The sequence below is a fragment of the Spea bombifrons genome, chromosome 1 (genome assembly GCF_027358695.1).
Source record: "Spea bombifrons isolate aSpeBom1 chromosome 1, aSpeBom1.2.pri, whole genome shotgun sequence".
NCBI classification, from domain to species: domain Eukaryota; kingdom Metazoa; phylum Chordata; class Amphibia; order Anura; family Pelobatidae; genus Spea; species Spea bombifrons.
Window position 1 is genome coordinate 56,107,178 of NC_071087.1, and position 211,315 is coordinate 56,318,492.

Here is a 211,315-nt window from a genome sequence, read left to right on the forward strand (position 1 = left end):
TCAAAGATTTTTTTGAACAGGATAACGACCCAGATACACTCCTAGCCCGAAAAATGAGGGGGCCTCCCCCCAGCAACCATATTAGGGAAATCAAAACCTCCTCTGGGTCTAGGCTGATAAACCCTAGAGATACAGTTCCTTAAATATTACATAGCTCTCTATCAAGGTGAAATCACGTTTTGCCATAGTTGTTGAAATTGTTGTTTGTAATGCTTCTGTCTTTGCGTTGATACCACGTTGGTACAGATTATATTTACGCATGCCTTAACCAGGAGCTCTACCGATGGAATTACCTTGGCTCGCACATTTCTCTGCCTTGGATGAGAATGGACATATGTGTTTTTTACACACCTCGCACAGTGACTACTTCACGCAGGAGTGTACGGCCTTGTATGGCCAGTGAAGAAAAAACAGATGGAACCTGAAGGCTGTCCGTTTGCAGCAGCAGGGTCTGATATGATTTTATTGATAGAGACAATTGAACAGACTGTTGGATGTTGGCATGCAGTTATATATTTAGGGAATGCCTTTTTCTCAGGATCAGTTTCCATTTACTTGGGAGGTACAGCAATATGCTCCTACTGTACTCATCTAGAGGCAATGCCACCCATAACATGCCTGCTGTACCACTACATTGATGATATCATGATCTTGGTAGACACGTTGGAACAAGTCGAGAAGGATTTACAAACATTTATTCAATGGATGTGATGTCGAGAGTAAGTCATAGATGAAAACAAATTATAAAGGCCTGCACAACAAGCCAAATTTCTAGGCACGGCACAGCACAGACTTCAGAAAACAATACCTCAGTCTGTTTTGGATACTATAGCTAACCCAAAGGGACAGAGAAACGTGAAGAAAGCCCAAGCTATATTGGTGGTCCTTTATTTGTCATCTTGGGATCAACTGTGGCAAAAGTTTCCGAGGTCAGGGGCCAGAAAAAAACTGATAGGGTTCTGGAGTCCTCTAGAGAAAGAACTGCTAGCTGCATATACAGCTTTACAGCATTCAGAGCCAGCACATGTGAGTCCAGTCATAGTAAGGACTGATCTGCCAATAGGGAACTTGGTACGTCAAGGAGGCCTTGCGGCCTATACTGCAGTTGCCCAAAAACAGACTTTAGAAAAGTGGAAATAGTTTCTGGCAGAACGAGGAGGAATATTTTTCCAGGACGCAGCTGACACCAGCAAACAGATAACTGGTGCAGTGGACATTAAATCAACAGAGACAAACATGACACACATACAGGTAAAGAGTGGTACCTACAAGGAGGCACCAGCCTAGGACTACCTGACAGCACAGGAACGACAGTGTATACTCACCGGTGTTGCTCCCACAAAACTGCAGAGGCCTTGCCTCTTGCCACTGAGGAATGGTATATAGTGACTCCAAGGGTGGAGTGTTATGGGAGTTGTTTTCTTTGGCTCCTTAGTGTTCATGCAGGTATTCTTTCTCTATGCTGTTCTGTCCCATTTTATCTTTTTTTTCTAACATTGGACTATTGTTTATAGCTCCACGCAGACTGTACATGCCAACACCCATATAGTGCTTGTGAACCTTGGGCTATTGTTCAATTACAATATAGTTGACCGCCACCGTCCTGTTCAGAGTAATAAAAGATCTGTTGCGCAGTTTACTGATGTAAAGTATTTTTCGTCAGCTTACAGTGACAAAACATTACAGATAAATGACAATGTAGTAGAGACAAATGACTGCTTGGAATGATGTTCAATATCCTCTTCTCATGAGTCAATAAAGAGTAACCAAACATTCTGTAAGAGCAATAGCGCTATAACACTAACAAGAGGGGTGATAAAGAACATATTTACATGTGCAATAAGGTACTAATAAAGTGTTATAACAACTTGATATATATCTAGAATGACCAAAATGTCATATGGCAAAGGATATATGGAGCATACAAGCAACGGTTTTATAATGTAACTCCAAGCCCTCTCACACTATATCTCAACTGAACTGTGAGGATGTGCAGGCTACATTATAAAACACACAGCATAATAAACATACATTTAAAATAAAAAAAAGAGTTATAGAACCAGATATCATCTCTTCAGCTCCAGGAAGACAGATGTGCTGGTTATTAATGATTTAGATACAAGCAGGGCACGACAAAAAGCACCTAGGTTGTTAACACCCATAGGATTAACTGAAACAAATCCATACGTCTAGTTGAGCTAATGGATCAAAGAAATCAAGTCTTTGAAGCAAGCATTTGCATTACAAAAAAAAGTAGGGTTTGTTTTCTAACATGTCAAATGGAGTTATAGAATGCTGCCTAAATGCTTATAAGTCTAAACTAACACACCGTTAGATATTCCGCTCCATGTAGGGATAAAATAGGTACACGCAAACGTGTAAGTCCACGTAGATGCTGAGATGTGACCAGCTACATCGAGAAGGAGCAGCCGAGATCCGAAACAAAAGCCTCCTGTGGAAACAATAAACACACGATTTAATTATGCTAATGTTTTAAGATTAAAAACCAATATTCTCAACAGGGTTATATATGGTCTTGACAGTAATTTGTATTTTGGGGCTCCCAAGGCTTACTCTTAAGCACTTACATTTTACAGTGAATGAATGTTGGATGTATTTACTAAAATGTGTATGTAGTTGTGTTTCAAATCTCCATCTTTATTACGCATAATGAAGGTCCAACCTCGGAAAGTCTTTTTAGCATGTTGGGCCTATTTGGCCTTGTATTATTATTTATGTCATTTCAATGGCTTAAATGTATAATGCAGGTTACCAAAGCCCTTCTTGTAGGAGAAACATCTTGTAGCTGGCTTTTTATAGTGCATACTGAAGCTGGTGAGTAGTATTTTGTCTTGTCTATAAACTGACAGTTTAAAAAAGGAATGAGAGTAGTACTATTTTGTTTGTGCTGTCCATTATGATCTTACATGTGAAATATCTCTCAATCACTCGCATTCTGGTCTGTTTCCCGGCCTGTGTGTTCTCCTCTTCTGAAACGGGTGCTACTGGTGGTGGAGCTTCAAGATCATCAACAATGTCAACATCCAGATTTCTAATGATGGCCAAGTTATGCAAAATGCAACACGCCAGGATAATCTGTGCCCCTTTTTCTGGAGAATACTGAAGCACACCACCAGAACGGTCCAGACACCGGAAGCGGCTTTTAAGTGAAGCGAACGTGCGCTCAATGACGGAGTGAGCTGTCTTGTGTGCAGCATTATACTGTTTTTCTGCTGCATTTTTGGGGTCCTTGATGGGAGTTAGCAACCACTCTGTTATAGGGTATGCATCGTCCGCTATAAAAAAAAATACAACATACTTTAAAAAAAAAAATCCTATTTAATAATTAGGGAACATTCACTGCATTAAATGGGTTCTAAATATATAACCTGAATTTTAGTGAGACACTTAACTTATAAATAGTAAGAAAAATAACTTTCTTCACAAATAAATTGCTGGGTACTAGTAAATTAGCGCCGCACACAGGGCTTTTTCCTAGGTTTTACGATATGGTTCTGATGGGTGGCAGCTCTAAATTTCTGCTAAATGACCTGATTGAATATTCTTATTTATTTTTTTGCAAGTGATTTCCACATGTTAACAGCCCTTACTGTGAAACGTCCCTTACTCTAAATCATCTTACCTTACACTACCCATTCTGTATAGGAAGGATCCTCAGAAACTTTATTTTGCCATGGATATATCATAATTGGGGGAAGGGGTAATACAAATAAATTGATTTAAATACTAATAAAGTACTTACCCAGCAGCCAGCCCTTTGGTAGGTTTCCAGATGTCAAAATGGAATGTAAGCTTGAATGCTTCAAAATGTACGAATCATGGGTAGACCCGGGATACCCAGCTACCAGGTTTAAAATCCTCATGTCAGGCCCGCATACCATTTGGACATTTAAGGAGTGAAAGTTTTTACTGTTCCTATAAATATCTTCTGTGGGAGGTGAGAGAGCAACATGGGTACAGTCAATGGCCCCCATAACATTAGGAAAAGCGGATATTTTATAAAAACCATCTTTTGTTGTTTGAATAGCAGCTTTGTCCGAGGGGAAAATAATGTATTGAGGAGTAAGTTTGTTAATGGCCTTCAACACTTGGGTCAAGTGTCTACTAAAACTGGGCTGCGATATGCCGGACAGAGCAGAAACCGTACCCTGAAAAGATGCTGACGCAAAGTAATGCAGGGCACTTAGCAATTTCACCATCCCTGGGACAGCATGGTTTCTCTCGCAATTTGGCTCAATATCATTCTGGATTTGTTCATAAAGCTCCAGAATGACTTCGGTGCTGAAGCGGTACCTAGATCTCACTTCTTCCTCGTTTAATCCAAAAAGAGAGATTCGTGGTCTAAAGATCCGCTCTCGGTGCCTTGGATTGGAATCTTGTTTCATCAGTTCATCCTTCACTCCTTGTTCATGAATGTGGAACATGGTACGTAGCTCCATACTTAAGACTGGACTGAAAGCTGGAGATAGAGAATAAACATTACCAGTGCAATGGCTGAACACAGGACATAACCAACGGTCAAATTAAAGTAGCCCAAAAAAATACACAAAGATGGAATAATGGTTATTTTTTTCTTTCCTAAACAAAAAAAAGCTGTAAGACATTCTCTTAACAGGTGCCGCGGCTATACTTTAGCAGATAAAATAATTATACTTTGCTACTTCCTACATCATAGAGAGCTGGAGATCTTTCTGTAGCTGATGATCTGAGCTATCATGACCAAACAAATCATAAAGAGGTATCAAAGAGCCGTAAAGTGCTGTTTTGAGGCTGGCATGTCTCTGTAATGTTCATCTAGGGTTACTTCTACCAGGGACTTCTATGATGAAGGAAAATGCAGAAGAAAAAACAGGCTTTATCTGCTACATTATAGAACCATCAGAAAAGCTAAGTGCACATGAAGTAACATGTCCACTTTAAGAAGAAGACAGAATGGCATCATTACCACGTCTTCTGATCAAGATATAACATCAACCATATTGCGATCCCCGGTTTTTATTACAATGGTTATGTTTCTGTATAAAAATATATTAACCAGCTTAACATTTAGGTTTTTTTTAACCATTTTTTTAAATAAATATTTAATATAATTTAATTTAAATATATATTTAATCTATTTTCACTTCACCCTATTTTCAAAACCGTTGATATCAAGTCAATATTTCCCAATATTTCAAGAAAGGAATATTTAAGAAAATGGCACATCAACAAATAATAAAATGCAGCCTCGTACTTTGTAATAAGGTCTACCCATAAGTTCACAGATACATTATCCTTAACTTCCTTTAATAAATATTAAACAGATTCCAGTAACAATCTTGACTTGTCAGGATAGATTTACCTCTTGTTCTAACATTTTTCCTCTGAAATAAAACTTCCCTCGTGTACCTTGTTAAAGGCTTTTATCACATCTCCCTTCTCTATTCTTTCCTCCAAGCCATGCATATTGAGATCCCTTAAAACATATAATCTGCAGAATTAAACCACATTCAGCCCTGAAGGTACACAAACCCTTAATCTTCTGATTCAAAATCAGACTTCATTTATTAAGCGCTAACATATTCTGCTGCGTTGTATAATTTAAATATGGGGTGGTTAACATATACATAAGAAAGATACATTTACATATAAATATACAACAGGTGTTGAGGTCCTGCCAGTGGGCGCGCCATCTAGCCTTATTGCACTTTTTTATTAATTTCATCCTGGCAAGAACGGTGGGCTTTTAAGGACCCCGTTGATGAACTTGCAATGGCGCAATCGCCACAGCAATAAATTGAGTTTTTCTGATGGTTGCTGTACAGATTAATACATTATAATTACAACTACATTTTTTGATAGAGCGCGAAATGTTTCAATAGGGTCAAGGGATAATACAAATTAACAATAACCATAAAACTATCAATGACCAACGATAACAGACAAAAGACATATTGTTTAGAAGGAGAGAAGAGCTTGTACCAAGACTGCCCTTTATACATGACATCTAATTCGATTTTTAATATTTTCTGCATGCTCATCCATGGATGATCAGGATGTCTTTACATAAGTCTTCCATTATACTTACACTAACACCGCGTAAAGGTTAATACAGTTTTATACATATATAAATATATGTATGGCATCCTATTTGCAGTGTGCTATTTTTCATTTGTTACATATTCTATTTTGTTACATGCTATTTCTCTCTCTCTGTTTTTTGCTATCTATAAATTGCGATCGTAATTAAAGAAAAATTTTATGTTTTGTTTGTTACATTTTCGACGTTGTTACATGCTATTTCTCCCTCTGTCTGCTGTTTTGCGATCAATAAATTGCAATTGTGATTAAAGAAAAATTGAATGTACACGCGTTGAGTACCGACATCTATACGCATATTTCTAACATTTCAAATAAAAATCTAGATTTTCTCAATGCGGATCTGAAACGTTATTATAGTAATTTAAGAAGAGACTTCTCCAGGGCAGCTGCTTCCCCATCAACCCCCCCCCTCCTCCAAGCTTATCAAGGATGGAAACCTAACGGTCCATTTATGAGACAGAGCAGTCTGCAGCATGCAGTGAAGGCAGACTGCTATTTACATTTCACTGCGACAATCAAGAAGGAATGATTATTTTTTCCAAACTATGTTGCTTAATGCTATGCATTCTACTTAGCAAAAAAAAACATAACAAAGCCTGGAGTCATGTTCTACAATCCTGGCCCTTCTCATCTGCGGACGATGGTCCCAAACAAAAGAGGTTGCATGCAGCCACAATGTCTGTGCCCACCCGCTCCCCTACGAACATATACAATCTATTCTAGATACACATGAATTAACCCTGTAGTGTGCGTGTGTCTGTGTGGGGTGCTATGTTACCACCTGCTCTGATCCAGGAACACTGGAATGTTTCACTTCCTCTCATCTCATTTCCCCCTACTGGCTCCACCCTCTCCTACAGAATTCTCCTGCTTTAACCCCTTGCTTTCTTATGGTTTAAGCACCCCCCCCAGCCATACTGTATATTCATTTTTGGCTGCACACCAATCAATGGCATGTAATATAATAAGGGAATATGGATCTTCTGTGCATCCCCATCTCTGTTACATTTCAACAAAAAAAACAGAGGAAAGTCTCAGTAATGTGGAAGGCATCCCTAGTGCTTTTTCCCAGGCTCCACTTTTTGGAGCCACAATAGTAGATCTACATAGTTCTAACCCAAGCATCCATTTAATATTTAATTGTTGCTAGACTATTACAATATGTACTTAACATCCATAGCATTAGACAGAATCCAAGGAACAGAACATATTAGGGGTTATGTAGAGTAAATCAGTGGTATCGATGTTGTATTTGTTGTTCACTCTAAATCATGCCCAATAGTTCTGGGGCTCCACTTTTATTAAAAAAAATTATTTGATCACTATATGTATTTGACAACCCATCCCTTGCATTGAGAAAGTGGACACAACTCACACTTCATAACACTCAGTGTTCCAAACCTCCAAAGATGTATCAACTGCTGGAGGAAGTCTCAACCTGTATTGCACTTCCTGCAATATAAATTCATGCTACGTTTCTATTATTTAGCCTTATCCCTTGCCAAACTTACTATATCTCTTTTATCTATTTATAGATCTCTAAGTCACCGGAGAGATCTTTTTATTTTCTTCTTTCCTCTTGCCCAAACTCCTGTCCCTGTGATCCTTTCTCCTCTTATATCTCTTTTGTCTACTCTGGTGCCATCTCCAATCTTTCCCTCTCCACGTCCTTCAAGCATACCGTCATAACTCCCATGTTGAACATACCTTCCCTGAACTCATTCTATCAAGCAATCGCCCATCTCTCTATTTCCTCTAACACTCACACTTCTTGAACAACTTGGATATACCCAACTGACTAAATTTCTTGATGCCAACTCTTTATTTCTGTGTCATGAAATTGGATTTTGCTCTAAAAACTCAGACTGACCTTACTCAATTGACTAATAATTTAGACACTGCTAAATCCTACTATTTGCTGATCCTTCTCGACTGCTTTTAACACCGTGGCCCACCCTTTAAAAGCCTCCCCCAGCTTGAGTTGAGTTTAGCTCCAATTGATTGTATTGGTGATTTTAGGATATCAGTCCACAGAGTCTTCAGTAGAAAGATAGACATTGAGAAATTTCAAATCAGTCCTTTAAATGTAATAGTGAACACAATTAGATGAAGATAACAATCCAATGGTTGTGTTTTGGGTCAGTCGACCCTTGATGAATAATCCCTTGTGTAACCAGAGATACCCCAAAAACTGCTGATACAAATCCATAGTATTAACAGCCATTCTATTGCCCATTTGTAATAAAGACACCCCATGTGATTTATTAAAACAAATTTGTCACATTTGCCATTAGAAAATCAGGAATATGAGAAGTAACACAGCACATGTTATGTAAATTTAAGCTTACAGATGTGTGAAAATAAAATAATAGCAAGTGTAATCTACAGTATGGCAATCAAAGTAAGTGCTAACCATTTATATGCATTGCATTAAAAAAGTAGTTTAAAAATAAGGGAAAAATGTTAACTATAACATCATAGCACAGTTTGTGGTTCCGATAATCTTTACAAAATAAAAGTTAAGAAAAGCTCTAACTGGGATTCTAGATAGACATATTTTTAACACAAATTTGTATTGAGTTTTACAAGGAAAGTGTTGCAGTCACAAACATCACATTTGTCATATTGAAAGGCACAGTGCGCCCTTCTACTGACTGGGAACAATCACACTAAAAAAGGTTCCAAGAGGGTCTGTCGAGACCCTCTTGAAACCCATGAGTGTCCCCCGCAGGCTGATCACAGGTACAAAAAAATCAATAACAATATTAATATATATATATGATTGTTAACAGCAATCTTTGGCATACCCAGATTCCAGCATGTACTTATTGCCTGGGCATGATAGGGCATGATTGCAGTTAATCATATATAAATTAATATCATTGTATTTTTTTGTCCAGTTTTGGTGTGTTACTTAGTTTTAATAAAAGTGTGGTTGACACACCAAAATTGGACAAAAAAATGAAATAATTATATATATACATATATATATCATCTATATATATATATATATATATATCATCTATATATGATTGTTAACAGCAATCATACTCCTACCATGCCAAGTCAGCCAGTACATGCTGGAACCTGGGCATGATAGGACTGTGATTGCTGTTAGCAATCACACTCCTATCATGCCAAGTCAGCCAGTACATGCAGAAGCCTGGCTAGCTGCCCCACTTGTGTATTGATGCTGCCAGCAGTATGGGGTCTGCAAATCACTTACAGTCTCCCTGTGCCATGCCCCCTCCCACTAGGGTGACCACATTTTATAAACAACACATAAAACAGCACTTGCATGTATAGATCTACTGAATAAGAGATACAAACCTACATAACTACATACATAAATAATGTATGGAAACATAGTATAGCATGGATAGATAAACACATTAACTGGAAATCACATGTTAACTCAGCACTGAGGGTATAGATAAACACATGGCAACAGCACTGTAGATATTGATCAACTGAATACATAAAAACCCTGTACTTGGAAACATAGCATATCAGATATGGATCTACAGAATAACACACAAACCCAGCTTTGCAAGTATAGACAAATTGGAATTTGCATAAAAACTCAGCATTATAGGTAAAACCTCATAAATTACAGGCACAGATCACAGGTTGCACAATCCAAAGCCAGCCCTGGCATCCACACTGCCCACATAGAACCTGACCAGCAACCAGATAACACACACAAGACTTGCCATCTTTTTCCCCAAACAGCACAGCATGCGTCAACTTTGTCTCCAAAGAGCCCGTCCTATGCCATCTTTGTCCCATAAACACCTTGCCTGTGCCATCTTGGTCCCCAAGGCACCTTGCTTGTGCCATCTTTGCCTTTCCACAAATCAATTATACATCTATGATTCACACTAACACTTTTACAGTCACTCACAAATTCACATAATTCATTCACATAATCGTTTATTCTCTAACTCACACAAATCATTTACACATATTCATTAATGCATTCTCACAAATTCATTCTCTCCCTCATCCAGACAATTCATCCACAAATTAATTCATACTCTCCCTCATTCAGACAATTCATCCACACATTACTTCATACTCCCCCTCATTCAGAAAATTTATCCACACATCAGTAGCGTACCTAGTGGGGGGCGGAGGGCTGTAGATAGTGAGGAGGGAGGGGGAGAGGGGGGGTAGATAATTAGGAGGGGGGTAGATAGTGTGGAGGGGGGAGAGGGGGTAGATCGTGAGGAGGGAGGGGGGTAGATAGTGAGGAGGGATGAGGGGAGACGGGGTAGATAGTGAGGAGGGAGGGAGGGGGTAGATAGTGAGGAGGGTGCTGGTCAGGTTCTATGTGGGCAGTGTGGACACCAGAGCTGGCTTTTGGTTGTGCAACCTATCATCTATGCCTGTAGTTTTAGCTCTTGCTATGTTTCCATACATTATTATTGTATACTTGCAAATACGGGATTTGTATGTCTGATTCTATGCCTCCAGTGCTGAGTTCACATGTGAACAATAATAATAACAATATATATATTTGATTGCTAACAGCAATCACACTCCTAACATGCCAAGTCAGCTAGTACATGCGGGAATCTGGGCATACCTGGGCATGATAGGAGTGTGCTGTTAACAATCATATATATATATATATATATATATATATATATATATATATATATATATATATATTAATATTGTTATTGATTTTTTTGCCCTATTTTGCTGTGTTACTTACTTTAAATAGTGTGAGATTTTTTTTATGGTGGGGGGTCATATTTGGTTTCAGACAGATAAATGCTGGATTTACGGTTTCAGTCCGGAATTTTCGTTTCGGTGCATCCCTAAGCCAGACAATAAAGTGGTAGGCCTACACCACATCAATGTTTGGGTTAGTATATAGTGATAGGAGTTATGCTGCTGTCAGGGTTCAGCCCCAGCCCTGCAAACTGCCAGGTGTGGCCGCCCCTTTAAGTGGTCTGCCTGGAGTTAAACTCCTCTCCACAGCTTGCTGTCCTGTTTATTTCTGTCTGTATTTTATGTACCTTTGCCCTCTTTCCCATATACATCTCAGCTCCTCACTCTAGCCCCTGTGTTCTTTGCCTTGTTGCCTGTCCTTTGTGGCATGTATGCATGTCTTGCTATGTATATAATTAATGTGCTGTGTATTTATGTTCAGCTGTGTTTTGTTATACCATTACCTTGCCTCCCTCACCTGAAGCCTAGACAACTCACACCTGATCTGATGAACAGGTTTCATATCCCTGCCTCCCAGTAACAGAGGTGTGAGTTCATTAAGTTATTTGGAGCCACAGTTCATGCCAGACGCTGGATCTGCCTGTTGGATTTGCCTACCTGCCTACCTGTCTACCTGCCTACCTGTTACCGCTTTCACCCGGACTGCCTACTGGATTTCCCCTTTTGAATACTTGCCTGGACTTTTCTACCCTCATATGCATGATATGCCTCCTACTCTGCTGCTTCTGGTAAGATGCCTTGCTTTGCTTTTGTAATATAACCTATAACCAAACATTCTGCTTGTGTCCTTTGTGAAGTTTGTTTCAATCACTGCGTTCTTACACTCCTGCGCTCTGGACTCCAACATCCAGTTAAGGGCTGCAATATTATGATGAGCCTGACAGCTGCACTATTATCAGTGTCTGGCTCAATGTATAGTGATAAAGATTACGCTGTACCACCGTCAATGTCTGCCTCAGTATATAGTGTTAGGTGTTATGCTGTACCCCCGTCAATGTCTGCCTCAGTATATAGTGATAGGTATAATGCTGTACCACCGTCAATGTCTGCCTTAGTATATAGTGGTAGGTGTTATGCTGTACCACCGTCAATGTCTGCCTCAGTAAATAAAAACAGTAATGCTGTACCACCTTCAATGTCTGCGCCAGTATATAACGATAGAAGCTATGCAGTTTTAAAGTGTTTGTGTGGGGAGCCACCCCACCCATTGGGGTACCCATCCCACCCATTCACACAATTCATCCACACACTAATTCATTTATTCTCTCACTCAATCTCACTCTTTATTTCAATATTCTTACAACCCTCTTCCTCACTATTTACCCCCATCTCCCAACCTCCCTTGTTTCTCATAATCTACCCCCCCTCTCCCTCCCTTCTTTCTCATAATCTACCCCCTCTCCCTTCCTTCTCATAATCTACCCCCTCTCCCTCCCTTCTTTCTCATAATCTACCCCCTCTCCCTCCCTCCTTTCTTTCTCATAATGTACCCCCCTCTCCCTTCTCATAATGTACCCTGCTCGGCGCTCTCTCTCCTCCGCGTAAAAAAAAAATAATCCAAAAAAGCGGTGCTTCAATTCCGGGACAATGCAAGTCCTTGGTCCCGGGCAATCCGGGACATGTGGTCACCCTACCTCCCCACATCTGTCCCACACACACATTCATATACTCATTCATTTCCTCAAACACGCATACTCATTCATACACCCCTTACCTGCTCTGCAGCTGTCTCGTGCCTCGCAGACTTCCGCAGGGGCAGCAGGAATGGAGCAGAGTCATGTGATGTCCATAAGGTAATCTTGATACACCTTTTGTGAACAAGCATACTGGAAGCTGCAGGAGAGATAAGGAGGAACGGGTGGGAGGGTGGGATTTGGATGTTTTTATGCAAGGGAGCATTAATCTGCATGTAAGCAACAATTTCTATGTGAAAGCATTTGTATGTATGAGTATGAATGTGTAAGTGGTTGTGTGAGCATGGATATGTATGTGTTTTGTTTGTCTGTGAGCATGATTGTATACACTCTCTGACCACTTTATTAGGTACACCTGTTCAATTGCTTCCTAACACAAATAGCTAATAAGCCAATCACCTGGAAGAAACTCAATGCATTCAGGCATGTACAACTTGCTGAAGTTCAAACCAAGAATCAGAATGGGGAATAAATGGCATTTAAGTAACTTTGAACGTGGCATGGTTGTTGGTGCCAGACAGGCTGGTCTGAATATTTCAGAAACTGCTGATCTGGGATTTTCACGCACAACCATCTCTAGGGTTTACTGAGAATGGTACGAAAAAGTGAAAATATCCAGTGAGCGGCAGTCGTGTGGCCGAAAAAATGCCTTGTTGATGTCAGAGGTAAGAGGAGAATGGGCAGATTGGTTCAAGATGAAGGCAACAGTAACTCAAATAACCACTTGTTGCAACCAAGGTATGCAGAATACCATCTCTGAACGCACGTCGAACTTTGAAGCAGCTGGGCTACAGTAGCAGAAGGCCACATCGGGTGCCACTCCTGTCAGCTAAGAACAGGAAACAGAGGCTACAATTGGCAAAATGGGACAATGGAAGACTGGAAGAACGTTGCCTGGTCTGATGAGTCTGGATTCCAGCTGCGACATTCAGATGGCAGGGTCAGACTTTGGCGTAAATAACATGAAAACATGGATCCATCCTGCCTTGTATCAACGGTTCAGGCTGGTGGTGGTGTAATGGTGTGGGGGACATTTTCTTGGCACACTTTGGGACCCTTAGTACCAATTGAGCATTGTTTAAACGCAATCGCACCTTTGGGACGTGCAAGAGATTTGCATCATGGATGTGCAGCCAACAAATCTGCAGCAACTGCGTGATGCCATCATGTCCATATGGACCAACATCTCCAGCACCTTATAGAAAGTATGCCAGGAAGAATGAAGGCAGTTCTGAAGGCAAAAGCGTGTCTAACCCAGTACTATCAAAGTGTACCCAATAAAGTGGCCAGCGAGTGGTGTGAAAGGGAGCATGTGTGTTAAAAAGTGTGTGTGTGTGCTGGTATGAGTAAGTGTATGCTTAAGCATGTGTTTGTGTGTGATAGCATATGTAAATTTATGTAAGTATGTTTCAGTATGTTAAGAGTGTATGCTGCAACGGGCAAAGAAGGCACAGACAAGCTGTTTGGATGCAATGATGGCAGAGACCAACTGTTTGGGACAAAGGTGGCACAAGCAGAGTGATTGGGGGTTAGGATGCCACTGATTAGCTGCTTGGGGGAAAAGGTGGCAGCCACAAGCTGTTTGGGGGCAAAGGGGGCATTGTGGGACATTTTTGCCCTGGGGCCCTGTGGTTTCTGGTTACACCCCTGGGCACAAAAGCAAGGGAGGTAGGTTTATAGAGACTTCTGTATGTGTACTGTGCACCTTTACCCCTATAACTATATACTGAGCTAGGCACTGATTGTGGTACCACCGACTCTTTCTTCAACTCAGATTTCCCATAACCCAGTGCCATTTAGTTTACATTATTATTATCTTTTATTTACATAGCGCCAACAATTTACGCAGCACTTAATACAATACATATATTCAAGGGGTATGACAAGGCGAGAATTGACAGACTAAGACAAACCGATACATTAGCTGGAGAAAGCCCTGCTTGCAAGCTTACAATCTACATGTAGCATCAGCGCTCTTATTTCCCATATGCATCACTTTACATTTAGCAATATTAAATCAATGTGTCATGTTTTCACAAAATCTCAATTTCTTTCACCCTCCATATATAATATTTAATATAACTTGTAAAGTAAGGCATTTTATTTTCCACACTTTATTCTAGGGCACGAGAATATGGATGAAAAACATATGAATCCAGAATTGCTCTCTTACATCCATCACAACAAACACTGGAAACTTCAGAGGATGTTCAGAGTTTATAGCTCCTTTCTGCGTCTTGTTGTCTAGTTTGCAACCAAACAACAATAACCATTGTATTATTAACACCATATCACTATAGGACGTTTTTATGTCTAGCTATCTTCTCCGCGAAGATCTAAGGACCAAAACACTTCCAAGGTCATTTTGGGCTGTATGAAAATGCCAACACTGGCATTACTGCAAAAAGTAATTTTTTTGCATGCAAAAGCAGGCAGGAGCTGTCAGTTAGCGTCTATTGCCATTAACTCCTAATTCAGAAATGAGAGACTGTTTGTGCCACATACGACATCTCGCTTTATTTTTTTTTCCCATTCTGCGAGATGGTGGTGGTAGAATTGAGAAAGCGCAAACAACACCTCTCTTTGCTCTTAGTATCTTCCCTGGCATCTCCAAAACTAAAGGGGTTACGGTATTGGGAATGTTGCAAGCATGTAGAGATGGTGGCACTGCCTGCCAGGACATGTTTGGCGAATGAGTAGTGTTTCTAATTGCTATCAAGCTCTCTGTGCTTCACATATGCCTGGAAAAAAACAAAACATGGCCGTGAATACATATGTTTCAATGTATAACTGATGTGGCAATAAATCAAGATCTACTAGACAGGAGAATTCATCTACATGATAGTACACCACATATCTTTATATGCACCTTATTCATACACTTTACCAGTGCAATGCGCACGCGCCATAAAAAAAACCCGCGTGTGGACCATTTAAGCCTCCTCTTGCTGCGTCATAATGCTGCGGCGGTTGCCATGGGCTACATTGGGAATACGGATTGTGCGTTTTCTTTCCCATCGTTGCTCCTCCCCTTTTCCTCTCATAACTTTATTAGATGTACCATGACTTTTGTCGGAACTGACGTAGCGTAGAGGGAAAAAAAAAAAATCCTCGAGCCCTGATTGGCCGATGTGTGTGCTCGTTTCACTCGTCTCGCGTGGTGCTGTTCTGCGTGCTTTTCCTCTTACTGCGATTGCTACAACGACTCAGCGTGACGTCACATCCATTTACAAGTCGTTCGTTACCGGTGGACAGTTCCCCCGAAGCGACGAGAGGCTCGCTTTCGTTTAGGTAGCCTACAGTGTGTATACATGTGGGCTGGAGCTCCCCAAAGTCTGTGGAACAATATCACCCCCCTAAAAATCTCAAACAAATACGGTAACTATTATTTTTTTAAGCAGCTCCGCCCCCAAATATATTGCAGATGGCGTGATGTGAAGAACGGTGTAATACTATATCCCTTGCCTGTAAACCAACATTAAAGTGTTAACATAGATGTTTTTTGTTATTAGCTCATAACTATCTACATAAGTAGGCGATTTAAGGGATCCCACTGGAATTGGCATCGCTTTAACTTCCTGTTATAGATGTTCCAAGCTGGCCTTTTAAATCTATTAAGAAATCAGGGTTAATCGTGGCCCAACTGACCCTTAATGAAAGAGAATTTCTGTAATTTATTTCCACGTATTAGGACGTTCAGCCTGAAAATTGAAAGCATGTTAAGCTTCGATGTACACTTATGTTTACATCATGTAAATAACAGATCACTCGGTCATTAGAATTTAATAATGGAATTCCATGCGTTGTGTTTTATAAACTTCGCTCGGTTCTATGGCGCCTTTTGACCATTTTGATGTAAGCAGGTCCTCGTCTTGTCAAAATAATTTGTTAATGAGAACATGTTCAATGAGAAATCGTAATCGTGAACAATGCAAGACAATGTTATTTCTATAAACGTTTTAGTTTATTTTTCCTTCAGTTATTCTGGATTTCTTTTTCAATGTAAGGGCCGGGTATTGCCGATACTCAAAAACGTACTTTGGAAATAAGTTGCATATAAGTATATTTGTCCGCTTTAGTGCTCTGGCCTCTGTTTTTCTACTTCTGAATCTTATACGTTGTGTAATTTTTTTTTTTTATCTAGTTGCTGCCATGTCATTGATAAGCGATGTGAATTCTTTTTGGTAGTGGTCCAAATTTTAGAAGGCAATTCTAACAGCAATGCGCTAAGGAAAATGGAAATATGAAATAATATGGAATTCCTTTTCTTTTCCCTTCTTGCACCATGCAGCACAAGATGGATCCCGCTCTCCTGAGAGACCGAGAGCTCTTTAAAAAGCGAGCTCTCAGCAACCCAACTGTAGAAAAACGCTCTTCTAGTTCCTCTGAGTCTTCAAAGAAAAAGAAGGCCAAACTTGATCTGGGAGGAACATCTGGATCCAAGCAGAGCACAGGTCAGTTTAAGTTGTGTGTATGTGTTACATATATATACATATACACGTGTTTGTGTATATATAAATATAGATGCCCGACTGCCTATTCTAAATACCCAAGCTTTTTTGATGTACTGTATTGTCCCGATCGTAGGCCGCACTTTTTCCCCTTAACTTAAATCTTTAAATTAGGAGCACGGCCTGTAATCAAGGTTTAGCTATATACCTCTCATGTGCTGTCAAAGAAGCCCAGAGTGATGAAACTTCTGGTAGCGTGGTCCGTCAGTAGTGCGGTTCCCCCGTTAACATGAGAATATTAGTTCCACCCTGTGCTGTGCTAGACGCAACCTCTACTTCCTGTTCCTGTCTATGCATCTACACAGCTGGTAGAAAAAAAGACCCTTGGTTAGAAGGTGCAGTGTGAACTGAGGGGGACCTTAGAAAGGCTACAATACTTTATAGCCTTTGCATGGCCCCCCAAATTCCTGGTGCAACGTGAATTAAAGGATGACTTTAAAAGAATACAATGCATTGTAGCCTCATACTTGATAGATGTTTTAAGGTTCCTGCCTTAATTCATGATGCGTCCTTAGTCAGCGGGTACATCATGAACTAAAGGGGGACCTTAAAAAGGCTATAAAGTGTTATAGCCCCATGTTTTATAGCCTTTTATGGTGCCCACTAAATCCATTACGCACCCTTTAACTATGTTGCAACATGAATTAAAGAGGGGACCTTAAAAAGACTATAACATATTGTAGCCTCATACTTGATTTTAAGGTTGCCGCCTTAATTCATGATGCCCCCTTAGTTACTTAGATCATAAAGTATTTTATTGTAGCCTCATACTTTTTTAACCCCCCCCCCCTTAATTAAAGATGTCTGTAAGGTGTATTAGAGCCCTGCGCGGGATGGCTTTTTTGCCCGCTCCCACAATGTGGGTGTTCCACTACCGCCCGCTCCCTCCACATTTGTGGCCAATCCCTCCCACCTTCTTACCTGAACTGCAGTCCCGCAAGGCTGCCTTCTCGCTGCTCCCTCACGGCGTCTCTTCTCTTGCTCTGCCCAGGAACAAGGCGGAGTCACGGGAAGTGACGTCACATCACGTGACTCCGTTTTGTTCCTGGGCAGAGCAAGAGAGGAGACACTGTAAGGGAGAAAGCAGCCTTGCGGGACTGCGCGGGATTACCGGGACCCGCAGGTACAGTGCCTGACCGGCTGCTCCCGCCCGCAGCACCAGCAAGACCGCTTGCAAGTTTTTTGGCGGGACCCGCCTCCCAATGCAGTCCTTTAAGGTGTATCATGAACATACCTGGGAGCTTCTGGGCTCCGGCTACCCAGAGCCTTCCCTTGTGGGAACACCCCCATTTAAAGGGAAAACGGGCGGGGGATTCGGGTCTTGACCCTTAGAAGCGGTGCTTCACCCGCCAATCTCTGGGTCCAACCCAGATAGTTCCCAGGTATGATCATGAATTATGAGGTCTTAAAATAGCTATCAAGTATTGTAGCCCTGTATTTTATATTCATTTTAAGGCTCCCCCTTTCATGATGCACGCTTAGTTGGAGGGCACATCAAAAACAGGATAAGAAAATGGAGGTAGCAATCACACAAACAATTCTTTATCCCTTTATGGTAGTCCCGTATATGATAGATTTTTTAAAGATTTTTGATGGACCCTGAGTTTCAGGATGCATCATGAATAAGACTAAAAATAAGGACTAGAATAAAGAATCATCCATTCAACTTTACTACAATGACAGGAGGCATCCTTTGTTTCTTCAGTATGATCATCATGAAAGGGATTAAATGCAGAGTTAAACCTCACTGAGTAGATTTATACAGTTGGTGCTTTAATCTTCCGCTTTGTATTCACCATCTCTTATTTGATTCCTTCTCCCATCATGATGCCCCCTCCTAGATGCGGGAAAGGTGGCATCAAGTACTGTATGTTGGAGGACCATAAAAATGAATAAGCCACCTTCTCATTTTGTGCCCTTCATTATGGTGGCCCATAGAGCCTTTCATCTTCACACTCCTAGTTAGCAGTATTTTTTTTTTTATTTGGTTTCCCAGAATACAATATTTTCCCAAAAGGGGGTAAATGGTTTCAATGAGGGTCTTGAAACCGCTACCATGTTTCTGTTAATCAATCATGTGCATTTTTGTACAGGACCACATTTTGATGTGGATATTTGGATATTATTCCAAAATGTGGTGGTGATTTGTTCCCCATTTCCTCTCTTCTTAATCTCCCAATCTCTACTTTCTACCTGTCCTTTCCCCCCTCTGTATTTATAACTACAAAATAGTTTTCCATATTTCTGTGAGCATATAATATATTCTTACAAAAGCAGGTCAACTGCATAGTGAAAATGTTTGAAAAAACCTATGTTCCTGTTCATTGAAATAAAATACTGTTTTGCCATTCTACTAATGTGTGTATTTATTTTTCAAATGGCACCAAACTATAAGGGTGCAGCCTATAATCGGGACAATACGGTATTTGCAGTATTTTTTTCATATCATGCTTCCCCTTTTCTGTGTTTTGTGTCCCCACACAAATTATTTGTGAAACAGACAATCATTATTAGCAGCAATACATATATACACATTTTATACAAACAACCCTGTGGCTTTGGTCCTTATATAATATATAATAATATATAATATATAATATATATAGCTCCAACAATTTACATAGCACTTCATGCAATACATCTATTAAAAAAAAAAAAATAGAACTTAAACAATTGTCCTAAAATCCATAAGGGCCGATGCAGACCCTACATATTCTCTTTCCTGTTCAGGGGTCCTTACTGCTGGTCAGTTCTGACTTGTAGGAAAATTTCTTAACTACTGTTACAGCAATAAGTTTCTTACAGTGTAATGCCTGCTCGATGAGAGTTCTGTGAAATTGTTGCCAGTTACATTTTTTGCCTTCGGTTTGGTTGGGCAGATTTTAGTAAAAGGGATATCAAGTGTTGAGTGGTGTTTGTCTCTGGTTATTGAACGTACCAGTAATACCACTATTTGATGAGCTTGTTTGCCTTAGTCTTCTGTGGATTAAATTGCGCCTGTCAATGAAAAATGACAGTGCCTCTTTGTAGAGGTAACATTTCACATATATGCTGTGCTTAGCCAATTGGGTATTGTATAGGAGAAACCATCATTTTAAATCTCACATTTCCCCCCAATTATCTCAGTGCTGGCATAGAGGTAAAAACTACTACAAACATGGCTGCTGGGTGGGCAGCAATCGCACCTACCATTTTCTGGGATTGAACCGAAGGCAATTTGTATGAGCTCAATGTGCGTGCAGCTCCCTGGTGTCCATTTTGGAAATCCCCAGGCACTGGCACGCTTTAAAAAAAATAAAAAAAAAAAAAAAAAAAAAATATATATATATATATATATATATATATATACACATACATATACACATACATATATACATACATACATATATACATACATTTTTATAAGCGGTTCACTTTAAGGCCATGAGCCCTTTGGTTGCTTTGGATTAACAGCTCCTACGTTGCTAAGAAATGGAGTTTGTCTAAAGCAGGAAGCATGGAATAAAAGGGGAAGTGTAACCTCATAACAAATATTCTATTAAATGGTAATATTTTTGCATGCATGTCTTGAACTTCCATGATATTGTACTCCGTATATATAAAGCCTTCTGTGCCAGCAGCTGTGTCTTCCTTTTTCATGTATTTATAATTTAATCAGTATATTAATATTGTAGAAATTCAGGATGCGATCTTTCCGAATCTGCTTCTTATTTCCTCTGCATTGATGATTTGTGTACCTTCGGTTTAAGCCGACAGTGTCTTAGTGTAGTCTGGGCGGCTCTGTTTGATACATGTCACAATGCTTCTAGAATTGTGGTTTATTGTACAGTGAAAGGGTTTTTGGCCTCATAGGGATAGTTGGCAACCAAAAACATTCCTGTGTTCGGATTATTTTATTGTAGACTTTTATGACCTTCCAGAGCCGGCCTTAGGCGTTGTGGCGCCCTGTGCGGACTACTCCTCTGGCGCCACCCCCCCCCCACACACTTACCTTGTTGCTGGAGTCCTGCGGTGAGAGCGGGAGGCATCCGTCTTCTCGCTCTGCTGCGGTGCCAGCATTTCATGTTGAGCGCCGGCACCGCGACGGAGTCACATAGAGTAAGGGGCGCCGAGCGGTTGCTGAGAACTTCACGAGCAACCGCTCTGCGCCACTGCCCGGGACTTAGATTAAAGCATTGCTGTTTTTTTTTGTTGTTTTTTTTTTTTTTTTAAACTTTATTTAACATGAATGATGTTAAATAAAGTTGAAAAAAACCCAAAAACCGATGTTTTAAGTTAAGTCCCGGGCAGGCGCCCCTGCTACCATGGCACCCTGTGCGGTCGCACACCCCTAAGGCCGGCCCTGTGACCTTCTTCACAAAGTGGAGAGACAACTGACTTTCTTGGGTCACCATTCTCCAATCAGTCCTCTTTTGGCTTGAGTGTAACTGAAACAAGACAGAATCTGATTGGTCAAGTGAGATTACAATCTAGTGGCATATGGGGATGTCGCATATCTTTTATAAACATTCACCAAAACCCCCTTTTTTTCCCAAAAAATGTTGGGTCTTTATAAATAATATACTGGTCTGTAAGTATGTCTTGCTACCTTTTTATTGTGTCGTGACTTCTCCATCATGGCAGGGATTCAGGATCTGATTGCATACATCAGTGAAACAACAATCCGTAAACTGATGCCATGCATGTTCTGAGAACACTTCACTTATAGAAGTTGAACCCATACCGCTGTATTTATAAAAAGCAGCTCTAAAGCAAAGTTCTATCCAAGCTTGGATATGACACTCAAAAATAACATGGGGCAAATTCTCACTCAACACAATGTGCTTTTTTTATTGACATTGTAAACATTAATGACCTGTTCATGAATTCATTGTTGCTCATCCTGGTAACCTCCACTCAAAGTTAAGTGTAATATATTTTCTTCACCGTCTTAAAGACTTCATGTACAAAGTAGCAACTGTACATTTTGTAGATGCATAACCTGATTGGTATCTGGAATAGATACAGAGCCAACATGTGAGTTACTCTTCTAAAGGAAGCAAAGTAATTGACAGCAAAGTTTTATTTAAAGTGCTAAGCCTGGTACTAAATACTTCTCTAGGTTTTCTCTTTCAACCCAATAATGCAGGATTTTGTCAGTAGGGCAGGCATGAGATACTTAAATTTAAAATATCTGCAGAAAACAGGCTCTGAATACTTGTTGTAGCAAATTGAAACATCCTATTCCCATACCGTAGCTTGCAAAATAAATAGGAAGAGTAACTAGTGAAGTCAAGTAGGATGGTGTTTTTCTTTCAGCAACAGACAACCAGTTAAATACAAAGAATATGGCGCCCATATGCAGAGAAGACATGAACTCTGCTCATAGATTGTCCTTTTAGGAGCGTGGAGGACCATGACTCCCCCAGCTTTCAAACAGATGGCTTTATACCACTTCAGTCTTCCGTTTCCTCATACTGCTCATCAGAGCTCTGACAGGATTTGGCTCGTCCTCCAGGTCCTTGACTGTCTTATGCTTGGTACAACAGCAACAGTCCAACATCTCGTAGAGAAATGCCAGCAATACCAGAGACAGCACAGTCAGGATGAACAGCACCAGAATAACGAAGCAAGCCGTATTCCAACCATCATGGAACGGATAGATCCTTTGTACTTGGAAGCCAAGCTGCTGTTGGATCAAGCTTGTCTCGTTTGTCCAAGAGCCGTTAGACGCCATCCTTGTAAGGACTCCTAGAGTAACTGCAACAGAAGTTTTATTTATATTTCAAATAACTAAGCTAGGTTGATTAGATATACAATAGTAGAATCGTATCCCCTTGCTATTACACCTCCAAATAAGTTTACCCACCATATATTTGAATATAAACCTGGCTTTTGGAGACGTATGATGGACACATAGGGTTAGCTGGACCATAGGGTTCATGTCCTTTTTAAGATGCTTTCCTGAGGCTTTTGTATTGTGTTGGAAACTGATCAATGGATTTCCCACACCCTCTTATCGAATCGTGTGCTGTATCTCCATAACATGCTAGTGTTCTAATACATGAATTAAGGGCAAATGTTCTAAGGATGTCCATACTTGTGAAAACACCTCACACAGCTTTCTGTAATTTTGGCAAGTTTCCACTGCAAACAGAAACAGTGCTGAAATCTGGATAAATATGTATTCAGTTCAACTTGATTTCTTGATTGTCATCCTACATTTATTTGGATGGTTGCCTGGATAGAAATTAAGTTTCACCAAATTTTAATTATACTAATCAGTGATATCAAGTGAGGTTTGCTTCATTGACGCAAATTTTTTATATTTTACATCCTAAAGTTATGATCGTTGTGCATGTTCCATGTTAGAACTTGATATACAGTATATTTATTTTTTGAACACTTTATGTACTGAAGGGAAACTTGTGGTTTCGACTCTACCTGCTTCACTGTTATCAAGTGTCCAACACTGGCAGATGTCTCCAGTAAGACAGGTAGCGTATAATACTCACTTGGTGAGGAGACTTTAATCTCACTGATTTAACTAAACATTATAGAGGGTTGTACAAGCTCTCCAGTTGGACCTTCGTAATCTATAGGAAAGTCGAGCAGTTGAAAGAATAACTTAATCCTCAAAGTTTTGATGTATTTTGGGATCCACCATCCTGAAACTCTTCCACCGCTCCAGTTTCATGGCTGTGTGCACTACGTAGCCTTGGAACTATAGTGGTGGAAGCGTTGAACTTTCTTTTAACTGGTGAAATGCTGAGTTTTGTTATGGAGGTTTATTCCGGCTAACGTGCCACTGCTGAATTTCAATCTTAATTGAAAATACTAACCTATTGGGTCATTTAGCTCTCCTGTGCCTTTGCACTTTGCTTGATGTCTACCTGGAAGCTCTGGGTCCAGAGAACATTTAACAGGAGACTCTCTTGTATAATTACAAGTCCTGGAACATCCTTCTGATGTTCTACTGGATTAGTATCATATGTAGTACTGTGAAAGTGGGAGAGCTGCCTGTGCCTGACATTATCTGAAATGTCCTACCGTCCTTGACCATCACCTCGGCAAGAAACCTTGGTGCATGACACAGACCTATTTTAGAGGGCATATATTTCAATCTGTGCATTAATTGCTCTGGGCAGGTCCAGGACAACCTTTAGACACATTAAAGGGACATGTGTGATTTTAGAATGTACAAATAAGAAAACGCTAGAAATATGACCCTTTGTTTTTTTTCTTCTAATAGTAAATTGAAGTCTAATTCTTATAAGATGCTATCCACTTTTTCTAAATAAAACAAGATTTTTACCACGGATACAGCAATAAACGTTTTGTATCCAATAAATGCCTTTTTAAATATTTAATCTAGGTCGGAAGTAGAGATAAGGACCAGCTTATTTGCCCACAGACGTGGATGACTTGTCCCTTGGTACTAGAATTCGTCAGTACACTTGTTCAATTAGCTTATGTCTGCATTAATTGTGATTAAACCAAGCATGTTGTGGATTTTTTTTTTCTTGTGAAGGATCTTTGAAGCTTTTTTAGTTTGGCGCCTTTCATATTGTCTTGCTGAGCTTAGTACCTGATCTTTACATTATCTCCCAGTATCTGACAGGACCCTTAATAATTTATCAACATCTCTCAGCATATTGTATTAACGTTTGGTCCAGTACCTCAAGGCCATTACTTGGTATCGTTCTCCTATGCTTGCACGCCTTAAGAATTATATATGGGGTAAGATTATGACATAAGAGCAGCTTACCAGCTTGGGTAAGGAGAATTTATCGACTTTTATACATAGTTTATACATACTCCTATGATGGCAATTTCATACCCCATGCGTGATGTAAAAGACTTTGTAAATCATTAATGCCATCGATACCAGCAGAAATGATTCTAAAAATAACATTTTTTTTAACCTTTTAATGTATTATGGCTATTGCTGTTGTGATTTACTGTATGGACCTCCTACTGTCCAGTTCTGGCATATGAACCAATGTGGTCCCTAAAATTAGACAATATAGAAAGCTACATATCTGGCTCTTTAAATCAATGATTTACTTGGCCATTCTCCTGCGGATTGGTTTCCTATTAATTACCTGAGTGTCTAAGTAGCCAGAGTGAAAAATTATTCTGCTGATGTGTTCCGAGAACATGTGCATGGACCTGCTGATCAAGCAATCTAATGGTGTCTTCTGACTTCATGCGTTTTATACAGTACATGAGTGGCATAATAGTGGTTTATGAATTCCTGGAGCTATAAAGAACTAAACTCTTGCTTGGGCATCTCGCTGTAAATGGCCAGCTGGTTTTCAGAATGTGTGGGCCTTACATCTGGTATTCACCAAGCACTGGGTACTCCGCGTCATGAAAGTCCATGGGTATGCCAATGTGCTACGGCGTAATGGGGTATATGCCGGAAACTAAGTTATCTGAATGCCATTCTGACAATGAACGGGCAGTTCATTGTCAGAATGGCATTCAGGTAACTTGGCTTCAAGCATATACCCCGGCCCACTTAATTTATCTGTTGTAGGAGCAGCATTTATTATTTCTTTAAATTTGGGATTATTAAGATGCTCCTTTACGCATGCCTTGCACCCGTGCGGGTGGACTTGAGAAACGGCCCCAGAGGGCAACCAGGTTTTTTGAAATTTTGAACATAGTCTGGATTTCAGATTGGCTGGCATACAAAAAATGGCATGTAAGGTTAAAAAAATGACCAAGCAGTTTTTGTACGTCATCTAATAGTGATACGCTGCAATATACAATCTTCCCACCTCTGTTTAGCTGGCATTCTGTTTGTTTGTTTTTTAATGTTGATTGCTATTTACTTGGCAGGGTATTACATCAAACTGTACGATTTACTATGTGTTGTATCCAGAACAACATATGGATACTGAATAAAAGAGCAAACTGATACAGGAATGGGGGAATCCCTCCACTCTTCTCACCGAGGCTGATAGCAGACATGATTAGCTGTTTTGTATGCATCTGTATTTAACCCTTTCTGTGCTAACATGACTAATATTACCAGTTTAACATGTGAGTGGGGCGTGAGCCCTGCCACAGAGGAAAGAAAAGGGGAGAGACCATGTTCTGCCCCCCCACCCATCAGCTAATTTGACACATGCATTTGCCCCTTTAGCACATGCATGTTAACAGGCTGCTGGGGTTGCCATTGTCCCTGCCTTCTTGTGTACACAATAGATGCGACACAGATATGTGATGGATTCACCTACCTTGTCGTGTGCCGAGCTGTCGGGGTCTGCGCTCGCCGTTCGCACTCGATTGCTCAGCACAGTTCTGTTGAGATGGAGCTCCGTTCCCATTGGATAGGAGGGAATGCAGCCAGCCGTCTGTGCTCCGTGCTCTATTACCATCCCTCCCCTCCACCCAAAACACTGATCGCTCCACAGGGGAAGCTGCTAGAAAGGGGGACGCTTCCTTGTTTCATGACGTATTGAATCAAAGGTTTACAAATGAACCTTCAAAAATATAGATATACCCTCCTTTGGCAGCGTGTAAACTAGTTAAAGGGTTTTCTTTTGTTTGAGGACTTTAAATCCGTTCACCTACATAAAATACTGTGCATTTTAGCATGCCAAGCAAAGAAATGTTAGCAGATCTGTCATTTTAATCTGAAAGCTTTAAAAAAAAAACACAGCATTTTCTACTGCTAATGCAATATAGCTTCTCAACCTGTTAGATGCTTCTTGTGGTATCACAGGACTACAGCCTAGTTAATCTCGTGGCTGCGCGCGTAACGCTGTTGCCACGACGTATAAAGTGTCGGTAAGGTGGAAGAGTACCCATAGTAGTCACCATACTTTACGGAGCAGATATGGGAAAATATGCCCCTATGAGCAAACTTAATATACTAAGTTACCAAGATTTTTCATTACCCATGCTGCAACAATATATCTTGCGTTAACCCTTTGAGTGCCTTTGCTGGGCCAATTTCCATAGTTTTGCTATTTGTTAGATTTAAGAAACTTACACACTGCGTTTTTTTTAGGCCAAATTAAGCTATTCGGATGATTGAGAAAAATGCATTTCTTCTTTTTATTTCCTTTTATTTGCCAACCTGCCCCCCAGTTAAGCACATCTGATCCCAGGCTTGCCATCCGCACCCAACACAAACCCCCCCCCCCGCCTTGAGTTATCAATGCATCTCCAGACTTGCCCCTATGCTCCAGACTGCCTGGTGTCTAGTGGAGGCGTAGCCAATGGACGCCTGCGCGATTTGCATAGACAACCTCTGCTTCTGCCCGCCACTCCCGCCGGGGATTTTATGGCGGAGCACCGGAAGGTGCTTTTAAATCCCTGGTGTGGATGTTGGGGTCTCTCTCTCTTTTATTGTGGGAATTCTTGGTCACTTTAGTAGAGGGTTTAGACAAAGGGTACAAGTATCAAACAGGGGCTGGAAGTGCCCCCATCCCAAAAAATAAAATAATGGGAGAAATTTCCACATGTGCACTGGGGTCTGAAAGGACCCCTGCAGGCAGCATCTACCCAAGTCAGTGCTGGAGCTACACAGCCATCATATGCTTTTAAAGCAAATATAACAAAGCATTAATTTAGCGCATACGTAGCGAATACCATTAGCGAGTTCTATCTAATTTTTAAAACTTAAAGCACACATGATGGCTGGAGTGTATAGGATTCTGTAGTTAAATTGCAAGTATTTTATAGGCTAAATGTAACTATAACAAAACCCTCAAAGTTCCTTGCAGAGAAACGTGTGCCCAGTGCTTAATGGGTTAAAGCCATTATGGTGTTCCTAGGCATTCTGAAGGCCTTGACGTATTGCTTATTTTTTTTTTTCCCCTTCTTCCTGTATACAGAACTATTATTTATGTGCTCCTGTGTTTTCTCAGTTCTTAGAACCCTAAAGCTTCTGAAGGTCATGCTGCCCCTGGTGGGCACAACTGATCATCTGAATGAGATGACACACTCAGCTAAAGAGACGGGGATATTTGCAAAGGTTTAGGAAATTAAAATTTCAAAATAAGGACAATTTAATGACACGAGTATCCATGGTTTTCTTCCAGTGAGTGTATGCAGTTGATGTGAAGATGTAGGTTGTAAGCCATTTCCACTAGGGTTTGCTGTTTTTTTGGGGGGTCCAATAAGACAATCTGCATCCGAGTTGTTTCTGGCACATCTAATTTATCAAATTACACTATTTACATTTACAGACTGCTTCAAAACTTAACATGATGTATGTCTCTGACTTGTTTAAAAAATCCTCCAAATATTTACAAAGGATCTAAAACCCAGCTTAGAGTTTGTTGCGTATACATGCTCCCCAAACAGCACTGTGGATCCGTTTTGATATTGGCTTCCTTTCGCGACTAATGTTGTGATTCTTTGGCAGATGGCAGCAATGGATCGATTAACCTCAAAGGTCTTTCTGGGAGTTCGGTGTACAAGTTTGGTGTCCTTGCAAAGATTGTAAACTATATGAAGGTATTTCTGGATTTTTCACTTTAATATATCTTACTGCATATTTTAATATTCATGCACCTAGGGCCGGCCCGACAATGGAGCCGAGTGGGGCAACCGCTCCAGGTGGCACTTTTGAGGCCGCCCCAAGCCCTTTTTCTATTTTATTTAATTTTTATTTTTTTTAAGCGAAAGTCTCCCTGTTCGGTCTCGGTGCCGGCTTGTAATGCTGAGTGCCGGAAGATTTCCGGCGCTTAGCATTACAAGCCGGCACCGAGACCGAACAGGGAGACTCGCCGCAGGACTGCTGAAAGGTAAGTACAGGGGGGAGGGGCGGCAGGGACGGAGGGAAAGGAAGGGTAGATAAGGGGGGGCATTTTAAAATTCGCCCCAGGCGGCATTTTGCCTTGGGCCGGCTCTGTATGCACCCAACATGGCTGAAAGAGAATGCATGGGTAACTCCTTCAGATGCTTTGAGTAATGTTTGAGTCAAACAGCTATACAAAACAAACATACACATTAACAGTATAACAGGCGAGTGTGTGGGTATAAATTAAAATGAGTTTCATTTTTTTAATTCAGTGTCTTGTCTGCAAATTAGCTTCAACGATATAAGTTAAGTACCTTGTAAGGCTGACTGGGATACCATAATTGGAGTGAACCCTACTGATTTGAAACTATATATATGTTTTGTGTCCCACATAGATATTGTTAAATACTGTTGCCAGGTTTCTGTAAGGTTCTAGATCATACAAAACCATTTATAAGAAGGAAAACAATGTGCTATATTGTACCCTCAATGATACTTTGATTTCACTTTCAACTCTGCTACTGTATATGCAGTGAGCATTATGGAGCCACCAGAGGGTGCAACTGACAGACCCTTTTGCCTGTCTAATTACACCGATGAGCACCGCATCGGGTTATCTGCTCGTGGCGTGTCCAATGAGTACAAATACTACATGCCTTACCCTATAAAAGTCAAACACGCTTTAGACAAATACATTACTTTTTGTTATTCAGGCATGATTTAACATCTTTCTCTTTGGAGTTGAATTAAGGATTTTCTGTTTTATCCGCTTTCTGTGCTATGTTCATTCTTAGTCAGTGTAGGAATTGTCAGTGCACATTTCCACTGCTAGTTCTAAAAGCTAACCATTGCTTGTATGATGAAAACCTCCTTACAGACACGACACCAGCGTGGAGACACGTATCCGCTGACTCTGGAAGAAATCCTTGATGAAACGCAGCATCTTGACATTGGCATGAAACAGAAACAATGGCTCATGTCAGAGGTAAGGCCTACGTTAATGAATGGCACTCTGCCTATTGTCACTCTGGACATGTTTTTTAATGGTTTGGGTACTAGAAACACGGATATTACATATATAGGTCAGTTATTAATGGGTTTTATCTTTTATATCTATATATGCTAATGTAATAGTTATTTTATTTATAGTAATTTGTGTTCATCAGCAAGTAAGTTTTACTTTATTACTTGTAATAAGTCCCATCACACCCAGAATGTTTAAGTGATTTTGCAAATAAAGAGAGCTTTAAGCTTCAGATAAAATACATACGTGAAAAGCATGCCATATTTGACATGTTATCATACCATTGTGTATACTTTCACGTTAGTACACAGATATGACAAATGTTTATCCGAGCTACAACATTAAGTGGGTAGCAGTGTTTCAGCACATGGCGTGTTCAAACATTTTTCACTCTTCTTACAGATGCTTCTGATTTGTTTTCGTTTTTTATCTTTTAGGCTTTAGTGAACAATCCCAAAATTGACATTATTGATGGTAAGTATGCCTTTAAGCCCAAGTACAACCTGAAAGACAAAAAGGCCCTTCTAAGGCTGTTGGACAAACATGACCAAAGAGGCCTCGGAGGCATTTTGTTAGAAGACATAGAGGAAGGACTTCCGAATTCCCAGAAAGCCATTAAGGTAATTCTTTCCTTGTGTTTACATCTTTCCAACCAAACAGTTTCTACTGAATAATCCAAATTTTCAGTTTGATTTGACCTTTTCATTTTGTCGTGGTTGTCATCTTCTTGAAGGCAGCATCCAACCCCAGAACTTTCAATTAATCAAAAATGATTGCATAATCCGTAATACATTGTATAGTGTTGTAGCCAGATAAGTGGTTTTACAGTCCGACACACTTATTGAGATTCCACTTGGTTCTTTTCCTCGTTTCACTTTTGTTTTTAATTTACCGTGTTGAGTTTTACGAGCATGGGAGGCACTGTTTGTGGTATCTGCTACTAGTTCATGGGTCTAGTACATGGTGATTTTGTGATCATTTGTAAACTAACCAACCAAGGTCAACTAGGTTCTTTTTGATGGTCAGTTGCCAATGTTGGGTAGCAGGCCCTTATCAACAGATTATTTCTCCCAGAATGTAGCAGCAATTGATACTTTCTTTGGCAGTGCAGCAAGCACACAGAAAAGCTAAAACTGAGGTATTAATGAGACTTTTACTGTAGTTGACAAGTGTGACTGATAGGCCTTTATCCTAGTTGCCTACAAGAGACTATACACTTTCTTCAAATGTTCCAGATCTTCACTTCTGCTTAGAAAATGATTTTAGGCTAGTGTTCCTATGCAGGCTCTATGCTCATATCTCCTCGTTAACCAAGGAACAAGCCCTGTCATCCACCTTCATATTCATGCAAATGACATACATGTTTATCAAGTGGGGTGTAGGTAGGGCACAGAGGGAGTTTCTAATACTATGAAAAATGGTCCTGTTGATTTATATTTCCACAGAATACACACTAACCAAGAACATGTTCTAATTCCTGTCATATTGAATTTGCTACTAGGCATTGGGGGATCAGATTGTTTTTGTAACACGACCGGACAAAAAGAAGATCCTTTTCTATAATGACAAAAGCTGCCAGTTTACTGTAGATGAAGGTAAGAAGAACCGTTCTAGCACTTTATTTGGGCATTCCAGTCACATATTTATTTTTCCTACATACAAATTGGAGCGTGCATTCTTGTTTTACAAGAGTGAGAAAATTAGGCTGCTGTCCATTCCCACACACTCCCACATTGGTCTGCTATCAAACCTAACCACTACAGTCCAACCCACGTTGGCTCAACATCTGAGTTGGTGCTTCCATTGAAATCAGTTTGCATGGTTTCTCAAAGTTTTAAACACGTGGCATGTTCCCTGTTCGAGAAGCACCTGAGTGATTCCAAGCCCAAGATCCGTTCTTCCTGTTCCAGAACTAGAGAAGATGCTGACAGCGAAAGTTTGAAATGATTCCATTCCATTCCAAGCTCCAGAATACTTTCAAGCTATTTAGGGACTTGAGTTTAGGGTTGATGCTGCTGTTGCCAAGGTTATGAGGGCCACTACTCCCTTGGAGGATGCCTCTCACTTCGTGGACCCGGCTGTCAGAAAATATGATGTGGATTGCTTCTTAATAAAGAACATATTGCAGCTTTACTGTCCCTTCTATATTTCAGTTCACCTTTGTGAGTAAGCATTTTATTCACTTGTCTGGTTTAGTAGTCTTTACATTAATGGTCACTTGGTGGCAGCAAACACTTTAGAATTTGGAAACCATATCTGGCCTGCCCAGTCTTTTGCTTTAATATGTCATAAATACCTGTCCCTAGGCCTTTTCTTATGTTCATGAAAGCCTTATACCTAGCCTAGAAATGCTTAAAATAACATCTACTGTTTATTCTGGATGCCTGTTCTACTTCTCCACAAACCTTTTATTGATGTTGTGCATTAATGTGAGCCTCTGGACTCTGTGTGTCTTGCGTCTCATTTCTTAGTGGCCTGCGGTGAGGTTGTTTGATTCCCTTCACATATGACGCATGTATTCTGTGCTTTCCCTGTGATTCTGCTGTGTGCACAGTGTGAGTAAACATAGTCCTTTCTCATGCTCTAGGTTGAAAGCTAGTTTGTGCCCTCCTCGCCTGTTTCTGTCTAATTGTTTTGTCCTATGCTACCAATCATGTCCTGTGTACCCTTTGTACACCAATAAGTAATAATAATCTGTCATCAGAATTTCAGAAATTGTGGAGGAGTGTTCCTGTGGATTCTATGGATGATGAAAAGATCGAGGAATACCTGAAGAGACAAGGCATCTCATCCATGCAGGAATCTGGACCAAAGAAAATCGTAAGGGTCTTTCTTCCGTCTATAACAAAAAATTGCAGCAATTATATTGAAAGATATCTTTATCATAGGAGGGAACTACATAGTGGGTAGGAAAGTGGTCAGATCTTGGCCAAGTGCATAGTTCAAAGCAAAATCTTTTGCAATAGCCATATTAATCAAAATACCGGTCTTTACAAATGGGTTCAAGAGAAATTCCATTTTGAGTAACGTTTTCCATATGCACTTTTCTTTACCTGCCAATTGGATTGTTGTTTAAACTGGATGTAGTTTCAGGGCTTATTTATGCTGGAAGTTCTCAAGAGCTCTATTTTAACATGAGATCACAATTATGTATAATGATTTACATCTCTATACTGGATCTAAGTGGTCGGGCCTTTAGAACTAGTATCTGTAGTTCATAACAATATAAAAGTCATTTCAATATAAATATATCTGTAAACATAGAGATACAAAATTATGGGAGGTTTTATCATTTTTCCATTTACTTTATTATATATATATATATATATATATATATATATATATATATATACACGGTTCTGTAACTTTGCCAAATCATTTGCATTCCTAATTGGTTTACGCAATCTCCCAAGAGTAACTTTTAACCAATATCTCCAAAAACATTTACTAAAGTTATGAAACATCCTAAACCAAAGGGTAAGCCATTTTTGCCCCCCAGAAGATCCATTCCCTAGAAAACTGATTCTTTTTTTCTTCTTCATGTCTTAGAAAGTTCAATGTTGTGTTACTTTAAAGGCAGTCTTTGAATTCTTTGTTCTTCTTCCTTCTAGATTCCAGTTCAGAAAAGGAAAAAGTCTAACTCGCAGAAGAAGAGGAGGTTTAAGACTCACAATGACCATTTGGCAGGCGTGCTCAAAGATTACACAGATGCTGCTCCTGGCAAACCATAATCATTTTATTAGGACTCGAAATGTTTACGGAGGATTCTTTCCACGGGATTTTCTTCGAACGCTCATTGGCTTGGAACATTAAAGGGATAGCCTAGATAGGCTAACGTGCCATCTGGCTGAAAGGGGTAGAGCCGAACGAAGGCAGAGTGCTCCACACTCAAACACAGAGGTTGTGAAGACTTTAAATAACCAAATGACTTAACTGTTCCTCTAATGTGTTTCCTTAGATTCCAGAACCAGAATAAAGACAAGTTGGTCTCATAGAAGGAGTTACATTGCTGACTAAGAACTTAGTAAAGTATTAAACCATACAGTATATTGTTCTTTAGATTAAACGTGCTCTGGGGCAGTATTGTCATTGCGCATGCTGGGAAAGCCATTACAGTAGAAATTGTGATGGGGATTATACCCTGCCTGCTTAATTTTGCTTTCTCAAAGACAACATTGGTGCTCCAGAATTTCTGCAGATGACATTTCTGTTTACTATATGTACATAATACTGGTGAAAATATGGGAACCATTTTTTTTTTCCTGAAAGTTCAATATACAAAGGGTATTTTATATTCGTGAATGGATAAATGCTTTCCATTTTTTTCCTTTAATAAATGATTTCTTGAGTGTAATTTGTGGTTATACCGAGTTCTTTCATTGTAAATTTTTTTTTATTATGTACAGCTAGCTCTAATCAGCCTGATGAAAAAAGACTTCTCGTGCTTAGACTGCATTGTCTTGGAACAGGGGTTTACAATTTCATCCACTGTAAGAAAGATGACTAAGAAGCGTTACCAGATGTATTTTGTCAGTTTATATGTTCACTTTAAAGGCCACAAAAATACAAACTGCTTGATAATCTATTTGCACTCCAGCTACAATTTCCTGCTTAATCAAGTTATTGCTGTATTATCAGACTGTATTATGATTATATTTGATCTATATAGCACCAGCATATTCCTGTGACAGCAAGGGGGCAAATACAAAATGGCCAATAACAAGAGCAGACAAAGTCACACTGGTACAAATGGAGAAGACACCTCTGTCCTTGCAAGTTTACAACTTTTTAAGTGGTCGAAGGGGGAGATGGGGAGAGAAAGGGCAAGGGACTGCTTTTTACAGGGCCAATTTTATTGCATTGAAGAGCAAGCGCGGAAGAATGCCAGTATCAAAACTGAGTGATACTATGGAAGCTTTAGTAAAGGGCAAGTGCCTCCAGGGCATTTCTGATTTCACTACTTTGGAGAGCATTTTATGTTTTTTACTTGGATTGCACATCCTTTCTTAAAGATGTCCTAACATGTACTTTAGGTGACATTTATCATCTAATTGTATTTGTGTGTGTGTGTATATATTATATATTTTTTATGCCAGCACTGCAAGGTACATACTAATCAAACTTGGGACTGCCTTATGAGTGGACCACTTGGCTGAATGTAGCCACCAATACCCTAGGTGAAGTAGATGGTCTCATTCCACAGTGCTGATTCTAGAATATTAACAGGGAATATTGCAAGCCTTCCTGATTTGGGTTTTTAAGTGATGTATAAAATGGGTAGGGGAGAGTCTCACAGAAAGAGTAAATTGTGAGAACATGAGTGTTCTTTGTAGAAACGATTAGAGAATAGATGTTCAGTGAATGTTCTACAGACAAACGGCAAATTAACTTAAATAAGTCTGTTATTGGCATAAAGATGTCCTAAAGTATTAAGTCTGATTCAAAAAAAGGGGGAATATATGGACTAACTGGATTTGTGATGCAAGGCATTCCAAAAACAGGTGCAGCATGGCTGAAGTCCTGGAGATGTGAGTGGGAAGAAGTGAGGACATGTGAAGAGAAATGCAAGTTGTGGGTAGAGAGAAGCTGATATTATGCATAAGTTTTCAGTACAAATTACCGCTAAACTCGATCCGTTTTACCCAACAAGATGGGCATAAGAATTAGGAAGAACTTTAGTGTTGAACAGTGGCAAAAGGTGTTTGAAAGCTACTCAGGAGTCTCCCATTCTATAGTTCAGATTGAGTTAATGAGGAAAACTTTGTATAGATGGAATTTCATGACAATTTGTTAAGCTAGAAAGGAAAGCCATCGTCATTATTCATGAATGCTGTATGTCCATTATATGTTTTCGAACCAACAAGATGTAATTCTAAAGTGCTGTAAGATGTTCGCCTATACGGTTCACCTTCTGTGTATTTTTTTTTCTCATTCTTTTCATGCTTCTGAATTGTAACTGCTGGTACTGACTGTTAATGTGAAATATAAACTTTTTTTCTCCCAAAAGTTAAGGATGACAAAAGCAAAGATAACCTAACACCTACATCTTATTCTTTTGTTTAATTAATCTGTTTTAGCTATTGCACCAAATAAAATCAGACATACCGTATTTATCGGCGTATAACACGCACTTTTTTAACTAAAATATGAAGCTGAAACCCTACCTGCGTGTTATACGCCGATAAATCCTAGAGCCAGTGGCGGAACTACCGGGGTCGCAACTGCGACCGGGCCCTGGAGTTCTGCCAGTCAGGGGGGGCCCAAGGGGTGCCGAGCGGTTGCTGAAGACGACCGCTCGGCAACTCTCGGGCCCCCCTGACTGACAGAAATCCAGGACTCCTCTGCTGGCCGCTTCAGCCTCAGCCGCCGCCTCAGCCGCCGCCGCCGCCTGCCTCAGCAGCAGCAGCCGCCGCCGCCGCCTGCCTCAGCAGCAGCAGCAGCCGCCGACTGCCTCAGCCTGCCTCAGCGCTTCAACTCCTGTGTTGGAAGCGTGAGGCGTTTGTCTCGGGTGCCGGCGCTCAGCAGTGAAGCGCCGGCACCCGAGACAAACGCCTCACGCTTCCAACACAGGAGTTGAAGGTAAGTGACCGGGGTGGGGTTAGGGGAGAGAGAGGGGAGATCCTGAGAAGGGGGGTTAGGGTGTGTGTGTCTGAGTGTGTGTGTGTGTTACTGTGTGTGTGTGTGTGTTACTGTGTGTGTGTGGTTTCCCAGATAGCAGTGATTCTGATGAAGTTTTTTTTGTTCAGTTTTTTTGTTCAAAAATGGGGGTGTGTGTTATACACCAGTGTGTGTTATACGCCGATAAATACGGTAATTCACCAAAAAACCCTTCTATTTTCACTATTTTTCAGTCTGCTACATTAGAGAAATACTCTGGAGAGAATGTTTGGATTAATTTGTGATCTACACATTTACACTGCAATTATTCATGAAGAGCGTTTTTTTAGCCTTTGTTTCTTCCCTTGTGTACCATGGACCCAGGGCGGGCCCGACAGTCGAGCCGTGTGGGGCAACTGCTCCAGGCGGCACTTTTGAAGGGGTGGCAAAGTGCCCCTTTTTTTTTTTTTTTTTTTTTTAAAGCCGAGAAGAGAGAGAGAGGGGGGCGCCGAGTGGTTTTCACTTACCAAGTTGTCAGTACCCACTCGGCGCCTCTCTCCTCTGCGAGCCCTCTAGCTCGGTCTCGGTGCCGGCTTGTAATGTTGAGCGCCGTAAGATGACGTAATTTCCGGCGCTCAGCATTACAAGCCGGCACCGAGACCGAGCAGGGAGACTCACCGCAGGACTGCTGAAAGGTAAGTACGGGGGGGGGGTTAAGTGGGGAGGGCGGCATTTTACCACCCCCCCAGGCGGCATTTTGTCTTGGGCCGGTCCTGCATGGACCCCAATGATTCAGTAATGAATGCAGCATTATATTTTAATAATTTGTTTATGTATAACAAACATCATTGGTCAGAGTTTTAGTGCTGTCAGAATACCACTACTTTTGATTCTCAAAGTGCCTTGTATGACCATGTTTGCTGATGACACAAAATTAAGTAGGTTATCTTCACTACAAGAGGATTTGGATACATTGGGTAACTGGGCTGATAGATGGCAAATGAGATTCAATGTAGACAAATGTAAAATTATGCATTTTGGGCATAATAATAAAAATGCAAAGCATCATCTCAATTGTGTTTCCTACAAAAAGATTTGGGAGTGATTGAAGACAATAGACTTAGCAGTGTAGTGCACAATGCCAGCTAGCGGCTGCAAAGGCAAATAAGATATTGTCATGTATTAAAATATGAATATGCAGTTCAATTCTGGGCACCTTTTCTTAAAAAAAGACATTATGGAACTAGAGAAAGTTCAGAGGAGAGCCACAAAACTGATAAGGGGAATGAAAAGTTTTAGTTATTAAGAAATGGCGCCTTAGATGCGTTATGATATGTAAATACCGTATTGGCCTGATTATAGGCTGCAACACACACACACTTTTAGTCTTTAAAGTGGGGGTGCAGCCTATAATCTGGGTTTAGCGCAGGGATGCGTAATTTGTATCGCCCGACACCCGGGACATGCAGTTATGGGCGCCAGGCAGTTTTTCTTTCTTTATCATTTAGCCCGGCGGGCAAGCAGCAGAGTTAGGATCCAGATGCCCCGCAGCGCTGCAGGGGATCCGGATCCTCCTCTCTGGCAGCCGGTGGACGTATGCACGATGCGGACAACCCCTGCTGTTGCCAGCAATTCCGCCGGGGCTTCTATGACGGAGTGCCTGCGTGACATGACCCTCCGGTGCTCCATCAAAGAAGCCCCAGCAGAACTAAGTTGTCTGACGTTCTGCAGGTGAACACTTGTGCGATACGTGCAGATAACCTCCACTGCTACTACCGGCACTTTTGCCGGGGCTTCTTTGACTGAGCACCGGCATAGAAGCCACGGCGGAAGTGTCGAGAAGCAGCAGAGGTTGTATATGCGCATCGCGCAGGCATCCACTGGCTGCCCCTGCTAGACACTATGGAGTCTGGGGAAGCATATAAGGGGCAGTGTGACAAATCTGGGGTCAGAGTTCCATATCAGGGGTTATAAAGCATAACCGGGGGTCAGGGTGGCATATCAGGGATTATAGACCATATCTGGGGGTCAGAGTGGCATATCAGTGGTTATAAAGCATCTCTGGAGTAAGGTGCATTATGAATCAAGGGGGAGGATCTTAAAATGGCTATTGGCTTTCCAAATTTCTGTTTGTATATAACCTATGCTGACTAACTGCATAATAGATAAAATGATAAATTACATGTATTCCTGTTCGTGTATTTTTTCTTTAAAATGGGCCCTGTGCAGTAGCGTACCTAGCGGGGGGGGCGGTCCGCACCGGGTGCCGCTCATCAGGGGGGTGCCAACTTGCCGGCACCCCTCCAGAGACGAACAGCAATGTCCGCCGCTGGAGGAGCAGGCTTGCAAGGGAGCGGTATCGGAGGTCTTTAACAGACCACCGGCTCCCTTGAGTGATTTTATGCCGGTTCAAGGATCTCCCTTGAACCCGGCTTAAAATCACTCAAAGACCTCTGATACCGCTCCCTTGCGATCCGCGCGGCAACAGCTGTTGTGCGCCGGGGTTTGTTGTCAGATCCCGGCGCACAACACTGAAGCCGCGCCCACCACTGTCCGTGCCCTCTGACCCGGAAGAAGACAGAAGAACTGAAGAAGAGGAGCGAAGAGAAGGAAAAGGAGCTGTAAGGAGAAAAGAGGAAAGGTAGGAAAGCATTCAGTGAGAGTGACAGTGACAGTGACAGTGGATTGGTGTATGTGTGGATTGGTATGTGTGTGGATTGGTATGTGTGTGTGGATTGGTATATGTGTGTGGATTGGTATGTGTGTGTGGATTGGTATGTGTGTGTGGATTGGTGTATATGTGTGGATTGGTGTGTATGTGTGTGGATTGGTATGTGTGTGTGGATTGGTATATGTGTGTGGATTGGTATATGTGTGTGGATTGGTATGTGTGTGTGGATGAGTATGTGTGTGGATTGGTATGTGTGGATTGGTAAGTGTGTGAGAGTGATGGGTGTTATGCTGTACCATTTCCAATGTATTTTTCATTATATAATTATGCTCTAAAGTACATCATAACTCCCATCACTCTATACTGTTCCATACAGTGGCAGAGCTGGGAGACAGAGGCCTTGCACCCCCACCGCAGGACTCCTGAAAGGTAAGTGAACTTCAAAGAGGGAGAGGGTAGATAGTTAGGAGGGGTAGATAGGGAGAAGGGAGTGAGAAGGGGTAGATAGGGCAATCATACTCCTATCATGCCAAGTCTGCGAGTGCCTCCTGGAATCTGGGTATGCCTGGGCATGATAGGAATGTGATTGCTGTTAACAATTATATATATATAGATATATATATATATATATTGTTATTTAATTGTTTTGTCCTATTTTGGTGTGTTTCTTACTTTAAATAAAAGCGTTAGATTTTTTTATGGTGTGTGTGGGGGGGTCATATTCAGTTTCGGCCAGGTAGTTTTAAAGTGTGTGGGGGGGGTACCACATACAGGATCCGCCCCGGGTGCCAAATACTCGAGGTACGCCCCTGGCCCTGTGCATGCAGTATTGGCTAGTTTATATGCTGCACCCTTAAAGTTTGGTGGTATTTTAAAGAAAAAAATATTTTTAGAGAAAAAATACACGAAGGGCTCTCTAAAGACCTGTTCGTTAATAGAACATTACAAAGGGCAAGAGGTCACCTGCTAAGACTTGGAGAAAGAAGATTAAGTCTAAGGGGATTTTTTACAGTAAGGACAATAAAAGTATGGCATTCACTGCCTGAAGAGGCGGTGCTAGCAAATACATTAGATGCCTTTAAAAGGGGCATGGATACTTTTTAATGAAGCAGAACATAGAGGCCTATGCATGCAATTATAGGAATTAATATTTATTTAGTACTTGCTGATCCAAGGAGAAATCTGTCATTTGGAGTCTAGAAGGAATTTTTCCCCCATTGAATCCACAATTCAAAAATGGCTGACATAAGGGTTTTTTTGCCTTCTTTTGGATCAGCAGCGGTTAACAAGGAATAGGAATAGGGTTAAGCTTGATGGACGCATATCTTTTCTCAACCTAAACTACTATAACTTAAGGTAAACCTCATGTGAGTCATGATTTAGACATGGAAGTTTGGCTGCAGATCTAAGATCACTTGATGCATATAAAGATTGATTATAATGCATTTAATGGGATGATAGCTCAGCATATGTTGGAACATTCTATGAGTTACTGGTTAGTCCACCTTGTTCTCTTGGGATTACCTCTTTTCTCTGTTAGATTCCTGCAACTTGCTTCCCTATGTTTATCAAGAATCTTAGCAATCCAGCTGCTCCATTAGCACCCTATAACTGTGATGTCACAAGAACATTCTGTATGTGTTGCCCAACACCAGATAAAACTTGTACAGTTGTTTCTGATTAGAGCTATAGAAATCCTGTGAAATTTATAAAAGAATTTCACAGATTTTGAGAAACTGCCCTTTAAATATCTACTATCTGGCTTAAAGCAGTTATATGAATACTTATGTTTATCATATAATATTATATTTTTATGTCCTGTTTACCCATAGTACAACACTGCAGAATATGTTGGAATGATATGACTTGATAGATACTATTAAAGAGATGACAGTATGTTGAAGCTAAACATTGGTATGACTGTCCTCTCTCAAAATGTCCTTGGTTGCTGTGAAAGCACAGTAAAGGGCTTACTTGGACTTTTGAGTGTCAAAATGTAAAATGCAGGATCTATCTGCCGTTTTTGCTGTGCACACTAGTAAAAGGTTTATTAAGAGAATGAAGAGGTTTGGCTGAGCCCCATTGAAACATGTGCCGTGGTTTCTTAGTTCAGATTAAAGTGATTCAGAGTTTTTTGGTGCTCCTTAGGGTTATGAGCAAAATGTTGTGCATTGGCTTGACTTCTCGGTCTACTAATAAGCGCCCAAAAATGGGAATAGCCAATAAATCAGCTGTTGTCCTAAGTTGTCTAAACATTATGTTCTGAGTAAGTGCTTAGACTGGGACATATGGGATGGTTAACTAACTGGGTAGCTAAGCCTCTCGCAATAAATTAGTATATGGCTCAGTGTATTTTCAGTTGTTATGGTTGGCAATTTTCAAAACATTTGGATGCTTTAAACAGATATAATAAACAGTACAGAGTAAGATTAAGTAAGAAAAGCTTAGTTGGCTGAAAGGCAAACAATTAGAATCGTTGTCAAATATTTGAATGTTCAGTAGAGTCCAGGACTCAGAAGAAATGGCTTCTAATGGGTAGACATGTCTGGTGGTACAAGCCAAACAGCTAATTTAAGTAAATTAGTAGTATGGTTGTGAGTGTGACAGGGGCAGTCAATAGATATTAAGTAATGTACTTGGAATGTAATGGCAAAATATAGCTTTAGTTGCTCTGTTCTGCTGAGGCCAACAGCTGGAGACTGATTACCGTATTTAAACAATGTAACAAGGAACCCTATCTGGATGACTGGCTACTAGTAGCACCATCAGCTTCTCTGCAGTTTCATGTCAACTGTGCGATTCAACTCCTAGTGGCCCTTTAGATTCGTGTATGTGTTTCCTCCATTTCTGCTGCTGCTTTGGTTAGTCAGATACATGAGGACAGACAGGGCAGATGTCATTGTCATTCCTCTGGTTTGGCTCCCAGAGGGTGTGGTATGCGTAACTAATCCTGGTGTCTCTAAAACCACCCTTTTCACTGATTGTCTAGACCTGCCTTTTCAGGAATCCAATCCTTCATCCATGCAGCATGTCTTATTAAACAGTCTTTCCTACTTGAACATGGATTGTCATCAGGAGTAGTGGGTAGTTTGCAGCATGCTCATGCATGTTTGGTAGGCCACGTATTACCCATTTGTATTATTTGAGCCTGAGACTAGGAGGTTAGAGTAGGTTCTCACCCTATTGAGAGTGTGCATTGACATGGCGGGTGAGCTAAATTATGCTTTGGCCAATTCATATTATCTCTCATTTATATTATGTTTATATATTTGTTGCCAATTTTATTAGGGTGAGAAGCGCAGACAGTTTTTGTTTTTTGTATACATTGTACAGCCAATACACTGTATTTGCAGCATGCTCACACCTGTTTGGTAGGCCTCGAATTACACATTTGTATTATTTGAGCCTGAGACTAGCTTAGCGCACCAATATTTTTTCTTTTCCCTCTCTCTCATTGGCCAACAATTCTGGTGGCCTAACCGGAGGAAAGAATTATCAGATTTTGTTTCCACCGCGTACAACGGGGGCTGTTACAGCCTCTCCCGGTTCCAGCACGTCCATGGTCCCATCTAGTCATGGATTTCATAGTGGATCTACTGTCCTCTACTCATCACACCACCATACTCACTTTGGTGCATCATTACTATAAGATGGTGCAACTCTTTCCTCTCCACAAGTTGCCCTCAGCGCAAGAACTCACAGATGTCTTTATCAAGGAGCTATGTTTGCATGGACTGCCCTATAAAATAGTTGCCGACCATGGTAGTCAAGTTATCATCCACTTCTCGAGAGCCTCTGAAGCAGTAGAACAAGCAAATGTTTGAGCAATACTTGCCAGCCTTTGTTAATTACAATCAGGATAATTGGGATGAATTATTACCTGTAGCAAAATTTGCCAAGAACACTTCTATCAATTAATCTACCTGTGTTTATCCTTTGTTTTTGTCTTTTTTCCCGTCACTCTTCCTACTGAATTTAGAGACTCCAGCATTAATGCGTTAGATGACCACTCATATTGTCTAAATTCCCTGTGGTTTTCAGTCCGGGCAACACTGGTATGCTGTATCACAGAAACGGTCTGTCTATCTAAAAGCGCTAAGTCAGATGTCCCGCTACACACCATCTTTTACTGTATTATACGAGGCTGCGCTCATGCTCACTGTCTGCCATGGTGTAAATGGGCCAGTTAAGAGATCAGAGAGTTCCCTTGTAACTAATTGCCTATTTTGTGTGTTCATATGAATCTGCGATAACAAGTGTTAAGCATTAAAGTCCAATAAATCTAACAGGTGCTGCTTATGAAGTGTTAGCAAATGCAAACTGCCCAGGCAACAATCAAGGAAAGGTTACATACAGCAAAAAAAAATAAAAAGGCTGTAGTTAATTATTGCAATTCCAGACATATCTATACAGAAAAATTACTATCTCAGATCACTCTAAAACTAAATGTATTAATATCTTTAAAGGTAATAACCAAAACACCAACTTTGAATAGAGAGGTGAACAGATGAGGAAAAGAAAAATAAAGATCTCAGGGGTTCTGTGGACCTCAAGTTACTTCTGCTGGTAGGCTGTCCCACATATCCACCACCCCCTCACTGAAGTAACTCTACCTTACATTAAGTAGGACTTCATTACTTTAAATAAATGTACAAACGTCAGAGTTTATGTGAACCTCAAGCTTATTCTGCTGGTATACTGTTTTTATCAACCACCCCATTATTTAAGTAAATCTTCATTACATTAACTAAGAATGTATTACATTAAATAACAGTACAAATCTCAGGGGTCCTATGGACCTTTAGCTTCTTCTGCTGGGAGGCTGTTCCACATAGGCACCACTCCCTCAGTAAAATAAATCATTGTTACATTAAGACTTTATTACATTCAATAAAAGTACAAATCTCATGTGTCCTGTGGACCTCAAACCTCTGTCGGGAGGCTGTTCCACATATCACCCCCCCCCCCCGTGTCACTTCCACTTGCAAGAAGGGTGGTTCACTATGTATTAACATGTGTTAATGTTATTGTCAATTTGTATTTTGTAATAGTGGTAAAGAATTTGCTGGCTCTATATAAATAAAATGCTGTATAATGTAAAATGAAACAACTTTTCAACATAACTGCTAACCACATCAATGGTGCCTAATGTTAAGTCGCTTTTATCGTATTAATTTCTGCTAAAATAAGGCCTTTTAATGTGGTAAAATCTCCAAACACCAGTGTTTGCACAATTCATATTTTTTAGCGATGGTCATGTAAAAGCTATTTTGCAAATCAGAAACAGTTCACTGAATGTTATTTCTGATGTTATAAAGTGTGTGTTATAAAGGCTGAGGTGGGGGGAGGCGGGGTGACGCAACATTGTGTGACCCCGCGGTGGTATCGCTGCTGCTCGCATCTCCGTCAAAGAAAGGCTGATGCTTCCTGGGATGAGTTGCCTGTAAGTGTCTGCCTGCATGGGTATGCATGTTAGTGTGTGCTTGGCTGGGTATCAAAGTGTCTGCCTGGGTATGTAAGTGTATCTGGCTGGGTATGAATGCAAGTGTCTGCCTGGGTATGTTAGTAAGTGTCTCCCTGGGGATTTTATTGTGTTTCTGCTTGAGTATCTTAATGTGTGTCTGCCTGGATATGTATGTGTGTCTGGGTGTGTGAGTGTGTGTGTTTCTGTATGTTAGTGTGTCTGAGTATGTATTTTAGTGTCTGCCTGGGTAGGTATTTGTGTCTCACAGGGTATGTCATATGTGTCTGGATATGTATGCTAGTGTCTTCCTGGGTATGCATTTCTTTGGGTGTGCTAATTGATGTGTGTCTGGTACTGTGAGTTTGGTCATCTGGGTATGCTTGTGTGGGTGTCTGGTTGTGTATGTTAGAAGGGCTGAGCCTAGGGTCATTGATGCCTGGATGCAAAAAAATGGGTGGCAATATTGCTAACTCCTCTCCTTAACAATCATAACCCCTCTAACCGCACCCATTTTCTACTCCTCCTCTTTGGGCCCCCTGTAACATGTCACTTACTTCCCACAGTGACAGCTTGTTAGTGCTAATTTGGGCCCAGACAGGTCATCAGTGATATATTTGCCTTCCAAACAGCATTACACTAAATGTGTCGGTGACAACCGTCGCTCTGACTTAAAAGAAGCAGCTGAACGAGAGGGGCAGAGCCGTAGGTAGCTCTTTATGCACCCTCACTATATCTATACAGAGGTTTTTTTTTTGAGGAAAGCAGAGTTGTTTGTAAAAAAAATAGTATAACACATTTTCCTAAACCCAGTGATTTATTCACATTTTGACACTGAGGGTGTGTCAGGATTCTATCCTGACTGCTAAATAGTTTAACCCTTCGTTTGCTATGTAATAATCCATGGTCTGTGTATTTATGTTCAGCTGTGATTGGTTATACCTATATCTATGGCATTGCCAACAGGCTTTGTTACCCTGCCTCCCTCACCTGAAGCTTATGTCATTCACACCTGACCTAATGACCAGGCCTATATCTGGACATTCCCATGTTTGTTAGGTGCCTTTGCATTGAAGTTATAGGACCGTTTTGCTCTGGCGCTGTACCTGTACCGGATCCTGACTTGTACCTCATCCTGACTTGTACCTCATCCTGACTTGTTCCTGCCTTCAGCCCTGCCAAGTGGGCTTCCTGCCTTCAGCCCTGCCAAGTGGGCTTCCTGCCTTCAGCCTTGCCAAGTGAGCTTCCTGCCTTCAGCCCTGCCAAGTGGGCTTCCTATCTTGTGCCCTTCCAAGTGGGCTTCCCACCTTGTGCCCTTCCAAGTGGGCTTCCTACCTTGTGCCCTTCCAAGTGGGCTTTCATACTTTGTGCCCTTCCAAGTGGGCTTCCTACATAGCCTTCTGTGACACTATCTTTCTAGTTCACCTACCTTGCTGAAGCCCTTCGGTACGAGCACAAGGCTTGCTGCACTGGCGCTGTGTGGGTGGCTTCACTGCTGAGCGCTGGGACCCAGACCGTGAAGAAGGCCTTACGCTCCCACCACAATCATGGCAGCGCCACTGCCTCTGTGCAGCCCTGTTTGTTAGTGTGTGTGCATGTGTGTTTATGTTGAGTGTCTGTGTTAGTGCTGAGTGTCTGGATGTGTGTGTTAGTGCTGAGTGTCTAGTTGTGTTGGTGTGAGTGTGTGCATGTGTGTGACTGGGTGTTAGTGTATTGTGTGCCCCTCCCAAGGGCAGGCTCTGGATCCGCCCCGGCTCAGCAGTGAAGCTGCTTGCACTGCGATGGAGTATTGAGACAGATGCCTTGTGCTCACACCACAGGACTTCCGGAAGGTAAGTGATGGCGAGAAAGAGGTGAGATACATAGCCAGAAAAGGGGGGAAATAGTGAGAAATAAAATGAAAGATATAGGGGAGAGATTGAGAGAAGGAGATAACGAGAAAGATGGGAAAAGTTGCAGAGAAAAGAAAGGGGAGAGATAAACTTCTGTAATATAAATCATAGTTCTGACTGCAATATTGGGGGATACAAATTCCTCTTTAAAAGGTCTGTAAATGGAACAGTCCTGGACTGGCAATCTGGCACACCGGGCAGATGCCCAATGGTACACTGGCCAACATTGCCTCATACTATTGGAGCTGCAGATCAGGTGCTAAAGTGCCAGGTCCATCCGCCATCGCCAGCTTTAAAAATATGTGGTCATTTTGATGATATTCAGGTGGAAGTCTCCTTGCCTTCTGTTAGACTGGCCCTCCTGTTTGTATACATCTAGTACACAGGGGCCAAAATGTAAACCCGAAGTTCATTAGGAGTGCCAGGGGTTATGAGAAAATGGATTGGTGTTATGAGAGGTGAAACCAGAGGAATATCTCCTGCATGATTTGCCTTTCATAATATTCAATTGAAGTGCCAAGAGAACTTTCTTTTTTTTTCATCGTAACTCACAATTTAGGGAATCCACCCCATGTCTTTTTATTTCCTAAAAATGCAAAAAAACAGAATGTTGCAGAATCTTGTAATACCTTTTTTATTGGACTAACAGTATTTAAAATAATAGACGAGCTTTCGGGAGTCCTCCCTTTGTCAAGTCAAAAGCATTTCTGACCAAGCAAGTGAAAAACACAGTTTAAAACAGTTTAAAACTGACCAGTACATGTTCTGATACAGGGTTAAAACAGGGGTTAAAATAACAAGATAGAGAATTTGCAGACAAAAAACTAAGAGGGTCGTAAATAGTAAATAGTGGCATATACTGCACAGATAAGGCTGGGGGGGGAGCAGGGGTGAGCATGTAGGAGAGAGAGGGAGAAGGGAAAAAAAAAAAAAAAGGCACAGGTTAGAGGAAGTTTTGATAATGAGCTAAGAAGCTCAAATCCACATTAAGTCCTCTGTTTTTACAATCATAAAAATGTATCATTTTGGCTTCAAATGTCTTTCTTTCTTGGGTGTTTTTGAAATGACCTCTCAGTGTTTTGATTTTGAGGTCATGTATGGAGTGACCGGTTTGGGTAAAGTGGTGCCCAACTGGAAACACAACTTCACAAACCCTACAAATATTTTCGCTACATTGATGATATTTTCATTGTCTGGACGGACGGAAAAGAAAACCTCAAAAAGTTCCATAACGCATTCAATACATTTCACCCATCTATCAAACTCAAAATGGACTTCTCCACGGAAAGTGTAAACTTCTTGGATACAACTGTCACAATAAACAAGGACACACTACATACATCCCTGTACAGAAAACCCACAGACCGATCCAACTACCTGCACAAATCCAGCTTCCATCCATCCCACACAAAGCAAGGCATCATCCATAGCCAAGCCACCAGGTACCACCGCATCTGCTCCAACACTGATGACAGAGACATGCATCTTAAAACACTGTCTGAGACATTCAAACAAAAGGGATACAAACCCAAGATAATCAATAAGAAAATTAACTCTGCGCTACAAACCCCACGTGAACACCTGTTGCAATACAGAGACAAACAAACATCCTCACGCATACCTTTGGTAGCCACATACAATCCTGCCCTAGAAGAAATCCGAAAAATCATCAAGGATCTGCAACCAATGCTAGCAGAGGATGAGGTGTTAAAAGAAATTTTCCCTGAACCCCCCATCTTGGCCTTCAGACAACCAGCGAATCTCAAACAAAAGCTGGTGAGTAGCAAACTACATACCGAAACAACACACACAGATAATGGAAGCAAACCATGCAACAAAGCTAGATGCAAACTTTGTCAACACATCTGTACCAGCAACACAGCCACCCACAACAACAAGACATACAATATTAAAGGATCATACTCATGCACTTCACAGAATGTTGTATACATGATTCAATGCACCAAATGTACTATAGGGTGTTACATCGGTGAAACCTGCCAGCAACTTAATAAAAGGATGAATCTGCACAGATACTCCATCAACCATCATGATGAAGAAAACTTTTGCACCCCAGTTGGGCACCACTTTACCCAAACCGGTCACTCCATACATGACCTCAAAATCAAAACACTGAGAGGTCATTTCAAAAACACCCAAGAAAGAAAGACATTTGAAGCCAAAATGATACATTTTTATGATTGTAAAAACAGAGGACTTAATGTGGATTTGAGCTTCTTAGCTCATTATCAAAACTTCCTCTAACCTGTGCCTTTTTTTTTTTTTTTTTTTTTTTTTTTTTTTCTCTTTCCCTTCTCCCTCTCTCTCCTACATGCTCACCCCTGCTCCCCCCCCAGCCTTATCTGTGCAGTATATGCCACTATTTACTATTTACGACCCTCTTAGTTTTTTGTCTGCAAATTCTCTATCTTGTTATTTTAACCCCTGTTTTAACCCTGTATCAGAACATGTACTGGTCAGTTTTAAACTGTTTTAAACTGTGTTTTTCACTTGCTTGGTCAGAAATGCTTTTGACTTGACAAAGGGAGGACTCCCGAAAGCTCGTCTATTATTTTAAATACTGTTAGTCCAATAAAAAAGGTATTACAAGATTCTGCAACATTCTGTTTTTTTGCATTCGTATACACTGGACTAATACGGCTACCCCAAACTACAGTATTTCCTAAAAAGCAATACTTGCTTCATATCACATGGTTACATTGGAAAAAAAAATTGAAAAATCTCGATATGAGATAAACCATAGATATGTTTGTAATGATGAAAGATTTCAGTGACATTTGATTATTTCCAGCCATGTTGAAATGACCTAAAATTCCACAATGTGCTGTTGCTTAGGAACAAACCGATGATCTAGGCCAAGAAGCATGTAGAGATGATTTAGAATGTGAGCTGTTTATTTCGCCAGCTCACATATTTTTCTCTTCTAATTGTATTTACTGTGTGTCTGCTCATAATTTTTTTACCCCCAGCTTTGCACATGTATTCAATTACAACATTTGTCTTCTGATCATTAAGGGAGACATATAAATACATCATGCAGCTAGGGTTTTCCACACACCCTATAAATGTAGATTTCAAACGCATCCCATGTAGGTGACAGTACACAATATTACTCAGTATTAGGCACACATAGGAAGGCGTTAAATCACATAATTGTGATGAAGAAGCAAAATGTAAGTGGCAAGTACAAATGTCCCCAAGCATGCCAAATAATTGTGTACCTCTGGTGCACCTGCTTTTGAGGGCTACAAGTCCTGTGGCTGAAGATGATGGGCATTGTAAGCTCATCAGTCCATTTGTTGGTTAACAAATAAAAACTAAATATGCTCTTGTGTCTATATTAATTTTAACTTAACAGTTTTTAATATAAATCGGGTTAAAACAATTTTACTATGCATGGTATACACATAACCATAGACAGATTTAGGTTTGAGTCCAATTCAGCAGGAAAACTGGGCAGACCAGATTTTTCTATGTTTTTTATTGGGTGGAACAGTTATTTTTTGGGGGGAAGCTCAATAATCCCTCTAGTGAGGTCCTTCAGGACAAACTGCCTGTCCCAAGTCAGCATAGAAGAAGGGGGGTTAGGCATGGGGCTAGCGACGCCACCGCATAAAAATCAGCTTGATACAGAAACATTAACAACCAAGATAAGAGACAGCTAGCCTGGAAGAAAAAGGATTTTCAACTCGAAAACGCTAGGCTGTGAAAGCCACAAAGCCATTAACCTGACAACTCCTCTTTCAACCATGGTACATGGAACGTGAGGACCATACATGAGTCAGGAAAGATGGCACAATTTGCACCCGAGATGATGAGCAACAACCTGACCCTACAAAGCATTAGTGAGACAAGACGGACACAAACTGAACAGAGATGACTGATGACCTATTGCTGTACTCTGGTCATGAAGAGAGTGATGCACCCCACACATCACCGCATTTTGCACTGTTTTAGGTAGGATTACCCTTAGGTGCAACCGCCACACACATCCCAATAAGCATTACTGTCCACAGTCATTTGCACATTTATATGAAATAAATGTTTGTAAAAATATATATTTGTGTTTTTATCTTTATTGTTTTTATGGAGATCATTTTTGCAGGTTGAGGAGTGGCTTATTGCGGCACAGTGCATGATCGGATGAGTTTTTCTAGTGTGCTAGATGGCATCGTAGCAAGCATCCATTCTAGGCTGCCTCTTTCATGCATTGATTGATGCCTTTTTTTGGAATCAGATCTTTGTTGTTTTTTTTGGGGGGGGGGGTTGTCAATGATGGTTCATTTATTCTGAACCAATCAGCAGGTCCACAAATGCACACTTGGAAACTACCCAAGGGTAGGCTTACTGGAGTTTCCCTCTTCTGGAGGAATGGCTTTATTAGGAAAAAGGTTAGACACACGAAAGGGCAACGCCATGATCAGGCATGCATATGTAGTCCAGCAGGAGTGACCAGCTGAAGGTTTAGATGGCGTCAACGTCTTTCCGTTGAAATAGCTAGCATATCCGTAAATACTTCTACATTAGTTAGATTTGATTGGATTTTACTCATGACCCAACAGCCTGGAAATATAACATGCCACTGCACCCAGGGCTATTGGAGTGATCCGCCCTACAGGTAATAGTATGATTTACCTCTGCTGTTTGGTCAAGCTCACATCATATATCTCTCTGTTTCATTCTAATACAGCTAATACAGAAAACAGTCACGCAACATAGAATCTGTTTTTATTTTGAATGACAGAACAAAAAAGCAGGTTAAGAACACAAGATACAATGTTTCAACAACAACAAAATTAGGAACATATTAATTGAAAAAAAAATACTGCCTTAAAACAACAGACCCATATTTAAAATGTAATTCTTAAAATTGACAAACGGAGCCAATACTTGTTCCACCCTCGGAAACGCAGCTACTTCTCATTGAAAAGTTAAGCAGTCTTCATTAGCAGTCTTATCCAGACTGCCAATTATTAGAAACAAACTATTACCATTTCTGCAATTTAGTCCACTAAATAAGGTCAATAATCAGGGTCCTCTTAAAAGTTCGGGTCTAGAAAGTTTGTACTCTTAACAAACTACAGTAAAGAGTCAAAGGCCCATAACAAAAAGCCCCCCCTCAAAACATATCTAAAATTCTATTAAAATACTTTATATAAAGTAGTACCTTATAAACATATTTAAATACAATACATATTGAAGGAAAACTGCAAAAAGATTTACTATAAATAACTTTTAAAGGTTTTAAAGGTTCTATTGACCTAGTAGAATGGATACAATTAAAACAGGAATTCGAAACTTTGCATTTTTTATAACAATTTCCCAAATGTTTCTGTTTTGGGTGTCAAAAAACAGCACCATAGAGAACTGTAAATAAACATTTGTAAAGTACTGCACTACAAACAAAGGCTGTTCAAAGTCCATATGTGGAAATGTACATGGGTTTGCAACAGACAAAAGCTGTTCTTGATGGGCCAGATTCTTTACTACTACAAATCGGAAATCCATAATTTATATCATCCCTGGCATCATTCAGGGCTGTTTCCTTGTTTATAAAAAATCCTGTGTGGTGCTATACTTTGTAACTTCACTTTAATATGACCTGGGGTTCTCCACTTTCCTTTTATTCTAAGCGTAGGTATGGGGTTGAGTCCAAAGGCTGGAATTTGGAGTTGGAATGGACACATATCCAACAATGAGTAGTCCCACCTCAAGCACCCAGAGCAAAACATGAAAGATAAAATGATGGTTGAACAGGTACAGAAACTGCACTTGGAGCCCCCCCAAAAAATATTGGCCAATAGTTTTAGTATCTATCTTAGAACACCATAGGTTACCTTGGTGTTCTATGCATAGTAGCGTGACTGGGTGGGTTGGATGAATGAATATTGCAGGCAGAAGGGAAGTTGGGTTGGTGTCTGACCTAATTCAAGGTGTTCTTTGGCAGGCTAGCCTACCGTAGGTCCTTATATTTACAAGAAAGTACACTTGCAATTGTATGATTTATTGCAGGAGGTTTGCTGCCTAAATCTCATTACACAATGTAACATTGAGTCCTGCAATTGCTATATGTTAACACGCTTACCACATACACACACACATGTACTTTTGACAACATTTTAGCTTATTAATTTGTTTTTAACCACCAAGTTACAATTACTTTGTGGGTGCTATTTTTTCATGATGTAAAATAGTAACGCAAAACTACATTGCACAAAATACCACGCTATGAATGCTGTACGATGCATAGGAGAACTGTCGGGATGAGGAGAATGATACAAAAGAAAGAAAATTAGCACACAAGCTGAAAATATGAATCATATAGAAAAAAAAAACCTTCTACAGGCTAAATAATACACAATATAGACCTCCTTAACACTAAATTTACATTTTTATGAACGGTCTTCCTAAACTGATTTACCCTGATCACACTTTATATATATTGGAAGCAAGTTAGGTAATACTGGAAAAGCCAACAAAAGTGTATTCAATATTTACAGCTTGTTTTGACACAAATAGGACGGTCACAAAATCTTTATCTTATAATACAATTATTTTAGATTTTTTTTGTTTGCCTTAAAGAATATCTCAATACTTGCTCAAAACAAAACATGCAGCTTAAAATCCAAACAAAAATAGATTATTCTTTCATTACAAGAGTTAACAATTAATAAACTAATATGTGAACACAGTGTAAGGTTGCTTTGGGCATACATTGCTTTCTATTCATGATTATGCCTTCGGTACATTGCTTTAGCACTGAAAGGATAACCTAGAGAGCAATGCACAATCATCCTAAGAATTCACATAAGGCACTCTGTAGTTCTTTACAGTGTAGAACAGAAGTAGAATATGTTCACGTATTTTTGGCTAAGGTTTAGAAGGTCAGATGTGTGATAGAGGCTGGGTCAACGTCTTGAACGGATCTTAATGATGGCTTGCAAGCCTGGAAAAAGAGAAAAGCAAGACAAAGTGTTAGACATCAATGAAAAGTTAATTCTAGTTGTTATAAAATTTTAATAAGGTCAAGCTAATAAATATACTTAACACAAGAACATGTTGTTTTATCTATATTTCTCACACAAGAGAGTGTGTCCTCACTAAGAAAGCACCGGGGAGACATAATGAGGAGAGAGGGGAAGAACATTATGTTCAAAATTTCTTTTCTCTTAAGGAAGAAAAGGGCAGTGGCAGCAACACATGGGTTCCATGGATGCTAAATATGTGTGCAAAACCTTGAACGCATCCTGTTTAATCTAAATTTATATATGTCTTGTGGATGGAACCCATGTGTTGCTGCCACTGCCCTTTTCTTCCTTAAGATATGATTAAAGAAGGAGTAGATATAATGCAGATTATTCCTCAAATTGCTGCATTCATTCCCAACAGAATTATATATACTGTAAATTCATATAGAACAAACTTCCTTTCCATGTTTAATGTGCAGTGTTGTGACTTTGAGGTCTGCAACTGGGTCTCATGCAGAAAATTGGGCACTCAGGCCCCCCAAAAATTGCCATCACTGGACTATGACCTATAGAGGGCCAACCAAACTGTTCTTCAAGCAGAAGTTCACCGGGATTGAATTGTTATTATGTATAGTGAAAAGAAGGGAGATGACATTTTCAACTGTTCTGCAGACTACTTGTTTTGTAAATATACCCCAAAGTGGCCAACAAGGACACCAATGTCCGTTAAAAGGTCACACTGTGGAACTAATGGTTGCCTGTGGGGCATTAAGTGAATTGTCTACCCACAAAGCCTTCTGCTGCCTACCTCTAGTAAACTATTTCTTTATACCTGCTTGGCTATGGTTGTCACATGTCTATTATGTTTTAGAAATACATGTGAGGTATATTTCAGTTAGTATAATCTCCTTTGTTGATATACTAAGTCATTAAGCCCCTTGGAACCAAAGAATAACTTTAAAATGGAATGGATTTATTCTAGTGAAAACTTCCAGCCTATGGGATCATATTCATCATACCCTAAAAAGTTGATAAACTGGATACATTTCACAAAAATAAAGAAGAATATCCAATTCTATGCTACAATGCCTACATATTCGTGTGTGAGATGCTAGGTAGTTTTGAAAAGGCTCTGTAGATTTTGACTTTGTATATTCCTTATTATCATGTAGGGAAGATCATGTTTTATAAGGCTAATTTTATTCCATAAACATTTAGGAAGTAGGTAATTGTAGGCAAGGAATATGTTGGCCTGAACAAGCCTTATCATGCCAAATGGATGCACGAAATAACAGACCTTCTCAAAATGAATGATGAGCCTTTACAGTGCACAGTGAATTTCACAGTCCACTGATGGCAACTGTAGTGGTTGTTTAATATCATGGACACCTCTATAGAAATGCATTTAAGTGACGGATATAGCTCCTTCACTGATCCTGGAAATGTGAAAGCTAAAGCAATCAACTGCTCTCATTGAAAAGTTTGGCAGTCTATTTATCTTTAAGTAAACTATGTGCAGTTTGTGAATGCCAGCGTATCAGTGCAGTATCTCGGTATGAGGCAAATTCTCAGATCACTTAAGACCATCTTGCTTTACTTTGTTAGGCTTTTCAAACGCATATTCTGTTTTATAACAAAACATAAATCTGTCCTGCTGTGTTGGCGCCTTACTGATAAATGTTCTGCTGATTAACCCTGTCCAAGCCAAAGTAGTTTGCACCGCATCAATGATTCAACCAGCTGGCTAATGGTGAGGTATATGAAACATTGGAGCAGTAGCTGAGTTCAGAGGTAACTCATCTCTGAAATACTGCACTTCAAAAGTAATTTCTGTTATTCCAAACTTTAGACTTCTGTGTAAAACGTTTGTGGGATTGTCTTATATGCAGAGTACTCGCTCCTTTACATTGGTGATGTACAGAGGAGAGCAGGTACCACTTGGCTTTGGGGTGCATCTATAACCAAGCACCTCCCCGTTACTAACACACACATGCTTACACAAAGACTAATACACACTAACTCGAACACAAATACTCACTCATTCATTCACTGTAGCACACACAGACATCACTCACCTTCAGGCACTACTACTTATCGTGTTATGTGACCCTACTGAGCCACCCCCAGGCTGTAAGCAGAACTCGAGTGGGCCCTGGTTGGAGAATTAGGACTGCCCCAGTTTTTTACTTTATGTACCTCATACAAAACCATAGGAAAGGGGGTTATGCATAAGTGATTTTGTTGCAAAGTGCTCTTATTCCCATGGCAACAAATGGAATCTTTCTGGTGAGTGGTTCATTCCACTGCTATGGTAATAAGAGTACCTTTCAAACTTGGGAGGAGAAACTCTCATAGGCCATAATTTGACAACCTATTCTCTGACAAAATGACTTCTAAAAATAAAAGATAAAAATATATAGGTGGTAAAAATAACTTTATAAAACTACCTGCGGATATTTTATCACTATTCTTCCCTTTCACCACAAACAGACTGCATTCCACATCCCATGATGCACTGATATAATATTTAGCAGAAGTGTTAATAAGTGACACAGAGATTGTGATGGCAGATATAGTACAAATTATTAATAAAGCCATCCATACACATTTGATTATATTATGTTTTGGTTCAAATAAGAAAATGTTTTACATTTGGAACAAATATTTTAGATAATTACTGAATTTGCTTGATTACTGAATTATCGATTATTGGAGAAAGAGAGGTGCAGAAACGCTTCCCTTTCTCCACAAATCGGTCTGCAATATTCTGGCCTCTTGGAGTACTTCCGCAAAAGGGCACCACAGGGACAGTCTCTACCCCAGTTTTTCCAATCGGGGTACTTTAGTGGAACAAAAATGGAAGACAGAAGAACAAGAAGAGACAAGACACGAAGCTGCAGAAAAGGAGACAAGGACAAGGAGGCGGTTGACAGAGATGGTGATAGAGTGTTGGAGAGAATGAATGAGAGTGTGAAAGAAGGAGTTGGAGTGAGAAAGTAAAGAAAGCAAAAAACAATTGTTTTGAACCCCCCGATATGGTTGTTTTATATTCAGGGATTTTCTTTTTTTCGTTCATTAAGATTTAAAGTTTGGGTTATCATCTTACAAGCAAGAAAACATAGTATATACTTAATCTCCCATGCGTTGTGAATCTATTTCTATTCATATTACATAGCTGGTGTATCTGTCCACCTGCAAGATCAACAGAGTTCTCCATATCACCATCACTACAATAAACTCACTTAAACAGCCCCCTCCTACTGCCTGCTTTCCCCCTTAACCACCAAATAGATTATAAGCTCACAAAAGCAGGGCCCTCTTTTCCTTCTGTGATCTTTAAAGACTATACTACACTGTACTGTAACAGCACTACGAAACCTGCCGTTATGTATGAAGAGATGTATAAATAAATGTAATGTCAAAAAGACAATAAGAAAAGTCTAAGGCATAAGAGATACTCCATTAAGAAGAGGAAAATACTGATTCTACAAAACAATACATACCGCTTGTAACATACTTGGGGCACATAAAAACTACTTCAGAGTTAGATTTGCCATTTTTCTGTAACATTTTATATGACATTTCCTCTCCTTCTGTAAGCGGATGTGTTTGTATTTCTAATGGATAATATGTTGCACCTGGTACTTTAATACTTCTTGAACAAAGAAATATGAAGTCTAAAAGATATTTGTTTGGCAACCTAAGAGGCATACATGACTCCTCTAAAAATACCTATTTTCACCAAGACACAAAACATGTTGTAGAGATTAGCACAATGTACATTCTACTAAAACATGCAGCCCTCACTTTCTCAAACTGCCAGGTTCCTGGATAAACAGTCTATTTCCTTAAGTAATGCCATTTGTTTCAATAAACGTCATTTTATGTACACACTATTGTCTGTCTGTTGTTACACCTACCTTGTCCGCCGCGGTCCCATTCCGGTCTGCCGCTGGTGGGCTGGGCTCGCGTTGTGCCGCATGCACAGCGAGTCCCGTCCACGGCGGTTGCATGAACCCATGCAAGCCGCCGTGGCACACCAGCAGCGCTCGTTGTCATCATACGTGCCAGCGTGGCACACCCGCGACACCCGCGGGTGTAGCACACGCTGACAGTGGCTTTAAAGTTTAGTGTACATCGCGACGACGCTATTCGTGTGCGTCGGTCGCGATTAAGTTATAGTGCACTCATTGGTCGTTTAAACCTGCCTTTTTCATTATTTGTTGCCCGTTCAAAGAGTCACGTTGCCTTTGTGCTCTGGGTTCATGTGTATCGCGTTTCTTTATTCTTGACCTCTGTGTCCCGACCTTTGGCTATTGTTCTTTCAACTTGGATCACGACCTCGGCTTATCCTGACTACGGTTTCCTGCCTCTGGCCCTGAACTGCTTTGTTTGCATTGGACTGTCCTACTTGCACCTGCTACCTCGGGAGTCCACTGCCGTCTCTGCATCGTGGGTTCATCCACCGGTGCTATCCAGGGCCCTGCATAACATCTGTCTGTCTGTCTATACTGTATTTCAGCTCCTTGGTAAGCAACATATTTATGTAATGAGTGACTGGATTACAGCACTTAGCTACCTATTCCTTAGGTACCTCATATTTCTCTGCTCACATCCCCCAAATACTCTCCTAATTGCCCTCTTCACTCTGCCTGAGACTGGCTTCTCGCCTCAACAGTTCACAAAACTTCCCACTGGCATCTGCAGTATTTACTTGTGTTTTAACTATTTTCTACTTGTTCTGTCAGACTCTAACCTACATATTCTAGCTTTTAATGCTCACTAAAACCCTACTTGTTCAGAGAAGCATACAGTCTTATCTTAATACCCATAATCTCTACATCTTTGAGTTCACAATACATTTTACTGCTTCACATGACCTTCGCTACACTCAAATAGCCCATCCCACCCAAAACAAATTCATCAGTCTCAAGAGCGGGGACCTCTTCTCCATAACCCCTTCATGACGCAGGACATACTACTATCTTCTCTAAAATGCTCAGAGTATGTCCTATGATTTTTGTACTGGCGGGTATGTTTCATCATGGGTACACGGGAGGTCAGGGTGTCATTTGACAGCCTGGGGTTTCCACTGTCAGCAAGAACCAGCATCACTAGGTTCCCTCTGACTTATCCAGTGTAACTGCGCTCTGCATGCAGTTTAAAATTTAATGATAAAAAATCCAGTGATGTCACCATGATATCATAATCGGCACCATCTAGTTCCAAGAGAGATCCTTGATGGCTTTAAAGACCTCAAAGGGATCTCCAGTAAAGTAAAAATAAATGGATTTTTTTTAAAATGTTAGACAATTTAAAAAAATGTAAGAAACACCTAATGTCTCTCTCACTCCAAAAATACTAGGGCTGCAACTAACGAATATTTTCATAATCGATTAGTTGGCGATTATTTTTTAGAATAATTGATAAATCAGATAAAAAAAACAATATGCACATTTTTTGTTTATTTAAAATAATGTAATAAACAAACTGGGTGTTAAAAACAAACATCAGAAAAAACTAAAAAATTACATTAACAAGTGTCATTGCACACAACACTTGTATCTCTATCACAATGGCATTTCTCTAATCGCCTTCTTATTTTACTATGACATAATAATAAAAGCTATATTGTAAAGGTACAAAAAAAAGAAAAAGCCTCTCCTCAGACGTCCACCGACTGCCAGAGAGGAGGATCCAGGTCCCCTGCAGAGCTTCGGGGGATCTGGATATTAGTCTTATAGTGAGACTATTTGAGGTCGGATTATAAAACAACCTTGCATAGAAGACATGGGGCAATGAAAATCGTTGACAATGATTTGTATTATCGATTATCATTAGTTGTTGTAGCCCTAAAATATATCTTAAAAAAACTTTTCTGGTACCTAATCCAAAGTTAAAAAAAAAATTGGTGTATTATTCTACTCAGGGCATGCTGTTGAACATAAATCAGAGGTTTTTTATTAGTCTAGAAATACTAGGTGAAATAAAATAAATAAATATATATATTTTTTAAAAAATTTCATTCATGATAAATTCATGACAGACTATACAAAAAATGTGGTGTAAAGAAAAAGCCCTATCTAAAACATAGAAAAGGGGAATCATGGTTGAACAATGATATGCTAAAAATTACAAAACCCCCTTGTGACCCTTAGGAGTACTATTACATCCTTTGAAACAAGCCCTGCCGGGACATGGGAGATAAGGCTGTCATTAGTGACACCCTGGTGTCTCCCCTGTCAGCAGGAGCTAGAAATGCTCACTTTCGAAAGGGACATAATTTGTGTGGGTACACTAAACATGGAAAATGGGAAACATGGGTGAACAAAGATATTCTAAAAATGGCATAGAAGCTCCGGTCGCTTAGGGGGTTAAAGAACAGCCACCACCAATGCATTTTCTTTATCTGACAAACGACTACTCCAGGACTGGAGGTATTGAGCTACTATAATTTAGTTTGACAGACAGACAGACAGACAGATATTGCTTTGTTAAGACATTTATCCTTTTTAAAATTCTGAATGATGATATATCGTAACAGCGGCACTTCATTTAAAGTACATCCTGAGGTTACAGTAAGCACACTGATGAAAGAGGCATGGAATTAATGAATCATGTGCGGTGTACGGTTTGTATTTTACAGTGCAGTCTCTAGGATTTCATAACTTACCAGCGCACTGTTGTTGTGATGAATAGCCTGAGACTCCAGTGGCCAACAAGAAAGACTACATCAATACCCACAAGACAGACTGTAGCCATCATCACACACCTGGTACCTGCAAAACAAAATAATTCATATATAAGTCAAAGACTCAATTACCAGTGTGTCTTCAAGTTAGAAAGTTACCATTATAAAATCAGTTTTAATATTAATAAAATCACGCTACTACCATATTTGCTCGATTATAAGACGCAAATGCTTATAATCAAGGTCGTCTTATAATCAGACCTCAAATGAGGTCTGACTATGAGACTAAGATCCAGATCCCCCGCAGCGCTGCAGGGGACCTGGATCCTCCTGTCTGATAACCCCAGCTGCTGCCGGCACTAACACTGGGCGTCTATCACCGATTGCCGGCGAAAGAGTCGGCAGCGGAGGTTGTCTACGCGCATCACGCATACCTTCCCCGGTTGCCAGAGAGGAGAATTCCCCTCAGCGCTGCGGGGAATTCTCTTCTCTGTCAGCCGGCGAACATCAGCTCGATGAACGCAGACAACTCCCGCTACTGGCTTGTACTTCCGCCGTAGCTTCTATGACGCAGCACCTGCGTCACATGACCTTCCCATGCTCACAGAAGTTTCGGCGGAACTAACCCCAGCCTCCACCCGCTGCCCCCACCAGACACCAGGGAGTCAGACGCGTATCTCCGATATATTAGATGGAGAGAGCTCTGCTCACAAGCTTACAATCTTTGGTTTTTTTCTTTATAAACACAAACTCTCTACTGTGTGCAAATTCAATTTTTTTATCATATTTCACAAATTATCAAGGAATACACTAATACAGAGATTACTAGACAGGATATGGAATGCAAATAAGAAATAATGTTGCATGGCTAGGTGCTTTTGTTGCATTACTGTCCTCAGACTTGTATATAAAGGGTCAGCATTGACCAGATGCTTAACAACCCAATATGAATGACCTAGTAGTGGAAGGTATGTGACCTTGCTCATTTCAGACAAGTGACATCACATGCATGTTCCTTTCCTCAACTGGATATATACACTTCTGGAATGTATTAAGGGATTAGGCCATATCAAAACATACAGAAACAAGCCTTTAACCCTGACCACCATATGGAATTTCCAACTTCATCACATGTGCAAGTCGATCTCTCCATTGTTTTCACACCATGACATTTTGTTATTTATATAAAGAGAACTGTGACCTTTACATCTTTTAGCATAACTAAATGTATTTAGTAAAACTATCTGTGCTTACTTCAATATATGTAATTGTTTTTTAGTTTATTTCACCTCAGTGAAGCTAAAGTTAGTACAAAAGGCACTGTGGACATCTAGGCAGTGACAGATTTGGTGTCTGAGTGGTACCGTGACCTTCTGCCGACAGAATCATGGCCAAGGGCATGGTAATATTTCAAGGTTTAAAACGTTAGTAATGATTAACTTTGTATTTTCTTCACGTCATTTTAGCTTGCTACCGTTATGTCAAAGAGCTGTTATTTCAAATACTGCACACAGAACAGCCTTAACTATATAGTTTCTTTCTATACTGAATAGTCTCAATTTAATGATTTGTACTCAAAGGTGGTGAAATCAGCATAACTAAGATTCCTCACCCATGAATATTATTTGTAAACAATCATTACATGGGGTTTTCAGATGAACAGTAACGAACATCTTGAGGTCAAAGCTAGGTGACAGCAAGTAAAATGTGAATATTTATTAGGATACCCAAAATATACCTAAACATACATCTGTATTTATCAAGAAAGCAATGGTTCCGAATAAAACCTCTACCGATAAAAGGAGCATGCATTTAGCTCCTCAACGAAAAGAAAATGGCTGACTTGAAAAAATCCCTATTCTTCATTTTTTCAATCAGCTGAAAAGAATAAATTCCCTCCAAAACAGTTTTCCAGGGTTTTTCATCACTAAAATCATCCACAGTCATACACTTTTGACCTATTACATTGATTGAAGGCCAATTTAACCTTCAAATTTCCCTTGAATCCTTTGTGAATGAGTGAATTTTATAAACTATGACAGAACGTGCCCGCTAATTGCTCCATTATTTATGTTGTAACATGTTAACAGGGTATCACAACAAATCAGTTTTGCATACATACACTGACAGCCGAGACACCAATCCTAAAAATAAACATGACATATTTTTCTCACACGTTTTTAACATCATAAAATAAGATAAAAAAACGGGGTAAAGGTGAACACAGCGAACAAAGGCTCATTTAATCTGAAACAGAGCACGTTTTTGTTCCAAAAACACTCCAATTGTTGTGGGTGAATGGTGAGTGAGGAATGCAGATTGGGATGTGACAGGAAAGCTTTGTGGATAATAAATAACAAGTACAAATGAGAGTAAATATTTAAAAGCCTAGCATTGGATAATCTATCTTGAGTGAATCCACCTGTCAAATCTATGGATTCCTCAGTATGTTTTTTTTTTTGTAACACATTTTATTTTAGGAAAGAACTATTTAAAATGTATTACAACTGCTAAAAGCTTTACAGAACCATAACAGAGCACGAATGCAAACAAACGTCATAACATACTGTGGTATTCTAGACTGCAGAAAAATAGGTCCTAAAATAGGTTTAGTAATTAGGGCACCGATCGCCAAAACCTTTACAGAAATATAACATTTCCCTTCATTCATGTTTTTGACAGGGGGCACGTAAGTGTCATGTGGCACAAAAGCAAGCACTGATAGTTTAAAAATTGTGTATATATATATGTACCGTATATTCCGGCGTATAAGACGACTTTTTAACCCCAAAAAATCTTCTTAAAAGTGGGGGGTCGTCTTATACGCCGGGTACTTACCAAGCCGGAGGTTCCCACGAAGCCACCAATCTCTCTAATCACTACGCGCCGGCTATTGATGCCGAGCGCAGGGATGCCGTCATGTCCCGGCGCCCGGCATCAATTGCCGGCGCGTAGTGATGAGGGAGCAGGGAAGCCCGAGGTCTGGCACTTGAGACCTCGGCTTCCCTGCTCTCTAATCACTAGGCGCCGGCTATTGATGCCGAGCGCAGGGATGACGTCATGTCCCGGCGCCCGGCATCAATAGCCGGCGCGTAGTGATTAGAGAGCAGGGAAGCCGAGGTCTGAAGTGCCAGACCTCGGGCTCCCACAATTGGATGGAAGAAAGAAGACAGAAGATAAGGTAAGAGATGGGGAGAAAGGGACAAAGGGGGGAGAAATATATATATATACACACACACACACACACACACACACACACACACACACTGGTGTGTATATATATATATATATATATATATGTATATACCGTATTGGCTCGAATATAGGCCGCACTTTTTTCCCCCACTTTAAGTTTTTAAAGTGGGGGTGCGGCCTATATTCGGGCTCTAGCGCCCGACGCCCGGGACATGCAGTCCCGGGTGCCGGGCAGGCAGCGGGGTTAAGATACAGGTCCCCCGCAGCGGTGCAGGGGACCTGCATCCTACTCTCGGATACGCTCAGACAGCCTCCCCTGCCAGCACTTCCCACGGGGGGGGGTGCTGGCACGGGAGGTTATCTAAGCGCTTTACCTCTGCCCACCCCCGACTTACCGGAGCAGACTCCCGGGTGTCTTGCGGGGCCGGCGGGAGACATTTACGCAATACGCGCATGCAACTTCCGGTACCGGTACCGGAAGTTGCATACGCGTATTGCGTAGATGTCCCTCGCCGGCCCCGCAAGACACCGGGAGTCTGCTCCGGTAAGTCGAGGAGGGGGGGGCAGAGGAGGACAGCGGCAGCGTATCGCGGGGAGGGAGGACAGCGGCAGCGTATCGCGGGGAGGGAGGACAGCGGCAGCGTATCGCGGGGAGGGAGGACAGCGGCAGCATATCTCGGGGAGGGAGGACAGCGGCAGCATATCTCGGGGAGGGAGGACAGTGGCAGCATATCTCGGGGGGGGGGGACAGAGTGGCAACATGTTTTTTTTGGTGCTTTTTTAAAGAAAAAAAACTTTTTCTTTAAAAAAGCACCAAACTTTTAGGGTGCGGCCTATATACGGGGGCGGCCTATATCCGAGCCAATACGGTATATATGTATATATATATATGTATATATATATGTATATATATATATATGTATATATATATATGTATATATATATGTATATGTATATATATATGTATATGTATATATATATATATGTATATATATATATGTATGTATGTATGTATATATATATATGTATATGTATGTATGTGTAAATATGTATATATATATATATATATATATACATATATACATACATACATGTATACGTGTGTGGTGAGGGCAGTGTATAAATGTGTATGTATGGACAGGCATATGTGTAGATATATATATAGATATATATATTATATATGTGTGTGTGTGTGTGTGTGTAAGGGCAGTGCATGTATGTATATGTCAGCAAATCAACCAGCAAATCACCGGTAAGGTACATCGCTTGCCGTGATTGGCTGGTTGTTGTACGCTGGGTAGAGGGGTAGTCTTATACGGCGAGTATAGTCCAAACTCTATATTTGGACTGTAAAAGTTGGGGGTCGTCTTATACGCCCAGTCGTCTTATACGCCGGAATATACGGTAATTAAAATTTCAGAGTAAAGAATAAAATGCTACATCCAGTAGAGGGTACAATTAATGTTTTGTGTAAGTGGAGCAACATTTTTAAATAAGCAGTATTACATTAAATAATCTTTTTTTTGTTTGTTTGAGCCCCCTATTCACCTCCAGGAGGTGCCCTGACATGGCGGTTGAGCCTGTGCACTTAGGCCAAGTATTGAACTAATGGCTTAGGACTATTTGATGCATATATCTGCAGGCTTTTTATTTGTGAGCTAAACAGTAAATATTTCTCTTAGCGGACATGTTAAAGGGACGCTCTGGCCACCATAAACAATAGCTGTCATTTTTAAATTATTATTATTTTGTGCCCCCCCCCCCACAAAGGCCTTTTCGATTGCAGGGGACATGTGCAATTTTTGTACAGCTGGTACTGTGAATATGTTTATGTTTGCTGTGATGTCATATTTTGGATTATTATTTTTGTTTTGCTTTTACATAATATGAACCCATATAATGATTGTTTCTAAAAAAAAAAAAAATCACATGATTACATTTATATTTCAAACAATCTGATGAAAACGTATGATTAGATAAGAAGTTATCCCTATAGACGTGAATGAGAATATCATACAGGAATTAATTCATCTTTGATGTCTATTCACTAAAAGGTAAATGCAAACTAACAAAATCTGGCATTAAGCCGAATGCCAAATGCAACCTCACTTGCACACTTGCGAAAAAAAAAACAATCTTGACTCACATACACTCCACTGCAGGGAATTGTGTTGACACGTGTTAAAAAAGCACTTGGGACTGGCAAACTTCACCTTGTATTCTCAGAGATATGTAAGGTTAAATACACCACCTCCCCTTCCAGCAATAACAAAAAGAGTGTGGTGGGGTAATAAATTAACCTTATGGGGGTTGTACATATAGTACATATATATTTAAAGAAAAATGGGTCAAGACCCCGCTCCCACAACCCGGAGGATTCGGGTCTTGACCCGGAGAACCAGAGGAGCAGCGCCAAAAGGGTACTTGGATGGACCTCACCCTGTAAGCTGGGAGAAGAATAAGTGTTTATGCATTGCCCCTACTGTTGCCACAGTACCATTTTGTTTTTCTTAGTTTCTTCATGCAATGTATGCTTAGTGCATAACATTTTAAATAAGTATATAAATCTACAGAATATTCAATATACTATTATTAATAATTTTCTACCTTGAGAACATATATATAATTTATAGAAATATTATATAAATAATTAAAATATCTTTTGTTGCATAAGAAACCACAATATTTAGATTTTTTGGAATTACCTTGACAGCCTTTTGGCTTTCTGTTTTAAGCCCTGAAGAAATACAGCTAATTTAAGAAACCTTTATACAATTATAAAGATTAATTCAGATTTTTTTTAAAAAACTGATTTGGAGTCCTAATCTAGGCGTGACATTTGATATGAACTGAACACGAAACCTTAAACATTATTCAAACTTTATTAAGTTAGACAACAATGTTACATCAACTCTGAATAAGGTTTTTAAGGTTGATAAGATCTGACAAAATGACATCATCTAATTACATATACATGATGTCACTCCATTATAAACCGCACAAAATTATTAATGCTTCAAGGGAATATAGCATTGCGTGTGAACATGGTTTTCTTCCAAATAATCATCTTAATTTTTTAATTCTGAAGTGCAAAATCCCAAGGTTTTTTGAAAATGTAACTATTTTGGCTGCCCACATGCAGTATTACTGTATTTTTTTAACCAACATTAATTAACAAATCAGCAATCTAAAACACATTTGACAGCTTCCTTCTAAAAGAAAGTAGTTACACAAAATGCATTAAACCTATACTCACATGTTACTCAGCAGAACTGTCGGGACTTCCAGCCCTGAGAAGTAGCATCTGAGGGTGGGAGCCAGCGGACCTAGGAAAACAGATAAAAAACATTGGTATTGTTTGGACAAAACATCAGCTAGTACAACTTATAAAAAAACATCTGATAATAGTCCATGATGTAGTGTCAAAAACCTACTTTACTACACATATATTAGCTTATAAATAAATTATACATCCGTATGTTAAAGCTTCTCCTGACACCACTGTTCCTGCTGAGTTATTTGAACTTTAACCACTGACTGTATCAGATGTGGCAAGTGTTAAATTCATAGAGTGGCCCATGAGCCATTTTTTTCTAGGAGACACAAACAGTTCACGTTTTATTGATGGAACATATATAAGGGCTGCCTCGTGGTACATTGGATATAAACTGACAGAGAAGAAGCTCCTACACAAAACTTCATGAAAATACAAACAAAGCTTTCGGAGCTGAATGGTTCAACATGAAAAGGTGATGCAAAATAAAATCACAAATAAGGCTCTCAATTCACTCTCCTGTATGTCCTTAAAAATAAATCTTAGGAGAACATAGCAATTTATATTAAAAAATAAATACACATTTGCTTTGATAGGTGTATAGCAGTAGTGTCCAATATAACTTCTGTCGGTTCTTCAGTAAAGATCCTTAAAAGAACAATAGTGCAGGTAACTTAAAAACCAAGACGAGTTTAATCTGGATATGCTTATAGGATAAAATAGATCCCTCATCATTTGCACAAACACATAAAAGGGAATCAATTACAACATGGAGCTTTGTGGTCAGATGCTTATGACAACTGGTAGGAAACAGGAATTTTGAGTAAGAGGCACTCAGGTGAGCACTTAGTTAAGGTAAATTGTGCAATAACCATAGCAGAGAAAAATATGCTTAATGTATGGTAAAGTGGTATCAGCTGATTGACCAGATGCAGCAGTGACAATTTTCAGCCATTCTACTGACAGTACCAGTGTTCGAGGAAATTTCACAGCCGTGAAGTATTGCATGCTCCAATGGTGCAAACAATTCAAAGAGTGGTTTGACCGCACCCTTATATATATATATATATATATATATATATATATATATATATCTCCATACGTGGAAGACTGTATATTTGTGGTCCAGTAAAAGGCGTGAATAAAGATATCACAATCAACTAGATAATGTTGCATTGTATCTTATCTGTTAATTGCTTCTGAATTATTGAGCCATTTTGTTTTATGCACACAGACTGGTCCTCCTGACTAGTAAAACTTCTGTGATGCGTTCATTCTCTTCTCCTACTGGTTTTATAAATCCTAGCCAACTGGTCAATCCACCAACATATGAGGGCCCTTGATTTCTAAGGCATAGTATAATATCCACAGTCATATTGTTGGCAGCAGGTATGCTCTAACTGTTGTTCCAGTTGAAGTGGTTAATTTTCCTTCTCATTGTTGGAGATCTTATCAGATCTAGTAAAAATGATTACATAGGACATCTCAGGATTAGCAAGTGGGTGGTTATGTACCAAAAAAACCCAAAAACATGAGGTTCTCATGCTAACCTTTGGAATAACTAGCAGCATATTTAAAGGTTTTGAGAGTAGAAGTTTGTGGCAAATTCAACCTTTGTCGAAGATAAGCCCACAATATTGATTGAATTCCCAGGCACAACTTGTTAGAAACGGCTGTGGATTGGTTTACATGATAATTGATAAGGCCCGAAGTTGTGACTCCTGGCAACATACTACCATAAGAGGTTTAGTTAATATAGTAAGTAAATTAACTCTGTGACTAGACTCTTTAGTCAGTGTCGGAACACTGTTTTTGGAACTCATTGTCTATAATACATAATAACAAATAATAACAATGTTGAAATGATAAAGAATGAAAATTCTGTATAGACCAGACCTGGGCAAAGCACGGCCCGCGGGCCACATCCGGCCCGCTGAATAGCTCGGACCGGCCCGCAAAGAGTGTCCTGGTGACTCACCAATGAGTCCGGTGTCCCCCCCCGCCCCGGTCACTTACCTTAAACTCCTGTGTTGGAAGCGTTTGTCTCGGGACGTCAGACGCCGGCGATCAGCAGTGAAGCGCCGGCACCCGAGACAAACGCCTCACGCTTCCAACACAGGAGTTTAAGGTAAGTGACCGGGGCGGGGGGGGGAGATCCTGAGAAGGGGGGGTTAGGGAGTTAGAGGGGAGATACTGAGAAGGGGGGGTTAGGGAGTTAGAGGGGAGATACTGAGAAGGGGGGTTAGGGAGGGAGGTCTTACTGTGTGTGTGTGTCTTACTGTGTTTGTGTGTGTGTGTCTTACTGTGTGTGTGTGTATCTTACTGTGTCTGTGTGTGTCTCACTGTGTCTGTGTGTGTCTTACTGTGTCTGTGTGTGTCTTACTGTGTCTGTGTGTGTCTTACTGTGTCTGTGTGTGTCTCACTGTGTCTGTGTGTGTCTTACTGTGTCTGTGTGTGTCTCACTGTGTCTGTGTGTGTCTTACTGTGTCTGTGTGTGTCTTACTGTGTCTGTGTGTGTCTCACTGTGTCTGTGTGTGTCTTACTGTGTCTGTGTGTGTCTTACTGTGTCTGTGTGTGTCTCACTGTGTCTGTGTGTATCTTACTGTGTCTGTGTGTGTCTCACTGTGTCTGTGTGTGTCTTACTGTGTCTGTGTGTGTCTTACTGTGTCTGTGTGTGTCTCACTGTGTCTGTGTGTGTCTTACTGTGTCTGTGTGTGTCTTACTGTGTCTGTGTGTGTCTTACTGCGTGTGTCTTACTGTGTTCATAGCTTATTCAGTTATTGTAATAAATATTTTAGCCCATTTTTTAGCTCAAAATATTTTTTCCTTTTTTTTCTCCTCTAAAATCTAGGTGCGTCTTATCAGCAGGTGCGTCTTATAGAGCGAAAAATACGGTATGCACTCCGAAGCCTTGTTCATTTTGTTCACTTCTGTGCTGTGCTAATAGTTATTCAGGCCTTACTTATTCAAGCACCTCTACCAATGACGTAGGCTTGAATAACTTTATTAAACAGCACATAAGTTAACAAAATGGACAAGGCTTCGGAGTTTGTAGTTTGTAGAGGTCTGGCCCTCTAAAACCATTCCAATTTCTCATGTGGCCCCATGGGAAAATTAATTGCCCACCCCTGGTATAGACCATTGAGTACAATAAAAATGGTTGCAAAAATATCTACTCAGCACCTTGCTTCCAATTTAGGATATTCAATACAATACAGTCTGTCTTTTTTTAGACAAAATGGGTCAAAATTGTGTTTCATCCTAACAAGCATGCAGATCATGACCATGACTTACTAAAAAAAAATGAACAGTATTTTATTAGGTTGTTCACTGTGAATAACACAACTAAAACTGGGACTGAAATATATTGTCCTAGGAAACAAACTAGCTGATAATAAGGTGATTATCCTTATATTTAAAAATCATTGTAATTATTTTTTTCTATTTTTGTCTATTTACCATGACCAGTGTTCCCTGTTCTATTCTTCTCAGGTTAAAAAAATATGTTTCCGAGATCTGAAGAAAATAAGTAAAACCACCTACAAATGTTTCATTCTGTTAACTGAAAAAACCTATTACCTACTTGAGAATCCATTCATGGACCTCAGTCTAAAGTGTTAAAAACTGAATACTTTTTCGCTTACTTCAGAATTATAAGAATGATATCCCTGTCATATAGAAAGGCGTAAGATGGTTTAGTTTAGCTCATATGAAATATGCAAGAATTTTTACCAATTCAGCCAGCTTTATACATAATGCAAAGGGAGAAACAACAAGTTCAGGGTGACCTTCAGACTGCAACTCAATGTCCATTTGTATGGTCAGTCTGTGATCTCCCCTGTAACCATGAACCTTCCAATACCCAAAACACACCATGTTAAAAGTAAAATTATGTATCAGTATGTGGGATCCCACTCGTTTTTTTGCCAGAGGCCACTTTCTGCTCTAGAATTGTCTTCTTTGGGATAGAGAATCATTTTACATGGGATCAGGGAACATAATTGCTATATGGTAATCCCTTAGATGATGTATCACTATTTAGAGCTAAGAAAGATTATATTTGCAAGCAAAAGATATATATATATAAGACAAATTAGGTTCATTTTTTATAAAGTCAGTGGCAAATAAGCAAACGTGTTATTTATTTTTGTGTTTTTTACATAGATAATATGTCTTAATTGCATCTACTAGAAGGACTGTGGAAGGAGCATAGTCAACCATTTATTTTTAGGGTATGTGTGAAGTCCAATTTTTGACAGATGAGTTACTATACAGTAACTCTGCCTTGGATTGCTAATAACATTGGCATCCTAAAGGATCCATTTCAGAGACATTCCTTAAGAAAAATATTCCAACATTACAAAGTACATCACTGTTCAGATAATTAGATCCCAACAGGTAAGAATGCTGTCATGTACTTGTGTCCCGTAGTCACCACCTATTTCAAGAAATATATTTGGGTTTTCTTTGTATTTGGAAATATCTGATTCAATTGCAGTTTGCAAGAAGATAATATATTACATTTATGCAATTAAACACATTTTTCGTTATTTCTATTAATATCTATTGTGGCTGTAGAACACTGGAGTCTGTATTGGGGTATAAAAATGGATTAAAATGTTCTTTTATTTTCCTGGGAATTACATTAGTACAGAGTTATTTTGAGTGCTAAACTCAGGTGGACTGCTTTATGAAGAATGTTCTGTTTCCAGTAATTTGTACCATTTAAAACTCAATAAGCAGAGTGATGAAATGTAATTGGTATTCAAGTGGCACGTACAGACTTTAAACTGCTCATTTATGGAAGATACCTAATTTCGGCCAACATAGTCTGTCATCTGGGAAAATACAAGAGAATTAAAATCGCTAGCAACACTTTTTTCACTCCAATATCCCAATCCAAATTTTTTTTATTAAGGCTTTCAATTGAACATGACATGCAAAAAATATGACAGTCGATGTCCCAAAAGGAGTTGAGTGGTGTACCAGGACGTCTTTTCAAAGGTGTTGTGAACTTGAAACTGACAACATTTGTATATAAAGAGTCCAACTGTGAAAAAAGGTTTTTGTCCTGGTTTCCCTAGTGAGACACATATAACATTCTCAGCATAAAGTAAACGTAATTTTAATTATTGGATTCTGGGTGGATTGGGGAGAAACAATCTTGCAAAACAGCTTTTCATGCTGCCGCTGGGAAAATGTGGATCTTATTTTAGATGATAAAAATGCAGGCTGACTTAATCCAAAAATAGCCACTTTCTGTGGCACTTTATGTGAACAGTCACATAACAAAGGAGCTCCTTCCAAAGTCATTTTATAACCTGGCAATCTCAAAAGCAATGATACAAATGAGCATCTATTACCTGATATTTAGCATATTTGCCCGTAACAATGAGACCTGTGTAATGCTGTTGTTTTAGGGAGTAGCATGCACAGCACACCATTGTATGTATCATTACGCAATATGTGGAGGCAAGGAGACACTTAAGGGTCTTCTCAGATGTCTTAAGAAAGTCCTCCTTTAGCAACATGTGGCATCAATGCCACTTTGTGGTGTATTTCTGGTGGGGGAGATTCCTGAACCTTGTTGTCTTCTAAAGGAACAGAGCATAGAATGGGAATCCCTCGCCCTGCAGGACGAGGATATCAAAGTGTTGCCCCAGTCGCCTTCTTTGAGGTATGGCATAAGTGAAGGCATAATTTTGCCAGTGGAGGTCTTTAAACCATGCGCAGTGTAGATCCAGGTATTTGTCCTTATTTTGTCAATATGTCAAAGGCCTACATTGTGGAATATTAAGGACATTCCACAATGACGTAAACCCCCACGCCAGTCAAGTCAAAGTCAATCTTTGACTTGCCAAAGGTAAGTCAATCTTTAACTTTTCTTTAACCATTACCTGTAATACCAATAAAACTAGAAGCCAAGAAGCATCCCACGGGCACACATACCACTAGTGGAGAAACACTACATGCAACCCTAACGCATGAATTTAAAAGCTCAGTAACTAACCAGTTAATAGCTCCAAGCACCCCAATCTATCATAACTACCCACCCAGTGCATACCAGACAACTAACAATGCAGTGTCTTGTTTATAATCTGTTAATTTTTAACAATTTCCCATTAAGTGCCCTGGGTGAAATCTAGCAACATGCCTCGTTGATCACAAGGCTCTGCCTTGATATAAACCAAATGTATCTCTATAGTTAGTTCTTCTCCTGCTTACGATAGTTGTGGTTGTGGAGCACATGCCTCTATAAAACAAAATCTATTACAAAGTAAATCTATTACAAAGCTTTATACAGAATTCCTTACCAACTTGCATTCTTTGGTCACTAATGCAACACTAATTTTACCTACTTCCACAAAAGTTATGATAATTGTCTTGATAAATATAACCCAGCTTTGCTTACTATGTTAAACCAACAGAGACCTGTGATCATTGTGTTTCCATCCCATCATTGTGTTTCATAAACCTTTGTACAGAACTGCTAGGTGACACACTCAAGAGAAGACAAGTTTCATATGATATATCCTCATATTCCTTTCTGTACTATATCCTTTTAGCACAAATAATTTCTGACACTATGACACATGGTATTTAACCTAAGTTTATATTCATTTATACTGTATTTTGGATTTTGTCCCAGTCCTACATCATGAATGTACATTTCTAAAGCAGATTCATTGTTTTGTCTATTAAACAGCTTTACAGCATGATACCTGATTGTGACGGAACCCTCCATCACTGGGGCCACTGGAGAGGCCTGAGATCCAGCCTCCTCCCTACCGACTATGGGCCCTGGCTTTGTAAAGACTTGTGTGTGTAGGTACTGGGGGTCAGTTTCTACTGCTTTTCCCCCTGGTACAGGTTTTACCATAGTGAATCTGAGGACTGTGGAGTGCTGACATTTATTTGGGATTGGTCCTGTACTTCACCAACACAGATGATGTTTTGCAATTACCCCACCCCCCCAGTTCCACCACTACAGACATTTACCCCATCCAAACCATCTGTTTCCCTGGAACTGATTTTGGCCAGTAATAGATAGTGGAGGTTGGGACCCCACTGTATTGTTAATCCCTTTACTGGACCTATTGTCTCTGGAAGGCAGATTAAGGGGGCGGTTTGTATCCCAATTTCTTATGTTTATATATGCTTTGCTGGCTATATCCAGCCATGTGTGTGAAAAATAAAGCAGTTGTCATTTTGTTTATACCCTACACTGAGTCTCGGGTAGTGACTGGGAAACCGGGGAAAGAGTGTGTTGTCCCAGGCTAAGAAAGCACAAGTCAGTGGAGGTAGCAGGTCGGACTATCCAGCTCCGTGACACTGATAATCACTAAACATTCCATTGGCTAAGGCTATTGGGACACTACAATAGACCACATTCAAGCTTAGGGATATCTATGTGTACTGAACTTCAGCTGTCAAGGTTACACAGCGGCATTCTAAATGGAACTGCCCAATAAAATGCTTTGATTTTATAGAACATGGATCACTGGTAACCAAAATCTTAATTTCAAATTCTACATATGGCCACATATAGTTTCCAGAATAAGAAGGGCAGACAGCTGCTGCTTCCTAGTTCTGCTTCTATTCGTAAGTGGTTTATGACCACTGACACACACTGACTACCCCAAGTAAGCTGACCCACGAGCCCCATCCAGCACTCACTTTTATTATATTTAGTGGTGTATTTTAGCTGCATTTAGTCAGTGCTGGATGAGGCTGGTGGGACAGCTTACTTGGTGTAGTCAGTGTGTGCCAGTGGTCATAAAACATTTATAAATGGTCCAATCAAACCAGCAATGTGATTAAGTAGATGAGGAGGCAGATATAAAACTATTAAAGGTAAACCAAGCAAAGTTTCACATCATGTTAACGGAGTAGTAAGGTATAAACAAATCTTATGTATTTCTTAGTACTGGTACTAGAGATCTTACACATTTGCAAGGAACTTTAATCATATTTTCAGCAAAAAGACCCTTTCAGGTACAATGGCTTAATAAAACAATACTGTATCCTACGCATCAAGCAGAGATAGGCTTTTTTTACCAGCTTCTGTGGGCTACAACTCCCACATTCCCACACTATGAAACTGCTGGTTATGTGAAATGGCATTTGTAGTCAAGTGGAGCTTAAAAGCCAGAAGGCATTTGTTTTTGGTCATCAGAGCAACAGAAACCATAGATTTTGACTTTCAGGTTGAGTTATTGCTTATTTTTTTACTAATACGGCTGCTTTTAGATACTTTTCCCTTTTCCAATAGCCAAGAACAGTTCAACATGTTCCACCCGAATCAATGTTAAAGCCTGATACAGTAAACAATCTGTATGATTAAAGTTGGTGATTACTAATCACAGGTATAGGTCATCTAGAGAGGTTGTTAGGATCAATTAGAACAAAAGAAGCATCAGTCCCCGTGTGGTAAACTGGTTAGCCAGTAGAACGGAAGTTAGTGTGTGGAGTGCACTGTGGTACCAGAAAAAAAGGGTTGGTGGAATACAGAGTGAGGTCGTGGCTGATTGGTGTTGATTACCTGGGCATGCAGTGAAGCGGGATAGGTGAAAGCAGGAGGAGGTAGAGCAGGTGCTAATTCCGCTGGGTAGAGGGGGTATGGTGCCCACACTTCAGGGCTACCTGGGTAAAGTGCAGGGACTGTGAGTTCATCTGTAAAAAAAGAATAAGGACACTGTGTTAGTAACAACATTGCTGGAGGCAAAAAAAGGTCAACTGTGGGGGAAATATTCCGGAGGCACCATGTTTTTTAAGTCACGTATATTTTTTTGCATACCTCTCCATTTTCCATGTGCCACAACGAACACACGGTGTAGGACAATGCAAACCTGTCTTGTGTCCTTGTAAAGTCATAACAGTCTTTAATCAATAGTTCATTTAAACGTGAAATGAGAAAAGGTTTTCAATGCATTGTGGCTACCACTGCTTTTTAGTATGTTTCGTACAATCACAGATTTTAGAATAACTAAATTCATCTACTGTGTGCCAATAAGTGAAATTGTTATGCAGATATTTGGTTTTTACTTTACACGCGCTGGATCTTTTCAAATGGTGGTAAAAATACCGTACATGTTCATTTTCATCATGATATAATCTACTATTCTCCACCCCAATCCTTACAAAAGACTTCTGAATCAATCAGCTGCCATCAAGGATAGGCAGTGACTTCACAAAACTGTAGAAATAACAACTGATGCCAGTGATATACCGTACATACAATACATTGATATATCATTGTTTTTATTAACGGTTAGGCTGGGTTAGAATGCCAGATATGTACTCTGTAAGTGGTGGCATTCTGTGGGGTATAGAGCCTGTGCAGCCTTCCATTACCTCCCCCAGGTTGAAGTCTCACATTTTGCATTTACACTTTAACAAGAGGCTCCGTTCTGGGGAGAGAGAATGCTGCTAATTGGTCTGTGATTGCTCAGCAACTTCTATGAGCAAAGGAAAATGTAAAATTAAAACCTGATCCTGCCTTTAGGCAGTGATCACGTCACAAAACAGGCAGCCACAAAGGCCTGCTCACTACCATGGAAAGCTGTGCTGCTGACAGCTGATCTATTGTGAGATCAGCAGACCAGCATGCAGGAAAAAGTCTGATCCCTGCTAACACACAAGGACCCAGAAAAAAACACACACCTACTTGCATACAAAATACTTGTATTGGTTTAATTAAGGAAATACCCTACCCAGAGTGCATGAACAGTAAGGATTGCTGTGTAAATTGTTGGCACTATATAAATAAAAGATAATGATAATTGTGGCAACTTAGGGATTCCTTGTTAAGTTAGTGATTTCCACCTCAAGAGAAGCCAAGGTGAAATGCAAGTGTGAATGTCACCTAAGAAATTAAATGGTTTCATTAACCATGGGAGTTTGATGAGTGACCTTCTCTACCCTTGTTACCTATGCATTTGCCCTTGTCAAATCTAGTGACCAGTGAGATGGGTAATTAAAACATATTAACCTTTTGATTAAAATAAATGTAAACCCCTGTATTGGTTAATAGAGTGAGTGAATGTAAACATGCATTGGATACACATATGACTATCCTGAATATAAGGGCCTGCATGTTTTGTGTTTTTTCTATCTGGCATCAAATACTGCTTCTCTTTACCTTTTGCTGTATGGTGGACAGAGTTAACTTGTCACCCTCAACTTGTTAAATACACCCATATGACCAACTTCACTTCAGACTCAACTGAAAGACACGCATAACAGACTTGAAGGCGAATTCATAGCAGGAGCTTGACTGATCAGCTTGTTAGAAACTTGGTATGAGACTCAAAGTCAAGCTCTCCACTTTTTGTGTCTATAGAAGTTGTGTTTCGGTTGGCTCAGGCAAGAGAATTTGATTTTCCTCTGTAACTCGGCTAAACCAAATCTATATTCATCCTAATAAGCATTAAGCATTACAATAAAGTCCAACATATCTGAAAAGTAGTGTGTCGTACATTAGGAAAACACACTGGACAAGAGGACTTTTAGCCACCTACCCACATCAGTAGAAGCGAAACCAAGCCTTCAAGTGACAAGAATGAGATCCGCGGGAAATATCCAGCAAATATCCAGCAAGCGTGGTTAGTGTGTTACCTTATAGACCTTCTACTGAGAGTGCTCTAAGAATGATACCCTTTGTTGGTTGTCCTACATTTATAAACCCTTAGGCCCCTCTTTACTTTTACCCTATATTAAAAAAATGTTATTTGAGGGAGCGATAACTCTGATAATATTATGTTATATTATGTATGTTTATATAATGCATATTCCGAATATACAACAAATGTTTATATATACATATTTATATTCTAAAAATTTTATTTTATTTGCAATTAGCAAGAGATTTCTACCCGATTGCCTGGTTAATACATTGCAGAAATAGCAATTTGAAAAATAATAAGCCAAGATTTGCATGCACTTCTACAAATGATTTATAACTTTTATCGTAACTTTACAGTTATAATCTTCCACTGGTCACTGAAAAATCCCGTAATTAACATTGTTTTCTACAAATAGTGCCTCATTTTGTGCTGATTTACTGATCTAATTCAGAACATTTTAAAGCTGAACATTACCTAAATTGGGATGGATCTGGCAATGTTTCAAGAAATTGTTCCTTTGAGCTTGCCAACAGTGTCTTGGAAGCAAACAGAAAAAAAATCAAGGTTTTATTGAGATATGTACTAATAAGAAGCTAGCACGTACGTTTTCAAGAATCCCAGCATTTTACCACCAGCATAGCAGCCAACATTATTTCCCGGGATGCTGTGAGTGAATTTTGTAGAAGGTAATTTTTGAACAGGGCTCTGATGTCATCTAATACTATCCACTCAATGTGTGGCAGTTTGATGATGTCACATATACGCAGCACATGACAGAAGCATGTTTTACACAGTGGAGTAGTAGAAGTTTTATTAAACACTCTACAGACACCAGACAAGCCAGAAGGCTTGTTTTTCCCTCAGAAATCTCATGGTGCTTCCACAACCACAAGGGATTCTGGGTAGGCGCATGCAAATAAGGTTAACAATTATCACCTTTGCCTCTATACATGGATCCCTTGAAAGTAATTGGCAGCTGTACAAGACAGCCTTTAGACAAAACTCGGGAAGAGGTACAATAGCCAGATCACCACTCATGGACAGCTGTATCGTAGGCATCATGCCAATGAATGAGACTGTTCTAGAATACTTCTGGAGTGTCTGTGCTGCTGCAGACTTTTAGGATCATTAAAGGCTGAGTTTTGGTCTAGCTTGAGACTGTGGAAGGTGGTGTAACCTGACAATCCTGCAAGACTGTCTACAGATAACACCTCATTGTTTTCAATGGGGATTCCATTCAGAAGCTGTCATTTTAATACAACGGTTTCTGTAAATATGTTGTTTTCATGTTATTATGTTTTTTTTCTGAACATACCATCTATAGTAACCATCTTACAGATGTTTTCATTTCATTTAGGCATATGCAATGCAAGACATGTCTACTTCCTGCTCATTAGCTAATACTATTAATGTTATCGCTAAAGTAAAGTCAACAATCCGAAATAAGAATGTATTCTCAAAAGGACATTGATTAAGTAAGCTTTAGAAAATACATCAGAATTGTGTTTGTGTGTGTGGGGGGGGGGCTCCAACTTGTTTCCCAAGTTCTGGGGAGAAACACAAACATATGTGCGCACCCAAAGCCATGAGTTCCCATGGATTAGTCTTTTTTTGGAAACATTGTTAATAGTAAACATGCTTTTTTAGCGTCCCATAGGATTTGTATTCCCAAGGCAGTATATGAACTAGAAGGGAAAAATAAACTTGTGTTTCCTGCAAGTGGTAATTTATTCATGTGAATACCAGGAGTCCTATGAAAATAATGGTGACATCCTAAATATATACTTCTTAAATACTACTTCCAAGTCAACAAAGATACATACATATATATATATATATATATATCTCATAAGAAAACACAAGATGCACAACCGGACGGCACAGAAAATCTAGCATAGACCTTGCGGCTCTGCATATTCCTGCTGAATAAAGGATGATGGAATATGACATCATATCCACTACATTAGGTTCCACATGGTGCTTCGCACTTAGGAAGTGAGAAACGTCTCCACCATAGTTGGCATTAGTTTGACAAATCCCAGAAGCAAAGTCGCCATAGCTTCGAAAACTGTACTGCTGGCACCTGATGAGTAATCTCTATGAGTATACCCTATACTTGGCTGCTCACAAAAATTGATTGGCTACTCCAATTTTCCTCTGATCATGGTGAATTCCGGTTTCCTTTAAGAGCGTACTGTGTTGCGGTCTGCAATATTAAAAGCCTTTCTAAAACATTTAGATAACTAATAAACATGAACATAATCCATAAGATAAGCAAATAAGAATTTACAAAACGGAACAAGTTGTTTCTACGCAGAAATAAAAGTGCAATTGGTACATTCCACGTCCTGTTTATAAAACAAAGAACACAAAGCACACACAAATTAATTTTGCTCGTAGTTGCAGAGTACAATATATTCTGAATAACATCTACTGCTGATCTAGAGAGTTCCCAGGCATGAATAGAGTCTAGGAGCTTTTCAGGCAGAATGAAGTTCACATATAAAGCCTTGAGGGCTGTATACCTCCTTCGCAAGCGTCACGCTGGACAACAAATGAGTTTCTATCTTTTTATATATTGTCGGCAATTAAATAACTCCAGTAAGGCCTATGGTGTATGTACACAGTATGGAGCTATGCAAACCTTGTGAGGTCCTGGTCTATGCCACTCATCTGAGCTGGCCATTGCAAAAGTGCAGACTTTTTGTTACAGAGTGACTGAATTCTGGGTATTTTGGGTATATCTGGGTATGTTGAACTTTACCATATATTGCCAGGACTGGACTACGGATTAAAATCAACCTTGGCACGTTTTCTGGATATGTAACCAGTTGGCGGCTGCACATTGAAGTGCCGGATCTTCCACATGAACAACAGTTAAGTAAGCGGCGCCGCTGGGCACAAGCCCTCTGGCCATCTGCCCAAGTGTGTCAGATGGCCAGTCAGGGCTTGTATATTGCATTGCACAATTTCTAAAAACCTCCTCACTGCTATACACATTATAAATGCGTATCAAAAGGAAATGGGGAAAAAACCCAAGTAAATATCAGCGAACTAAAAATCCCAACTGAAATATAGACGATAGTAGTGAAAAATTGTCCTTCTAGCTATATACAGGAAACCAGGATAAATGAAAATCAAAGCCAAAAGATTGTCTTCTGCCTCAAGTTGACAATTTACTGCTCTCAAGGCTTTTAAAAGCATTACACATACCAAAGTGTATTTAAGGTTCATTTATAGTTTAGTTTAAACAGATGCTTTGGCGCTGACTCATTAGTTACATTATGCATAAAGTGGAAAGACAGCGCTATCGTATTCTCTTCTCTTGGTAACATGAAAAACCAAATCTTTTGGGAAATTAAAAAAGAGAAACATTAGGTAACTGACCCTGAAATAATCACAGTGACCCGTTCCTAAAATCTGTACTGAAATCAAACGTGCATACAAGAGAAGTGGGTCTACTCTATGTTCTTTGGCTCAAAAGAAAAGAGTGCATGGGGGTGAGAAAAAAAATGACTCTACAGAGAGGGTGACGAATACATAGAACACCTTCTCATCAGAAGTGACAGAGGCGAATACAGTAAGGGAGTAAGTATACATGGGATAGGCATTAAGCAAACCTGAGTCTACGACAAGACCAAGAGCTGATTAAGGTCTAAGACTTTACGTCAGGAAAGATGGGCAGACCAGATGGGCCAAATGGTTTTCATCTGTTACCAAATTCTATATTTCTATGATGTCTAAAAAAAGACATCTTATAACATGGTTATCTATGGGTAGCTATATCTAAGTTAAATACAGCTAGACATCCCATAAGTCACATCAAGCTTCATACCTCCCACTTACTCCTCGTATGAGGAGAGAGTGACCCAAACGCCTTGTTCCTGTGATGCCTTTCTTTTCTAGAATGTTTTGAGCATGAGTTTATAATAGTGCTCTTATATAACAACCTCTCTCCATTGGTATGGTTATTCATTTTTCTATAAACATTGCATTTCAATGCGGTAGCAAAGCTGCAGGCACCAGCTGACTATGAGGGTGTTTTTTTTCTCTAACATTTGGCACTACCTTCAAAAGCAGATGATCATAAGCTACCATGTCACCTGATGGTGGTATGAATGTTCCAGCAGATAGGCTAAGCCCCTTGTCCATACCCTTTTGTACAAAGGTTCTTGAGATAGATAGAAATTCTTTTTCTGTACTTGTTGATCATTTTTTGAACGAGGGTACGTGTGAGCATTGAACCTCTGAAATATATTCTCTTTAATGACATTCACGTTTTTTTTTTTAAATTCCTGGGAGAGTTAATAATACTGTTGCAATTCTTAAAAAGTGATGTCATTCACTCACAATAGGAAGTCTCTTATCTCCAGACAGAATTCTTAAAGAGAAACTGCATCCTGGATTTCTAATACTGTATATAAACACAGAACATTCTAAAATATCCATATATATATATTTCCATAGAGTACTGAACCCAGACTCAGATGTATACTACCAAAAGATAAATGAAGATGTCCTCCGATCACAGGTTCATAGGTCCTAGGTTCTTAACAAGGATTTTTTGTCTATAAAAAGCAGATCTATGTTTTTTCTACAATTGTTATCACTGAAATCCTAATGGTCATAGACAAGATATGTTCTACAGAAGTAGAGAACTTTTAATGGGTCAACAAATTCCTAGCTCTTTTTCTGCAGCTCTTCTTCTTCTTTTGCCTCTTCATGGCCTTCTGTATTCTTTCTTCTTACTTCATCTGGTTCTCTCCGGTATCATCTCCGTTGGTGCTCCATCATTTCGCAGACGTGCTCCAAGAGGCCAGAGTATTGCAGACCGATTGGCGGAGAAAGAAAGGGGCAAAAAAGATTTCTTCCTCCACAAATCCATCTATCTATAGTACCAGGATATCCGAGCTGACAAAGAAATAGACAGATGAACCAGAAGAGGCAAGAGAAGAAGTGGAGCTGCTGAACAGGAGACACGAACACCGACCAAAGTGGTCAAAGGAAAGGTGAGTGATTATTGTCTTATTAGCATTTTCCTTGTGTGAACTTAATAGCTCTCAGCGTATTTGAGGATCTCAGGATATTTTGAGTTGCTACTGGTCGATTACCACTAAAGAATTATTTTCAATCTTCACAGCAAATCGATTTTAAATGGCACGAGGATCATAAGAAATAAACGGGGAAATTACTAGTAATCCATAGTCAGGTAACTGCATTCAGCAGCTGCTCTCCGCCAGACATTAAATCAATTCTTGTGGTGTTAACTTTCCTACAAAGCGGCAAATGCTGCCGGTGTCTGGCATCTAAGTTAATGTACGTGTGCCCTTACTATACGCCCAGAATAATAAATTGTGAGAACATAGCAAGTGTCAGTCTGGTGTTCCTGATTAGATTTATTACCGCTATTTGGAAATTAGTGCAGGGGAAGTGGGCACTTGCGTTACCGATACACATTATACGTACAGAGAATAAAATTAAGATATAATCTTGTTGGAGAAAAATGTGCTACCTTATGATTGGCAATATTTCGTTTTTTAAACGCATGAGAATAATTGTTGGATTTGGTACTTCACCTACAAATAGACTAAACAAAGAAAGGGCTGGGAATGGCGACTCGGAAATAAATATTGCTCTTTTCATTTATATTATTTATTTATTTAGTGCACCTTACTGGAAATCCGATGTATACTTTCCAGTTGTTCCGTATTCCTCTCACGAATTTCAATAAGCAGGTATTGTGTAAAATTAGGCTCTTATTAGACAAACCAGGTATGTATTTGTGTCTACAACATGAGAAATATAATAGTCTATGAATAGGTATTATAACCCGTATAGAGCCTTATGCCCCCAATGAGTAACCAGTATAAACGTATAATCTAATAACGCAATGACCTCATTAATGTTATTTTCTTTTACTGATTTTATTGAATTTTTTATGGCACTCAAATAATAAAGATAATGCATAAATGGGCATGGGATTAAATAACTGGTTTTTTGAACGGAATAGAAGAAAATCATCACCACCATTAAACGTCTCCAAGAGGGAATACATATGTTAGGAAATATGATTTTGATTTAAAACACTCTAAAACATTCTAGCAACGCTTCCTACCCTCCAGACTTACTTATTCTGTTAGTCGGTGGCTACAACAATGCAGGTCTCATAACAGCAACTGGACACGTTTCAGGTAAACCAAGAGCAGATGTATATATGACACATGGTTACGACTTAAAAGTGGATTTTAAAATTACCCATCAATCATTTAACTCTTTACGAAGCAGGTAGGTCAATAAAGCATTGTGCATTCAAAACGGTTAATTGGTTGGCAACCATTTATGTTGTCCTTCATGGAAACCACTTGTACAACTTGAAAAGCAGATTAGAGTTGTTCCAAGAATTGTGGGTAAGGTGTGGGCCCTTACAACTACTATACTATATACTATACAAAGATCTCTCTTCTCAATCAATCTAGCAAGCCTATATATGTATGGAGAATATTGTGCCTGGACAACTTACACAGCAGGTACTCACATTGCTCTCTGGAGATAAACTGAGGTATGCTGTTCAGCTGAGGTGTGCTTGGATTTGGGGTGCCCACAAGCTTGCTCTTGGCCATCTTTGTGTTCGCTTTTGCAAACTCCAACCGTAACGTTTGAGGAATTTCTGGATCAAAACGGATTCCCTAAAAACAATTAAAGTGGAAAAATCTGAGTATTTTGACACAGAATCATTTACAACACATTTTTGTATAAACATTGTATAGCGGTAGCTGAAAGTAGTTATAGGCAGCCTTTAGTTGATAGCAAAATCAATTCTCATTATCGTTGATGATGGAAGTAGTAGCAGGGGAGAGGTAGGTTCTTTTGACTTGGTATAGGGTTTTTACGTAGGACATCTTCCCATTAATCCGTATAGGACGCAGCAAGTGGGGTGGCAACAAGCAGATGGGTCTGACCGGCACTGGGGTGAGGCTAGCTACAGTTAGACTTCGTAGTGGCGAGAAAGTTGGTGGAGTGTGCGTGGCCAAAAAATTTGATACACTGCTATAGTCTTTACACTAAAGGGAGAGTTGTGGTTTCAGCTCCTTAATTTTACTATGCACTATGGAAGTCCAGCCCAGGAAGAGCTTGGAAGGCCCTATATAATGCATAGTTAAATGATTTTTTCCACTCTCCTTACACATTAAATGATGCATTACAGCTCAGACCTTCTTGCTGGAGAAACCTTCCAGTGTTGGCCTTCCATAATGAATAGCGAAGGGAGCTGAAACCACAGCTCTCCTACAAAGTCTTCCTTCCAGCAACAGAAAGAAATATAATTCAAGAATACAATATGAAGGTACAATAATAAGGGAATAGAAAACTTAGCATTTACTTCTAACCCCTAATGTTCCTTTCAATATACGTTGTAGCAAATTTTTACATTTTCCATTCATCATAAGCAGTTCTCTCTAAAGAATATGGCCTTTTTAAAAGAAATCAATTTGCCATTAAATAGCCCAATCACTACACAGATGTGTGCATTTAAACACAGCAATACATAAACTATTTCACGTTCTTTTGAAAGCCAATACGTTGAGAAACATTTTAACTAAATTGTTCTCATTGTTAAAGGATGTGTGGGAACAATTTAATTAAAACAACAATAAAAAACTGTCCTCCTGTAGCTCAATCAGCCTCGGGGGTGCCTGATTCTAAGTAAGCCCTTAAATGGGGATAATTTTAAGAATGGAGAACAAGACATAAGCAAGTGTGTGTTCAGAGCAAAAAGAACATTTCCTCTTCTCAAAATAAACGAATAGTGCTCAACATCTATATATAGGTGGAAGGAGTACATATTTTTGGAATAAGATGATGCCAAAGTCATATTGTCGAGCTCCAAAGCAGCTGTGGCATTGGTTTGAAAACCTAACTTTCCAGACATTTTTTTTTAACATGTATATGTTGATATAAAAGGCATGCTTGGGGAGATTAATATTTGGCAAGCAGGTCGTAGTAGTGTATTAGCTGATTCCCCATAAAGATCTGGTGTAAAGCACACTTACAACAAGGCAAAGGTACAGTATTATCGAACTACGATTTTGAATACTTTCATGTGCATTTTTTTACCGGTATAAAGAAATACAAACTCAAGCATTTATCTTTAGGAGAAGCTTCAACTCCAGGGCTGCAGAGCCACACGCTCTCCACATTTCGCACCACTTTTGGTAAGCAGGAGATGTGTTGTACCAGACATATCTCCTGAAAGCCAATTTGCTGTGCCATTGGGAAAAAGTGCAAATGCACTATACATTTTCAAGGGGACAAAAAGAGAACACCTAGCTATCAACTGTCTCTTTGATAATAATATAATAATAATATTGTGGACTTAGGTCTTTTTTCAACCTTATGCACTATGTAACTATGTAACACTATATACTGGTTAGCTAGCTACTACGTCAAAGTATCGCAAGTTTGGCTAGTCTTATCTAATTTTTCATCTCTATATTGCTTACTAAGGAGCTAAATTAATGGGACTGCACTTTAATCCTAAAGAGACTTTCAAGCAATTAAAAGCTCTCTCTGGACATTAATGAGGCACCCGTGTGGCAGGAGGGGCTGTTCAAACCAAAGGTTTGGTCAAAACCTGCAAATATTCATAGCACAAAAAATATGCTCAACTTAAAAAGCATAAAAATTCAGATTCCTGAGTTGCTGTAAGAATAATAACGACAATAAGTACACAAAACAAAGCGATAATTCTGTAAACCTGTTTAACCCCTTAATGACAAAGCCCGTATATGTACGGGCTCAAAATGCATTATTTTTCAATGGGTTTTGGGACAGCCCATTGTCCTTAAGGGGTTAATTGTTTTTCAATTGTATTTTCTGCTTACAGCGCAATACTTTAGATTGCTTCTATTTAAGCAAATAAATATTTCACTATTTTCGTGTCAGTTAGCTAGCCAGCCAAAAGATTTGTAGAGTATGATGGTAATTGCAGTTCACATCAGCTCGTAAGCCAGACCCCCCCCTGATTCAGTCTGAACCAAGGGGCTAGTTATAGTATAATGTATAATTATAAGATGGGTAGGGTATCCTCAACTTGGATGCCCCAACATGCTGAATCATCCCTTTTCTTTCTTGGGTGTGTAGTGGCATTCACAAGCTAAAGAACAGTATGACACAAAACCACACAACCTTAATTTGTATTACACCATTAATTATTAGCATTACATCATATCGCCGTGGCTGGGTCCAGCCTCACAGCTGTTGTGTTTTGCTATCTGAGGCCTACACCAGACCCAAAAGAAAAAGAGCAGGAGTGCAGAAATTTTTCTCGGCCTGTGGCATGCACACATATTGATTTCATTTTCCAAAAGATGGTCCAAGTAGTTTTTATACAATGTTTAATAAATTTAGAATTTTCCAACAGTAGGCTACCTTTCGAACATATTCTAACCACTGGGGTAATTAAAAACAGACAGGAAACATAATCCTTCTACCTGCAGATATCCCAACATTGTGCACACATGTCAAGCTCTGAGCAGATCACCAAGGGCTGTTGCGGTACATTAAAGTATTATTACAGTAACATCTTTAAAAGCTCATGCGAAATGACCTCATTTGTTTTTGGCAAGGCTCGCTATGGCTATCAAGCTTAAAGGCGAAACAAACATTCTTTTATCGTCTTTATGTAGCAAAGCACCATTTATGGAAAGTTATATCCTGCTTCGCTAGGTGCTTATCCTCTGACATTCAGCATGAAAGGAGCATTTGAACATTTCAGAAATGATCAAAAGAACATAAAACTTTCATATGAAAACTTAAGAGTTGATGAGATTACTTGTTGGGCATTGTGACTCCATCCAGAATGTCACTATGATAAGATTTAGTTTTAGCTGGCAAACCATCCCTGTTTTATATCTCAGAAAATGACTATAAAAGTGCAGATTTGGCAACACATGAGTTGACTGTGATTGGCAGTAGGCTGTTGGTTAATATTCTAGGGCAGGGATTCTTAAGCACATTCCTGGTGATAATACATAGTAAATCTGTACACTCTAATAATCCAGCTGTCTGTTCTGCTTCATGCAAAAATTGATGGTCCAAAAAAGGGGGATCATGTCTGGTTTTTTCAGGAGTTTACTTCACCGTCCTTCTCTTCCTTTAAGCCGAGCAATATTTCCCAGAGAAACATTGCATTTATTTATAGTGTGCCAGCTGATTTCCATGGAGCACTGACAACACTGGCATGACTTCAGGGGTCACAGCTGCGATGGGGCCTGTGCCTCTAGGGGGCCCGGTGCGACCCCTTGTTCACGTTTCCTCGTACCGGTTCAAATTTTTTTTAGAAAGAACCGGTGTGGACCAGGTTGGAAGGACTCTTTCTATACTATTTTGAACCGGCACAGGGAGACAGGAACGTATCAGGGTCACATTACGTATCGTGACTCTGCGTTGATACTGAGGCTGCTCTTTCAGTGTGTGAGCAGCCTAGGGCTGACTACATAGTGAACTAACCCCATGCTGAGCACCGGAATATGATGCCATATGTAGACGTTGCATTTGAAGGCTGTGCAGCATGGAGTAAGCTCACTGTGGAGGCTGTACCCAATAGGCACAGTGCTCCATGCTATGGACCATGGACCAGTTACAAGGAAGATTCCTGATATCCAAAATGAAGCAGCTGCATTCAAGGGAGTCTGATCATCAAACTGGATGATCTGTCCCTAGTTATGTGGCAAAGGGGTTGCTGCCCCTGGCACTGCTGCCCTAGGCCTCGGCTAGAAACGCTACAGCCTACAGCATCTTTATATATAAGTAGAAGAAAAAAAACCCCCATGAAGTAACAACCCACTAAGACAACTCTGCATATTGTGGACATAACTGTCAGTAATATGCATACTTGGAAACTTTCAGGGTTTGCCCCCGAGTCTCATGGTTTTTGCCTGGATCTCAGTCTCAGGGTGAAGGGGCAGATTCTCAGGGTCACACAGTCTGGTGCTGACTACTTCCTATTCTACACTGATAAGACTCCCGATTTGGGGAGTCACTACATGGTCTCTTCACAATGGGCTATTAAAGGGTTAATATTTCAGAGAGTCTCAGGGTCAGTTTATTTACAAAGTTCCAAGGTATGGTAAAACGTGTTGGTTATGGGAGCTGTCAGATGGTTTGAATATTCATATAAAGGCTTTCTCTCAAAATAAAATACTTCGACAACGATAGATGTACCAAAATAACTGATCATGATGGTCTCCTTGTGAAAGGTCACACTGAAGAAATCATGGTAAAGCTAGGATCTCAAATAAGTCTAAAAATATACTGACATCTGGTTTAAGAAAAACAACCATTATGAAATACTTAAGCATGCTACAAAATGATAAGAAAAAAATGTGTTTTTTTTATATTTCAAAATTCCGTTCTAATACAGGACATGTCAAATCATTTGGTAATCCACAATAAACAGCACTCTTTATGTACAGCTAGGAAAACAACATCGAGTGTCTCTCAAGTGTTTCCTTTCATGGGATAACCATGTCTCCCTCTGTCTGTTTGAAAAATACTTTGTGTTACTAGCCATTTTCTGTTTCCCCATATACATGTATGCGTTCCCTTTCGGTGATTCAGTACACACTGGACATGCTGTCTTCTAAATGTGCCTTACCACTAGACCACCTGGCTAGAATTGCCCCACGGCTTTAATGCTGTCAGTCCTCCCCAAGATCATCAAGATGTATCAGAATTTACAGAGAATGGGATATCTTTAAGCAAGCAGAGGACCTAAGCTTTCAACACTGGTGATGACTGTACACTGGGTGGCATGTCATCTTTCCTTTGACAAAATCAACCCCTAGGTCACTGTAAACTGTTAAACCCCCCAAATGTAATTTTTTTTACTTGTCGGTTACGCTATTTGGTTTACCTTTGTGTCATAAACTATGTTTGACAGCACCCAAGCATAAAAACGTGTAAACTCCAAAAAACCTTACCGTATTTTTGGAATTCTTAGAAAAACAAGATGCAGTAAGGTTAAATTTCAATTTCTCCAATGCATGCTCCCACACAGGTAACAAAAGGATAAGTCTAAATCATAAGGAACTTCTGTTTTCCTTTAATTCACTAATTACATTGTTATATTTGCTTTTTATTAACATGGTGAAGTTTTACGGTAAATCAACCATTAAAACACCTAATTAAACCATTTGTAAATACCATGTGGATACAGGACATCGTAAAAAAATGTTCAATGCAGAGCCCTCCCAGCACCAAAATACGGTAATAACGTAACGCTGGATCTGCATACTATTAATAATTCAAAAAATGTATTTTTTAAGTCATTTCTTAGCAAAAATATGAATGTGCCAAATGAGTCTACCCAATGTGGATGCTACATGAGCCAGGTACACACATATATATAAAAAAAAGTCATATTTTAAATTGATTACATACTTCCCAGCACATATCCAGAAATGGAAGAGATAATACGATTTTGTAGTTTTAGTGGGGTGGAATTATAGTGGAGCGGTCATAAGGTTACCAGTGATAAGTCAGCTGTGTGTTATAAATCATAGTCATCTATCAGGTCTAGAAACTTCATTTTGGACAAAGATGTATGGGAAAGACACGTTTTTTTTTTTCTTTCTTACTTTTTTAAATAAATCCACACTATAAACGTTCAAGGATCTTCTGTGGCTACTCACAATGGCTCCACCAAAAGGTACATGGAAACTTCTCCTGGGCTACATTCATTTACATGAAATCGGTATATATTTACCCCCCAGTAACTTAGTGCCAGATGGCAACAGAAAAATCTGTAAAACTAGTAGTATATTAGTACTAGTAGTATATTTTGTCACAAGTAAGACAAACTAGCCCTCTCAGTATAGTTCAGGTAAACTAGAGAGAGTCCTACTGGTAGCAATGATGTCATAGTGGTGAAAAGGAATGATTTGGCCTCCTGGTGGTTTGAGGATCATCCCTGAACAGGCAAATCCATGGTTACTATGGCAACAATAGCAAGAAAATACACAAAAATAATAATTAAGCTTTTCAGCTATTCTTTTATTGACAGACACTGTGTAGTGTTAAGCCCAGAAGCGTTAAATAGCTATTGCACAAGACTTCTGTCACAATCTACCATGTTCATCTGCAGTTACAATACACAAAGGAATATGTAAACATCAATCATTTGAATCAGATAATGCTGACATAGAGCAGATCCAGTACGGAACTCCTGAGAATGTTATGGGTTCAGGAGTGTATAATATGAGAACAACAAGCGTAGACGTCATACTGGTACTGTATCATCAAAGCAGGTCTGTCTGTCTTTGTTTTTAACACAGTTGGTTTGATTCATGTAGAATTTATTAGGACTGTTCAATAAAGCAGAGCAAGCGGAGGATGTAAGGAGGACACTGTTTGAGGTTAACATTGTCATTCCCCGTATAGCAAACTTTACTTATGGCTTGATCAGCCGAATTCTAAGACAATGAGCAGTGTCTGGGCTACAGGATGTTTCCTTTTATTTGTGGTGTCAGGCATTAGTTCAATTTCAGATCCTGTGACCTCAGATTTTGGAGCATTTTTCTAAATTAAATGTATAGGAATAAGCAAGACGCTTATGCAGTTCATAATAGCTGGGGTGTATCTAGCTAGAGTCTGTTTATTTATGTATATATATACTGTACCTGTGTATATGGTATTTAGAAAAAGAATAAGGCAGGGCTTGACAAATTTGTTGTGAATCTAGGCGCCAGCTAAAAAAGTTAGGAGCTAAACTAACAGTTGGTCAGGAGTGATCTGATCATCAATACCCCACTTACTAAACTCACAGCATTTGACCCGGAAGCTCCCTGGACTTTTTTTTTGTTTGTTTTTTAGATAATTTTTTTTTTAACTCTTTCAATGCGGATGTTCCATAAGAGCACAGCATTGACTGATATTTAGTCCCCACAAGCTTGTTAACCCCTGCAATGCCACAAATGTGTCATACACAGTTGTGGCATTGAAGGGGTTAATGCTGCACTGTTGCTCTCATGGAGCGATCAGGCAGCAGGGGAGGGTTGGGGCTGGTCTCCACATGTGGAGACCAAAGAACCCTCTACCTGAAGCTGATGGGACGCAATTGCTGGTCTATAGACCAGCCACTGCAGGGAGGAGTCTCTTTGATGACTCCTGTAGGCTTCCATGCCTACAGGAGTCATCAAAGGGCTTGTGGGGGCTCGTTTTTGCTGTTGCTGGTCTGCCTGGGCTTCCAGGCAGACCACCAACAGCAGAGCCCCGTACAAAACGGCATTGAAGGGGTTGACGCTGCACTGTCGTTCTCAGGGAGCGATCAGGCAGCAGGGGGTGTTGTGTCAGGTACCCAATCAACATACAACCCCCTTCCCTGAAGCTGCCTGTGGCAGCTGAAAACGAGATTGCAGGTTTTCCTGCAATCGCGGTTTCAGCCTACAGAATCACTCCGTGGGAGTGATCACATAATCGATTGTGGCGACGTGGGGGCATTTTTAGGGATTTAACAGGCTGACAAACACCTAGGCGACAGGGAAAATCGCTCAGTCGCCATGGCGACCTGGCGCCTGGGATTTGTCAAACCCTGGAATAAGGTACTATATTTACAGAATTTTTACACATTTTTCATGTCTCTATACATTCAGAAGACTGGGATACATTCACACTCGGCAAACATTCTGAGCTTCTGAAAATAAAGACATCATGGGAGGAGAGAGGGGCAGATATACCCTTCTTAATTTAAAGGAAATGTTACCTTATTATGAACGTGAAACCATTAAAATACACATTGCCACATATTTTGGAATACTTCAGAATCTAGAGTAACTGGAGCAATCAACAACAAACGTGGACTTCTAAGAAATATAAACACGTTTAAATTGCTAACAATATGTACTTGTATAAATCCATTTAAATTTACCACTCCATTATTTTCGCAAAACCTTTCTTTTCATATTGTGTAGCAGTAGGCTGTGCAAACTTCACAATATGGAAAACAAGAGACTTTAGAACAAATTGGGACTAATATTTAAGGTTTATTGTGACCTACAAGCTAAACCCTTGGCTGATGGTCATCTCTGCTGCTACTAAATAGGAAATTGTTAGATAAGTTGTTTTATGTAATGCTTTGGCCTATGTCTATGTGTTAATTTATTGGGTGTGGTGGACTTGCTATGTTATTACGTAAAACATGAATGTATCAGAATTAAATAGAAACAGAAATTATATTCCAAAGTATGAGGGATCTGCAATATTTGTTCTCACCGCTTAAATTGAAATATAGTCAATCTAATATTCTATCAAGTGTACAAAAAGAGGGGCTACAGAAAACAAGAATTGGCTTCTTAGACAGATCTTGCAAGATACAGGGTATGTAATATCCCTGTTTGTATTTTTTTTTAAGTAGAAGATAAAGCAACAAACATCTCCGGTTATGCATCCCTCCCAAATGTCCTTTTTTTGAGGAACTGTCCCTCTATGGGAAATAAATCTTCCCTCACCTGATGTCTCTCAATAGCTCAGAATGTATCGGTGTTCTGCAGTCTCAAAAGCCACAATAAGCCACAGAAAGAGCATAAATTGAGGGAAAAAAATCCTTCTTGTTCCTCTGTATGGCTGTTTTGTTTCACAATCAGTCATGATCTGGGGTTTGGAGGTATGGATAATGCGATCACATTTTTTTTACTAAATGCAGTGTTAGAAAAACCATATCTAGGTAAAAAAAAAATAATGCTTTGTATAATTCATGTAAACTTATTGCCTCATTTACTATTTTCAGGGAATGATTAATTGTCATGTGACACAAATGGGAGGCACCGATTGGTTGTTGCCACGGAAACGGTAAAGTGTCTTAAAATAAGAAAAATAATTAATGTCAAACCTTGTATACAAGATTAAATAACATGCAAGGGGGCTCAGTTTATATTTTGTCGAACTGGAACAGTCCCTTTAAACACTGTGGATGTCAGGATATTTGTTTTATTTATATATCCATCAAAAGACTGTAATGGCAGAATTTATTTAAGAAGTGATTAATGGTTTGGGGCCTTCCAGTGTCTGTTAATCTGGACTGTGGAGAGGGGCTTCCTGTTTATACAGGCAGGATTGAGAGATGGAGCCATTCTGTAAGCCAACGGCATCAGCGCTGATGGGAGACAGTATCCCTCTAGATATAATAAATATTTTCCTTGCGCTATACACTTCTTAGACCCAGAACAGTCACTGGCAGGTTTAAAGGACAATATTTCTATTTCCTACAAGAAGTGTTATATACAAACTCTAGCAATTCTTGGCTTGTAAAATGTCTTTTTCAGATTCTAACCTTTTTTTCAGGTCAAGATTCAAAATTAGACATGATGCATTCAGCTTGGAATGATAGAATATAATGTGGAAAGGAAATAAGATGGCAAATCAAAACTGGCAAATAACCAGATGCTAAAATGCATGATGACTCAGAGATCAACCGACCTCGATGGTATTTTCCAAAATAATTTATTTATAAACGGTTTTAGTCCTATGGCAGACATTTCTAACATCATTTACCATGGAAACTTGAATAAAACATTCTGTACTATAAAGTACATAGATTATACGAGAATAGGCCTTCTTTTACATTTCTAATGTTTTATTTCTAAGTAGCAGAAAGTTGAGCAATTAACTCAGTAGCATACAACCAGTCAGATAGCACAACTGGTTAATATACTATGAGCCGTGAAGGTCATGGGCTTTGTCCCTGACAGGAAAAACTCTGCCTTTCTTCTCTCCAAGGTTGACAGAATGAGTACCACTCATATAATTCAAGGCCGCCCACTAAGGACTTCTTGTCCCTACAGTAAAAGCAAATTATAAAATATGTATATTAACTGAACCTTTTGCTCTTTTTTTATGATAATGATAAAAAAAGAGCAAAAAGTGCTCTTAATGATATGATTAAGGCTTAAGTCAAGACACTGCAGGGGAGGCTCTCTAGAAAATAGTTTTCAGAAGAGGTCCCGCCATTTAAGCATTAAGCATCTGATTAGGGACCTCATTGGACAAACGGCCACCATCAAAGGATGTTGTTAAAATTCCTTTTTATGTTCTTTTGATTATTATTATCTATTTTTTTATATGGTGCCAACAATTTACATAGTCCTTCTTACAATAGAGTCTGTCCAGGCAAACCTGAACTTCAAACCCAAGGTTACTGTACATTTTTAGGTCCACTTTGTCCCCCAGTCTGGCAATATCAGCTTGCTGGGTATGTGCCTGATGTTCCAGGTAGCCTAGTGCATTGGGCTTTTACAAAAGGGAAAATGGGCAGACTAGATGGTCCAAAGGGTTTTTAATCTATGTTTCACTATCCTTGAATCAGCCAATCAGTGGCTGAAAAATGCTTGAAACCAATGGTGACAGGGGGTCTCATTGTGATTGTAGAGCACATTGTCAAGCAAGCAAACATCTCCTAAAAGCTGGGGTATCAGGAAAAGAGGCAAACGCACAAGGGGAGTTTCTGTAGAATTGCTTCATGCATTTGAGACAGGGAGAAAATTGTAATTTTAAAGGATACTCATTAAAATGCACATGATGGCTGTCTCTTTCAACTTGATATACTTCATATGATTTCCAGGAAGTTTGTCTCTGATGACCGCTTGCACTTGATTCAATTCTCCATTAACAAGAGATAGCAAGTGATAAAACTGAAGCAAAGTCTGAGTCAATGTAAAAGGGAGGTCTGCTGATATGTTGAGAAGAGACAGGTACAAGATGTTTGTAAAACAGCATTCCTTCCAAATGCCTTCCTTTAACCATCTCTCCCAGGCCTGGCAGACTATGGAGCCAGTGTTTGTAGTACAATCAGATAAACATACTAAGGAAGATGTTAACACATTCTGTTCTCTCCCAGCACAGGCATACAGGGTCAGAAAAGAAACCTAAGTTACATGCACATGTCGGCCTAAGTTTACGTTGCTTGCTGTCCTTTGTATGGTGTCACGCAGACAGAATCTGAGGCTTACTGCCATTTTCAGATGGGCTGCTCCTGTTGTTCCCAGATGGGATCAAACAATACTGAAACAGCTATGTGGAGGTGAAAGCCTTCAAACCAAGGGACATATTTTATGCCCCTTTTTGCATGACATCTAGAATCTAGAACGCGCTTTTTATCAGATATATTTCAAATATATAAAAAGTCACATGTAATAAACACCACAAACAGTAAACATTTCTTAATGATGTGCTCACAAACCTATGCACAAAGTAATGTTCAGATCTACTTTGAACCGTTTTTAATGCATCCCTCTAGCATACATTTTTGTTTTCCATGAGGCTTTAAAGAAGCCACCTTCTCACTTTAAACTTGAGTTATTGTCCTCTTAATAAGACTGCATATCAGAATTCAAAAATGGGCAATAACGCTCACAAACATCAGGACACATAATAAAAACCAGCGCAGCATTTACTGTCTCATGTGAATAAACTGTAAATGCGTGTTCCTATGGTGGGGTCATAAGTTTGCACATATAAAAAAGAGGTACAGGTTTGTCAAACAGTGTCGTTTTTATGGAGAAAGTAATGGATTATTTAACGCAAGGGAAATAATGTGGCAAAACGAGCATATCCGTTTATTTCCTCCCCTGGTGTTATCTCCCCAGCCAATACATTTTCAAAGTTTACTAGCCCTTTAAATGCAGATCCTAAAAGTATGTGCCTTCCTATGGTCTGCAAAGATTGCAAATAATGCTTAGAATGGCAGATGGATATAACAACAAAACAGCCAAAATTGAGCACATTGAGAAAATGTTAATGGAAAGATGTAAAAAATTTCACATTTGCAAAGAATTTAATTTTTTTTATCTAATCAGAAATCAATGCTGGCTGTTGAGACACTTCTACACCGAAAAGCTAAACAACATACTACAGTAATATTGCTAGTTTTTAATGGAATGCTTGTTAGGTGCCAAGCATTTCATAAACGTTCCAAACTAAATTTGGAATAATTTGAAAGAACCGGGGGAGCACTGTCACGCTAAGAGGGGCAAAAAGCAAGGGAAATACTATTTTTTTTAAAGGTTAAAAAAAATACATATTTTTGGGCAAGCCTGATACACACAATTTCTTAGCTGATTAGATATTAATATGTGAAACTAATCTCAATATATTGGCCTGTGTTATGTGCATCGCTGAATAAGTCTATTAGATGCTTAATGTTCTTCGACGACTGAAGTGGTGGTAGCCAGCAGGACTCCCACGATGAAGATAGTGGAACCTTGTGTTGTCTCCTTCCTATCATCAAAGCATTAGCCTCCTCTAGCCCTCACCATGCAAGTAAAAAAAAATATTTGTACTTTTTTCATTATGATGTTGAAAGCACAGCAAGACAAGCATGCTATAAAACCTGTAGATTTTCTTTTCTTTGAAAAACATGCATAGAAAAAAGAAACAACCAGTCTTTGAAAAACATGATGATTTTGATCCATAATGTGTTATATTCTAAGAATTGAGGTGGGTTTGGAGTCAAAGAAGGACCGGCAAAATTCAGATGGGGGGGACAAATACTCTAGTAATAAAGTACCTCAAAACATTTGCCAAAAAGCGCTCAATATGTACTATATACACTTTTAGAGAAATGGTATGCCTGGCAGACCCAAAAAATGGACAGAGACAGGGCCCAGCCCTCTCTAGCTACCCAAAACATGGAGTAAGGGGTGCAAATATATCTGGGAAGGAAAATGAATCTTTTTTGGAGTAGGCCTTCAGCTGTCAACAACACAGCAAATGCATCTAGTATTTAAAACATTGTGCATATGTTATCTGTCTGTACATATACATAGCATCTACTATTATCTCATGGTAACTTACGTTTAATGCGTTCTTGGCCGCTTCTGCTTCTGATCGGCTGTCAAAACTGACAAAACCCACAGGCTGTGAATCAAGAAAACATAACGTTATAATCCATTCAAAATAACAAAACATGAGGAGCGCTGGATGATGTGGGTCTGCTGTTAAACAATGGCCTACAAATTAGGTAGACAGATGAGAACTATGGGCTGCTTGAACCTAACTTAACTCCGGTAGGAAACATATTTTTAACCTTATCGGTTTAATTGAATTTTATTTCTCATTTTTCAATTACAGTATATTATTACATCAGGGCTGTTGTCATCACTCAGCTAGGCTGGGTTAAAAAGTACTGCTGCGACTCAAAGCGAACACGGATGGGAATAAGGCGCAATAAATGGTTTGCCGTCTGGCTGTTCTAGGGAATCAAGGAAAGAGGTCAAAACGTTGACATGACTCACAGATCGGAAACTTGGCTCAAGCTAAAATCTAGAAAGTATTGATTCCGCTAGATCCCTAAATTAGAATTATGCTCCCTCCCCGGTGCATTCTGTTTTATGGTTGACACTGTTATCTGCACTGCTCTGATTCAAAGGCCTGGCAGTTTGTATAAAGGCACGATTGTGCTGCATATGTTTTTTAGCTCAGTCTGAAAATGTGTTTTATCAAGTCCAGTATCTGTACTCATGGAGCGAAAAGAAAGAACATATGAACCGACTTTGCACGCCAACAATATGACAAGTCGATCTTTCAATACCCACAATTTATTTCTGCGAACTGACATCGGTATGATGGCCATGAGCACACAGGCAAGGACACAATATAAGAGCGGCTTGCGTTTTTTTTTCTATGGCTTTCCAGTCCAGACATTGAGACAGACTGTGATTTCTCTGTACACAGACATAGTTAGTTTGCTTAGACACATATTTTCCTGACGCTTAATAAAAAGATATACAACGTCTACAAAGGCTATTCTAAGAACCAGGACTAGTTTATTAACTCATGTTCCAGGTAACACTACTCATAATTAATTTTGTAATAAATGCACTTAAAGAAATACCACATATACGGTATGTTGCCTGGTGAGAGCCAGTAAGCAGCTGCTGAGTCGGTAAAAGAACAATTTTTGTGGCCTATTTAGGGTCACTTAAGAGCGTTGTGCGTAAAACGTGTCAGATGTGACCTGTTTGTGATCATTTTAATAACAAAGTTGATTGGTGTTACAGAATACCTGCTGCTTGTCCCACTTTTGCAGGCATTTAGGGTTAGGGTGATCCACTGATCTCCCCTGGCCGGCCCAGGGAGCTGTATATATGAATGGAGGTCTGTGCTGTTGCAGCAAAGGCCTCGATTGCAGCTCTCATGTAGAGCTAACAAACACATCTTTCCTATAGGTAATGTATATAGGTCTGTAGCCTTTGGAAATCTGTCCCTTTTCACCTTCATTCAATTTTTATTTTTTGTGAACCACTCCATGGACAGACTCATAACTTTCACAACAATTTAAATTCTTTTCTTACACGCAAATTCTACGTGCGGTACACATATTGCCAGCTTTGGAATGAAGCCATTGGTTTATCACTGCGGGGGGGGAGATTGGAATTCTGTCTTACAAGGAAGGTCTATCCCTTATTGACCGACATATGGAATGACGTGATCTATACAAAGTTAGGCAATATTTCTAAGTCCTAACATCTGGGAAGGGGTCTACACATGCTTTTCATTTGTTTCATCATGCTATTTACAAACAAAAATGTGAAAAAAAAAAGATTACACTGGTCAATAGATAATTTTTAACGTCATAGTCTAGTGGTGTAACTTCTTAAAGTGCACCTGAAAAATGAAACGGGGGTAACATTTTACCTATAGATTGGAACTGTATTGATGAAAAGTGACTTAAAAGTTTAAATCCCCCCATTATATCTATACCAGAAATAAGCAACATCCCCTGTGTAGAATAATACCACGCGTTTCAACTCTTTCACTTTACTATTCATTATTAAAGGCCAATGCCTTTGAGTGAAAAACAAATTGCATTGGTTTAACCGTACATTAGACACGCCCTGTCAGCATTTTAATAATTTTATCTAAAATGTAAATATTACTTTTTTTTCTAATTAAGTTGTTTTTTTTCATTTCTACCGAGTGGGATATGATTTGTTTGGAAACCTTTGCACCTCCCAAATTAAGAGACATGTTTCCCCCTTTAATTGGCATGAGCATGGGTACATTATTTCTTGCATACTTTTCAACCAATGAGCGAGTAGCGAAAACCCTACTACAATGACTACAATACAAGAAAATTACAAGTGGTCTTACCTGCTTTGATGTGAGTTTTATTAGAGAACCCTCATAGCCCTAAAATGAAAAAATAAGAACATTACATCAAGCTTTGGGCATGTCATTATGGGGAAATCCCTTTTAATCATACAAAAGAAGTGAGTGGATAATCTAAATGATGTAAGTAATAAAATAATAATTAAAATTTTAAATGATATAAATAATGCATCATCAAAACAAATCTCTGAAAATAAAAGTAAAAAATGTATTAGATACTACTAATTACTTCCAGTACCCCTTGTGTACCCATCATCTTTTTAGGAAAGTTCACATGACCATGCCACACGCAACTTAAAATTGATAAATTCCTCTTTTAGATTGGAAGCTCACAAGTGGGACCCTCTTGAGCCCACCACTCTTGCCAGGAACTCTCTATGAAAGCGCATAAGGCTAAATGGTAAATTCACAGGCAGCGTTCTCAACTCATATTTGTTGTGTATTTGTCAACCACCCCATAGTTAAATTGCACAGCGTTGCCGAATTTGTTAGCATAAAGAATAATAGTAATTACATTGTTTAAAGGTAACATACAGTAGCAGAGCAGACACAGCTAAAAGGGGAACGCAGCTGCTTGTGTTCCAAGAATACCAAATTAAATATGGTTATTCTCCCTGTTCAACAGCTGTGTTGGAAACACCAGATGTGCACAGAGACTGCTGAGTGTTTCTGTGACCTCAGAGCTGGCAAAGCGACATCCCAACAGCCTACAAGCGCATGAGTGTATGGTGAACATGGAAGAAGACGGTCATATGTGGTAGTCTATAAACCCTTCAATATCTTAAGCTGTGAGCGTTCAGGACACAAAATAATTTCCACAGCTGTTTTGCTCACATTCCATATTCCATATATCTTTTTTAATTCCTACAGTTATCATGTCAAGTATAAAGAATATGTTAAACATTTGTTTGTTAACCCCTTAAGGATAACCCTTAAGGATTCAGAATGTTCACTATGTCTATCTTCAACAGTAATTTTCATCTTTCTCATTTAGAGTACCCACTCAAACATTACATTTATCACTTAGCACATAAATCCAAACAAAAATTTTAAAGTCAGTTTTACCCTTATGAAATAATACAAAAAACTAGAGCGAATACTCAACAGAACCCCATTTGTTGGTGAGCATCCAAAGAACAGACAATAACCCCTATAATTCAGATGAATCACAGAACAAAAAAGGCTGTCCTTAATAATGATTAATAATGATTAATAAAACATAACTTTTATTAGTAATGTCTAAGGCTACAATATGTTAGATTTTATACTATGTTATACTATGTTAGCCTTAGATATCACTAATAAAAGTTCTATTAATCATAAGACTTGTGCATTCGGATTCTGTCTTCTGTCTTGGTCGGCTCCCCGTGGTGTGAGTCGTGACTAGACCCCTTCGTGGAAGTACTCCAAGAGACCAGAATAACGCAGACGGATTTGCAGAGAAAGAGAGGTGCGGAAACGCTTAATCAAAAAGGCTTAAGTTTTCCCAATTCCTCCAGTTGGGGGACAGGATGTGCGCAGAGGTTCCTCCATTTTGCGCATCCGTCTGTATAACACAGCCGATAATGAGAAGTGGACCAAGAAAAAAACAGAAGAATCAAAAAACAAGAAGAGCCAAGACAAGAAGAAGAAAAGCTGTGTAAAAGGAGATGGAGACATGAAAGAGGTTGGTGGAGAAGGTAGAGCATGTGAGAGAGACAGTGTATGCCATCTGAATTTCGTCGGGACCAAAAGGGCAGGAAATAAATAGTTTTTGGTCCATGTGCAAAAGTCTATTAGCCATTACTAGTGGGTGTCTTCTACATTTTGTGATTCATCAATGCAACCCCTTCCTTCTAAAAAAAAAAAGTCAGTAAACACCTCAATATGCCTTTAATTGTGTGTATGTATCATTTCCATTTACAAGCAAATGTTAGCAAGCGCTCATTTTTTAAATTAAGTATATGAAATCTATAGGCTTAAGAACACTACCCCAGTCCATAACCGGCCCACAGATTTCTATTATTAAAAAAACGTACCGGTAATCAATTTCACAGAGGTCATACTACCACTTTTATGCAGCCACTGTCATCATAAAATTTGACAAATAATAAAACTTTTTTACAGGTGTAACAGGGGCAAAGTAGAAGATATTTATCTTTAAATATTTATTTTTTTCAATAATAACGGGAAGTCATCAGTATCGGTCCCCGCTGCCGTTTCACATTCTTCATACACAGTTAAGCGATAGCTTTTTATGAGCATACTCATACTCAGGAATTAGTTTTTTGTTGAAGGCAAATTTGCTTTCATTAAAATTTATGTGCTGTGATTTTCAGAATCAAATAAAGGTTGAACTTGAACTTGTGTTCTGTTTTTGATTCTCAAAATATGTGAAAATATGTTTACAGAGTTGAAAAAAAGCACAAAAAAACTTAACTTTTGAAACCTTAAGACAGAATTCCAAATCCAGAAATGTGAACTATTTGACACTACGTAAAGAGTTAGGAAATCCTTAACATTTTCTTAAGCAATAAAAAAATAAACGATTTATTTACATTTTCATTTGCCAGGCACTCTTGATTTTATTTTAATGAGAAATACAATACCTTAAATGGCCTGAATAATAAATAGAGTTCCCGAGGTTTGATATCTAAAGGCAATCCGCTGACAAAAAGCGTCCTCACCTAAGGAAGAAAATTTGAAATCAAGTTAGATACCAGAAAGACTAAGTTATGTGAAATATTTATTACAATTGATCAATGAGTAGATGACATGAAAAAGAAGCACAAAGTGATTCTGCTGCACCCTTCCATTTCATTGGTTGCTATGGTGAGAAAACCACTTTTCAAACTTTGAGTCAGGATCACTTTATACACACACACACCCTATTTAATTAATCCAAAAATCAAGTCAATAATGCCCCCATCATTAAATGTTATTTTTAATAGCATATGTCAAATAAGCATGTAAACCTTCCCACACCCTTTTAGTCAGAATTCATTGGCCGCATCTGAGGTATATTTTCATCCAGGAAAACCTCAGCGTTGGTAATGTATTTTGCAAAAAAAGTAGTAAAACTTACATATTAAATATTGTAATAACTTAAATAGGGAGCAATAACTTAAATAGGGAGGAATAACATTTTTCCTGATGCAAACACCTTCAGTCCTCAGTCTTATCTAAGATTCAGGATAGCATTATGTTTAATCCCATGCATGTTTAAATTCCCTCACTGTATTAGCCTCTACCACTTCTGATGAGAGACTTTTCCATTTATCTAACACCATCTTGGTAAAGTAAAACTTCATTACATCTAAACCTCTGACCTTCTAGTTTTAGACTATGGCGTCTTGTTCCAACATTCCCTTCCTTTGAAATAAACTTCCCTCCCATACTTTGTTAAATCCCTTTAAGTATTTAAATGTCTCACATCTCCCTTCTCTCTTCTTTCCTCCACGCTATACATAGTAGGATCCCTTTGTCATTCCTGATCATTTTTATTCTGCGAGCCATTAACTTTTTTTAGTAGCCATCCTCTGAATTCTCTCCAATGTGTCAATAACCTTCTGGAGACCTCCAGATGGCCTACTTGGGGTCTCCAGAACTGTACACTATCTTTCTGCTACTAATGCCTCTCTTCATACAACCCATCACCCCGCTTGCTTACCTTAAAGTCCTCAAAAATCTATCTTGTTTATAAGGTACACAGAAGTATATTTTAATTTTAGTGTACTGGACTGAAGTCTGGGACCTAAAATGTATCTTCTTTAGATGGAATCATCTTTCTGAGAGGTAGTAGAACAACCTCCAAGCAGTAGAGGTTTTTAAACATGTATGGTATATGGCTATCCTGAAGCTAAGATGAGACCAAGGTCTAATTAAGGTTTGAGCCGCTACATCAAGAAAAAAAGGGCAGACAAGATGGGCTAAATGATTCTTATCTGCCGTCAAATTTTATGTTTCTATCCAGAGAGATGATGAGAAGCATTTGCTGAGGCAATGGACACTGTTATTCCAGTCATATATCATAACAGAACAAATATGATTTTTTGGGCCAAGCTATAAGTCATGAAAAATTTATTTAAGCAAGCATACTGCCCGTGTGCAGCCAGTTAAGCAATGATGAGTACATACCCTGAAACAAACTACATCAATGGAATAATTTCAGCAAAAAACCCTATTCCTCAGACTACAAAATGATGTTCCATTTAGATAAATGTATTACTAAGCCAACTTGTGTATTGATCTTGGAAGCTGCATTTTTTTTATATATATACGAGACACAAAAATAAGTTGAAAACTTGATTTTATCAAACATCATAAATGCCTTTTCCAGTAATATAATTTCTTGGAGCTCGTGCTGAGGTCATATACAGTTTCCCTTTATTTTTACTACTAGAAAAAGAACTGAATGGCTTTACAGGATCAGGTGCATGCTTATCTTTCATCTCCTCCCCCAAAAACTAACAAGACTCTTGAGTAATGAATGGCATTTTTAAGAATACAAAACACAAGTTATTTGATGGGAGGTTTCTTAAGTCTTTAAACCCTTCGATGTAATGATTAACTTTTTTATGGCGGCTACTCCTAATTTTAAGATCAAAGAGAAAGAATTGGGAGCATATGGGTAGTCAGGAGAGAATTTGGCAAGCAAACAATTGGTTAGTGATTTGGCATAAAAGAAACCATTTGCTTCCTAACCTTTTTTTGACTCACTGAAACATAACACAAACCCACCTGATTAATTTGCAGCTTGTTTGTTAGAGAGTTAAATGGCTTTTCACCTTACTTGAAGCTTCATAAATAATAATAATATGAACCAAATGGGTCATGTATAAAAAAATGACTTGGTATTGCACATCCACAAAACTTGTCATGGCACCCACACGACTTGACATGGCACCCAAAAGACCTGCCATTTCCATAAACCCTTTAGGCACCTGCCCATGCTCAACAGGAGCCATCAAGGGGCAGGCCAAGAAAGACTCTTTTTTATAATACTTTTTATGTTAATATTAATTCCTGGGTCAGCTCTCTTGCTTTACATACACATACACTATATATATAGTTTTAAATAACATTATAGCATTGCAGTATTCTGAGCTGTGCTGGAGATTTAAATCAGCCCTGGCACTTTAAGGCCAGGTGCCAATTAAATGATGAAAGGCCCCCTGCTGAATACACGACGCTACATGCTACACCTTTCCACTTTTACAACAAACGGTTGCCTGCACCAAAACAAAGAATTGATTTGGCAAGATCAGTTTATAACAGAATCTAAAACAAAATCAAATAATAATACAGCCAAAAAACCAAAAAACACAGAAATATGAGAAAATTTATGTAGATGCTATGAACGGTAATTACAGTAATCATGTCCCACTAAATCCATAAAAAAACTTGTAAGGTAAGTCTTACAAAAAATAAGGAAATAGTTACTCAATGCAGAAACCATGTAGATATTAGAAATATCAAGGTACGAATGACATTTAATGACAATTAACATGTAGAACTGGGCCTGTTCTTTGTGCCATGAGAAGATTGCCTGCTGTTTAACCATGCAAAATAATAGGTAATGTGTTTTGCGTGCTAATAAGTAGCACCAAAGGAAACCCTTTTTAAATATATAAACCTTTTCTGAGCACTGCGAACGTCTGTCACTACCATGGACTGAGCAGCCATTTGATTGATGCCTCAAGGGTGCAAAATCTCATCAGTACTGTAGAAGCCTACAAACACCGTATGAAGAAACGCTTCAGTGTTTCTGAGACCTAAGGAGTATGGTTTGGGCAAGTCCTAAAACACTGCTGGATATAGACCAGTAAACCGTCTTAAAGAGTAAAGTCAGCCCATTGTTTCTCAATAGAGTGATTGCTTTTTGGTTCTTTGATTGTTTTCTTGAAACCAGAATTGACATGTCAGTCACAATGTAAAAATACCATTAGTATCAGTAGGGTCCAGTGATCTCAAACTCTAGTGTGTCTTTAAAATACCAATCATTAATCACTGGCTTCTCTGTCATAAGCCACATGCTTCTTCGGGGGGGGGGGCGGTATTGGCTTTAATATTGTATTAAAAAATACAGTAACGCTTAAACATTATTTTATTATTCTAATATATATATTCTCAATTAACATTCCATTTCCTCTATTGATGGAACAAGTAAAGTCAGATCATAGAACAGTGACATAACAGTGATTTCATTAGAATCTTTGCTTATCTATAAGTTTGTGGTGTCTGAAAGCAATTTTGGTTACAAGCAGGCACTGCTTACGGCTTCCAGCTATTAGCCTGTGCCAGACCCCATGCTGTTTCAGTAAATGTCCTGCAGAAGTATTACCCTAGTTTACACAGCGATTAAAGAAATGATTTTTCAATTATATCGGACCCATCTGTTTTGCATGCGAGTTTTATGCTATACTATGTGTCAATGTTTTAAAAATATTAACAGTTTCACGTTATTGAGTATTACCGTTATATATATTATAGGTCACAGTTTATATTCTATTATAGGTCACAGTTTTACAAGAAATACTTTTTACGTTTCCACACACACTTAAATAAGTAATAAAAATGTTACATATGTAAGTAAAACAAGTAACCAAAAGCCAATGTGTTTGATTACTTGGCCATCATTATGCTCCAGCATACTTCCCAAGGTTTTGAGGGACAGACCTGATTTTCAGTCCCTATTCTGGGTAGATACCCTACTGTCCAGCTTTCACCAGTTGGAGAGATCCTTTTAATCTGATTATATTTTGGGATACATACTAAAACCAAGATACTGTTTATTTATTATATAAGGCAAAAAAGCTCTGCTGATTCTCATCTACGTAAATACTTTCTTTGACAGCTTTATTTCACAGGACATAATAAAGCCAATTCCTTTATGGAAATATTCAGCACTTCTAAGGAATCATATTCCAAGCATTTCAACACATGGATTGCAAAATCTCTGTGAAAGAAAGCATAGACCATGGATATTTCTGGTAAAAGGTCATATTAATGTAAAACAACTGTGAAGCTTTAGAAATAGGATACTATGAGACAAAATGACAATATTAAAGGGAATCTCCAGCCATCATATGCAGTTTAATGCATATGATAGGTGTGTGGTCCCTTAACATTTTTGTGTACTCCGTTTTGCAAATGAAGAATCCCTCAAATGCAGAAAGCCCCTTTCCTCACCCACAGTTAAATGCCCTGCAGGCGAGGCATTCGGCTGAATGCATCTCTGTGCACATGGTCTACTCTTGCTCTAGTGCTGGCTCTAGTGGACACTGCATTAAGTCTTCCCATTGAGTTATGGAAGAACTTTCCTACCACTGATTGACAGCCCTAAGCATCCAACAGTGGCAAGACCTGTCAATCATGGAGGACGAAAGGAGATTTTGCAGAATATTCTGTGTCAGGTTAGTGCATTAGTTTTATTTTTTCTTGTTGGAAGAATACATATTAAAGTTCTCAGAGTACTTTAGTATGCATTCTTGTATAGTAGTGGCGTCGGGTACATTAGACTGTCCCTTTAAGGTGAAAATATATTAAAAAGGGAACTCCTGCCTTTTTGCAATGTTGGCAGAGTTACAAGTAGTTTGGAAGTCTAAAGGCTGCAATGCACAGTGTTATTAGTTTAAGCAGAAGGAAAACTTTAGTTGTGTATGGATGTCCTCAGTTCTGGGTTCTCTGTGTGAACAGCCTCTATCTGTTGCACATGTCATCTTTTCTAGCAAGACATCAGACTTCATGGAGCAGAACCAGCCAGCACTGACATCAGATGTCCCACAAGTAAAGTTTTGTCAACAATAAAGCCATATTTCGCTTCTTTTTTGGCAGTAAGAGGCTTGGTTTGGGAAGTACTTGCGTGAAACGTAATATGTTTTAATGTTCACTTATATACCATTTAACATCTATCAATGATGGTTTTAGTAGACATACTTTGTCGTAACTAGAGCAACTGGAATAATCTGGAACAACAAACAGTGACAGATACTTCTTACCGCAGTTACTTGAAAATTAGAACTTTGTCTCGGTATAGCACCGGTTGGCCCTACATCTAATCTGTGACTTATGGCAATTTATAGGCCACCAACCAGGGTTTCATGATAAATATGGCTTCCTACCAATGCAAAAACTTTTTTTTTTTTAACAAACCATGGATAGTAATGACAGAAGAAACATCTAGTCTATCAAACACCTTTGTGAATTATTTTAAGCCATGCACAATTTATTTATGCTGTATTTTATGATGTTTTAACTGTTTTGTGCACCACATGCTTAACATTATAGTAGCTGACAGGCAATTATCTAGTACTTGTTGCTCTGAAAGCTTCCTGTTTCAGAAAAGTGCATCTCTCTGGAAGGTGACAGAAGATTCCTAATGAAGTATCTCATGTTATTAATGTAACTTGTTTTCTTGGCATATGAAAGGTTTTTCTTAAAGATTCATCAATGTTTTGGAATTATATTACAGCTATGTTTACGCCACTAAATCATATACAGTATATATCAATAATGAACAGGCCTAGGAAACAGTGACATAAACTAGCCTGGGCCGACAGGTCTGAGGGAAGTGCTTCTGAGGGGGAACATTGGGATATGATGTCCCAGGGCTTAGCAGAGAAGATGGCAGACACAGAGGTAAGCTGTGGCAGGTGGCTGGGATGAGGTGCCTAACCTCGTTTGAGCAGGGCCCTCCTCACCTGTTGTCTCTGTAAGTCAATTTGTTATGTTACATACTACTTGTTATGTCCTGTCTACCCATTGTACGTTCAGCGGTACAGAATTTGATGGCGCTATATAAAACAATAAATAATAATAATAATTAGGATCAAGTGTCTCAGTGGCAGGCACATTCTCAGCATAGAGCTCTGGAGACAAATATTGGACGTGCCCATGGATGATGATGGAAGCCAAAGTTAAGTTGAATTTGCCACTGGAATTCTCAAAAAATGAGGCGTACCTAATGAGCAATACTACCTTTTCTGTAGCCATACGACTGATATCTGAGGCCAGTTGCTAACAATTGCTCCTGCAGTGTAGAGCACTCGTCTTAGCTTACAGACAGTAGAGGATTTAGTCAAGATCACGTCTACCAATCTAGGTAAAAAGTAGAAAGCTTCTTGTAGTGAGCTACAATCCTCAAATAATGTCAGTTTAAGTGAAAACTGTCCCCAGTTGCTGGTAGTAAGACAGTGTACGAGTTTCAGTGTGAAATAAGCCAGAAGTCATTCATGCCTGGGAAACATACTGTTTGTAGTGTCTGAATGCTGTTTGCTAGAATAGGGTAAATCACAGGCTGATAATCACCTAATCAGTCCAATATGGAACTGAGGCCATATCCCTAAGGAGGATAGAATAAACCTACCTTATAATTACAACATTGGGTGAAGGTGGGATTGGTATAGTTACAGATTACCTGGATCTCATATCCATCGTATTACTTACTGGCAAATGTCTCAAGTAAAACAGACTATTATCAATTCCACCAATTGGGGCAAATACCAACAAAGTTATCAAAGGAACAACCAATATACAAAAATGCAAGTAAGCTTATTTCCAAGTTACACTTTCGGAAAAGAGATCTGGCTTCTGTTCTATGGTTGCCTTGGTTATTGCTTAATAATGCGAACCCTTCATTTTAATCATGTTTTAGTTGGTGTAGTTCATTGAACTGATTGAGGTAGAGATTATGTTTGCCCCCCTATACAGCAATTAAATGCTGTCAGCAGATTGCAATAAATTACCAAAGACTGCAGTAGTATGACCACAGGAAACTGAATTCCTGCAGATCTTGAGAGGCTGTTTTTACTTTGTAAATACCGTACAAAGCCAGGTTTTTCTTTCTTCATAATGAGGACAAAGTCTTTACAGTATTCCATGAGATTGTTCTAAAAATCCCAAAAATACTTTAAACAAGACTCCTACAAACGTTACCCAGAGAGCAACAGATTGCTCTGATGTTGATTAAAAATGTCAATAATTTCCGAATTTCCTGTTCAAAGAGTGTTACAGCACCACCAATTACCATTATTTTCTTGTATATGCTATGAATTATAGAGAATTAAATCACATGTGTAATAAATGTACTGTAGGAACATAATCCTTTACTAGAATATTCTGTACTGGAAAGGGTTCTTTTGTTCATCAACAGTGATCTTGCTTTTAAGAGGATACAACCCAAAGGTGATACTTTGTTTTGGTGGGCAAAATCTTTTCCAAACACAAAAACATATGAGCTGAAAATACATCTCGAGTTGCGTTCAGGCTGAAATTACGTTACTCTTTAGAAACCCGCATCATGTTTGAATTTAAAAAAGGTGTCATTGCTAAGGGGCACCAAACAGTGAAACCATTTTGTTGTAGTGGTAACTCATCTGCAGTGGAGCCTCATCTGTTACTTATAGGAAACAGGAAGGATAAAGGTACCAAAAAACGCTCTTCTGCCCAGAGTTTAGAGGCATTAATCCAACATCACGGTAAACTACCAAGCTCTGTACATGTAACAATGGGGATTTTATATAATCAACTAATTGGATTATTTCATTGGTTCCTATGGTGATAAAGTAACTTTTCAAACTTTGTGCCCCCCTTATTTATTTGTGTGCGTGTCTACTGGTAGTAAGCACAGAATTGGTTCACTCCTGAATAGTGATTTTACTAGAAACGACTAAATTCAAAAAGTATGTCCACAATCACCAGCTGCAAGAAAGATACACTGGAGAAACAAAACCACACAAAATATGGAGCGCACAGTGAACATACATAAATAATAAATCAACAATTAGTGAGTCCCTGTTTTTACATCATCGGTAATAGTCAATAGTAACGTAAATTAGATTAAAAAAAAAACGGGTACAGAATCTAAAAACAGACTCCTGGTGCAGGCAGCAGTGTTCAGAATCATAATATATGAATATTGGTGTTACATTCACATGTTAAGCTCCTATAAAATAGGAGGAAGGATGTATAGCCCAGGGGAGGCACTGCCGCCCCGGATTAATCTTCCTCTTTAAATAACGAGGAAAGAGGCTCAAGGTTCTTTATGATCCAACCGTACTGGTATCAAAGAGACTCAAATCCATGAATCAGATAGGGAGATCCACCTAAACATCCCATTGTGGCTGCACAAGGAAATCTGCCTGAAGCCACAGCAAAGTGGTTTGATTATCAATGTTTCGGTTGTCTAGTTTGTTCAGTTGTATTTAGTGTGATAAGAGAATATACAATCTATTTTCTCTTGATCTAAACATTAGCTTGCTGCTATAGTGTATAGGATGGTTTTATGCTCTACGCCAACACTAAAAAAGTACTTATTTGACAAAGCCATTTTTATAAGGCATATATACACACTTATTCTGGCACAAAGGCTTCATCCAACATTGTTGCGGTATTGTGAAAAGGCACAGTTATTAATGTATCAAAGGAAAACCTCATAGGCATACCTGGGAACTCTCCGGGTATGACCCGGAGATTGCCGGGTGAGCGCTGCTTCTCCGGTTCTCCTGGTTGACACGCCCGCTCCCCGCCCATTTTTCCTTTAAATGGGGGTGTTTCCCGCTGCCATCAGCGGGAACGCCCCAGACGTCAGTGTGCAATCCTGGCCGCGTCCCGCAAGGGAAGGCTCCGTGTGGCTGGAGCCCAGAAGTTCCCAGGTATGTTTATAGGTTTAAGATATAAAGTTTTGTTATTTGAAACAGTTGGCACATTTTCTGGTTCAAAAAATTCCTTTGTAGTTTATTTAATTCTGTGTTTCTTGTGTAGAATTTTGTGTAGACCACTCATGTAAACAATTCGACAATTTTTTTATTTCACCTGCTGGAAAGAGTACTGCGATAAGCCTTATATGTAAATGTAGAATTTACACTGTACATCTTAACATCTCAGTTTCAAGGCCTCTGCACAAGTTGTGATATGTTTGGTTTCCATGGATCCTTGTCTTTCAGCAACTAGGAATAGTAACGTATTACTGATCTATGGATTTATATCCTGTTTTTTCTGGCTTAGACTTTCTGACAGAAAAAATACTGGCAAGGTTTGAAGAAACAAATTGCAAAACTTCAAAGATGTCAAAAGTAAATATATTATCACAGGGTTATGATGCAGTAATAATAACAGTTATGAGTCCCAGTTCACATTTCTATTTAGCAGCACAGCTTAAGGAACACAAAGGTTTAGCAATAAAAAATACTCTTCTCTGATGAGGTGGTTTAAACCAGGATTTTGTCCAAATATATAAACAGGATTAAATACTTTCAGAGCATGGCATTAACAACCAAAATGTTGTTATGGAATATACACCTTCACCATAGTCTTGTAACTTGTCCTTATTGTATAGTTTACTATATCACACATACCAAAGAGTAATTCAAGATAACATGCACACTCAAACTAAGGTTAAGTAGTTGAAAACGTTTTATTTATCCTACCAATGTTTTAGCTATACAAGCCTTTCGTCAGGGCAAAATTAAGTTGTATAGGCAATTATACATATACATATCACTGTTAGTTTCAGGGCTTTACAATACGTTGATACGCCATAATTACTAGATTCAGATTAAAAATACATTTTTAAAATATATTTTGAAAAATAATCCAAATTTTTGTTAATATAATGTTATCAGGCAGCTGCATACCAGCGATTTGTATGTGTTCTAGCTCTGTTATCCTAGCCCAACCTCCTAGACAAGCACCCTGACTCCATATCATACGACTCAGTATTAATCACCCAGCTTGACACTCTGACTAATGAAACTCTATGGAGGAGCAGACTTCATTAGCATTGCCACAAAGAATCAACTCAGTGTGGTCGTTGGACAGGAAAAGTCCCCCAAAATATCACATGACTGACAACAATGGCAGCCTCTAGGTCTGCTGATAAAGGACGTTTCTGGGAACAAAATGAGATAAAATATAACCTACAATACTCTATACAGCACTGTACAAAATATTTTTTCTTCCTCTTGAAAGGACTGGGCAACTACTTGTAGGATTTAGGGACATGACATATTTTAAGAACCTGCTTATATTTTTGTTACAAGCCAAGAAACAATGTATCTATAGAGATCAATCTATGGCGGTACAAAAAAATGCTAAACTCTATGAACCGCGGCTACTCAGGTCCTGGGATTTGTTCTGTCCTGTATAAAAAAAACGTGAAGACAGCAACAAACATTAGCTCTAGCTTATGTAGAGCAGATGTCGCAGAAGAGCATGCAAATCCATTACTAAAACGAATTACATTTTTTTTTTTAATAAATCGGGGTGTTAAAAATAGAAGGGGAATTATCTCACATACTTGACGCTTTTCAAGTTCCAAAATATACTCCATCAAAAGGTTAGGGTGCATGGGAAATGACACGCTTATTCAGGGAGACAGATGTAGCTGTCATGAATCCATTAATCAGTAATTTGGAGGCTGCCATTGTTGTCAGTATCCACATTGAGTTTATTCTTTAAGCCCTATTTGTCCAGTAAATATATTACACTTGTATAGGTGACTCTAATGGGCCTCTGTTGGGTATCTGTTGATATGGTGGTACCACCTCTGCTGTGCTGATCATCACATATGCTGCAGGGATATGATGTTATGGGTGCATAATAATATTGAATTTGTTTCAAATACTCTTAACATTTACCCCATAAAAGAAAAAAGGTAAAGAATAATTTTCTTTTTAAATGATATATATATATATATATATATATATATACATATATATATATATATATATATATATATATATATATATATTTAACTTTCTTTGTGTCTTTCTTTTCAATATATTGGACCTTACTGATGCAGTATAACTACCTTTTGTGTTGTTACTGTGCTCAGTCCTGCCATGGTGTATGACTTTTGACAACCTCACCTTCAACAACCTCACCTTGTGGGTGAGTTTGGCTGTTCCTCACCCGGTTTTATTCCTCCTACATAGCTGTTTCTATGTAAGTAAATAATTGTGTTTCAAACAATATATTAAATGATCATTACCACCCGTTTGGTATAATTTTTTAATCAGATACATAACTATACGCCTACACAATCCCTGACTTTTGCACCTAGAACAAATGATGCTGTTTTAAAGGCAAAGGGTGGTCACACAAAATATTGATTGAATTTTTCTTCCATTCGCTCACTTTGCATTTTGTTAAATGATAAAAAAAATAAACTATTGTCACCCGTAGCATTCTGTGCCAATTCATCTCCAGATCGCTCTGTCTCCAGGAATCATATTTAAGTGGACAGAAAGGGCACCACAGACAAAGCTAGTGGGACCATCATTCAAAGCATGTTTTTTTTGCATACACACATACACAGATATGCAGACACAACCTCAAGCACCTCTACAGACACAACTCCAAATAAATTCATACATGCATACATAAACACTGACTTTCATATCCAAGCTCCTAGATACACTGAGTATCTCTGCTCCTGTGACTGTAGTTTGCTGGCTGTGGTATTATTATTATTACTATTTATTGTTTCATATAGCGCCATCAAATTCCGTAGCGCTGTACAATGGGTAGAGAGGACATAACAAGTAGTATGTAACATAACAAATTGACTAACAGAGACAACAGGCGAGGAGGGCCCTGCTCAAACGAGCTCTATTTTCCTTACAGAGAGCCATGTAGCTTCCACTCGTACCAACTACAACATCTGACTAAAAAGGAATCTTCTTACTAGCATGAATGGAAGTGAGAGGCTCACTGTGCCATCGTTGGCCATACTCCAAAAAATAGAATCTGTCTCTGCAAGTTAGATGAAAGCTGCAGTCCAACAAAAGCTTGAAGGTTGCACATATCAGTTAGTTTTCCTTCCAATATTCCAGGACCAAGGATAGAGGTCATCTTATTCATCATATTTTTCAACTGAACAATTAATAGTACTGGCAAATGTGTCTCACCAATTGACTCACTTTAATTATAGTTCTGGTTAAAATAACACGGAGGATGTTTGTAAAAGCAAAGACGTCAGCGAGGAGGTGTGTGGAGGAGGAAATGTATGGCTGTCTATAAAGCAAGAGACCTTAATTATATACAAACGTAAAACCTGGGAAAATCTTTCAATCAGGAACTACGGGGAATTTCACAAGCAAACTGCAGATGAAATGTTAATGGGTTAATATAAGAAGAAATACAGTGGAGTTTTGCTTATAAAAACATAGTTTGGTTATATTTACTACCAATCAACAAAACACATTGTAGGCACACAGTGATGTCAATGCAGCATTAACAAGTTTCTGCTTAAATGAGCTACTAAGTCTTAAATAAAGCTTCATGACATCTTTCCATTAATTTAATTAATGCAAAAAACATAAGTCCTCCGTTGCCTTCCTGTGTCCCTGACAAAGTCACTTGGTCCCTCCTGTTTCCTAGAATTGGCATGCTAGCCTGTCCAACAGGAAACTGTACTGAAAGCACATTTATGCTTAAGGCACATATTTGATCTCACTAAAATAATGATGCATTGTAAATTATTAGACTTTTTTTAATATTGTCTATCTCACTCAACTATGAATTAAGCAGGACCAACTTTGACCACTGTAGGTAGTAAAGTAAGTCGATATGGTGAAATGTTTCATCCAAACTCTCTGTTTAGTAAATAAACTACAATTGGACAAATAAAAAAAAGTGATTATGGTTCAAAGTTTTAAAAATGGTTTTATTGCCATAATAACCAACAGAATGTCAGTGCTGTTTGTACCATTTCTTTAGCTGCTATGGTGATAGGACACCTGTTTGACCTTCCACCATAACCACATTTATTAAGCCGGGTAGATCAAATTATTCTGCAGTTCTCTCCAACTTGTGTTTTGACCAACAACCTTGTCGAAGAAAACACAAGTATACAAAAAAAGCAGAAAAAAGATCTTAACTTTTGTCGATACTTAACATGTACCGTTTTGGAAATTCCTAAGAGCCATTTCCTAGAAATAAAAAGCACTAGTTTCATTTTAAGATGTTACCTAAATTAGGCCTCTGAAAGCTAAATAAAGGGAGGGCAATCAGTTAATAATGATTCTTGTTTACTTTAAGAAAGTTGAAGCACAGGTCAGCCAAGTTTCAAACTGAAATAAGGTTGCATTGTTCCACAAGTGCAGGGAGTGATGCGGAAGGAACACAGAGCAGGCAGGGCAAGAGCTGCATTGTGGGAGTATGACTTAAAAAAGATTCCTTATCTACCCAAGAAAAAAAAAAACACATTTCTCTTTACACCGCAGACCAAAAGTTCCACCAAACCTACATGGACTATTAACATACTGTAGATGGATTGACGTAACAATGCTGGAACCTCACCAGAATTCTTCAGAGTTCTTCAAGGAGGAGTGAACAAATACAGTGGGCAAATTATAGGTTGTTATAGTTGAATATTTTAAATAGGTTTAAAAAGCAAAATCCTTATTTAACAATGTAAAACCAACAACAACATGCCAATGTTAAGTAACCTGGACAGATTTTTGAATGCAGTTAATGTATACTATACGTAGTGTCATGAGATGATGTGGTTATGAGGATGTGGTGTATAAAACATGTTTTTTTTTATTAATCAGAACAAAGGGGAACTGTGTAAATACTCAATAAAATAAAATGTTTCGTAAGGATGACACTGATCACTGTACATAATTTAAACCATTTAAGTCAAAATACATGGTAACTTGTGTAGACAGAAGTCCCATTCAGGCTACTGTCCCTTGATAAGCAAACAAAACTAAAGCCACTCACAACCTTTCCTTTTCTTATGGGACAGTCCTGATTTTTAGGCAATGTCCTGGGGTGCCACCCTACTATCCCGCTTTTGTGGGCAGTAGAAATTATGAGCTGTTGGAAAGATCCTCTGATCTCCCCTGACTGGCCCACCATGAGGTACAGAACAAACTTCTGTCACCCCCCCCCCACGTTTCCACTTTGCACTACATTGAATGTGAGTGATAATGAGGGTAATGTAGGTGCCTGGTCCTGACCTGGCTCTGCCTCTAACCATGTCCTGTGCCCCATCTCTATCCCACCCCTCCAAGTAAGGCATCCTGATTTGGACACCTGAAATATTGTGGGGTATGGTATAGTTGACCACAATTGTTACTGATCAACATTCTGATCAACAGAAAGGCCTAAGTGCCTTGATGTGCCCCATCACTGTCCTAGTGATATCCAAATTTACAAACACTGAACAAAAGCAATGTAATTTGAAAATACTGTAGTGTCATAAAAAAAATATTTAAATTTGGCAGTATTTTTTATACACATACTAGATACACTGGTGTAATGGGGGCCTGCATTGGGGAAGGCACCCTGCTCAGTGCAGGCCTTCAACACCACTAAGCCAGCCCCGCAGCCAGGGCTCTATCAAGCTTACCAACAAAAGTAGGTGTGTGTCTATGTAAGTATGCATGTTAATGTGAGTAGGTGTTATAATATGTGTGTATATTAATACACGCATATAAGTAAGGCTGTTTGTGTCTGTCGCTATATGTGTTTATATTAGTGTGTGTGTGTGTGTGTGTGTGAAAATGTGTTTGCTACTATGTTACTATGTGTGTTAAGTACGTTAAATATGTCAGTGTGTGTGTTAGTATGTTATTGATGTGTATGTGTTAGTTTGTTACTGTGTTTGCGTCTGTGTGTGTAGGATAAGCTTGGGAGCCTCAACCATACATCGTGCAGGGGGAACCTGGGAATTTTTTGTTAAGATACTGACTAGGTTTAAGAAAAGGTAACAAGGAGTTATCAGTTGACAGATATGGCTTTGAAAGCTAAACATTGAATCAAATGATTTTTTAATGAATAATTGTAATAATATAGTAAAAAACAAAACAACGTTAGTTTTAAATTAAAAGGCTAAGTTGTCAAGTCTTTACAAATAAAACCATTAAAAAAAAACTCCTCTGTGGTAGTACATTTTTAAGATAATTCCCTTGCAACCTCCAACTGAGATGGTACCCCATAAATATTGGTGTTCCAATATACATAAAAACAGCATGAGTAAACTTTGGTACTATAAAAAAGACAGGGGCATATGCTTGTAAAGATGTCAGTTCCTTACTTAAACTCTGTTTATTCACATCAATATTTATATGGAAAAAATAAGCAATTTGTAATCTTTGGGACTCATCATCCTTTAAATATAATATTCCTAGTTCTGCCAGGGTCATAAACGAGAATTTATAAGGACAAAAAGAACATTAATCTTAAATTTCTCCGCCATATGTTTTGCTCTGGAATTCACAAATAGCTATAATTAATAAATGATACACGGATACAGAATATCAAATATCTGGTATTTAAAATCAGTCAGCAATTTCATTTTTTTCCTCTAAGCATTTTGCTCATTCCAAAATTTCACCATAATCCACTTCACCTTTCCTTCCCAAATTGATTAAGGTAAAATTTTCAGTTGTTTAAGGGAGAGAAAATAAAAATAACTTTGAAAACCGAATTTTCATATTTGTTTCACATACAAGGTTAACGAAAGTCATGTCATAAATGTTTTAACAGTACCATATCTTTAAAAACTATTTAAAAGCACTCATGTTGCAATGTATCCTGGCACTAAAAAAATATATATCATATTTACTAATAAACAACATTATCTCCCACTAAAATGTCCTATTTTGAACACTAAATTTAAAAGAGCAAAAGTTTAAAACTTTGATTTTTAGCATGTCTTTATACAAATTACAGACTAACACAAGCACATTAAAAGACAATTTCTGGAGTCGTGACAAAACCTTGAGCCTTGTCATACATACCAAATGACTGATACTTGGACCAATAAGATTAATTTATTCTCTATCTAAACATATGTGAGATATCTCCCAAGAGACAGCAGCTTGTCATTTTAGAGTTATGCGTTCTGATTACAAGGTTGTTCAAAAACCTACCATAACAATCACAATTTAACGCTTCTGGGATCCATTTTCTATGCATGAAGTCTGAAACTGCAGTTTGGAAAAAAAAAAATTCTCCCAAAATAGCAAATATTTCCAAAACATATAATCCTATAGGTAAAACTGACGTGAATTTTCAAAGGGGCAAATTCATCAACCTTATTTGACAACTGCTAATAATGAACAGCTTTGTCGTACTTGCTAAATTCCTGTTTCCAAATCAAGCATGGCTGTAAAGCTGTCCTTCTACTGAAGGCCCGATAAATGGCTTGTACATGCATGACACTGATAACATCGCAAGAGACTCAATATTTTAACGAGCGCAGATGTTCACTGATATCCGTAAATCTGTGAACATTTAAATACGTTACGGTATGACTAAAATGGAAAGAAACTTTAGAAAATGTTATCTTGGCTTTCATGGTAAATCTGGATCCAAAATGACATTATTTCTTGGATGAGATTTAAAAAATAGATTTTTCTTTTTTTTTTGTAGGCTGTTGTCTGCCAGGGATTAATTAAAAGTAAAATATGATTGTAAATAAGAATTTACATTACAATTGTATATATACATTCACAAATATATGTGTATAACAGCTATACAAGATCTAAATGGATTTATAAACAGCAATTAATTCTAAACAATTACATTTTCTGTGAACTCATTGACATACATGGGAGCATCCAGGCTCCAGGTACCAAGAGCCCTTCCCTTTTCAGAATGTGGGCAGGTGGTTCCGCTGGCGTCAGTAGGCAGTCTGCTGACATTGGTGGGCTACCCACTAAAAGCTGTCTGCATTTGGAGGGTAAGTGGGCAGGGACTGGGGCGTGCTCCCACAACTTAGAATTTCTCCATGTGACCCTGAGTCTCCGGACATAAGTCTGATTTGGCCCCAGCCCATGACTGGCATGTTAAAATTCTACCTTACTAAACTTGAGGCTAGCTGATAAGAAAAAAAAGATGCTCTGCCACCCAGGTATTAAGTGACTTGTGTTCACATGGGGACCTTCATTGGGGCTTAAAACCTCCCAGGTCTTCATGCTACCTCAACCTCAATCCCAAAGGATCAAGTGTTTGCCCTTCTCACAGGTACTCACTTAATCAAAGCCAAAAGACAGAGAAGCTGAATTATGCATTAACGTCTATGCAAGTGATATAGTTACCATTAGCTGACGTAATCCCTTCCCAGTGTTTCTGTTTCACTCTGCTACACTACAATAAACACCAGTTGATTTCCTTTTAGGAAGAGTGAAAAGAGCTATGAAGGAAAAAGAACTGCTGTTGTAATGAGATGTCATGGTCCAGCAGAGCATCCTATAGATAGCACAGTTTTAGAAAAGCTATCTATCATTTATTATATTCATACTAGGGAAGTCCCTGAGTTTGAACTGGAATCTCCTGATGAAGCACTGTTTCTCTGGGTCTCCAGGTCCATTTCTTCTTTCTCTGGGGCAGTGGGGCACTGTTCGGCCATGCACACTTACCTTCTACTCCCCTCTCATGTAAGGATGTCTGGAACTAACCCCGCCCCCATGTGCAGCTAGCCACACCCCACACATTAGTTGTCCCCCCCACCATATGCATGGCTAACCCTGTCCCTTGCCAAACCACTCCACTAGAATAGGAAAAGCTCTGGGTACCCTGCCCAGTGAAGTTCCTAAGCACTGTTACGTCCTGCCCAGTACATTTCATTTTGGGACTTCTTCTGCTTAGACTTGACAGCATAAGATTTAAATAGTTTCCAAAGACACTCTTTCCGATCCATCACAGAATTTGTCCTTTAATGAATTCATAGTTACATATTTATTATTTACATATTTATGTTATAAAGTACCATAACAAAACATTTTACTTAAATCTAGTAAAAATATTAAAAGTAATAAAGGGACAATCATTTTATTACTTATCTCGAAACCAAATCTGTTTACTGTTTTTTTCTCAGCTTTGCTTGTTCCATATTGTCAGTAGAGCATTCAAGAAGCTAGCAGTCATTCGATGGTAGTAAGCCAAATTGGCATTACTATAAACATAACCCCAAGGAACAATCTGCTCCAACACAATTAATGTTCTCAATTGAGAAAATAAGGATAGTAATCACAGGCCGCTCTGAGAAACCCGAAATGCAGTTTGTTCTCCTAACAAGGTCATAGCGGCATTAATAAAAATAATGGAACCATCCTGGCTTTCAATAGGTTATAAATCAGTAAAACGATACCTTCAGGTTGCACAAGGACTTGTTTTAAAGAGGTTGCATAATATTTTGTTTCAAGACGATTTCCCCATTTTGCTTTTATAGGCATGATTTTATTTATGAAGCGTTGAAAGTAAATATTTTATTTTTTTAATAATAGGTTAGAGAGACAAAGAAAAATGCAATTTCTTTGTCAACATCTGTAGGTCTAATTTCTATTTAGAATTCTTTTAGTATGAACAATTAAGGAAGCCTCATGTGTGTCTAAGCAAATTGAAGGGTGACAAAAAAAAGCTGATATTTGATCTTTTCAACATGTAGTTTTACACCAATTTTAGAAAGAAATCTCTTCGGATTTAACAATCAAAAAAGAGCTACAGTGCTTTATTATCTCATAGGCAACTGCAATCTGATTTATTGATATTTCAGAGTCAGTCTTGGGAATTACAAATAAGACAGATTTTCATGATCCCATCCCTTCTGCAGCTCTTTCATGGACAGGTATGATACAATGGGAAAGCCCGTACTGCGCTCCTTTATGTGTCACAGCTGTAAAACAAACTTTACGGTTTGTTCTAGAGGTGGACAAGTTGTCCTAGGGCGAAACAAGACTTTGCTATCATGCCCATGCTCAAGTTGATCCAATATGCCTACCAAAGACTTGCTCTTATGGGCAGTGGTGGCTTTGCAAAGGATGGGTCTTTCGCATCCCCATTCTGCGTCCTCATGTTAGGTCTGATGTTCAAGACCATGCGGACGCCTAGCTCAGTTATGTCATTTTCTTTGCTGTTTAAGTGGATTGCGAAAAAAATTAAATCACAGTCTCTGATGGCCACACACTTGCCAGAGTTTCACAATTTTTTTGTAACAAGCATCTAATAAAAATACAATATAGTACTGAGTAGACCCACGTAGCATGATCCACAGACCCAGAGTGTGGAGTTTGAGGACTGGTGTTTAAAATGCCAGATGTAAATGGACGGGGTCGCTAATAATTTAATACAGTTTCATCACCTGAAAGAAGCTCACCAAAATATGCCTACATCTTAAAATATGTTTTCCTTTTTAAGAGACTGTAACTAGCTTATTTGAATTTTTGTGAGGCCTACAAAATCTTTTAACAGAGGGTATGATATAAACAGATTAAACATGGTGTTTGACTTAACCCTTGTGCTGAGGGATTCAATGACTTTTTTCCACCTTCCTTACAAGTCAACTTGTAATTACAAACGTGTTGAAAAGGCTGGAATCTAAATGCACGGGATAATGGATCTTGTGAAAGCTATGTAATATTATACATCATTACCGAGTCTGAGTGAAAAGGCGAAACTACTACGCTGGAACTCTGGAGGACTGTCAGGTGAAGAAAAGGATTTAGAGAACAACTCGGGAGGGAGGGGGGTCTTAAAGTCTGACAGTTTGGTAGATATACAATCGTCTCTATGATGTCAACTCTTCCATTATCACATTCATTGTGTTATAACTTTGTGTATACAACACATTCCTTGTCAACAGTTTTAGTGAGAATTTCCAAAGCAAGTCTGTTTGACCCCACAAAAAAAACTTTATCCCAAACAAGCGTTTGAAGAGCTTGTTCACACCGTGAACTCTGTGGCTGATCTACCTGTTTCACTTGTGCCATGTAAGCTTGAACTCACTAATGCCTCAGTGGAAGTCATGGGCTCTCTAGCTTTTCCTATCATCCTAGGTCAAGCTATGCATCCTATGACTTCCAATACTTGTTTGATAACATAAAAAAACTCAGTAACCCCTTCAAGCTCAACGACCTTGGTAACTGACTAGTTTGCATATATATGTTAGGATCGACTGTAGCATATCCGACTGAAAAGGTTCGAACACTCTCTTTTTCTGAAGGTTAAGAACGATCATGTAGAGCGACTGCCTTTTGTATGGGATTCAAATCTATGTCAGAGGCCCCATTTACATGATTTCAACCACATGTGGAATTATTTTGTTATCCAAATAAGAATATTGCTATTGCTATTTTTAGATGGCTAAGCACAAACCATAACAAATTATTTCATCTTTTTGCTGCCAGCAAATTGGCTAAGCTCTTTTTTTCACAACTTACCCCTTCATCATGTATGTAACTATAATTGTCATCTCAGGAAATACTTTAAACAAGATGTATATCTTAATATATATTTTGGCGTGTATAGATGTGTATTGTGTACTGCACAAAGTTGGAACCTACAGACATCTGAATGCTCTTGGCACGCTATAATTGAATGATAACACACGTGTAGGTAATACTAGGTGTGGAAGCGTAATAAATCTTACATTATTAAATGAAAATACTCCTTCTTTTCAAAAGGTTTGGGCCAGGACAGGGCACAGACAAACAGAATCATAGTTATAACCATAAACGGATAGGCAGATAGGTAGATTAGGGTAGACAGGCTATGAAATCAACAATCGTGGCCACCTTGCCTTATACTGAACCAAAACTCTACAACATCCGAGCGGCCAGAGGGGTAAGGTAGGTGGATGGACCTTCCATGCCAATAACCATAACATTAGGACACCTGAAATGTTGGTGGGGTGACAATGTAGAAGGTGACTGGTATGAAGGCAGGGTGAAGTCAGCAGATTTGGACAGAGAGGTAGGCAACAAGTACATTGTGAGTACATTGATATGCTTTGTTAAAAAAAATACGATAAAAGCACTTACCTGAGCTATTACCTGCCTCCTCTGTAATCTGTTTTAACGCAGGGGAAGGGGCAAATGTTTATGAATTCCCCCATGCAGTTACAAGGGGTTCACAAATTTAAAGGGACCTCTCAGCTACCATATGCATTAAGCGCATATGATGGCTGGAGTATAACACTTTTCTGCAATTGGAAATGAATAGCTGCTGGCTACCTATTTGTACAACTTGCGCGCTGCAATAATTTACTTAGCAATATGTGGAAAACATTTCCAAAAGCTAGCTAGTTCTGACAAAACCACATCCATATGTGGGTAACACAATCACCTGACATGACACAAGCACTGATGACTAACGCATGGAACCACAACTTAAGAGGTGAAAGCGATACAGGCAGTCTCATTACACAGCCTCTTGCACAACAAACTAGACTGGGAAATAGAAATAAGATACTGTACTTTCTGATTAGAAAAAAAAACATTCCGAGCACAGATTTACAGGAAGAATTTAATTTGGTATTTATTAGATAGTCGTATTCATAGACATAGGTGAGGCAAGGGAGGGCATATCAGGTCAAGTATACATCAGGACAATAAATCAACGTGTGGCTTGTGTATTCAAGAAAACTCCCTGGTGGTTTTTATTTTGGAATAAAAAAAACATTGTTTTATTGTAAAGCAAATAGTATGAAATGGTGTGGTTTAACATTTTATAAACCACTTTCATCTCCTCGCTCTTTCATTTAGAAAGGAGGTGTAGGATGTCGTTTCCCTTTGTAAGTAACTGCACAATATAGTGATGCTATATCCAAGGGGTATACTTTAAATACTATCTCTCGTTTTAGGGAACTTGAAGAAAGCCTGTGATAAAGGCATGTGATAAAGCTACCCTAAAAACATTAATAGTTACAAAGCGACTTAAAGAGAGCAGACTACATGCGTCATCCGGTTCTTTTTGCAGTCACTAAATTATCTTTTTATTTATCTTTCTGCCTTCGCTTTATTTTTGTGACATGAGTTTGTTTAACCTATAAAATCCAGAGCTTTCCCACAATTGTAAAGCCTGTATACCCATAATTTATTCTGTAACGTGTATTTCAATAATAATGTATTCTTTAACCCCTTAATGACAAAGCCCGTACATGTACGTGCTCAAAATGCATTGTTTTTAATGGGTTTAGGGACCGCCCATTGTCCTTAAGGGGTTAATGTTACAGGACATGATCCAAATGAGAATGCAGAAATAGTGAGGATACAACGCAGAATATCTCGTAGAGTTAATTTGGAGCTGCAATTGTGTAGACGACACACCAAAATGCTACTTAAAAACCTTATAAAACACAATAAACTGCATCGAATACTGTGAGTTATTGTATGGCTGTTAATGGAGGAGGTGTAAGCTATGCATTGCTACAGGCTCATAGCTGCCAACAGTCTAGATTTATTAGGAAGAGACCCGACTGCTGCCTCACTGGCTAGATGACAGCTACAAATATAAAATTAGGTGGGCCATGAGATGAGGAGTATAATAGAGTCAAATGAAATGAATGAAAGTGCTGTAAAACATTTTATAGAAATATAGTTTTTTTTTAATATACGTCTCCACTTTAATAAAGTTAATTGTTCCTACAGGAACAGCACTCGGTTATAATAAACTGGCGATACTGCTGGTAGCAATAGAGGCATTTTACTTCATACGGCGTATGTTTATGGAATACTGTGGTGGATTTACGCGCAGCCACAAAGTAATGTTACAGCTCACATCATCAAGTCTATAAAAGGATTTGTTCATTGTTTCGGCAAACCTTTGTCACTGGAACACAGTACAGCGCAGCCAAAAATGCACAGCCAGACAATTAACAAGGCTTTAAAATACCACAACATGCAGTAATTCATCCAAGACCCTGCTCAATAACCCCACAACACTCATAAAAGGAAATCTGATTTTTAACTTGAGTGCCGGGGATCAGGGCACCCCCCCCCAGAGGAGGCCTGACCAAATTTCCTAGTTTTGCTATACTTTAGGAAACAACTTTAGCGACGGCTTAAACTTTATCAAGGAAATCCAATATTTTTTGCAGGAAGAGTTACGCTGTTCATAGATACTTACCCAGTCTAAGTAAACATCAAAAATATTTGCCCCATTATTTCTTAATATATGCCAAGCCAAAGCTCCCACCCCCTTTTTAAATTTATCCAATATATATGAGTGTAGATACATGCAAATATATAATTATAAGTAGAAAATTCACATTTCCAGATGAGATTTCCCTCATCGACATTCTGGTTGAGAGTGACTGGAGTTGTAGACAACAAAAGCATCAACCTATTTTAAAAATGTAAGATTTAAAAAATACGTTTATTTGATAAATGTGTTTGTATGTTTAAGTTTCTATTTTATTAATTTTCTAGGGGTAGGAGGAGGTTACAGTGTGTGGGAGTGCACTTATGACATCAAAAATATTGATCCTGCATGTTAGCAGGGATCAGACTTTTCTCCTGTAATAACAGATCATCAGCAAGCTTTAACTTTCTCTCACAGAAGTTGACCGATCAGCATTTTCTCACCCCAGGATGGAGCCTTGAGTACAAACATAACTATGGATTTTGGAGTAGATTCATTACATCAGGAGTTGGAAGAAATGTGTTGGAGATTTAAACATTATGACATCACTTTCCAACATGAGAATCACTGCTAGTAGCTTCTCCTGCAAGAATGGTTGAGAAAACCTTGCATAATGAATCACTGAAATGCCTTTCAGTATACATTATACAGGGTCAACCCTGGAGTTCTGGCAGGAGAACCTCACTTGCTCTTCTTAATGCATAGTGGAACCAGGAGAGTTAAATGTTCAGTTCCTATGCAAACCGTTGTTGCAACAACGTTCAGAGATCCTACAGAGCAGGCTATAGTGAGGTAATGGCTCATTTTTTCCAAGACACATATATACATTTCCTATGTTCCTGATGAGCGCATGTAAAGAACGACCCTGAAGCATGTGGGAAGGGTGTGAATGCTCAAGTTATACATTCCACATACTGCAGGGCAGCACTTCAAATGAGATCCTAAGCACCATCAGGGAATCTGCACAGGTACAATGCATAGTGACCCTATTTTCAACTGGTTTTTTTTGCAGCTTAACATAGAACCTCACGTTTTTAAATATATAACCTAGGATGTAGAAACATGCTGCACGTCTAACCAGATGAGGTCATTTCTAAAATTACAAGTTTAAAACCACAAATATCCTTGTTCTCGACAACTCTTATAACTAAAAAAAACCCCACATAAATGAGAATAAACCTGAAAAAGTGCATTCCGCAGTAAATGGATATACAAAAAAAGTACATCCATTTATAGCTACAACCCATAAATCAATTTATTGTATCCACAGACATCCACATCTAAATATTTGCATTGGATAGAATATACAGGGTCCAATGACTCTCATTCAAGTGAATTACGTAGATACAAACTGTATATCTTACTTTCCTCATTTGTTTAAACAAAAACTGTCTCTGTTTATACAAAGCTATCTCTGGACATACTATACCTAATACTAAACCTACTTCGAATGTAGAGGAGGATTTTTTTTTTTTTTATCTTGTCTTTAGACAAGATTGGTTATTTGCCAGTTTTCTGATTGGACAAGGCTATTTCCAATTGGAAAATGTATGATTCGTATAAACCTGGAAAGATTCCAAAAACAATTCCTGTACCAGTTTTGTTATCAATTAGCAGCCTACAGAACTTCTAACTATCATAGTGTAGTAAAGATTGTATTTCATTAAAAAAGTTTCCAGATCGGATATATGATTTATATATATTTTCGCAAACAGGAGTGTGCAGTTGAGCTTTAAAGTTCAGCTTTCCCCCGACTTCATTATGCAAAGGCCAAGTCACGATAAGCTTCTCCTGCAAGAACAGCAGAAAAATGTGGCCTCTGTCATCTTCATGCATCATGAGTGTCGGTCTTCGTGAGGGGGGATAGTTACATAGTTACATAGGCTGAAAAACGACATGCGTCCATCAAGTTCAGCCTCTCTATATCTGTTAATTTATTGCTGTTTGATCCAAAAGAAGGCAAAAAACCCCGGCTTCGCTCTTTCCAATTTTGCACTAACCAGGGAAAAAAATTCCTTCTTGACCCCAAAATGGCAGTCAGATTTCTCCTTGGATCAATAAGCTGTTTCCCCATAATTAAAGATTATATCCCCAAATATTATGTTTTTCCAGGTATCCATCCAGTTGCAGTTTAAACGTCTGTACAGACTCTGATAAAACTACCTCTGCAGGCAGAGAATTCCACATCCTTATTGTCCTTACTGTAAAAACCCCTTTCCTCTGCTTTAGTCTAAATCTACAAACTTACAACAAATGCCTTCAGATGGGGGAAAGGAGCTTCTCATTGGGTCTGATTATGGATGTACAAAGATGACATTGGTTGGTGGAGGGCATGTTAGGATTTATGTTATTTTGTTAAGAGGGAGAAACTCTGTAAAGTCATTATAGCTGATAACACTGGTAAGGAACCAGGAATGTAATAGCATTGTCTTCTTTGTATCAGCAATGACACCCCCCCAGCAGATGCAAAGTTCTCGGGATGTAATATTATATCCTAAAAACACATTTTACAAAATGTAGCTGTACATCCTAAGTTCACGAAGAGTTTAATATAATTATTTCAATTTAAATAGTACTTTATACAATATTAATTTTGTGAATAAACCCGAGAATAGTTCAATAGTTAAAAAATAAAGAATGCACGGTAAATCATCAAAAGGGTTTCCAATATATACTGGCTGCTGGAGAGTCAACAAGGGGTTTATTAAAGTTATTATACGTCAGTGAATGAAGGGGTTTATTTTTTAGGGATTGTTATCGCTTTGAATTTTTATCCAACATGACTTAGGCCTATATTGTTTCACATGGGGAATATTATTAGTCTTATGTCAGTCAGCTAAAAGACAAATAGGTCTATAATGGTTGCTCTTTCTTGCATCGCTGACAATAAAACGGCATTTTATAGAAAATTAAATATAAAAAAAAACATTACACCACTTATAGTAATAGTTCATTCCATTAAAATGATATTTGCTGTCCCATTTGGATAAAACATTATTGCATATTAGGCAAAAAAAACCTTAGTAAGCCTGTGATTTTTTTCCTTCCTTTAAAAGGTTACGTTTTATGAAGACCACTTGGAAATTTAAAGTGACCATTAAGCTATCATATAAATTAAAGTGTATATGATGGCTGGTGTACTGCTTTAACAAAGCATCTGTAACATACTGAGACAAAACAACATGGCTTGGTGAAGCACGGTATTTTATTTAAAGGGAATATCATTGGGAAAAAAGATTGGGCTTGAAAATAGTGCCATATGTATAGGAAACAAGCCTCTAAACACCTAGTCTAGAAAATATTTAATATGCTTTATAATTCATTTTTATGGTATGGTAATAGGACTACTTTCCAAATTTTGCAAGGAATAGCACAGAGGTGATAATCAGTTGACTCCAGAGAATTGGTGGTCTTGTGTGTTTTATGTCCCGTTTGAAAGAGAACCGCAAATACTCAATTACATTACCATGCTAACTTCAATAATTCACAATTAATGGTCCTTACGAATGTATTCTTTAGTTTCCAAAACATTTTTCTAAATGGCTAGTTTTCTAGTGTAGCTTTCCTCAATGCTCAAAATGTGATTTTTAAAAAACCTGCAAGAAAGAAAGGGCAATATTGAATGGAATTTAGTCCTTTGTGTGGAGGGTATCATGAACGCCACTCCAAAAAACCAATGATCTGCCTCCCTAGAACTTCCTAAATGTTACATGGTTGAAATATATGCAATTGGTGGTACTAAAGCTAATATTGGCGGTAAACATGAATAACGTACCAAATATAAATATAATATTTTGTAAAAATTAATACTAATTATGTACTACTGTTAAGTTTGTTTCTGTGGAAAAACTAAACTTTCCCTGTGAGTACATAAGAACTTGTATATCTGACACTGAAGTAGTTAATCTACCTCTAGATTGTAAACTTGCCAGCAGGGCTCTCTCCACCAAATGTATCGGTTTGTCTTAGTCTGTCAATTCTCGTCTTGTCACACCCCTTGAATTTATGTATTGTATTAAGCGCTGCGTAAACTGTTGGCGCTATATAAATAAAGGATAATAATAATAATAATACTTCAGTGTCAGTAGATAGTAAAATAATTTTCATGGCAAACCCATTGCAGCCAGATAACTTGCAAGTTGTGGTAGATGACCAGTTTGTGTAGACCATCATCCTGTCAACATAAGCTTGACGTTTTATATTATGGCTAACTGGCAGCACAAAGATAATATTTGGATTCTGTAAAACACTTGAACCTAACTGCTGCCAGGAAGATATTTCTGTGAAGCATATTTTTCACATGTTTAAAGCATTGTTACATGCCAAACCAAAATTAGCTATGAAACATACAGTGGGGTTAGTAAAAGGTACACAATACACAGACTAGAGTCTCTAAGACAAGACATGTGGACATCCAAGTGTTTTTTTGTCCTCCAGTTGTCAACTACAACATCCAGGAACCTCAGGGGCCACAGGCTGCATTCCCTTGTTGAGTAGGCTCTAGGCAGGTATAATAATGCAGCTTGTGGATCTCTTATTTTGAAGGTACAGGACAAATTGTTGGGCTAATGCCAACATCAAACTACAGGTGGCTACAGCTGTGTTTTGCCCAAACAATGCATCGAATACAAAAACTGTATTAAGAGTATTAACAAGAAAAAGGGTGTGTTGCGGCGCGAAAAGTCATTAATTCTTCAATTTCTAAAGATTCAAGCACAATTTTAATTTGCAAAAGCAACGGAAAGTAACATTTGATTATTTTTTGAATGTCATGTAGCAAAACAGAATAAGCCCAATCAAGAAACGGGTTTTTCTCAGTGATTATCGTTTAATTCCACCTGATGAAGGGACCTCTGAGGAACGGATAGGCTAAGTGTCCGTACAAGGACATCAGTGTCCCTGACAAGGTTTGTGAAGGTCCATAGAATATCATTAAATTGTCCACCACAGTAAATTTCCACCATGAGCAATGTTGGTGGCTACACATACCCAAATACATAAGGTCTACCATTAAGTTTCATGGGAATGAAATGGTTAATACCATGAGTATCTGAAACATATGAAAGGCACAAATCATGTTGTTAGTATGTAATGTGGATTTTTCTACTGTCATTTACAAAAAAAGAACAACCTATGACAAAAATTAGTTGTTGATATTGGTGGAGCTAGGGAATTATCATTTACAAGCACAGTCAATTAATCAAAAAAAAAAATGTTCAGTAAAATCCTCAAACAAAAAAATTACCTCAAACAACTGTTTAAACCCTTACAGGCCAATAACAACATTTGATGGGAAATGTTCTAAACACAAGAGACATGACGAGTGGTCAGGCAATAATGGTATTGCTTCTGGAAAAACTGTGTCGCATTATAAAATGAGAGGCAAACAGATTGATAACCATTCCTTGTACTCAGTACCAAATGGTTTCCTTGTGATTTAATTGCCTGTGAAATGCCTGAAGGGTGGTGAGAACTTAAATGTGTTCAAGATGGCTCCCCATATGTTATAGTACCACATTATAATAGCAATGAGGAAAACCGTAAGCCTACCACTGTAATAGATTTTATAAAGATTTGTTTACGACACAGAGCTAGTCAGTTTATTTCATTTTGGTAGCATAAATATTGATTTCAAACATAAACAATGACTTTATGTTATGGAGTGAACGCTGACACAATGGCTTAATATTTATCCAGTTAACCAAATATTTGCCTTCATTATTGAAGAGCAACACAAAGAGATGGCTCCCATCCGAGAAATACCTCTCAAGCAAGTCTATGCACATATGTACGATTTAAGCTGGAGGACAGCCACCGTTTTAGAACATTGTGCTTAGGACTGTGAGGAGAGACAGATCATACCTCCTCAGTCTTCCCTCCCAACATTCAAGAAACTTCTCAAAACTCACTTCTTCAGAGAAGCCGCACCATCTTAGCTGCAAGAACTTCCTTGTCATTGATACAACCGCCACACTTCCTCTCACCCTTTCTCTGTGCCTTATGTTTGTCACCCCATTCCCTCAAGATTGTAAGCTTGCGAGCAGGGTCTCCCCACCTAAATATCGGTTTGCCTTAGTCTATCAGTTCTTGTCTTGTCATATCCGTTGAATATATGTATGGTATTAAACGCTGCGTAAACTGTTGGCGCTATATAAATAAAAGATAATAATAATAACATATACTTGGGGACTGCACTATGACTTTATGTGTTTAAAACACACCACTTGTATCACAGACCATGTCATAGGCAATAGTGTCCATGTAGACCTACCCCTGACAGTCGCAGTTTACTTATCCTTTGGTTTTACTAAAGCTCTTATTAAAGTCAAGTTCCACTGAAATCAATAGGATTATGGCAACCAATCACTACCTGAACACTGCTACTGACTAACACTACTGCTGTTACTTTAATTGGGGGGTTAACCTTATAGTAAGTAAACAGAGAAACAGAATTTGATGGTAGATAAGATCCATTCAGCTGACCTAGTCTGCCCATTTTTCCTGACCTAAAAGACTAGCTATGCCATGCATGCTTTTACTCTCGGTGAAGTCCCATTTTATAATTCAACAAATCAAGCATGACGCAAAAAAGAAAATTATTAACATAAAACTGTATGTTCTGTTCTACTCTCGCTTCTGCTCATTAAAACAAATAGACTTTAGCAGATCTGCCATCTTATTCTCTAATCTGAAATTTCAATCACATAAAAACAACAGAAACTTTTGAAAGCATTTCCTTTGATAATGAACTATCTGTGCCTGATCTTGCGTCACATGACATTTAAAGATTTTTTCTTAAAATTATAAAAAAGGCAATTTGTTTGCATTTAATAGTCCCGGGAACAGGGGATGACTGATGATGACAAGACGGCTCTGCCACTTTAAGGCCAGCTGCTGCTCGAAGACATATTGCATGTGCGGAAGCACGCTGAAGGATCCAATAGGCGCAGTATCAGTAAATATTCGGCCACTCCAGGCCTGCCTAGGAATGATATTTCTAGGCCACATTTAGTTATAAAAGTCTAAATTTAGTAGAACAGCAAATGTACAAGAAAAGCTTTGCCATCAAATAGTTGGTAGATATTGGTTGTACAAACAATTTTTTTTGACGTTATACATTTTTTGTAATGGCCTTAATAAGTCACCTAATTCCACAGAATCTAAGCATGGCTGAAAATTGGCTGAAATAAAAGTATTTATCTACATAATTGGTTTAGAAATATCATGAAACGCATCTAAAAGTCAAACCATGTGAACAAATGCTTTTTATAGACAATAAATACTTTGTTAAAAATGTTACATAATACCTTTTTTATTTTCCCTTTTAAGAAAATATATTCCTTATTCACAGTTAAATCTGGTAATTGTATAAGAATTTTTTTAAAAAAAAGGTATTTTTTTATGGCTAACTTGCGTATTTTATGGCATATATATATATATATATATATATATATATAAATAAATGTATACATATTTTTATACATATATTCAACAATCCAGAGGTATTCCAATACTTTACAGACTGAAAATGTGCTCCTTGATTTATACACATGAGTATTGTAAAGATAAGCACAATACTGTTCTCACATTTCTGACCTCCAACTGACTTTGTTTAAGGAAAAATAGGATCAGACAAAAGGCCATGAGTCGCTGTTAGTTACTGACAATCATCTATCGTAACAAGCATATCTATAAGTATGTGTAGCTGTTACATGCTGGTGCTTTCATTAATGTATACATTTGCCGCTCCCTTTATCAACTGAAACTGTAAAATTACCTAACTGTATGTTTATACTTGCAGTTTGACCTAAGACAATCAAACCGGTCTCAGGTTTCATGGCACACGTATTAAGATGTCTATACTGTACACAAATAACTGAATTAATATGCTCAAATAAATATTCAAATGGAAATAAGAATAATCACACATCATCTCTAGGCCAAATGTAGCTAAACCCATTACTAGGTCATACCGTGTTTTTAAATTACCAACATTCACGGTACAGCAAGGACCTTATTGGCTATGAAGTCATTGGAAGGTTCACACTAGCCAAGGTGACATCATACTGGCCAAGAGGAGGCCACAACTGCTTATTATGTATTAATTAGCATTGATATTCATTATTAACTCACTAGGTAGATGTGAACGATATATGGGTAGGATGATAAAATATTGTTTTTTTATAACTTAATAACTTTTATACATATTTTATACTTGTGAAAAATATTTATTAATAATATTAATTGATTTTGGAAATGTTTAACAATTATATGTCATACTCAGAGGTATTGCTGCTATAGGTAAATCACAGAATTCATAGGATTTACATATATTTAATGATACATTACACTTTTACTACATTTCATAGGCAGTCAGCTTTATCTTAAGGGTCTTAACTTGCCAAAATAGTTGTTTGGAACATTTGCACTCTTTCTACTACATAATTATTGGTACATTATGTTTTATGAAGGAAAATAAATGGAATAAGAAAAATACGGTGGCAGATGTGGTAGTAGATTTTAAAGATATGATGAAAGCTACTAAATTCTTATATACAATAAATATATAATGAGCATTCTAAAAAAGTAAACTGCTTCTTAATTGTTAATGATTTACTCTAGCTTGGAGGCTCTAGTATATTTGCTATACAGTAAGGTTGTCTGAAATGTAACCCTATGGTGACCTTCAACACAATGCACAGATAAATCAATACGATGGGGTTTATTCATTAAACAGCTGGTTACGGTGAAATTAAAAATATCATTTAATTAAGTATGCATTATGGGAGGCCACCTAAGATAAGACAAAAGGCACTGAACAATTCACTTCAAACTATACATTTAAATCTTAGCAAATTTGGACCTCATAGGCATCCTTATTATATATGTGAGTTATTCTAAAATATAAATAACTAAAGAGTGCTCATGAGCCACGGTATGTCGTTTGGAGTCAAAACAGTTAAAGTACATACCACCTGATCATTACTACTCTTGTTCAGTGAGGTGGTTTAACAAGCAGAGTTAATAAGTTTGAGGAGGTTGGTCTTAGAATGAATTCCATTGAAAGTCTTTGGACTTCCTGACCACAACTTAAGAAGCACCGGAGAGCCAAGGGTATTTATGTAAAGAACCACAGGATCTGCTCACTCAGATATGGTGCATAACATGCCTGTTTATAATTTAGCCCACTTAGTTCTAGGGGCAGTACAAAGAACTCAAAACAAGCAATGCTACGCATGCTTACACTCCATACATTGACGTTGTCAATCATGGTACGTTAAAGAAATTATCAATATGATATTCATTATTTCTTTTTGGCACTGAAGTAAAAAATAGCAGACACTTAAAAATATAACACAAGATCTGTAACACAGTCTTTTTGGTAAAATGAGCGCAGAAGTTGTGAATAGAAAAAATCCAGAGATTTTTCCTTAGAATAAAGACTCAATGAAGGATGAAAAAATGAAATGCTTCTGAGAAAGATGAAAAGGGACCTTTATCCGACCCAGTTTGGATCTCATGCTAGCTTTGTTGCGCATAAACAGTCATTGTTTTTATAACAATATATTATGATCACAGACAAACAGGCTTTTTGGACCATACCATGTTAAGGATCTGGGTGAGATTACCACCAACTAAAGTTACAAAAAGTTTATCCGTTAAATTGTTAGTTGGAATTTACTATTCACCAGGATACACTGACATCCCACCAAAAGTGGTCCCCTGGGTTTTTATCCAAGTCTGACAGTGACAAGTTCCTTATCAGGTTACTCAGAATCCTGTGGCCACTATCAACTTAAAACAACACAAGTATGATCCATGCTGTAAAGGAATACTATTAGAGCTAGCTACAATTTACATTATTACATTGTTAAATAATTTCTGCTTCCGAATGATATAAGACCCTCCAATAAAAAGCTAGACAACATCACTTTGGTAAATGCTCATGGCCCATAATTATCTTCTCTACAGTGAACTTGGGATTCGAGAAACAGACCTCAAGCAGTTATGAAGTTACATATTACAGTGACAAAGCCCACACTGACCCACAATTTCTATCGTCGTCAGCAGTGAGATTTGCTATTCCACAGTTAGCAAAACAGTGCCTCACATGTCGAAGTAAAAGATTAAATAAGTCATACTGCAATGCATTACCCCATTAACATCCCCACAGAAGTATGACTCAAACTATGGTTTGGAACTTCCAGAAACATGAAACATGTACTTTTCCCCCCATATGGGATGTACACGCAAGGGCCAACAAAAAAAAAAAAAATCCTAGAATAAAACTTTTTGTGAACTGCCCTCAGCTTTTAAGGAGAGGATGCACAGCCAAACTAAAGTCTATAATGATTACGCAACTTTAGAAAAATGATCCTGGCAAAACTCCAAATGACTCCTTGTAACTACATGGAATCATGATGCAAAAAAAAATTAACACACATCCTGCAAAAGTCCTAAAAATGTACATATGCAGATGCACTTATCTGACCCACCGGACAGAGGCTTCTAAGTATGTATTGTGCAAAACAGTTGTAACATAAATATGATAATAATGTCTTGATATATATAAATACATATATATATATATATATATATATATACTGTTTTTGCCTTTTTATTATTATTATTTATTGTTTTACATAGCTCCATCAAATTCCGTAGCGCTTGTCTTGTATCGGTTTGCCCTTCCAGGCACCTATCACAAGTGCTCCACTATGTTCAATGTATCCAAAGCACTATGTCAGAGGTCACAGTGGGAATAAATCAGGAATAAACCGTTTACACAAAAGCCACATATTGTGTATATAGGCTATTGCTATTATTGGGCTTCTCCATGGATCGTCTGTATAAGTAACACATGAGTCCCACCAGCTGTTAAACAGGCATAAGTTCAAAACTAAAGGATTTTGAAAGTCCCTACCATATAAGGAAAAACTAGAGAATATACATTATATATATATACACACACACATATATATATATATATATATATATATACACATATATACCTATCTACCAACATATATATACATATATAGATATATACATACAGTGTCACAAATAGACAATCAGTAATGAAGCACACACACTTGGCATACTAACACACACACAGATATATATATATATATATATATATATGTCACAAGGAAATTGCAATAAACAATGTCTATGTCATATTAGTGTTCATAGCCCATACACAATGAAAGGCATGCATGTAGTACACATACCTCCTCTTCTGGTAGGCTGATGTCATCCTGTGGGCTTTCTTTTTCTGCTATAGTGCTGTTCATTGTATAGCTGGAGTTGTATGCTCAGAGGAGTCGCTCCTAGCACACTTACTTATACAAGGAAAGTGAGAGGAAATAAACTGCACGATTGAAAGAATGCAATCAAGTAAATAATTAGTTAAGGGGGGGGGGATAGTAAGATCCAAAAGTTAGAGAAGTTTTTTTCTTTAATTAAAATGAGGAACTAGTTGAGAGAGTGATAAGGAGGAAAGCATGAGTGAAGAGGAAAGGGAGGAGAAGGGGAAATGTTTCTTGACTGTTGGTGATTAGGGTTAGAACCAAGCTTTGGTTTGTGAAGCTTTCAGGAGGGGAGGGACTGGAGTCAACTTCAGAGCTTGCAAACTAACTCCCAGTTTTGTGGGTGGGAGTTTAGAGAGAGAGAGAGAGGATGGTAGGAGCGAAGGAGAAAGGGAGAGAAAGTCAGCATCACTTCTAATTACTTGGTTTCAAAAAAAAAAAAAAGTCAGCAGAGCTTAAAAGTCTGAAAAAATAATGATGATTTCCAGAGAGGGTCAAAAGGTGAAGAAGAGAGATAGAGGCAGAATAAGGGTTGGTGGGAGGGAGGAGGTGATAAGGGTATTTTACTCTGCAGGCAGATGGGGGTAAATTCTCCAAACTTGTCTTTCTATAAACATTGTTTGGGAGGTTTGTGATGGTTTCTACTGATTATAAATCCTATGATTATGTTACTTTGTAACTAGCGATGTTAGTCACGTGTGTGTGTTTTTATTACTGTTGTACTGAGTATGCATGTGTTTATAAAGCATGGTTTATAACATACTCTAGCAAACTTTATATTTATTATATAATATAATATATTTATTACATATTTATATTGGTTCCTCAGGTGCACAAGTGATGTGTACTTTTTTATAAAAAAAAAAGTAAGAATTCTGATGTTACTGCTAATTTTGCTCGAATGTCATCACACTGCACCAGATTAAACCCACAGTGTTACTCATATGCACGACATCTGATTTTACAAATTTGCCATTTAATTTATCTCCTACAGTCATTCCTGTCTAGTTTAATTGACATAAATAGTGGTATTTTATTATTTATTGATTTTTATAACACTATTAGCAAACAGGACATAACTAATACATCAGATAAAAAGTTGGATTTACGGTAAAATAAAAAGGTGACAATGGCCCTGCTCAAATACAAGAAGTCGGAGGTGTACCCATTGTACAGCACTAAGGGGCATGATAGCGCTATATAAATAAATATATAACAATAATAGTAATAATGATAGTATAGTGAATAATTATTTTTTTTATCCAATGGGTTCTCTCCTTTCCATATCTCCTTAGCAATGGATGCTACCCTGTTCTCCTCTTAAATATTAAATTGACGATTAGTTAAATGTACTTGTGGTGTCCGCCATTTGCAATCCTTCTATATGCATTTGCCTTTTTCCCCATCCCCCAGCTATCTGCCAGACAAGAGATGTGTTTGATCGAACACATCTCCTGGCAAGTGAGGTTCTTACCACCAGTCAGCTCCAGTGCTGTTCCTGCAAAAGGAAAGAACAGGGGGTCTAATAAGAACCCAGTGAACATGTTTGGAAACCACTTCGAATGATTTCAATGTGAAACTAAGAACCAAGGAGGGGGGGGGCTGCAGCTTTTGTAATATAAGGTAATATTATGTAATATTTTTTTGCAGGTTTAATTAATGCAAATTAAAGTAGTTACAAATGGGGCAAACTGGGACAATTGGGTGTTCCTTTAAGGAAACAAGTATTATAGTTGTCTTGAATTTTAAAGAATAATAAATGAAGATGAGATTGGTGGACAAAGGTGGTAGAATTAGCATAGTAACTCATTTTCTGTCCTTTCCATACCTGGGAACTTTTGGCCTCCGGCTACCCGGAGTCTTCCCTTGCAGGACGCGGCCAGGACTGCCCACTGGCAGGGCGGTCCCACTAATCCTGGTGGGTGGTCCCACTGACCCAGAGAAGCGGTGCTTCCCCTCGGAAATCTCCGGATCAAACCCAGAAAGTTCTCAGGTTTGGTTCTTTTCCCTCTTAAAACCTTAAAGGCTTCCACCAAAGGGAGATATAACCAAAAAGACACAGTACACATAACACATTATGACTCCTGAGATCTTTCTGGTAAATGATCCATACAATAAACCGAGCCAGAACATAAGTGCATTGCTATGACAAAAGGAGTTTCAGCGGCACAACAGGATGAGGCCTCAAATGGAAGAAATGGAGATCAGTCTTGATCATAATTTAACAGTTTAACACACAACACAACTAAACTGTTCGGTGTAAATCCAAATTTACATTTAAACTTACCTTAAGATCCTATAGTTCACAGTACTAAATAATACCAAATTATAAAATGGTGTTTACAGATTAAAATAAGAAAAATATATAGACTTGCGAGCAGGGCCCTCATATAAGAGTCTGTCAGTTCTAGTTTTGTCTACCCTTTGAATATTTATATCAAAATAAGCCCTGTTTTGCCGCTATACAAATAAAAGATCATTAGAATATTGTAGTATATGATTCCATGGGGCCAGGCATCATAATGTCCAGAGGATCTACTAGATTATTTGTCCACAATAAACTCTCTCTCCTCTGTGTGAAGTTGCTGATTGGTCGAGACACCCTTTGTAAAGGTAGAGGGTGGAGAAGAGACAGGAAAATGATAATGCTAGTTGTGTCAGATTCTGTCCCGTATTTCAGCTTTTTTTTAGATTAAAGTGTATGCTTAATATCTCTAAAACAGTAACCCTTATTATAAAACAAATATAAAATTGTAGTGTAATGTTTTGTTGTTATACTAATATGTACCAATAAAACTCGGGTGCCAGTTATGGGTAAACTGGTATAGGTTTATTCTTCATCCAAATGTGAGTGTATTACTTCACTGCGTACACACTGGTTTTAAAGATATTACCCTATTGGATATTTCTTGTCTTCTATGCACCTGAGGCCAAGGAACCAACACATATACTGAAGGGTGGTTCGATATACGCGCTAAAGATTGATGTATATTGTGAGTGCAACCATTGAAGTCTTGTGTTAGAACTCCAGGAACATTTTTTACTGTATCACACCATTTTCTTCTTTTTGTTCTTTATTCATTTTATTTTTTATATGAGAGATTCGCGATCGCGTGTTTTCAAGTGCCCCTAGACGGAAGTCAATTTTTCTATCCCTTTTCAACATTCTGTGGAGAGTGTTAATAGGGTTGCAGCTATAAACCCGATCCAAAAGAAAGGAAAGTACTCTCCTTTTATTCTTACTTTTTCAGACTTTTGGTTTCACCTTTTGCACGTTCTATAGGTTTATGACAGGTTGAAAACAGCAGAGATGTGTGAATGACCATTGCTACCAAATTTCAACTGGCTCAACTTAAACTAGATATGGTATCTATCATCACACAATTTGAATACTTCTATGTGATTGGTTGGAACATACATATGCAAAAATAAAATCTCCCTTCTTTTTTTAAAAAAAAGATATGTGAGGAAAACATGTTAAAACAATATACATATAACATATACATAAAATAATGCAGAATGAGTATATCTAACTGGAGTGCTTAAATTAGAAAATTCTTAAAGATCTGTAACAATTCTCCTTTCAAGGCGATCCTCCCCTAAGCCACCTTATCCGCGCCCTGACGGTGCAGTAATGTGCCTCTCCTGATTGGTTTCTTTGTGGTAATAACCCCTGATGGTTTGTATATTTGTTCTGATGCTTTTTTGTACCACCTTACCATTATTTTGCATTGTGTAAAGACTTTTTTTTTTTTTTACTAATAAATAAATACTTGTTAAGCTGTACTCAATACGAGTTGTCTACTTTATTCGGCAGGAACAGCTGTTGAGTCCCCTTTAAAGGAGCTAGCTATATAACCTTCTCCACTTCTTCCCAATATATGAGTGTTTTTTACTCCTGAAGAGTGAGTACTTCTTCCTGGGTGGTTCTGAGGATTATTCTTGAAGGACCTGAGAACGACATCACCATGGTGTCCTAGAGACAACTACGAACAATCAATGCATATGAAAATACTTTGTAAGTACATTCACATGCATTCATTTAACTACAATAAAAAATGAACTAATACTTGCCTTGGGGAGGAGCCGTAGAGCTGAAGCTCCACGTACCTTCCATGGTCCAAAGTCTTGCACCACTTCTTGGCTGCTGGAAATAATTGTTAATTGTTAAAGGGACTTCTCAGCATTAAAGTGCAAATGATTGCTGGAGTGTCTTTTTAAAGACCCCTGGTTCCCAGAACAGATAAAAAACTAAAAGGTTTTTTTTGCAAAATTAGAGTAGAAACCTAGACTACACTGCTCTGTGGCGCACAATACTTACATGCATAAACAAAACATCGTCTTACGGGCGGCATTCATTTCTGTTTATTTCCATGGCTTGAGTTTTTTCCTAGCCTAAGCATTTGTAAATAGGAAAATTCAGAAGAAGACTTCAAAGTAGAATTTCCAAATAAAACAGGGGTCTGAATTGTTTTGCTATTCTTAATCTAAATGGCCTTACTGCTCTTTTCGACAATATTTTAGTTATCATTGTAGTAATTAATACGACAAGCGTATTGTTTTACTCCAAGCATCTGGTTTTGTCATACTTTTAGTGTGATATGTTTAACAACCTGATAAAATCTGGTTAAGGAACTGTCCAAAGAGTCCTACCAGAACCTTACTTCAAATGAACAGAACTTTGCACTCCTTGTAATTAATTTGTTACAGGACCTCTTGTTTACATTTGAGACATTCCTCTCTTCTTCAAGACAACTCATTAGACACCATGTACATACTCTTAAAGGCACATCTAAATGTCGTCCACGGTGTGTAAAAACATTGTGTTTCATGGCTTAAAAAGTTTTCATGTTGTCTGATATAACAACACTTTATACTTCATAAATGTTTATCTGCAAAATCATAGACGTATTGTTGGATGTCCAACAGGTAGGTAGGGTCTGCATTAAGTCAACGATGAACTTAAGCTACTAAATTAAAAACAAAAACACATTATTGTTTATTTGTTGACCTAATTATATATCTGTACATATATATCCATAACAGTACATAAAACACCTCATCAAGAGCGCTCCAAGTACGTTTTGTTTGAATTTTGCAATTAATATATGCATTTCAATATATGTAAAATGGCCGCTGGTTACACAGAAACCCCTGTATGTACTCTGTGTGTCAGCATTTTAACCCTATATGTCCCACAGCATAGGGCATTGTTGGGCAAAGATGCCTCCTCAAATATTTAACATATATTTTAACCCTCTATCACACTGTGTATGGGATGGGGGTAAGGGGGGTCATGTATAGGCACCATACTTTCCCATATGCTTTTCAAAAATATATCTAATTTTCCCATCCAACTGTGACAGGGAGCATAGGTAAGATCTATGTCCCACTGGGTGGTATATTATGAACCCTCCAACTACCTGCAAAAGAAGAGGCACTGGCCAGCACCCCCTTGTTTAATAGGGGTTCATGAAGAACAAAGATGACATTTGCAATGTGGAACTATCATCCAAAAAACGTGCATGCAAATTGGGCATTAATGATTCCTCAAATTGTTTTTCAACTTGGATCAGCTTGAGTTAATGTGAATATAGCGACGTTCATGTTGAGCGAAAGGACAGCCTGGCAGTAGTAAATATGTGTGATGGCCGTTTAGTTCAACTCATGCAAGTTTGCTGTTGCAAACTCGCCTCGACTGCTAAGTCACATTCACTCATTACGTTTCTCGGAGGCATGGAATAACCTGGCTAGGGTCCAGTATCCCTCAGTTTTGTTAAATAAATAAAGTATAATGTTGATTGCGAAGTTAATTACAATCCGCTTTATGATTCAGTACAGTGTTGACCTTCTATTTAAACATGAGGATAACTGGAAAGATACATGCTCGTGCTCGTATGCAGGCCAGATGTTTGACATAATAGTCACTTTCTGCCATAACAGCTGGAATACCCTGGCAATGTTCTTATTTGTTTATTTCTGATTTTAAGTTTCCCAACATGACTATGCAGGTTGTGCTGCAAAAAGAATCTATTGTGCTACTTATGTTAAGCAGCATGGATCATAATGAATGGAAAATAGAAATAAATGCCAAGAAGAGACGTTCGGTTTTTGCCCATTTTAGCTCTTTTAAATCCGTCTGCCAATTTTTGCGTGGTGGTTAAGATTTGATGTTTCATGCCTGGCCCTAAAAGGAATTGTCTTCTCCAGTGCTAATTTTACAACGTCTGGCTGAGGCTGTATCATGTCCACGGACAAAAGTGTCGATTTTCCTGAGTGTTGGTGCATTCCTTGAATGAAACACTCCCATCTACAATCTTGAGGTGATTTTTTTTAAATAACAGAAAAAAGTACGAATTCTCCTCAATCTGGACTGTCGTTCAACAATTTGCAGGCATCATGCAATATAACAGTCAAATGTGTACGTGATATTTTTCTGTGTAAAATCATTTTTAATAACATTGCTAAATGGCACATAATCCTGAATATTACTGTATATCGGAATATGGATTAAGGAGATAAAATTCAGAGTTTATTAATACAACATAGTTACAACTTCCTGTGCATTAGCTTATTTTAGGGCCGGACTGGCTATCATGAGGCAGCCATGGCACTTTAAGGCCTATCGGGTAAGTATGGGGGGTTGATGGCCAGTAGTACAGGCCTTGTTTTATGCCATAATACAACTAAAAATGATTGATTTGATCAATTACCATTTTATTGATAACCCAACATCCTTTATTGATGTGTCCAATGTGTTTTAATTATATTTTCATGGTATAAGAAAAATATATATAAAGGAGACCGCAGAGAAGTTCTCTATTTTTTTTTACCTGGCCTCCAGGTAATGTTGGCCCTGCTCTATACATAAGTCAACCAACAGAAAATAGCATCCCACAGATGATAACCTTCAAATGGAGAATTAAAAACAATATAGATGAAGAGAAGAAAAGCATTACAAAAGGTTATTGTCCTAGCAGTAATCATAAGCTTGTAAGGGAACCAAGAGCCTTTTTTTCCAAACCCTAAAGATACAAATACTGGTAGATTCCTTCCACTTAAGTGGAGTTTAATGAGGCATAAACCTTCAAAAAGAAAGTCTGGCAGAGGTCTTGGATGTTTAAGGCTCCATTTAAGAGTCCCATTAAAGTGACAGATCGTCCACTTCTATTAGTAAAATAAAAGTTAAAAAAATACTCTTATAAGGCTGGCACTATTGTGACAACAGCCTTAAAAATTGAGATCAGATGACAATCAGCCTGGAACACAGAACAGTAGAGAACAGTAATTATGATTTCACAGGCACCCCCAAGTCTAGCCTCCCCCATGAAAACCAAAAAGTTAAGATACACGCCTGAGCACATAGATTATTATACATTATTTTACATTACAAAAAAGTTTGTGAACATCATCAATCTGGTGCAATTGTTTTTAGAATAGGAAACAACCCTGCATTTTAAAGTATATTAAAACACATTAGTCTTATTAGGATACATATGAAAACACATAGTTCCTAATATCACTGTGGCCTATGATATCATGTAATGGGCTGGGACCAACTGAGAGAGCACTGGTATATTTCATTCAATGAAAAAAAAAACATCTTTACCATGAAATTTACCATTTTCAAGTTTATTTTGATAAATTACTGCAAGCAAGAAACTTAAAACAGAAAGAATGTATATAAGTGCATGGTTTTAGATTGTGTGTGCATGTATGTTTAAGTGTATGGTGTTAGAGTGTGCGTGCATGTATGCATGCATGTTTATATGTGTAACTGCATGGTGTTGGAGGGGCTGTGTGTAGAAATGCTTAAGTGTTTGATGTGTTTGATGGTGAAAGTTTTTCAAACTATTCAAAATAAGGATTTCTATACCCAAATATGGCAGTAATATAAAAAAACAAGAAGTTTAAATTTAAAATATGTACTAAAAATCAGCTAACTAATCCAGAAAAATTATAGAAAATATTACCCTTGTTTCTTCCACCTCCTTATCTATAGAAAACAGGTTTCCCGTATTAGAGTGGCAGTCAAACGTTCCATTCTTACCACAAGTATTTCACATGTAATGACCATATGTATTTTTTTATATAGGTTTACAGAATATATTATTAGCATGTCAGTATTACTGGTTGTACTTTCTGTGATGTTGCAAAGAGGGTTACAGGGGGCAGGCTGCCATAGGAATGTTTATTTCCATGAAACTCTGAACTCTATAATACATTATGATTAACATGATTTACTTTTAAAGATTATAAAAATATGTTAGTAGGAATTCCTATAGAACAACGTATTAGGGCAATAATTTAGGAGGGTGTAGCTAACCACAAAATTAATTTGATGCAAGTGTATGATCATAATTGTATTGAATAGATGGGGCTAAAACCCCTAGTCTTTACAGAGCCGTCAGTGTACCAGACCAGCCACTATGGCAACAGAAAAAGAATCCTCCAGCTCAGACATGGTGAGTGAACATAAGAGCCACTTAAAGTATTTATACAATTCCAAAGACCCTGAGCTCTACAGACCATCCACCAAGTGGGGGTCCCTAAGTCCTGCAGAATTTTAAATCTACCATCACGGAGGCAATACAAAGGCTCAGTTCTGCAATTCAGCCTATGGGTGCCAAGGCGGAAATCTTAAATTGGGGGAGCAAGCTAAGACTAATAGAGGTGTCTAACAGAGTCCTTCTGCAATACTGCAGATTAGGACATTTGGAAGTCATGGAGCACATACATAGTCACATGAGGCAGAACATTCAAAGACAATGCCTTGCTGAAGCAGATGACAGGAAAGGCCTCTGTGCTATACTCACCAACTTTTTCAGTTACCTTCTGGGCAGAGAAAGCGACTTGAAGCTGAAATTGACAGATCACTTAGAGTAATGTACCCCAGAGGATCACCTGGCAGCCATCCAGGTGATGTCATATTCTGAATGCACAAATATTTGATATCAGAAAAATTAATGAGGTAACCAAGGATGGCCTCATTATGATCTCCAGTCCCTGAGAAGTGAGCCACTGTGGATTCCCCTTCTCTTTAACAACTTAAAGAGGGACAAAAACAACCATGTGAACTAGGGAAAATCGGCTCCCATATTTCCTTTACGTTAGTTGCCCGAGATGGAAAAAGAGCAGAAAGAGCTTGCAAGCACAGAATGAGAGAAGCAGAGTCTATGGAGAAGCTGTATAGGTCAGGGTAACCAAGAGTAGGTCAGGTACTGATCAAGACATTTGAAAACAAAGTCAGGTATGAATTTGGGGAAATACACTGGTTAGACAGTCTGAACAGCAGTACCAGAAACATAATCCAAAACCGTAGCTTTGCTAAATACATAGAACAGAAACATAATCCAAAAAAAGTCAGAAATTTTGTGACACCACAGAAAGTGTTAATACCCTTTTATATACTTTTATCAAAAAAAGTCTTGATAAATCGGGGTGCAATTACATGAAAATAAAACATATAATCATAGTCATTTTGTAAGAAAAAATTCTAGTGAATGGAATGTACCAAGGACAATTGTAATATTGAGTCCTTTCCAGTGAGTTGTGTTTACATGAGATACAATATTCGCTAACAGAGGCTACTAGTTGAGAGAGCACTCAATGTTCTCAATAGGGATGGCAGTGTTCAAAGCTGAGCCATTGAGGACTACAGGGATGCCCCTATCATATAGCTGCACATGCCTCTGAGCTGACTGTGGGTGCTGCCTTGAGGACTTTTCCTATGTAAGCATGAAAAGCATACAGTAGGAGGTACTGGAAACATAATTCTAGAGAGCTAGAAAATCTAGAAAGCTGAGGGCCAGCACAAATATTTGCGTTATAACCCTCCAGGTTTATCATACTTTTATTGTGTTTTTTACATAAGGACACAATAACCATATTGGAGATTTTAATTAAAAAAAATCATGACTTCTTTTATGAACTCTATCAACTATATTATTGGATCTTATATTGACGAAATCCAGCAATGTGTTCAATGTGACACAGTCATCATAAAAATCCATAGGATGTTGTTGATTGTGTAAATTAGCACCAAAATTGTTCTTTTTAAATAAAGCCCAATAGGAAATAGGAAAGCCAAATCCAAATCGATAGTATTTATGGATAATCCATGATGCTTCTGTTAGGAAAGAAAATATGACTCAGTTGGTACCTCATTTACTTTTTTCCTTGCTTTAACATTTTTCTCTAGAACATCTGTTTCCTGCTATATACATACTGAAATACATATCACAAATTATGAAAGGCATCTCTTAATCCCAAAGTGAACTGAATTAGGCTATAAAATGGGAACCGGCCAAAAATGAGCTAATAAATCATTTGCACAGTAAGTGACGTAATTGATATAGAATGCTCCATATTATAAGCATCAGACCACTTAGAATGCAATAAACACTATACTCTTCCGAAAATTTGAAGATTATTACACTAGATTATATCATGGCTCCAGAACAGACCATGTTACATTTTCTACATCTGATATGAATTTATTTCTTTGAAAAAAAAAAAACCTATGATATCTGAAACTGGCCCGAAGGTTTTACAGATCTTGGTAGCTGCTAAAGGGATTCATTAGATCTCTGGTTTAAATGAGTTCAACATATGTTGTTTTAGATATTATTTTGGCTTCCATGTCCCAAGTTGGCTAGCTATTTTCAAAATGTATTATGACTTGAAACAAAGCATATACCCGTACATGTGATGAGTTCTAATATGGATGTGTTACTGAACAATTAAGAGATACCATTCATTGCAGCAGTTACAGACCCTTTACTGATTTTACTAAAATGTTAAAATTGTAAAGGCACTCCAGTCACACACGCAAAACAGGCATTTTGATGGATTGGTGTATTACTTGGGTAATTCTCAGAAAAAAGTGTTTTTAAAGCATGTCAGCAGCCATTATGTACATTTCTTTACTGGAGTTTTCCATATGGACTAAAACGAATATAAGGTACACTGCAAGATTATCTATTGTGTCCTCTCATATCCTTTTAGCATATTCAACAATGGTCCTTCAAAAATATATCAATGTATAAAATGAAAAATATGTGCAATATTTTTTTTCTATGGCAAACTTTGTATTATGTCCATTAGTTAGTTGTTTTAAACATTATGAGTTTTTTTTTCTTCTGACAAAGTTAAATAATTAACAAGATTGTTGACTGGAATTTATAATGAATTTATAATGAAGTGGAAGAATAGCAATATCCATCCTAGGGGGCTATTCCAGCCATGTTGCTCTGTAGAAAGGTAGCCCAAAATAAGACAACCCAAAGTGTCCATTCCATAGTTGTCAACATTTGAAAAAAATGCATAGCTATCAATTATTTACTCGAAAATGTACCACACCCACTTACCTAAAGCTCCACCCACTCAGCTCAACCTAAATAATTAGCAAACTTTAGCTCCACCCAATCATTATGTACAGATTATATCACCAAATTCCCACCAACACTACTATACATCCTAGTCATAGTCAGGGAATTACAGAAGGCCATATGCATACCTGGGAACTCTCCGGGTTTGCCCGGAGATTGCCGGGTGAAGCACCACTCCCCGCACCGCTCCCCGCCCATTTTCCCTTTAAATGGGGGTGTTTCCTGCTGACGTAAGCAGAAATGCCCCCAACGTCAGCAGGACCTCCCACTGATGTCAGTGGGACATCCCACTGACGGCAGTGGGACCACCCACTGACATCAGGGAAACTCTCACTGATGTCAATGGGACCTCCCACCGACATCACGGGACCGCCCGCTGACGTCAGTAGGCAGTTCTGGCCGCGTCCTGCAAGGAAAGGCTCTGGGTAGCCTTTCCTTGGCCAGAAGTTCCCAGGTATGGCCATATATCATAAAACAAGTAGGCATTATCCTAGATATGCTTTTTGTAGGAACTGTGTATGAGGTTAGTAGGCATGACAAAATGGTGGCTGATGCATATAATGACTTATTCAAAAGTATTTTTGGTAGGATTTGTTTTGGTATTAGATCAAAGATCCTAAGATGAAAGAAGCAAGGAGAGAAAATGTGATTACAATGAGCCTAAAAATAGAGGGACTGGGGGTTTGAATTATTTATTATGAAGGGCTGACTCAGCCATTCTTGCGGAGAAAGGATGACTCTTTATAATGAGCATTGCATTCAGGGAATTCGAACTACAAATCTCCTGTCGACTCCCACATTAGTAAATAAACCCCTACGGCTGTATGGTGAGCTTAGAAAACATAAAATTAAATTGGGAAAACAGCAGGTTTCCATGGAGACCATGGGAAAAGGCTGTGGAGAAGTGATGCATTCACAAATCTTGGAAGAGTGAGGAAAGGAGACATGATAGGTTTGACAGGGGAGTCTATAATGGTAGAGGGCTCAAAAGGTGTTATCAGTATTAGAGACCCAAAAATTGGGGTGGAGACTGGAGGAGAAATATTGAGGTCCTACAATGTCTTCTTGTGCCATTGAACGTGACCAGGGTATTTTCATAAAGGCGAATGAGATTTCTGGTGAAATGTATTTGCTTTCCTGTGACAGTGAGGTAACTTGATTCCTGTACAGTTGTCAAACGTGAGTGAAACAATAGAGGGTGAGGAAACCAGGCATAAGGCCAATTACAAATGACGGCATAACTTTACCAAATAATGGATGTGAATGCTTATGTGAAATGTCTCTCTGTTATTGATTTACAAGCCTCTTTCTAGAACAATGGACTTACAAAAACTTGACAGCCAGAGAACTTGTACTGAACAAACAAAAGTAAAGAAGAAAACTAAATATATGCATCTAGGGGTGTCAAACTAAGACTGCTGAGACTACATGGTAGAACATATTTAAATTACCGTATTTGCTCGATTATAAGACGAGGTTTTTTCCAGAGCAAATGCTCTGAAAAATACCCCTCGTCTTATAATCGGGGTCGTCTTCTAATCAGACCCCAAAAAAATGCTGCTTACCGGTCGCGAGCAGCGTCTCTTCTGTTAGAAGCAGGGCAGGAAGCTTGCAGCGTCCTCACAGAACTCTATCTCCCCCCTCCTTCCTCTGGGGGCGGGGCCAGAGAAGTTGCTACAGCCGGTCCCCTGCAGAAGTCTGCGAGTGGGAGATCTGCAGTTCAGGTGAGGGGGTGGGGGAGGGTTTTTGAGTATGTGTGAAGTGTGTGTGATTAATGGAATGAATGAGTATTTAAATGTTTGTGAATGAGTGTGAGTGTGTGTGTGATAGCATGGATGTGTAAGGGGGGTGGGGGTTGTAGCATGGCATATGGAGGCTGTAATCCCACTGCTATCATCCCCAGGTTCCAGCATGTACTGGCTGCCTTGGCTTGATAGGAGTGTGATTGCTGTTAGCAGTTTGATATATATATATATATATCAAACTGCTAACAGCAATCACACTCCTATCAAGCCAAGGCAGCCAGTACATGCTGGGTTAAAAGGCATATCATGGGGCTGAGTGGCATATAGGGGGTTAAAATGCATTTCTGGACCTCCAGAAATGCATTTTAACCCCCTATATGCCACTCAGCCCCATGATATGCCTATATACCTCCAGAAATGCTTTATACCCCCCTATATGCCACTCAGCCCCATGATATGCCTTTTAACCCCCTATATGCCAGAGTGGCATACAGGGGTATAAGGCATATCATGGGGCAGAGTGGCAAATAGGGGGGTATAAAGCATTTCTGGGGGCAGAGTGGCATAACTGGGGGGGGGGCAGGTTGGCAAATAAAAGGAAATTTAAAAAATATATTTTTCTCAATCATAGCTTTTATTAAACATGAAAATAATTTACATTAATTCATATTTACTGGTAAAACTTTTTCCCTATAGGGTAGTCTTATATTCAGGCTTTTTGTTTTTTTCCTAAATTAATATTTTGATTTTGGGGGGTCGTCTTATAATCGGGGTCGTCTTATAATCGAGCAAATACGGTAATATGCCTTGGAATCATTTTACTGCAGTGAGACATGGAAAATCCAGACCTGATATAGGCATTCCATCACTGATGAACATGTCCCACAGCATGGTCACGTTCAAAACAGCAACTCTGGGATTTATTAACTCCCTAGTTGCGTGCGAGTTGAAACACTCTCCCAATTATCATTCTCACATATTACTTGAGATGAGTTAAAATGTGAGTTTCCTTCCCCGTTAACACTGCATTACAATAAATGGCCACTTTCTATTGATCGAAGAGGATGATGAGTAGTCCACTACTTCTCCCTGTGTATGGGTGGTTAATGGGATGGGGGTGCTGAAGCCTTGGCTTTATGACCACCCCACCTGAGGTTATTAATTGATATGTAACCCCCATCACAGACCCCTCTGCATGTGTTAATGTAAATAAATAAAAATGCTTGATTCAAATCAATGAATAAATTATCAAATATGCAGGCACAATATTAAATTGAAGCACCTTCTACGAAATGATTTATTGGGATGTGCAAAATATTAGGGTGACTGCAATGGATATATATCTACAAGTATCTTCTAGACCATAAAAAAACATCCTCTAGAAATATTTAAACATGTCTAATTTAACACACCATAGAAAGCTAAAACAAATATTCAGTATAATCCTTCAATGCTAATACAACACAAAAGTTATAGCTGTACTACCTAACCATCACCAAACATTATAATTGTGTTACAGTTGAGAAAATGAACATGAGTTTTCTGGAAAAAAATATAGCCATCTACTTAGAGAAACATGGCTGTGATACTCAACCATGATACAGATTGAAAGCAAAAACATCATTATATTTTCTGTGCTGCAATTCTTTACTGTTTGCTACCACTGTTGATATAATGAAAAATGCAATGTTTTTGGATGAAATTCATGGTTTCTCATTATTTGCCGGAGGATGGGAACATTGTGTGCAACCCTCAACGTCTGAAACTGCAACTGTAAGGCATGGGATGTTTACATTTTTGTTACGCTGTTCTTAAAGCTGCTGCTGTGTTTTTCAGTTCAATATAATATATGATGTACTGCGTAAGACTGTGATTCAACAAAAATTTATAAAAAGATCATGTTTTAATTAAATTTATGATGATGCTTTATGGCTATTTGGAAATTGTATTTGAAATTAGATTTGGAATTCAATCCAAACAAACATTATGAAAGCATTTTCCTATTGTTCTTCTTTATTAATTTAAAAAGAAAACAAAAGTAATTCCGTGGGATTCTGTAAATCTTCCTGTCAAACTTTCCCTAGATAGTCATTTGACACTTCCTGTTGTCCATAAAGTTCTTGAAATTCTGCCTCACTTGTCATCATACTGGAACTATAAGATCGTGTGCCACATTTTTAAATATAATTGTGAATTTGTAAAGAAAAAATTAGAATACAATTGTTAACTGTATAATAGGTAAAGTTCCCGTTAATACGTTTAAATGCAAGATCTAAAAGCATCGTTTCAAATAACCATGCAGTCATTCATTAAACTATAAAAATAAGACAGGTAAAGTGAATAACACTGATAATTTTGTTATCATGGTAACATTTAGTCCTCAAAGTTGATGTGTTAGAAGCAGGAAAAATGGGCACACTGAAGGATCTGAATGACTTTGACAAGGGCATGTGATGGCTAGACGACCAGGGACCTACACGATATTGGTCAGCTGGTCATAATGTTATGTCTGATCTGTGTGTGTGAGTGTATATATATATATATATATATATAATGTTATGGCTGATCTGTGTGTGTGAGTGTATATATATATATATATAATGTTATGGCTGATCTGTGTGTGTGAGTGTATATATATATATATATATAATGTTATGGCTGATCTGTGTGTGTGAGTGTATATATATATATATATAATGTTATGGCTGATCTGTGTGTGTGAGTGTATATATATATATATATATATAATGTTATGGCTGATCTGTGTGTGTGAGTGTATATATATATATATATATAATGTTATGGCTGATCTGTGTGTGTGAGTGTATATATATATATATATATATAATGTTATGGCTGATCTGTGTGTGTGAGTGTATATATATATATATATATATATATAATGTTATGGCTGATCTGTGTGTGTGAGTGTATATATATATATATAATGTTATGGCTGATCTGTGTGTGTGAGTGTATATATATATATATATATATAATGTTATGGCTGATCTGTGTGTGTGAGTGTATATATATATATATATAATGTTATGGCTGATCTGTGTGTGTGAGTGTATATATATATATATACATATAATGTTATGGCTGATCTGTGTGTGTGAGTGTATATATATATATATATATATATATAATGTTATGGCTGATCTGTGTGTGTGAGTATATATATATATATCTATATCTATATCTATATCTATATATAGATATAGATATATATACTGTATTGTCCCAATTATAGGCCGCACTTTCTCCCTCTAATGGAAAGATTTAAATTAGGGGGAGAGGGAAGACGGCCTTTAATCAGGGTTATACTGCTTCCGTGCCTCTGTCTCCTTTCATGTGGCTCTGCTTCTGCACTTCTCTTGCGGGGCTTCTTAGGGTAATAGCGGAGTCACAGAGACAGCCTCTCCCGCGTTCCTCCAATTGAAGGAGTGCGCCCAGAAGCTTCACCTTTTCCCAGAAGTCTGTCGGGAGTCAATACTTAAGACATGAGGACAACCGGAAGACAGCGGATTAGGTAGGGACACATTAAGAGAGTGTTAGAGTGAGTGAGAGCATGAATGAGTGAGAAAGTGAGAAAAAAGTTTTAGCTTTCCAGTAATGTTTTTTTTTAATTACATTTCTTTATATTAATATCAAACTTTAAGTGTGTGGCCTATAATTGACTACGGCCTATACTTGAGACAATACGGTATATTGTCTCTCTCTTTACTGATGAAGACACACCAGCAGCCAGTAAAATGTTGACTGTTTCCAAGTTTAATATACAATTTGTTTCCTGTATAATATACAGTAATGGCTGGCTAGCATGCCTTATAAAATCAGTTTTTTTGGTAAGCCTTTCTAATATTGTTTCACGTTGTTTAATACTGTATTTATTTCTGGATTTACCATCTAATTTCAATCCTCAAAACAACTCTGATGTTTTTTACTTTCTTTTGAATATAACAAGAAATGAATACCCCCCCCCCTAAAGTTATCATCAGTCTCCTAGAATTACAGTTATAAAATATATCACTAAATAGTTTAATAAAGTAAAACATTTTTATTACATAATAAAGTAAGCATTACGGACAGATTATATGAACTTTATCTTTAACTTTATCATCATGACTAGTAGGTTTACATAAACACCGGGTCCTCTGGTGTCTTTCTATCGGGTACAGCACCTTGTGTTGTTCATTGCTTTCCCCAGTACTTGTAATTAAACAATCTTTATCCATCATCTACACCTTTGATGTCTGACATGACCTAAAATTCTTTTGATTTTGACAGATTTAATGTTAAAAATCAGTATTGTGTGTTGCTTCTGTAACATCAAGAAACGTGAAGTCTTGATGTGGAGTGCGTTGGCAGATTATCCATATGTCATACTAGTCATGTGCCTAGGGGCCCCCGAGCTCTGGGGTCCCTAGTTTAGAAATGGATAATGTAGCAGTAGCTGCACTATGCAGCTTAATGTAACCAGGAGGCTGGTACTAAAAATCTGGCGGGATGTGCATGCACGGCAGTGTGACTTGGATTACGGTATGATCACAAAAGTATTGCTTGGTTTATATATTTAAAATCTGGAATTATTCACATTTTCTCTCCTTTTGAACCTAAATATCTTCCTTATTTATTTCTCAACATATAAACATGAGTATCTTCAACATAATGGAACTCTTAGCCAAACCTCTGTTCATTTGTCATTGTTTAATTATCTTGTTCTGCAGGATGTAAAACTATAAGAGGAGTTTACAACATAAACTAACATACATATCAAAGTATGCTTCCATATGAACATTTTGCCATCTAACAGATGTGATTAGACAAACTGACGGTCTGTAAAATGCACAATGCCTACTTCTCACTAGCATTGCTGACTTAAGTATAATCCTACCTTATTTAACCTCACTCGTGTTTGTCAGGATGATATGAGCAGATTGATTGGCATAACGCCTGTCTACTAATTTATTGGCATATTTTGACATCCAAGTAATAACAGTATTTGAAAAGTACATGCTTTCCACATGGTCATTTACATCAAGAATTGTTTATGGTTTTTGTTAACTCAAAGCGTAATGTGGTCTTAATGTAGGAAAATGTAACAAAGGCATAAGAAAACAAGAACAAGCTTTCATATCACGTTGTTAAAGTAAAATTTTATCTAAAGTATTAAAGTTTAATATAAAAAGTTTGGTGGTTATTTTTTTTACAAAATTTCATTGTGTGATTAAAAAAACTAAGCCTCAATGTCCTGGGGAATGAGCAATGTACCACATGGCTAAAAAAAACGGTATTACTAGCTAAGCCATCACTTACTCCTTTTTACTGCTTCAGGTATCTACCAGTCACAACTCATTCACTGGGGCTGGGGGCAATTGACCTCCCCTTGCCCTCATGTTTTGCCTTGGAAACAGAGCTATGTGCCTACTTTCTATTTTCCTTCACGTATAGAGATCACTGAAAGTGACAACACCAGGATATGACATAATATCTTAATGCCATCCCTGACACCATGAGCAGCATGTGTGGGAGCAGCAAAGAAAGATCTGCTCCCAGGAGGCAAAGGTCTTCTACTTCCCATACAAGACACTATGCACATCTGTTGGGGGAGGGGCAGAGTGGCCAGGATCCCCTTGAAAGCTGGTGTCTTGGAAACTGCACTATACCTGGGAACTTTCTAAATGAGCTGACCCTGACGCTCTTTAAATATTAACCTTTTAATAGCCCGTTATTAAGATTTTTATGCAGTTAAACCAAATGACTCTAATATTTGTCCTTGTGGAAACCTTGACTTGTTGTTATTTAAAGATACACATTAAAGCAGGAATATCAACCATAACATACTGGTAGCAATAGCACCAATTAGGAGTCTTAAACATGATCACAGCAGTAACCCTAAGAATCTGCCTTCACTTTGACATGCTGAGATTAGGGCAAAAACTCACGGTGAATCCCTGAGAATGCCTGTGTACGCTTGGGGCCCCTATGGTTACACCAGTGATTAAAGGGTCTGGTTTAGACTTTTAGAACTTATAGGCAAAAAACAAGGATTTGGGATTTTGTCTAGTATGTGGAAACTCTGGAGCACATCACAAAAATATGCTGTTGTTGATCCAACCTCACTTGCATAATTAGCTACTTTTCATTCATTTTCCCATGGCTAAATTTGGGGTACTGAGTATGCTTAAAGTCATAATATGGCTCCGGCAAATTTAGCAAAAATACCATTTCTACAAATAGAGCAATCAGCAAGTAAATGGTAAAGTATGTTTTACTTTTTTTTATGTATAATTATCCTCAGCAAATTCTTCTGTAAGCACTTGGTAAATCTGTCTTTTAGTAAACGTGTATAAATGCAGTAGAATTAACTTATTACAGATTCATTTATTTCATTCTAATATTCTCCAATAATGTTCTACAATGAATAAAATACAATAACTAATATCATCACTGATTAGTAAGACCTTAAAATCAGTACTCCATTATTTAACTCCTTAGAGAATGCTGCATGATCTATCTATCTATCTATCTATCTATCTATCTATCTATCTATCTATCTATCTATCTATCTATCTATCTATCTATCTATCTATCTATCACTGGCCACTTTATGAGGTTCAATTGCTTGTTAACACAAATAGCTAATCAGCCAATCACATGGCAGCAACTCAAAGCATTTAGGCATGTAGACGTGGTTAAGACAACTTGCTGAAGTTCAAACCGAGCATCACAATGTGGAAGAAAGGGGATTTAAGTGACATTGAACGTGGCATGGTTGTTGGTGCCAGACGGACTGGTCTGAGTATTTCAGAAACTGCTGATCTGCTGGGATTTTCACGTGCAATCATCTCTAGGGTTTTCAGAGAATGGTCAGAAAAAGAGAAAATATCCAGTGAGCGGCAGTTGTGTGGACGAAAATGCCTTGTTGTAGTCAGAGGAGAATGGGCAGACTGATTCGAGATGACAGAAAGGCAACAGTAACTGAAATAACCACTTATTACAACCAAGGTATGCAGAATACCATCTCTGAATGCACAACACATCAAACCTTGAAACAGATGGGCTACAGCAGCAGAAGACCCCACCGGGTGGCACTCTTGTCAGCTAAGAACAGAAAACTGAGGCTACAATTCGCACACGCTCCCCAAAATTGGACAATGGAAGACATTGCCTGGTCTGATGAGTCTCGATTCCAGCTGTGACATTCAGATGGCAGGCTCAGACTTTGGTGTAAACAACATGAAAGACCACGGTGTACCCATCTTCTGATGGCTACGTCCAGCAGGATAATGCACCACGTCACAAAGCTCACATCTTCTTGCAAGTCACCTCAAAATCCTCTGTTGTTGCATGCTCTTCTTTCTCAATTCCTTTCCACTCTTCATGATGCCAATATAAGCAAATGCTTCTGAACTTTGGTTAACTTGCGAGTTTGCTGGAAACTCCCATATTTTACCTTGAGCAGAACCCTATCTTTAGTGCAGCTGTCAAATTACTACTGCAGCATCATGGAACATTTGTTATGTGACCCTGCTGGTTAACTGACTTATCGTGCCAATGACATAAAATGTTTTTGGAGATATGTCTTTCCAAACATGAAAATGAAAAAAAAGGTATAGGATAAAAGTATTGAAAAATCCCTGACTCCTGAACATGGCTCTAACTACAGCCCCTTAAACAAAACTGTCTCTTTTATGTCGTGTAGTATAAAGGTATGTTGTGAAGTATTACAGATAAAAATCCTAATATAACCCGGGCAGCCATATTGTAAAATCCCAAGTAACCAACACCAACAGTGGTCATGTTTATTCTGTATATATAAATTTGCTAGAGATTTCAATATAACTATGCATATATAACGTGGCACACTTATATGGAGTGAACCTAGTAATCATGCATATATTATAAACAATTTCTTTCACCGTCCTTATTTTACTTGACGCTGAACAATGATTAAAGGCTTGAGTCTTGAGGCTTTCTACAATGTGTAAATTTACAATTTCTCGGTAAAACACACACACATAAAACTTGCAAGGTCATGACTGAAAAAAGTAATAAAAAAATCTAATATCGTTCTGGGCTTTTAAGTCAAAGTGGTCCATTTTGAAGATTTATACCATTCATGGTCTTATCAGAGATACAGTGCAGCTGCTCAAACAGGAAATGGAATCTCCACTTATAATACAATGCAAGCTGAAGGCTGACTCAACCACAGCCAAGGCAAACAGCCCTTACCTCCCCATAACTGACCGGGAAAATGTGAAGCAGCAACGTTAAGTATTATTGGCAATCTATAAAGTATTACATATGCTGGATAACATTATTGCATTGTGACATGTCATTTGTTTCTTTTATTTGGCATATCAGCTCGTTTAGCAATTTGTTGGTGGTTTTGTTTTTAAAAGGGTATTTTTGGCTGATGTTGTTATTTTGGGGATCAGACATGCACAGGCATTAGCTTTCAGTGCACTCTTTTCCAGAGACTGTGCTTAGGGTTGACTTACTGTCAAAAAACTATATATTTACTCCTCCAAAACCTTCATGACATTCTCTGCCATCATGAAAAACCTATCATGATGGCATAAAAAAAGTAGCGGAATGTGGTCCCATGCACACCGTTACCCGGTGCAGGGGACTGCCTCGCACTCTTTCATGCCAGAACCCAATATTCCATTTGTGTAGTCAGAGCCCAATAAGCAGCTGCAGTAAAGTACTTAAAAAGTAAAAAAAAAAAATAAAAAAGGGAAAAAAATTAGAATAACATTTTTTTTTAAAAGAGGGAAAACGTTATCCAGCTGGATCCTGGATCGCTGTGAAGGACGGTTCCCGGTGGAGGCGACTACCTCGCACCAAAGGCAGCCCTCAGTACCAACATGATGCTCCATTAATGTAAAGTGAAAAAATTGTAAAAAAAATAAATGTTAAAAAAAGGGTGCCAACAGTGCACACTGTCATGCAGGGGATCAGACATAATGGCACAGCCAGCCACCTTCCCCCACCTGCAAATAAAATCAACAAAATTTCAACAAAACAAATTATAAAAAAAAAACCAAAAACACACACCCACAAGGGGGGGTGCATGAGAAAAGCAAAATGCTGGTATACTTGTGAAAATTTATATTTTGTTATCTAAACAGTGTTTGCATAATCAGTTACCCTTTTATTTTCTGTGTGCCTACCATGCCCTATTATGTGTGCTGTTGCACAGTAAAATGTAGTGTGCCCTGTAGATTTTAAAAAATATACAAAAACCTATGCATGTGAGGTATTTCTGTAATCTGGAGATGGAGCTGAATAGATTTTGGTGAGTTTCTCTGCAGTTGCATGCAATCTGTGCAAGCAATCCTAAAAACATGGAAAGTTTAGTGAAAAAAAGCAATGAAAATTAACCTTACGGCTAACTTTGCCAAGGATTGTTGACTAACTGGTTGCATGATAAGTGTCCACAAGCTCCTAGTGAAATACCTTAGGTTGTCTTCTCTCCAAAAATATATATACTCTTGTGGGGGTATTTTGAGCTGATGGACTGCTAAACAGTCCCAAATGGGACACAGGCGTCACAAAATAAAATTTGACAATTTCCAGTTTGGAACTTACATTAATATATTTTGTGGTATTTTGGTCAACTGAACTGGTTTGGGGACCCCAACTTAACCAAGCAACATGTACCACAGTGCCATCTTTGTCCTAAACAGCTAGCGGTCCAGATTGGAAGGGCCCTTTCAAAACAATTTTGAACTGGTACGAGGAGACAGGAACAAAGGATCGCAGGGTTTTCCTAGGCCCCCTAGAGGCACGGGTCTGCCACAGTTGAAACCGATACCCCTGTAAACGCCACTGATACTGTAACATTAATATGTTTATAAAATTAAAGAGCCACCTTTTTATAACTCATGTTGCATGTTGAAGATCATATTAAAGGTCCTGGGAACCACTAGTTGAACAATGTATGAACCTAAAATAAACATCTTGGGAGCTACAGATTGGTTAGGCCTGCAGGAAGAGTGTGGCTGATTCTGTATAATGCATAGACATACATTGAAACTCTCTGAGTCTGATTTGGGGTCTCAAGGTGAAGCCCTCGACTACTCCCAGGCCACTTCTCTCCCACTCCCACAGCCCTTAAGCATGTCTGGCCCCACAAGTTCAAACAATAATGTTTTTCTCTTCTCGGGCATTCCCTGGGAAGGTCCTCCTCGCCTATTATGCATTATACAGGGCCTAATCAGCCCTTTTTGCTGGAGAAACATGTCAGTGTTGGCCCTTCATAAGGACGAGCCTACTATATTTTTCCTCAAAAGTTTTGAAATGACATTTTCACTATAGTCTTCTTGAGATAATCCCTCAGCAAAATATGAATTACATTTTTGTAAACACTTTTTATCAGTTCTATCTATTCTGGCATCCAAAGCTGTACCCATTGTTTGTTTTTTTTATTGTCACAGTAATAAAATGTGCCGTTTTCAAAGCTTTTTATAGGTTCTTATCTACCATTACACTTTCTTGTTCCGTGGTGTTTACATACATACTTGCCTTCTGACGGCACTGAAAAGTTCATTGGCTTTGGTTTTAATAAGGAATCCTGCTGGGATTTCAAGCAATTAGTAACTTGTTTGGCTGCAGATTAAGTCCCCTACATCTGCATCAAAAACTCTCAGGCTCAAATTTTTAGATAACCCAGCTGCTTGGAATGATTTTATTTCGGACAATTGCATGCTGGCCTTCTTATATCTCAAACCCATAATTCTCAATTAATCCTTTTCATGGGAAAAAAAACATTTTTTGCAGTTTGGAAAGTGCTCCATACCCTTCTACCTTTGAATACTGAGGTTTACTATAATAATAATAATAATATAATATAATAATAACCACAAAGCACACTTGTAATATCCTGGTTATATAAATGATCTCTAGCCTTTACATTCCTGTCCGCATTTCATGTCAACACTCTCCCCAGTAGCATAACATACGTATTATTACAGTTCATTAATAACAATTTTCAAGCAGCAGAGAAAGATGGGATAAAAATATATAGCTCACATCATATTAAAAGCAGATTTAACAGTGCATTTAAAATCATACGAAAAGTAAGATAGATATGTTTTTTCCCTCTTATGGATTTAAGATGCACTAAATTGCAACCCCTTTAAAAAATTTAATTTTACAAAACTTTATGTGTAAATAGCTTTTAATGATGGAGAAAAGTATATATATATATATATATATATATATATATATATAATTTAAGTAATTATAACTAAAGGGTCTAAAAGATACATTTCTACCTGTTCTGGACAGGTATGATTCAGTCTTATTTGTTACTGCAATACACGGATGATATCATTAATGAAAACAAAACAAGTAACACAAACTACTACACACTAAAAACTACTTTTTAGTGTGTAGTAGTTTGTGTTACTTGTTTTGTATAATGGCTCCCTGGGATTTAATTCATTTTGGCAATACCCAGATCACTAAATATTTTAGATTTAAAACACATTTTCGAATGTCATCACTGCACACTGGGGCAAAAATGAGCATATCGGTGTGTATATTGCAGATGGACACAGATTTTATGAGTTATACCAAGGTAATCCTAATAAACACTTACAAAAAGGTTGATTTTCTTGAACGTTTTGGACACTTACTTTTTGGATACATGGTTTGACAACTGCTTTCATACTAAACCCTGGTAGAAATCACCTTGCCCATGATCTTTGTGGATTGCCTTCAAAACCCCAAAAATAGATGGGAACTGATACTTAAGTGAGTGTTCATATAGGTTGACAACTTTCTTAGATCTACTCAATCAATATAGTTATGCAAGGTGGCCATGTACGGTACTTATTGTTCCCTGGATTGTGCTTAAATGTTTAAGATTTCCAAATCAAGCCTTAAGGGCTAATTCCTACAGCTCTGTTCACTCGAGTTTAGGTTTTCTATGAAGTTTCAGAAGTAACCCTAGTAATTTACTTGACAGCACTCAATAAAGCCAACTTAAACAGCAACTGACATATTCACAGAAAATCAAGATGTTGTTAAGTTGAGTACCATCTAGTCGTACACTGGAGTTGCCTTGTCAAGGTGGGTCATTTTGGTTGTTGGTTGAGTTGCTGAGAGTCTCTTGACATTTAGTGAATAGACCCCCAAAATGTTTATTATATTAGCTTTTCAGATTATTGTATATTCAGCCGGAAATTGTTTAAGAGGAATCCAGTCACTCTTACTTCAATAAGATGTATGATTAGGTTGTTTTGCATAGTAATCTTACAATGGCAGCTACAACAAGTGGATACCATAGGGCTGTAACAATCTGTTGTAACATGTAACCAAAATCACTGGGGCTTAAAGGTTGAAATCAGATGAATATACTCACAACAGTCTGGTGCCACCTTGATTAAAACTGTCCAAACAGGATTAGTAATTACCGTATTGGCTCGGATATAGGCCGCCCCCGTATATAGGCCGCACCCTAAAAGTTTGGTGCTTTTTTAAAGAAAAAGTTTTTTTTCTTTAAAAAAGCACCAAAAAAAACATGCTGCCACTGTCCTCCCCCCCGAGATATGCTGCCACTGTCCTCACCCCCGAGATACGCTGCCGCTGTCCTCCCTCCCCGCGATACGCTGCCGCTGTCCTCCCTCCCCGCGATACGCTGCCGCTGTCCTCCCTCCCCGCGATACGCTGCCGCTGCCCTCCCTCCCCGCGATCCGCTGCCCTCCCTCCCCGCGATCCGCTGCCCTCCCTCCCCGCGATCCGCTGCCCTCCCTCCCCGAGATCCGCTGCCCTCCCTCCCCGCGATACGCTGCCCTCCCTCCCCGCGATACGCTGCCCTCCCTCCCCGCGATACGCTGCCGCTGTCCTCCTCTGCCCCCCCTCCTCGACTTACCGGAGCAGACTCCCGGGTGTCTTCAGGGCCGGCGAGGGACATCTACGCAATACGCGTATGCAACTTCCGGTACCGTTACCGGAAGTTGCATTTGCGTATTGCGTAAATGTCTCCCGCCGGCCCCGCAAGACACCCGGGAGTCTGCTCCGGTAAGTCGGGGGTGGGCAGAGGTAAAACGCTTAGATAACCTCCCGTGCCGGCACCCCCCCCCCCCCCGTGGGAAGTGCTGGCAGGGGAGGCTGTCTGAGCGTATCGGGGAGAAGGATGCAGGTCCCCTGCACCGCTGCGGGGGATCTGTATCTTAACCCCGCTGCCTGCCCGGCGCCCGGGACTGCATGTCCCGGGCGTCGGGCGCTAGACCCCGAATATAGGCCGCACCCCCACTTTAAAAACTTAAAGTGGGGGAAAAAAGTGCGGCCTATATTCGAGCCAATACGGTACATGGAAAAGGCACATATATCAAGTAAAACAAGTATAGCTATTGTTTTTAATGCTATTTATCACTGGTGTCAGATGTATTGACTAAGCGGCGGGGAATAGTTATGAACAATGGCAAATAGAAAAGAACGAATGTGAGAAGTGTATATAAAGTTGTATGCCAGGATTGGGGCATTCTTGCTGTTTTATGAGTATCCTGTATAAGGCTTGGTTATTATTTCGGTAATGCTGTATTTTTCAAAGTAGAGGGCGTATTGTGGTTCTAAAGGAAATGGCATAATCCTTTGTGCTTTTAGCAGTCCAGTTTTAAAAAAATATTGTAAATTGCAGGACATTAAAAAACATATTTACTTTGTATTTGCCAAGCTTTGTCATCTCTTTATAAAACTCAATTGAGCATTCTTTATTACGTGTATTTTTTTTTTACCGTTAAGTGCATACTGCCATCTAGTGGCTGCCCATTATACAGCATTATTATAATTAATACATTTTTATAACACCATCATATTACACAGCGCTTTACAATGTTATATATTATAAGTTCTTATTTTTTGCATTTATTAATTATTCAAATAAAATATATTCCCATGATCCTTTCGTCTAACAGTTTAATACTGTCAATGACCAGAAAGTCATACGGAAAATTTATGAAGCTGTTGTGTCTCATGCTGTCTACTCTTGCAGCCGTCAAGTTTGCTTCGTTTCACTTACATGACAACCAGATCCACGTTCTGGGCTTTTGGAACATTCAGAAGATTTGTTTTTTGACCCAGAGAATTACTCACCATACTGGTGGACAACCCATGCTTCCGTCCACCATGGTGATTCACACATTTCTGGATGCCAGTCTGATGGGCTGGGGGAACATGTGTTGTTACCATCATGAACAAGGTCTCTGGTCGTATCAAGAGTCTCGCATACCCATCAGCAGAGCCGGCCTTAGGTGTTCTGGCGTCCTGTGCGGACTACTCCTCTGGCGCCCCCCCCCATCCCAAAAAAAGACAGGAAAAAAATCTTGTAACAAAACTCCTCTTTCTAAATATCTATCCCCTCTCCCCCTTTATCACTATCTACCACCTCTGCCCCTTCTCACTATCTACCCCCTACTTCTCATTATCCTTACTTACCTTGTTGAGTCCTGCGGTGGGAGCGGGAGGCGTCCGTGTTCCCGCGGTGCGTGCTTCACAGCTGAGCGCCGGAATATTCCGAGTGAGGGTAGCCGAACGGTTGCTGAAAACTTCACAAGCGGCCGCTAGGCGCCCCTGCCCAGGACTTAAATTAAAACATCGGGGTTTTTTTTTTGTTTTAATTTTATTTAACATCCTCCATGTTAAATAAGGTTAAAAAAAAAACTTTATTTAACATGGAAGATGTTAAATAAAGTAAAAAAAAATAAATCCCAATGTTTTAATTAAAGTCCCGGGCAGGCGCCCCTGTAACCATGGCGCCCTGTGCGGCCGCACTGGTCGCACACCCCTAAGGCCGGCCCTGCCCATCAGTATCTAAAAATGGCCATCTATCCTGCTGTCTGTCACTGGACAGAGTTATTGCATGGCAGAGAAATTTTAATTCACTCTGACAATGACACCCCTGTGTTTACATCAGCCATAAGTGTGTGGTAAGGTGATCAGAAGTTTCCTATTTACGGTAACCTATAAATGTCAGGTGGCCCTCTATACTGTTTTTAAAGTGGTTTTGACCCTTTATGTCTATGACACTTTTTGGCCCTGAGACATGAATCTTCTTCTTAATTAACTATTCGACTCTAGCAATTCCCACGGGTTTAAAAGTCCTAATATTAATTATTATCTCTTATTTATTAAGCTCCATCAAAATACGCAAAGCTGTACAAGTTAAATGGGACAGTTAACACACATAACAAATATACATTAATACATACAGATACATCAGAGTTGAGAACCCAGTCCGTAAGCTTGCCAAAGTACCTGGCAGGGACGGTGGGCTTTTGAGGGCCCGGCTGGTGAGCTTACAATTTAAATATATTTACATATAATAAATAATATGTCATATACTGATGATGTAGAATTTCAGATTGTATCATTATTTCTTATATATGAATATAATACACAATATATACAACATTTATTTAGCACATAAGGGTGCAAAACTAAAGATGCGTAAAATAAACAACAAGAGTATGAGCTACCGAAATAAAAAGTGTTGCAAACATTCAGCTTGTATGAGGCTTCCTTTCCACCTAAGCCTCATTAGTTCATTATCCTGCTATTAACTGTTCTCTTTCATGAAACACACAAGACGCTTTGTATCTTGGGGTCTGCTAATTTATTCATTTTATGTTAGTTGAATTAAGCCATTGTCCGTCATTTTGGATTCACAAGTCTTTTCCTTCTTACCGATACCAGGTGCAATGCCGGCTTTTTAAAGTTCAGCAATAACAGGCATTTTTTGTCTATAAAATGAGTCGCAGCTCTGTGGATCCTCCATGACCACCCACATATTTCATGTGGCTTTTTTTTCCCAGGGAACGGGTATGTGTGTCAATTTGTTGTATGTACTTTCCGTGATCCAGCATTATACATAGATAAACAGCGGATTTCGACTGAATATCACAATGATGTCTTAATAGATGCAAGCTGGGAAAACTATTAAATGTGTTTATTCTTGCAGTTAAAAGCCATTTGGTCTCTGAAGTACTTTATGATCTCACCGTGGTAGTCATATAACCTGTTTACTAAACTCCCTTTGGTGAGGATCTGTCCCGTACAGTATATACAATAAACACTTACGTTATGGTTGTTACAGATAAAAGTAAGCAAAGTAAATGCATTTGGACCCACCACACATGCATAGCAGTGGAAGAAATAACCTAAATTTTGTCTCACGACAAAATCCTATTTGTTTTATCGTATACTCATTGTGACCTCAGCAAAGCACGCAGTGTTTCACTTAGAAATGGTCATCATTGTGAAGGTCCTCACAAAACGTTGCATACTCGTGCTTTGTATCCTGCAGGAATTATTACTAAATCAGCTAAAAAATTCAGAAGATCTCCTAGCCTATGGTCGGTAGTTATTATATAGGAAGATATACCGTAATAAGATGATAAGATACCACGCAATGGCCACGTTAGCCTGGAACTAGACAGATGCCCAGGGCAATAGCTTCCGGGTGACGTTGCATTAAGCCTGGCTATAGTCAACAAAAAGGATTTTAATAAGCATGACTGGGGGCAATGAAGTCATAGTTTACATATGATGCATCATGCTGTTATTACATTAAGGGAGATGAATGAAACAATATTTCTAAAATCAGCATTGACGCAAACGTATTTAGACTACTGAGTGTGACTAGTGTGCTATTAACCCTGCTATGGTTTTTAATGGACTTTCAAACAAATTATAGAACAGAAAACCAGTTTGGCTGATATATTACAGGGTTATACAGTATAGGCATCCTTGTCGGCTCACTTAAAAATATCGATCGATCACAAACATAGCTTGGTAATATATGGGCTGAATAGGTGTTCTTTTTCTAAAATCAGCCTTGGTCTAATTGGGATCGTCTACGTTTGATTGATCCAGCAAGATCCCATGATGGCAGAAAGTGGCACTGGATAAATGCCTCAACCAACATTTAAATGATATAAGAACATGCTACTGTAATACTCACTCTATCCTCCATTAATGCTTTTGTGGATTCTCCAACTGACATGCTATAAAGCTTCAGTTGACACAAGCAATATACAAGCCGAATCTATCCTTAGCTCTGGCAAGTGAGCGATGAAGTCTTGGGTTGTCCAAAGGAATTTAAATTTTCCAAATTTCTGCACAACAATATACTTTCATCTGTTTGTGCAGATGTTCAGTAAGGTGTAACTGACTTTGGTTGATCTCAATAGTTTTGTGCATGTATTAGAATAACATGTTCCAAATACTGTACATTTTTTCTGGTACATTTCCATCAAGGTACAAATAATTGACAAAATCATCACTCTTCATTCTCTTTGGTATTTCGAACGCAAAGACCTTCTCAATTCCAGCATCAACAAACCACCTGGAGATGCATCATCACTTACATGTGTTTTGTTTTAAACGGAGCTACAGGTACATATAGCTCAGGTCTCACAGCTATGATGTCAGGCCAGCCACATTATGGCCTCATCTACTGAAAAAATTGCCATTAGCTACTGTTATCATACAGTTTGTGTATTGTCTCACATGTAAGACCCTTATATTTTAAATGCCACTCATGTTAGAGTAACATTGGAAGACAGCATTTTTCAAAAGACCTTATAAGAAAATCTGAGAACCAATGGCAAGAAATAGATAGCTAGATGTAAACTGAACAGTAATAAGGACTTATCTCCATGGATCCCAGTAGAGGAAGGACTGCTGCTCCATCCCACCCCAGGTAGGTACGCAAACCAAGAGGGAGCCTAAGAAGATTAATGCAAAAACTCTATTTATAAATGGTTTATATTTTGGACAATAATAACCCTGTGCAACTTCTAAATAATCATTGCCAAAAAATTCAGTGTTTTGGCTTTTGCTTAAGAGAAACTGAGTGACTATTGTTGGCCCTTAGAATCAACTTTATTCCCAAATATGGTTAAAGATTGGTAAAGATTACATTATATACACAGGATAGTGTGCTCCTGGACCCGAAGTCTCACTGTGGTATGTGTAATAAAAAACATTACTGGGGTAGTACCGGCAGCATGGGTGCAAGATCATGTGTGATGTGTTCTTATGATTGAATCTGAGAACATGGTGACCCAGGAAGTTTTGTGAAGGTTTTGTTCTGAGCAGCTTCATGTACACTGATGTGGGTACAGGGCATACACAGGGTAACCTCTAATGGGAGAAGAGGTATAGGAATGGGGACAAAATGAGTATACAAAACAACATAAATTGAAATCTATATGGCCCAAGCATCTCAAAGTTTTAAAAGCTTCAAAATTTGAAGTGGTACCCCAGCTGGGTATGTATGGCTGCCGCAACAGCAGTACTTACACTTTAGATCATGTATACAACATACCTTATTGTTGTGTTAAAAAAATAAAGTGTAAATGAATCCCAATGTAACTGTTTTCCATTAAAGACCATAATGGTGGGAACCTTGTTTTTTCCCCAACTTCAAAATGATTGGTAATAGGGGACTTTATTCAACAGTAAAGTTTATTTTAAGTATATCAGGGGTTATGGATAAACCAGGATTCTATCACTGCTGTATACCGCTTTGCATGAAAAGACTCTTTACACATAACAACCACTGTCTCAAAATGTTATCTCACCAACATATATAATCTCCATTTTTATTTATGAATAACGAATCTATATTTTCATTAATATATACTTTATAATTATATATATAATTATCCTATAATTTGAAATTGCTCAAGTTGGGAAATTACCCGTGGAACTGGTTTTGAAGTCATTACAACTAATAGTCATTTATGGGAATTCATATTAACGTTGTTGCTTAAGGCAAAATAAAACGGGATAGTGTAACACCAACATCAACTTGAACTGTTAGCTCAATGCTTCTTGCCTTTCAGTGAAATAATCCTAATAAATGCAATGCGTAAGAGGGGAAGGCTTAAGAGAGCTTCCGAAATTTAGGATTAATGACGTACTGATTAGTAGGGTATGAGTTAATCTTTATTCTCCAGTGGTCTGAACGTGGATCTGCCTCCTTTCCCAATGTTATATTTTGCAGTTTAGCACACTAAATAAAATTATGCAGTGGTGTTTACAGATCACTAATATATATTCACTAGAAACCTATTTTATGTGTATGTCATGGCAATAGCTATCTTTACTTCCCTTTTCTCGTGAATATTCCTAACAAGCTACATGTACTTTTATTAAAATGTGTTATTGTAAAAGCTGTTATCATGCTACTCCCCTTACACCTATAACAACTATGTCCTGAATATATGTATAAGTATCCTTAAAGTGGTGGCAAATCAATAAGGGACAAGGATTACTTTTGATATGTCTTCATTACCACAGCAATAGTCATGAGTATGAGTGAGCGTACTGATGCTAGGCTTACTTAGAACACTTGAACAGTGGAAGCTGTGAAATCGTCTTTACTGTCCGATTGTTGAAAATACTGTATTTCTTTGGCACTTTTGGACTGTCACTATTGTTAAACATACAGTGTCAACATACTGAATTTACAATATACACAGAGACACACAAATGTACACCATGTAATATTTGCCAAAGGTAGATAAAATTGCGCCATCTGCATTAGCTTTGTACAATTTTTAATGGGCAGATTTTTTATCAATGATATAAATTCCACTACATGACATAGGATCGCTGTTATTTAATGTCCAGGCTTTTCTCACCAGTGAAACTATGCTTTAAACTAGCAGTGCTAAACATTTCACATGTAACACACTCTACATTTTGCTTCAGAGAATGAAACTTTACATCTGTAAAGTTTTTTATTAATAAAAATATGAACTAATTAGTATTCTACGTGATACTAGTTATATTTAGTTCCTGCAAAACAGGCTAGATATTGATCTGCTAACGGTGTGGTTTATCATAACAGATGTTTAGCTCTGTATATGGGTGCAACCGAATCATATCACGGACATCATGGGTAGGTATTTTACGTGCCAAATGAATTGCATTGCACAACTTCCTCATCCTCAAAAGGTTAAAAGAAATAGACAAAGAAACCAGTTTACTGTTCTAGCAGTGTATATACTGGCGTACTATCGCCATCTGCTGCTAACCTGGTGAACTGCCTCTTGATTTACTTTTGGAGTCTTTAGCCCAAGTCGATACCTTTTATGGTACCATAAGATTCGGGGACCTTCGTTACCCTTAATTTGATTCATAGGTCTACAAGTGAGCAACACGCCCTTACATCACTTCCAGGAGCATCAGTTATAATTTGTGTTGGTAGAGACGTAACGTAACAGTCTTACCCAAACAGTAAAATGAATCCTGATCATTCATTACAAAATACCAATGAGATGTGTACGATCATATAATAATATAAGTCAAGTTTATTTTCAAAGCTTTATTGTGACAGAGGCAAGGTGTGCTATCATTAAGGACAGTATCCTCTCACTGCTAGCTTTCATTTACACTTTCCTTTTCAATGTAAGGTGACCGCATAGTAAGACCTTACACTACAAATAAATAGCATTTTCAACTGAAAGTAATGCAGTTAAAATGACAAAGAAAACAAATGCTTTAGAATACGAGGTTATGGAAGGGGGACAGACTTGACACGAGATCTTTTGCCCTGAGTAGTTCAGTTTTTCATCGGGGTAGATGTCATTTTAGTTGTCTTCTTTAGGTGATGGTAATTAGGAAGAATTTTCATTAAGAAATCCAGTTGAAGCGTTTGAGGCTGCAATAAACAAGATCGTGTCAGACAAAATGACTTGACTAATGTTAATCTGAATAGGATAATGCTTGACGCGTATACTAACCTGGGGGCGCTCAGTCTGTACTCTGCGTAGACAATCCGATCCATAGATGACAGTGTTCTCCGGGATGACTTCACACGTATCGACCTGGCAGCAGGCACCAATAATGCAGCCACTTGTTAGGATAACATTTCTACCTACGTATGCTGGAAGGATCAACACGATTGAGACCTATTTAGCATTTTCTATAACACTGAAATAGAACACATTTTAAGACATAGGACTGGTTGTTTGGTTTGTGAAGCATACCACTAAAATACATCTGTTAAGAACAAAGGATTTGGGGCATCCTCTTCTCAATAAAATCTCACATCTGAATTATTATCTTTTATTTCTTATTGTATTATCTCAAACGCAACGGGACTCATATAACTAGAAATTAGCCCTTAATCTATTTACTGTAAATGTACATCGAATTACAAATATTTGTTATTAGGCTTCCTTTTGGACTGGATTTCTAATCTTGAATGCAGTATTGGATGATTGCTATGGTATTTCCTTCCCTCTCCTCCCTTGCGTTGTGATTACAGCATTTAGCTAGATGTTTGCATATCCCTTTTAAGCTTCCTGCCTTTTGTTTTGCTAATTAAAGTATTTTAAAGTACACCAACAATATGTTTTCCTAAATACAATTAACCCTGAAATCTCAGAAAACTGACAAACAAGAATAGTGAATACAACATCCTTGCAAAAACCTAACCTTTTTACTGGGGTAGATTGTGTGTAATTTATATATATATATATATATATATATATATATATATATATATATATATATATATATATATACACACATACATACACACACACTTGAATAATTTTTGTATCTACATACATATAACAACATTATCTAAACTATAAAATGAAAAACATGCATAATTATTAAGATGTGTGGTACATTTTATTGATCGTTAATGTATTATTGTTGCATGTCACATAGCATTTGATAAACAGAAGAAAGAAAAGTGAAAACAGAACATTCCATCGATTTTAGAGAAGTCCTAAACTTCCCATAATATGATATGTACTCCATTAGATTGTAAGCACATGTGCCTTGCCCTCAAAAGCCCACCACATTCCTGCCAGGAACTTTGTGTAGAAGTACCATAAGGCTACACGGCAGTTCCATTAAAATCACACAGCACTGCGTAAGCCACTAATAAACAAAAGGTAATACTAATATATAATAATAATATATATATTACTCAGAACATATAAACAGAAAAAAAAACTGCTGGTATTGGATGTTCATAGCCAAACTCTTACCTTTGGATTCAATCACATTATTGTCGCCAATTTTCATTGCTTGAGAATCTAGATATGACAGTTAAGGTAAAGCAGAATGGCGGTCAAGCCGCAGCTTTCAGTGGCTTTGTAATACATCGCCCCAAGTCATTTTCTCCACCTACACTTCCTAGAGGATATTGGAAACATGAGCTGTATGGCAGGAGCTTCTGTGACAAGTGACGGTTGGCACCTTCTGGCCCTGTTGAGTAGCTCCCATGCCCCTTGCTCCCCCGCTCCAGTAACTAACATATACACTAGCGCACACACTTACACTAAAGCATACTTACTCCATTACACCTCACTCTGTCATGCACATATATTTTATTTTACTTGCAGTTTTTTAGTAGCCGATTGTGCCACTGTAACAGAGTTGCACTACAGTTTCAAGATATGAAACCAACCAATGCTCGATTCATTGCTTTGCAGGAAAAGAAAGAAGCACACATTTGGCTATTCGCTACGGTAACCTGGCAATTTCTGTCCACAAGCCATGTAAGATGAAGCCTATATTAGGCACATGTTAATATATCTGAAAAGGATACAACATCCAACTTCAAACACATTGTTAGTGCCAATGATCATGGTCTTTGGTTCAACATCTTGTGAGTCAGGTGCGATGTTTTCAGGAAACCTAAAAAAAAAAACAAAAAACAATGAGAAATGTACCATGTATTATCTTGTACTATCTCACTAACCTGCAGAAAACTTACCAGGGTTAGCCCTTTATAAACCAAGAGTAGTCAGAGAAATGGGAGGTTTGCAGCTTTCTAGCCATCATAACCCCATTAATGCATATGGTACAAGTGTTGAGAGTACATAATGTTTACTCTTACAAATGCATGGGGTGATCTACAGGTCACCCTTTGCCTGTCCACCCCGGCTATTTTCCGTGCAGGGGATGTGTTTCTCACAAAGTGCTTTAGTATGGATTCGTTTTGATGAAGCTGCCAGGGATAGTAAACTGCTACACTAATAAATAAACCCCTCTGGCACCACAAATTGATGATAGAAAAAAGGTGAATCTGGCAAAAACCCAGCTTATAACATAGATGTGAAAATAAAAATCAACTCCATCTTAAGTTTTTTAATGCGCGGTGGTGCACACTTTCCATCTTAATGCTCAGTACTGTTAGGCTGACCTGCAAAGCAAAATTTCTTACCCGTTTCTAATGAAAGCCTGCTCTTCAATGAGGTTTCCTTCCCCGATTATAATTGGACCCGATTCTGCATATATGCGAGCCTTTGGGTGAACCACTGTTCTAGGACCTGATAAAAAAAAATAAATAAAAAGGACTTGATGTATTCTCAAAAATGTTAGTGAAACTGCTACATAAAGTAACAGCTTTCTCCAGGATCACTATGCAACAAAACATTATATTAAAGTCAAGTTTCAATTTTCTTTTGTGTACTTTGCATTTATAGTTTTTCTCCGAGTTTTTTATTTTATAAATTAAAAATGACACATTTAATATCTTTTCCACACATAAGTATAATTAATGTATTATATGTAGTATAGAGTAGGGATGGGCTGACATAAGTGTCTACTTACCGATTGTAACATCTCCTTTAATTTCACTTTCCACACATACAACAGCACCTGGAGCAATTTTCACACTATAATGACATAGAAATTTAAATGAAATTTGCACACATGTCCGAAAGGGAGGAGGGACCCCCAAGGAAACAAGTGAAAACAAAGCAGAAAGTAACAAATTTTAATTTTGTTGTTTTGTTTTCGTCCCCCACTCACTGCTGCTTCTGTGTCCCCATTACCTGGCCTCCTGGAGCGCTTCCTCTACAGGGCAGAGTCTACCATGGGGACAACCTCATGCACAGGCCTCCTGGAGATGTTCCGCAGCAGGGCGGAGCCTAGACACACCCTCTCCCCCTATTGGAGAAAAGGGAGACGGGCTGTCCCTGTGATGTGTATCTACCCCTTTGGGGAAGTGCTCCAAGATGCCAGACTAATGCAGATGGATCTGTGGTGAAACACTTATCTTTCTCTGTGGATCTGTCTGCATTATTCTGGCCTCTTCCGCAAAAGGGCTTTGCCATGGCGCGGACCACCGGGACACCCCCATTAGTTGGAGAGGGTGTGTGCGTGGAGGCTCCACCCTGTTGTAGAGCCGCCCTGGGAGGAAAGGATAACACAGATGATAGCAGAGAGAAGAAGACCAAGAGGAGAGAAGAAGCAAAATAAGAAGTGGAACTGCCGAAAAGGAGACACAGAAATGGTTTGCGTAAAAGGTATGGAAACATTGAGAGAGAATGTGATAGAGTCAGAGTTAGTTCTCACTGACAGCCGGGGAAGGTCTGCACGATGGACGCAGACAACCCCCACTGCTAACCGCACCTCCTTCCGGCTGCAGCAGAAGTTGTCTACGCGAATCGCGTAGACGTCTACACGCTGCCCCGGGTACACACCGGGGAGGTCCCCTGCATCGCTGCGGGGGATCTAGATCTTAGTCAGACCTATTTGAGGTCTTATTATAAGACGACCCCGAGCATTTGCTCTGAAAAAACCTTGTCTTATAATCGAGCAAATACAGTATGTCCTGTCTACCCTTTGTACAGTGCAGCAGAATCTGATAGCTCTATATAAAATAATAATCTCCCATAAGGGTATCCATCACTTATCGACTTTGACAAAAATGTTGAATCTTTCTTCGAGACTACCAGATGGCTGGGAACAGTGCGCCAACCCTAGAGCGAGTTCATCCTGTTATTAGCTAGTGTAGGACCTCTGTGAGCGTCTCCTGTAGCGGATATGCGCCAAAAACATCATGTCATAATTCAGAGCACACACTGAGGTTATCGAGTAATTCTAGGGCAGATTTAGTAAGGATGTAAGACTGGTTGTCATGGTGATTGCATCCTTTACTCCTTTCCAAATCATTATATGTTTATTAACAGCAATTCAAGGAGCAACAGCTGTGCATTCGATATCTGTTCAAACTGCTGAGCACTCTCTAATTGGCGTTCATAAAACGTGGCCTTTAATGTAGTTTTATATGAGATGATAGCGATAAGAATGAGTCTAAGACTAAGTGTATATAGGGTGACAGCGCTTGATACCTAAATCAGAAGATACCCTTTACAGATACACGTCATTCACACAGAAATGTAAATAAATGTACAGGTTTACTCGCTACATCACCTCTTTTGAAGCTGTGCCTGCTTGATCAGCTCCGCCATCTTGGTTAGGGAGGAGATGACGCTCGGCAATCGATTTAGCTGCGCTACCCGACTGACGCGAATAAGACGAGACTAGTTGTGTGGAACGCGGAAGTAACGCGTGGAACGCATTGAGTACGTATAACATACAGTGTAGTAAATGCGTAACGAATGCTTAAAAAGAGGTCACAGTCAGCCACCTATTATGTGAAAGAGATCTATTTAAATTGATTTACGCAACTGTGCTCTCCTGAGTGGCACCCAATACAGGTGTTTTTAAACATTTATCTCAAATGTTTTAACTAGAATTACACTATTACCAAATTATTAGAAATCACACATTATGTTTAGTATCTGTTTCTAGGGATCAGGCTGCAATGTGTATAGTATGGTCATTAGATTGCACTGCATTTTAATGTATGGAATGCATTGTTGGCAATAAGCTTTAATAAAAATCATGCATTAAAATAAATGTTCTGGTCGCAACAATAGTGTGTCCAAAGCTGCCACTTCCCCCTTCTCTGTGGTCTGACATTCTGCGCCATAGGTAAAAATCAATGGGAGCACTTTCCTTGTATGAGTGTCTCATTAGAACACCCCTAGAGTGTTATTACATGTCATTACTATTAAACGTGGCAGGAGATGTGCACATGATGGCCGGGTCATCCCTTTAACATAAGTGCATTTTATTTTGCTTGCTGTACTGTCACTGTGATCATTGAAACACAGCTCTGGTATAAGTTGTTAGTGTATACGTGCAAAAGTGTGCATCACAGGGAGTCTATGTTGAATGTATGTAAATGTGTATGAATTTGTGTGTGATCATGAATTAGTATGTGTAAGAATTTGTGTGAGCATGAATGTGTAAATATTTGTGTTAGCATGGATGTGTATGTGTAGGTTTGTGTGTGAATATGAATCTCTATGTGTAAGTGTGTGAGGCAGTGTGTGTGAGTATTTGTGAGAATGTTTGCATAAATATATGTGCCAGTGGGGGCAGAGCCATGCACTTGTCTTTACCTGCCTCCTGGGCCAGAAGGTGCCGGCCCTCCTCTGAACAGAATATACCGTATTTGCTCAATTATAGGACGACCCGGATTATAAAACGACCCCCCAAATCTGAATATTAATTTAGGAAAAAAAGAAAAAGCCTGAATATAAGACGACCACACAGGAAAAAAGTTTTACCAGTAAATATTAATTCATGTAAACTATGTAAACTTTTTTTTTTAAATAAAAGCTATGATTGAGAAAAATATTTTGTTTTTATTTCCTTCTATTTTCCAACCTGCCCCCCCCCAGTTTTGCAATCTGCCCCAGAAATGCCTTATACCCCCTATATGCCACGGTGCCCCATGATATGCCTTTTAATCCTCTATATGCCACTGTGCCCCATGATATGCCTTTTAACCCCCTATGTGCCACTCTGCCTCCAGAAATGCCTTATACTCCTATATGCCACGCTGGCATTTAGGGGGTTAAAAGGCATATTATGGGGCAGAGTGGCGTATAGAGGGTTAAAAGGCATTTCTAGAGGCAGAGTGGCATTAAGGGGGTTAAAAGGCATTTCATAGAGCACTCTGCCTACAGAAATGCCTTATGCTCCCCATTTAACACTCCCGCCCCCCCCCAAACTTACTGGTGCTTCTGACTCCCCGATCATGTAGCCGGGGCAGCGTGTAAACGTCTATGCGATTCGCGTACACAACTTCCACTGCAGCCGGAAGGAGGTGCGGCTAGCAGCGGGGGTTGTCTGCGTCCATCGCGCATACCTTTCCCGGCTGTCAGAGAGAATTCCCGCGTCGGTGTCGGTGCCACGCTGCCCCGGCTACACACTCAGACTCAGAATCACCGTTAAGTGGGGGTCTGGGGGGGAGACAGGAGGATCCAGGTCCCCTGCAGCGCTGCAGGGGATCTGGATCTTAGTCTCATAGTCAGACCTATTTGAGGTCTGATTATAAGACGACCCCGATTATAAGACGAGGGGTATTTTTCAGAGCAAATACGGTACATTACATACAAGGTAAGTTAAAATGTAACACAGGGGTGGGGGGCAGGGGCAGCATGTTTAATTCCTAGTCCCCACTCTTCTTATTCCCTTAGCTCTTGGACTTTTGCCATATGCCCCTTTCACCTCCTCCCCATCATTATGTTTGTACCCCAGGAATAATATTTTTACTGTATATGTTTACTTTGTATTTTGCATGATTGACTGTTTCAGGTGTACTGTTGGTTATTGACAGTACACACATGCTATCTCTGTATGTACTTGGTGAAGCTGCAGCTTCTTGTCTTAGATCAAGTGTAGCCCTGTCAGAGGGGGAAGCTCGAAGGTGGCACAGGCAGGCTGCTAAAGGGGCAGAGGTGGCACAGACAGGCTGTTTTAGGGGCTGTGGAGGCCTACCACGTCAATGTCTGGCATCGTGTATAGTGATAGGGGTTATGCTGAACTACTGTCAATGTCTGGCTCAGTATATAGTGATAGGAGTTATGCTGTACCACGTCTGTTCAGTTAATGTTAGTTATTTAAACTTATTTAATTTTAGTTAATTTAATTTATTTTTTCAGATTTCTAATTTTTTCCAGATGACATACAGTTTATAAATTTGTGAAATAAATATTCTTGCCAACATTTATTTTTTTTGTAGGTGAGGGGGGGGGGGTGCCAGATACAGGATCTGCCCCAGGTGCCAAATACTCTATGTACGCCCGAGTATAAATGTATATTTAGAGGTATGTAGATTTAGTGTTTAGTACACTTAGGCCCACCTTACAAAGCAAAGGCTATTCTTGAGGAATTTAGAATAGAATACATTGAGGCTTATGAATGCCCTGATGGATGAATGAGCTCAAATAATGGGAATTTCCCCAGCTCTCTTTACATTCCACTAAAGTATCTTGTATTTCCCATCTTTCCTGTTACTTCTTTTGACCACTAGATGTCGCAGCAGAACCATCACACCATGTTGCCACTTTCTCTTAACTGCATAGTCATGTTTACTTAAGGAAAACCGTTGAAACTTGTTTTGACTGCATATGTGGATCTTTTTCCATGCAAGAAGCGGAGGTGATAATATATTAAGACATTATATGCATACCTGGGAACTACTTCATTCCGGCTACCCGAAGCCTTCCCTTGACATTGGTGGACAGTCCCGTGATACCAGTGGGAGTTCCCACTGACTTTTAAAGCGTTCCCGCTAATGTCAGCGGGAGACACCCCAATTTAAAGGGCAAATAGGTGGGAGCGGGGCGTCCCAAGACCCCACTCCCGCGACCCGGAGGATTCGGGTGTTGACCCTAAGAACGGGAGAAGCGGTGCTTCACCCGGAGATGATTATATATATATATATGTGTATATATATATATATAAATATATATATATATATATATATATATATATATATATATACTGTATTTGCTCGATTATAAGACGACCCTGATTATAACACAACCCTCCAGAATTTGAATATTAATTTAGGAAAAAAAGAAAAAGCCTGAATATAAGACTACCCTATCGGAAAAATAGTTTTACTAGTAAATATTAACTCACATTTTTTAAACAATTAAACAATTTTTTCATATTTAATAAAAACTATGATTGAGAAAAATGCATCTTTTTTCTTTGTTTTTATTTCCTTTTATTTGACAACCTGCCCCCCAGTTATGCACATCTGCCCCAGGCTTGCCACTCTGCCCCCCAGATATGCCTTATACCCCCTATATGTCACTCTGCCCCCACAGACTTAAAAATGCATCCCCGGACTTGTCCCCCGTGTTCCAGACTCCCTAGTGTTTAGTGGGGGCAGCCAGTGGATGTCTCTGCTGCTGCCCGGCACTTCCGGGGCATTTGCTCTGAAAAAAACTTGTCTTATATTCGAGCAAATATGGTACTTGTTAGGTCCTTTCTACCCATTGTACAGCGCTATGGAATATGATGGAGCTATACAAATAAATAAATAATTATAATACCCAGGAATCTGGTAATATGGTAGTTTTTTTTTAAAAAAAGAGAAAATGTTCTACCATATTAAAAAGATATGCACAATTACATATATGAACAATATAATACACAGTAAATAACTAAACAAATTTGACACACATAGTAAAAGTCCTATGCAGATTAGATAACAAGGTCAATACTTCTTGTTCCTCAGAGTCTATGTTATTATCTCTGTGTTTTCCTCCTTCTAGTGCATTCCTTTCTGTGTCATGGTGACCTTTCATACTTGGTTTAATGTCTGAAGCACACATTTTATGGATTTTTATTTTTGTTTTATATATTAACTTCTTTGAATATATATGTTATATATGGAACTATACAAAAATAATTAAACAGATTTCATAATCTGCACCTATATATGACTGTGTGTGATCTGACTACCTTTAAGTATTTAATCGATTATAAAAATTGTTTTCTTTCCAGTTAGAACACAGTTTTCTGCTAACCCCTCACATGTCACATGATACTGGCACTAAATGTTCGAATAATGTGACAGGATCTAGGAACCCTGCAGACCTAGCAGCCAAGTTAGCTCTGCACATGTGATCTTATTAATTGTAAAAGGTAATGAGGGTACTTTTGCATGGCTTCTCCATTTTGACAAGGTGTAATATACACTGATCAGCCATAACATTATGACCACTGGCAGGTGACGTGAACAACACTGATAATCTTGTTATCATGGCACCTGTCAGTGAGTGAGATATATTAGGCAGCAAGTGAACAGTTTGTCCTCAAAGTTGATGTGTTAGAAGCAGGAAAAATGGGCAAGTGTAAGGATCTGAACGAAGGAAGGAAAAGTGGTGAATCAGGGACAAGGTCATGGATGCACACAGGGGGAGGCTGGCCTGTGTGGTCAAATCCAAAAGATGAGCTACTGTACCTCAAATTGCAGAAAAAGTTAATGCTTGTTCTGATACAAAAAAATGTGTCAGAACACACACACTGTTGCGTATAGGGCTGCGTAGCCGCAGACCAGTCAGGATGCCCATGCTGATCCCTGTCCACTGCCGAAAGCGCCTACAATGGGCATGTGAGCCTAAGAAATGGACCACGGAGCACCCTGCCACAAAGCAAATATGATTCAGGAATGGTGTGAGGAACACAACAACAAGTTCAAGGTGTTGATTTAGCTTCCAAATTCCCCAGATCTCAATTCAGTTAAGCATCTTTGGAGGCCCCATGGAGTTACAGGACTTAAAGGATATGCTGCTAACGTCTTGGTGCCAGATACCACAGCACACCTTCAGAGGTCTAGTGGAGTCCATGCCTCGACAGGTCAGGGCTATTTTGCTGGCAAAAGGGGGATCTACACAATATTAGGCAGCTGGTCATAATGTTATGGCTTATCGGTATATGTCATGTGTTGTTGTTCATCTGCGGTTGTATTTACCTAATATTAGACCTGCTAAGGAACATATGATTGTTCTTACTGATATGTAAAACCACATAGTTGTATTTTCTTTTTCACATGACTGTAGAAAACAAGATATAAAAGGGCTCAACAAACCCCATAAGCCAGGAAGCCATGACTAACAGCTTACCAGAGAACCTTATGGGTGAACTTCTTGGGTGGGCCTAAACTTATTGAGTTGTTGTCTGAATTGGTCTATTTGGCTTCTTATAAAAAAAAAGACTTGTCCGCGGAAAGCAGATATTTTCCTCTTCAAAGAATCATAAGGCATTGAATCTTGATATAAAACATAGCTTTTATTAATAGAATTAAGTAAAATACACAATGCCAGTATATCCACATACGGTCCTAATGCATTTCGTCTACTTGGCTTCTTAATTCTATATTCATCTGCCAGACCCACCACAAAAACCAAGGTCACTTTTGATGACAATTCATGTCGACTAAAGCATTGTTTATACACTTGTTAACAATTGAAAATATGACACCCAGCTATACCTAGAACACCTTGAATACCAGGAACGTAAATATATATATATATATATATATATATATATATATATATATATATATATATATATATATATACATACAGTATACTGTATATAGCTGATAGCTAACCAGTTGCCCTTAAGTCAATACTATCAAATCAGATGTCTTTTATGTTTTGCTGTGGATACCAAAGGTTATATATATATTTTTTCCATTAGTCTTTCAACAGATCATATGTCCACCTGATAACGAGATTAAGGTGTCTCCTATTTCCCCTTTTTTACAGTTATCTTCCCACTAGATCTGAAATGCAATGAGGAGTGGAGGAGGGATTTTTGGTAAACCTAGCAGGATAAACATTTCACAGCTATGTTTCCCAGCTACTTGCTTTTCAGCTACAAAGAAAGGTGCTCAGGACTGCTCTTAAGCAAACAAACACTGGACACTTGCATCACAGTGGATAAATAGAATTTATTTGGGATTGTTCGGTCTCCCAGGGTTATGGTCACCACATTCCTTGTATTGCTGCCGAACAGCATCTCTCAGTAATGGTGTTATGGTAGTATATAAAGGATTGTAGGTTGGCATTCAGTGCAGAAGGTGATGCCTGCCAATACTTCTCTTATTGTTATAGAACAAGACGTTTGATGGATTATATTGTGGTGACATTTCACCAGGTCGCTTTGTACCAGTTGGCTGCATTTCCATTTGCCCTGATGTATAGTTATCTCTGTTCCCTTGGCCATTTGCCTATCACACTCAGGTATGCTTTCATGTGCTAATTCCATGCTGCTCTGTGTCAAATGAACTGTGAATATATTCATAACCCACGATAAAGCTTAAAAGGAAACTATAATCAAATTATCAATCAATTTTTATATGGACGTGCCATTTTTGTCATCTTATAATATAATAATATAATATCTGACATTGCATGGACATTTCATGGACTTTAAGTGGTTGGGACAAATTGCTCTCTTTTTACTTTCTCTTTTTTGCTAAAATTGTCTTTTGCTTGTTATTATTGTTCTAAATTTATAACTGTACAATGGGTAAACAGGACATGACAAGTGGAAAATTACCTAAAACTCTGAACTATGATTTTATATAGATCTGTGTTCATATGTACGAATATAATCATTTTTTTATGTGCATAGAAGAAATGTTTGTCATAACTTTTTTTTTTTAAATTGTATTTTTTGGTATTTGATGCACTTTTATCGGTTGGGTTAAAATTTAGTTGGGAGAACTAATGAATGAACATGTATGATAATCATATCCACCCATAAATACATATGACTGGACTCCACAGCAATGTACACGATAACTTATAAAAAAATATCCAATACAGATATTGGGCTGATAAAGGGTAAATGCATGGTAGGATGGTAGTTCAATGCCTAAATCACAATCATCAAATCACATCAGGCATTATATTATAATATATATTATAATATCATATTATTGCCCAATTATAAATATTGTATTGTGTGTCAATGTACAATTTCATTTGTATTAGAGATGGACCCTTGTTTTTCCATATAGCCCCTAAATATGTAGAGCATCTCTATTTTATTTAACAGATATTGAATAACTAATTGATAATATATAGTTGTTTACATTCTATATATTTTTTTACCGACCTAGTATCTGCACTTAATTTTTTAAATTTCAGCATAGCATAGACTGAAAAAAATGGTCTTATCTTTTCAGACTGCAAAATTCTGTGTAATAACATGAATATTCTCAATCAAAGGGAATGATAAGGGATTTGTGGAGACAACCCCTATATCCCTTAAAAGCGATTTGCAAATCATGACATTTGGTGAGATGGTGAGGTTGTAAAGCTCTGAAACTAGGAACGTTAGAAACTGCAAATTAAAAATTGAAAACTTTTTCTAGCTAGGAACTAGAAAAGGACGGGTGTTTCCGGACTTTGTGGATACAGTAGGGTATTGGTTTACCCCAAAAAGAGGACAAAATAGTTTTTTTATTTAGCTCCTCTGAGTTCTAAATAAACAGTTTGCCAAGTATTTTGCAACAGAAACAAAAAAGGTTCTTTAATAGCAAAACCAGTTTTTCCCCCCTTTTTCCCAGAGCCTTCCAATATCCTGTTTGGTTCTTTGACCCAGACTGAGACATGTAAGCTCTCTTTTTACTCAGTTGCCTCAGTAATTAGCACGGACAAATGAGTGGAACCAGAAACCCTGGGGTGGGTTACTAGCGCAGCGGCTACCATAAAAAATGTGAAGTGGAGCAATAGGCCCAATAAGCTCTCCCAATTCTCTACCCCAGAAGCCCAAACATATTTTAAACTGTAAGCATATTTGTGGCACCTAACACAACATCTCCCTGAGACTGTTATACTCCAGAGATAAGGTTGTATGTGTTTGCTTGTGACTACTCCATTCTGTCCCCTTTGACATCCATCATTAACACCCTGTGACCTGCTACAATTATCTGTTATGGTGTTTGTTTACTCTGATTGATTGCTTGCGTTTAACTCTGGACTCTATCTATACTGCTGTCTACCTAGGACTCAACTTTAAAGAGATTTGCCTTTAATGTGGACAGAAAACAAGGACACACATGCAGGGCTGCTGTTAAATTTCCAGTTGTCTTAATTAGATAAAACTTGCTCGTTCTGTGCCATTGGCGTGCTCATCCACCTCTAGTACATGGAGTATAGATAACCCTAAACACCTAGTCTAATACCTCTAGCCAACCTTCTGCAAAAACCGCTAACATTTTACTTTTTTGGTAACTGAGAACACAGGCTACTGTTTCTGGCACACAGTACAAAATCATAGAGCCATTTTCAATAAGACATCTGAAAACAAATGGTGTTTAACGTTCTTATTTGGTTACCATGCATTGTTATATTTGTTTGACATAACCTTGTTAAAGATGATTGCAGATTATTGCTTGTGCTCACTGTTCCCTGAACAGGTCTTATTCAGCTGTGGTATGTGGGCTGTTTGGCACCAGAGTATTTAGAAACTTGAAAGCAAGGTTGAACATGATGTATTGGCCATTATCAGATCAGATCAAACTTTAATGAATAATGACGAGCAGATTCAATGAGAAGTCATTCACAGGAATTTCAGCAACCCAAAAATGGTATATAATTATACTAGATAATAAAGCCACAGTACTGTGGGCATAGTAGACAGGATGACAATTCTTACATATAAAAAATCTCTTTGTAAACAACATTTGGAGTATAAACTTGACTGAGAGTATGAAAAACGGCCTTGGGGACGTACAGTGCCAAGTGCACGGTATCTGGTGAGTTGCAGGCAAGAAGAACCGCATCCAATTGGCCTCCAGACAGGCTGAAAAGAAGCCCTGCCAACCCACAGCTACCTGGGACTCAGTCTATGGTAGCCAGAGACGGAAAGAGAAGGCCATACTCTCACCACTCACTTTCTGGGTACCACTGATTTGACGTACTGTATAATGATGTGCATTTTATAGTAACTTTATGGTGCATCTGTCCAATGATGTAATTACCCTGCGCACTGCAAGTCTGAACCAGGGCTGCACCCCTAGCCGGCCCTTACAAGGCCACCATCACCTCACTGCAGAGCACCAGAATATGATGTCATGTCTTGACTATCTATGGATTAAAGGCACGTGCCGGCTCAGCACCACCTCTTTAGTGTAAATAGGCCGGTTATCTTCCTTGTAACTAACTGTCCCATTGAGCAGCAGTGGAGACTCCTCCGTAGGAGTGAACCGACAAGCGCAAAAGGAAAAATAAATTAGCAAAATTCATTAAAAATCCATTTTAATCTAATTTAGATTAAAATGGATTTTTGATGAATTTTGCAAATATTTTTTTCTTTTTGCGCTTTGGGGTTCACGTGCCATGAAGCCTCCTGTCCCCTGATGTAGCCTGCATTGTATCGCACGTGCGATAGGAAGAAAGACCCTATTTGGCTCAATTGCTGCCGTGCTTGCTAAAGCTCCGGATGAGCCGCCCATTTGAACCCTGTTCGCACAGTAAAAGCTATGCGAGTGGGGGAGGAGCTCCCAGCCGTCAGCTCCCAGCCAACACACTCTCCGCCCAGACCAGAGTCTCCCCTCCCTCCCCAGTGTCTGACGTGAGCGGGGAGGCGGGGCTAACAGCTTTCTGCTTCCCAGTCCCTTCCTGCAGTCACACTGATGGTTGGCCACACCCCTTTCCTTATAGCATCCACACTGCTCAGCAACTCATCTAACAGTATGTATAAAATTAATATTTGGGCTGCTGAAAGTTAGGGGAGGTGAGGGTTTACCTCTAAATTAGCCCCTAAATTAACCCTAAGTACCTTTTCAACCATAACTGCCCCTAAATTAACCCTTTCCCTTATATTTCATTATTTCATTAGCACCAGCAGATTGTGAAGCAATATACAGTGGGCCCTTGAATTATGTATTGTATCAAGCGCTGCGTAAACTGTTGGCGCTATATAAATAAAAGATAATAAATTAAAGTATTTGTCAAAAAAATAAAAAAATGTGCTTGATTTTTTTCGTCATTATGTGCAGATGGAAAGAAGGACTTTATATATTTTATATTAGAAGGACTAATAAATTGTTTAATATGAGTCTCCTGCTTACTCATTATCTTCTGTCTAGAAGCAAAGGCATAAAATAATATCCAAGCTGAATTTTATAGAGGACTAGTACCAGGCAGTTCATGTAATTAGTTTACGGGATAACATAAATGGAATGAGTATGACTCCTTTAACCTGGGATGTTTATAGAAAATGTATATTCCAGGGCGGTACGGAAGACTTTGTATACATATCAAGATAAAAGAAGCCATCTGGTCACAAATTCAATATACATAAGAAACTTTGCTCTTGTGCATGCCTAGTAATAAATGGTAACAGAAGACATTAGAAGCAAATGCCATCTTCAAAGGGCCCATTTGTGCTCCACGAAACCTGTGAACCCTCTTGAGATATGAGGGGCTCCTGAATCATTGGGACTACAATTTGAATTGGCAATGATATGTTAAAAATGTATTTGAGGTACCCTTATTTGATTTTATATAACATTTATCATGTGTTTTAGGCATGTTTATCTGCTAGTTGGAGGGATTATTTTAGCCTTCGTATCCATGGGGCCATTTGCACTACTGCTCCTTACACCTGCCTTGGGCTCCATTTTGCTGTTTCACATAGTTAGCTGGAAGTCTGTTCACAGATGGGCTTTCACTCTGCAGATGTCCTGGCAAACCGGCTGCCACATATGGCTACTATACAGAGAATACTACTTACAAGAAGCTATGACCACAAGGTAAATCATGAAACACTCACACTGCTGAAGAAAGCGTTCTAAATAACATTGAATATTGCTATTAGTGTTAGAAAATGCATGTTTATTATTGCAAGTATGTGCCCAACAATTGTCTCTCCCCCTTCTTTCTCTCTCCCTTGTTTTTTCTTCTCCCCCTTCCGCTATCTGTCTCTCATTTCCACCCCCTTTCAACAAATCCATGCATCCCTCTAAATATCACAACCTCTTTCCCGCTCTTCCTATACATTGAAATCTCCATCCTGCCCCATGCCCACCTCTGCTTTAACATCTCAGTCTCCCACCCACTCCATACCTATGTCTCAATATCACTTAATATCACCCTGTCTCTTAACATCACAATGTCGCTCATGTTCTATACAGGAGGGAGATGTTGATGTTAAGGGGATGGGTGGGAATGGAGATCGTATCAGATTTCTTTCTATAAATACGTCCAGATTTTGGGAAGATTCCTATAACTGGGCAAGGTAGTGGCAACATTGACTACTAAATTGTAGTTTTGCTATGTGCTATGTACTAAAACCTTAAGAGTAAATTGATCTATTTTGAATGTTGTTGGTTATAACTCTCAGCTCAGCTAGGATGAAACTTTAATGTATTGACTGTATAGGATTAAAACAATTATAAAAGTTTTGAGGGAGCCTGGTGGGGTTGAGTTTGCCTTGATAATCATGACATGAATACATGAGGACATTTTGGAGATTTTTTTAATCAATATTTACACATTTCATTCTGTTTAGGTTGTCAATAATGATTTCATCCCTTATGCTACTAACTCAGAAGGTTACATCTCTTGCCCTGGACATTCATGAAAGGCAAATGACCATAATAATACTTGATGGTAGTTTGATGAAGCATTTTTGTCCTCAGGTTGCACACAATATTCTGATCATTCTTTCTTACTTCATGTTCTTCCCTGCCCTGCTGGGAGGTCCCCTGTGCTCATTTGAAACATTTCAGCAACAGATCTGCAAATCTCATATGCCCAATGGCTTGTGGTCCATCTGGCTGGTAATTAAAGGCTGTGCCTTAGCAGTTTTCCTGCGGATTCTTCATGCTTTAGTGTATGAAAATATTAACTTGCAGTGCACCCTCATGGACTGTGAACAACTAAACTGTATATACATCATGTGGATTACAGCTTTTTTATTTAAATTGACATATTATTCCCATTGGATATTGGATCATACCCTTTTTCACGTAGCTGGCTTTGTAACTGATGTTTATCACAGTGTTGGCTTCTATACAGACTTCTCTGATGCTGATATCTGGACCTTGGAAACCACTTGCAAAATCTCAGTGTTTGCCAGAACCTGGAATAAGAGTACAGCAAGATGGCTAAAAAGACTGGTATTCCAACATTGCAAGACAAGGCCATTACTAATGACATTTGTCTTCTCTGCGTGGTGGCATGGATTCTACCCAGGACAAGTGTTTGGGTTTTTGTGCTGGGCTGCGATGGTAAAGGCTGATTATAGGGTACATAATTATTTAGATACATGCCAGAAAACCTGGTATATCCAGTCCCTTTGCAAAGCATTTACCTGGGTTCAGACCCAATTAATAATTGCATTTATCATGATGGCTGTAGAAATGCGGAGCTTTGCAATCGTGTGGGCCCTGTGCACCTCAAGCAATAGTCTATTCCCCATTTTATATTGCGTTTCAGCAATGTTCTTGTAAAAACAAAAGTGAACTTGTAATAACTTCAGAAACACTAATAAAACAATAGGTTTCTCGGCAATTTCTTAAAATCCAAAGTTTCAAACCTGTCGTTTTGAAACAATTTTTTTAGTTCCATTCTGTGTTACAAGGAAACACAAAACATAAAATAATAATATTTCCTTATATACAAAAGTGTCTTTTGTATAGCAGAAGAAACAGTTGGGCGACTCAAGCATTGCGGTCACTCCAGACAAACTGAGGTTTCTTTTGCCCCTTCAACAACATTTTATTAAAATATTTTACACTAGACCTGACAGGTGCATTTTGATGCCCTAGACAGCCTTATTGTAACCCTATGGATGGGCCAGTCCTTAAATATAGTATATTGGGCTCTACCTTGTAGTAGTATAAATGCCGTTCCTTATAGTAATGCTAAGTAGTAGCTTAGATAATGATGCTTAAAGCTCACTAAGCTTAGAGCTGCTGCATAATCATTCCAAATGGTTGACATGTGCGCAGTGACCTTGATGTTAGATTAGAAGTGGCTTATCCACTGTTATGTAATGTACACAGAAGTTGTACATCGTTGTGTTTGTACAGTAGATGCATTGTCAACTTATTAGGCCTGGTCACATTTTGTATGTCAGTAAAGCACAATACATAATAAAGGAGAGGTTGGAAATATGGAGAGCTAAGTTGGAGTTGAACAAATGCCTGCACAGGACAATGAGGTTTATTCACTAAAGAGAATAATGTGGTAGCACTGGTCCTTTTGGGAGGGCAGTCGGGTCCAGCGGAGATCATAATTCAACTCTTCTTCTTACCCTAATTTAGCTTTTTTTGTTATAACACGTTCTGCTCTGGCTCTACTGAGGCTAGTTATTTTCCAGTTTGGTTTTGTATTTATGAAATTTGTAATTGGTGTGGAACGACTTACCAAATTACAGTATTGTCTATGGCTACAAAACCCAAAATCTATAAAAAAAAATTAAAAAAATGTTTGTATAATTTGTTTATGTTGTTTTGTCCACCTGGAAACTGAACCATGATATACTAACTAAAGCTGTTGATTCTAAAGTGTTGGTATCCTAAGACGTTCTGAGTTATTTCCACACATAAGATAATGTGGTTTGTATTAAATAGTTAGATAAGCAGCCCAGATGCTTATTTCTTTGCGGTAAAGCAGTGCCAGGAACTCCTGCGAAGGATGGTTTGAATTCAGAAAAGTGTATAATGTATTTATAGCTTTTTGATTCTTTTGGCCAATAATAACATTTTTCTGTCACGGATGGTGTGCGGGATGTAGAAAAATTAGTTTAACCTTTGGTCTAAAAAAATAAATCAGCTCTTTTTGTGCTTTTTGGCTTTTTTCAGCTGGCAGCTTAGATTTTCACATGGAAACATGCCCTTTGGCAAGCGAAAGAGAAAATTATACACCTCATTTTGAAAGCTGGTTAACTTTCTTTCCTACTTTCTGGATGTGGATGAAAGCTTAAATAAACAGGATTGTTAAGGCTTGAATCTCCCATGTCCCATTAGTATCACTGGAAGTCAGGTTTTACATTTTTAACATAACTGTTTTTTCCTTAAGAGAATAACATATTTAACGATACACTTACCTGCAACCTGTCTGAAATACTGAGGCAATGTTTTTTGTAGAGATTACGTTTTGATCATTCTGTTATCCTTTAAAGGTAAAATTATTGTAAATAGCTTGCATTTAAAAAAAAAATACTTTGTGGAATAAGTTAAGCTTTTTATACAAAACATCACTGTGCTAAATGATATGATGTCATCGATGCATTAAAATGTGAAACATTTGCATATTTTTAAAATATTTTTATATAATGATAAATAGAAATTATTATATTAAATAACAGTATGGTTTTCTTTTAAAATCCCTGACTTCCTTAATACTTGTGGTCATATCGTATGCATAGGACAGACTCCGTGCTTTTATTCGAAAGAAACACAAATGTGTCTAAAAAGGGTTAGGTCAACTAAGCAGACTCAACATGCCCTTTGCTATTACACTACCGTTCAAAAATTTGGGGTCACATAGAAACGTCCTTGATTTTTCATGTAAAATCTTCATAGGCGTGCAGAGAGCCTTTATCAGTAACCATCCCTCCTGTGTTTTAATGGCACGCTAAATTAGCTAATCCAAGTTTAAAGATTAAAAGGCTAGTTGATCATTAGAAATTCCAAATATGTTACACAGCTCAAAATTTCCTTGGTAAGTGACCCCAAACTATTAAAGATGATTCATGATTGCAGGTCCTACAGGTGTGTGAAATGTAGAGATTGGAATAATGACATATTTGCTTTGAGCAAGTAAGTGACATTAAAACATACATTTACTGAAAAAAAAAGCTTACCTAAGGTTTCTAAACCTGCCTTACCAATGGATATGGAAAGGAAAGCCCTTTGCTACACTGGAGTTGATCACCATACCCATGGAAAGATAGTGACGTCCTTAAATGTTTACTTCTTGCAAACATGTGGTTTCAAGGACTTGGTCAGAAGTCTGGACTCACTCTGCTCAGGATTGCAGGACATTTAACGTAAGAATCTGATGGTACAAAACGACCGTCAGATTATAACAGCTAATCAAGGTTCGCATTCAGAAACAAGGAGAACAATACCCTAATTCAGTTCTAGCTACCATTTAAAGCACAGATCATCTACAATTGTCAGCTGGAAGCTGACAATTATGTTTGTTGATGATATGGATGGAGGTTGTACAGCTATTCAAGGTTACAAGATGGGCAAAGCATGTATTTGCATATATATATATATATATATATATACACATATATATATATATATATGTGTGTGTGTGTGTGTGTGTGTGTGTATATATATATATATATATATATATATATATATATATATATTCTTAAATCTCTTATACTCGCACCATTGTTCCTTGGTTGACACCCCCCTCCCCGGTTCTCTAACTTCATCTGCAAACTATCAACCTGTAAAAAACTAGAACAGTCTTCCTACGGTGAAGAGGATTGTTCCAAAATAATGTTTGATTATTTCTAACTACAAAGTCAACAAGCGATCCGACACGTGCTGCCAGCTGTTGTTAACTACATGTTTTTTTTACAGAGGACATCAAAAACCTTTTTTTGTTTCTAGGACTTGACTTAAAGTAAATCAAGCCTGTGTAATGAACTGTTGTGAAAAAGGACACATCGACGTGAAAGGTTTATTATATTTCCAGATGAAAGGTCCTGTGGGAAATGTATACCCAATCAGTATCTGAGATCTTTGAAATATACATGATAGGATCCCAAACAGTGGATAGAATTCGTGATACCAGGACTTCAACAGCCTTTCACACAATTTAACAGTAACATAATTTTGTGTTTGCGCTCTAATCTGTCAGCAATGACTATAATGCTATTACGTTCAAAGGAATGTACACATGGCTGTGAGTAACATCAAGGAGCTATCTGAGATTAATAGCCCATTTAAAAAGGAACTATAAAGATCTAAGAATCAAGCGGATAGTTTTCTGTTGAAATTCAATTGGACAGATGCATTGTCAAATGTATATGGTTGAATTAAAAAGATTAAAACTATTGATTATATTAAATTATTGCCATTAAAGACTGATCTCCATGAGAGATTAAGCCCTTGGCATTCAATAGTTTAGCACTATACAGTAGGATTAAGTCATGTTGTTTGAATTATGGAAAGTTATGAATACCACTGTTCTAGACTACTGAACAATGATGGTTTTTATAGGTAACAATAAAATATAATAAAAATGTAGTCCTTTCTTTTTACGGGGCTTTAGTTAAAACAGTGCTGTAGCAAATCAGGCACATAAGTGTGCTTTAACATGATTCTTTTCTTAAAGGGACTGAAGACATCAAGATGTGTATTCACTGACCTCAGAATTTAGTACATTCTAAACTCATGTTCTCGACTCAAAGGAGTTGAGGGGATAATGTATTTTTTTTCTTTTGGCTTTATCATCTTCTAATGAATTCAGTCTCTATTGATGGGACTGAACTCACAAATGCAACCAAAAGAACCCTAGTTGATGTAACTTTGTCAATTGTAAAATTTGTGGACTTAATTCCAGGGGAAAACCCTCCCTTGCTAATGTATTTACAAATACGTGTTGAAATACTGAGGAGCAGAGAAGCCCCAAAGTTCTCCAGCAAGAAGGCCATAGTTTTTTTCTCAGGGGTATTCTCTGCCCAACTTGGCCCTTAGCAAATAGGTACCACAAACATACAAACTTTAAAGAACTGAGTATAGTCAGGAACAAAGCATCTCCTGGGCACCCAGAAGTAGTTTTTCTTGGGTTTTATCTATTTATGGAAGAATTCCATTCAGCAAGGTAGGTGAAACTCATAAGTGGAAGTCTCCTCTTTTTAACCTACCAAACATGTTAAACCACTGATTTGTGATGGCTTTGATCACAGAAATAACTCTTGACAAACCATCATCAAAACTATTCATTCTCTTGAAGTGTTAAAACTCTTAATAAGTTAAGGTGTGGCTGCACCATGGTATTGAATTTCATATGACATGTACGTCATACTAAGAAATATTTCTGAATACCACATCATATTTTTTATTGTTGATCTAGTGATGACAGACATCGCACAGGTCACTTAAACAAACAAAGTCTAGCCGCTGCCTGCAACACCCATTTAACCTCATGGATGCTGTTGGTATTTAAAATATAACACTTAAAAGTATGATCAAGGGCTACTTAGAATTAGGTGAGCCAGAGTATACTGAAGCCCAACACCAGGCCTGGTTTGGCTCATCAAGAGTAGAGGGCTAATTCTAAAATGCATCCTTCCCTTCTGTGTTTCTGCCCTGTTTGGATCCCTTGGCAGGAAGGGTCAAGGGTCTTAGCTCTTATGGGTCTAGATCTCATGCTGTCCGATTGGCCAATTCCAATGATAAAATACAAAATACTGGAACCCCATTGCATCCCAAGAGCTGTTTGAGCCTACATTATACCTCTATAATACCTTTGACTGAATCAAGGAATGATACAATGCAGTGTCTACTTTCAGGCACTTGTGACTGTTCCTGAGTATAAAATATCATTTCTGAAAACCCTGGTGTTCATTTCCTCTAGATAGATTGATAGATAAGTGAGGTAGGTCTTGTAGAAATCTTTAATTCATTTAGACAGGGCATTTAGAGAAATACCAACTACAAAGCCTGTTGCTGCCTACCTTTTATGATGAGAAAACTTTGCAGCCTCTGTATAAGAAAAGGCAAGAGTCTATTATCGGGTTTGTTGGTCCAAATGTTGGCCCTCAATCTTTTCATTTGCATCCTGCAAAACCAGCAAGATAGGCTGTAGACATGGGCTGGAGTGGGGGAAAATTACCTCCCCACCCCTGCCAGTCTAGAATTCTTCAAACAGGCCTAGTCTGAGTTGGACTGGCCCATTGTGGAGATAGTAGCACAGTGGGGTCAGGTAACCTGATGTTACCCCACGGTGATATTGCAGCTGATTGAACAGTGTGCAAGCAACTATAGGGAAAGGTTACAGAGAAGGTAAGGGTGTGGAGCTGTGATTACAAAGAATATTTTTGTAAGTGTGTTTGTGTGCATTAGTGGAACTACCAAACATAGTATTATGGTATTTCTTTCAAATCAAAGTTTTTTTTTTTTTTTGGCACAGCGCACAGTAAATAGGAGAGAGTTGGGTACAAAAAGGAAAAGGGAGGTGGAATGGTAGAGAGGTCATGTCTGTTTCAGCAGACTCCATAAAGTTGCATCCATGTTCTGATTATACCACGTTTCAAGCATTTAGTCATCTGTTATTCACATTAGATACATCAAACAAATATTCTGATTGTATGTGGTATTGATTATTGTTGGTGATTGTATAAATGCTAGTGCATGTTTTATGCTAGTGCATGAGGTAATAAATGAACATTCTGGGAAAGAGAGGGAAAAAAAGAGAGAGGGCAGGAGAGGAGGGGTGTACCTGGGGCCTACATCTCCCGAGGGCCTTCCCATGCGGACCCTCCGGCATTAGTGTCCCGTTAGTTTTTGCGTCTGCTAATCTCTGCTAGTACAGGAATCTCTGCCTCTGACAGCGTTGTAAGCTCTTCCAGGGCTGGAATTTGTTTAAGTCTTGTGAACAATTCTCAGATGGTGTGAGGACTGGTCTATCCAGTGCAGAGATTTTGCTCCATTTAGTAAATGCCTGACACAGATATAGCTAGAGATTGAGCAAGTGTATTATGCTATTTATGTATCTCACAAAAATAGGAATAGTTTGTATATATGCAAATCTTTCACCTACACACACACCTCGTCTCCATGCACATAAAGTCATTGGTAGGCATCAGACCTTAGTATGCATAATACATCTCCAGTCTTAGAGTCAGGGTTGACTAGTTATCCCCATCTTTTTAGCTCAGAACTACTAAGAGAGAACACTCAGCTGTCTTTATGATGTTAACGGGACCCTGTGTAATCCCGTATTAATGGCCATCCTACCTAGTTCCCTCTCCACTGTTCAGTTCTCCATGTGAAACCCTATTCCAGTCTCCTCATCGCAGAATGTAAAACAAAGTGTTTGCTGAGCTTTATTTTCTGTCATTGCAAGATCGTTAAGACTCATGTGTCACTGACTCATCCCGATCATAGACAGCACAGACCTCATTTTCTAACATGTTTTCTTTTATTTAAATGCTGCAGTTTGTGGAAGGTATGACTACTATGCGTCCCACTATCAATAGGGATGGCTTAGAACCCTTTAATACTGTACATATTATCACTTACTATTAATATTTAAAACCCTTCTTGTAATTTTATATTGTACTTGGAATAAACATCACAGGCCTCTTTCCTGAGACAGCACATCTCTGCGGTAGATCTGCTGACTTTTTAAAACAGAGGATATGAAAGAGAAATGAGCTCCCTTCCTTCCTTATTGCCCCAGAACATGACAATCGCCAGCACACTCTTCCCCAGGAAAGAGACCTATTTAACAATGATTGCTAGAAAACTAAAAACCCTGTCAAAGCAAATTGACTGTTTTCTTTTGTTATAATTAAGTGGTTATAGGAGTTTATAGCACATAGCGTTTCTTTAGGTCACTTGGTGAATCGTGCACTCTAGGCATTTAAGTTTGATTGTGTGTTTGCTAATAATAGGTACATGATATTACAACTTAAATAAATAATCGTTACTGGTAACCAACACATATAAGCTCAGCATTTGAATAAAACATCATTAATTTAGCAAAAATGAACTGTTGATTAACTATTAACACTTCACTACGGGACTATGGTTGTCTTCCAAATGTATTGTTACAATTGTTACTTGTGTGGACTGGTTCTCAGGGTTGAATATTGTCCACCCTTCCCTGGATATGCTCTTCATTTTCATTAAATACAAGGAAAGGATGTAAAGTTTTTTTAAACAGATTCCTCTTCACAAAGTCACTGGTTCTGGTGTTCCTTTAACATATTATTTTTTAACTTTCTCTCATTCTCCATTGCTCGTTTGTTATATATAATTCTTCATTTCATATATAAGATATAATTGAGCTAAATGTTATAAAGCCTACTGAGCATTCCTGAGAACTCTCTGGGTTTGGCCCGGAGAACTCTGTAAGAAGCATTGCTTCTCCAGTTCTCCGGCTCAACACCTGAATCCTCCGGTTCGTGGGAGTGGGGACCTGACAAGCCCCACTCCCTGCTCATTTCTCCTTTTAATTGGGGTGTTTCCCACAAAGTCAGCAGGACCGCCCACTGATGTCAGCAGGAATGCCCACCAACATCATCGGGACCACCCACTGACATCAGTGGGCAGTTCTGGCCATGTCCCCCAGGTATGCCAATCTGTTTCCTGTGACAAGTGACATTACACAGTCCATAGTCTAAATTTGAGAATACATATGAATGACACATGATTAGTACTTAATTACACACTTTTCAAAACTATTGTTGCCCCATTTGTATGCTTATCAGTAACCATTTAAAAAGAATGTAGGAAACATGCTCCTCACAGTTAAACTTTCTAATTACTAAACAAGATATTTCTTGTTCTTCTACATGCAATATAACAGTGGCTGTCAGTATCCTATTGTCACATCTTCCTCTTGGCCACAGCTGGCTATGTGAGTCTGATGGTATTTCCGCCAGTCCAACTTTCACAAAAGATTATTTTCACTGAACGGATGTGTTTGAGAGTCTAAGTAAATCTAAAGTGGCTAAAATGGTGTTTATGTGATGTAAAAAGAATTCAATCTTAGCTACTTTCCTTTTTGTTAAAAAGGGGAGAACAGGATGAGGACAAGGAAATACCATTGTTACAAAGTCTTGGAGTAACAAGCCCCACAGGAATAATCAAATATGTTTCCATTTTTAGACAAACATGAGTATGCATATAAAATGAACATGGGAGATTATGCACAAAATTATTGGGATATTGTACTAGTTATTTCTCCCAACAAACCATGGCATACAAAAAATCCAGAGCACTTACTTCCATGGGGCAAGAGGGACAGGTGCCCCAGGCTTGAGCTACTGGGTGGAAAAGGGGTGATGTGGAGGGGCTTCCCAATAGTATTGTATGTGAGGGGGTTTGCCACCAAATAGTATTGCATGATGTGGGAAAGGTTACTGGATAGTGTTTTGTGAGAGAGAAATATAGAGAGGGGGAGCGAGAGAGAAGAGCATGGAGGTGTATATGAAGATGAAGTATAGCACGCCATTGCATGAAAATCCCAAGTATAAGTTGTACCATAAAATTCTATGCATACAGTATATATATATATATATATATATATGTATAATTTATAATATATATATATACATTTATATAAACTAGTCTTTCATTTCATCACCCTGTGACTAATATCTCTTAATAGCAGACATTAAACTAATAATTGAAGGCACTCTCACCTACTAAGACTTATAAGTTGCCTGTAGCATAGGTGTGACTATCCTTAGATAAGCCAGTATCATTAAGCATTTCCGCTGCAATGAGTCTGACTTGCCTATAATGGACACTCACATGAAACAGTAGTTATATTTCATCACATTTAACATCTGGGTGAGATGAAAATATGAGAGATAAAGCATGCATCTCCCTTCCAAGTGAAGTTACTTTTAGCCACATTATTTATGAAAGAGACATTATTTTTAATGTCTACTGTTTAATATTCATATTTTTAAATACTATAAACAAATTCTAGACCATGTAGGCTTTGAGCCTAGATTGTTAGTTCCAGAATTGAGAAAAAGAGGAATCAAAGAAAATGGGGGAGATAAAAGAGAAAAGGGGAAGAGATGAAAGAGAAAAGGGGGGGAAATAAACGAAAATTGAGCTAGGGAGAAAAGGTTATAAAAAGGGGGAGAGCAAAATAGAAAGAGGAGGGGATACAAACAAAAAGGGGGAGAGATAGGGAAAAAAGTTGAGGTAAAGAGAAAGAGGGGGAGAGATAAGGAGAAAAGGTGGGAAGATAAAGAGAATAAAGATAGATAAAAAAGAGAGGAATCATAAAGAAAAAGAGAGATATAGAAAGTAGAAATAAAGAGAAAGAGGAGAAGAGATAATGAGAAGATGGATCAAAGAGAAAGAGGAGAGATAAAGAGAAAGTGGGAGAGATAAAGAAGGTGGTAGGGATAGAGAAAAAGGGGACAGATGAAGAGAAAGGAAGAGAGATTAAGTGAAAAGGAAGGATATGAGGGAAAAGGGTGAGATAAAGAGAAGAGAACCAAACGAAATAAAAAGAAACATATATATAAAGAGAAAGCTAAGAGATAGAAAGGAAAAAACACAAAGAGCAGGGGAGTAGTTGGAAAAGGATCAAAGAGAAGAGGAAGAAATAGAGAGAAAGAATAGAGATAAAGAAAAAGGGGAGAGATAAAGAGAAATTAGGAGAAATAAAGACAAAAGGGAGAGATAAGAAAGGGGAGAGATTCAGTGGGATAACGTGAAACAGGATAGATGAGCAGAAAGGGGAGACATAATGTGTAGTATGTTTTGAAAGGGTATGTATGTTAGAGCAAGAATGTCTAAGGGGAAGCAAGTACGTGGATGCAAAGGCAAGTGTAAACTAGAATGTTTATGTGTAAGGGCAAGTGTGAATGTGCATGTGTATGTATGTGTGAATAGGCAGGTATGTGTGTTTATGGGCAGGCATTTCTTAGCGTAGGGAATATGTGTGTATTAAGACAGTCTATCTATTACTGGGTGCATGTAAATCAGAATGAGAGGAGCACTGAGACTCTGGGATGTGATTGTGGATGTAATCTGGGTAAATGCTGTGTATGTGTGTAATCTGGGTGCTGGGGCAAGTATTGTATAGGTTTAACCTGGATGCTGAGGCAAGTCTTATGGGTGCCATCTGGGTGCTGGGGCAAGTCCTTTGGGTGCAATCTGGGTGCTGGGGCAGGTCCATATGTATATAGATAAAATGGGATGTCTAAAGCAAATAGACTTGGATGCATATTTCACAGAGATTGTAAATTTATAAATGTTTTGCAAATGTGTGTGTATGTGTGTGTATATGTGTGTATGGCATTACAGTCTTGTGAAAAGGAAAGAACACCCTCTCTGAATTCTATGGTTTTGCATATCAGGACAAAATAACAATCATCTGTTCCTTAGCAAATACAAACTTAGATGACCAACAACATATGACATATTACACTATGTCATGATTTATTTAACGAAAATAAACCCAAAATTGAGCAGCCATGTGTGAAAAACTAAGTACACCCTTACTGTATTCAGATGCTAAATAGCAGACCAGTGCTGCTAATCAAATGCAGTTTGCTGGTCTGGAACATTCAGCTATGTGTTAACACAATGCCAAGGAGGAAAGACAGCAGGAACGATCTTAGAGAAGCAATTGTTGCTGCCCATCAGTCTGGGAAGGGTTATAAGGTAATTTCCAAACAATTTAAAGTCCATCATTCTACAGTGAGAAGGATTATTCCAAAATGGAAAACATTCAAGACAGTTGCCAGTCTTCTCAGGAGTGGACATCCCAGCAAATTCACCCCAAGGCCAGACCGTGCCATGCTCAAAGAAATATGCAAAAAGAACATGGCAGCACAGCTGACAGACAAGACCAAAGTGGAGATGTTTGGCCATAATGCACAGTATCACGTTTGTCGAAAACCAAACACAGCATATCAGCACAAACACCTCATACCAACTGTCAAGCATGGTGGTTTTGCAGCTACCGGACCTGGGAATCTTGCAGTTATTGAGTCAACCGTGAATTCCTCAGTATACCAAAATAGTCTAGAGTCAAAGGTGAGGCCAGCTGTTTGACAGCTTGGCGAAATTGGGTCATGCGACAGGATAATGATCCCAAAAACACCAGAAAAGCTACAACAAAGTTGTTGCAATGGCCCAGGTAAAGACCTCAACCCGATGGAAATGCTGTAGCGGAACCTTAAGAGAGCTGTGCATAAATAAATGCCTGCAAACCACACTGAACTGAAGCAACATTGTAAAGAATAGTGGGCCAAAATTCCTCCACAACTATGTGAGAAACTGATAGTCATACAGAAAATGATAACTTCGTGTTGATGCTGCTAAAGGTAGTTCTACAAGCTATTGAATCATAAGGTGTACTTAGTTTTTCACACATTGCCTCAAAATGTTTTGCATTTTTTGCTTTATTTTTGTTGAATAAATGATGACACGGTGTAATTTGTCATTTGTTTTAGACCTGCTAAGAAACAGATGATTGTAAGTTCCTGTGGGAACAGGGCCCTTCATTCCTCTTGTATCTGTAGGTCAATTGCATTTATTGTACCTGTCGTTATCTGTATCACTTTGTTCGTTGTACATCCCTGCGGAATCTGCCGGCGCTTTATAAATAAAGTATAATAATACCGTATTTGCTCGATTATAAGACGACCCCCCAAAATCAAAATATTAATTTTGGAAAAAAACAAAAAGCCTGAATATAAGACTACCCTATAGGAAAAAAGTTTTACTAGTAAATATTAATTCATGTAAACTAATTTTCATATTTAATAAAAGCTATGATTGAGAAATATATATATATATTTTATTTCCTTTTATTTGCCAACCTGCCCCCCCAGTTATGCACATCTGCCCCCAGAAATGCCTTATACCCCCCTATTTGCCACTCTGCCCCATGATGTGCCTTTTAACCCTCTATATGCCACTCTGCCTTCAGAAATGTCTTATACCCTCCTATATGCCACTGTGCCCCATGATATGCCTTTTAACCCCCTATATGCCCCTCTGCCCCATGATATGCCTTATACCCCTATATGCCACTCTGGCATATAGGGGGTTAAAAGGCATATCATGGGGCTGAGTGGCATATAGGGGGTTAAAATGCATTTCTGGAGGTATATATATATATATATATATATATATATATATATACCGTATTGGCCCGAATATAGGCCGCACTTTTTTCCCCCACTTTAAGTCGTTAAAGTGGGGGTGCGGCCTATATTCGGGGTCTAGCACCCAACGCCGGGCAGGCAGCGGGGTTAGGATACAGATCCCCCGCAGCGGTGCAGGGGACCTGTATCCTACTGTCTGATACGCTCAGACAGCCTCCCCTGCCAGCACTTCCCACGGGGGGAGCGCCGGCACGGGAGGTTGTCTAAGCGCATCGTCCGAACGTCCGCACGATGCATTTTACACCCCCCCCCCGACTTACCAGAGCAGACTCCCAGGTGTCTTGCAGGGCCGGCGGAAGACATCTACGCAATACGCGTATACAACTTCCGGTGCCGGCACTTTCGCTGAGTGCCGGCACCGGGAGTTGTATACACGATGTGCATAGATGTCCCCCTCCGGCCCCGCAAGACACCCGGGAGTCTGCTCTGGTAAGTCGGGGGGGACAGAGTGGCAGCATATCTCGGGGGGGGAGGACAGAGTGGCAGTATATCTCGGGGGGGGGAGGACAGAGTGGCAGCATATCTCGGGGGGGGAGAGGACAGAGTGGCAGCATATCTCGGGGGGGTAGAGGACAGAGTGGCAGCATATCTCGGGGGGGGAGAGGACAGAGTGGCAGCATATCTCGGGGGGGAGAGGACAGAGTGGCAGCATATCTCGGGGGGGGACAGAGTGGCAGCATGTTTTTGGTGCTTTTTTAAAGAAAAAAACTTTTTCTTTAAAAAAGCACCAAACTTTTAGGGTGCGGCCTATATACGGGGGCGGCCAATACGGTAACTGCTAACAGCAATCACACTCCTATCAAGCCAAGGCAGCCAGTACATGCTGGAACCTGTGGATGATAGTAGTGTGATTACAGCCTCCCTATGCCATGCTACCACAATATTTTCAGTTGGTGGCCTCGCGCTAAAGTAACTTATTGGCTGCCTAAATGGCCTCAAATATGTTCTGATGCAATGGGTTAGCAAGTATGAGGTCATTGAGGCATTAGCTGTCACAATAACAACCATAACCCTGGCATATGAGCAATAATTTATATATATTTATAAAATTACATATATATAATCTTACCATTATTTTATGTGATCCGCTTAGTAGGTGAATAAAAATACCTTATTTTGTCCTGAAAAAAGAAAATGGGTCAGGTAGTAAAGTGTAAGCTATTTAAAATGTTAGCATTAACTGCCAAACAAAGGCACAAGCTATTGGGTAGTGTAAAGCAAATTAATTTAGTTATGCTAGAAGCTGTGATGGCAGTTCTCCTTTAAAACTGGCTGTGGTTACCATAGTAGTGATGGGCATTGTGCCTAGGTAAATGTTGATTCTGTTGAAAGGACCAGTTGTTAAAGCAGTGTCCTCTGTCAGCTTCTGTAGGACCGGCGTTGCCATCTGTCCAGGTTGTCCCTGGACATTCCCGAAATAAAGAGGTAAGACCCAGGTCCTGGATTTACCTCTTTATAGGCCGGGAATCCTTGCATGTGGACTCATTACTTTTGGACAAGCGAATGCTGCTGGTTGCTACACATAGCAGAGCCCTGAAACAGGATGGACTGTATGTGGAGGGACAGTGTTCTGTGGAAATAAGTGGGTAACTGACACTGTTTGTTGTACTACAATCAGATTTTGCTTCTTTTTTAACCCCTTAAGAACAATAGGTGGTCCTTAAACCCATTGAAAACAATGCATTGTGATCCCGTACATGTACAGGCTTTGACATTAAGGGGTTAAGATATGATAGATGTATTTTCTATTTATCTGTTTTAGCTGCTCACACTCACAGCCAGTTATTTTTTTATTTCTCTATTTTCCCTTCTTTATTTTTATTATGGCTTTATTCCCCCACTTCTCTTTTGTCCTTTCTCATTTCTTTCTCTTCTCTCCTTTCGCTACACTTTCTTCTCAATGTTCTCTTATGTCTCTGTTAGTGGTGTCTTTATGCAGTATTTCTTCAAGTCTGTATACTTAGATACACATATTCTTTCTCCTGCTCCCAGGGATCACTAACCCTAGGCTCACCCCTGACACTACAACATCATACCCTGACACACAAATTCACGATAAGATCATACGCTGACATCCACTCACACATGCTAACACCAAACACTAACACACATGCACTCTAACACGATACCGTAACAGACACACACATGCTAACACCATACACTCATAAACATTAACACCTTACAGTAACAAACACATCCACATGTTAAAAACATACACGCTCTAATGCTACATGCAGATATACACACTCATGATAATACCATACAGTAAGAAACAACACATGCTAACACCACACTTTTATATACATACACACAATATCGAACAACATACACTCACACCCACTCTCACACATATATGTGTGTGTGTGTATACTATATCTATATATACAGTATATACAGTGTTAGAGTTAGTGTGTATATTATATACCGGTATATATAATCCGCACACTGACTTTACCATACTGACTCTTAACACAACAGTACAGTACAGTACAGAAACATACACATATACACACACCACTGCCTCTCTGCTCAGTGGCCAGGGCCATATGGATTGGACCCCCAAGCTCCTCCTACAGTAGCATACCTATAAACTACACATACACACACACAGTAACATACTTACACAGACTAACATCCTTACTTACATACACTCCTTACTCATAATAACATAACCCCATACTGCAACATACCAAACCACTAACCTTTATTTACACATACAGTGCTAGCCCTTCTGCTCCCTCAAGGTCTGTCATAGTCTGGTGCTGACACAGCGTTTTGGGCCTGAACAAGCTCAGCCTAGAGGTATGTCTTTGGGGGGGAATTGAGTTTGGTGGAGCTGGTGCTAGGAGCCTTCTTGACACCAGCATCTCTACTACCACAGGGTCACATAAAACATGTTACATGACCCGGCTGGACGCTTCTCTGAGAGAGCATGGATGCCGGGCACCCTTGCCAGCTGGGTTGTACCGCCCTGATAGCAGCCCTGATTATTGTGTCTCTAGCTTGGGTTTTTTATCCCATGACTGAATAACGCCAACCCTCCCCTGAATGCCTGTTAAACCGCTTAGTCATCCTTATCTGTGAAGTTGAATTCCATAAAAATACCCAACACATTTTTTCCTAATAACTCACAAAATTCTTTCATTTTTCAATTAATTGACTAGAAGTCACATTAAGTATGCAGAGTACAATTTCAGTTGGAAACACACAAACGTGTTTTAATATTTGTGGCCTTTAGGCAAATACTGATCTTTAAGTGCAGAAATCTGCCTGTCTGTCATATGTTCCAGATCTAGGTCACCCACACAACAGATCATGAACCTTCCAGGTTCTATAACATGTTAAAAATGTTTGGTTTTCTGATTTTCTATTTTCCTAAGATTTGGTGTACCTGTCATATTATACTAGCTATTGATCTGAGTTTTATCTTACGAACATGTTTGTCATTTTTTCCTTTCCAGACTAAATTACCTGCGTCATATCAAAAGTGATTCATATCTCAGTTATGCAGGACCTAAGTGCATATTCTGCTCTGAAGTTACAGGTGTGTAGTCTCACACCTGTACAGTGCAAATACCCCAACCAAACTGATCCAACTATGCGTCCATTAGCAATTGACTATTCTAAACAGTAAGATAAGGGAATTTTTGTAGATTTATATGGTTTTTTTAATTTTTTCCTGAGCCTGCATCTCAAACTCTTTATACATGCAGAAGCTGGCAAAGTTAATATGTTATTCATGGCCGTACCTGAGAACACTAAAAATTTGACGATGAGTCTCAAGGTTTTTTTTCCCAATTTCAGTATGAAGCTTACACTGAGGGTTACTTAGTCTGGAGCCGACAACTTCCTGTTCTAGATTGCTGTGGTGATCACTCCACATCATTTCAACAATACGCCATTAAAAGGTTAAATATTTCAGGGTCAGCCCATTTATAAAGTTTCAATATGCTGTATGTTAATAATTCACTATTAAAAATATTTGATCTGTAGGGGGGGCAAATGTTCGCTATTATGTTGAACCTACTTCTCTTTTATGCAATATGATTGGGGGATATGCAAAACTCGATAATTTCATGTATTTTTACATAATAGCATGGATTGAAAAATAGATAAATAGAATGTGCATTCTTATTGATAGCATTCTATAAATTGAATGGATTATTTCCACTTCAAGTTCTCTTACATTTATAAAAGGAGAATCTGAGATCGGTATAAAGTTAAATAAAATACTGATAACCACTCCTTTAGACAGCATTGGGGACTGTGAAAACATACCCTTAGTTCTCAGAAGTGATTCACTTAGGAATGTGTGTAGGAAGGCACAGGGGATGGGAGAAGTGAAAAGGTTAAAAAAAAAAGAAAAAAAAAAGCGACCCATAAAACCGGTAGTGTATAGGATAATGTATTGAAATTAAAGAATACTGAAGAATTTCACTTGTCTTTCTGCACTTCAAATGAATGTGTACATGTACAATGTACTGGAAGGAAATGCATTCTTCAGTGTCTATAAACTATTACACCCACGGGAATCTCCATTCTAGAACTTTCTGTCTTGGCATACTACAGTGTCATTCAAAATACATATTTCCCACAGGAGCTGGACAAACATTCTGTCACATACCAGAGTTACGCAATAGATGTCAGTAAAAACAAGTACAAACATATAGAAAACAGCAGAAGGGTTGCTAGTATTTGTCCAAGTGTTTATTCACTTTCAGACTGGCTTTCTACCGTATATACAACTCAACCATAAGCAGAAAACCTGTGGTATCCCCAATCCATGGGACACCTGCTATACTTTTATATCCTTCAGTCATTGTCCTAGTGTTATAATGCATGTACAGTATCTATGTAATATTTGTTACAAAAAGTCCCATAAGCAGTAACTTTCATTTATTTCAATTTTTAACATGGGTACTCACTTACCCTTGATTCTCTGCAGTTTGTGAAGCCTCTTCGCCTGATCTCGTGATATGAAAACAGAAACAAAGGAACCTTAAGTAACAAAAACCTACTTAGCACACATTACTGAGTTCTCTACGAACAATTAAAATTTCTCTTTAATGTAACTCAAAATAAGGTGTTGTGATCAAGAACAACTAGGACGGCTTAACGCAAGTTTAGCCATCTGAATAGCCATTGATTTAAGTAATGTAACTGTCAAGATCTAGTGGTGGTCACAGAATATAGCTTAAACTTTGTGAGACTAAAACGTGTGAGCTGTATTGATTGATGGGGAAAATACCTCCGTAAACATATGGTCAATGTAGTTATCCCGTGTGAACATTTTAACTGCTGCTGTGATAGGTCACAGGACCATCCATTCAGATACATTTTCAGTTTTACCAAAGCCCGGACAGTTCATTAGGATTGGCCACAGTCTTAATAGCGCCCACATCCAAACCTAAATGCTGCATTAAGAATAACTGCACCTCTGTACACCTACTTCCACCCACTCTTCGGATTCTTTTAAACGTTTACTCTCCCACTTAACAATTCTCATTCTTCCACCCAGCTTCTGACACCCCGTAGTAACTTTTCCTTCCCTGCTCAATAAAGTACTGTGATTTTCATGCCATCAGAAACATGGATAATAACCCTTTCATAACAAATATTTAACCAAAGACCGTGGAATGTGTGGTGCCCAGCATTGCAAATTAAGGTACATAGAAACAATCTCATGCAAACCTGGTGTTTCCCTATATTTGAGTACATGCTGTATGGCTATGTAATGCACCTGGCTGTTAATGCACCTCTTCTCGCCCGAGAGGATCCTGAAGACCTGCCCCGTTGAGGGTACCGCACACCTATGGCAGAAAAGCTATACTGTTCTAAAAGACATAGGCATGGCCATATAATCATCTGCTATGCATGCTTGTTTCAAATTATAGTTTAATATTTTTAGCTACTTGTTGTTCATACAGTATATATAATTTATTCCAAGAATGTATACTCTAGATCAGTGGTTCTCAACCCGTGTATCCTCAGGACCCACATTTGTCTTTGGTCATTAAGTCGCGACCCAAAAATAATTTCATTTTGGAAACATATTTTATTCCATAAAACAACTTGTGCAGTATTCCACATATATATATATATATATATATATATATATATATATATATATATATACTTTTTAAACAGTAAACAAACAGTAAACAAACGGATACTTTGCACAATGAATAATGCAGTAATCACAGCGGTAGTGAAAATTAATTGTGCAATAATCACAGCGCTAGTGAAATGAGAGTGCCATTGAGGCAAAAACCCAATAAATAAATAAACAGTAATTGAAACATATGAGGTATTACTAATGGGGAAACTGGGGATGCTTTTTGCTTTTGAGGAGTGTCTCAAAGTCTGGGGTGATGGTAGACAAAGCAACTCTGAGGTCATGTTCAATGTCCATTTTGTTTCTATGCTTTGTCTTTAACTGAACCAGAGTTGAGAAGCCACTCTCACCAAGATAAGTTGTGCTGAATGGTAGTAAAACTTTGATGGCATGGGATGGCACGAGATGAAATGATATTCAGCCGTAACATTACACCAAAACTGGGAGAGGGTTAGCTCAGTAAAAAAAATGTTTAGCATCTGATCGCATGAAAGCTCTACAAGCTGACTCTCTTCGTTGCTTGGCAACATGACGCTTTCCAAATCAATTCCAAAGGGATTGCATATCCAGCCTTCATCCCTGTGCTTCTCTGGGAAGTAGTCTTTAAAACGTTCCTGCAGCTTTGTGAGATGTGCTACTATAGTGTTCTTCAGTTCATTTATGCCTATGGAGTCCAGGTGTGTAAGCTCATGACTAGCATTGGGGAACATATCAAATCTCTCTTTGGAAACACAAATGCCACAATGCCATTTTCTTTTTGAAAGCCTCGATTTTTTCAGTTTGTGCAAAAATATTGTGTCCCTTCCCTTGCATAGACACATTTAATGTGTTCAGCTGCTCAAACACATCTGCAAGATAATCAACTTGTGCAAACCATATGTCACTGTTAAACAGATCATCAAGAGTCGAGTTGCACTCTGAGAGGAAGGCCCCTGGAAAGCCAGCGCACCTCCGCATGATACAGCACTTGTACATGTTCATGGCATGCTTGGCACTCCGTTTAATGTATTTCACCACTTTGACAGCATCTTTCAAAGTTTCGTGAAGCACTGGCACCATATCCTTGGCTACTAATGGCTCCCTGTGCAAAAAACAGTGGTTCCAAACACTGTTCCCTCTAAGCTGTGCGCTTGTGCGCGCGCACATAACTTTTTGAGGGAGCGCACATGATCTAAGATTGTGCGCACAGTACCTAATGGGGAGCTGGGGGGGGCGATCAGTCCGTCCAGGGTGATGCTGGCACTCCTCCAGAGACGGACATTAATGTCCGCCGCTGGAGGAGCAAGCTCGGTTGGGGAGATCAAAAATCTCACCCCAACCGGCTTAAAATCAATCAAGGGAGCGGGAGGTCTGTTAATACAGACCTCCGATCCTGCTCCCTTGCTATGCGCGCGGCAACTGATGCTGTGTGTCGGTATTTGAATTCAGATCCCGGCACACAGCACTGAAGCCACGCCCACCTTCTTTACTGCACCGGAAGGACAGAAGAAGAAGAAGAAGAGTCAAGAGGAAGAACGAAGAGGAGGAGGAAAAGTAACTAACAGAGGAAAGGTAGGAAAACATTATGTATATGTATATATATGTATATGTATTTATATATATGTATGTATGTGTGTATGTATGTATGTGTGTATGTGTATATATATGTGTGTATATATATGTGTGTATGTGTGTATATATGTGTGTATATGTGTGTATATATATGTGTATGTATATATATATATATATGTATATGTGTGTGTATATATATATATATATGTATGTATATGTGTATATATATATATATATATGTATGTATATGTGTGTGTATATATATATATGTATGTATATGTGTGTGTATATATATATATATGTATGTATATGTGTGTGTATATATATATATATGTATGTATATGTGTGTGTGTATATATATATGTATGTATATGTGTGTATATATATGTATGTATATGTGTGTATATATATATGTATGTATATGTGTGTGTATATATATATATGTATGTATATGTTGTAGTCCTAACTGCTTCATATATAATACCAGTAGTTTAATACAACCTTGCTTTATTGCTGAACATTAATGAATCATCAGGATATTTAATGCTGACACAAATCAGAGTCTCATACCAAGCTGCATCACTGCTTAACAACCTCTCTACAAAATGGCCACCGTGCTCCCTGACCTGTGAGGCAAATACAGAGGCGGAGCCACTAGTTAAAGTGAGAGGGACAGCGAGATGCAGTCTCCTACATTCCAGATATAACACCTCCTTTCCAACAAAACAAAAACAAAAACAAAACAAACAAACAAAATAAACATATGTCCCAATAACAAAAACAATAAAAATCCATCCGAACACAGTTAATCCACAGGAACAGTGTTACTGGTGTCAGAAGGCTAGTCTTCTGAAGGAAGGTGAGGGGACGAATAACCTTCAGGATTTTTCCGTGTCCTATGGAAGGACCGACTGAAGTCGCGTATTCGTTCTTGAAGTTGTAAGCGGTCAGGAGGGTGGCGGTGGCGCTGGGGACAGCCCCCAGCCGTCAGGGTGTCAGAGGTGGCAGGACAGGACGAAGGGGTATGTGGTGGGTTCAAGCTGGGAACCTCAGAACCATGAGGAACCTCAGAACCAGAATCGCAGACCGCCCCAGAAGGTGAATTCAAGCTTTCAGAGTCAACCCAAACGCCGTTCCAGATGTCCTCCGTCTCACTGGATTTGAAATCGGAAAGTTTGGGGTTCAAGGGTTCGGGAAACCGGGAACGGGACCTTAATTGGTCTACATGTCGTCTGGTAACAGAACCATCTTCCAGACGGACTGTGTACATCTTGGGTCCCAAAGATTCCACAATAGTGGCAGGAAGCCACCGAGTGTTGGAAGATCCATAAGATCGTGTCCAGACCGCTTGGCGGACTTCAAAAATGGGTGACTCTTTGGACGTGACCATTTTCTCCTGGGAGTGCAATACATGGTCATGAACAGTCTTAGGATGAAGCATGTCAAAAGCAGTCCATGGCCGTCGGCCTAAAAGCAACTCAGCTGGTGTTGTACCAGTAGTAGCATGTGGTGTTGTTCTGTAAGCGAAAAGAAAAGAGTCCAACTTCTGAGGAGATAGGGACCTTTGGTTAGTTGAAGTCACTGTGGCCTTGAAGTAATTCTTGAAAGTCTGTACAAACCGTTCCGCTTGGCCATTGGTCGCTGGGTGGTAAGGCGCGGTTAACTTGTGCTTGATGTTATGAACAGTAACAAAACTCTTAAATTCATAGCTTGTGAATTGGGCCCCATTATCTGTGACAATCTCTCTAGGGTATCCAAATGTGGCAAAGAGATGCAATAATATGACAATCGTAGCTTTTGTAGTTGGCTGGTTTATCGGAAACACCTCGGGCCATTTCGAGTGGGCGTCAATTATAACCAAGAAGGTTTGCCCCTTTATTGGACCGGCAAAATCCAAATGAAGGCGAAACCAAGGAACCGTGGGCCAAGTCCAGGGCTGAATACATCCTCGTGGTGGGTCTCTGGCAGTTTGTGCACATCCTATACAAGCATTGACATAGGCTGTGATATCGGCATCTATGCAAGGCCACCACACATAGCCTCGTGCTTTCTGTTTCATCCGTGTGGTACCAGGATGACCAGCATGTAGCAAGTCCAAGATATGTCTCTGCAGGGTTTTTGGAATGATCACTCGTTCTCCCCATAAGACACAATTGTCATTCACAGTCAATTCCATCCGCCTTCGGTAGTAAGGTTCATAATCCTCTGTTATAGTCACTGGCCAGCCTGTTTGTGCAAAGGAAAGCACTGTTTTCAGAACAGTATCCTTCATCGTATGGGCTGCTATCTCTCCAGAAGTCAGGAGGTGTGTGGTGGTGTACCCACAAACCTTGACAGATGGAGAAGAGGTTGGAAGCATTTCCGTCAGCCGGGACATTGCATCCGCATTGGCATTTGCATCATGGCTTCGATACTGTATACGGTAGTTATATGCGCCCAAGAACAGGGCATAGCGTTGCAGACGGGCTGCCGTTGTCTGGGAGATTCCTTTGTCGGGGCTAAAGATTTGAAGTAGAGGTTTATGATCCGTTAATATGGTGAACTCTCTGCCATAGAGGTAAAGGTGAAACTTTCGAATTGCCCATATCAACGCAAGTGCTTCTTTATCAATTTGGGCATAGTTGCTTTCTGTCTTTGTCAAGGACCTCGAGGCAAATGCCACTGGTTTCTCAGAACCATCAGGTAGGAGGTGGGAAAGTACCGCACCCAGACCATAAGGTGAGGCGTCACAAGCCAAAATGAGAGGCTTGTGGAGGTCGTAGTGTGCAAGCATACGTGAGGCCAATAGTTTACGTTTGGAGAACTCAAAAGCCTGTTGACATTCTGCTGACCACTCCCATCTCGATTGTTTCTCTAGAAGCTTATGCAGTGGGAACAAGGTATGAGCCAGGTCTGGAAGAAACTTATTATAGTAGTTGAGTAGGCCAAGGTATGATCTTAGTTGTTGGACATTTGATGGGGCTGGCGCTTTGACTAGAGCGTCGACCTTGGCTTCAGTGGTATGTATACCCTCAGCATCTACTAGGTGGCCACAAAACTCCAATTTGGGCACCATAAATTTGCATTTTGCTAAGTTCACCTTAAGACCATGATCCTGAAGTCTTTGTAAAACACGCTCTACATTCTGCTTATGTTCTTGGTCCGTACGACCAGTGATGAGCATGTCATCTAAGAGACACTGTGTGAAAGGAATATCTGCTAGGATTGTATCCATCTTCCTCTGCCAGATGGCTGGTGCAGGTGCTATGCCAAACACCATACGGTTGTATTCGTACAAGCCCTTGTGCGTGTTAATGGTGAGGTATTTCCTGGAAGAGGGGTGGACCTCAAACTGTAGGTAGGCTTGTCGGAGATCAATCTTAGTGAACTTCTGTCCCCCAGCAAGTGAGGCAAAGATGTCATCTACTCTGGGTAGAGGATACTGGTCTACGTCCAGTTGAGAATTCAATACCATG

General features: G+C 38.7%; 6 protein-coding genes across 9 annotated transcripts; 2 read left to right on the forward strand and 4 right to left on the reverse strand.

Annotated features, from left to right (window-relative positions):
* Window positions 1–678: 678 nt before the first annotated feature.
* On the reverse strand, window positions 679–6,914 carry LOC128488652 (putative nuclease HARBI1). The gene is made up of 4 exons (XM_053461687.1): window positions 6,884–6,914; window positions 3,764–4,480; window positions 2,928–3,296; window positions 679–2,452 (listed from the first exon to the last, which is right to left on the reverse strand). Coding segments are annotated over exons 2-4 (1,068 nt in total). The 5' UTR covers window positions 4,461–4,480; window positions 6,884–6,914; the 3' UTR covers window positions 679–2,450.
* An 8,716-nt stretch (window positions 6,915–15,630) lies between these two features.
* Window positions 15,631–34,168, forward strand: GTF2E2 (general transcription factor IIE subunit 2). Of its 2 annotated transcripts, none has more exons than XM_053461690.1 (8): window positions 15,631–15,827; window positions 16,828–16,990; window positions 28,413–28,504; window positions 29,668–29,775; window positions 30,252–30,434; window positions 31,316–31,409; window positions 32,519–32,634; window positions 33,426–34,168. In XM_053461690.1, exons 2-8 carry the CDS (start codon window positions 16,834–16,836, stop codon window positions 33,543–33,545), a joined length of 870 nt encoding a protein of 289 aa, XP_053317665.1. In that variant the 5' UTR covers window positions 15,631–15,827; window positions 16,828–16,833; the 3' UTR covers window positions 33,546–34,168. The 2 variants fall into 2 exon arrangements, with proteins under 2 accessions (XP_053317665.1, XP_053317664.1); XM_053461689.1 differs by having other exon boundaries at window positions 15,632–15,914.
* SMIM18 (small integral membrane protein 18) lies at window positions 21,851–26,556 on the reverse strand. The gene is made up of 2 exons (XM_053461693.1): window positions 26,275–26,556; window positions 21,851–22,786 (listed from the first exon to the last, which is right to left on the reverse strand). Exon 2 carries the CDS (start codon window positions 22,761–22,763, stop codon window positions 22,473–22,475), a length of 291 nt encoding a protein of 96 aa, XP_053317668.1. The 5' UTR covers window positions 22,764–22,786; window positions 26,275–26,556; the 3' UTR covers window positions 21,851–22,472.
* An 18,285-nt stretch (window positions 34,169–52,453) lies between the features above and the next one.
* On the reverse strand, window positions 52,454–136,801 carry RBPMS (RNA binding protein, mRNA processing factor). 3 transcript variants are annotated; one of them, XR_008353901.1, is made up of 9 exons: window positions 136,453–136,801; window positions 101,956–102,033; window positions 99,350–99,388; window positions 97,052–97,114; window positions 83,745–83,895; window positions 75,127–75,257; window positions 66,567–66,636; window positions 60,098–60,203; window positions 52,454–53,402 (listed from the first exon to the last, which is right to left on the reverse strand). XR_008353901.1 is itself a non-coding variant. In XM_053461691.1 (7 exons), the coding sequence occupies exons 1-7, from the start codon at window positions 136,513–136,515 to the stop codon at window positions 66,574–66,576; spliced, it is 588 nt and encodes a 195-aa protein (XP_053317666.1). In that variant the 5' UTR covers window positions 136,516–136,801; the 3' UTR covers window positions 66,439–66,573. The 3 variants fall into 3 exon arrangements, 1 of the variants encoding a protein (XP_053317666.1); XR_008353902.1 differs by lacking the exon at window positions 75,127–75,257; XM_053461691.1 differs by lacking the exons at window positions 52,454–53,402; window positions 60,098–60,203 and having other exon boundaries at window positions 66,439–66,636.
* A 33,188-nt stretch (window positions 136,802–169,989) lies between these two features.
* On the reverse strand, window positions 169,990–174,958 carry DCTN6 (dynactin subunit 6). Its single transcript, XM_053455757.1, has 7 exons — window positions 174,881–174,958; window positions 173,273–173,337; window positions 172,884–172,989; window positions 172,266–172,354; window positions 171,703–171,750; window positions 170,440–170,582; window positions 169,990–170,357 (listed from the first exon to the last, which is right to left on the reverse strand). The coding sequence occupies exons 1-7, from the start codon at window positions 174,916–174,918 to the stop codon at window positions 170,259–170,261; spliced, it is 588 nt and encodes a 195-aa protein (XP_053311732.1). The 5' UTR covers window positions 174,919–174,958; the 3' UTR covers window positions 169,990–170,258.
* A 6,495-nt stretch (window positions 174,959–181,453) lies between these two features.
* MBOAT4 (membrane bound O-acyltransferase domain containing 4) lies at window positions 181,454–187,798 on the forward strand. Its single transcript, XM_053455770.1, has 3 exons — window positions 181,454–181,569; window positions 185,871–186,095; window positions 186,854–187,798. Exons 1-3 carry the CDS (start codon window positions 181,454–181,456, stop codon window positions 187,794–187,796), a joined length of 1,284 nt encoding a protein of 427 aa, XP_053311745.1. The 3' UTR covers window positions 187,797–187,798.
* Window positions 187,799–211,315: the final 23,517 nt, after the last annotated feature.

Excerpts from the sequence above, each read along its gene's own strand:
- LOC128488652 (XM_053461687.1), bottom strand. The coding sequence starts at position 4,460 with ATGGAGCTACGTACCATGTTCCACATTCATGAACAAGGAGTGAAGGAT. Across the intron at positions 3,297-3,763 it reads ACCAAAGGGCTGGCTGCTGG|CGGACGATGCATACCCTATA; the intron begins GTAAGTACTTTA and ends TTTTTTTTATAG.
- GTF2E2 (XM_053461690.1), top strand. The coding sequence starts at position 16,834 with ATGGATCCCGCTCTCCTGAGAGACCGAGAGCTCTTTAAAAAGCGAGCT. Across the intron at positions 16,991-28,412 it reads TGGATCCAAGCAGAGCACAG|ATGGCAGCAATGGATCGATT; the intron begins GTCAGTTTAAGT and ends ATTCTTTGGCAG. Across the intron at positions 28,505-29,667 it reads AGATTGTAAACTATATGAAG|ACACGACACCAGCGTGGAGA; the intron begins GTATTTCTGGAT and ends ACCTCCTTACAG.
- SMIM18 (XM_053461693.1), bottom strand. The coding sequence starts at position 22,763 with ATGGCGTCTAACGGCTCTTGGACAAACGAGACAAGCTTGATCCAACAG.
- RBPMS (XM_053461691.1), bottom strand. The coding sequence starts at position 136,515 with ATGAACAGCACTATAGCAGAAAAAGAAAGCCCACAGGATGACATCAGC. Across the intron at positions 102,034-136,452 it reads TCAGCCTACCAGAAGAGGAG|GTGAGGACGCTTTTTGTCAG; the intron begins GTATGTGTACTA and ends TTTCTTCCTTAG. Across the intron at positions 66,637-75,126 it reads CCGCTTCACTGCATGCCCAG|GTCCGCTGGCTCCCACCCTC; the intron begins GTAATCAACACC and ends CTGTTTTCCTAG.
- DCTN6 (XM_053455757.1), bottom strand. The coding sequence starts at position 174,918 with ATGGCGGAGCTGATCAAGCAGGCACAGCTTCAAAAGAG. Across the intron at positions 173,338-174,880 it reads CAGGCACAGCTTCAAAAGAG|TGTGAAAATTGCTCCAGGTG; the intron begins GTGATGTAGCGA and ends ATGTCATTATAG. Across the intron at positions 172,990-173,272 it reads TAAAGGAGATGTTACAATCG|GTCCTAGAACAGTGGTTCAC; the intron begins GTAAGTAGACAC and ends TTTTTTTATCAG.
- MBOAT4 (XM_053455770.1), top strand. The coding sequence starts at position 181,454 with ATGGATTATATTGTGGTGACATTTCACCAGGTCGCTTTGTACCAGTTG. Across the intron at positions 181,570-185,870 it reads CATTTGCCTATCACACTCAG|GCATGTTTATCTGCTAGTTG; the intron begins GTATGCTTTCAT and ends CATGTGTTTTAG. Across the intron at positions 186,096-186,853 it reads CAAGAAGCTATGACCACAAG|GTTGTCAATAATGATTTCAT; the intron begins GTAAATCATGAA and ends CATTCTGTTTAG.